The sequence below is a fragment of the Rattus norvegicus genome, chromosome 1, assembly GCF_036323735.1.
Source record: "Rattus norvegicus strain BN/NHsdMcwi chromosome 1, GRCr8, whole genome shotgun sequence".
NCBI lineage: Eukaryota > Metazoa > Chordata > Mammalia > Rodentia > Muridae > Rattus > Rattus norvegicus.
The window spans coordinates 156,640,668-156,929,025 of NC_086019.1; the positions used below are offsets into that span (position 1 = coordinate 156,640,668).

Here is a 288,358-nt window from a genome sequence, read left to right on the forward strand (position 1 = left end):
ATGCCTTGCTAAAAATCATCAGATTACATTCTTAAAGCTAGCCACCAAGGTCTAGCCCCTTATTTGGCTACTTCCTCTTCCTGAGACTGCCAACCAAGGTTCAGCTATCAAAGTATTGAAGTCAATCAGACAGACACAGACACCCGCAGCCAAACAATGGATGGAACTTAGGGATTCTTATGGGAGAAGAGGAGGAAGGATTGTAGGTCCTTAAGGGGATAGAAACTCTGCAGGAAGACAGAATCAACTAACCTGGATGCTTGGGGCTCTCAGAGTCTGAACTACCAACCAAGGAACATTCACAGGCTGGACCTAGGCCTCCTCACCCATATGTAACAGGTACGCAGCTTGACCTTGACCTTTGTGTGGGTCCTGGACAACTGGAATGGGGACTATCTCAAAAGCTGCTGTGTATATATGTGATATGTTTTACTAGCTGTACTCCCTTGTCTAGTCTCAGTGGTAGAGGAAGTGCCTACCCTTGCAGAGACTTGAAGTGCCAGGTTTGGGAGATACCTGGGGTGGGAAGCAGGAAGAGAAGGGGAAGGGTGAGAGGGGGAAGGACTGTGGGAGGGATTGACCAAGGGGGGGTCAGTGAGAGGGATGTAAAATGAACAAGGTAAAATTAAATGAAAAAATATTGAAGTCTAACAATCAAAAGCCCCCCTTTGCTCACCTAATTAACATGTTCAACTAAAATGAAACACCCCATCCTAACACGGGGTTTCCCCTTTTACTTTTATAACTATTTGCCCATATTTGTCTCCTCTCTGTCCAGAGGCAGTCCTTTGTCCCTCCTCTGGGGCAAATACCCCTGTCCACACTCCCTTGTTCCCTTTCCCAGAATTCTGTAGTCTCTACAAACTTTGTCAAATCTCTCCTGCGAAAACTGTCAAAGGCCTTAGAAGCACCTGATCAGCTTTGGGCAAAACAGTGACCCCCACTTTTTGTACCATTTTCTGGGATAAGTTGGTTATTGCATCACTGTGACTACAGTATCTGATGGGTACAATTGAAGGGAGGGAGAATTGCCATCCATCCTGGCAGGAAATGCATGGCAGCGTGAGGAGGAGCTGTTCTTACCATAGAAAACCAGGAAGCAGGGAGCAAGGCTGGAGATCATAACCTACTTTTATTACCTAGACCTTATCTACCAAATGTCCCCCAGCCTCTCAAAATAGTGCTATCAGCAGAAGAGGAATTAGTGTCAAACATGACCCTGTAAAGGACATTTTTATTTCATATTTAAAACGTCTTATAAAACTTGTCTTAGCCCACATTAATGTTTGTTATCCCTCCAAGGTCAGATAACTATTTTGCCTCTTGCACATTCTCTAGACGTAACATGCTCCAGGATATAATCATATATGTAAGTGTATGTATATAATTTTTAGGTAGATGACTGATACATGTAAAATGCTTAATAAATTACTTGGTACATATATGATGTTAAGTAAACATCTGACAAACTATTCTTGGCTTGGGTACTCCACCCTAGAACTTCAAGGCAGAAAAATCCATGCCCTAACTCTCTGAGGGTTGTGAGTCTGACCTTTGCATTTTTTTCTTTTGAGTGCTACCAGGACCGCAGGGAACAGATGATCCATATAGCCAATGGATATAGAACTTGGGGTGAATGGATTCTTCACCTTTCAGTTCTGAACCTAGTGTTCTGTACTTTGGTAGGAATTAGGAAGAAAAGGGAAATCATTTTTTACAGCAAGTTCTTAGTTGTCTCAAATCCAGCTTATGTGTTAATCAAATAAGCAAAGTGCTGATGTGCACAGGTGTCAAGATAGTGTCAATAGTTTCACTCTGGCCTCATTTATCTACGTTACCATGGATGAAAGTAGATCTGTAAATGCAGGGACACTGAACTGAATGACAAAGATCAATTACAAGAACGTTCACACAGTGGATTAAAAAATAACAACATGGTTTGCCAAGGAGATTGTAAATGCCTTGTCTTTTTCTGTTGTTTGGATAAAAGAAATCAATTTAGAGTAATGGAACTCTCTTCTTCTTAAATTTTTGTTTTATTGAAAATAGTTTTTTCCATGCATTAGACCCTGATTATAATCCCCCCTCTCGACTCCTTCCAGTTCTTCCCTGTGTCACTTCCCATCCAGATCAATTTTATTCTGTCTCTCGTTAGAAAACAGTCACCTAAGGGATAGGGATAATAATAATAATAAAAATATAAAATAAAAGCAAACACATTGGAACAGGACAAAACAAATAGGAGGAAAAGAGCCCAAGAAAGGCATAAGAAACCATTATAGACACAGAGGCTCACTGGTTTGCACACTCAGATTCCCTGGTTTGCACACTCAGGAATTCCATAAAGACACAAAAAACAGAAGTTATAATATATGCGTGAAAGACCTGAAGTGTAAAAATAAAGACAAAAATTTAAAAAGATAAAATTAAAGGAGGAGGAGAAAAAAAACAAAGAAAACGTGTCTGCAATTCTGCTACCTGTTTACATCAATGGTTATCACCTTAATATTCTTTCCAGAGTTTTTAAATATTTGTATATTATTTTTGGAAGACATAGAGCATTTAAAAATGTACAATAAGCTTTATAGGCTAATATATTTAGTGCTTAAGTCATTTTAACTTAAAAATTACATAAATACTGTCTGATTAGTATATCACACTTTATGTAGCACTTTTTCATACTTTTGGATTTGTAGGTTATTTTCAGCATTTCACTGTCTAAATGGTGTTACAGTGAATATCTTTGCACATACAACTTTCTCATTAGGGACTTCTTGTCTTTTTAAAAAGGAGAAAAAATTCCCCAAGTGTCATCACTAGATTAAAAAACAAAACAAAACAAAACAAAACACAACCTTTATGGTCTAATAAATATGCTTGCTTTCTGTTTGTGGGCTAAGGGGTTTGCATCAAATGGCTAATATTTTATAGATGGGAAATTAGAAAACAATAGATAATTATTTCATTCTTATTTCATCACGATATTAGCTGTCATGAGGGTTCTATTCTGGGTTTGATGAATTGTAATATTTTCTTAACTTGTTATTGGTTCTTTATAATCTCACATTATGCACCCCAATCCCACTCATCTCTCTCCCCTCATACCCATCCTCCACCCTTCCAATCTCATCCCCAATGGAGAAAAATTAAAAATCTCATTGTGGAAGCTTTAGTGTGTCACGTGTGTCCCACAGATTACCCTCTTGTCCACTTTTCTTTGCTTGCAAATGCTCATTGCAGTGACTGGAGGCTTCCGACTTTTTCTACTCTATCAATCCTGGAACTCCAGTGGGACTCCTTTAAGTTACCCCATTGTTGTCTTGTGTCGTTGGAGACCCTGTAGTTTTGGAGCTATAGGACCAGCCCCTTTATGCACTCCGGCAGTTCATTGATGAGCTAATGTCGGGGTAGGGCCAATTCAAAGCCCTGGATCTGGGCCCAAGAGGTATCTGAGCTGGTCAGCCTGTTGGCTTTTTCTGTCCAGGTGAGGTGCAGGGCCTGCTCTCCTGACTGTTGCAGCTGGTGAGGAGCATGCCCAGTTCTTCAACTCTCATGACTCTAGAGCCAGCTCTCCTACCTGCTGTAGATGGAGTAGGGATGGGAGGAGGCTGTCTCTCCCTTGTCTGCGCACACCCAGGACCAAGAGGCAGAGCTAGTTCTCAGGTTTCTCTTGTGTTCACACCCTAGGGGCCAGCTCTCCTGTCTATTATAGGTGGCAGGGGGTGGGAGGGTTTCTCTAGGGTCAGACTTTGTGGAGTGCCTCTATATATTAAGGGATTTATTGTGATGACCTACAGTCTGTAGTCTAACTAATCCAACAATTGTCTGCTGCAGACGGGAAGTCCAAGAATCTAGTAGTTGTTCCGTCCCATTAGGCTAGTTGTTTTAGACAGTCTTCTGGAGAAAGAGGTTCCAACAGATGTGCTGTCAAGTAAGTGCAAGCAGTCAAAGAAGAATGAATCTTCCTTCTTCCAAAATTCTTATGTAGGCCTGCAGCAGAAGGTGTGGCAGTTGGTGAGGTGCTAGCAAGGAAGGAGGGTATTTCTTCCTTGTCCATGCTACCTCCCAGGAGACAAGTGGTAGGGCCACCTCTTCCACATTAGTATACCTGTGCTATCTCACCTGCAACTCCTGCATTGTGCAGGGCCAGCTGTCCCGTGACGCCCTGCTGAGGGGTAGAGACAGTTCTGTACAGCCACCTGGCCTTTGGTGGTAAGAGACCCCGGCTGCTACAGGGCTACTGACCCGGATGTGGCCCTTAGTGGCAGCACAGGCCAGGACATCACCATGGTCATGGTTACTCACACCAGGCTATTCCTTTCTATCCTCAAGTTTTCAGTTCTGCCTCTCTTCATTGTGCTCACATCCTTGCATTTCTCTTCCATTTCTTCACCACTTACTTGCTTCTGCTAGGGCTGCCCGGGGTCTCTGAGTGTCTGGAGTTGTCTCAGGAGTGGTCTTAGGAGTGCTCTGCCCGACTCGAGTATATCCAGGCCCAGGCAGGGATCTGTCCCCCAACCCCCTCCAGAGAGGTGATTGTCACACGGTACTCCCGGTCTGGTGGTGGTCTCAGGTTTGGTCCTCTCCTGGCTCCCTGCCTCCTCCTGGTGATCTCTTGTGACCATCATAAATCTTGGGCTCATTCCTATGCTAGCCTGCGGTCTCAGGCAGTGTTCTTCTAGTTTCCAGCTTTATCCCTGTTCCGGGAGCCCATCTGGGCCTTCCTGGCTCCAGATTAGTGGTCATCTCAGGCTAGCTCCTTGGCGGGTGGTGGTGGCACTGGGCTGGTTTTGTCTCAGGCTCATTCTTTTCGGGGAATATTAGGCTACTAATCATTAAGATGTTCATAGGTCAGAACACTGAATGTTGACACAGCCCTCCTTCTCCCTGCCACCTACAGATGCACATGTGACACAGCAGACATACCTACAACGCCTCTAAGGGCAATGCATTGAAAATTTGCTCATTAAGAAAGGAGGTTTATTTTTTCGGAGGTATGTAGTCTGAATATTTGTGTCCCACAAAAATTTATACATTGAAATTCTCATTCCAAAGTGCTGGTTTTAGGCCTTGGGACTCTTGGGAGGTAATTAGCTTGTGGACCAGGAGCCCTCATGAATGGAATTAGTATCTATGCTGGGTTGAAAGAAACAATGTTTCCCATAAGCTCAGGTATTTGGACACTTGGTCCCCACCTGGTGTTGTTTGAGGCAGATAACCAAGCCTTTAGGAGGTAAAGCCTACTGCAGGGAGCATATCACTGGGGCAGGCTTTGAGGTTTTATAGCCTGCCTCCACTTCTTGTTCTCTATGTATCTCTGCTCCCGACACATGAACGACGGAAAATGTGATTAGACAGATTCCTGTCCATCATGATGCCTTTCCTGTCTGTGGTCATGCTATGATGGACTGCATCTTCTCTAAAACTGTAAGCTAAAATATAACCTTTTCTAAGTTGTCTTTTGTCAGGGTATCCTGTGTTAGCAACAGATGGATAGTTAATATAGTGCCCTCATGAAAGAAATCCTGGAGAGCTAGTTATCCTCTTCCATCACATGGGATGGAATAAGAGGGTACTATCGTCTATCAGGCATTAAGTAGAAAAAGCTCTCATCAGATATTGATCAGTGCCTTGGTACTGGGCTTATCAGTCCCCCAAACTGAGAAATAACTGTTATATATAAGCTAATAATTTTTTAGTTATAACATAAAAAAATGCAGTTGCTACTATCCCAACATCTGAATTTTGGTATTGAGACTGGATTTACTGAGATAAGATTTAATCTCAGAAGCATTTGACAAAATTCAACACCCCTTCATGATAAAAGTCCTGGAAAGAATAGGAATTCAAGGCCCATAGCTGAACATAGTAAAAGCCATATACAGCAAACCAGTTGCTAACATTAAACTAAATGGAGAGAAACTTGAAGCAATCCCACTAAAATCAGGGACTAGACAAGGCTGCCCACTCTCTCCCTACTTATTCAATATAGTTCTTGAAGTTCTAGCCAGAGCAATCAGACAACAAAAGGAGGTCAAGGGGATACAGATCGGAAAAGAAGAAGTCAAAATATCACTATTTGCAGATGATATGATAGTATATTTAAGTGATCCCAAAAGTTCCACCAGAGAACTACTAAAGCTGATAAACAACTTCAGCAAAGTGGCTGGGTATAAAATTAACTCAAATAAATCAGTTGCCTTCCTCTATACAAAAGAGAAACAAGCCGAGAAAGAAATTAGGGAAACGACACCCTTCATAATAGACCCAAATAATATAAAGTACCTCGGTGTGACTTTAACCAAGCAAGTAAAAGATCTGTACAATAAGAACTTCAAGACACTGAAGAAGGAAATTGAAGAAGACCTCAGAAGATGGAAAGATCTCCCATGCTCATGGATTGGCAGGATTAATATAATAAAAATGGCCATTTTACCAAAAGCAATCTACAGATTCAATGCAATCCCCATCAAAATACCAATCCAATTCTTCAAAGAGTTAGACAGAACAATTTGCAAATTCATCTGGAATAACAAAAAACCCAGGATAGCTAAAGCTATCCTCAACAATAAAAGGACTTTAGGGGGAATCACTATCCCTGAACTCAAGCAGTATTACAGAGCAATAGTGATAAAAACTGCATGGTCTTGGTACAGAGACAGACAGATAGACCAATGGAATAGAATTGAAGACCCAGAAATGAACCCACACACCTATGGTCACTTGATTTTTGACAAAGGAGCCAAAACCATCCAATGGAAAAAAGATAGCATTTTCAGCAAATGGTGCTGGTTCAACTGGATGTCAACATGTAGAAGAATGCAGATCGATCCATGCTTATCACCCTGTACAAAGCTTAAGTCCAAGTGGATCAAGGACCTCCACATCAAACCAGACACACTCAAACTAATAGAAGAAAAACTAGGGAAGCATCTGGAACACATGGGCACTGGAAGAATTTTCCTGAACAAAACACCAATGGCTTACGCTCTAAGATCAAGAATCGACAAATGGGATCTCATAAAACTTCAAAGCTTCTGTAAGGCAAAGGACACTGTGGTTAGGACAAAACGGCAACCAACAGATTGGGAAAAGATCTTTACCAATCCTACAACAGATAGAGGCCTTATATCCAAAATATTCAAAGAACTCAAGAAGTTAGACCGCAGGGAAACAAATAACCCTATTAAAAAATGGGGTTCAGAGCTAAACAAAGAATTCACAGCTGAGGAATGCCGAATGGCTGAGAAACACCTAAAGAAATGTTCAACATCTTTAGTCATAAGGGAAGTGCAAATCAAAACAACCCTGAGATTTCACCTCACTCCAGTGAGAATGGCTAAGATCAAAAACTCAGGTGACAGCAGATGCTGGCGAGGATGTGGAGAAAGAGGAACACTCCTCCATTGTTGGTGGGATTGCAGACTGGTAAAACCATTCTGGAAATCAGTCTGGAGGTTCCTCAGAAAATTGGACATTGAACTGCCTGAGGATCCAGCTATACCTCTCTTGGGCATATACCCAAAAGATGCCCCAACATATAAAAAAGACACGTGCTCCACTATGTTCATTGCAGCCTTATTGATAATAGCCAGAGGCTGGAAAGAACCCAGATGCCCTTCAACAGAGGAATGGATACAGAAAATGTGGTACATCTACACAATGGAATATTACTCAGCTATCAAAAACACCGAGTTTATGAAATTCGTAGGCAAATGGTTGGAACTGGAAAATATCATCCTGAGTGAGCTAACCCAATCACAGAAAGACATACATGGTATACACTCATTGATAAGTGGCTATTAGCCCAAATGCTTGAATTACCCTAGATGCCTAGAACAAATGAAACTCAAGACGGATGATCAAAATGTGAATGCTTCACTCCTTCTTTAAAAGGGGAACAAGAATACCCTTGGCAGGGGAGAGAGAGGCAAAGATTAAAACAGAGACTGAAGGAACACCCATTCAGAGCCTGCCCCACATGGGGCCCATACATATACAGCCACCCAATTAGACAAGATGGATGAAGCAAAGAAGTGCAGGCTGACAGGAGCCGGATGTAGATCGCTCCTGAGAGACACAGCCAGAATACAGCAAATACAGAGGCGAATGCCAGCAGCAAACCACTGAACTGAGAATAGGACCCCCGTTGAAGGAATCAGAGAAAGAACTGGAAGAGCTTGAAGGGGCTCGAGACCCCATATGTACAACAATGCCAAGCAACCAGAGCTTCCAGGGACTAAGCCACTACCTAAAGACTATACATGGACTGACCCTGGACTCTGACCTCATAGGTAGCAATGAATATCCTAGTAAGAGCACCAGTGGAAGGGGAAGCCCTGGGTCCTGCTAAGACTGAACCCCCAGTGAACTAGACCGTTGGGGGGAGGATGGCAATGGGGGGAGGGTTGGGAGGGGAACACCCATAAGGAAGGGGAGGGGGGAGGGGGATGTTTGCCCGGATACCGGGAAAGGGAATAACACTCGAAATGTATATAAGAAATACTCAAGTTAATAAAAAAAATAAAATGTAAAAAAAAAAAAGAGCCAAAACTAAGACTTAGTTGTTGGCAGAATAACCGTCATCACCATGTCAAAGAAGATTTAATATAATTTTAAATTTTTACATGTATTCATATATAAGCTTTAACACAGAAAACTTATAACTGAGTTTAAAACTAAGAACTGCTTTGGAGATATTTTCCAGTTAATTCTGGGCAACAAAATTAGAAGCCATCCATTAAAGGATGGTCAGAGTAACTTTGTCATTTTTAGTGGGTGCTGTTAAATGCTGTAGATAGACCTTTTCTCCAATATCTGGAAGACATACCTCAACCTTTGACCCTGCTCATTAATAAGAACCCTTTTGAGGACTAATCCAAGAACAAGTTTCAGTATCCTTTTCACCAGAAGTCTAATCAACCATTACCACACTAACATATAACATTATGAAACAACTTCATGAAATTTATGTGCTATCCATATGTGTACTGAATTAAGGAGAAGTCATTTAAATTTTATTAATAGATAAAATACTACTACTATATTTTATGCACTAGAATAAAATGCCTCATTTAATAAAAAATAATAAATGAAAGGGTGGATAAGAAAGGAAAACAAGACAAAAGCAAGTTTTGTAGTGTTTTAACAACTTAAAGTGAGGTAACCCATTTACAAAAGAACACACATAGTACGTACTCACTGATAAGTGGATATTAGCCCAAAAGCTCAGAATACACAAGATACAATTCACAGACCACATGAAGCTCAAGAAGAAGGAAGATGCTTTAGTCCTTCTTAGAAGGGGGAAAAAAGATTTAATCTCAGGGATGCTATTGGTAAAATATGTTTTTTAATAAGTGTACTTTAAACAGTGAATTATGATTAAATTTTTTATTGTAGAAAAACAATTCAGCTACCCAAATTGACCCCTCAATTTCCAGAAACTGTTCTGATGGGTTGTGTCTACATTTTGGCTTTTGGACTGGATTCATTTGCAAGGCACTTCCTATAGTCCATGTAAGTGTGTGTGTTTCTAATGGGGTGACTACATGCAATTGTAAGTGGAAGCTGAACTTGACTTGAATTATGTAGGCAGTGACTCAATGGATACTTTGTGTCTTCTATGAAATGGGGATTATAATAGGGTTAAATGGAAGATTAGCAGGAAATGCCCTCCTGGACAACTGTTGGGGGAAATGAATTTATAGGGGTGGTTTCACATTTGGAATGATCTAATTACTGGGACAAAGTCATGCCTGATAGACAAAGAAATGCCTACCCGATGCCTACCAATGTTTAGCATTCAGCCACCAAGACTGCTTATTTTTCCCTTTCTCCCTAATTCAACATCCCATGTTAGGTTAATAAATATTTTCGTAATTACTTTTCAGAAACCTTAAGGAAGTATGACTTTATGGTAGAATCGATGTATTTTGGGTTGATTTCTATGAAACACTTAGCAGTATTTTAGACAGCCTTATTATTTCTAAGACATTTTCTGGAGATGGGTTGGCTCAGCTGGATATACACAGAGCCAATAGCTGTCACGTAGGGTATTTATTTCAGCATATTTACTATATATAGAGTGTATTTTCTGCTAGTCTAGGTAGAATGGATTTATTTTCAAGCCCCAGTGAATGTGTATATCCAGGGCTTACATTCTGGATGGAGAGGTGCATGTAGTTTAAGAACATAAATATTGCCATAAATTGTCCACGGGATGGAAAGTAATAATGTCTCTCATCCATTGTAATCTTATCTGAGAGGCCTTTATTTTGAGTCTGAAAGACAAAACAATCCTATTTCCGTATCACTCATTTTATATAATATGTTCCTATGAATCATTTTAAACAAATCCAGTTCACTCTCCTGAGGGGTGAGATTTGAAAGTATTTATCATTGGGTTCACCATGTGCACATTTTAGTTATTTGTACCTTCATACATGTGTTGCATGCATTGTTTTACATGTGGTAAAGGATAAGTACTAGAAAAAAATAGCACTCAGGACTCAAATGCAAGTTTTAATTTCAAGTTTAGCACCCCCCCAAATGAAACAATATAATAGAGAAATATCACTGTCTCATGTCCAGGACCAGGGATTCAAGTTTCAGTAAAAGCTCATGGGGAGAACTTGGAGTAGTTCCCTTAAAGACTCATGAGTCTCATTCATAAGATGAGGAAATCCATCATCATTTCTTCTGTTTTTACAATCCACATACCTATGGAAGATTGTAAAGAAGTGTTATCCCTGGATAACTGTCCACATTTGGAAATGAGCTTATGGAACTAGTTTCAGACTTGGAATGACCTAATAACTGGGATATATTGGCCTCATCCAAGCAGTCTTAGTTTTTCAATGTACACAGATGTTCTAAGCAGGGCAAACCAGAAATTTGGAGCATGGACTCACACTTCCTGTTTGGGTTCTTTTGTTCATATTTAAAAAATGTTATAGTTTGGGTATTAAGTATCTCTCCCACCAAAGTCTCAGGAAATAATTCCTTGGTTGTCAGTGATGGGCTTAATAATGAAGCTAACCTCATTCATAAGTTTAATCCATTGATAGATTCATTATTGGGTCTCAGAATTATGGGAAGGTAATAGAAAGTAAGCAGGGGGATCTACTCTTGTGATAGGCATCGTGCCTTTCTATCATGATGTTCCTGCTTTATTATGGTCAGGAAAGCAATGGAGTCAGCTGATGATCATGGGTTCAAATTTATAAACCTATAACCAAAACAAATCATTCCTTTCTTAAGTTGATTTATTGAATATTTTCCACTAGTAGTACATGTCTTTAATCCCAACATTTAGGAGGCAGAAGCAGGTGGATCTCTGTGAATTCAAGATGAGCCTGGTCTACAACATGAGTTCCAGGACAGTCAGGGCTACAGAGAAACCCTGTATCAAACAATCAAAAACCAACCAACCAGTCAATCAAGTGAAATACAGAGATGAGTCTATGCATCTTTTCAAACATAAATATAATCAAAATCCATTGCATGAAACTCTTGAAGGACAAATAAAAAGTATGCAAACATAGACTGCAGAGATGGCTGAGTGGTTAAGAGCAGTGGCTGCTGTTTCAGGGGACTCACTTGGTTCTTAGCACCCACATGGCCGCACACAGCAATCTGAAATTCAAGTTTTATTTACTGAGTATTTTACTACAAAAAGCAATGCACTCAATGGACAATAAGGAAAGAAAAGTGTGGTCTGTTTTTATAACAATCTCATGTTGTTATATTTTGAAGGGACATTAGAAAATATTTATTTTGATAATATAATAAAAATACTAGGAAATAAATTCTGGAGCAAAGGGGTACATGAAAAGTATGAATCTCACAGTGATATTAGAGATATTCGAGACTAGAACCAAGGCTTCCTGGATCCCAGGCCAGTGCATTTACTACCAACAACTGAAAACTTGGTTTTGGATTCCTGCCAAGTAGGAGACACTTAGCTATGAGCTGGCACATGCATCCTTAGCTTTTATGAATGCAAGCATCAGAAATGTAGTTGGAACATTGGGAAGAACTTGGGATTTGAAGCCACTTTTGCTGGGATTGTTGGACTATAAATTTGGGCATACTCCCTAAAGGCCTGGAGGAAAGCAATTATAAAGGACGAGAAGAGTTAGGTAACAGCAGAGCCCAGAGAGGCCAGAGGGTATAGGTCACTGAGGGGTCTACATTTATGCACATATATCTGGATAACTAGCCTGTCATGTCTTCAACTTCTTTCTTTTCTGAGAAAGGAAAAAAAACTGATTTGGCATGGGACCAGTATTTGGTCTTTTGCTCTCTTCACTGTGTCATTTGGGCATGACAACACTTGTAAAAAGCACTGACCTTGTGTCAGTGGAACACTTTTTGTATATTCATTGTTTCATATGTGCTGGTGACCAGCATTATAGCAGGGTTCTAGAACTGAGGACAGATGTGTGGCATCAGCGAGAATGAAGACTCTGACCACCAGTTGGTGTTCAAGCACGTGATCCTGAATAGCTCCAACCGTCTTTATTTATAGAACCATAAGCCTGGTTGCCTGAACAATTATTATTGTCTTTTATTCAATCTTAGTATCAGCATTACAAAAGTCTACTAAACTCCCCCAATAGCTTTCCTTCTACCATCTTCTTCCCTCCTCTTCCACCCTCCCACCCCTCAACCTTATTTTGTACTACAAAGCACAATTTCAGCAAGCCCAGAATCAATGTCTAGCCAGGCATGTCCGGTGGACATGAGCACATTGCCAGCTGGCAGCAAATGTGGATACTCAGTTGTGCAAGGTGAGAGACAGATTAACCGTTTGTGGGTTTAAGTCCACCCCTCTATATCTTTGAAATTATAATTTAAAGTCAGTCCTTTCCCCCAGTCATTAAATAGCATCTCTGTCATAATACTTTAAAAATGGAAGACAGAGACATGTACATTTTACCAAGCAACCTTTCCTGATATGTACCCATTAATTCCTGATACCATTTTTCCAATAACTGTTTTTTAGGTCTCTGTTGATCAGATACAACTTCCCCAGAACTGTTATGCAAGTAGGACCCATTGCTCTCCACAACTGTTGCAAGCTTACTCACTATGAGTGAGGCTGTTTCTACAGGGACATTATGTGTTCCAAAATACCCGGATTAATAGTCATATCTGAAATATCAATAGAGGTAGAGTGGGGGAGAGGAGGGCTTTACCCCTTGAAAGGGTTTTGAGAAAAGCGTAGAATCATCCAGGAGGCTTACAGCCTACATGATCCCAGACTTGCCTGTGACTGAGAAAGTAAAATTCAGTATCACTGTGAACAGCATAGTGAAAGCAACGAGAGCTTGTAATCACACTCAATCTGGGTAATAAGCATAGAGGTCACCAAAATCACCGCAGGTCCTTGCCAAGCGGGAAGGGTCTCCATGGGCCGTCCTGTGCAGAGTGCCATCAGCGAAGCACTCATATACCGTTCCTTGTAGATGCTGCATGGCCACTGCTACATATCCTCTTGGTCACTTCTTTATTCTAGCTGTAAATAATGTGGATGGCTTCATATATCCTTGTCTCAGAACATGCTTTTAGGCTAACTTATCATCTATTAAGTGGACATCATATTAAAATCTTTCTGGTGGCTTTGAAATGATCTACATTTGTTCATAACATAATAAAGATGAAATGAGACAGGGACACATGTTCATATGTAAAGAATATCATGGTCCCTAGCCCAAAGTTAGTGCTTATGGAGTACAGTGTACATGGTTGCTTTGTCTGTCCACAGGCTTATATCGTTAGCTCTGTGGCCTATAACATGCATTTCAACTGTGAAATATTTTAATATAGTAAGAGGCTTTTGTTTCCCAGGCCAGGTCAGTTACATAAAATAAGAACACATATTTCTCTGTATTTTCTCTATCCACGATAGAGGGACAGATTACTTGACCCATTCTGTTTTTCCCTAGGCTGCTTTTGATGTCTTTAGGGAAAGACTTTAATGAACTTTTCACTGCTGAAGGGGGTTCTACTGCTTCCTTCTCCCTCTTGGCTGTATAAAGGAAGAGTGTTTCTTGTTTACTTTAGGTGTGACATTGAGGTTAAAGTGCACACTCAGTTTGTTTCAATTCACTGTACTCGAGAGTGGTAGACTCTGGGATTAAACTGAGTCTGATTTCAAAACTGGTGTTCAGACTCACCTTTAAATAACATTCCATTTTCTACTGGGTCAATTTGTTTCTTTTTAACACTTCTGTTATATCTGTTAATATTATATTAAGTCACCCCTGTTATCTGAAAAATTGAATTTTCTTTTATTCAGAACAAGAGCAACTTTACCAGATTGAAAGACTCAGGACAAAGGAAACCAGAAAATAAAACTTGCGAGATAAAAAAGAGGAAGGTTTTTTGGAGTGGCTGTGAGTCAGAAACTTTTAATGAATGTTATTGTATTGTTTACCAACCCAAGATCATCTTAGTTGTCAGGAGACAGATGCCTAGATGTCAGTTCCTAAAGTGCACCTGTGGTTTGATAATAGAAATATGAGGGGCTGAGATTCCCTCTGTGCTAAGAGATAATGAGGCAGGACAGGGATACATTGGAAAAACTACTGGTTACCAAAAGGGATAGCAATTTTTTTCTTGTTATTAAATAAAATATTTATGAGGCTGGGGGTCAAGTACCCATGTTATTGACAATTTTTAAAAAAATAATCTTTGATATATGTCCAAAGTGTTGAAATAATTTAGATAACTGTATCTTGCATAAAATATTTCATCAGCAGACTTTGGAATGCATGCAAATTGTTAGTGGGATTAGTGAAATGTTAAGACATAGCAGAATAACATGTTGGAAGGATTAAAATATATCTATCCTATTGTCATAGATACCATCTCACCCATTGTCAGAAGAGAATTTTTGCTTAATTTTGGATTTAAATAACTTTTATTGAATGTTTGCCATATGTTTGTTGGTTTTAAAACAACAATAAAACACATAAGGCATGCATTACCATTCCAATTCACAGATAAGGAAACTGTTGTGTAGGCTGCTTAAATGACATGCAAAGACAGTCAGGAAGGTGAAAGTTGAGATCGTTGTAACTCCGAAACTATCATCTTTTCTTAATATAGTTCTGTTACTTAGATAATTTCTGACTCAGAATTGGGTTGTGGATGCTAGGTATGAGATCTGTTTTCTTAGTGAAGGAAACCAAGAAGTGCATTATTTTGAGTAGAGATTAGATGAGGGAGGTGTGCTCAGGGATCAGGATTGACTGCATGAAAAATTTTCCACATAACCATTGGTACAAAAAGTACAAAAGTTTTTGTGAACAACTCATGTAATTTCTTTACTTTACAGATGCGGATTTGGGGGTGGATGAGGCTATATTTTGTTTTATTTTTCTTAAACCTAATGATTATGATGATGAACCTAAATTCAAGGTTAGCTTGGGCTAACTAGAGAATTCCAGGACAGTTTGGCTACAGATTTTGGCTACACATTTTAAAAATGATATTACCACAAAAGAAAGCAGAAAGTGTAACAAACATTAACAAATGAAAACAGAAAGAACAATCTGAAAGAGACGCTAAAATAGATTTAAAAAGATCAAAGATATAAAAGATTGAAGAATAAAAGAAACCAAGACACAACACGGTAGTTCTGGTAGTTTCGAAACAAAATCAGAGTAAATATCTAGAAATTAAAAAAGATTTCCTGAAAATAAGACTTTTGTTTGACAGACAAAGAAAGAAACAATGATTCGAAGGACAGGGCCAGGGAAAAGAGGCTCAGAAATGGAGATAATAGACTCCAATATAATCCAACAGATGACAATAATAAAATACGGTGGAGACAATTTAGCAAAAGGTAGTGGTTGATCATTTTTAAAAGTTAAATACAGACTCTATAAACTGAGAAGATACATGGGTCTGATAAGGATTCATATACATAAATGGCTAGATGCATGGATAGATAAATTTATGTCATGTAAGTATCTATGATCTAACTATCTACATGACAGATATAGATATACATTTATCATATATAAATAAATTAGTATATTCATGTATGTGTGTGTGTGTGTGTGTGTGTGTGTGTGTGTGTGTGTGTGTGTGTGTGTGTGCATTGTGTGGGTAAAGACAGTCAGGAAGGTGAAAGTTGGGCTTGTTGTGACTCCCGAATGATCACTTTTCTTAATATTGTTCTGCCATTTAAACATTTCTGTCATATAACTTTTGGGTTGTGGATGCTAGATGTGAGATCTGTTTATCTATCTGCCTATCTCTCTCTCTCTCTCTCTCTCTCTCTCTCTCTCTCTATCTATCTATCTATCCATCCATCCATCCATCCATCCATCCATCCATCCATCTATCTATCTATCTATCTATCTATCTATCTATCTATCTATCTATCTATCTATCTATCTATCTATCTATCTGTTGGTGTATGCCCAGTAATGTAGATGTTGAACCAAATCAATTTAATAACATTTTGAACTCTCAGAGTTCATACCTTGTTTGAGTAGGGAGAAATAGACAATCACAACAAAATAGGAAAGAAGTAGGAACGCATTTCCATCTTAAACCTCTGGTCATCTGTGCGTGTGTGTGTGTGTGTGTGTGTGTGTGTGTGTGTGTGTGTGTGTGTGTGTGTGATTTGTTTTATTCTAGGGCTTCATTTTTTCTTACATAATTATACAATGGTAGATTGTTGAAGCCCAGTATTCTCACATGACTGTAGGAACCTGGTCTTTTTTTTGACATTAAAAAAAATTCAGATTATAATATAATTTTAACACTTCTCCCTATTTTTCTTCCCTCTGAACTCTCTATATTCCATTCCCATCCTCAAATTTATAGTCTTGTTTTCATTGTTATTGAAGCATATATGTAGATCATATATAATAAATATGACCTGCTCAGTCCACATGTTATTTGTATGTATGTTGTTAGGTATAACTATTTTTCCTCTATGTTTATTCTTCTCTCATATAATACACCAAGACCTCTGTTTCTCCTCCCTCCACTCTTCCCAGTTCACTCCCCCACCTCCATTTTCCCCAGCTCTTCTGCACCTGAATTTACCTTCAGAAAAGAGCAGACCTCCCTTTTTTCTTTTTTCTTTTCTGTATATTTGTATTGGATTTTAAAATTTATTTACATTTCCAATGTTATCTTCTTTCCCAATTTTCCATCTATAAGCCCCCTATCCCATACTCCCTCCCCCTTCTTCTATGAGGGTGTTCCCCCACCCACCCACCCATCCTTTCCCACCTTACTGCTCTGACATTCCCCTACACTTGGGTTCCAGCCTTGGCAGAACCAAAGGCTTCTCCTCTCATTGGTGACCAACAAGTCCATTCTCTGTTACATATGCAGCTGGAGCCATGAGTCTGTCTGTGTGTACATTAGGATGGTGGTTTAGTCACTGGGAGCTCTGGTTGGTTGATATTGTTTTTATGGGGTTGCAAACCCTTGTAGCTCCTTCAATCCTTCCTCTAACTCTTTCAATTGGGACCCTGTTCTCAGTTTAATGGTTGGCTGTCAGCATCCGCTTCTGTATTTGTCATGAAGAGCAGACGTCCTAACTGAACAAGGCATAACAAGAAACCATAAGACTAGGTGCAAACTCGCAGATCAAGGCTGGATGAAGCAATCAAGTGAGAGAAAAAGGGTCCTGAGATCAGGCAAAGGAGTCAGAGACAATCCCTCTCCTACTGCTAGGAGTCCTACAAAACCCTCAAACTAAACAACTATTATATATATGCAGAGAACTTAATGCAGACACATGCAGGCTTCATGGTTGCTGCTTCAGTCTCTGTGAGCCTAGCTTAGTTGATTCTGTGGACTGTGTTCTTCTAGTGTCTTTGCTGCCTCTGGCTTCTACAATCCTTTTTCCTCAACTTCTGCAAGGTTTCTTGAGCTGTGACTAATGTGTGGCTGTGTGTCTTTGCATCTGCTCCTATCATCTGCAGGAGGAAGTCTTTCTGATGACAATTGTGCTAGGCTCCCATACAGGAGTATAACAGAATAACATTAGAAATCATTTCATTGATTTGGCCTATACTATTTGGTTCTGCTAAAGGTCCCTGAGCTATTTGACTTTTGGTTCCTGGCCATTCAGGTAGTTTTAGACAGGAAATCTCCTGAGTCATGAGCTTCAAGTTAGACCAATCATTGGTTGGTCACTCCCACAAGTTCTGAGCCACCGTTGCTCCAGCGCATCCTGCCAGCTGGACAGGCTGTAGGTCTAAGGTTTTGTGGCTGAGTTGGTGTCGCAGTCCTGCACCTGGAAGGAAGCCTTGCCTGGTCACAGAGGATGTCCAGTTCAGGATCCATATCCTCTCATTATTAGGGGTCCTCACTAAGGTCACCCTCCCAGAATCTAGGCAGTTTCCACTGCACTAACTTTCTACATTGTCCCCCAAATACTCCCCAATTTCAGTGGTCTCTCCCTGTGCTCTCTCCCCTCATGCCTCCCTGTCCCACCTAATCCCTCCTGTTCCCCCAACCCCTGCAGTCCACCTGCAGTAGACAGCACATCACTCTCTAATCTAATAATTTCTCAAGTAACTGAGAACAACTGATTTCACATAACGAAAAGGCTGAACATATGCAAAGGTGCATACTGATGTTTCCAACTCAAGTCACAGCTAGGAGGGAAGTCACCAGTAAGAACAGAAATGGGGTCCTAAGGTTCCCCTTCCCCAAACTTGTTTCCATACAGAAAAAAGTGAGAGATATCAATAAATCCAGACACAATCTGGACAGACTGTGAAAATCAGATCTTGCTCTCAAATTCATGATGTGTTTAATTACAACTGGTTAAGGTTGTGTTCATTGTTAGAAGTAACCAAAAACCTTATCATCACACAGAAATACTCTTGGGATTCCCATCTTATTTGTGCTTGCCCACTCCCTGTTCCTATGCCTCTGCTTCTTCTTCTTCTTCTTCTTTTTTTATTAACTTGAGTGTTTCTTGTATACATTTCGAGTGTTATTCCCTTTCCCGATTTCCAGGCAAACATCCCCCTCCCCCTCCCCTTCTTTATGGGTGCTCCCCTCCCCATCCTCCCCCCATTGCCGCCCTCCCCCCAACAATCTAGTTCACTGGGGGTTCAGTCTTAGCAGGACGCAGGGCTTCCCCTTCCACTGGTGCTCTTACTAGGATATTCATTGCTACCTATGAGGTTAGAGTCCAGGGTCAATCCATGTATAGTCTTTAGGTAGTGGCTTAGTCCCTGGAAGCTCTGGTTGCTTGGCATTGTTGTACATATGGGGTCTCGAGCCCCTTCAAGCTCTACTAGTTCTTTCTCTGATTCCTTCAACGGGGGTCCTATTCTCAGTTCAGTGGTTTGCTGCTGGCATTCGCCTCTGTGTTTGCTGTATTCTGGCTGTGTCTCTCAGGAGAGATCTACATCCAGCTCCTGTAGGCCTGCATGCACTTCTTTGCTTCATCCATCTTGTCTAATTGGATGACTGTATATGTATGGGGCACATGTGGGGCAGGCTCTGAATGGGTGTTCCTTCTGTGTCTCTTTTTATCTTTGTCTCCCTATTCCCTGCCAAGGGTATTCTTGTTCCTCTTTTAAAGAAGGAGTGTAGCACTCACATTTTGATCATCCGTCTTGAGTTTCATGTGTTCTGTGCATCTAGGTTAATTCAAGTATTTGGGCTAATAGCCACTTATCAATGAGTGCATACCATGTGTGTTTTTCTGTGATTGGGTTACCTCACTCAGGATGATATTTTCCAGTTCCCTCCATTTGCCTATGAATTTCATAAAGTCATTGTAAAAATGCTGAGTAATATTCCATTGTGTAGATGTACCACATTTTCTGTATCCATTCCTCTGTTGAAGGGCATCCGGGTTCTTTCCAGCTTCTGGCTATTATAAATAAGACTGCTATGAACATAGTGGAGCATGTGTCTTTTTTATATGTTGGGGCATCTTTTGGGTATATGCCCAAGAGAGGTATAGCTGGATCCTCAGGCAGTTCAATGTCCAATTTTCTGAGGAACCTCCAGATTGATTTCCAGAATGGTTGTACCAGTCTGCAACCCCACCAACAATGGAGGAGTGTTCCTCTTTCTCCGCATCCTAGCCAGCATTTGCTGTCACCTGAGTTTTTGATCTTAGCCATTCTCACTGGTGTGAGGTGAAATCTCAGGGTTGTTTTGATTTGCATTTCCCTTATGACTAAAGATGTTGAACATTTCTTAAGGTGTTTCTCAGCCATTCGGCATTCCTCAGCTGTGAATTCTTTGTTTAGCTCTGAACCCCATTTTTTAATAGGGTTATTTGTTTCCCTGCGGTCTAACTTCTTGAGTTCTTTGTATATTTTGGATATAAGGCCTCTATCTGTTGTAGGATTGGTAAAGATCTTTTCCCAATCTGTTGGTTGCCGTTTTGTCCTAACCACAGTGTCCTTTGCCTTACAGAAGCTTTGAAGTTTTATGAGATCCCATTTGTCGATTCTTGATCTTAGAGCATAAGCCATTGGTGTTTTGTTCAGGAAATTTTTTCCAGTGCCCATGTGTTCCAGATGCTTCCCCAGTTTTTCTTCTATTAGTTTGAGTGTATCTGGTTTGATGTGGAGGTCCTTGATCCACTTGGACTTAGGCTTTGTACACTGCCTCTGCTTCTAAATAGGTATGTTCCCTGATGAATCTTCCTTCCCTAAGTTTCTTCCCTTTAAAATTCTCCATGCTAACAGACAAGAAGATTTTTCCCACAAAAGGCTTGAGGCTTTTTTTCTGTTTGAAGATCATCAGTGATTCTTTCACAAGATATTCTGTAAGTTGGACTCCTTCTTCCCTTCCCTGATATCCTTCTCCCTCTGCCTCTGTCCTTACCTCATCTGCCATCCTCATGAAATGCATGATGGTCTCTTGAGCAGCATTCTTTTCACATGCTTTTGCACATTTATTTTTTTCTGCTATATTTGTATGATACGATTTCCCCATCTTAAATCCTATTCACGACTGCCACACACAAATATTTCCACCTTAAGATTCAGCTCAAGTTTCACCTCCTTGTGTTTCTCCTGACCCTCATCTTGTAGCTGAATTATTCCACCATTCTATGAGACCTTATGTACAGAATCATATTTTGTCATAATGCTCTTACACATGCTTTGAATCTTTCAGGCTATTTGCTTCCTCTGTTATTCTTGAGTCTAGATGCTATTTCTTTTTTGTCCTCTCTAATTCCTTCTACTCCATCTCTCCTCTGACCAAATATCTGGCAAATACATCAAATCCCAGAAGTGTTTTCTGAAAAAAAAAAAGAGAAATAGATAAAGGAATGATGGTTGACACAAAGAAAACGTCTCTTTTGAAATGTAGAATTGATTTTCTGTCTCAACTTGGAAATTTGATTTGTTACTCTCTGGACACAGAGAGCTAATCAAAGTGTGAATATATTGGGGCATGACTCCAAGTCCCCAAACTATAGTGTCTTAATTATGACTTTATAAGAAGCCTCTAGACAGTTGGGGACCTTGAAACTTCATTCACTCTAAAGGTAAGCAACGACCACATTTGATTTAACCACAGAAGCAATTAACTCTCTGTCAGTGTGGCAAACTGCATCTGAGCTGTATTTATTGATGCGTAGATTTCACAGGGCTGCGATATTTGAAGACAAATGGCTATGCCTATAATTAAGACTGCTAAAGAATTGGCAGCTGTGGAGAAGCCGTGGCAGGACAACGGAGGCTGAGGTAAAATTAGACTCCTGAGGCTGCAGAGCGGAAGAGACCACCAACACTGCTCACCCCTGCCCACATCCCTGGCCCAAGAGGAAACTGTATAAGGCCTCTGGGCTCCCGTGGGGGAGGGCCCAGGAGCGGCAGGACCCCTGCCGGTGACACCGCCGGACCCTGAAGGAAACAGACCGGATAAACAGTTCTCTGCACCCAAATCCCGTGGGAGGGAGAGCTAAACCTTCAGAGAGGCAGACAGGCCTGGGAAACCAGAAGAGACTGCTCCCTGCACACACATCTCGGACGCCAGAGGAAAAAGCCAAAGACCATCTGGAACCCTGGTGCACTGAAGCTCGCGGAAGGGGCGGCACAGGTCTTCCTGGTTGCTGCCGCTGCAGAGAGCCCCTGGGCAGCACCCCACGAGCGAACTTGAGCCTCGGGACCACAGGTAAGACCAAATTTTCTGCTGCAAGAAAGCTGCCTGGTGAGCTTGGGACACACGGAAGCAGAATTTCTCTAGAACCGGGCACGTTCTGTGTTTACCGGAAGTCCCACACCCGCGGATCCCGGCCCGCAGCAGCTCTCTGCTCCCAGACCCGGTGAGAGAGAGACCCAACCGCCTGGTCAGGTGGGCACTCCTGAGGCTGCAGAGCGGAAGAGACCACCAACACTGCTCACCCCTGCCCACATCCCTGGCCCAAGAGGAAACTGTATAAGGCCTCTGGGCTCCCGTGGGGGAGGGCCCAGGAGCGGCAGGACCCCTGCCGGAGACACCGCCGGACCCTGAAGGAAACAGACCGGATAAACAGTTCTCTGCACCCAAATCCCGTGGGAGGGAGAGCTAAACCTTCAGAGAGGCAGACAGGCCTGGGAAACCAGAAGAGACTGCTCCCTGCACACACATCTCGGACGCCAGAGGAAAAAGCCAAAGACCATCTGGAACCCTGGTGCACTGAAGCTCCCGGAAGGGGCGGCACAGGTCTTCCTGGTTGCTGCCGCTGCAGAGAGCCCCTGGACAGCACCCCACGAGCAAACCTGAGCCTCGGGACCACAGGTAAGACCAAATTTTCTGCTGCAAGAAAGCTGCCTGGTGAACTCAAGACACAGGCCCACAGGAACAGCTGAAGACCTGTAGAGAGGAAAAACTACACGCCCGAAAGCAGAACACTCTGTCCCCATAACTGACTGAAAGAGAGGAAAACAGGTATACAGCACTCCTGACACACAGGCTTATAGGACAGTCTAGCCACTGTCAGAAATAGCAGAACAAAGTAACACTAGAGATAATCTGATGGCGAGAGGCAAGCGCAGGAACCCAAGCAACAGAAACCAAGACTACATGCCATCATCGGAGCCCAATTCTCCCACCAAAACAAACATGGAATATCCAAACACACCAGAAAAGCAAGATCTAGTTTCAAAATCATATTTGATCATGATGCTGGAGGACTTCAGGAAAGACCTGAACACACTTAGGGAAGCACAGGAAAACATTAATAAACAAGTAGAAGCCTACAGAGAGGAATCGCAAAAATCCCTGAAAGAATTCCAGGAAAACACAATCAAACAGTTGAAGGAATTAAAAATGGAAATAGAAGCAATCAAGAAAGAACACATGGAAACAACCCTGGATATAGAAAACCAAAAGAAGAGACAAGGAGCTGTAGATACAAGCTTCACCAACAGAATACAAGAGATGGAAGAGAGAATCTCAGGAGCAGAAGATTCCATAGAAATCATTGACTCAACTGTCAAAGATAATGTAAAGCGGAAAAAGCTACTGGTCCAAAACATACAGGAAATCCAGGACTCAATGAGAAGATCAAACCTAAGGATAATAGGTATAGAAGAGAGTGAAGACTCCCAGCTCAAAGGACCAGTAAATATCTTCAACAAAATCATAGAAGAAAACTTCCCTAACCTAAAAAAAGAGATACCCATAGACATACAGGAAGCCTACAGAACTCCAAATAGATTGGACCAGAAAAGAAACACCTCCCGTCACATAATTGTCAAATCACCAAACGCACAAAATAAAGAAAGAATATTAAAAGCAGTAAGGGAAAAAGGTCAAGTAACATATAAAGGGAGACCTATCAGAATCACACCAGACTTCTCGCCAGAAACTATGAAGGCCAGAAGATCCTGGACTGATGTTATACAGACCCTAAGAGAACACAAATGCCAGCCCAGATTACTGTATCCAGCAAAACTCTCAATTAACATTGATGGAGAAACCAAGATATTCCATGACAAAACCAAATTTACACAATATCTTTCTACAAATCCAGCACTACAAAGGATAATAAATGGTAAAGCCCAACATAAGGAGGCAAGCTATACCCTAGAAGAAGCAAGAAACTAATCGTCTTGGCAACAAAACAAAGAGAATGAAAGCACACAAACATAACCTCACATCAAATATGAATATAACGGGAAGCAATAATCACTATTCCTTAATATCTCTCAATATCAATGGCCTCAACTCCCCAATAAAAAGACATAGATTAACAAACTGGATACGCAACGAGGACCCTGCATTCTGCTGCCTACAGGAAACACACCTCAGAGACAAAGACAGACACTACCTCAGAGTGAAAGGCTGGAAAACAACTTTCCAAGCAAATGGTCAGAAGAAGCAAGCTGGAGTAGCCATTCTAATATCAAATAAAATCAATTTCCAACTAAAAGTCATCAAAAAAGATAAGGAAGGACACTTCATATTCATCAAAGGAAAAATCAACCAAGATGAACTCTCAATCCTAAATATCTATGCCCCAAATACAAGGGCACCTACATATGTAAAAGAAACCTTACTAAAGCTCAAAACACACATTGCACCTCACACAATAATAGTGGGAGATTTCAACACCCCACTCTCATCAATGGACAGATCATGGAAACAGAAATTAAACAGTGATGTAGACAGACTAAGAGAAGTCATGAGCCAAATGGACTTAACGGATATTTATAGAACATTCTATCCAAAAGCAAAAGGATATACCTTCTTCTCAGCTCCTCATGGTACTTTCTCCAAAATTGACCATATAATTGGTCAAAAAACGGGCCTCAACAGGTACAGAAAGATAGAAATAATCCCATGCGTGCTATCGGACCACCACGGCCTAAAACTGGTCTTCAATAACAATAAGGGAAGAATGCCCACATATACGTGGAAATTGAACAATGCTCTACTCAATGATAACCTGGTCAAGGAAGAAATAAAGAAAGAAATTAAAAACTTTTTAGAATTTAATGAAAATGAAGATACAACATACTCAAACTTATGGGACACAATGAAAGCTGTGCTAAGAGGAAAACTCATAGCGCTGAGTGCCTGCAGAAAGAAACAGGAAAGAGCATAGGTCAGCAGCTTGACAGCACACCTAAAAGCTCTAGAACAAAAAGAAGCAAATACACCCAGGAGGAGTAGAAGGCAGGAAATAATCAAACTCAGAGCTGAAATCAACCAAGTAGAAACAAAAAGGACCATAGAAAGAATCAACAGAACCAAAAGTTGGTTCTTTGAGAAAATCAACAAGATAGATAAACCCTTAGCCAGACTAACGAGAGGACACAGAGAGTGTGTCCAAATTAACAAAATCAGAAATGAAAAGGGAGACATAACTACAGATTCGGAGGAAATTCAAAAAATCATCAGATCTTACTATAAAAACCTATATTCAACAAAATTTGAAAATCTTCAGGAAATGGACAATTTCCTAGACAGATACCAGGTATCGAAGTTAAATCAGGAACAGATAAACCAGTTAAACAACCCCATAACTGCTAAGGAAATAGAAGCAGTCATTAAAGGTCTCCCAACCAAAAAGAGCCCAGGTCCAGACGGGTTTAGTGCAGAATTCTATCAAACCTTCATAGAAGACCTCATACCAATATTATCCAAACTATTCCACAAAATTGAAACAGATGGAGCCCTACCGAATTCCTTCTACGAAGCCACAATTACTCTTATACCTAAACCACACAAAGACACAACAAAGAAAGAGAACTTCAGACCAATTTCCCTTATGAATATCGACGCAAAAATACTCAATAAAATTCTGGCAAACCGAATTCAAGAGCACATCAAAACAATCATCCACCATGATCAAGTAGGCTTCATCCCAGGCATGCAGGGATGGTTTAATATACGGAAAACCGTCAACGTGATCCATTATATAAACAAACTGAAAGAACAGAACCACATGATCATTTCATTAGATGCTGAGAAAGCATTTGACAAAATTCAACACCCCTTCATGATAAAAGTCCTGGAAAGAATAGGAATTCAAGGCCCATACCTAAACATAGTAAAAGCCATATACAGCAAACCAGTTGCTAACATTAAACTAAATGGAGAGAAACTTGAAGCAATCCCACTAAAATCAGGGACTAGACAAGGCTGCCCACTCTCTCCCTACTTATTCAATATAGTTCTTGAAGTTCTAGCCAGAGCAATCAGACAACAAAAGGAGATCAAAGGGATACAGATCGGAAAAGAAGAGGTCAAAATATCACTATTTGCAGATGACATGATAGTATATCTAAGTGATCCCAAAAGTTCCACCAGAGAACTACTAAAGCTGATAAACAACTTCAGCAAAGTGGCTGGGTATAAAATTAACTCAAATAAATCAGTTGCCTTCCTCTATACAAAAGAGAAACAAGCCGAGAAAGAAATTAGGGAAACGACACCCTTCATAATAGACCCAAATAATATAAAGTACCTCGGTGTGACTTTAACCAAGCAAGTAAAAGATCTGTACAATAAGAACTTCAAGACACTGAGGAAAGAAATTGAAGAAGACCTCAGAAGATGGAAAGATCTCCCATGCTCATGGATTGGCAGGATTAATATGGTAAAAATGGCCATTTTACCAAAAGCAATCTACAGATTCAATGCAATCCCCATCAAAATACCAATCCAATTCTTCAAAGAGTTAGACAGAGCAATTTGCAAATTCATCTGGAATAACAAAAAACCCAGGATAGCTAAAGCTATCCTCAACAATAAAAGGACTTCAGGGGGAATCACTATCCCTGAACTCAAGCAGTATTACAGAGCAATAGTGATAAAAACTGCATGGTATTGGTACAGAGACAGACAGATAGACCAATGGAATAGAATTGAAGACCCAGAAATGAACCCACACACCTATGGTCACTTGATTTTTGACAAAGGAGCCAAAACCATCCAATGGAAAAAAGATAGTATTTTCAGCAAATGGTGCTGGTTCAACTGGAGGGCAACATGTAGAAGAATGCAGATCGATCCATGCTTATCACCATGTACAAAGCTTAAGTCCAAGTGGATCAAGGACCTCCACATCAAACCAGACACACTCAAACTAATAGAAGAAAAACTAGGGAAGCATCTGGAACACATGGGCACTGGAAAAAATTTCCTGAACAAAACACCAATGGCTTATGCTCTAAGATCAAGAATCGACAAATGGGATCTCATAAAACTGCAAAGCTTCTGTAAGGCAAAGGACACTGTGGTTAGGACAAAACGGCAACCAACAGATTGGGAAAAGATCTTTACCAATCCTACAACAGATAGAGGCCTTATTTCCAAAATATACAAAGAACTCAAGAAGTTAGACCGCAGGGAAACAAATAACCCTATTAAAAAATGGGGTTCAGAGCTAAACAAAGAATTCACAGCTGAGGAATGCCGAATGGCTGAGAAACACCTAAAGAAATGTTCAACATCTTTAGTCATAAGGGAAATGCAAATCAAAACAACCCTGAGATTTCACCTCACACCAGTGCGATTGGCTAAGATCAAAAACTCAGGTGACAGCAGATGCTGGCGAGGATGTGGAGAAAGAGGAACACTCCTCCATTGTTGGTGGGATTGCAGACTGGTAAAACCATTCTGGAAATCAGTCTGGAGGTTCCTCAGAAAATTGGACATTGAACTGCCTGAGGATCCAGCTATACCTCTCTTGGGCATATACCCAAAAGATGCCTCAACATATAAAAGAGACACGTGCTCCACTATGTTCATCGCAGCCTTATTTATAATAGCCAGAAGCTGGAAAGAACCCAGATGCCCTTCAACAGAGGAATGGATACAGAAAATGTGGTACATCTACACAATGGAATATTACTCAGCTATCAAAAACAACGAGTTTATGAAATTCGTAGGCAAATGGTTGGAACTGGAAAATATCATCCTGAGTGAGCTAACCCAATCACAGAAAGACATACATGGTATGCACTCATTGATAAGTGGCTATTAGCCCAAATGCTTGAATTACCCTAGATCCCTAGAACAAACGAAACTCAAGACGGATGATCAAAATGTGAATGCTTCACTCCTTCTTTAAATGAGGAAAAAGAATACCCTTGGCAGGGAAGGGAGAGGCAAAGATTAAAACAGAGACTGAAGGAACACCCATTCAGAGCCTGCCCCACATGTGGCCCATACATATACAGCCACCCAATTAGACAAGATGGATGAAGCAAAGAAGTGCAGACCGACAGGAGCCGGATGTAGATCGCTCCTGAGAGACACAGCCAGAATACAGCAAATATAGAGGCGAATGCCAGCAGCAAACCACTGAACTGAGAATAGGTCCCCTATTGAAGGAATCAGAGAAAGAACTGGAAGAGCTTGAAGGGGCTCGAGACCCCAAAAGTACAACAATGCCAAGCAACCAGAGCTTCCAGGGACTAAGCCACTACCTAAAGACTATACATGGACTGACCCTGGACTCTGACCCCATAGGTAGCAATGAATATCCTAGTAAGAGCACCAGTGGAAGGGGAAGCCCTGGGTCCTGCTAAGACTGAACCCACAGTGAACTAGTCTATGGGGGGAGGGCGGCAATGGGGGGAGGGTTGGGAGGGGAACACCCATAAGGAAGGGGAGGGGGGAGGGGGATGTTTGCCCGGAAACCGGGAAAGGGAATAACCCTCGAAATGTATATAAGAAATACTCAAGTTAATAAAAAAAAAAATAAAACAAACAAAAAAAAAAGAAAAAAAAAAAAAAGAATTGGCAGCTGTGATATGATGGTGGAAGACATGTAGAAAGGGCAAAGCATCAGAAATGATCTGGATGACACTGTCTTTGTGACCTTCATGTCCCTTTCTTTCCATTGACTTTCCAATCAAAGTCTCTCATTCAGTCAGTTCTCATACTGTCTTAGGGTTTATTGTTGTGATAGAACACCAGACAAACAACTTGGTGAAGAAAAGGTTTATTTGGCTTACCCTTCCGTATCAAAGTCCATTAACAAAGGAAGTCAAAGTAGCAACTCAAGAAACCTGGAGGCAGGAGCCGATGCAGAGACCAGAGAGGATTCTTAGTAGCTCACTTCTCATGGTTTAATCAGTATACTTACTTTTAGCATCCAGGACCTCTAGTCCTGGTGTGGTCCTGCTTGAAGTGAACTGGGATCTGTGTCAATCTGACTCAGTTTTGTGTTATTGGAAAGCAATGTATAAAAAGAAATGGAAGGACATTGGTCATCAATCTGAAAATGTACTACAGGCCTTTCTACCAGCCAGTCTGGTTGGAACATTCTCTCAGTTGAGTCACTCTTTTCAAGTGACTCTCGCTTCTGATAGGTTGCCATAAAACTAGCCAGCACGCATATGCAACAAATATTTGTTACTCTGCACAGAAAGATGACCTGCAGATGAAACTGTAAAAAGGAATGGTCTCATATTATGTTTTTATCCACTATCACAAGATGAAGAAGAGGTTCTTCATTAATAATCCTTCTTCCCAAGACTCCTTTATTATACAATAAATGTAATATAGTAAGTAGCTGTTACCTACTATTACCTATTAGACTCTTATGGAATGGATAAGATTCCTATATTTTTGGACTGAGTTTGTGTTAAGACTACACTACATTAAAATGTTTTATCTTGCTTAATACTCACAAATTTTCATAAGACACTGTGATTCTCTCTTTAGTGATGAGAAAACATATTGGAAAAGTCAATCAATTTTCAAAAGTAATATACTAATTGGTATGGTTGTAAGGAGATAAGAATACATGTTGTCTACTCAAGTACCTGATTATTGCACTAACCGTTAAGGATCCAATTGTTCTCTATTTTCCATAAAGTGAAGTCCAATATCAGTAACATGGGCATGCAAGGCCCTCTGTGTTCTGACACATACCTTTTGCCCTTCCCTTTCCTTTTATTCATTGTTTTCAATAACCCAGAACTAATTGTCATCCCCTGTGCCTTTTTCTCATCTTTGCTCTTTCTCATGCTAATAATCTCTGTCAGGCATTCCTCACACTTCCCACTGATTCATTCCTGCTGTTTAGTACCCAGATAGCACATTCAAAAGTAGCATTCAAATAAAAAAGAGAAACTAACTAATTCATTCATGACAGTTCTTCTAAATCTGTAAGTCAGGTTAGAGAACATTGACAAATTACTAGTGCTCTACGTATCCTAAGATTGCATTCATCAGCCATATTTAGCATTCCTTTGCTTTCTGTATTTTCTATTGAGTTGTGAATTCTTTTAAGGAGGTTAATGTCTTTGGAACTTGAGAGATTAGTAGAATGTTTTACAATTGTAAGAACTAAGTGAATACTCATGAGTGTGGGATTAAGTATTCACTTAAATCCATTTATGGTACTATTTTAAAAAGATTCACTTTTAGTGTATATAAATGCTTGCCTATATGGGTGTATGTGCACAGTGTGGCATGGAGGTCAGAAGAGGGCATCAGATCCATTCGAAATGGAGTTATAGGCAGTTGTAAGTTGTCACGTGGGTGCTGGAAACTGAATTTGGGTTCTCTGCAAGATCCACGAGCACTTTTTTTTTTTTTTTTTTTTGCTAATTTTTTTTTCTTTTTTTTTTCTTTTTTTTTTTTTATTAACTTGAGTATTTCTTATATACATTTCAAGTGTTATTCCCTTTCCCGGTTTCCGGGCAAAATCCCCCTCCCCCCTCCCCTTCCTTATGGGTGTTCCCCTCCCAACCCTCCCCCCATTGCCGCCCTCCCCCCATAGTCTAGTTCACTGGGGGTTCAGTCTTAGCAGGACCCAGGGCTTCCCCTTCCACTGGTGCTCTTACTAGGATATTCATTGCTACCTATGGGGTCAGAGTCCAGGGTCAGTCCATATATAGTCTTTAGGTAGTGGCTTAGTCCCTGGAAGCTCTGGTTGCTTGACATTGTTGTACTTTTGGGGTCTCGAGCCCCTTCAAGCTCTTCCAGTTCTTTCTCTGATTCCTTCAACGGGGGACCTATTCTCAGCTCAGTGGTTTGCTGCTGGCATTCGCCTCTGTATTTGCTGTATTCTGGCTGTGTCTCTCAGGAGCGATCTACATCCGGCTCCTGTCGGTCTGCACTTCTTTGCTTCATCCATCTTGTCCAATTGGGTGGCTGTATATGTATGGGCCACCTGTGGGGCAGGCTCTGAATGGGTGTTCCTTCAGTCTCTGTTTTAATCTTTGCCTCTCCCTTCCCAGCCAAGGGTATTCTTTTTCCTCATTTAAAGAAGGAGTGAAGCATTCACATTTTGATCATCCGTCTTGAGTTTCGTTTGTTCTAGGGATCTAGGGTAATTCAAGCATTTGGGCTAATAGCCACTTATCAATGAGTGCATACCATGTATGTCTTTCTGTGATTGGGTTAGCTCACTCAGGATGATATTTTCCAGTTCCAACCATTTGCCTACGAATTTCATAGACTCGTTGTTTTTGATAGCTGAGTAATATTCCATTGTGTAGATGTACCACATTTTCTGTATCCATTCCTCTGTTGAAGGGCATCTCGGTTCTTTCCATTTTCTGGCTATTATAAATAAGGCTGCGATGAACATAGTGGAGCACGTGTCTCTTTTATATGTTGAGGCATCTTTTGGGTATATGCCCAAGAGAGGTATAGCTGGATCCTCAGGCAGTTCAATGTCCAATTTTCTGAGGAACCTCCAGACTGATTTCCAGAATGGTTTTACCAGTCTGCAATCCCACCAACAATGGAGGAGTGTTCCTCTTTCTCCACATCCTCGCCAGCATCTGCTGTCACCTGAGTTTTTGATCTTAGCCAATCGCACTGGTGTGAGGTGAAATCTCAGGGTTGTTTTGATTTGCATTTCCCTTATGACTAAAGATGTTGAACATTTCTTTAGGTGTTTCTCAGCCATTCGGCATTCCTCAGCTGTGAATTCTTTGTTTAGCTCTGAACCCCATTTTTTAATAGGGTTATTTGTTTCCCTGCGGTCTAACTTCTTGAGTTCTTTGTATATTTTGGATATAAGGCCTCTATCTGTTGTAGGATTGGTAAAGATCTTTTCCCAATCTGTTGGTTGCCGTTTTGTCCTAACCACCGTGTCCTTTGCCATACAGAAGCTTTGCAGTTTTATGAGATCCCATTTGTCGATTCTTGATCTTAGAGCATAAGCCATTGGTGTTTTGTTCAGGAAATTTTTTCCAGTGCCCATGTGTTCCAGATGCTTCCCTAGTTTTTCTTCTATTAGTTTGAGTGTGTCTGGTTTGATGTGGAGGTCCTTGATCCACTTGGACTTAAGCTTTGTACAGGGTGATAAGCATGGATCGATCTGCATTCTTCTACATGTTGCCCTCCAGTTGAACCAGCACCATTTGCTGAAAATGCTATCTTTTTTCCATTGGATGGTTTTGGCTCCTTTGTCAAAAATCAAGTGACCATAGGTGTGTGGGTTCATTTCTGGGTCTTCAATTCTATTCCATTGGTCTATCTGTCTGTCTCTGTACCAATACCATGCAGTTTTTATCACTATTGCTCTGTAATACTGCTTGAGTTCAGGGATAGTGATTCCCCCTGAAGTCCTTTTATTGTTGAGGATAGCTTTAGCTATCCTGGGTTTTTTGTTATTCCAGATGAATTTGCAAATTGTTCTGTCTAACTCTTTGAAGAATTGGATTGGTATTTTGATGGGGATTGCATTGAATCTGTAGATTGCTTTTGGTAAAATGGCCATTTTTACTATATTAATCCTGCCAATCCATGAGCATGGGAGATCTTTCCATCTTCTGAGGTCTTCTTCAATTTCTTTCCTCAGTGTCTTGAAGTTCTTATTGTACAGATCTTTTACTTGCTTGGTTAAAGTCACACCGAGGTACTTTATATTATTTGGGTCTATTATGAAGGGTGTCGTTTCCCTAATTTCTTTCTCGGCTTGTTTCTCTTTTGTATAGAGGAAGGCAACTGATTTATTTGAGTTAATTTTATACCCAGCCACTTTGCTGAAGTTGTTTATCAGCTTTAGTAGTTCTCTGGTGGAACTTTTGGGATCACTTAAATATACTATCATGTCATCTGCAAATAGTGATATTTTGACTTCTTCTTTTCCGATCTGTATCCCCTTGATCTCCTTTTGTTGTCTGATTGCTCTGGCTAGAACTTCAAGAACTATATTGAATAAGTAGGGAGAGAGTGGGCAGCCTTGTCTAGTCCCTGATTTTAGTGGGATTGCTTCAAGTTTCTCTCCATTTAGTTTAATGTTAGCAACTGGTTTGCTGTATATGGCTTTTACTATGTTTAGGTATGGGCCTTGATTTCCTATTCTTTCCAGGACTTTTATCATGAAGGGGTGTTGAATTTTGTCAAATGCTTTCTCAGCATCTAATGAAATGATCATGTGGTTTTGTTCTTTCAGTTTGTTTATATGATGGATCACGTTGATGGTTTTCCGTATATTAAACCATCCCTGCATGCCTGGGATGAAGCCTACTTGATCATGGTGGATGATTGTTTTGATGTGCTCTTGAATTCGGTTTGCCAGAATTTTATTGAGTATTTTTGCGTCGATATTCATAAGGGAAATTGGTCTGAAGTTCTCTTTCTTTGTTGTGTCTTTGTGTGGTTTAGGTATAAGAGTAATTGTGGCTTCGTAGAAGGAATTCGGTAGTGCTCCATCTGTTTCAATTTTGTGGAATAGTTTGGATAATATTGGTATGAGGTCTTCTATGAAGGTTTGATAGAATTCTGCACTAAACCCGTCTGGACCTGGGCTCTTTTTGGTTGGAAGACCTTTAATGACTGCTTCTATTTCCTTAGGAGTTATGGGGTTGTTTAACTGGTTTATCTGTTCCTGATTTAACTTCGATACCTGGTATCTGTCTAGGAAATTGTCCATTTCCTGAAGATTTTCAAATTTTGTTGAATATAGGTTTTTATAGTAAGATCTGATGATTTTTTGAATTTCCTCTGAATCTGTAGTTATGTCTCCCTTTTCATTTCTAATTTTGTTAATTTGGACGCACTCTCTGTGTCCTCTCGTTAGTCTAGCTAAGGGTTTATCTATCTTGTTGATTTTCTCAAAGAACCAACTTTTGGTTCTGTTGATTCTTTCTATGGTCCTTTTTGTTTCTACTTGGTTGATTTCAGCTCTGAGTTTGATTATTTCCTGCCTTCTACTCCTCCTGGGTGTATTTGCTTCTTTTTGTTCTAGAGCTTTTAGGTGTGCTGTCAAGCTGCTGACATATGCTCTTTCCTGTTTCTTTCTGCAGGCACTCAGCGCTATGAGTTTTCCTCTTAGCACTGCTTTCATTGTGTCCCATAAGTTTGGGTATGTTTTACCTTCATTTTCATTAAATTCTAAAAAGTTTTTAATTTCTTTCTTTATGTCTTTCTTGACCCGGTTATCATTGAGTAGAGCATTGTTCAATTTCCATGTATATGTGGGCATTCTTCGCTTATTGTTATTGAAGACCAGTTTTAGGCCGTGGTGGTCCGATAGCACGCATGGGATTATTTCTATCTTTCTGTACCTGTTGAGGCCCGTTTTTTGACCAATTATATGGTCAATTTTGGAGAAAGTACCATGAGGAGCTGAGAAGAAGGTATATCCTTTTGCTTTAGGATAGAATGTTCTATAAATATCCGTTAAGTCCATTTGCCTCATGACTTCTCTTAGTCTGTCGACATCTCTGTTTAATTTCTGTTTCCATGATCTGTCCATTGATGAGAGTGGGGTGTTGAAATCTCCCACTATTATTGTGTGAGGTGCAATGTGTGTTTTGAGCTTTAGTAAGGTTTCTTTTACGTATGTAGATGCCCTTGTATTTGGGGCATAGATATTTAGGATTGAGAGTTCATCTTGGTGGATTTTTCCTTTTATGAATATGAAGTGTCCTTCCTTATCTTTTTTGATGACTTTTAGTTGAAAATTGATTTTATTTGATATTAGAATGGCTACTCCAGCTTGCTTCTTCTGACCATTTGCTTGGAAAGTTGTTTTCCAGCCTTTCACTCTGAGGTAGTGTCTGTCTTTGTCTCTGAGGTGTGTTTCCTGTAGGCAGCAGAATGCAGGGTCCTCGTTGCGTATCCAGTTTGTTAATCTATTTCTTTTTATTGGGGAGTTGAGGCCATTGATGCTGAGAGATATTAAGGAATAGTGATTATTGCTTCCCGTTATATTCATATTTGGATGTGAGTTTATGTTTGTGTGCTTTCACTCTCTTTGTTTTGTTGCCAAGACGATTAGTTTCTTGCTTCTTCTAGGGTATAGCTTGCCTCCTTATGTTGGGCTTTACCATTTATTATCTTTGTAGTGCTGGATTTGTAGAAAGATATTGTGTAAATTTGGTTTTGTCATGGAATATCTTGGTTTCTCCATCTATGTTAATTGAGAGTCTTGCAGGATACAGTAACCTGGGCTGGCATTTGTGTTCTCTTAGGGTCTGTATGACATCAGTCCAGGATCTTCTGGCCTTCATAGTTTCTGGCGAGAAGTCTGGTGTGATTCTGATAGGTCTCCCTTTATATGTTACTTGACCTTTTTCCCTTACTGCTTTTAATATTCTTTCTTTATTTTGTGCGTTTGGTGTTTTGACAATTATGTGACGGGAGGTGTTTCTTTTCTGGTCCAATCTATTTGGAGTTCTGTAGGCTTCTTGTATGTCTATGGGTATCTCTTTTTTTAGGTTAGGGAAGTTTTCTTCTATGATTTTGTTGAAGATATTTACTGGTCCTTTGAGCTGGGAGTCTTCACTCTCTTCTATACCTATTATCCTTAGGTTTGATCTTCTCATTGAGTCCTGGATTTCCTGTATGTTTTGGACCAGTAGCTTTTTCCGCTTTACATTATCTTTGACAGTTGAGTCAATGATTTCTATGGAATCTTCTGCTCCTGAGATTCTCTCTTCCATCTCTTGAATTCTGTTGGTGAGGCTTGTATCTACAGCTCCTTGTCTCTTCTTTTGGTTTTCTATATCCAGGGTTGTTTCCATGTGTTCTTTCTTGATTGCTTCTATTTCCATTTTTAATTCCTTCAACTGTTTGATTGTGTTTTCCTGGAATTCTTTCAGGGATTTTTGCGATTCCTCTCTGTAGGCTTTTACTTGTTTATTAATGTTTTCCTGTGCTTCCCTAAGTGTGTTCATGTCTTTCTTGAAGTCCTCCAGCATCATGATCACATATGATTTTGTAACTAGATCTTGCTTTTCTGGTGTGTTTGGATATTCCATGTTTGTTTTGGTGGGAGAATTGGGCTCCGATGATGGCATGTAGTCTTGGTTTCTGTTGCTTGGGTTCCTGCGCTTGCCTCTCGCCATCAGATTATCTCTAGTGTTACTTTGTTCTGCTATTTCTGACAGTGGCTAGACTGTCCTATAAGCCTGTGTGACAGTAGTGCTGTAGACCTGTTTTCCTCTCTTTCAGTCAATTATGGGGACAGAGTGTTCTGCTTTCGGGCATGTAGTTTTTCCTCTCTACAGGTCTTCAGCTGTTCCTGTGGGCCTGTGTCTTGAGTTCACCAGGCAGCTTTCTTGCAGCAGAAAATTTGGTCTTACCTGTGGTCCTGAGGCTCAGGTTCGCTCGTGGGGTGCTGCCCACGGGCTCTCTGCAGCGGCAGCAACCAGGAAGACCTGTGCCGCCCCTTCCGGGAACTTCAGTGCACCAGGGTTCCAGATGGTCTTTGGCTTTTTCCTCTGGCGTCCGAGATGTGTGTGCAGGGAGCAGTCACTTCTGGTTTCCCAGGCTTGTCTGCCTCTCTGAAGGTTTAGCTCTCCCTCCCACGGGATTTGGGTGCAGAGAACTGTTTCCCACGAGCACTTTTAATTGCTGATCCCTTTTGCTAGCCCCCTTTTGATAGGGTCATTAGGTGGAACGGATGGGTTCACCAACAGGAGGAGATAGAGGCACTCAGCACTTTTCTAGGGAATCTAGGATTCATGTACTGAAGTCTTCACACTTAAGTTTTCACACTTAATCCTTCTTGGGTGTGAAGTCACGAGTACCTCTGCACTGGCTGGTTTTGTGTGTCAACTTGACACAGGCTAGAGTTATCACAGAGAAAGGAGCCTCTCTTGAGGAAAGGCCTCCATGAGAGATCCAGTTATAAGGCATTTTCTCAGTGATCAAGGGTGGGAGGGCACATTGTGGGTGGTGCCATCTCTGGGCTGGTAGTCTTGGGTTCTATAAGAGAGCAAGATGAGCAAGCCAGTAAGTAACATCCCTCCATGACCTCTGCATCAGCTCCTGCTTCCTGACCTGCTGAATTTCCAATCCTGCCTTCCTTTGGAGATGATCAACACTGTGGAAGTGTGAGCTGAATAAATCTTTTTCTCTTCAACTTGCTTCTTGGTTATGATGTTTGCATAGGAATAGAAACCCTGTCTAAGACAGCCACATTTGCTGGAGTGTTGAACTCCTGATTAAATACAAAGACTTTTGAAACTTGGCTTTGGTGTTCCTATCTACATCTATATTACTAGACTGGGCATTCCTGTTGATCATTTGAGTCTTCCTCACTACCATGTATGGATGCTTGGGCTTTGCGTGTTCATGTCATGGAAACTTTGCTTATTTTTCACGTAGTTATTTGAACTTCTGAGAAAGTAGATCTTAATGTTGTTTTAGAAGTTTGAGAACTACTCACTGACTGCAACGGGTCTAACTGGACCATAGCTATGTCCTCTCCTCTTTCCTCATCATTGATGGGTTCTGATTGGATGCAGCAGTAATTATGAAAATGGCTTTAGGACCATCAGCAGGCTGACCTACACAAAAGGGAGGCACCACCTTTTCAAGGGCAGCTTTGGTGTCTCTTGAAAAAATAGTTTTCTTTTGTGAGTAACATGGTGTGTCATGGTTTGGTTTGTAATGACAGGAGGAACTGAAAGTGGAGGCAGAACCTTGGAGGCAGAAAAGGGTTGTCTGTCTGAGAAATAGCAAGAACTGATTTTATTCTTTGCCATGCTGAGATTAAAAGATGTCTTGTGAAAGCTTTTAATTGGCTTTCCTTTGTCCCCATCATGTTCCGGAATATATCTAATGCATCTTGTATCTTTGAAAGGGGGGGTCGCAGCAAAAAGGAACAATTTTAGAGAATTGCCTTCATCAAACAGATTGTATCTGACTTGGAGTTGGAGACATGAGCTCCTTATGAAGCTCATAAGTCCTCACCAAGCTACCATGCTACAGGGACACAGAATGCTCTGATTGCAAGTTGATAAGATTCCATTCTGATAGGGAGTGGATTTGAGTTTTCTCCAAGAAGGTTCAATGCAATGGTTTCCCAATCTAGAGAGGAAACATGGAAAAATGCGCAGTGTCCTCAGAATTCCCTGTGTAATTTTATATTGTTGTAGGTCCTCTCCCTCTTCCCACACCCAGACCCCAGTATGACAAGTGTTCCTTATGTTTCTGGAGTTGCCCAAATGCATGCAATAAACACCTAAATTTAGACTATATTCATAAAATATCAATAGAACAGTACAGCGTCAACTGTAGTCTTTCACTAAAAATGCATTTACTGAGGAATTGGTAGTATACTAGCTGTGCACTAGCAGGATGATGCAACAATGAATAAAATAGAAAAAAAATCACTGCTCTCACTCTTGAGGGCACCTGAGTGTTATTTGTAACATTTCTGAGTTTTGATTGGAGGCTATTGGGAAAAATGTCCATTTTCTCTCTGTTTCCATATATGTATATGTTTATGCATGTTTATATATTAGAGGGGACATGTATATATGTTTCCACTGTTGTAACAGGAGAGACCACAGTGTGAGACATAGAAAATGCAAGCACACATTTCTTTTTTTCCACTTCTGGCTTCCTAGATATAGAAAATCCACATTGGCTTGGTTTCCAGCTTGGTTTCCAAGGTAGCACACCAAATAGCCTAGCTAATCCTGCCTAGCATACAATATAAAAGCTTAATGCCATTAGGTGGGATTGTACATTTTGTCTATTAAAAGTAGTTAAACACTCACACGCTAAGCTATTTACTCTGGGTGTGGAAGTCAGTTTGTACTGGCTGCCATTGATAAATATTATGTCTCGTATATCAATAGAAAAACTTCCTTCCTTCCTTCCTTCCTTCCTTCCTTCCTTCCTTCTTTCCTTCCTCCCTCCCTCCTTCCTTCTCTCCCTCCTTTCCTCCTTCTCTCCCTCCTTCCATCCTCGCCCTCCCTTTCTTCCTTCCTTCTTGCTGAGGATCAAACCCTTTGCCATGTGTATTCTCATGCATTCTGGCATTGAGCTCAGTCAACAGCAAGTTACAGGCCTTGTTACTAAGGGATTTAAATTCCAGTGAGAGAGATTGTTGAGTTTATGGTGAAACCCAGTTGGTCAGAGGCACAGGCATGAAGCTTCCTTTAAGAAAGTGGAGAATGTGGAACTTTAGAGTATGCAGAGGCAGGTGGGGATTCTGTAGAAAGACTGTTCCACAGAGCACGTGCTGAGATCCATAATGCAGTCTGTGAGAGTGTTCTGTGAATTATCTTCCCTGTTTTTGGCCTTTGTTAGTCACTCAGCAATAATTGTTCTTGGTGGGATAAAAAAGAAGGGAGTCCTTTGGTAGTGTCCTTTCTGGATGGGGAAGTTAAACACTCATACACTAAACTGTTTCTTCCCCTTTAGGAAGACTCACAGGTTGAGAGATCTTTCTTGGCAGTGAGCTCTTCTGTCTTAGAAAAGGGCTCATGTCTATAAAGTGAACTAATTCTTGACCATTTTCATTCATTTTTTTCCCTTAAACTGTTTTGTCTAATGGTGTGGTACAACTTGTCAGCTGGAGCCTTAAACCCCTGCAAAGATATTCTTACATGTCGATAGTTGTTTATATTGATTTTTTAAAATGTAAGGATCTGATAGAAAGCTAATCTATTGCTGATTCTACTCCTTAGAGTCTAAGTGCATTTCAAAAAATAATTGAAAGCTTGGCAGGTAGTTGTGGGAAGGAATGAAATTGTGGAAAGGAAAGACTTGGAAGCATGAACCCGCATGAATTATCATTGCATGCATTGTGGTGATTGGACAGTTCTGTGTTTCTGTTAGACACTGCTTAACATGTCCAAAGGCCTAGCTCAATGTATATGCTTCATAAGTATCTATGGAAAGGAGGAGTATTAGCTACTTTTCCTTTATCTCTATGCCACTGTCACCTGTTTTATTGGTGTCTTTTCTGGAGTTGTCTGAATGCTTTGAAGTTATTTAAATTGAGAACTAAATTTGGGGGTTTCACAGATAGCCCATCTCTTAAGAGCACTCACTGGTTTTGCAGAAGACCCAGGTCTAAGTTCCTGCATGGTGGCTCATAAACAGCTGTAATCCCAGTTGTAGGGTTTCTGATGCCCTCTTCTGGCCTCCTTGGCCCCTGCATAGATGTAGTGCACATACACTCATTCAGAAAAGCACACATACAAATAAGTAAGTAAAATAAATGAAAGAACACATCTTAGACAAAGAAGTCAGAAAAAAAAGTCGGTTTCATTAATAGACATACTAACATGGAGAGAAGAAATTGTGCAGGGCCCCAACCTTAGACAAAAAGTTATAGACAATTAAGGAATGCTGAAAGCAGAATAGTCTTCCTTAGGGAATTCCACCCCCACCCCCTGCTTCCCAACTGGGCATTCAATACCAAGTGGTTAGTACTGAACCAGTGGTCAGGGCCGAACAGTTATCTTTATATGCTTAGAAAAGGGAGAGAGGGAGAGAGACAGACAGACACAGAGAGATAGATGAGGCCATGAATTTGAGAGGAAGAGAGAGTAAAGGGGGATACATGGGATAGGTTGGCAGGCAGAACATTAAAATGGGTTAATTATATTTTGATTTCCCAAAATAAAAATATTAAAATTCAGTTTCATTTGGTTCAGTTAATCAGAATGATTTTATATTCTGTGGATCTGCACCTTGCAGAATCAGGGAAGTATCAAAGAGAAACGATCTTTTCAAAAAGCCTTCTTTCAATATCATAGCTAGGATTTTTCTATAATTAATCATCCAAACTTGTTCCATTTGAAATTTATTTTGAAAACCAATTTAGTTACCATACAAAGCAATGGACTTTACTATAGTATTAAAAAACCCTTTTATTGATTTTTTGTGAATTTCACATAATGTACCCCAGTCCCCATCCCGTTGTATCAACCCTCTGCTCCTGCAACCTCCCACCCAAAATAAAACAATACACAAACAAAACAAAACATAAAAAATTTTTATTATGAAAACTGTAGTGTGTCACAGTGTGTCCCATAGTATATCCCTTTGTCCACACATCTTTATTTGCAATGAGTGTTCATTGCAATGAGTCATTGGTCTGGTTTGAGGTCTCTGGATTTTGTCACACCATCAATATTGGCTCCTCAGCAGGATTTCCCCATTATCCTGTTGTTGTCCTGTGTCTTGCAGATCCTGCAGCTTTGAATCAGCAGCACCTGCTGGGAGCCTCCCTGGAGCAGGTTGAGATGAGACACAGAGCAGGATTCTGGTGTGACTTTAAAGACTGAGGGTCTTGGGCCATCTAGCTCTCTATACTGAAATGCTGATGATAGCTTCTAAAAAGTCCTAACATCTTTCTTGCTCTTTCTGAGGGTAAAAAGCTACTGGCTTAGACCATTGACACCTGTAGCCTAACAGCAGAGGATTAAACTATGTGGCCTCTGTTCTACCTGAGCAGGAACTGCATGGCTCTGACTTTAGTCCGCTAGTAGAAGTTGCAGGAAGAAAATGAGACACTTCGAAAAGTGGTTATACACATGAAACTCAAGACGGATGATCAAAATGCGAATGCTTCACTCCTTCTTTAGAAGGGAACAATATTCCTTGGCAGGGAATAGGGAGGCAAAGATTAAAACAGAGGCAGAAGGAACACCCATTCAGAACCTGTCCCACATGTGGCCCATACATATACAGCCACCCAATTAGACAAGATGGATGAAGCAAAGAAGTGCAGGCCGACAGGAGCCGGATGTAGATCTCTCCTGAGAGACACAGCCAGAATACAGCAAATATAGAGGCGAATGCCAGCAGCAAACCACTGAACTGGGAATGGGACCCCCATTGAAGGAATCAGAGAAAGGACTGGAAGAACTTGAAGGGGCTCGAGACCCCATATGAACAACAATGCCAACCAACTTCCAGGGACTAAGCCACTACCCAAAGACTATACATGGACTGACCCTGGGCTCCAACTGCATAGGTAGCAATGAATAGCCTAGTAAGAGCACCAGTGGAAGGGGAAGCCCTTGGTCCTGCTAAGACTGAACCCCCAGTGAACGTGATTGTTGAGGGGAGGGCGGTAATGGGGGGAGGATGGGGAGGGGAACACCTATATAGAAGGGGAGGGGAAGGGGTTAGGGGGATGTTTGCCCGGAAACTGGGAAAGGGAATAACTTTCGAAATGTAAATAAGAAATACTCAAGTTAATAAATAAAAAAAAAGAAAAGTGGTTATAGTGTTTATTACTAAGTTGTAAAGAGTTCCCTATGAAAGCTTTCTAAGAAAAAGGGGGAAAAGGAATGAATGGAAAAGGAGGATAAGGGAAAATTCTTCTTTACCTCTTTCTGTAAGAAGAGTTTTGTCCAAAAAGTTCTCAGCTCCGTTCTGACTCTTCTCTTTGTCTTCAACGATTACACATCTTTCAGAATACATGACTGCATGTTAAAAAGTTCATCACAAATTCACATATAATTTCAAATCATAAATTGAAATAGAAGTTTACAACAGAGAATGTTTACATGCCTATCCATTAGGAGTAATTATCTGGCTAAACATACATCACCTGTCACAGCTCCGCAGGTTCACTGAAGGTTTAAAACCATAACTCAGTTATTAGTGAAGTTTTGTATAGATAAACCCAGTCAATATTTTATCTTTTGTTCTAGCACCTATAATAAATCATCAGTTCCCTTTTTATGACCTTGGGTTAATAGTTTTACAACCTCTTGGAATGTATTCTGAGTAGGAGAAAGTCTGGTAAGCAATAACTGGTAACTCATGGGAGACTGGCAGAGTTCTCATTGCAGTTTTAATTATCAGAAAAGGACCTAATAGCAGTTCCACTATAAAAGAGCTTAATAAATACTGACATAATTTTAGGAATTCTTATAGGATCACCATTAAGAATTAAGAAATAATCTATTTGTCTAAAATAGAATTATTATAAGACACTACATCTTCATAGATCTGCAGAGGTGTGCTCTAAAGGGTGGGCTAATACCTAGTAATTCCCATATTTGTTTAATATAATAGGAAAAGCATATTAATAAAAGGAATCTTTCATAAAATGGTTTTCTCCTGGGCCTTGACTACCGAAGCTCTGTTGTAGATTTTAAATCTAAGGAGGGCTGCCGCTGCAGAGAGCCCGTGGGCAGCAACCCGCGAGCGAACTTGAGCCTCGGGACCACAGGTAAGACCAACTTTTCTGCTGCAAGAAAGCTGCCTGGTGAACTCAAGACACAGGCCCACAGGAACAGCTGAAGACCTGTAGAGAGGAAAAACTACACGCCCGAAAGCACAACACTCTGTCCCCATAACTGACTGAAAGAGAGGAAAACAGGTCTACAGCACTCCTGACACACAGGCTTATAGGACAGTCTAGCCACTGTCAGAAATAGCAGAACAAAGTAACACTAGAGATAATCTGATGGCGAGAGGCAAGCGCAGGAACACAAGCAACAGAAACCAAGACTACATGCCATCATCGGAGCCCAATTCTCCCACCAAAACAAACATGGAATATCCAAACACACCAGAAAAGCAAAATGTAGTTTCAAAATCATATTTGATCATGATGCTGGAGGACTTCAAGAAAGACGTGAAGAACTCCCTTAGAGAAACACAGGAAAACATTAATAAACAAGTAGAAGACTACAGAGAGGAATCGTAAAAATCCCTGAAAGAATTCCAGGAAAACACAATCAAACAGTTGAAGGAATTAAAAATGGAAATAGAAGCAATCAAGAAAGAACACATGGAAACAACCCTGGATATAGAAAACCAAAAGAAGAGACAAGGAGCTGTAGATACAAGCTTCACCAACAGAATACAAGAGATGGAAGAGAGAATCTCAGGAGCAGAAGATTCCATAGAAATCATTGATTCAACTGTCAAAGATAATGTAAAGCGGAAAAAGCTACTGGTCCAAAACATACAGGAAATCCAGGACTCAATGAGAAGATCAAACCTAAGGATAATAGGTATAGAAGAGAGTGAAGACTCCCAGCTCAAAGGACCAGTAAATATCTTCAACAAAATCATAGAAGAAAACTTCCCTAACCTAAGAAAAGAGATACCCATAGACATACAAGAAGCCTACAGAACTCCAAATAGATTGGACCAGAAAAGAAACACCTCCCGTCACATAATTGTCAAAACACCAAACGCACAAAATAAAGAAAGAATATTAAAAGCAGTAAGGGAAAAAGGTCAAGTAACATATAAAGGCAGACCTATCAGAATCACACCAGACTTCTCGCCAGAAACTATGAAGGCCAGAAGATCCTGGACTGATGTCATACAGACCCTAAGAGAACACAAATGCCAGCCCAGGTTACTGTATCCTGCAAGACTCTCAATTAACATAGATGGAGAAACCAAGATATTCCATGACAAAACCAAATTTACACAATATCTTTCTACAAATCCAGCACTACAAAGATAATAAATGGTAAAGCCCAACATAAGGAGGCAAGCTATACCCTAGAAGAAGCAAGAAACTAATCGTCTTGGCAACAAAACAAAGAGAGTGAAAGCACACAAACATAAACTCACATCCAAATATGAATATAACGGGAAGCAATAATCACTATTCCTTAATATCTCTCAGCATCAATGGCCTCAACTCCCCAATAAAAAGAAATAGATTAACAAACTGGATACGCAACGAGGACCCTGCATTCTGCTGCCTACAGGAAACACACCTCAGAGACAAAGACAGACACTACCTCAGAGTGAAAGGCTGGAAAACAACTTTCCAAGCAAATGGTCAGAAGAAGCAAGCTGGAGTAGCCATTCTAATATCAAATAAAATCAATTTTCAACTAAAAGTCATCAAAAAAGATAAGGAAGGACACTTCATATTCATAAAAGGAAAAATCCACCAAGATGAACTCTCAATCCTAAATATCTATGCCCCAAATACAAGGGCATCTACATACGTAAAAGAAACCTTACTAAAGCTCAAAACACACATTGCACCTCACACAATAATAGTGGGAGATTTCAACACCCCACTCTCATCAATGGACAGATCATGGAAACAGAAATTAAACAGAGATGTCGACAGACTAAGAGAAGTCATGAGGCAAATGGACTTAACGGATATTTATAGAACATTCTATCCTAAAGCAAAAGGATATACCTTCTTCTCAGCTCCTCATGGTACTTTCTCCAAAATTGACCATATAATTGGTCAAAAAATGGGCCTCAACAGGTACAGAAAGATAGAAATAATCCCATGCGTGCTATCGGACCACCACGGCCTAAAACTGGTCTTCAATAACAATAAGCGAAGAATGCCCACATATACATGGAAATTGAACAATGCTCTACTCAATGATAACCGGGTCAAGAAAGACATAAAGAAAGAAATTAAAAACTTTTTAGAATTTAATGAAAATGAAGGTAAAACATACCCAAACTTATGGGACACAATGAAAGCAGTGCTAAGAGGAAAACTCATAGCGCTGAGTGCCTGCAGAAAGAAACAGGAAAGAGCATATGTCAGCAGCTTGACAGCACACCTAAAAGCTCTAGAACAAAAAGAAGCAAATACACCCAGGAGGAGTAGAAGGCAGGAAATAATCAAACTCAGAGCTGAAATCAACCAAGTAGAAACAAAAAGGACCATAGAAAGAATCAACAGAACCCAAAGTTGGTTCTTTGAGAAAATCAACAAGATAGATAAACCCTTAGCCAGACTAACGATAGGACACAGAGAGTGCGTCCAAATTAACAAAATCAGAAATGAAAAGGGAGACATAACAACAGATTCAGAGGAAATTCAAAAAATCATCAGATCTTATTATAAAAACCTATATTCAACAAAACTTGAAAATCTTCAGGAAATGGACAATTTCCTAGACAGATACCAGGTATCGAAGTTAAATCAGGAACAGATAAACCAGTTAAACAACCCCATAACTCCTAAGGAAATAGAAGCAGTCATTAAAGGTCTCCCAACCAAAAAGAGCCCAGGTCCAGACGGGTTTAGTGCAGAATTCTATCAAACCTTCATAGAAGACCTCATACCAATATTATCCAAACTATTCCACAAAATTGAAACAGATGGATCACTACCGAATTCCTTCTACGAAGCCACAATTACTCTAATACCTAAACCACACAAAGACACAACAAAGAAAGAGATCTTCAGACCAATTTCCCTTATGAATATCGACGCAAAAATACTCAACAAAATTCTGGCAAACCGAATTCCAGAGCACATCAAAACAATCATCCACCATGATCAAGTAGGCTTCATCCCAGGCATGCAGGGATGGTTTAATATACGGAAAACCATCAACGTGATCCATTATATAAACAAACTGAAAGAACAAAACCACATGATCATTTCATTAGATGCTGAGAAAGCATTTGACAAAATTCAACACCCCTTCATGATAAAAGTCCTGGAAAGAATAGGAATTCAAGGCCCATACCTAAACATAGTAAAAGCCATATACAGCAAACCAGTTGCTAACATTAAACTAAATGGAGAGAAACTTGAAGCAATCCCACTAAAATCAGGGACTAGACAAGGCTGCCCACTCTCTCCCTACTTATTCAATATAGTTCTTGAAGTTCTAGCCAGAGCAATCAGACAACAAAAGGAGATCAAGGGGATACAGATCAGAAAAGAAGAGGTCAAAATATCACTATTTGCAGATGATATGATAGTATATTTAAGTGATCCCAAAAGTTCCACCAGAGAACTACTAAAGCTGATAAACAACTTCAGCAAAGTGGCTGGGTATAAAATTAACTCAAATAAATCAGTTGCCTTCCTCTATACAAAAGAGAAACAAGCCGAGAAAGAAATTAGGGAAACGACACCCTTCATAATAGACCCAAATAATATAAAGTACCTCGGTGTGACTTTAACCAAGCAAGTAAAAGATCTGTACAATAAGAACTTCAAGACACTGAGGAAAGAAATTGAAGAAGACCTCAGAAGATGGAAAGATCTCCCATGCTCATGGATTGGCAGGATTAATATAGTAAAAATGGCCATTTTACCAAAAGCAATCTACAGATTCAATGCAATCCCCATCAAAATACCAATCCAATTCTTCAAAGAGTTAGACAGAACAATTTGCAAATTCATCTGGAATAACAAAAAACCCAGGATAGCTAAAGCTATCCTCAACAATAAAAGGACTTCAGGGGGAATCACTATCCCTGAACTCAAGCAGTATTACAGAGCAATAGTGATAAAAACTGCATGGTATTGGTACAGAGACAGACAGATAGACCAATGGAATAGAATTGAAGACCCAGAAATGAACCCACACACCTATGATCACTTGATTTTTGACAAAGGAGCCAAAACCATCCAATGGAAAAAAGATAGCATTTTCAGCAAATGGTGCTGGTTCAACTGGAGGGCAACATGTAGAAGAATGCAGATCGATCCATGCTTATCACCCTGTACAAAGCTTAAGTCCAAGTGGATCAAGGACCTCCACATCAAACCAGACACACTCAAACTAATAGAAGAAAAACTAGGGAAGCATCTGGAACACATGGGCACTGGAAAAAATTTCCTGAACAAAACACCAATGGCTTATGCTCTAAGATCAAGAATCAACAAATGGGATCTCATAAAACTGCAAAGCTTCTGTAAGGCAAAGGACACTGTGGTTAGGACAAAACGGCAACCAACAGATCGGGAAAAGATCTGTACCAATCCTAGAACAGATAGAGGCCTTATATCCAAAATATACAAAGAACTCAAGAAGTTAGACCGCAGGGAAACAAATAACCCTATTAAAAATGGGGTTCAGAGCTAAACAAAGAATTCACAGCTGAGGAATGCCGAATGGCTGAGAAACACCTAAAGAAATGTTCAACATCTTTAGTCATAAGGGAAATGCAAATCAAAACAACCCTGTGATTTCACCTCACACCAGTGAGAATGGCTAAGATCAAAAACTCAAGTGACAGCAGATGCTGGCGAGGATGTGGAGAAAGAGGAACACTCCTCCATTGTTGGTGGGGTTGCAGACTTCTACAACCATTCTGGAAATCAGTCTGGAGGTTCCTCAGAAAATTGGACATTGAACTGCCTGAGGATCCAGCTATACCTCTCTTGGGCATATACCCAAAAGATGCCCCAACATATAAAAAAACACGTGCTCCACTATGTTCATTGCAGCCTTATTTATAATAGCCAGAAGCTCGAAAGAACCCAGGTCCCTTCTATCCTTAACAAAAAATTAACAAAATTAGATGATGATAAATAAGAACACATTATTTATTTATTTATTTGTTCATTTACTTATTGAATAATATTTTTTTGTTGGGTAGTGTAGCTATAGTGTTAAATATAATATTTTATTCATGTCCTTGGGAAGCCCATATTTGCATTTGGGAGCTAGTCATTACATAGCTAATAACACAGCAATTAATATTTAATTATAATGGTGGCAATCACAGTAATAAAAATATCCTAGAATATTCTAAACCTAGCCTGGAATGGACCAAAAAAGACTTTTTGTTAATAAGTTCTAGAAATATTTTTCTAATATTTCTTCTCCTCAATAGTTTATGATATTTCATTGCGTTTTGTTCAAAAATTTATAGATAAATTATGTGTGTTCCTTTTACACAACAGGGTGTTCTGAAATATGTATACATACAGAAAGATTATTAGACAATTAATGTGCCTTAAGTAGTTACCATTTTGTGGTAAGAATGCTTTACATTCATTCTCTTAGCATTTTTAAGAATACAATATAATTACTAGCTATTAACCAGAGATAACAATGTATAATAGTTTTACAGAACTTATTTATCATAATGGGAATTTTGTCTTTTTATCAACATCTCTAGAAAGCCCCTCTCCAGCTGCCTAATTTCTGGTAACCACCATTCTGCTGTCTACTTCCATGAAGACTCTCTTTAAGAGTTACATATGATAATGATGAGAATATTCGCAAAGCATTTGTCTCCTTATGCCAAGCTTACTGTACTTAGCATTAACTCCTCCAGGTTTATCTATCTTGTCACAAATAGCAGGGTTCCATTCTATGGGTGATTATTACTCAGTTGTGTAATTAGACCATATTTCTTTTTCCTTTAATCTATCACTGGACTTGTATGCTCTTTCTAGACCTTGAGTGCCATGGCCAATGCTTCAGTGAACATGGGAGAGCTGGTGTTTCTTTCATACAGTGCATTTCATTTCCTCTGCATTTATCTTCAATAGTGGAATTGCTGAATTATTACCCAGTTTATTTTTAGTTTGTTGAACCATAATAGGTGAAACCAATTCCCACCAGCACTGTACAAGGCTCCCACTGCCTTACATTCTCAGTAGCAAGTATGCCTTGATTTATGGAAGTAGTCCTTGTAGCAGATATGAGGCAATATGGTACTGTGCCTTTGATTTGCATTTTCTTCACCAAACAAGTGATGTTTGTAGAAGTGATAAATAAGCAGATCAAATCAGAGATTAGGAATCAGCAGAAGAGAAAAGGAAAGAGAAAAGAGAATACCAGCCTATAAAAGGCTCTGTGCATTACACTAATGTGAGTGGAAAGAAATACTTTGTAGAACTATGGACGGATAAATCAAAATACTAAGTGGTTGGCAGGATGTGGGCATAAAAGAGTAGGAGGGTACTGAGGTTAAGTCACAGATTTCTGATTTCATTTGTTGAGTGTACAACAATGATGAAGATTGAGATGTTGACCCTGAAAACATGGTAGGTTTAGATGGAAACCATTTGTAATAGCTAATTTTAACTGTCAACTTGACTGGATCAAAGCACATACAGAAACCCAAATACACTGCTTTCTCTGTGTCTTTAAGACTGATTATAGTTTCTGCACCCAAATCCCATGGGGAAGAGAGCTGAACACCCAGAAGTGCAGACATCCTGAGACCGCAGGACAAATTGTCACTTTTGCATACCTCTGCCCACATCCGTGGTACAAGGGAAAACTGCATACTGCCTCTGGACAGTATATAGGAACAGATAGCCCCCGGTACCCATGGCTCTGGTCTGCACCCAGGACTGAACTGAATGGGCCAAACAGCTCTTTGCACTCAAATCCCATGGGGGAGAGAGCTCGAACCTCAGAAGTTTGGACACTCCTAAGAAGTCAGAGGAGACGACCCTTTGCTCACAGTCCAGACCCAAGAGGGAATTGCATAGTGCCAACTGTGCCCACTGGGTGCAAGGACCTAGGAGCAATCAGGGGCAGGACCCTTTGATTCCTGCCCCCACCTATAGCTGAAAGACAGTCTCCAAGAGTGCTGACATACCAAATCAGAGCACCTGTTCTCAGAAAATGCTGATAGAAAACAGGAAAACAGTTTTACAGGAGTGCTGACACAGAGGCCTACAGCAGGGTCAAGTTACTCTCAGAAACAGCAAGACTAGCAAACACCAGAGACAACCCAATGGCTAGAGGCAAGCGCGGGAACCTAAGCAACAGAAACCATGTCTATTGGCATCATCAGAGCCCAGTGCTCTCATGAAAGAAAATACTGGATATTCAAACACACTGGAAAAGCAAGATTTAGATTTAAAATCACACTTTTTGATAATTATGGAGGACTTTAAGAAAGACATAAAGATTCCCTTAAAGAAATGCAGGAAAATACAAGTAAATAAGTAGAAGCATTTAGAGAGGAAACACAAAAATCCCTGAAAGAATTACAGGAAAACACAACCAAACAGGTGAAGGAATTGAAAATGGAAAGAGAAACAATAAAGAAAGCACAAAGGGAGACAACCCTGGATATAGAAAACCTAAGGAAGAGACAAGGAGCCGTAGATACAAGCATCGCCAACAGAATACAAGACATAGAAGAGAGAATCTCAGGGGCAGAAGATAACCATAGAAAACATTGACACAACTGTCAAAGATAATGTAAAAGGCAAAAAGTTCCTGTCCCAAACATACAGGAAATCTAGGACAAAATGAGAAGATCAAACCTAAGGATAATAGGTATAGAAGAAAGTGAAGACTCCCAACTTAAAGAGCCAGTAAATATCTTCAAGAAAATTATAGAAGACTTTCCTAACCTAAAGAAAGAGATGTCCATAAACATACAAGAAGCCTACAGAACTCCAATAACTCACACAATAATAGTAGGAGATTTCAACACCTCACTCTCATCAATGGACAGATATGGAAACAGAAATTGAACAGAGACATAGAGAAACTAACAGAAGTTATGAACCAAATGGATTTAACAGATATTTACAGAACATTCCATTCTAAATCAAAAGGATAGACCTTCTTCTCGGCACCTCTCCATGGTACCTTCTCCAAAACTGACCATATAATTGGTCACAAAACAGGTCTCAACAGATACAGGAAGATAGAAGTAATCCCATGCATCCTATCAGATCACCATGGACTAAGACTGGACTTCAGTAAGAACAATAATGACAGAAAGCTCACATATACATGGAAGTTGAACAATGCTCTACTCAATGACAACTTGGTCAAGGAATAAATAAAGAAAGAAATTAAAGACTTCTTAGAATTTAATGAAAATGAATATACAATATTCCCAAACTTATGGGACACAATGAAAGTGGTGCTAAGAGGAAAACTCATAGCTCTGAGTGCCTGCAAAATGAAACAGGAGAGAGCATTTGTTAGCAGCTTGATAGCACACCTAAGAGCTCTAGAACAAAAAGTAATAAACCCAAGAGAATTAGAAGACAGGAAATAATCAAACTCCAGGCTGAAATCAACCAAGTAGAAACAAAAAGGACTGTACAAAGAATCAACAAAACCAGGAGCTGGTTCTTTGAGAAAATCAACAAGGTAGATAAACCCTTAGACAGACTAACCAGAGATCACAGAGAGTGTATACAAATCAGAAATGAAAAGGGATACATAACAACAGAATCTGAGGAAATTAAAAAAATCATGTATTCAACAAAAGCCTATATTCAACAAAATATGAAAATCTTGAGGAAATGGACAATCTTCTAGACAGATACTTGGTACCAAAGTTAAATCAGGAACAAATAAACCACCTAAACAACCCCATCACTCCTAAAAAAATAAAAGCAGTTATAAAAATTCTCCCAACCAAAAGAGCCCAGGACCAGATGTGTTCAGTGCAGAATTTTATGAGACCTTCATAGAAGACCTCATACCAATACTGTCTAAACTATTCCACAAAATTGAGACAGGTGGAGCACTACCAAATTCCTTCTATGAAGCCTCAATTACTCTTATACCTAAACCACACAAAGACCCAACAAAGAAAGAGAACTTAGACCCTTATGAATATTGACACAAAAATACTCAATAAAATTCTTGCGAACCGAATCCAAGAATACATCAAGGCGATCATCCATCATGATCAAGTAGGCTTCATCCCAATGATGCAGGGATGGTTTAATATACAAAAATCCATCAATGTAATCCACTATATAAACAAATTCAAAGATAAGAACCACATGATCATTTCATTAGATGCTGAGAAAGCATTTGACAAAATTCAACACCCCTTCATGATAAAAGTCCTGGAAAGATCAGGAATTCAAGGCCCATATCTAAACATAGTAAAAACAATATACAGCAAACAAGTAGCTAACATTAAATGGAGAGAAACTTGAAGCAATCCCACTAAAATCAGGGACTAGACCAGACTGCCCACTCTCTCCCTACTTATTCAATATAGTACTTGAAGTCCTAGCCAGAGCAATCAGACAATGAAAGGAGGTCAAAGGGATACATATTGGAAAGGAAGAAGTCAAAATATCACTATTTGCAGATGATACGATAGTGTACTTAAGTGACCCCAAAAGTTCTACCAGAGAACTACTTAATCTGATAAGCCACTTCAGGAAAGTGTCGGGGTAAAGAATTAACTCAAACAAATCAGTAGCCTTTCTCTACTCAAAGGATAAACAGGTTGAGAAAGAAATTAAGTAAATGACACCCTTCACAATAGTCCCAAATAATATAAAATATCTTGGGGTGACTTTACCCAAGCAAGTGAAAGATCTGTATGACAAGAACTTCAAGTCTCTGTAGAAAGAAATTGTGGAAGATCTCTGAAGATGGAAAGATCTTCCATGTTCATGGATTGGCAGGATTAATATAGTAAAGATGGCCATTTTGCCAAAAGCAATCTACACATTCAATGCAATTCCCATCAAAATCCCTACTCAATTTTTTTATAGAGATAAAGCAATTTGCAAATTCATTTGGAATAACAAAAAACCCAGGATAGCAAAAACTATACTCAACATAAAAGAACTTCTGAGGGAATCATCATTCCTGACTTCAAGCATTATTACAGAGCAATGGTCATAAACCTGTATGATATTGGTACAGATACAAGTGGATAGATCAGTGGGATGGAATTGAGGACCCAGAAATGAACCCATACACCTATGGTCACTTGATCTTTGACAAAGGAGCTAAAACCATCCAGTGGAAGAAGGATAGCATTTTCAACAAATGGTGCTGGTTCAACTGGAGGTCAGCATGTAGAAGAATGCAAATCGATCCATTCTTATCACCCTGTTCAAAGCTTAAGTCCAAGTGGATCAAGGACCTCCATATCAATCCAGATATGCTCAATCTAATAGAAGAAAAGGTGGGGGAGAATCTTGAACACATGGGCACTGGGGAAAATTTCCTGAACAAACCTCCAATGGCTTATGCTAAGATCAAGAATTGACAAATGGGACCCCATAAAATTTGAAAGCTTCTGTAAGGCAAAAGACACTGTCATTAGGACAAAACAGCTACCAACAAATTGGGAAAAGATCTTTACCTATCCTACATCTGAAAGAGGGGTAATATCGAAAATATACAAAGAACTCAAGAAGTTAGACTCCAGAGAGCCAAATAACTCTATTAAAAATGGGGTACAGAACTGAACAAAACATTCTCTGCTGAGGATTATCGAATGGCCAAAAAGCACGTAAAGAAATGTTCAACATCCTTAGTCATCAGAGAAATGCACTTGAACTAGAAGTTGAAACTCAGGCCTTGGTATTGGCACGTATCATACTGTGAACATCCCTGCGTCTCCTGCCAGAAGATAGTTTCTGAGGCTTCTTATAACATGAGAATTTAGGTATCTTTTACTTTCTGTTATAAATCTCTATTTCTGATTCACACTCTGTGTATTGCCCCCTCCCTCCTCTAAGTTGACTCTAGCTGGCCAGCTATGTACAATGACATAAAACTCTCTAGCACACTGTTTTTCCTCAAAAACTCTGTAACGCCCCTTAGAGTATTCACAGAGGAAAGATTCACAGAAGAAACGTCTGTAGAATCAGAAGTTCAAGGTCATTCTCAGTTATATAATTAAGTTCCAGGCCAATCTAGGCTATGTGAGACCCCCATCTTTAAAAAACAAAAATAAATAAATAACTAAATATAAAAAAAGAAACTTGTGTAGAATCTTGAGTGATTCTTTATTCTCAGAGCTCTGAGATTTTTTTTTTGATTTATTTGGTATTGGTCTATTTTTAACCATCATTTTAATGACTCCTTAAAAATATAAAAACTTCCTTTCTTTGAAATATTCTCTATTTCTAGAGTGTCTCTCATGCATATTGCTCTCTCACTCCAGAGCTTCAGTCGTGTTAAAGAGATGCCCTTGTCCAACCAACTGCAGTTGTGTGTATACTAAATCAAAGTCTTTTCTCTTTCTTACCTGCCCTTCGGGTTAGATTCTCAACCTTGCGTCCTAATTCTGTACTTATTTTTATTACTAGTACTATTTTTCAAAATTTCTAACTGCTATGTTTATTCTATTTTACTTTAATTTAAAAATACTTTATTATTTAGTCTGTATAGGTGTTTTTCCTCCATGTATGTCTGTGCACAATGTTATGTGCAGTGTCTGGAGAAGCCAGAAGATGGCATGATCTCTTGGTCTGGACTTACAGACAACTGTGAGCTACCATGTGAGTGCTGGGATTGAACCTGGGTCCTCTAAAAGTGAAGCCAGTACTTTTACTCACTGAGCCATTGCTCTAGCCTTCTCCTTATTTTCATTTTTATTATACATGTATATTTTTTAGCAAACTTATTTGCATTATGTGTGTGTGTGTGTGTGTGTGTGTGTGTGTGTGTGTGTGTGTGTTCACATATTGGAGACAAGGTTTCTGTATGTGGTCCTGTCTGTTTTAGAATTGTTATAGCAGGCAGGCTGGCTACAAACTCATAGAGATCCTCCTCCCTCTGCTTCCCTTCCCAAGCTCTGGAGTTAAAGGCATGTACCATTATACCTTCCCCCTTTTTAAAAATATTATTTAAATGGATTAGTGCCTTTTTTATCTTTCTAAACATAATGATTGTTTTTTTTTTGGTTCTGGTTTAACTTCTGCATGGGTAATTTCCATATTAGAGTGTTAATTTTTATAAACGTCAGCCTTTGTCTTTCATTTTTCTGTTTCATATGTTTGGTGATTATTGTTGATAATTCACATATAAGAGTGAGCAATTACAAACAACGCCTAATTACAAACTCTGTGCATTTGTGCAGGGCTTCTTGTGAGCTTCATTAGAAAGAGGTCTAGTGAAATCTTCATCAAGGGGCTCTTGCCATCACTGTCTTTAAGCTTCTTCTCTCTTTAGTCAGTGAGATTCTCATTAGAGAATCTTCCCATCTGGTGTACCAGATGCCAGCAGGCTGGGCCATTAAAGAATGCCCAGTGGGTCATTACTGGAAGGAAACAGAAAGAAACAAGCTTACAGAAAGAGAACTTGACTATGAAGTACAGTTAGTGAAGGTCTCTGTAGGCTCTGCAGGAGGTCAGACGTTGAGATGGCCTTCTGAATTACCTGCCTTGGGATGAAGGATGCTGGGCCTTTATCTTTGTGCTAGTCAGACAAGGTACACACAGTTGGCTATGTATAGTCTCTGTATCTAACTTGTGGGTACAATGAACTACAGATTCTATTTTAAAAACTACATTCATATTGACTTCTAATTGTATTTCCTTAAACAGCAGAACTGCTAACAGAGCACTCTATTATGTTAAGTATGACTTGTAATCTAGAGACTACTGAAGGTAGGAGAATGCATGTACTAAAACATTTTATATAGGGAACTCAGGCAACCACAGCTAAAGCATAGTGGCATCACAGGAGGTTCTTGACTCAATCTTTCTCCTAGAGGGTGACTACAGTTGGTTGGACAAGGGCATCTCTTTCACATGACTGAGAGCTGAAGACTGTGCTGGCACTTGTTGTGTGGGACGAGTGCTGAGAACTTGGCTCCTCGTATTCTGAGGATTCAAAGGGAAAACAGACTGAGGAATGAGACGCCTTTCTATGTGTACAGAATACCAAGATTAAGAAATGAAAAAGGAAAGGATGTTCTGAGGGACCAGTTTTCATTGTTCAGTGGGTAAAGATATTTACTGCCACATCCTACCTCCTGAGTTTGATTGCTGGGACTCACAGAGTGCAAGTGGAGACTGACTCCCTATATGTTGTCATCTAACCTCCACATGTGTGCATGAATACAAGCACAAACTAAATTTAAAAAACTTTAAAAGACTGTTTCGAGGAGCTGGAGGCATGGCTCAGTGGTTAAGAAAACGGGATGCTCTTGGAGAGGGCTCAAGTTCTGTTCCCAACATCCACCTAGTAGCTCAAAGCCATTTGTATTTCTAGTTTCAAAGAATCTGATTTCTGGTCTCCCGTGGGCATCAGATCTGAAAGTGGTATACAGACATACATGTGGACAAAATACCCATACACATGAAACTAAAAGAATTATTTTCAAAAAAATGTATTGAATGAAAGTGAATGCCAGCTCCTAGTGTGAACCAGAATACATTTCAGTGGCCAATAAGCACACCGTTGAGTTTTGATGCTCTCTCTCCACATAAATTTTTCATGACTTTAGTGGATATCTGTATCAAATGCCTACCTTCCTCATACAAATGTATGAAACATTACACAAATAACTGTGTGTAGCCAAGTATGTGATTTGTTATAACATGTAACTTTTTAGGAAAAGATCCAGTGGCTTTTAAAATATTCAACACGAGTGTATTAGCCAAAATACATGTACAAATGATAGATATAGATAAGATTATTGTGGGAAATGACTTATATGATCATAGACATGCAATCTAAGTCCTATTGTATTTTGTCTGTAAACTGGAGAACCAGTAGTAGTAGTTTAATTTAGTCCAAAGGGAGGCTTGAGAATCAAAGGAGACAGAGGTATAATTTCTGGAGTCTGAGGCCTGAGAAACAGGTTGGGAGAGGGGCTATTGGGTAATCTCTGAAGTCTGAGGCCTGAGAACTAGAGAAGCAGAGAGCCTGTGGTGCCATTTCTGGCATCCTTCAGAACTGAGGAGGAACTCTCTGCCTTTATTCTTGTTATTCTCTTTGCTCTATAAATGGATGAGATGGTGCTCACTCCCAATAGGATATTCTTTACTTGAGCTATTGACCAAATCCAAGTATTTTCCAAAAAATACCTCTATAGACGCAGCCAACCATAATATTTTACCAGTTATGATCTATCAGGTTGAAACATAAATTGATGTTTGAGACCAAAATCATTCTGGCCTTGCTTCCTGCACAGGGAAGTGAGGGAAGCCATTATGGTATACACATGCATTTTATATCAAAATAGACATGACCCGAGATTCTACTTAAGCAATGGTTATATGGCATTAAAGACCTCCATTAAATTCCTGAAACTCAATGCCTCATGAAAAGATATAGACAATTAAAACATGTGGGTTAGGTTATTTTCAGGAGTAAAGATGGTAAAGAATGCAAATTTCTCACTCCAGAAACTATACCTCTGGCTCCTCTGGTTCTCGAGCTTCCCTTTGAGCTAAATCATACTATTTCCTGCCCTGGAAAGTTTAGTGTAATAGAAGCTGATTTTGACCATTTCAAACATTATTTCAAATGTGAAGAAGAGAGAGGAGATGACAAAACAGAAGTGGAAACATAAGGTGAAAAGAAAGATGAATTTAAGGTAGATCTTTGGGAGAAAAAACAGTGTAGATTATTTAAACCCACATTTGTTTGATTGAGAAAGTACCAGAGGATGCACCGGATGCATGTTAACTTCGTGATACTCAAGTGCTGAATGCAAATTAATTGCTAAAACCGTCTGTTAATCATTTGAATCTGGCAATAAAAGTGATGAGTGAGGCATTTATCATCAAATTGAAAGCACATTTTTTTCTAATGGATCTTTTATTCAAGCTTTATGTTTCTGTTGTCATTTTATTTTGCCAGTCACATAGAGCTTCTGATTCCCATTTGTAATTAGGATGATTCAAATGACAGAGGGGTGGCACTAGAAGTAATATCGCAATTGGCCTGCATTGATCAACAGAGCAGCCACCTTCCGACCTCTTTAAATAATGCGAATCTTGATTAAATTAAAAGAAAAACTAATTAGTATACTTTGATCTAAAGGAGCTGGTTACAGAATTTGGAATTTGCATAGAAGTGTGTGTTTCTGTATGTAGTGGGGGTCTCTCGGGTTTAGCCTGAGGATCCAGATTTAGGCTTCAGTTGTATGTCCCTCCAGAGTGTGATCTGCAGGAAGAAAGTGAAAGGTAATACTTTCTTTAATGTCCAACTATTATCTTAGGGAAAGTATCACCCTTAAAGCAGGCAAGGGAGGTCTCTATCCAGGATCCTGTGCTTTGTAGATCCCACAAGTAACAAGCACATTAAAATAAAACCCATTTTTGGGGCACCTGGGTATCCTTCTCACTTAACACACAGTGCTTACCTTTGACACATTGCTATACATCCTAAAGATTGAATCTCATGATTACCACCTTCAAGATCCAGGAAAATACTTTTGCACATCCCTTGCCTGTGTTCTCAGGTTTAAAGTTCAGTTTTTGTTTTTGTCTCAGTTTATTTAAAACAACTTTCTCGAATAAAGGAAAGGTTAGTGTAATAGAAGCTATAGGAACGAGAAAAGGAAAAAAACCTATTATGTCAAATCTCTTCTTAGAAGTAGCATGAATGCAGCAGTGGTTCACCCCTGAATGCTATTGTTTCATAGCACTGTGCCTTTTTAAGTCATTCTTTATGCAGCATCCAGGGCAAGATGTGCTTGTAAGAAAAAGGCCATTTCTTCTGTCACCTACCATACCTTTTAAACTCTGAATGGCTCAGCAATAAACATACCAGTAGTTTGTATACATTTTAGCAGTTACAGCATTTACCATTTTTCCTAATTGAAGATAATCTATATAATTATTAACTAACTAACTAACTAACTAACTAACTAACTAACTAACTAACTAACTAACATCTTCTATAGTTTCCCCTCCCTCCTCTACTTCTGGTCCCTTCCCCTTCTCTTCCCTTTCTCAATAGAAAAGGCGAGTCCTTCCATGGATGTCAACCAGCCTTGGCATTTCAAGTTGCCATAAGATTAGGTGCATCTTCTCCAATTGAGGCTAGATGAGACAGCCTGGTGAGGGGAAATGGTTATAAAGGCAGGCAACAGAGTAAGACAGCTTCTGCTCTCACTGCTAGAAGTCCAACATGAAGATTAAACTACACAGCTGTTACATACCTGTAGAAGACCTAGGTAAGTTCCATACATGCTCTCTCATTGGTGGTTCAGGCTATGCAAGCTCCTGTATGCCCAGGATGGTTGATTCTGTGGGTTTTCTTGTGGTGCTCTTGATCTTTCTGGCTACTTCTAGCCCCCCCAACTCCCCCCCCCCCAGGATTTCCCAAGTCCTGCCTAATGTCTGGCTGTGGGTCTCTGCATCTGTTTCCCTAAGTTTCTGGGTGAAACTTCTCAGATGACAGTTAGGCTAGGCTCCTGTCAGAAAGTATAGTAGAGCTTCATTAACTTATCAGATGTGGGCTCTCATGGCATGGTCTCAAGCTGGAGCGGTCATCCACTGGACAGTTTCTGTCCCATCTTACACTTTATGCCTGCATAGCTTGTAGGAATGACAAACTGTGGGTGGAATGCCCTTGTGCCTGTGATGGTGTCCAAATCCTATTGCCTGTTTACAGGAGATGGCCTGTTGAGACTCCATATCCCCCGTTGCTAGGAGTCTTAGTTGGGGTCACTCTCAGAGATTCCTGGGATTTTCTGTTGCTCTGGGTTTATTTCTAGCTCATCCCAGAGATGTCCCCCCGACAATCTCAATTCCTGTTGTCTCTCCCAGTATTCTCTCCATCCAGCTTTCCCCCATCTGGCCCCTCTTATTCCTATCCTCACTACTTCCCCATCCAGACTCTTCTTCCCCATCCACCCAGAAGGTCTATGCTATTGCCCTTCTCTGTGAGATTCAAGTGTCCCCACCTTGAGTTCTCCTTGTTACTTAGCTTCTTTGTGTCTGTGGATTATAGTATGGCTATCCTGTACTTTATGGCTAATATCCACTTATAAGTGAATAATACCATGTTTGTATTTTTGGGTCTGGGTTATCTCACTCAGCATGATCTTTTCTAGTTCCGTCCATTTACCTGAAAATTGCATAATGTTATTGTTTTTAATATCTGAGTAATACTCCATTGGGTAAGCAAATCACATTTTCTTTATTCATTTGTCAGTTGAGGTACATGTAGATTGTTAGTTCTAGTTTCTGGCAATTAGGAATAAGACTGCCGTGAACACAGTTGAGTCCTTTACGGTAGAGTGTAGTTTGGGTAAGCTGAGGAGTGGTATAGCTGGGTCTTGAGGTAAAACTTTTCCCAATTTTCTGAGAAAAGGCCAAATTGTCTTGTAAAGTGGTTGTACAAGTTTTTACTCCCTCTGGCAATGGAGGAGTGCACTCTTTGCTCCACATTCTCGCCAGCCGGAGCTGTCACTTGAATTTTTGACCATAGCCATTCTTGTGGGTGTAAGGTGGAATCTCAGAGTTATTTTGATTTGCATTCACTGATGGCTAAAGATGTTAAGCATTACTTTAATTGCTTCTCAACCAGTAGAGATTCTCATGCCAAGAATTCTCTTTAGATTTGTACCCATTTTTAAAATTGGGTGATATGGTTTATTGATGTTTCCCTTTAAAAAAACGAATTCTTTATATATCTTGGATATTGGTCCTCTGTTGGATGTGGGGTTGGTGAAGATCTTATTCCATTCGCTAGACTGCTGTTTTGTCCTTTGACAGTGACCTTTGCCTATACAAGCTTTTTCAGTTTCAGGAGGTCCCATTTATTAATTGTTGATCTTAGAGCCTAAGCTGCTGGTGTTCTGTTCAGGAAGTTGTCTCCTGTGCCAATGTGTTCAAGGCTATTCTCCACTTTCTCTTCTATTAGGTGTAGAGTGTTCAGTTTTCTGTTGAATTCTGTAATCCACTTGGACTTGAGTTTTGTGCAGAGTGATAGATATGGATCTATTTGCATTTTTCTACATGTAGACGTCTGGTTAGACCAGCACCATTTGTTGAAGATTCTTTCCATATTCCATTGTATGGTTTTGGCTTCTTTGTAAAAAAGCAAGTGTCTATATGTGTGTGGATTTGTGGGTTGATTTGATTCTGTTCATCAACTCATCTGTACTTTTGCCAATACCTTGCAGTTTTTATTACTATTGCTCTGTAGCATGGCTTGAAATCAGGGAAGGTCTTACCTCCAGAAGTTCTTTGGTTGAGCAGGGCTGTTTTAGCTATCCTTTCTTTTTTCTCCACATGAAGCATTTTTCTCTTTAGGCCTGTAAATTGTTTTGGAATTTTGATGGGAATTGCATTTAATTTGTAAAATACTTTTGGTATGCTAGTCATTTTTTTTTACTATGTATATTCCACTGATCCATGAGCATCGGAAATGTGACCATCTTCTAATGTCTTCTTCAATTTCTTTCTTTAAAGACTTGAAGTTTTTGTCAAAGAGGTCTTTCATTTGCTTCATATGAGTTACCATCCCCAAGATATTTTATATTATTTGTGGCTATTATAAAGGAAGTTGTTTCCATAATTTCTTTCTCAGTTCGTTTATCCTTTGTATCTAGGAGGGCTACTGTTTTTGTTTGTTTATGTTTTGAGTTCATTTTATATCTAGACACAATGCTAAAGGGGGTTCTGAGCCATAGGAATTCTATGGTAGAATTTTTGGGGTCACTTAAGTATACTATCATATCATGAAAAATGATACTTTATAATTTTTTTATTTTTAATGAATAGTGATACTTCAATGTTTTTCCTTCAAATTTGAATTCGCTTGATCTCTTTTAGATGTCTTATTGCTCTAAAACTTTAAGCACTATATTTAATATTACATAGCGAGTGGACAGCCTTGTATTGTCCCTGGTTTTAGTAGAATTGCTTTAAGTTTTTCTCTACTTAATTTGATGTTTGCTATTAGCTTGTGATAAATCTTTCATATTTAGGCATGCAACTTGCATCCTTGATCTCTCTAAGATTTTTAATATGAAGGGGTGTTGGATTTTATTAAAGGTCTTTTCAGCATGTAATGAGATGATGTGTGTTTTCTTTCAGTTTGTTTATATGGTGGATTATATTGATGGACTTTTCTGTGTTGAATCATCTCTGCCTCTCTGGAATGAAGCCTACTTGACATGTTGGATGATGTTTTTTTTTATGTGTTTTTGGATTTGGTTTGTATCTTATTGAGTTTTTTTGCATCAATGTTCATAAGGAAGATTGATCTAAATTCTCTCTCTCTGTCTCTGTCTCTCTTTCTCTGTCTCTCTCTGTCTCTCTCTGTTGAGTTTGTATGGGTTAGGTATCAGGGTGACTGTGGCACTATAGAATGAGTTTGGCAATATTCCTTCTGTTTCTCTTTTGTGAGGTAGTTTGAGGAGTATTGGTATTAGCTCTTCTTTGAAAGTCTGGTAGAATTCTGAACTACAACCTGGCTCTGTGCTTTGTTTTTGGTTGAGAAACTTTTAATGACTGCTTCTATGTCCTTAAGTGATATAGGTCTATTTAAATTGTTTATCTGATTTTGATTTAACTTTGATAAGTGGTATCTATCAATAAAATCATTCATTTCATTTAGATTTCTAATTTGTGGAGTACAGATTTTTGATGTAAGACTTAATGATTCTTTGGATATCCTCTGTGTCTGTTGTTATGTATCTCTTTATTTCTGATTTTGTTGCCTTGGATTTTGTCTCTCTGTTTGGCTAAGGGTTTGGTCTTTTCATAGGTTCCCAGATTTCTTTGATGTTTTGTGTCCTGAACTTTGTAGATTTAGTATTTTCTTTGACTGAGGGATTGATTTCTTCAATTATATCTTCTCTGCCTAAGATTCTCTCTTCTGTCTCTTATGTTCTGTTGGTGATGCTTGTATATGTAGTTTCTGTTTTCTTCCTTAGGTTTTCCATCTCCATGATACCTTCAGTCTGTGCTTTCTTTATTGCTTCTATTTCTATTTTGAGTTTTATTCATTTACTACACCTGTTTGATTGCATTTTCCTCTATTTCATTAAGGGATGCATTCATTTCCTCTTTAAAGGCCTTTGTAATCTTTATATGATTAGATTTAAGGTCATTTTCTTGTGATTCAGCTGTGTTAGGATTTCCAGGGTTTGCTGTAGCAGGATAGATGGATTCCAATCATGCCACATTGTCCTGGCTGCTGTTGATTGTGTTCTTTCACTGTCCTTTAGACATCTCACTGTCCCTGATATGGACTGGATGTTTCTGTTGCCATCAGGACTCTTTGGGGAGGCAGGCATTTCTGTGGGCCTGACAATGGATATCTGGGAACAGCGTGGTGCTTGCCTCTGTTGATTGTGGCCCAGGTGGACCTGGCAGGCAGGGGATTGGTGAGGGAGGGATCTAACCTAGATGTTTCTGGGCCCCTGGAGGTTTCCTTGGGAAGGCAGAGAGGTGTCATGAGCCAGACAATGGAGGTCATGGGACATGATGCAGCTTATTTCTTAATTTTAGATTCTTTATGTTGTTTAAGACAGACTTCCAAGATACACAAAACTTTTTATTTATACTAGAGAAATGGATTAGGCATCTATTTAAAAATTATAAATAGTCCTGGAGACATACATTTCAATTAAGATGTCATACTTCTCTGAAACTTAGTTTTTATATCTATAAAGTAGAAACAATACTATTGCAGGGATGGAGTAGAGCTCAATTGTTAGGGTGCTTGTTTGTTGTGTCCAGTGGCCAGCATAGCAAACACACACACACACACACACACACACACACACACACACACACCTCATTTATATGAGTATTAAATGGACTGCTAGACATAGAATTCCTATCACAATGTGGTATCTTTAATGAAGTAGATTTCTTGGCATTTAGTAAGCCAATTATTCTTTGTGAAACAGTAAGAACTAACACTTGTGTATTAGCTGGGAAGTCACTTGGCAAGAACTCAGAACTTGGACATTCTCAGCACTAAAAGGAACTGGCTATGCCCTTCTGGCATCTGAAATCATTAAAAAATTGCCTTTTGACAAAATACTGATTCCTGAAATCTGTAGTAACCTAGCAGGGAAGCATATCGGGTCCTCAGAAAGCTTATCAACTGTTTTCTAGGGCTTCAGAGAAGAGCTGGACAAAATAAATTATTAAAAGCATATCAAAGTTTAAAGTTCAGGGAAGGACAGAAAACAGTCACAGATGAATTTGCAGGATTTATTATTTGAAAACTTAGGCATTTCTGTGGTTTCTAGCATGGGGTGAGAAAGTGAGACCACATGAAATGGTAACAAGTGAACAATTTTGGAGATACCTAGCTGATACAGTGTTCTGATTATGACCTGACTTAAGACAATCATGTTCTAGAATGTTCATGGATTTTTTTTTGTCAGTGTTTTAGCATCTAGTAATATTGGGTAAATGAAGTGTTAAAAGAGATATTTTCATTAATATATCCTGAATGCTGACATTTGCATAAACCTCAATGAAGCATTGATGAGTCAGGAAACTCTCACTTTTCAATTACAAAAGGAGATTGTTCTGAAGATTTCTACTCTTTATGCTTTGACAATCTTGAGTTTTAGTTATTTTAATAAAGTATTCTTTTCTGTGATTATCCAATAAGTCTCAATACTTCATCCAATCAATTAACATTGGTTTTAGGGTTCTCTAGAGAAATGGAACTGATAGAATGAATATGTCTGTTTTACATGCAAGTTTCCATCTATGCATTCACCCACTCACCTATCTACCATCTATGTATCTATATATGTATCTATGTATCTATATATCTATGTATCTATGTATCTATCTATCTATCATCTATGTATCTATGTATCTATGTATCTATGTATCTATGTATCTATGTATCTATGTATCTATGTATCTATGTATCTATCTATCTATCTATCTATCTATCTATCACCTATCTATATGATTTGTTAGAGTGGCTTATAGGCTATGGTATGACTATTGAAACAATGGCTTAATATTGATGGAAAGTTCAAGAATCTAATAGCTAACCCGACCCGCAGCAGCTCTCTGCTCCCAGACCCTGTGAGAGAGAGACCCAACCGCCTGGTCAGGTGGGCACTCCTGAGGCTGCAGAGCAGAAGAGACCACCAACATTGCTCACCCCTGCCCACATCCCTGGCACAAGAGGAAACTGTATAAGGCCTCTGGGCTCTCGTGGGGGAGGGCCCAGGAGTGGCAGGACCACTGCCTGAGACACCTCCGGAACCTGAAGGAAACAGACCGGATAAACAGTTCCCTGCACCCAAATCCCATGGGAGGGAGAGCTAAACCTTCAGAGAGGCAGACAAGCCTGGGAAACCAGAAGAGACTGCTCTCTGTACATACATCTCAGGTGCCACAGGAAAACACCAAAGGCCATCTGGAACCCTGGTGCACTGAAGCTCCCGGAAGGGGCGGCACAGGTATTCCTGGTTGCTGCCGCTGCAGAGAGCCCGTGGGCAGCACCCCACGAGCGAACTTGAGCCTCGGGACCACAGGTAAGACCAACTTTTCTGCTGCAAGAAAGCTGCCTGGTGAACTCAAGACACAGGCCCACAGGAACAGCTGAAGACCTGTAGAGAGGAAAAACTACACGCCCAACAGCAGAACACTCTGTCCCCATAACTGACTGAAAGAGAGGAAAACAGGTCTACAGCACTCCTGACACACAGGCTTATAGGACAGTCTAGCCACTGTCAGAAATAGCAGAACAAAGTAACACTAGAGATACTCTGATGGCGAGAGGCAAGCGCAGGAACCCAAGCAACAGAAACCAAGACTACTTGGCATCATCGGAGCCCAATTCTCCCACCAAAAAAACATGGACTATCCAAACACACCAGAAAAGCAAGATCTAGTTTCAAAATCATATTTGATCACGATGCTGGAGGACTTCAAGAAAGACGTGAAGAACTCCCTTAGGGAAACACAGGAAAACATTAATAAACAAGTAGAAGCCTACAGAGAGGAATCGCAAAAATCCCTGAAAGAATTCCAGGAAAACACAATCAAACAGTTGAAGGAATTAAAAATGGAAATAGAAGCAATCAAGAAAGAACACATAGAAACAACCCTGGATATAGAAAACCAAAAGAAGAGACAAGGAGCTGTAGATACAAGCTTCATCAACAGAATACAAAAGATGGAAGAGAGAATCTCAGGAGCAGAAGATTCCATAGAAATCATTGACTCAACTGTCAAAGATAATGTAAAGCAGAAAAAGCTACTGGTCCAAAACATACAGGAAATCCAGGACTCAATGAGAAGATCAAACCTAAGGATAGTAGGTATAGAAGAGAGTGAAGACTCCCAGCTCAAAGGACCAGTAAAAATCTTCAACAAAATCATAGAAGAAAACTTCCATAATCTAAAAAAAGAGATACCCATAGGCATACAAGAAGCCTACAGAACTCCAAATAGATTGGACCAGAAAAGAAACACCTCCCGTCACATAATATTCAAAACACCAAACGCACAAAATAAAGAAAGAATATTAAAAGCAGTAAGGGAAAAAGGTCAAGTAACATATAAAGGCAGACCTATCAGAATCACACCAGACTTCTCGCCAGAAACTATGAAGGCCAGAAGATCCTGGACTGATGTCATACAGACCCTAAGAGAACACAAATGCCAGCCCAGGTTACTGTATCCTGCAAAACTCTCAATTAACATAGATGGAGAAACCAAGATATTCCATGACAAAACCAAATTTACACAATATCTTTCTACAAATCCAGCACTACAAAGGATAATAAATGGTAAAGCCCAACATAAGGAGGCAAGCTATAACCTAGAAGAAGCAAGAAACTAATCGTCTTGGCAACAAAACAAAGAGAATGAAAGCACACAAACATAACCTCACATCCAAATATGAATATAACGGGAAGCAATTATCACTATTCCTTAATATCTCTCAACATCAATGGCCTCAACTCCCCAATAAAAAGACATAGATTAACAAACTGGATACGCAACGAGGACCCTGCATTCTGCTGCCTACAGGAAACACACCTCAGAGACAAAGACAGACATTACCTCAGAGTGAAAGGCTGGAAAACAATTTTCCAAGCAAATGGTCAGAAGAAGCAAGCTGGAGTAGCCATTCTAATATCAAATAAAATCAATTTTCAACTAAAAGTCATCAAAAAAGATAAGGAAGGACACTTCATATTCATCAAAGGAAAAATCCACCAAGATGAACTCTCAATCCTAAATATCTATGCCCCAAATACAAGGGCACCTACATATGTAAAAGAAACCTTACTAAAGCTCAAAACACACATTGCACCTCACACAATAATAGTGGGAGATTTCAACACCCCACTCTCATCAATGGACAGATCATGGAAACAGAAATTGAACAGAGATGTCGACAGACTAAGAGAAGTCATGAGCCAAATGGACTTAACGGATATTTATAGAACATTCTATCCTAAAGCAAAAGGATATACCTTCTTCTCAGCTCCTCATGGTACTTTCTCCAAAATTGACCATATAATTGGTCAAAAAACGGGCCTCAACAGGTACAGAAAGATAGAAATAATCCCATGTGTGCTATCAGACCACCACGGCCTAAAGCTGGTCTTCAATAACAATAAGGGAAGAATGCCCACATATACGTGGAAATTGAATAATGCTCTACTCAATGATAACCTGGTCAAGGAAGAAATAAAGAAAGAAATTAAAAACTTTTTAGAATTTAATGAAAATGAAGGTACAACATACCCAAACTTATGGGACACAATGAAAGCTGTGCTAAGAGGAAAACTCATAGCGCTGAGTGCCTGCAGAAAGAAACAGGAAAGAGCATATGTCACCAGCTTGACAGCACACCTAAAAGCTCTAGAACAAAAAGAAGCAAATACATCCAAGAGGAGTAGAAGGCAGGAAATAATCAAACTCAGAGCGGAAATCAACCAAGTAGAAACAAAAAGGACCATAGAAAGAATCAACAGAACCAAAAGTTGGTTCTTTGAGAAAATCAACAAGATAGATAAACCCTTAGCCAGACTAACGAGAGGACACAGAGAGTGCGCCCAAATTAACAAAATCAGAAATGAAAAGGGAGACATAACAACAGATTCAGAGGAAATTCAAAAAATCATCAGATCTTACTATAAAAACCTATATTCAACAAAACTTGAAAATCTTCAGGAAATGGACAATTTCCTAGACAGATACCAGGTACCGAAGTTAAATCAGGAACAGATAAACCAGTTAAACAACCCCATAACTCCTAAGGAAATAGAAGCAGTCATTAAAGGTCTCCCAACCAAAAAGAGCCCAGGTCCAGACGGGTTTAGTGCAGAATTCTACCAAACCTTCAGAGAAGACCTCATACCAATATTATCCAAACTATTCCACAAAATTGAAACAGATGGATCACTACCGAATACCTTCTATGAAGCCACAATTACTCTTATACCTAAACCACACAAAGACACAACAAAGAAAGAGAACTTCAGACCAATTTCCCTTATGAATATCGACGCAAAAATACTCAACAAAATTCTGGCAAACCAAATCCAAGAGCACATCAAAACAATCATCCACCATGACCAAGTAGGCTTCATCCCAGGCATGCAGGGATGGTTTAATATACGGAAAACCATCAACGTGATCCATTATATAAACAAACTGAAAGAACAAAACCACATGATCATTTCATTAGACGCTGAGAAAGCATTTGACAAAATTCAACACCCCTTCATGATAAAAGTCCTGGAAAGAATAGGAATTCAAGGCCCATACCTGAACATAGTAAAAGCCATATACAGCAAACCAGTTGCTAACATTAAACTAAATGGAGAGAAACTCGAAGCAATCCCACTAAAATCAGGGACTAGACAAGGCTGCCCACTCTCTCCCTACTTATTCAATATAGTTCTTGAAGTTCTAGCCAGAGCAATCATACAACAAAAGGAGGTCAAGGGGATACAGGTCGGAATAGAAGAAGTCAAAATATCACTGTTTGCAGATGATGTGATAGTATATTTAAGTGATCCCAAAAGTTCCACCAGAGAACTACTAAAGCTGATAAACAACTTCAGCAAAGTGGCTGGGTATAAAATTAACTCAAATAAATCAGTAGCCTTCCTCTACACAAAAGAGAAACAAGCCGAGAAAGAAATTAGGGAAACGACACCCTTCATAATAGACCCAACTAATATAAAGTACCTCGGTGTGACTTTAACCAAGCAAGTAAAAGATCTGTACAATAAGAACTTCAAGACACTGAAGAAGGAAATTGAAGAAGACCTCAGAAGATGGAAAGATCTCCCATGCCCATGGATTGGCAGGATTAATATAGTAAAAATGGCCATTTTACCAAAAGCAATCTACAGATTCAATGCAATCCCCATCAAAATACCAATCCAATTCTTCAAAGAATTAGACAGAACAATTTACAAATTCATCTGGAATAACAAAAAACCCAGGATAGCTAAAGCTATCCTCATAAAAGGACTTCAGTGGGAATCACTATCCCTGAACTCAAGCAGTATTACAGAGCAATAGTGATAAAAACTGCATGGTCTTGGTACAGAGACAGACAGATAGACCAATGGAATAGAATTGAAGACCCAGAAATGAACCCACACACCTATGGTTGCTTGATTTTTGCCAAAGAGCCAAAACCATCAAATGGAAAAAAGATAGCATTTTCAGCAAACGGTGCTGGTTCAACTGGAGGTCAACATGTAGAAGAATGCAGATCGATCCATGCTTATCACCCTGTACAAAGCTTAAGTCCAAGTGGATCAAGGACCACCACATCAAACCAGACACACTCAAACTAATAGAAGAAAAACTAGGGAAGCATCTGGAACACATGGGCACTGGAAAAAATTTCCTAAACAAAACACCAATGGCTTATGCTCTAAGATCAAGAATCGACAAATGGGATCTCATAAAACTTCAAAGCTTCTGTAAGGCAAAGGACACTGTGGTTAGGACAAATCGGCAACCAACAGATTGGGAAAAGATCTTTACCAATCCTACAACAGATAGAGGCCTTATATCCAAAATATACAAAGAACTCAAGAAGTTAGACCGCAGGGAGACAAATAACCCTATTAAAAATGGGGTTCAGAGCTAAGCAAAGAATTCACAGCTGAGGAATGCCGAATGGCTGAGAAACACCTAAAGAAATGTTCAACATCTTTAGTCATAAGGGAAATGCAAATCAAAACAACCCTGAGATTTCACCTCACACCAGTGAGAATGGCTAAGATCAAAAACTCAGGGGAAAACAGATGCTGGCGAGGATGTGGAGGAAGAGGAACACTCCTCCATTGTTGGTGGAATTGCAAACTGGTCCAACCATTCTGGAAATCAGTCTGGAGAATCCTCAGAAAATTGGACATTGAACTGCCTGAGGATCCAGCTATACCTCTCTTGGGCATATACCCAAAAGATGCCCCAACATATAAAAAAGACACGTGCTCCACTATGTTCATCGCAGCCTTATTTATAATAGCCAGAAGCTGGAAAGAACCCAGATGCCCTTCAACAGAGGAATGGATACAGAAAATGTGGTACATCTACACAATGGAATATTACTCAGCTATCAAAAACAACGAGTTTATGAAATTCGTAGGCAAATGGTTGGAACTGGAAAACATCATCCTGAGTGAGCTAACCCAATCACAGAAAGACATACATGGTATGCACTCATTGATAAGTGGCTATTAGCCCAAATGCTTGAATTACCCTAGATGCCTAGAACAAATCAAACTCAAGACAGATGATCAAAATGTGAATGCTTCACTCCTTCTTTAAAAGGGGAACAAGAATACCCTTGGCAGGGAAGAGCGAGGCAAAGATTAAAACAGAGACTGAAGGAACACCCATTCAGAGTCTGCCCCACATGTGGCCCATACATATACAGCCACCCAATTAGACAAGATGGATGAAGCAAAGAAGTGCAGACCGACAGGAGCCGGATGTAGATCGCTCCTGAGAGACACAGCCAGAATACAGCAAATACAGAGGCGAATGCCAGCAGCAAACCACTGAACTGAGAATAGGACCCCCGTTGAAGGAATCAGAGAAAGAACTGGAAGAGCTTGAAGGGGCTCGAGACCCCATATGTACAACAATGCCAAGCAACCAGAGCTTCCAGGGACTAAGCCCCTCCCCAAAGACTATACATGGACTGACCCTGGACTCTGACCTCATAGGTAGCAATGCGTATCCTAGTAAGAGCACCAGTGGAAGGGGAAGCCCTGGGTCCTGGTAAGACTGAACCCCCAGTGAACTAGACTGGTGGCGGGAGGGTGGCAATGGGGGGAGGGTTAGGAGGGGAACACCCATAAGGAAGGGGAGGGGGGAGGGGGATGTTTGCCCGGATACCGGGAAAGGGAATAACACTCGAAATGTATATAAGAAATACTCAAGTTAATAAAAAAAAAAGAATAGATACAAAATGTCAAAAGATTGAAAAACTATAAAAAAAAAGAATCTAATAGCTATTTGGTCCACAAGGCTGAATCTCTGAGATGGTCTTCTGTATATGCCAGAATTCCAAAGAAGTAAGCTCTAATACCAGTGAAGGAAGGAACTTGCCAGTGGAAGTGAGGACAATCAGGCAGAGAACAAAAACTTCCTCCTTCCATATCATTCATGTAGGCTGATACAAGAAGGTGTGGCTCATATTTAAGATGGGTCTTTCCACCTTAGATGATCCTATCAAGAAAAAAAAAGATTCTTCATAGATGTGCTCATCTGCTTGGACTTTAGTTAAGAACAGACATAGTCAAGTTGACAACCATCACAATCACTATGTGACCATTGTTCCATCAAGCTCTCATGACCAAGGGGAGGACTGAGCCAACAGGCTGAGTCGTATCTACTCTCACTACCCTAAACAGCTAGGACTTCAGGGCACAACAAAAGTTCTTTACTAATCAATCATATACATCTTAAAGATGCACCAATGTGAAGGAAGATTATCGGAGGCTAGACTGAGGTTCCAGACAACACAGACGTTCTTTCTCAAGGAACCATGCCTAGGTTAGCCAGGTGAACTTATCTCTGCTCTTACTTCTGAGCTGACTCACTTCTCTGGGGCCGGCTGCCTTTTAAATTTCTCATGTTCATGAGCTCCCCTCCCTCAAAAAACTCTGCTTATACCACATAAAAGATGAAGGATAATGCCTTGAAACATCTAAATTTTTATTTTTTGGTAGTTTTCAAATCATACAAATATTGACACTTGTGATCATAAACATGTTTTGAACAAGAAATAGTATTTATAAAGATATTTGGCCCTTGCTAGTCTTCCTTACAAAGTCATGAAAGAAGAAGAAATTATGAACACAAATATTATTTGTACTCATTTACTCAGAATTTCTGCAATGAAAAAGAATATTTTGTTAGCTAGGCTTTCCTGGAGCTTATGAATTATAGGCTCCGTTAGTACTTGTGTGAGTACATTTGGTTTTTCTTGCCTCACCTTATTGATTACTGTTGAGTATTCTTTTCCGTACCCAAAGGAAAGGGGTGGTATCAACTTGCTATGTTAGTTCTGATCAAAAATTTAATTCCCAGTCTCTTTCTTATAAGCTGTTGGTTGAGATGAAGAGAGGAAGGTTGGTTGACTACACTGCCACACAGGAATATTGAATTTAATACAATATTAGGTATAATACATATGATGAGAATCTAGACTAATTTAGATCACTTTCATGGTTAATATTGACTGTCACTTTGTTATGTTCTAGAATCTCTTAGGAGAAAAACATCTTGGTATGTCAAAAGGAATTTTAAGATTATGTTAATTGAAATGAGATGTTCTATCTTAACTGTGGGTGGCTCCATTCCACCTGTTGAGATACTAGGCAGAATAAAAAGTTGGAAGGGAACTGAGGACCAGTATGTGTCTCTATTTCTCTGCCTTATGATTGTAGGTAACTCTCTGAACCTTCTGCTGGCATGACATCCCAGCTACCATGGGCTGTGTCTTCTATGAGTGAACATAACCCTATTTTCCTCAGTTGAGTTTTTTTGGTTTTCTGTTACAGCAAGGAGTAAAGTCAGTGATACATTTTCCTTATGTTGGAGTAAAACGGTCTCTCCATCTTTCTAATATGAGTCTAACAATTAGAGTCTGAATGCTTATGAACATGTTAACTTAATTTCTGAATAGAATAGAGATTCCTTGAAGTTAGGATCTTATGTTATTTCTGTCTGAAACCAGAATCCAGTACCTTAACTAACCATTTATTTTGTATTCAGAAAAGCTGTCAAATTAAATGAAATTAAAGTCAAACAGCCTCATTAAAATAATCATTAAGTGCCACTTATTAGGGCAAAACTCATGTAAATTATTTAGAACAATGCTCTCAAATGCATATTTTCCCCCTACAAGTGCTCTTTCTTTCTTGGCCAATTAGAGCCCTGGAAGTGGATTTTCTGTGACCTTCTCATATCTGGTTCCACTCTGATCTCTTTTTGGAACTCACCAGAGTAACTACAGCTTGAAGGGTTGTTCAGCTTACTGTTGGTATCTGGTTTTAGGGATGACCTTTCTTAAGACTAATTTTCACTAGTTAAGTTGTCTTGATCATGCTGCATTGACCAAACAATTACATTGATAGTTGAAGACTTATTCACAGCTCCAAGGCAGCTTTTGATTTTCAACATATTGATTTGCCTCCCCTTTCTCCCACTGCCCACTGTCAATATTTGTTTTTTTCTTTAGCTTGTATAATAATATCCCCTGGTATTTCTCCTAAAACCAATTTATACTCAGAAAAAATAGATTTGGTCATATAAACACAGTTCTATAAATTGTTTCAGGAGAACATGCAGTCTGACCGTGTCAAGCTAGATTTCACTCTTGATAATTTATAGGTGACTTAATGCTTCTGCAGATGATAGGAGTTTAAATACCTTCATATAAGGTTGATAAAGACAAAGGCAACAATTTTAATCTGTCTTCCAACAAAGGAAATGTTTATTGTTATAAATAGCAAGGTTTAAGGTATCCTTTAAGTGGGAATGGCTCATATTAGCCCTGGAAAGCCACCAACATCTCAGACATTACTTTCTTCTTATTCCAAATACATAGCCACTGGTTGTCCAGAATCCATCATTAACAGTGCATCCAAGAAAGAGTGTCTTCAGTGGGTACTTTTCTCTAACATTTTCAGGGGCAAGATTACAAATTGAGGTCCACATACCATGAACCTAAATATTTAAAAGTATAATTGAAACTCTGCCTGCCTCTTGGCTCAGGTTTCTAATGAGGGCTCTATTGGAGCAGGAGCCTGGGTTATTTACTCATAAGACCTGAAAGTAAAAATTTCTGCATATTTTTTCAGGCAAGCTTTGTCTCCATTAAGTTGTAGATTTGCTGATGAAAACAAGGTAAACACGTGCTTGAATTGAGTACTCAGATCTGGAACTGGCTGGGTCACCTCAAAACCAGGGTAAGGTTAAATCTGATCCCTCCCATTCATATACCCACCTGCCCCCAGTACACCCACAGAATCTATTCTATTTCTCCTTTCCAGGAAGTTATATGCATATCCACAGAGTCCTCCTCTCTACCCAACCTATTGGTCTGTGGACTTAGCTTTATTATCATTGATTTAATAACGAATATTCACTTATTAGTGGTTACATACCATTTTTGTCTTTCTGAACTGGGTTACCTCGTTCAGGATTTTCTTTTCCTAATCGGATCCTTTTGCCTGCAAATTTCATGATGTAATTTTTGTTTTAACTGCTGAATATTACTCCACTGTGTAAATGTATCACATTTTCTTTATCTAATCTTTGGTTGTGGAACATCTAGGCTGTTTCCAGTTTCTGGCTATTATGAATAAAGCTGCAGTGAACATAGTTGAGCATGTGTCCCTGTGATAGGATGGAGTCTTCTTGGGTATATGCCCAAGAATCGTATAGCTGGCTTGAGACTGATTGATTACTATTAGTTTTTGGGGAACCACCATATTGATTTTCACAGTGGCTGTACAAGTTCGCACTCCCATCAGCAATGGAGAAGTGTTCCTCTTGCTCCACATCCTCATCTGCATGAGCTGTTATTTGTGTTATTGGTCTGATACATTCTGATAGGTTTATGATGGAATCTCAGAGTTCATTTTGATTTTTGCTTCCCTGACGGCTTCTCAGCCATTTGAGATTCCTGTACTGGGAATTCTATGTTTAGATCTGTACCTCACTTTTACACTGGATTATTTGCCATTTAATATCTAGTTTCTTGAGTTCTTTATATATTTTGGATATTAGACCTCCATCAGATTTGGAGTTGGTGAAAATCTTTTTCCAATCTGTAGGCTGCTGTTTTGTCTTAATCACAATGTCCTTTGCCTTCCAGAAGAATTTTAGTTTCATGAGACTCTTTTATTTTTTAACTTTTTATTTCTTGGGAGCGATTTCACATCATGCATACCAGCCCACTCATCAACTACCCCCATCCAGCCCTCACCCTTGCAACCTCCTCCCTAACAGAGAAAGAATCCTGTTGTGGAAGCTGTAGTATGTCATAGTGTGTCCTGTACTATACCCTTGTCCATATTTTTTGTTTGCAAATGTTAACTGCAATGACTAATTGATGTGGTATGAGGCTTCTGACTTCTGCTACACTATCAGTAGAACCTCACTGGGATTTCTCCCAGTTATCCTGTTGCTCCCTTGTGTCATGGAGATCCTGTAGTTTTAGATCTGTAGGACCTTCCTCTTCATGCACTCCAGCAGTTCATCAATGGGCTAGATGTTGGATCTGGCTTGAGAGATATCTGAGCTGGTAGCCTGCTCTCATCCTCTTTGGGCTGGCTCACCAGCAACCCCTCCCCACCCCACAACCAGGACCAGTAGTACCCTGCTGCTTAGGCAAGGTACAGGGCCTGCTCTCCTGTCTGTTGCATCTGGCATATGGCCAGTCCTTTCACTTTCATGGCCAACTCTCCTGCCTGCTATAGGAAGTGAGGAAAGAGGGAGGGGAGGAGGGCATCTCTCCCTCATTGACTCATGGACAAGAAGACAAGAGGCAAGGCCAGTTCTCCTGTGTTTATGCTCTCAGGGCTGGCTAACTTGCCATCCCCACATCTAGGGCCAACTCTACTGTACTGCCCAGACAAGGTGCAAAGCTCGTTTTCCTAGCAGCAAGAGAGAGGCAAGTACAGCTCATCTGCTCTCATGGCCCCAGGACCAGCTCTTCTGCCTGCTGTAGGTGGCAAGGGGTGAGTAAGGAGAGGATATTTCTCCTTCACTCACATCACCTCATGTCAGACAAGTTTTAGAGATAGCTTTCTCATGCTTGCACTCTCATGGATGGCTAGTCTATGCCTCTGCTACCAGGGGTCAGATCTACTTTGCTGAGGTACTGGGCCTGGTCTCCCAAGTGATACAGTAGATAAGTGGCAGGGACAGCTGTCTTGCTACAATGATCAGGTTTCCACCTACCACAGGTAGCGTGTGATGAGGTATGAGTGGGGAGGATGGAATTTCTCCCTTGTCCACATCACTTCAGGGAGGCAGATAGGGCCAGTATTCCCACACTTGTATCCTTTGGCCTGCTCACCCACAACTCCAGCAATGTTCAGGGGCTCTTCCCCTGAGTACAGCTGAAGTTGGTAAGGGGTTAGGCCAGCTCTCCTGCTCTTGTGCCTCCAAGACTAGCTCTCCTAGGATGTTTAGGTGAGGGGTGGGGCAAATTCTGCACAGCCCTCAGACATCAATATGTGCCTGGGCAGTAGCCCAGACCAGAGACATTCACCTGGTCTTTGGTGGTAACATGCTCCTGGTGTTCCAGGGCCATGACTGAGACATGGCCCCTGGTGACAGCACAGGCCAAGACTATACCATGGACCCAGGCGGATGTCTGTGGCATCATCGGCTAGTCACATCACACTGATCCTCACTACTCCCAAGTCTCTAGCTCTGCCTCTCTTCATTGTGCCCACATCATTCTGTTTCTCCTTCTCTTCCATTTTCTCCACCATGTACCTGCTCTTTTTAGTGGATCCTGGGGTCTCTGAGTGTCTGGAGTTGTCTTAGGAGTTGTCTGAGGAGTGCTATGTCCCACTCATGCATCATGGCACCAGGCAGAGGTCATCCTGGGGCATTCCCCTTGTAACCCAGGCCTACATAGCTCCAAACTGGTGGTCATCAAAGTCTAGCTCCCTGTCCATGGCCCATGGCACCTGTCTGGTGGTCATCTTGGGCTTGCTCCTTACCCAGCCTGTGCAAGTGTTCCAATGGCAGGGTTGTCTATCTCAGGCTTACTCCTGCTCAGGGCCCATGGTCCAAGGCAAGGTTCTTCTAGTCTCAGGCTTGTTCTCCATCCTAGGAGCTTGTCTGGGCATAGAGCAATGGACTGGTGATTGTCTCAGGCTTACCTTTGTTATTTTCAGAGAATGTTAGGTTACTAATCATTCAGATGTTCATAGGTCAGAACACTGAGCATAGACATAGCCTCTCTCCTTTTTGCATCTACTAATACACATAAGCACAGCAGCCACACCTGCAACATTTCTAGGGGAGGGAGAGATCCTATTTATTAATTGTTGATCTTAGTGTCTCTTCTATTGATGTTCTGTTCAGAAAGTTGTCTCCTTGTCAATGGGGTCAATGCTGTTCCCACTTTTTCTTCTCCTAGGTTCAGTGTGTCTAGTTGTTGTGGTCTTTGATCCACTTGAATGTAAGTTTTGTGCATGGTCATAAATATAGATCTATTTGTATTCTTCTACATGTAGATATCCATGCACCATTTGTTGAAGATGCTGCCTTTTTGTCCAGTTGTGTATTTCTGACTTCTCTATCAAAATTCTCTATCCATAGGTAGGTGAATTTATATCTGGTTCCTCAATACAATTTCACTGATCAATGTCTCTGTTTATATGCCAATAGCATGTAGTTTTATTTCAGTAATACAAGTTGAAATCAGAGATGGTGATAGTTCTAGAGGTCTATTTATCATTCAGGATTTTTTACCTATCCTGGATTTTTCTGCTTTGCCATATGGAGTTGAGAGTTATCCTTTCAATGTGTGCATTTAATTGTGTTGGAACTTTGATGGGGATTGTGTTGAATCTGTAGATTGCTTTGGTAAGATGGCCATGTCTATTATGTTAATTCTTCTGTTCCATGAACATGGGAGATCTTTCCATCTTCTGATATCTTCTTCATTGTTTTTTCTTCAAAGACTTGACGTTTTGTCAAGCAAATATTTTACTTACTTGGTGAAAATACCACAAGATAGTTTATATTATTTGTAACTATAGGGGAGGGTGCTTACATTCTGATTTTTTCCTTAGTTCATTTTCCATTTGTATATAGGAAGATAATAGATTTTTTTGAGTTAATATTGTATCCAGCCACTTTGATAAAGGTGTTTGTCACCTATAGGGGTTCCCTAGTGGAGTTTTTACGGTTACTTATGTTTACTATAATATCATCTGCAAGTAATAATACTTCAACTTCTTCCATTACAACTTGTCATCCTTTGAGCTCTTTCAGTGCCTTATTGCCACAGTTAAACCTTCAAATACAATACGGAATAGATAAGGAGAGAGTAAACCAGGTCTTCTGTCTGTGGATTGCACAGTCCACTCATTTCATAGACATCCTTGTCTTGTTCCTGATTTTAGTGAAATTGGTTTGGTTTTCATTTAAGTTGATATTGGCTATTGGGTTTATGTAAACTGTTTTAATTATGTATTCCTAATCTCTCTAGGAGTTTTATCATGAAAGGGCTTTTGGATTTTTCTCGAAGGCTTTTTTTTTTCGTCTAATGAGATGATCATGTGTTTCCCTTTCTATGTATGTTATGGATCTCACCGACAGATTTTTATATGTTGAACCATCCTGCTATCTCTGGGATGAAGATTAATTTATCACGATGGATGATTTTTTTTATGGATTTTTGTCAGAAATTGAATATGTTTACATCAATTTTCATGAGGGAAATTGGTTGTAATTCTCTTTGTTGAGTCTTTATTTGGCTTGGGCATCAGGGTAACTGTAGTCTCATAAAATGAACTTGGTATTGTTTCTTTTATTCCTATTTTGTGAAACAATTTTAGGAGCATTGTTTTTAAGACTTCTTTGAAAGTCTTGTAGAATTCTAGGTCAAAACTATCTGGTATTGGGCTGTTTTCTGTTTGGGACAATTTTAATTACTGCTTCTATTTCATCAGTAGTTATATGTATATTTAAAATTGTTTATTTGATTTTGGTTTAATTTGGTAAGTGGTATCTATCATAAACATTATCCACTTCTTTTAGGTTTTCCAATGTGGTAGAGTACAGGTTTTAAAGTATGTCTTTATGATTCTCTGCATTTCCTCAGTGTTTGTTGCTGTCTGCCCACTCCAATTTTGGTGAACTCATTAGTTTTTGTTGAGTAACTAACAGGAGCATGGATGAAGAGTTATTTACATGAGCAAGGAAAATTCAAACACATCTGAATCATTAAAAATCTTCCTCCAACATGGGTGATAGCTTAGTTAAGGTTTGGTTGTTGTGTCAAAACCCAATGGCCAAGAAACTTGGGGAAGAAAAGGATATTTTTTGATTAACTCTTCCATATCACATTTTATCAGTGGAGGAAGTCAGGACAGAAACTCAAATAGGGCAGGAATCTGGGGGTAGGAGCTGATATAGAGACCATGGCAGGATGCTGGTTACTGGCTTGCTCCTCATTCAGACTGTTCTGCTTTCTTATAGAACTGGGGACCACCAGTCCAGGAATAGCATTACTCACAATGTGCTAGTTTATCCCATATCAATTACAGGTTAAGAAAATGCCGTAGAGGAGGGCCCAGGAGCAGCAGGTCCGCTGCGTCTGAGACACCGCCGGAACCTGAAGGGACCAACCGGATAAACAGTTCTCTGCACCCAAATCCCGTGGGAGGGAGAGCTAAACCTTCAGAGAGGCAGACACGCCTGGGAAACCAGAAGGGACTGCACTCTGCACACATTACTGAATCCAGAGGAAAACACCAAACGCCATCTGGAACCCTGGTGCACGGAAGCTCCTGGAAAGGGCAGCACAGATCTTCCTGGTGGCTGCCGCCACGGAGAGCTCATAAGCAACATCCCACGAGCAAACTTGAGCCTCGGGACCACAGGTAAGACTAACTTTTCTGCTGCAAGTGACCTGCCTGGTGAACTCAAGACACAGGCCCACAGGAACAGCTGAAGACCTGTATATAGGAAAAACTACACGCCCGAAAGCAGAACACTCTGTACCCATAACTGGCTGAAAGAAAACAGAAAAACATGTCTACAGCACTCCTGAAACACAGGATTATAGGACAGTCTAGCCACTGTCAGAAATGGCAGAACAAAGTAACACTAGAGATAATATGATGGCGAGAGGCAAGCGCAGGAACCCAAGCAACAGAAACCAAGACTACATGGCATCATCGGAGCCCAATTCTCCCACCAAAGCAAACACGGAATATCCAAACACACCAGAAAAGCAAGATCTAGTTTCAAAATCATATTTGATCATGATGCTGGAGGACTTCAAGAAGGACGTGAAGAACTCCCTTAGAGAACAAGTAGAAGCCTACAGAAAGGAATCGCAAAAATCCCTAAAAGAATTCCGGGAAAACATAAATAAACAAGTAGAAGTCCATAGAGAGGAGTCACAAAAATCCCTGAAAGAATTCCAGGAAAACACAATCAAACAGTTGAAGGAATTAAAAATGGAAATAGAAGCAATCAAGAAAGAACACATGGAAACAACCCTGGATATAGAAAACCAAAAGAAGAGACAAGGAGCTGTAGATACAAGCTTCACCAACAGAATACAAGAGATGGAAGAGAGAATCTCAGGAGCAGAAGATTCCATAGAAATCATCGACTGAACTGTCAAAGATAATGTAAAGCGGAAAAAGCTACTGGTCCAAAAGTTACAGGAAATCCAGGACTCAATGAGAAGATCAAACCTAAGGATAATAGGTATAGAAGAGAGTGAAGACTCCCAGCTCAAAGGACCAGTAAATATCTTCAAAAAAATCATAGAAGAAAACTTCCCTAACCTAAAAAAATAGATACCCATAAGCATACAAGAAGCCTACAGAACTCCAAATAGATTGGACCAGAAAAGAAACTCCTCCTGTCACATAATAGTCAAAACACCAAACTCACAAAATAAAGAAAGAATATTAAAAGCAGTAAGGGAAAAAGGTCAAGTAACATATAAAGGCAGACCTATCAGTATCACACCAGACTTTTCGCCAGAAACTATGAAGGCCAGAAGATCCTGGACTGATGTCATACAGACCCTAAGAGAACACAAATGCCAGCCCAGGTTACTGTATCCTGCAAAACTCTCAATTAACATAGATGGAGAAACCAAGATATTCCATGACAAAACCAAATTTATACAATATCTTTCTACAAATCCAGCACTACAAAGGATAATAAATGGTAAAGCCCAACATAAGGAGGCAAGCTATACCCTAGAAGAAGCAAGAAACTAATCGTCTTGGCAACAAAACAAAGAGAAGAAAAGCACACAAACATAACCTCATATCCAAATATGAATATAACGGGAAGCAATAATCACTATTCCGTAATATCTCTCAACATCAATGGCCTCAACTCCCCAATAAAAAGACATAGATTAACAAACTGGATACACAATGAGGACCCTGCATTCTGCTGCCTACAGGAAACACACCTCAGAGACAAAGACAGACACTACCTCAGAATGAAAGGCTGGAAAACAACTTTCCAAGCAAATGGTCGGAAGAAGCAAGCTGGAGTAGCCATTCTAATATCAAATAAAATCAATTTTCAACTAAAAGTCATCAAAAAAGATAAGGAAGGACACTTCATATTCATCAAAGGAAAAAAATCCACCAAGATGAACTCTCAATCCTAAATATCTATGCCCCAAATACAAGGGCACGTACATATGTAAAAGAAACCTTACTAAAGCTCAAAGCATACATTGTACCTCACACAATAATAGTAGGAGATTTCAACACCCCACTCTCTTCAATGGACAGATCATGGAAACAGAAATTAAACAGAGACATAGACAGACTAAGAGAAGTCATGAGCCAAATGGACTTAACGGATATTTATAGAACATTCTATCCTAAAGCAAAAGGATATACCTTCTTCTCAGCTCCTCATGGTACTTTCTCCAAAATTGACCATATAATTGGTCAAAAAACGGGCCTCAACAGGTACAGAAAGATAGAAATAATCCCATGCGTGCTATCAGACCACCACGGCCTAAAGCTGGTCTTCAATAACAATAAGGGAAGAATGCCCACATATACGTGGAAATTGAACAATGCTCTACTCAATGATAACCTGGTCAAGGAAGAAATAAAGAAAGAAATTAAAAACTTTTTAGAATTTAATGAAAATGAAGGTACAACATACCCAAACTTATGGGACACAATGAAAGCTGTGCTAAGAGGAAAACTCATAGCGCTGAGTGCCTGCAGAAAGAAACAGGAAAGAGCATATGTCAGCAGCTTGACAGCACTCCTAAAAGCTCTAGAACAAAAAGAAGCAAATACACCCAAGAGGAGTAGAAGGCAGGAAATAATCAAACTCAGAGCTGCAATCAACCAAGTAGAAACAAAAAGGACCATAGAAAGAATCAACAGAACCAAAAGTTGGTTCTTTGAGAAAATCAACAAGATAGATAAACCCTTACCCAGACTAACAAGAGGACACAGAGAGTGCGTCCAAATTAACAAAATCAGAAATGAAAAGGGAGACATAACTACAGATTCAGAGGAAATTCAAAAAATCATCAGATCTTACTATAAAAGCCTATATTCAGCAAAACTTGAAAATCTGCAGGTAATGGACAATTTCCTAGACAGATACCAGGTATCGAAGTTAAATCAGGAACAGATAAACCAGTTAAACAACCCCATAACTCCTAAGGAAATAGAAGCAGTCATTAAAGGTCTCCCAACCAAAAAGAGCCCAGGTTCAGACGGGTTTACTGCAGAATTCTATCAGACCTTCATAGAAGACCTCATACCAATATTATCCAAACTATTCCACAAAATTGAAACAGATGGAGCACTACCGAACTCCTTCTATGAAGCCACAATTACTCTTATACCTAAAGCACACAAAGTCCCAACAAAGAAAGAGAACTTCAGACCAATTTCCCTTATGAATATCGATGCAAAAATACTCAATAAAATTCTGGCAAACTGAATCCAGGAGCACATCCAAACCATCATCCACCATGATCAAGTAGGCTTCATCCCAGGCATGAAGGGATGTTTTAATATACAGAAAACCATCAACCTGATCCATTATATAAACAAACTGAAAGAACAAAACCACATGATCATTTCATTAGATGCTGAGAAAGCATTTGACAAAATTCAACACCCCTTCATGATAAAAGTCCTGGAAAGAATAGGAATTCAAAGCTCATACCTAAACATAGTAAAAGCCATATACAGCAAACCAGTTGCCAACATTAAACTAAATGGAGAGAAACTTGAAGCAATCCCACTAAAATCAGGGACTAGACAAGGCTGCCCACTCTCTCCCTACTTATTCAATATAGTTCTTGAAGTTCTAGCCAGAGCAATCAGACAACAAAAGGAGGTCAAGGGGATACAGATCGGAATAGAAGAAGTCAAAATATCACTATTTGCAGATGACATGATAGTATATTTAAGTGATCCCAAAAGTTCCACCAGAGAACTACTAAAGCTGATAAACAACTTCAGCAAAGTGGCTGGGTATAAAATTAACTCAAATAAATCAGTAGCCTTCCTCTATACAAAAGAGAAACAAGCCGAGAAAGAAATTAGGGAAACGACACCCTTCATAATAGACCCAAATAATATAAAGTACCTCGGTGTGACTTTAACCAAGCAAGTAAAAGATCTGTACAGTAAGAACTTCAGGACTCTGAAGAAAGAAATTGAAGAAGACCTCAGAAGATGGAAAGATCTCCCATGCTCATGGATTGGCAGGATTAATATAGTAAAAATGGCCATTCTACCAAAAGCGATCTACAGATTCAATGCAATCCCCATCAAAATACCAATCCAATTCTTCAAAGAGTTAGACAGAACAATTTGCAAATTCATCTGGAATAACAAAAAACCCAGGATAGCTAAAACTATCCTCAACAATAAAAGGACTTCAGGGGGAATCACTATCCCTGAACTCAAGCAGTATTACAGAGCAATAGTGATAAAAACTGCATGGTATTGGTACAGAGACAGACAGATAGACCAATGGAACAGAATTGAAGACCCAGAAATGAACCCACACACCTATGGGCACTTGATTTTTGACAAAGGAGCCAAAACCATCCATTGGAAAAAAGATAGCATTTTCAGCAAATGGTTCTGGTTCAACTGGAGGTCAGCATGTAGAAGAATGCAGATCGATCTATTCTTATCACCCTGTTCAAAGCTTAAGTCCAAGTGGATCAAGGACCTCCACATCAAACCAGATACACTCAAACTAATAGAAGAAAAACTAGGGAAGCATCTGGAACACATGGGCACTGGAAAATTTTCCTGAACAAAACACCAATGGCTTCTGCTCTAAGATCAAGAATCGAGAAATGGGATCTCATAAAACTGCAAAGCTTCTGTAAAGCAAAGGACCCTGTGGTTAGGACAAAATGGCAACCAACAGATTGGGAAAAAATCTTTACCAATCCTACAACAGATAGAGGCCTTATATCCAAAAAATACAAAGAACTCAAGAAGTTAGACCACAGGGAGACAAATAACCCTATTAAAAATGGGGTTCAGAGCTAAACAAAGAATTCACAGCTGAGGAATGCCGAATGGCTGAGAAATACCTAAAGAAATGTCCAACATCTTTAGTCATAAGGGAAATGCAAATCTAAACAACCCTCAGATTTCACCTCACACTAGTGAGAATGGCTAAGATCAAAAACTCAGATGACAGCAAATGCTGGCAAGGATGTGGAGAAAGAGGAACACTCCTCCATTGTTTTTGGGATTGCAGACTGGTACAACCATTCTGGAAATCAGTCTGGAGGTTCCTCAGAAAATTGGACATTGAACTGCCTGAGGACCCAGCTATACCTCTCTTGGGCATATACCCAAAAGATGCCCCAACATATAAAAAAGACACGTGCTCCACTATGTTCATAGCAGCCTCATTTATAATAGCCAGAAGCTGGAAAGAACCCAGATCCCCTTCAAGAGAGGAATGGATACAGAAAATGTGGTACATCTACACAATGGAATATCACTCAGCTATCAAAACAATGACTTTATGAAATTCATAGGCAAATAGATGGAACTGGAAAATATCATCCTGAGTGAGGTAATCCAATCACTGAAAAACACACATGGTATGCACTCATTGATAAGTGGCTATTAGCCCAAATATTTGAATTACCCTAGATTTACAGAACACATGAAACTCAAGACGTATGATCAAAATGCGAATGCTTCACTCCTTCTTTAAAAGGTGAACAAGAATTCCCTTGGCAGGGAATAGAGAGGCAAAGATTAAAACAGAGACAGAAGGAACACCCATTTAGAGCCTGCCCCACATGTGGCCCATACATATACAGCCACCCAATTAGACAAGATGGATGAAGCAAAGAAGTGCAGTCCGACAGGAGCCGGATGTAGATCGCTCCTGAGAGACACAGCCAGAATACAGCAAATACATAGGCGAATGCCAGCAGCATACCACTGAACTGGGAACGGGACTCCCGTTGAAGGAATCAGAGAAAGGACTGAAAGAGCTTGAAGGGTCTCGAGACCCCATATGAACAACAATGCCAACCAACCAGAGCTTCCTGGGACTAAGCCACTACCCAAAGACTATACATGGACTGACCGTGGACTCTAACCTCATATGTAGCAATGAATAGCCTAGTAAGATCACCAGTGGAAGGGGAAGCCCTTGGTCCTGCTAAGTCTGAACCCCCAGTGAATGTGATTGTTTGGGGGAGGACGGTAATGGGGTTAAGATGGGGAGGGGAATACCCGTGTAGAAGGTGAGGGGGAGAGGTTAGGGGGATGTTGGCCCGGAAACTGGGAAAGGGAATAACATTCGAAATCTAAATAAGATAAACTCAAGTTAATAAAGAAAAAAAGGGAAAAAAAAGATAGACCAGCAGTCTCAAGTAACCTGGACCCCTGAGATCTCTCAGACACTGAATCAGCAGACAGCTTACACCAGGTGATAAGAGGCCCCTGACATACATGCAGCAGAGGACTGCCTGCTGTGGCCTCAGTGAGAGAATATGCACCTAACTAATGGGAGATTGGAGGCACAAGGGAGTGGGGAGGCCTGGTGGAGTGGGGGTGGGGTGATAGGGACATCCTCTTGGAGATGGCCCAGGAGGTATGGGATGAGTAATAGTCAGAGGGCAGATTGGGAGGGGGATAACTGTAGTGTAAAAAAGATTAAATAACAATAAAAATAGATTTTTAAAAATGATCTAAACGTTATTACTCATAAAAATCTGTTTAGACCAGGAAGCTCAGCAAGCTCTGGGGAGTCTTGACTGAATTTGAATGAATCAGAATACCACATAAGTAATCATTTTGATGCATGAACTCTAAAGAAATGGTAGCAAATGGAAATTCTACATTTGCTGCTAACAAGCAAGGTTAGAAAGGCATTGATTTACAATGCAGGCGCATTGCAATTTCACTTTCCACTGGGTAGGCAGAACATGGGCTCTGCTTCATTATGTTGTGAGATTAGTGTTTGTGCTGAGTCCCCATGCAAGTGAATGGGTCACTGAAGGATGAAGTATTTATTGCATTTCTTTCCATGAGGCTTTCAACCTCTGTAGAGTCCACTGCTCCTTCTCTGTTCTTGTCTCAACGGTTTATTTCTGCTCCTCCTTAGAGGTTGAGTTGTGAGCAACTCAATGTACAATGGACATTTCAGATTTCCTCATATGATTAATCTGAGCTTATGAGTTCCGAAGTAAAAGAGGATCTTGCTTGATTGTCCCCAAGCCAACTTCCATAGCTAGCAGATCTGAAGCTTCTAGAGACAGAATACAATAGGTATAATAACAACCTGAATACCAGTGAAAATTTTCTTCTCAGACTTGGCTGTTACCAGTCAATACTTGCTACATAACAAATTACCTACAAACTTAGCTTTATTTTAAGCAGTGATGTGGTGAAACCATGATTGTTGAGTTAGCAATTAGATCTGGGATTGATCAGACGGGACCAGGATTTGGTGATTGTGGTGCGTTCTTTCATCCACATGTAGTGAGTAGGTTAGCTGGAGGGTGGGTGCTCTAAGGTGACATTGTTGGAAAAGATTATCTTAGTTCCATATGGTCTATTTTCATTAGAGACTCCAATGTTGATTGCAGCAAAGAATTTTTTTTACTATTTTGTTTGTTTTACTTTATTTACATTCCAGTCATTGTGCCCCTCCCCACCCCCGACCCCGTTTCCCCCACCAACAGTTCCTTATCCAATTGTTTCTCCCCCTGAGATGGTATTCCCCCACAGCAGACCTCCCCATCCCCTGGGGCCTCATTCTGGAGGATTAGGTGAATCTTCTCCCACTGAGGCCAGATGTGCTATGCTATGTATGTGCTGGGACCTCGAATCAGACTGTGTATGCTGCCTGGTTGGTGACTCAGTATCTGGGAACTACTTGGAGTCTGGGTTAGCTAAGACTGCTGGTCTTCCTTTGGGGGTTGCCCTCCCCTTCAGCATCTTCACTCCTTCCTGTAGTTCAACCATAGGGATCCCCGACTTCAGTCCATCGGTTGGGTGTAAGTATCTGCATCTGTCTCAGTCTGCTGCTTACTGGGCCTCTCAGAGGACAGCCGTGTTAGGCTCCTCTCTGTAAGCACATCATAGCATCAGTAATACTGTCAGTCCTCGGTGCTCTTCCATGAGATGGATACCAAGTTGGACTGGTTATTGGATTGTCTTTTCTTCAGTCTCTTCTCCAAATTTGACCCTGCTATTCTTTTAGATAGGAACAGTTCTGGGTCAGAAATTTTGACTGGGTTGGTAACCAGTCACTTGAGGCCTTGTCTATCTACTGGAGGTAGATTTTTCTAGTTTCCTCTCCCCAGTGTTGGGCACTTTGTCTAAGGCCACCTCTAATGAGTCTTAAGAGTGAGTCACCTGCTGGATCTCTGGTACTTTTTAGAGGGTCCTTCCAGCTCCCATCCCCTGAGGCTGCATATTTCCATTCATTCTCTGGCCCCTCTAGGCTTCTCTCCTGTCCTCCCCACCCATACCTGATCCTGTTCCCCTTTCCCCTCCCCTCTCCTACTTTTGTCCCTCCCTCCTTTTGCCTCCCATGATTATTTTCTTCCCTTTTCTAAGTGGGATTGAAGCATCCTCACTTGAGCCTTTCTGTTTGTTAAAGTTCTTACTGTCTGTGGGTTGTATCCTATTTTTTTTTGTACGTTTCAGCTAATCAGTACACTTACCAGTGAGAACACACTATGCATGTCCTTTTGGATCTGGGTGACTTCACCCATGTGGCAAAGATTCTTGAGAATAAGTTGCTGTATACAAAGCTTCTTTTGGCTCTGGCTGTGACATACATAATGTTATGATTGCAGTATACTGTTACTCAACGCCAACCACTGGCCCAGAAAGATTAAGGGTGGACAAATATATTTTACCACTTGAAGAAAGAACCCACAGATAATTGTGGCAATGCTTGCAGCATGTTTGTTGTAAGTGTTTTTTGCGGTCTTATTCATTTTAAGAGTTTTCTTCTTTCCATTTGAAGTCTAGAATATTATTTTGTGCTTTAAGAGACCATTCTCTAGAGTTACTATATCAAATGTTTTGTTCATCCCTGGGTCTTAATTGCCTAGATGCCTTGGCAATAACTCCCAGACTTCTTTCATCCTTTTACACCCTTGGAAGAGAAATTACAGAAATCAGACTTCAGGAAAGCCATTGTAAACCTATGTAGATAAACTAGATAAACTAAGCTAGAATTGTATCCCCAGATTCAAAGCACTTTGTCCTTTATTGCCTCTTTTATCCTCAGAACAGTTCTGTGATCTGACGGGAAAGATTCTATTTTCTTCTTTTCCTTGATGCAGTAACTATGCCTAAAGTGTTTAGATGGTTGCTGTGAGCGTCATAACTGCATAAGAAGTAGACCTGGGATTTGAGTCCAACCTATTCGACTGTAAATCCACCTCCCAATCTGCTGTGCACCTTGTCTGTAGCTGGCTAGCTACACTTCTTTGTGTTTCTCACATTAGAATTTTGGTTCCAGGTTATAAGAGGTGATAGTAGTCTTGCCACAGAATATTGAATAAGAGGCAGTAAAATATGGGGATATCTAAAGTCAGCCTGAGCTCTCAGCTTGTAACCTTCATCTTTCCCTAACTTTAACTTTCTGTTACCCTCATAAACTGAAGATTTTCAATGGAGAAACAGGGTGGAGGGGGTTTTCTCTTGATACCTTACATTGAGGGCTCTCCAGCAGTCTCCCTGGTAGATGGCTAAAGATGCCATGTCGTACTTGTTGGACTTACTATTCATATAGTTCTGAATGACACTGGAAGAATGAAGTCTTGGGTCGATTCATATTGGCCATAATTGCTGAGTTTTGTTTTTAAAATTCAGTATACTTGTGTATATAATGGGATTGGTTGTCTCAATTTAACATTAAATAAATAAAGACAACACATTTGAAGTGCTTCACCTAGAATAAATGCTAAATAATTTTATATTCTTCCCAACTGAGAGATGCATTCATATGCTATAAAATTTTATCTATCATTACCTAACTTTATGCTATATTAGAACAATGACAATATAGTTAGTTCCTACCTTTTTCATTTAAAAGACTTTCTTTTGTAGTAAATTAGCTTGATTCAACATCTTTAATACAACTACTATTTAAATATTATGATAGGCATTAGGAACTTTGGAAAAATGTAAAAAAAGTACTAAAGTTAATCTTTATCCTAAAGCTCCCAACATTCAAGAAAGGGGGATGTAAGTAATTGGTTACATTAAACAATAGATGTAATATAAATTATATTAGTAAATTTTCATGTGCTGTTTGTGCTTGTTTAGATTGGACTCTGGGAGCAATGTAGACTTCCTTGTCTCATATTATGTTTAGTTCATGAGTCCTCTGAGATTACTTTTCCTGGAACAGGCTGTCCCCTTGGTCCTGTGATACAGAGATAAAGGAATAAATGACCTATATTTGGGAGAAGGAGAATTAGCCCCTTCTAGGGATATGGTCCCTTATTTGTCCAATGTAGAGTGGTCAGCCTTGGACACATATACACACCACCAACAAAAACAGACTCAACAGGTTGTATTTGTATATAATTGTATACATGTACACATACAATAGAAATGTAACAATAATAATTAAAGAAAAAGAAGCTATCAACTTGAGAGTGAGGGTGGGGTATAGGAATGGTTCCAGGGAGGAAACTACTGCATCCTTGAGAATATATGGAAGGTAATCGATTTCTGATAGATGGCACTATTGTTTATTCCATGGCTTAAAAATGCCTATAATGGAAATGGAAAGATGAAACCCTCATCTATGGGGAAGATGTTCTGCTTGGAACTCTCAGCTGGGAACTCCATCCTGACTGCTTTAGGGTGGCTGCCCCAGTCACTTCTGCTGGATTGCTTAAGAACCTGACTTTATTTTCTGCTGTCTACATGCTACTGCTTGATATCTGTTCTCTTACTTCTGCTTCCAACACATTAACATAATTCCTCATTCAAAACTGAAAGTACAGCTATTGTGGATTGTTCTCTGAACTGAACAAGAGTCTATGGTATAAGGGAAAACAGAGGGTTTGATAAGGTAGTTGGATTTAATAGATGGGCTGTCATGCTCAGAACAGAGGCCAAAAATGAAAGACTGAATTCTAGGAATTTTTGAATTTCTTGGGAAGTCTGAGGGTATTTTAGTTTTGGTGAGCTGTTCATTATCACATCTAAGTTGAGTTTTCAAATATATGTCCAGACCTGTGTATTCTATTCTAAAAAAGCACATCCAGTTACATTCTCAAATAAATTTCGAACCCAACTTGTTCAAAATTGAGTTCATCTTTTCCATCCTAAAACCTTAGATAGAGTTCCTTGATCACTCAGTTGATGTCTCACTTTAAGTTTCTCTTCCAAATACCTTCAAGTTATCTTTGACTCACTTCTCTCCTATGTTCCATGTTCAGTTAAAGAGGAAACCCTATTGGCTCTATCTTCAAATAAATCCAGAGTCCAATTATTATCAGCTTTTTCTCTACAAGCAGCTTACATGTGACTCATTCCAACTGCCTTCTAAGTAAATTCTCTGCTTCTGTCTTTTTCTCACTGCCTTTAGTCTATTCTCAGGCTGTAGCTAGACAAACTGGATTGTGTTTACTTTTCTGCTCAATCATGGGACATATGTTCCTATTACATAGAGTAAAAATTAAAACTCTTAAAGCCACCTAGGGGATTTCATTTGCTCTTACACTACCTTTCTAGTTTTATCTGCTGATGCTGTGGACTCTTCTCTGTTCAACACATTGGCTTCTTTCCCCTTCACAAGCTTGAAAAGGACACTCCTGTTGGAAATCAACTTGACTGACAGTTCTTTTGACCTAGAATGATCTCACTCTATCTATGGGATAGGTATATCCCTGAGAAACTCTACTTTTCCAAGCCTGGTTTCCAGAGAGGTCTGCTTTGAATACCTCCTGTTACATCACAGATTGTTTCTTTTTCTCCACCATGTATTTCTTTTCCTTCTTATCCAAGTCTGTTTTCTTCCCATTACTCTATTATGCTTTGCTACCTAATTTAGCTTTTAACTTTAAAGACTTTGTCATGCATGCATGTATGTATATACCTGTGTATATTGAACATGACACACATCTGGAACTGTATATGGCAGAGATAGACTGTCAAAATATTTGTTGAACAAACAAATGAAGTATGAAAATGTTTTGCTCACCATCCTAAGCTCTTTCTCTGCTTGTTCTAAAGTAAATATTATGTGTTGATTAGAAATTCAACATTTTTTAGACTATTTTAGTGTAGAAGATGATGACTGCTTATAAACAGTATAAATAGAACATGTAAAATTTAAGCTAAACTGTTTGGAAGAAACGAACATGGTAATATAAATTTTTTTTTCAGAATTCTGCACAGAGAAAAAGAAATGTCTGGGAAAAGTGATCATCTTTGGAGTTTGCTCTGCACAGGAATTGCCTTTCAGATCTGCTTGAATAGACTTTGTGGCTGCATCATTGTGATATGGAAACCTTTGCCTTTTGCTTTTCAAATTGTTCTTTGCAAAGTCTTAACCTGACCCGCCATGTTCACTTACTTTAATGAAACATGAAGCTGCCCAAAATGAAATTTCTCATCTCCACATTCTATTCTTCTGATTAATTTAGTGTTGGCATTTAAGCATGATTACATTCCCTTGGGAATCGGCAATGTTTTAGGCAATTTCATTTGTTTAATTTACATTTCGTTGAAAGACTTAAGAAGGCAACTGCTTTTTAAATCAAGATCCTCAAATGTCCACGCATCCTGATTATGACTGATCTTTCTATTTTCATTATGCTTTCATGAATTGAACTTATTAAAATATGAAAATAAAGGAAAGCAAATCCACCATGTCAAATAAAATGCACCACCGCTCTCCACTCTCTATACGGAGATAGCTTTCCTATCGTGCCTCCATGCTTTTTAAATTAAATGTCAAATTTTGTACGTGCACATTAAGAGACTTCATCTTGGAGTGAAAAATTCTGCTTTACTTTGCTCTGGATTGAATTTAACATAGTGCCTACTACCAATAAAACCATTATATGGTTAATATTGGATTTTAGTACTGTACAGACAAATGTGTTTTAAACTAATATTTTATAGTTGATTACATCTCTGCCAATCTGTCCAAGTATAAATGACTATCAAAGATTAGAAACTGCCTGAGAAAATGAAGTTTTTGATTCACCAGCATAGAACATGTTACAGCACAGATGGCCTGGAAAAGAATTCTTACAGAAGCCAGGATCTTGAACTGTGTATCTTTAACAGATGAGATACTACCAGAAATGTCACTGTCATCCTTTATAGCTGACAATTCCACAGCTGATGTTTTCTTTCTCTCTCGGCTCTTTTTGCCCATGGACAGAAGTGTTCCTACCTTTGGATTTATAGTTGTCAGGCCTAGAATCCTCATTTTGGATGAATTCTTTTTCTTAATTTGATTTCTGATAATAGAAGAAACAGCACACAAATTGTAAAGTCTATAAAAGGAAACTACCAAATGCGATTACAAAGAAACTGCTGTTTCCATGGGAGAATTATGCAGCTATTACCCAAACATGGCAAAATATGGCTGCTTGGAATAGAAATATATGTACACATCAGTAAACAAGCATACCACAAAGATTTCTGTGCCAGAGATATCTTTATAAGAGGAACACAAGAAAGAATTAGTGTGCTTTGTGCTTTTCAGGAAAGAATACTCAGAGATCCAATTTAGTTAATTCAACAAATCTTTATTAGGTATCTATTCCATGTCAAGTGCTATGGAATTCGCCATTGCAGACTTGCTTATTGCCTTTAGAGAAGCTGCTGTCTGGAGCAGGGAAGGGATGCTGTCAATATGGTGGTGAACATATATTCTTGGGATTACATAAAAAAATGTCAGTGCAGCTTGAAAGGAAATCTCAGCAAAGATTTGCCAGAGACCACTTAGAAACGAAATCCCATCATCCAGAAGTGGAAGAAGGAATTAGTCAATAGAGGTTGAGTGGGAAGATTGATTTAGATAGAGGAAATCAATTCCGAGAGAAGCAATTGGAGTTGGTGGAGTCAAGCATTGACCTACTTAATTACTGAACAAACATGAGTAAAACATGGGTTTCAAAGGTGTGTTTATGGTAATGTTGAGAATGACCATGATGAGCAAATGTGGTCCTGATGATGAGTGGAACTTACAAGGCATCGCAAGCAGCTTGGAGCTACTATGACATGATGGGAGGTCACTAGTTATTGGCCATTTTAAACAGAACCATAAATTGATTTGATATGTTTTTGCAGGATGTTATTAGAATATAGAAAATAGATTAAAGACTAGTCAAAAAAGCCATTGCTGGAATCCAGGGAGTGAAAGAACTTCAAAGTTCTTGAAGAAAAGAGGACATTCAAAAAGACGTGGTACAAATGTGCTTAACTTATGTAATAAAATGTAAGATATGAAAGATACATTAAAACTAGCTATTTTGAGACAAGTTTTAATCAAATAACAGAATGAGACAGATAGACATGATGGGGAAGTTAGTGCCTCTGTGTTTATGGAACAAAATGAGTGATTGTTAAACCTGGAGAAATGTCAGAACCAGGAAAAGCTGACAGGGTTATGACAAAGTCTTAGTGGCAAGGTCCTGTGGAGTTGAGGCCACAGGCATGACTGCTCTCTGACAATTTCCCGAAACTGCCTGTAAGATCCCTGTTGCCCTCCACTTGGAGTCTGCTTTGGGAACATAAAACAAGGTAGAGGGAAGAATGTGGCCTGGCTAGGGAATGGGGGTCAGGCACAGGGAACTTTTGGATTCAGGGTTAAGTGGAATGACAGGTGACCTTTGGGGTTCTTCTATAGGACACACAGGAGAGAACGATTCTCATTTATTGATAGAGGGAAGCTCAGATCAAACAAGCCAATCATATTTTAGAGAAGGGAAGGTTGTAAAGAGTGAGTTTGGTTTTGGAGCTGTTGTGGTTCAGGTGCTTGGGAGATATTTATTCCTCTATTTAGGAAAGCCATTGTGGACCCTCTCTATGGAGATGGATGCCTGTCTATTTTAAGAACATGTGTTGTCTCATTTTTAGACAGTACCAGTGATTTTGAAGATCTCTTAAAGCCAATGGAAAAATTAAAAATGTTTATTGTATTTAAATAAAGCTAGAGTCATATTTCCATAATGATCATAAAGCAAAATTTTTGCTTAAAAACTATCAATCTCACACATTGCACTGTTAAAATAGCATGATGAAATAAAAAAAACTAAGTTCAGAGCCAGACATAATTTAATTAGTCTGTTATTTATTTGTTGTGTATTTTTGGCAAATAACACAAGAGTATTATTTCTCTGAATCTTAATTTGCCATTTTATTGATGGGTTTAATGTTTTACATGTCAAAAGTCTCTGACAACACTGGGGATGGCATGTAGCTAAGTTAAAGAAGATGTAACATTAAGAAGATTCTTAACCCTGGTGGCATAGACAAGTGAACCTTTAAAACATTTCATTAGAATTATTTTAGCACTAGAAATCAGTGATAAAACTACCTACCTAATAGAATTTTAGCTGAAGTATCCATTTGTAGGGAGCCATATTGGATTTGGGCCTAGCCGCTTTTTGACTGCATGGCTCAAAGTGGCTAGGTGACTCTGGACTGTTTGGCCACCGAGACTCACCCCTAAGATGACTGCCATAGGTCTTTAAATTGTTGGACGAAAGTCAGTGATGATTTCAGTGTGAATTGTCTGACAACTCACTGTCCTTTCAGTGCTCTGGCTCAGACAACTAAACAAAACCATAGACCTAGCTCTTTGAAAATGGTAATGGAGTTGATATGAAAAGAGGAAGACTCCATTTGCTTACTTTCAATTCCCAGCCTCGCCCTGCCAGCTCAGGGATTTCTAGTATGACTGAATCTGGACAATATTTATAGGATTTGGCATTTCTAATTAATGCTTATGTTTAGGTAAATAAAACTTGTGAGGTGCTGGAGAGATGGCTAGTGGTTAAGAGCACTAAGTACTGTTCCTTTATAGGCCATTTAAGAACTCAAACTGGATTGCCTGGACCCTTTAGCAAGGGAGGACAATGATACCAGACAGATTATAGGCCTTACATAGGAACACTTAGTCAAAAAATCTCATTCTTTATATATCCAAAACAATAATGCTGGAAACAATAATTTGGTATACAAGTCAATTTATAAATACAAGTGCTCAGTGTCCTCAATTTAATCCTCGAGGACTTATCTTCATAAATAATAATTTAACTATTTTAATAAATAAAAAGGGGGAGTTATCCCTGTATGCTAAATAATACTCTTTTTATTTCAATTTTAAAATTTGGATGCCAAGGAACACTCTGAGTTTATGGCACCCTACAACTAGGCATACTTCTGCCTAGGTGAAATAGAAAGATCCACACTGGCATGATCCTGTTCAGATATTTTATATGGGGAAGAGGGAATGTTTGTTTGTTTTTTTTTTTCTACAGGATGCTACAGGAGTGTGCCAGCTGCCTGAGTGGCTGGTGAGACATGCTGATCCTGGGAGCATGAAGATTCAGCTCTCCTGGTTCGGGTCCCTGGAGTCCTGTGTCCTTGGAGGAAGATGGAGGATTCCTCCTCATCTTTTGTCATCACAGAGATTTTGATGTTGCTGCAGTCATTGTGTCCCGTCCCACCGTGGCCTGCGCTCCGACCCTCTGTGCACTGCTGCTTGCTCAAGAAGACTGGACTCCAGCTGTTACCCCTACCCACCTCATTCCCCTGGTGACTCTTGCTGCCTTAACTGGTGTCATTTTGCAGTCTGTAGCTTCACAGGAATGCCATCTGCGTGAAGCTGCTGTGGACTGGGGAACTCTGCCCTGGTTCTGCAGATCTCAGACATGGTTCCATTGCCTGCTGGTTGTTCTAGAGAGGAATGACTGATCCTGAACTGTCCTGGGAAAGACCTTGGCATTTTTGCTGCTATTGTACAGCCATTACTGCTGTAGCCATTGTGTCTGCAGTGTCTGGAGTTACCCTCCCCCAATCTATTGTTAGGCAAGCACAGTGGGTGAAATTTCTGGAGTAGTTGCTAACAATTGGGAATTCTAAATTTTATTACAGGAGTGGCTTGACTACAGCCCTTGGTGGTATGGCCATAGCAGCTGAGGAGAACCAGTTGAGGTGCCCATTACTTATCAGGAGAGGCTCAACTTCCACAATCTCTTAAATTAATGCCATCTGGCCCCTGCTCTTTCGCCCCTGAACTCAAATAAGAGGAATGAGAAGATGACCTGATGTAGCTTTCCTCAGCGATGGGCAACTTCCTCTGACCATTGACCAATCTAAGACATGGTGCCTTGGGGGCGACAAGGTGATCCTATGATAGATAAGGCTGGGATTCAAGCGGTCGATCCTAAGACAGAGGTGGCTACACCCCGTTTAAATGTACAGGCCGGTCAAATGCTCCTCTGCCCAGTTTCTCCCCCAAATAACACACACGTATAGCCCAGAACGGTGTGTTACAGCATTCATTCCTAGCCATTGGGGTGCAGTCCTAACTGCAAGAGTGGCTCGCCATGGCCGAGCTGGGCACTCTGTGAGGCATGTCTGATCTCTCTCAGACCACTACTTCTACCTGATGGTCTTTTTTTAAAAAAAGAATAATGGGGGATCCATTTTCAGTATCTGATTGTGACTTAGTTGCACACATTTCATATCACTTTGTTAAATACCAGTTTAACATTTTCTATAAAATATAAGACAAGTAGACTATGATTTTGTTAATCAGGTTTTCCATTTGAAATAGTAATAGCAGTACACAGGGACCCAGGAGAAGCAGGGGCAGGCCATTCTGGTTGCTGCCCTCATGGAGAGCTGAAAACCAGCCCTGAAGAGCAACTTGAGGCCCGAGACCATAGGTAAGACCAATTTTTCTGACCGAAGTCCTGGTGGACTCAGGACACACAAAGGCAAAATTCCTCTGGGATCAGACACTTTCAGCTTTTACTGGTGCCAGAACCTTGCTGTTCCTAGACTGCAGCTCCCTGCTCCCAAACCCCATGGGAGAGAGAGCTGACTGCCCAGAAAGGTGGGCAATCCTGAGATTGCAGGGCATGAGAGACTGCCACTTCTGCCCACCTTTGCCCACATCCTAGGCCCAAGAGGAAACTGTATAGCACCTCTGGGCAAGGGAAATTAGGAGTAATCAAGCTGCAGGAGCCCTTCGGTCCAGACTTCACCCAGATCTGAGTGAACCCGGTCACACAGCTCCCCGCACTCAAATCCCATGGGAGGGAGAGATAGACCTTCGGAGGGGGCAGACATGCCTGGGAAACCAGAGGAGACTAGGAGACTACTCTCTGCCCACATTTCTGACTCTAGTGGAAAACACCTAGTGCCATCTGGGTCCCCTGCGCACAAGGACCTAGGAGAAGTAGGGGCAGGCCCTTTGGTTCCCACCCACAGGGACAGCTGAAAGCCAGTGGACAGGAATGACTACACGCCTGAGAGCAGAACACTCTGTTCCCATAACTGGCTGACAGAAAACAGGAAAACAGGTCCATAGCACTCCTGACACACAGGCCTATAGGGACGTCAAGCAACTGTCAGAAATAGCAAAACAAGGTAATACCAGAGACAACCTGATGGTGAGAGGCAAGTGCAGGAACCCAAGCAACAGAAACCAAGACTAAATGGCATCATCAGAGCCCAATTCTCTCACTAAAGCAAACACTGAATATCCAAACACACCAGAAAAGCAAGCTCTAGATGTAAAAACACATTTGATCATGATGATGGAGGACTTTAAGAAAGCCATATAGAACACCATTAGAGAAATGCAGGAAAATACAAGTAAATAAGTAGAATCAATCCCTTAGAGAGGAAACACAAAAATCCCTGAAAGAATTCCAGGAAAACACAATCAAACAGGTAAAGGAATTGAAAATGGAAATAGAAACAATAAAGAAAGCACAAAGAGAGACAACCATGGATATATAAAACCAAAGGAAGAAACAAGGAGCCATAGATACAAGCATTACCAAAAGAATACAAGAGATAGAAGATAGGGTCTCAAGAGCAGAAAATTTCATAGATATCATCGACACAACTGTAAAAGATAATGTAAAAAGGAAAAAGCTACTGGTTCAAAACATACAGGAAATCCAGGACACAATGAGAAGATTAAACCTAAGGATAATAGGTATAGAAGAGGAGTGAAGACTCCCAGCTCAAAAGACCAGTAAATATCTTCAACAAAATCATAGAAGAAAACTACCCTAACCTAAAGAAAGAGATACACATAAACATACAAGAAGCCTACAGAACGCCAAATAGATTGGACCAGAAAAGAAACACCTCCTGTCACATAATAGTGAAAAAACCAAATGCACAAAACAAAGAAAGAATATTAAAAGCAGTAAGGGTAAAAAGGACAAGTAACATACAAAGTCAGACCTATCAGAATTACACCAGACTTCTCACCAGAGACTATGAAAGCCAGAAGATCCTGGACAGATGTCATACAGACCCTAAGAGAACACAAATGCCAGCCCAGGTTACTGTATCCTGCAAAACTCTCAATTAATATAGATGGAGAAACCAAGATATTCCATGACAAAACCAAATTTATACAATATCTTTCTACAAATCAAACCCTACAGAGGATAAGAAATGGTAAAACCCAACACAAGGAAGCAAGCTACACCCTAGAAAAAGCAAGAAACTAATCTTTTTGCAACAAAACAAAGAGAAGAGAAGCACACAAACATAATATCACCTCCAAATACAAAGATAACAGGAAGCAACAATCCTTATTTCTTAATATCTTTCCACATCAATGGACTCAATTCCCTAATAAAAAGACATAGATTAACAAAGTGGATACATAATGGGGACCTAGCATTTTGCTGCCTACAGGGAACACACCTCAGAGACAAAGACAGACACTACGTCAGAGTAAAAGGCTGGAAAACAACTTTCCAAGCAAATGGTCTGAAGAAGCAAGCTGGAGTAGCCATTCTGATACCGAATAAAATTGATTTCAACCAAAAGCCATCAAGAAGATAAAGAAGGACACTTCATATTCATCAAAGGAAAAATTCACCAAGATGAGCTCTCAATCCTAAATATCTATGATCTAAATACAAGGGCACCTACATACATAAAATCAACGTAACTGAAGCTCAAAGCACACATTGCATCTCACACAGTAATAGTAGTAGATTTCAACACCGCACTCTCATCAATGGACAGATCATGGAAACAGAAATTAAACAGAGACATAGACAGACTAACAGAAGTTATGAACCAAATGGATTTAACAACTGTCCATTTATAGAATATTCAATCCTAAAACAAAAGGATATACCCTCTTCTCACCATGTCATGGTACTTTCTCCAAAATTGACCATATATTTGGGCACAAAACAGGCCTCAACTGATACAGAGAGATAGAAATAATCCCATGCGTCCTATCAGACCACCACGGCCTAAAGCTGGTCTTCATCAACAATAAGGGAAGAACGTCCACATATACATGGAAGTTGAACAATGCACTATTCAATGATAACCTGGTCAAGGAAGAAATAAAGAAAGAAATTAAAGACTTTTTAGAATTTAATGACAATGAAGGTACAAAATACCCAAACTTATGGGACACAATGAAAGCTGTGCTAAGAGGAAAACTCATAGCTCTGAGTGCCTGCAGAAAGAAACAGGAGAGAGCATATATCAGCAGCTTGACAGCACAACTACAAGCTCTAGAACAAAAAGAAGCAAATACACCTAAGAGGAGTAGAAGGCAGGAAATAATCAAACTCAGAGCTGAAATCAACCAAGTAGAAACAAAAAGGACCATAGAAAGAATCAACAGAACCAAAAGTTGGTTCTTTGAGAAAATCAACAAGATAGATAAACCCTTAGCCAGACTAACGAGAGGACACAGAGAGTGTGTCCAAATTAACAAAATCAGAAATAAAAAGGGAAACATAACAACAGAATCAGAGGAGATTCAAAAAATCATCAGATCCTACTACAAAAGCCTATATTCAACAAATCTTGAAAATCTGCAGGAAATGGACAATTTCCTAGACAGATACCAGGTACCGAAGTTAGATCAGGAACAGATAAAGGATTTAAACAACCCCATAACGCCTAAAGAAATAAAAGTAGCCATTAAAGGTCTACCAACCAAAAAAGCCCAGGTCCAGATGGGTTCAGTGCAGAATTCTATCTTCATGGAAGACCTCATACCAATACTATTTAAACTATTCCACAAAATTGAAACAGATGGAGCGCTACTGAATTCCTTCTGTGAAGCCACAATTACTCTTATATCTAAACCACACAAAGACCCAATAAAGAAAGAGAACTTCAGACCAATTAACCTTATGAATATCGACACAAAAATATTCAATAAAATTCTGGCAAACCGAATCCAAGAGCACTTCAAAACAATCATCCACCATGATTAAGTAGGCTTCATCCCAGGCATGCAGGGATGGTTTAATATACGGAAACAAACTGAAAGATAAAAGCCACATGATCATTTCATTAGATGCTGAGAAAACCTTTGACAAAATTCAACACCCCTTCATGATAAAAGTCCTGGAAAGAGTAGGAATTCAAGGCCCATACCTAAACATAGTAAAAGCCATATACAGCAACCCCGTAGCTAACATTAAACTAAATGGAGAGAAACTTGAAGCAATCCCTCTAAAATCAGGGACTAGACAAGGCTGCCCACTCTCTCCCTACTTATTCAATATAGTTCTTGAAGTCCTAGCCAGAGCAATCAGACAACAAAAGGAGATCAAAGAGATACAGATTGGAAAGGAAGAAGTCAAAATATCAGTATTTGCAGATGATATGATTGTATATTTAAGTGACCCCAAAAGTTCCACCAGAGAACTACTAAAACTGATAAACAACCTTCAGCCACATGGCTGGGTATAAAGTTAACTCAAATAAATCAGTAGCCTTCCTCTACACAAAAAACAAAAAACCCGAGAAAGAAATTAGGGAAACGACACCCTTCACAATAGTCCCAAATATAAAATTCCTCGGTGTGGCTTTAACCAAATATGTGAAAGATCTGAATGATAAGAACTTCAAGTCTCTGAAGAAAGAAATTGAAGAATATCTCATTAGATGGAAAGATCTCCCATGCTCATGGATAGTCAGGATTAATATATTAAAAATGGCACTTTTTTCCAAGCGCGATCTACAGATTCAATGCCATCCTCATCAAAATTCAAATCCAATTATTCATAAAGTTAGACAGAACAATTTGAAAATTCATCTGGAATAACAGAAAACCCAGGATAGCTAAAACTATCCTCAACAATAAACGGACTTCCAGGGGAATCACTATCCCTGAACTCAAGGAGTATTACAGAGCAATAGTGATAAAAAGTGCATGGTATTGGTACAGAGACAGACATATAGACCAGTGGAATAGAATTGAAGACCCAGAACCCACACACCTATCGTCACTTGATTTTTGACAAAGGAGCCAAAACCATCCAATGGAAAAAAGATAGCATTTTCAGCAAATGGTGCTGGTTCAACTGGAGGTCAACATGTAGAAGAATGCAGATAGATCCGTTCTTATCACCCTGTACAAAGCTTAAGTCCAAATGGATTAAGGACCTCCACATCAAACCAGATACACTCAAATTAATAGAAGAAAAAGTGGGGAAGAATCTTGAAAACGTGGACACTGGAGAAAATTTCCTGAACAAAACACCAATGGCTTTTGCTCTAAGATCAAGAATCGACAAATGGGATCTCATAAAGCTGCAACGCTTCTGTAATGCAAAAAACACTGTTGTTAGGATAAAATCACAACCAACAGATTGGGAAAAGATCTTTACCAATCCTACAACTGATAGAGGGCTTATATCCAAAATATACAAAGAACTCATGGAGTTAGACTGCATGGAGATAAATAACCCTTTTAAAAATGGGGTTCAGAGTTAAACAAAGAATTTACAGCTGAGGAATATCAAATGGCTGAGAAGCACTTAAGGAAATGTTCAACATCTTTAGTCATACGGGAAACGCAAATCAAAACAGCCCTGAAAGTCCATCTCATACCAATCAGAATGGCTGAGATCATAAACTCTGGTGACAGCAGATGCTGGCAAGGATGTGGAGAAAGAGGAAAACTCCTCCATTGCTGGTGGGATTGCAGACTGGTACAACCATTCTGGAAATCAATCTGGAGGTTCCTCAGAAAATTGGACATTGAACTACCTGCAGACCCAGCTATACCTCTCTTGGGCATATACCCAGAAGATGCTCCAACATATAAAAAAGACACGTGCTCCACTATTTTCATAGCAGCCTCATTTATAATAGCCTGAAGCTGGAAAGAACCCAGATGCCCTTCAACAGAGGAATGGATACAGAAAATGTGGTACATCTACACAATGGAATATTACTCAGCTATCAAAAACAATGAATTTATGAAATTCATAGGCAAATGAATGGAACTGGAACATATCATCTTGAGTGAGGTAACCCAGTCACCAAAAAACATACATAGTATGTATTCAGTGATAAGTGGATATTAGTCTAAATACTTCAATTACCCAAGATGCACAGAACACATGAAACTCAAGAAGGATGACGAAAATGCAGATGTTTCACTCCTTCTTTAAAAGGGGAACAAGAATTCCCTTAGGAGGATAGATAGGCAATGTTTAGAACAGAGACTGAAGGAATGGCCATTCAGAGCCTACCCCACATGTGGCTCAAACATATACAGTCACCAACCTAGATAAGATGGATGAAGCAAAGAAGTGCAGGCTGACAGGAACCAGATGTTTATCTCTCTTGAGAGACACAGCCAGAATATCGCAATTACATAGGCAAATGCCAGCAACAAACCACTGAACGGAGAACTCAACCTCTGTTGAAGGTATCAGAGAAAGGAGTGAAAGAGCTTGAAGGGGCTTGAGACCCCATTTGAACAACAATGCCAACCAACCAGAGTTTCCAGGGACTAAACCACTACTCAAAGACTATACATGGACTGATCCTGGCCTCCAAATTCATAGGTAGCAATGAATAGCCTAGTAAGGGCACTAGTGGAAAGGGATGCCCTTTGTCCTACCAAGGCTGGACCCCACGTCAATGGGATTGTTGGGGGAAGGGCAGTAATTGGCGGATAATAGGGAGGGGAACACCCACATAAAATGGGAGGGGGAGGGGTTAGTATGATGTTGGCTTGGCAGCCAGGAGAGGGATTAACATTTGAAATATAAATAAGAAATACCCAATTTAATAAAGATGGAGAAAAACAAGAAATACAGGTAAACATAAACTGGTGAAAGTATAGAATAATAATGTCCAAGATCTAAATGTGGAAATAGAATCATTAAAGAAAACACAAAGGGACACAATCATGGAAACAGAAGAGCTCGGAAAAACAACTGTAGTCCCAGATGCAAGCATCACCAACTGAATACAAGAGGTAGAAGGCAGAATCCCAGGAGTAGACGATACCATAGAAGACATTGAAACACAGTCAAAGAAAACACAAAAAGCAAAAAAGCTCCTAACTCAAAACATCCAGGAAATCCAGTACAAAATGCAAATAACAAACCTAAGAATAATAGGTATAGAAGAGAGCAAAAATTCTCAACTCAAAGTACCAGTAAACATCTTCAACAAAATTATAGAAGAAAACTTCCCTACCAAAAGAAAGTGATGACCACAAACATACAAGATGCCTACAGAATGCCAAATAGATTGGACCAGAAAGGAAAATCCTCATGTCACATAATGATCAAAATACCCAATGCACAGAAAAATGGAAGAATATTAAAACTAGTAAGAAATAGTGGTCAAGTAACATACAGGTTGGCCAATCAGATTTATAACAGCCTTCTCAACAAAGACTCTAAAAGTCAGAAAATCCTGTGCATATATCATATAAACACTAGAACAAAAATCCCAACCCAGGCTATTATACCCAGCAAAACTCTCAATTGTACTACATGGAGAAAACAAGATATTCTATTACAAAACCAAATTTAAACAATATATTTCCACAAATTCGGCCCTACATAGGAAAAACTTCAACCCAAGGAGGGAAACTACACCCAAGAAAAAACAAGAAATTAATCTTCTCACAACAAATCCAAAAGAAAGGAGCCACAGAAACATAATTACACTTCTAACAACGTAAGTAAAAGGAATCAAGAAGCCTACTCATTAAACCTGGAAAATCTAGATGAAATGGAGGACTTTCTAGACAGATACAAGATACCAAAGTTAAATCAGGATCAGATAACCATCTAAATAGTCCCATAACCCCTAAAAATATAGAAGCCTTCATTAAAAGTTTCCCAACCACACACAAAGAAAGCTTAAGGCCAGATGGTTTTTATTTTGGTTTGCCCTGGAGTTATCTGTATTTTGATGTTAATTCCACTGCCCCAAGGACAGCTGCCTAGTCACTACTCAAGAATCAGGTGACTTCACCCGAACCTTCTCCCCATTGAATTTGTAAATTTGAAGAGCAGGAGAAAAGTTTGAAGGAAGAGGAGGAGATGGAACAGAAGGGAGACTGGAGGGAGAGAGTGAGAAGCCATGGCAGGTGATGTTAAGATTCTGCCCTGTGTATTTACAGGTTGTTATTAATGTTCTTAAGGGATGGATGGTACTGGGCTTTGTATGTTTGGGTGGGCAATTATATCTTACAGATTGGGTCAAAAAAATGAAATAGTAATAGCTTGGCCAAATGTGTTCCCACTATCATGTGGGAATGGTCTCTGTTGTAACACCATTCATGGTCTCAAATTCACTTTTCTTTTTTTAAAATTATTTTTTATTGAAAACTTTTACAAAATATTTGATCATATTTTCCCTCCTCCAATTCCTCCCAGATTCTTTCCATCTCTCTACTCTCTAAACCTTATGTTCTCTCTCTCTCTCTCTCTCTCTCTCTCTCTCTTTCTCCCTCTCTTGTTCTCTCTCTCGCTCTCCTCTCTTTCTCTGGAAAAAAACAAAAAGCAAACACACACACACACACACACACACACACACACACACACACACACACACACACACACACACACACACACATGCCCCAAAATGAAAACCAATGACGAATTAGGCAAAAAATGTCAAAACAAAGTATAATGAAACAAAAGGTCCACAAAAAGATCATTGATTTTGTATTGTACTGGCTAAGTACTCCAGGCCTGGGCCTGTATTGCAGTGCAGTGAGGTTGATATAACCAATGAGACCCAATCAGAGAGTGCCTAGCCAGCACATATCATTTGCAAATAGTTCTTTGTTCAGGAATTAAATGCTAACTTAGTGTTACTATTGCTCACATTTACTTTTCTGATGACTATTTGGGAAGGTGGGGCGGGATGGGAGGGCGAGGATCAACACTATATCTCTGTGCTACCACTAGATTATCCAGTAACCCAAAGCTGAGACACGAAGGCTTTGGTGACTATGAAAGTTGCTGATGTTAGGTTTTGGGAGAGGGATAAGACTCCAAGGCTCTGAGGGGTTGCCCATAAACAAGTACTTCAATACATGAGTGTTTTTAAAGTAAGATGTGCAAGTTCCATCTAAATGAAGCTGTTTAGGAGCATTAAAGTAAACAATCAGGGCCAGTGAAAGTGTTCAGTGGGTAAAAGTCCCTGGAATGGAACCTAACAATTTGAACTCCATTTTAGAATCCACAGTGGAAGAAGCAATCTGACTCCTAAAAGTTGTTTCCTGTGGTTTGAATGAGTAGAGTCCTGACAACGTGACTCTTGTATGTTGAAATGCTTAGTCATCAGGAAGTGGAGCTGTTTGGGTAGCATTAGGAAGCCTGGTCTTATTGGATGAAGTGTGTTATGTTACTGTTATGTTATGTTATGTTATGTTATGTTATGTTATGTTATGTTATGTTATGTTATGTTATGTTATGGACTTTCAGATTTTAAAAAGTTCACAGCAGGTCTAGTGTCTCTCTACCTGCTGCCTAAGGATCAGGATGAAGAGCTCTCAACTACTCTCCTAGCACCATACCTGTCTGCTTCCTGCTGTGATAATGGACTAATCTTCCTACAAGTAAGCTCTCAATTATTCAGCTATCAAAAACAGTGTCTTCATGAAATTCATAGGCAAATGGATGGAACTAGAAAATATCATCCTGAGTGAAGTAACCCAATCACAAAAAAGCACACATAGTATGCACTCACTGATAAGTGGATATTAGCCCAAAAGGTCAAGTTACCCAAGATACAATCCACAAACCACATGAAGCTCAAGAAGAAGGACGATCAAAGTACAGATGCTTCAGTCCTCCTTAGGGGGGGGGGCAAAAATATTCATAAGAAGAGATATGGAGACAAAGTTTGGAGTAGAAACTGAAGGAATGGCATTCAGAGCCTGCCCTACCTGGGGATACAGCTCAAAGAAACAGCCACCAAACCTAGGCAAAATTGATGAAGCCAAGATGTGCATGCTCACAGGAGCCTTATATAGCTGTCACCTGAGAGGCTTAGCCAAAATATGACAAATACAGAGGTGAATGCTCTCAGCAAAGCATTGAACTGAGAATGGGGTCCTCATTGGAGGAGTTAGAGAAAGGACTGAAGGAGCTGAAGGGGTTTGCAGCCCCATAAGAACAACAATACCATCATCCAGATCTCCCAGGGACTAAAGCACTACCCAAGAGTACACATGGACAGACCCATGGCTCCAGCTGCATATGTAGCAGAGGATGGCCTTGTTGGGCACCAATGGAAGGAAAAGCCCTTGGTCCTGCCAAGGCTGCACGCCCCAGTGTAGGGAACGTCAGGGCAGGGAAGCAGGGAGAGGGGTGATTGGAGAGAGGGAGCACCCTCATAGAAGGGGGAGGAGAGATGGGATAAGGGACTTACGGATGGGAAATCGTGGAAGGGAATAATATTTGAAATGTAAATAAAAATATCCAATAAAAATAAATGTAATGATAAATATTTTAAAAAGTGTATTTTTATAAAAGTCTCTGTGGCCATGGTGTCTCTTGACAGCAGTAGCGCAGTAACTAATGTGTCACTTATGTGTCATACTATCCTGTGCCTGCTCACATGCACACATGTGCATGTGCCATCTCACATACACACATAGAGAATTAAAAATAATATTACAACAAAAATTCTCGTTGATATGTCTCAGAAAAGAAAGCTAGAAAATGTTTAAAAAAGCCTCTACTACAAGGTAAATGGATGTTTCTTCTTAAAAAAAATCTTGGTTGGAATGGGGGACCCTGAGTAAGAACCTTAGAGTGAATCCTGCTAAGGCTAAAGGTGAGAAGGTACAAGCGAGGCCCTCTGTCCTTTCTCTTTTGGTCTTGGGCATTTGCTCTCACTCTTCGGCAATGTCACTGCATCTCTGATATCCTCTGTCCCTTCTCATCTACCACAGTGGTTTCTTCTACTGCTTCCCTTCAAATATGCCGTATCCCTTCACCTGAAAGCATTTCACACTAGCTCTTATCCACAATGTGGCTACTCATGTCAACAAAGTCCTCTGTAAAATTGACACTAACTTCTCATGTATGTAATCTTACTTCCATTCTATGAATGACAGCATAGTGCTCTTTCTTAGCTGAATTTCTCATGTTTAAATTCATCCGTCAGCTAGTGGTTAGGTGGTGTGGGATAAATACACCTCTGGTCTATGTACTATAGCAAGGAGGGTTGGCACTGGCCAGGGGGAAGATGCTTATGCCCTAAAAGCTGTGAGGGATCCCTGTGACGACAGGCATGATCTGTAGTAGAGACAATGCAAAGCATAATCAACCCATAGCAATTCTAAAATTTACTGCGATTCATTCTTCTGTTATTGTTCATTAAGGGGAAATAAAGGGTTAAGGTACACAACTCTTGACATCTGAGTAATTGCACCAAAGCAAAATGCCACTCTCTAATTTTACTCTTAGGTACACTTTTTCATGGGTCAAGGAATAGCAGGTTCATAAACAAAGTGGAAAGGCTTGTATGATACAGTTTGCCAAACCAATTTTAAACATATAGTGAGAAGCAAAAAGGAAAGAAAACCCAGAAGAAATATTTCATAAATATGTCTCACTGAGATTTGAAGTATTTTGGTCTTACTATACTAATAGCTGCAATTAAGTTGTGAGCTACTAAGCGTATAGGAAATACAAGGAAAAACCCTGGGCTAAAGAAACTGCCATTTGATTTAGCAGGTGGGACTGTGCAATCCCCAAGTCATCTTCCTTTTACACAATTTGTTAGAGACTGTGACCATAGTAAGGTGACCTTCATAAAAGGCAACATTTCAGATACTGAGCTAGAAAAATCTGAAAATCAAAACAGTAGAGAATATGTTAAAAATCAACGTATTAGCTAAAGAGAATTTTGACACATGGTGCCTCTGTTGCTAACATGGCCTTTTATTACACCAAGGATATCTGCTTGTAGACTAATCTTCATAGAACACTGTGTGTTGCTCAGTCAGGCTTAGTGGCTTAATTCTCCCACATTGTCTGAGCTAGTGTTTCACACTGAGAACATCTCAATAAATTAAAGAGTTTTTTATAAGTTGCTTGCTGTTTCTAGCATATTGTTTCTTTTATTTCTGTTTTTTTAAAATTAATCATTTTATTCATTTACATTTCAAATGATATCCTCCTTCCTAGCTAACTCTCCACAATCCCCCATCCCATCTCCCTTCCCCCTCCCCTTTGCCTCTATGAGGGTGCTCCTCCACCCATTCACCCACTCCCACTTCACCTCTCTAGCATCCCCCTCTGCTGGGGCATCCATTGCTACATATGCATCTGGAGTCCTGGCTCCCTCCACTTTTGTTGGTGGTTTAGTCCCTTGGAGCTCTGGGTGGTCCAGTTAGTTGATGTTCTTCCTATGAGGTTGCAATCCCCTTCAGCTCATTCAGTCCTTCTTCTAGCTCTTCCATTGTGGTTCCGTTGCTCAGTCTGGTGGTTGGCTGTGAGTATCTGCATCTGTATTACTTAAATGCTGGTAGAACCTCTCAGGGAAGAGTCATATCAGGCTCCTATCAGCAAGCACTTCTTGGCATCAGCAGTAGTGTCTGAGTTTGATGTCTGCAGATGGGATGGATCCCTAGGTACTCTGGCAGTCTCTGGATGGTCTTTTCTTCAGTCTCTGTTCTATTTTTAGTCCCCATCTTTCTTTTGGACAGAACATGTCTGGGTTAACATTTTTGAGATGCGTGGGTGACCTCATCTCTCTACTGGGGGCTGTGCCTATCTACTGGAGGTGGTCTCTACAGGTTTTATCTCCCCTGCTGGGTATCTTGCCATTGGCTCCTGGGAGCCTCTCACTTCCCTGGAGTCTGGGACTTTCTAGTGGCAACCCTCAGTTCCCCATCTCTCACTGCTACATGTTTCTATTCAATTTCCTGACCCTCTGTACTTCTCTCCTGTCACTTGCAACCTATTCCTGCCGCTTTCCCTCCTCCCCTCCTCTTTCCTTCCAGTTCCCTTTCTCCCTCTACCACCTGTGATTATTTTGTTCCCTGTTCTATGTAGGATTGAAGCATCTACACTTTGATCTTTTTTTAAGCTGCACATGGTTTGTGGGTTGTAACATGGGTATTCTGAGCTTTGGGGCTAAAGTCCACTTATCAGTAAGTACATACCATGTGTGTTCTTTTGTGTCTGGGATACGTTACTCAGGGTGATGTTTCCTAGTTCTATCTATTTGCTGGTGAATTTCATAAAGTCATTCTTTTTAGTAGCTGAGCAGTACTCTATTATTTATTTATTTACTTCTTTAACTGACTCCTAACTTCTACTTTCCCTCCCTCTGCGCTCCCCAATAATCTTGTCATTTGTTTGATAATTTTGATACTCTGCCATGGGTGCATTTCAGTCAAGTATCCTCCTCTCGCTCACTGTTATTTTAGATGGTGCGTTCAACCCTGAACCAGTATAGAGGAGAGAATGCCTGTCTCTTCAACAGTTCACGAATGAAAGGTAGTTTCTCTTAATAGGGCAGAAATGAGGCAGAACGTCTAAGCTGCTAGCTCCAAAATGATATTAAAGAAAGTTACTCATGTAACTTGTCAACCTCTTGGTTTTTACTGTACAGTCCTTCCTAGTTTGCTGGGACATAAAACAGTGTCATTTAAAAGATATTAGATACATTTTTTTCCAGAAGAACATAGTTAACGAGTCTCAGATATTGTTAAGAGTTGTGGAGCCTATAACTCTGGTGCTTCCAGTATTGCAAATTATCCATTTGGAGCCATAAGGTGGCATGGATTATAATGTGTGGCTTAGCAAAGTATAAAATTGCTCTGTTTTATGTGTTTTGGATAATAAACTCACAAAATTAATTTGGAAATGAAAATGTTAGCAGGAGACATATACAGACATAGACTTATCCATATATATATATATATATATATATATATATATATATATATATATATATAGTATTTTATACTAAGCAGTCTGAGAATAGGTAGGGTAAATGGTGTGTCCAAATTCCCACAGTGCCTTAAAGATTCATTTCTATTTTTGGGCTATTCATCCATGCACTCATTCACTCAACACGGACAACAAATAGAGCAATTTCTACTTATCCCTAAAAATATCTTGTATATCTCAAATGCCATGATCTTCCCATTCTGTTAATTTTTGATTATTTTGTTTCTTTGAAATTATGACAATAAAGATTTCATGGAAAGTTCTCATAGTGAAAGCTTGGTCCCCTGCTAATGGTGTTGAGAGGTGACTGGATGATGAAGCTACTAATTTTGCCAACGGGTAAGGTCATTAATGGGTTTGTAACTGGAGAGGCAATTAAGAAGTAAGATCCAGTTGGGGAAAGGAGGTTCTATGTGGTGTGCCTTTGTCCTGGTCCCCTACCTGTTTTTCTGTATTCTGGTTTCTCTCAGTTGAACTGCTTCGCACTGCCTTGCTGTACCCATGTTATGAGGTTCTGCCTTGTCCTGACTTGAAAGCAAAACATATGGAAAAACCTCTGAAACCTTGAGTAAAATAAGCCCTTATTCCTTGAAGTTGTTCTTCAGGCATGTGTCACAGCAATAAAAAACTAATTCATTATGTTCCTCTTTGTAGAGTATCTCCTTTCTTATTCCATTTTTCTCTCTGACCCATCTTTTCTGCTCCCCTGTTCTTGTTTCATTGGAACATTTATTAAACAACTTCAGGGCATAAGGCTCGACATTGCAGGCTAAAATTTCTACTCAAGGGGTTCAGTGTATAAATGTAGTCTGACATCTCAAGCTCCAAATTGCAGCGTTTGATGAAAGTTCTCTTTTACATTTGTGTTCAGCTCTTGCATCCAGCCCACAGTAATATCTCAATTAAGCTTTAGAGAGACAACGAAATTAAAATTACAGATAAATTCTAAGTAATCTTCCATTGTTTAGAGTCCCTTGTACAGTGCAAATGTGACACAGGTGTCAGAATTAAAATAGACTGGAACAAATTCCACATTAGTCTTGTAAGAACCAGGACCTACACTGCAATTTTTGGTTTCTTTCTGCCTTTTCTTTATGAGTTTATTCTGTCTATTTATTATGTACAAAATGCATTATGCTAGTTGAAATGAACATTATTATCCATTCTTTTACATATGAACTAATTGATACACAGGGAAACCATAAATTTATAAAGCTGAAAAAATTTGAATTTGGTGTCACAGTACAAGTTCTTATTTATGGTTGTACACAGCATAGTGTGGGAGATATAAAATTATAGGCTGAGTGTGAAGTAGCCTTCACTGTTTTCTATGTGTTTGAGCAAATTAATCCCATTGAGTTTTAGCTTGCTAGAAAACGGGAGTAGTAATACTTAAATTATTGCCTTGAGGATTTAAATAAACACAAATATCTCTCACATGCCTAGAGCTAAAGACATTCTGCCCTCTTTCCTTTCTTCTCTCTCTTTAGAGACCCAGTGAAATGCCTGCTAAGTCTCTATAAACCAGAAGATCTTAGATTTCATTCCACAGTGTGAGTTCTTGTTTGTTATTCTGCACATCTGCATATTATTGCTATATATAATATACTATAATTGAATATTTAATATACATAGATACACATATATGAGAGAGTGAAAGACAGAGAGATATAAATGCCACCATGAAACCCACTGCATTCAGTATCTTTCACATTGTGCTGTACAACATAACAAAAATCACTTTATAGATATACATACATATGTCAACACATGCATACATGCACCCATGCATACACACATGTGTGCATATATAGACACACACAGTACATACTTTTGATTGTATTCACCCTGTCTATTATACAATCATTCCTACCCTCATCCTCTTTATCCCTTTATACTTTTATAATAAGCCCATTTTCCTTTAATGTCTGTCTGTCTTAGTTTGTGTCTCTATCATTATAATGAAACACTATGATGAAGAAGCAAGCAAGGGAGGAAGAGTTTATTTGGTTTTCTCTTTCTTATTGCTGTTTATTCATCAAAAGAAGTCAGGACTGGAACTCAGACAGCAGGAATATGGAGGCTGAAGCTGATGCAGAGGCCCTGGAGGTAGCTGCTTACTGACTTTCTCCCCATGGCTTGCTCAGCCTGCTTTTTTATAGAACCCAAGACCACCAGTCCAAGAATAGTACTATCTACAATAGGCTGGGCCCTCCTCGATCAGTCACTAATTAGGAAATGCTCTATAACAGATCTTATAAAGGCATTTTCTCCATTGAAGTTCCCTTGTTTCAGATCACCAAGTTGACACAAAATCATCCAGCACAATATCCTTTCTCTCTCTTTTTTTCAACTTTATCTATAATTAGGGAAAATTCATTTATGGATGCTAAGTTCCTTGTATACATTTAACATTTAATTATGAAGAGTTCAGTCATGGGATAATCAGAAGATCCAGTTGTTTTGGTCTTAGTTTCCTTAACTGTGAAGCTAAATTCACGTGATTATATTTAACATTTTCTCTCACGTGCCAGGATTTCAATAATGACTGCAAGTGTATCAATTTATGAGTAGAAAGGAATATCCTTTCACCTTGTGGGTCACCTAATTTCTGTTGACATAGAAGCAACAGGCAGAATGGGCTAACTCCTCATCCATTGTTCAGTCTGGTGTGCTGTGCTGCTGCTGAAGTTGACTGCATTGGAATGGACCAGGCATCTAGGGATGTTCTGTAGATGGAGAACACTGCTGTTTTCCTCAGAAGTATAGACAAATTGCCTCTGAAGTTACATTAGTAATTTGTACTTAGTATGGTGGTGTTCTGAATAAAAGAGATAATGATCTTCATTTCGTTACATATATCATTATATCTGTTGCAAAATGCCGAAACTTCTGCATATCTCATGCCTTTTATCGTATTTCCACTCACTCACTACTATGCAGTCTGAAAAAGGCACGTAAGGCCGTCATTATTCCCCACAAGCCCATTTCACTCCCAAACCCATGCTCTTTACTGGTTGAGATTCATTTATTTGACTGTTTCATTGCCAATCGAACTTTGCTGAGAGCTCATTTTAGTCAATCAAACTTGTTTGAATTTCCAGTAAGAGATGGACACAGTTCTCCCAGTGTTCTCATAGCTCAGTTTGCTCATGAAGTGTAGAATTTCTCCATTAATTCAGCATGTTTATGGAAACCTTCTAAGCAGTGATAAGCAAGATGGATATTCTCCTGCCACCCTAGAACATACCAACCTAACAAATGCTCCATATCATTCTATCTTCATCTTTACCAGTTCCTTACCACCATCTCAGATAAGGAACATAACTTGGTTTTCTTCAATTTCCCCCCAGGTCCTTCCCAAAGCATGCTCTCAGTGATGCATCAACTTTTCTATAAATCCTTTCTATTCTTTCTGATTTCCATCCCAGGGACTTTGTGGCCTGCGGAAATACTGAGATGTCACGACATTCTGTTTTAGAAGTCTTATGTGTTTAAAGATATATTTATTTATAGACCTACTCTCTTTGCTAGAAATGGGTAATATTTCTGAGTGTCTTTGGAAGTGAGTGAATGGTAATTTGAATGTAAAGGATCCCTGTAAGGGACCTGGCTTGATCTGTACAGTTTTATTACTGTCATTGCTATTATGAGTTAGCATGTTTCAGGTATATTCACTGTAGATCATTGTTCTAAAAATCAACTAGATATTTTATATTCAGCTTTTCTCAATTAATGTGTGATCTGCATTTCGAATAGCGCTCAAAACCAAAAATTTCAATGATTGAGCTAAATTGAGACCACAGTTTACTTCATCAGCTGCCAAGGTTGAATAATTAAATTGCTTATTTGCATTTTTGTCATCAGTGTAGGTAATTCTGTGATTAACTTTTTGGATTTTACCTTTTTCATATTTTGGATTCCTAGAGTTATGATTAGTAACTGTCAATAAAATTCTTTATAGGCTCATGATTTCCAATATTTCCAAAGGTAAGAAGGTAAGAAACAGCATACACTGTTTCCTACTATGAAAGGTACTAGTACATAAAACATGAAAACATATATATATATATACATATATATGTATATATACACACACACATATATATGGCATATGCTGCCTTACCACTGCTATAAATAAATTTGGCATATTTCTACAGTTAGAGTTATCACATTATATTGTGTATTTGACGGTTAGTTGGTTTTCTTCTTTTGTAACTTGCTTCCGTTACTTTCTATGTAAAGCATCATATCTGTACATGGTACCTTATCAGTAATACTGCTGTGTTTCCAGAATTAATGAAGATGTTCATTTCACATAAAAACTACACTGTAATATTGAAAAGTGCAAAAAATTCAATGCACAATTTAAGAGATATTTTAAAAAATATTTATTTATATTATTTTATTTATCTGAGTACACCATAGCTACCTTCAGACACACCAGAAGAGGACATCAGATCCCATTATGGATGGTTCTGACCTACCACGTGGTTGCTGATAATTGAAGTCAGGACCTCTGGAAGCGCAGCCAGTGCTCTCTGCTGAGTCACCTCTTTAGCACCAATTCAAAGATGATCGTATACAAAGATTATACAAAGATATTATTATTGGTATCTATCTTTCATAAACCAGGTGACTATTTTTTATTTTTTATTTTTTTAGGGTAGGGGTTATTAGGCTTAAAAGTTATAGCCCATTATTGAGTGAAGCCATGGCAGGAATGCAAGGCAGGAACTAGGAGACAGGGTTTGACAGACTGTGGAAGAATTCTCTTTACTGGCTTACTCATCTAATCTTCCTTTTACAACACAGTCCTATCTACTGAGGGGTGGTACTACCCACAGGAGGCTAGCCATTAGTGAATCAATAATTTATCATGGGAAGTTTGTCTTCTGGGCCTGGGTTACCTGACTGAGAATGACTATGTCCAGCTCTATTTAGCCACAAGTTGCATATTTTATTTTTCTGTACAGATGAATAATATTCTTTTGTGCATATGTACAATGTTATTGCTCCTCTTCATAACAGTTAAAGAAGCACAGTTACACTGTTCATCAGATTACAAAGTCTGCAAGCTTCTCGTGTATGTGCTTTTATGCTTCAGGAAATTCTGCTTTATTCTCTTTGCTAACAGTAAAACAAACTTGATAATGATTAAAATGCATTGAAGGGCAGATGTATTGTATCTTTTTTAGGTGCTGATAATAGGAGAAGATTAATAGCATGTTTGGAAACTTCCATTCAGAACTGCATTATATAATGGAGAAGGATACAGTAGTTACATTTCTATTGCTGTGACAGCCTACGGAAGAAAGTTTGTTTGGGGCTTACAGTTCCAGATGGATGACTAACAGTCTATACAATGAGAAGGCTTGGCAGCTAGTAGCATGATTGACAGCAGGAGCAGGAAGTGTAGAGAACACAACTCTACTATAGACAGTAAAGAGACAGTGCTTATTAAAAGTAGGCTGTGACCTGTCAGTCTGCTTCCAGTGATACACTTCCACTAGTAAGGCTGGGTTATATCACCTGAAACAAAACCAGCGACTACAAAACAAAGTGTTCAGTATCAGACTACAGGAGACATTTCCTCACTCAAGTCCCCCAACCCATCTACCCACTGGTATCTCCTTTCCTTTTCCCTCTTTTTCCTCTTTCCTGTCCTTTCTTCTCCATTCCTCTGGTCCTCCATCTCCTCCTCCTCCTCCTCCTCTTCCTCCTCCTCCTCCTCCTCCTCTTCCTCCTCCTCCTCCTCCTCCTCCTCCTTCCTTTTCTTCATAAAGAAACCCATAGGGACAGCTGTACCAGGCTCCTGTGAGCAAGTGCTTTTAGGCATCAGCAACATTTTCTGTGTTTGGTGCCTGAAGTTGGATGGATCTCTAGGTGGGGCAGTCTCTGCATGGCCTTTTCTTCAGTCTCTTCTCTACTCTTTTTCCCTGCATTTTCTGACCAATATAGAAGTGAATGCTCCTCCATTAGAGGAGTTAGGGGAAGGACTAAAGGAACTGAAGGAGTTTGCAACCGCATAGGAAGAACAACAATATCAATCAACCAGACCTTCCTGAGCTCCCATGGACTAAACCACCAACCAAAGAGTACACATGAAGGGACCCATGGCTTCAGTAGCATATGTAGCAGAGGATGGCCTTGTCTGGCGTTAATGGGAGGAGAAGCCCTTGGTCCTGTGGAGGGTCAGTGCCCCACCCTTCCCAGCCAGGGGAAGCTAGGGCAGTGAGGTAGGAGTGGGTGAGTGGGTAGAGGAACACCCTCATAGAAGTAGGGAGGGAAGGGTATGGGATAGAGGGTTTGGGGAGAGGGACAACATTTGAAATGTAAATAAATAAAATAATCCATAAAAAGTAAAGAAACCCATAAAAACGTATTTTTAGGAGAAACCACTTTTAAAGAAGTATGACTGAAAAATATTTCAATATAATAGTTAGAAAATCTTGATGCTGAGAGATAACCCAAGAAAAAATAATTTAAAAATCCCCAAAGATATGTTTAGAACAGACAAAGATCCATGTACTTTTGAAGTTTATTACTTCTTTGATGTCTGGAAAACTGACTTGTTATGGCTTCCAACTCCTGGGCAAGTAAAGTTCACATTTAATATATTTTCTAGCTAACACTCTACATTTCAGTAAACTTAAAATGATCATATAACTTCTCATTTTTTGAACCTTCCACTAATTATTAACAAAATCTTCAATGCACACATCAGCTCCAACTTCTTTCTGGTATTCTACATGTCAGCTGGGCTTATGATCTTAGAGACTCTTAAATACATTTTGGCCACAGTTTTTATAGTAATATTGAGGAAATGTGAAATAATCCACTAGCAGATATATGAACTGTATAAGCTAACAAAAGTATAGATAAATCTGTCCTTGGGTTATGATTCTTTTTTCATGATGATGATGATGATGATGGTGATGATGGTGATGATGATGATGATTTAGCTTGCCCTGTTCTTACCTCACTATCTGCTGTTATCAAGGTGACTATCTTACAAATGTTTAAAACCAGATCTTACTGAAGTTGATAAAAGTATTCTGAGAAACCTCCCAGAAGTCACCCATGACAAGCATTGGTGTGTCCTTGCTTCTTAGCATTACTTCACTTTATAAACCTGTTGTGTCCTGCTTGTGCTTGCTTCTATGGAGGAGTATACATTTCTGGTAATCATATACAAAGCAGCAGATGGTGTTTAAAGCTGAGACTCCATGAACACACACTTTTGGATCAGATACAGTCTCAGTTAGTTCTCTGAAGAACAAGTATAAAAGTTTAGCTGGCTGGTCAATAGGTTGCCTAGCATTGAGCCAGGTGCCACACGTCTCTAAGATGTGGGGATGAGTTTGCTAGAGTCTCCTTGATATTATGCAAGATCTATGGAAAGATTTTTCTAAGAAAGGATGAAAGGCCAAAGGGAATTGATTATTTTAATTTTGTCATTTAAATAATAATGTAACAAAGTGAAATGGATTAAAAATGTGTTATAGAAACAAATATGTGGTGATTTGAGTAAGAATGGGCCTCATAGGCTTAGATAGATATTCAAAGACTTAGTCACCAGGGAGTGGCACTATTTGAACGGAAGGATTAGGAGGTGTGACCTTGTTGGATGACTTGTGTCAGTGGGGGTGGGTTTTGAGGTTTCAAAAGTCCATGCCAAGCCTGATAGTGTCCATAGTTTGGCTGGTGCCAAGTCCCAACTAAATGCTCTTTTAAGAAGCTGTGGTGTCTCTTCACAATAATAGAACAGTAACTGTGTAGCCCAGGTTAGATACCAGCCTAGGCAACACAGCAAGTTGCAAGCTTGTCTGGGTTATAGCCTGAGTTTCCCTCTGCCTTTGTCTGTTTCTGTTTGTCTGCCTGTCTGTCTCTGTCTCTGAAGTAATAGATAAAATTGTGACATTCATAGCAGAGAACAATCAATGAGGCTAGAAATTTCACCTCTTACCAGTATATATTGAGCATTAGTTTACTTCTGACCCACTTTGTCATAATAATTGGTAACAAAGAAGACACTATAAGGTCTTAGAGAATTCACATCTCAATATAAAAATATATTAAACAAAATATACAAATGTAAAATTACAACTGCTATGATATAGCAAAGAGCACTACTTTTATTAGACTGGCAATATAGCTGAGTGGAAGACAGTTTCCCTAGTATAGAACTGATAGGATAAAGCAGCGAGAGTTGGGGGTACCTTTTGCAGGTCCCTGCTAAGGTGTGCCACCAAGAAATTATGCCATACAGCAGATCTAGTGTAAGAGGTTTATTGGGGGAGAGGAAAGCAAAAGGCTGTCTTTTGAGTGGGAACTTGAGAGATAGAGACAGAAAGGGGCAGAGAGAGAACAGGAGAGAGGGAGAGGGAGAGAGTGGAGAGAGAGACAGAGACAGAAAGACAGAGAGAGACAATGGTTGAGAACAAGAGAGAGGCAGGGAGGGAAGTAGGAGAGAGCGAGAGAGAGAGAGAGAGAGAGAGAGAGAGAGAGAGAGAGAGAGAGAGAGAGAGAGACAATCAGAGAGAGAATCAGAGAGAGAATCAGAGAGAGAATCAGAGAGAGAATCAGAGAAAGAATCAGAGAAAGAGAATGGGAAAGAGACAGACAGAGAGGGCACTGGGGAAAAGAATAAGATAGAAAGGAAATGAAGATAGACCTGGGGTACCTGGGTCCCTATTTTACATCACATTTCTTGCACCTGTTGCACCTGGCTACGAGGGGAGGGAAGGGGGTGATGGCATGAGCTGCCACTAGGTCCCTGAGGGTAGGTCAGTGAAAATACCCGATTGCTAACAATAGCAGATCTTCACTTTGATTCTCAGTATTATACACTTTTTCTGCTAATTAACAAACAGCATTTATTAGTAAGCAAATATCTAGATGAAAAGCAAAAACAATCAGTCATATAAAATTAAGAGAACATCTTCCAGGCAGCAAAAATAACTGGAAAACAGACCTAATTATAGAAGTAAATTGGACAAATTTAAATAGACTAAGTGATAACTAGGTTTACTAAAAGTATATCCAAATTATAAAATAATCTAAATAAAAAGTATGAAGCTAAGGCTAGAATTTTATTTTTTATTGTTAAATATTTTATTTATTGATTATTTTTATTTATATTTCAAACGTTATACCCCTTCCCAGTTTCTCCTCCACAAGCCCCCCGCCTGGAACTTTCTAATGGCTACCCCCAGTTCCCCCTCCCCCACTGCTACACACCTCATTTCAAATTCCTGACCCTCTGTACTTCTCCATCTCCTTTCATATCTGAACTGTCCCTCTCCCTCTTCCTCTCTCTCTCTCTCTCTCTCTCTCTCTCTCTCTCTCTCTCTCAGATCCTTCTCTCCCTCTATTTCCCAGAGATTATTCTCTTCCTCCTACTGAAGGTGGCTTTTTTATTTATCAAGCCCACAGAAACCAGCACATAGCACAAACACCACAGCCCTTTCTTCCAGCCCGAGTCTGATCACATTCTCAAGTAGACGCTTATCATTTGGTTCTGCTCCTTGTCTTGTTGTAACACATTTCAATTATATATTCTTTTGAAATTTAATGTCATTGTAAGCCTCATGTCCCTTGACTTCCTCAGCTCTTGCCCCACATGTGCTATGACTGATTTGGGCACTCTTTAGGAATGGTCTACTAGTGTCATGCCATTTTGTGTAACATTAATCCTTGCAGGGCAGCTTTCTTTCTTAATGGATGTAAGTCCCCTGAGAGAAGAAGAGTTTCATCTTTTATTTCTAACATTTGGTATATGTGAAGCACTCAAAAGAGGATCAATTAACAATCAAGGAAATTAATATGTCTTAAGATATACTTAATTTTCTGTTAATTGGCATATATAATGCATGCCTTTACTGTTAAATATTACCATCCATATTTTACATGTTGGAAAATTGAGACTCAAAGGAGTTAAAAAAAAGTGTAGTAGGCCATTTACAGCTCTTCAAAGGAAGGGGATTCAAACACAGGTTTGCCTAAGCTTTCTTCACTGTCTTACTCAGTCTGTCAGCAATTACTAATTCCAATATATATAATATATTTCTATTTCCCAAAGCTCATATCAGTTGAAAATAACATTCTGAAACACTGACATAATAGCATCCTAACATAATGGCAGTTCTGTACGCATTGCCTTACAATCTCTGTCCTACTCAAGTCCTTTGATGATAAATGGTAGCTGTGTTAGGTTAACATTTGCATAGTGATTTTTTTAGTATACTAAGTTTTCTACTAAGTGCTTAAAATATTTCTTAGCCTTCATATCTCATGAACCCTCTGCAAGAGTTACTTTTGTTACTTTATGCTAGAGTTTACAGAGATTATACAACTTGTTCAAGGTTACCTAGGTAGCAATGATATAGAATTGAGATTTGAATTTATGAAATATTGTTTTGACCATCATCTTCATTATATTTTAAAAGTGTTAACGGAGATCTTTTTTTAACCCTTCCCTGGTGTTCTTTGTTCTTCTGTTGAAGTGACCTATGTGCTGAAGCCACTCAATCAGTATCAGCAGTTATAAGAGATTTTTTTTATGTTAATACAAATCAATGTGTCACTCAGGGACATTTTGCTCAAGTCAGGGCATAAAAATTGATGCTGTGGTTTCATTACATATCAATAATTCTTTTATTTACAGCAAATTGTTGGTTTAAGACTATTGATTGCATATTTCTAAAATACTGGTAAGGCAAATTAACAATAATAAATTACCAAGTAACATCCATTCTGGAAATTCGTCTGGAGGTTCCTCAGAAAATTGGACATTGAACTGCCTGAGGACCCAGCTATACCTCTCTTGGGCATATACCCAAAAGATGCCCCAACATATAAGGAAGACACATGCTTCACTATGTTCACAGCAGCCTTATTTATAATAGCCAGAAGCTGGAAAGAACCAAGATGCCCTTCAACAGAGGAATGGATACAGAAAATGTGGTAAATCTACACAATGGAATATTACTCAGTTATTAAAAACAATGGCTTTATGAAATTCATAGGCAAATAGATGGAACTGGAAAATATCATCCTGAGTGAGGTAACCCAATCACAGAAAAACACACATGGTATGCACTCATTGATAAGTGGCTATTAGCCCAAATGCTTGAATTGCCCTAGATGCACAGAACACATGAAACTCAAGACGGATGACCAAAATGCGAATCTTCACTCCTTCTTTAAAAGGGGAACAAGAATACCCTTGGGAGGGAATAGGGAGGCAAAGATTAAAACAGAGGCAGAAAGAACACCCATTCAGAGCCTGCCCCACATGTGGCCCATACATATACTGCCACCCAATTAGACAAGATGGATGAAGCAAAGAAGTGCAGGCCGACAGGAGCCGGATGTAGATCTCTCCTGAGGACACAGCCAGAATACAGCAAATACAGAGGCGAATGCCAGCAGCAAACCACTGAACTGAGAACGGGACTCCCGTTGAAGGAATCTTAGAAGGGACTGAAAGAGCTTGAAGGGGCTTGAGACCCCATATGAACAACAATGCCAACCAACCAGAGCTTCCAGGGACTAAGCCACTACCCAAAGACTATACATGGACTGACCCTGGGCTCCAACCTCATATGTAGCAATGAATAGCCTAGTAAGAGCACCAGTGGAAGGGGAAGCCCTTGGTCCTGCAAGACTGAACCCCCAGTGAACATGATTGTTGGGGGGAGGGCAGTAATGGGGGGAGGATGGGGAGGGGAACACCCATATCAAAGGGGAGGGGGGGGTTAGGGGAATGTTGGCCCGGAAACCGGGAAAGGGAATAACAATCGAAATGTAAATAAGAAATACCCAAGTTAATAAAGATGAAAAAAAATTACGAAGTAGACCTCATTTTCATTTCAGTTAGCATGGGGAGTAGTAGTTCAATATTAGGTTCTTTGTGGTCTATTATTTTATTATTCCTGTGCAGTTTCAATAAAATCCTGACTAAATATGACTTGAATCTTCAATTGAGGATATAGGAATACCACAAAGGATCAACTATGCTAAATATTTCTTATTATTAATTGTACAGGTATATCTACTTTTATTTAGAAGTTAGAGTATAAAATTTAGAAGTTAGATTATTGAAGTCTAAAGCAAATGTATTTATACCTATACAGAGTCCAAGTGAAATCTTAACAATTACAAAAACTACCAGAAACACTGCATGTATGTGATACTGAAAAACAAGTGTCAAAAGTCCCGGCGTAGCATCAGTTGAATTAAGTTGTCTCTACCACATCCCAGCTTTTCTGCTCCCCATCACATTTGAAAATGCATGTGATTTTTGCTGGGAAGATGAAACAGAAAAATCTTTCCACTGAAGGAATTGCTGTGAATAGATTATTTGGGAATTTTCTGTTTTTTTTATTTTTTTGTGATATGAAGATATTAGTTTTTATCCTCTGGACAATTTGGGGATAATGAGATCTGTAGATATCAGGCTCAGTGATTGCAAACGGGAGCTGCTCGATGCCTAGTCGTCTCTTTTTCTTTCTCATCCATTATGGACCCATTTTAAAGGTCAGTCATTATCAGTAAATAGTCAATCATTAAAGTTTCATGAAATACTTCAGCTACTTATATAGGGACTAACATATCTTAATCAACAAGATCATGGTTATTCAAAGATATTGAAAGAGTGGATAGTCCAATTTTGGAATTAATGCTGAATAGTTACAATTATTCCTGACTAATTAAAGGACCTTATGATTGCTTCGTATTACCTTATCTAAGATCTGATGTTTAGGGAAGTCTAGCCAAATTAAATATTTTTCTTTAAATTTAAATCCTCCCTCTGTGCACACTGTTGTCATCATCCTTGAAGAGCTGAGTATGTCCATTGGAGAGCTTTATGGAGATTCTGTACCACAGCTTCCAATTGTTTCTCATTTTTCTTCAATTCTTCGGTGACTATGGGGTCAAATGTCTACATGCCAGTTGCAAACAGTCCAGGAATGTTAGTTTTCCATTCTAAAATGGATGCAGGAGACACTAATGTTAAAAAATACAAAATACAGACAGTGCTCAAAAGCTTTGAGTTAGGGTTCTATTGCTCTGAAGAGACACCATGACCAAGGCAACTCTTATAAAGAAAACATTTGACTGGGACTGGATCACAGTTTCAGAGGTTTAATCTATTATCATCATGACAGGAAGTTTGGCAGCATCCAGGCAGGCATGGTGCTGTAGAAGAAGCTGAGATCTTCTTGTTCCACAGGCAGCAGAAGGGGACTGTGTACCACACAAGGTGTAGCGTGAGCACAGGAAACCTCAAAGTCCACCCTCGTAGTGACGCACCTCCTTCAACAAGGCTATACATAATCCAATAAGGCCACACTACCTAATAGTGCCACATCCCATGAGCCAAGCATTCAAACACATGAGCCTATGAGGCCATGCCATGCCTATTCAAATGACCATAAGCTTTAAGTATATGTTAAATGTTCAGCCCTCTATAATGAGAGATGCTATTTCCTGACTCGTGCTAATGTTGGAATTTTTGTATTTCTAAAGTAATGTTCTGATGAATAGCTTTTATAAATTGGCTTTTAAAATATTTTCTTGGAGTATATTTTACAAAGGCAATTGTTGACACAATCCTTAGCATTGATAGATTATTTTTGTAGACGTTTAGGTCCCACTTTACCAAGTGTAGTTTTAGATGTTTTCAGGATCAGCTTTGGATATTCCCAATTCAAATGCTTTCAAGGGTGACAATTTCATAACTAACTTGCATCTCCCTTATGACCAAGACTTGTATTCCCACAATTACTAGTAATTTTCTTTTTTTCTTTTTCTTTCTTCAGTGTCTTGAAGTTCTTATTGTACAGATCTTTTACTTGCTTGGTTAAAGTCACACCAAGGTACTTTATATTATTTGGGTCTATTATGAAGGGTATCGTTTCCCTAATTTCTTTCTTGGCTTGTTTCTCTTTTGTGTAGAGGAAGGCTACTGATTTATTTGAGTTAATTTTATACCCAGCCACTTTGCTGAAGTTGTTTATCAGCTTTAGTAGTTCTCTGGTGGAACTTTTGGGATCACTTAAATAAACTATCATATCATCTGCAAATAGTGATATTTTGACTTCTTCTTTTCCGATCTGTATCTCCTTGACCTCCTTTTGTTGTCTGATTGCTCTGGCTAGAACTTCAAGAACTATATTGAATAAGTAGGGAGAGAGTGGGCAGCCTTGTCTAGTCCCTGATTTTAGTGGGATTGCTTCAAGTTTCTCTCCATTTAGTTTAATGTTAGCAACTGGTTTGCTGTATATGGCTTTTACTATGTTTAGGTATGGGCCTTGGATTCCTATTCTTTCCAGGACTTTTATCATGAAGGGGTGTTGAATTTTGTCAAATGCTTTCTCAGCATCTAATGAAATGATTATGTGGTTTTGTTCTTTCAGTTTGTTTATATAATGGATCACGTTGATGGTTTTCCGTATATTAAACCATCCCTGCATGCCTGGGATGAAGCCTACTTGATCATGGTGGATGATTGTTTTGATGTGCTCTTGGATTCGGTTTGCCAGAATTTTATTGAGTATTTTTGCGTCGATATTCATAAGGGAAATTGGTTGGAAGTTCTCTTTCTTTGTTGTGTCTTTGTGTGGTTTAGGTATAAGAGTAATTGCTTCATAGAAGGAATTCAGGATTGATCCATCTGTTTCAATTTTGTGGAATAGTTTGGATAATATTGGTATGAGGTCTTCTATGAAGGTCTGATAGAATTCTGCACTAAACCCGTCTGGACCTGGGCTCTTTTTGGTTGGGAGACCTTTAATGACTGCTTCTATTTCCGTAGGAGTTATGGGGTTGTTTAACTGGTTTATCTGTTCCTGATTTAACTTCGATACCTGGTATCTGTCTAGGAAATTGTCCATTTCCTGTAGATTTTCAAGTTTTGTTGAATATAGGCTTTTATAGTAAGATCTGATGATTTTTTGAATTTCCTCTGAATCTGTAGTTATGTCTCCCTTTTAATTTCTGATTTTGTTAATTTGGACACACTCTCTGGGTCCTCTCGTTAGTCTGGCTAAGGGTTTATCTATCTTGTTGATTTTCTCAAAGAACCAACTTTTGGTTCTGTTGATTCTTTCTATGGTCCTTTTTGTTTCTACTTGGTTGATTTCAGCTCTGAGTTTGATTATTTCCTGCCTTCTACTCCTCCTGGGTGTATTTGCTTTTTTTTGCTCTAGAGCTTTTAGGTGTGCTGTCAAGCTGCTGACATATGCTCTTTCCTGTTTCTTTCTGCAGGCACACAGCGCTATGAGTTTTCCTCTTAGCACAGCTTTCATTGTGTCCCATAAGTTTGGGTATGTTGTACCTTCATTTTCATTAAATTCTAAAAAGTTTTTAATTTCTTTCTTTATTTCTTCCTTGACCAGGTTATCATTGAGTAGAGCATTGTTCAATTTCCACGTATATGTGGGCATTCTTCCCTTATTGTTATTGAAGACCAGTTTTAGGCCGTGGTGGTCCGATAGCACGCATGGGATTATTTCTATCTTTCTGTACCTGTTGAGGCCCGTTTTTTCACCAACTATATGGTCAATTTTGGAGAAAGTACCATGAGGAGCTGAGAAGAAGGTATATCCTTTTGCTTTAGGATAGAATGTTCTATAAATATCCGTTAAGTCCATTTGGCTCATGACTTCTCTTAGTCTGTCTATGTCTCTGTTTAATTTCTGTTTCCATGATCTGTCCATTGATGAGAGTGGGGTGTTGAAATCTCCCACTATTATTGTGTGAGGTGCAATGTGTGTTTTGAGGTTTAGTGAGGTTTCTTTTACGTATGTAGGTGCCCTTGTATTTGGGGCATAGATATTTAGGATTGAGAGTTCATCTTGGTGGATTTTTCCTTTGATGAATATGAAGTGTCCTTCCTTATCTTTTTTGATGACTTTTAGTTGGAAATTGATTTTATTTGATATTAGAATGGCTACTCCAGCTTGCTTCTTCTGACCATTTGCTTGGAAAGTTGTTTTCCAGCCTTTCACTCTGAGGTAGTGTCTGTCTTTGTCTCTGAGGTGTGTTTCCTGTAGGCAGCAGAATGCAGGGTCCTCGTTGCGTATCCAGTTTGTTAATCTATGTCTTTTTATTGGGGAGTTGAGGCCATTGATGTTGAGAGATATTAAGGAATAGTGATTATTGCTTCCTGTTATATCCATATTTGGATGTGAGGTTATGTTCGTGTGGTTTTCTTCTCTTTGTTTTGTTGCCAAGACGATTAGTTTCTTGCTTCTTCTAGGGTATAGCTTGCCTCCTTATGTTGGGCTTTACCATTTATTATCCTTTGTAGTGCTGGATTTGTAGAAAGATATTGTGTAAATTTGTTTTTGTCATGGAATATCTTGGTTTCTCCATCTATGTTAATTGAGAGTTTTGCAGGATACAGTAACCTGGGCTGGCATTTGTGTTCTCTTAGGGTCTGTATGACATCTGTCCAGGATCTTCTGGCCTTCATAGTTTCTGGCGAAAAGTCTGGTGTGATTCTGATAGGTCTGCCTTTATATGTTACTTGACCTTTTTCCCTTACTGCTTTTAATATTCTTTCTTTATTTTGTGCGTTTGGTGTTTTGACTATTATGTGACGGGAGGTGTTTCTTTTCTGGTCCAATCTATTTGGAGTTCTGTAGGCTTCTTGTATGCCTATGGGTATCTCTTTTTTTAGGTTAGGGAAGTTTTCTTCTATGATTTTGTTGAAGATATTTACTGGTCCTTTGAGCTGGGAGTCTTCACTCTCTTCTATACCTATTATCCTTAGGTTTGATCTTCTCATTGAGTCCTGGATTTCCTGTATGTTTTGGACCAGTAGCTTTTTCTGCTTTACATTATCTTTGACAGTTGAGTCAATGATTTCTATGGAATCTTCTGCTCCTGAGATTCTCTCTTCCATCTCTTGTATTCTGTTGGTGAAGCTTGTATCTACAGCTCCTTGTCTCTTCTTTTGATTTTCTATATCCAGGGTTGTTTCCATGTGTTCTTTCTTGATTGCTTCTATTTCCATTTTTAATTCCTTCAACTGTTTGATTGTGTTTTCCTGGAATTCTTTCAGGGATTTTTGTGTCTCCTCTCTATGCGTTTCTACTTGTTTATTTATGTTTTCCTGGAATTCTTTCAGGCATTTTTGGGATTCCTCTCTGTAGGCTTCTACTTGTTCTCTAAGGGAGTTCTTCACGTCTTTCTTGAAGTCCTCCAGCATCATGATCAAATATGATTTTGAAACTAGATCTTGCTTTTCTGGTGTGTTTGGATATTCCATGTTTATTTTGGTGGGAGAATTGGGCTCCGATGATGCCATGTAGTCTTGGTTTCTGTTGCTTGGATTCCTGGGATTGCCTCTCGCCATCAGATTATCTCTAGTGTTACTTTGTTCTGCTATTTCTGACAGTGGCTAGACTGTCCTATAAGCCTGTGTGCCAGGAGTGCTGTAGACCTGTTTTCCTGTTTTCTTTCAGCCAGTTATGGGGACAGAGTTTTCTGCTTTCGGGCGTGTAGTTTTTCCTCTCTACAGGTCTTCAGCTGTTCCTGTGGGCCTGTGTCTTGAGTTCACCAGGCAGGTCACTTGCAGCAGAAAAGTTGGTCTCACCTGTCTTCCCGAGGCTCAAGTTTGCTCACGGGGTGCTTCCCATGAGCTCTCTGTGGCGGCAGCAACCAGGAAGATATGCGCCACCCTTTCCGGGAGCTTCCGTGCACTAGGGTTCCAGATGGCGTTTGGTGTTTTCCTCTGGCGTCCAAGATGTGTGTGCAGAGTGCAGTCTCTTCTGGTTTCCCAGGCGTGTCTGCCTCTCTGAAGGTTTAGCTCTCCCTCCCATGGGATTTGGGTGCAGAGAACTGTTTATCCGGTCTGTTTCCTTCAGGTTCCGGCGGTGTCTCAGGCGCAGGGGTCCTGCCGCTCCTGGGCCCTCCCCTACGGGAACCCAGAGGCCTTATACAGTTTCCTCTTGGGCCAGGGATGTGGGCAGGGGTGGGCAGTGTTGGTGGTCTCCTCCGCTCTGCAGCCTCGGGAGTGCCCACCTGACCAGGCGGTGAGGTCTCTCTGCCATGGGGTTGGGAGCAGAGATACTAGTAATTTTCTTTATTTTTTTATTTCATGTGGATTATTTTTCTGCATTCCATATTCAAATTGTTATTGTATTTTTATATTTCTCCATGTTGGTTTGTATGAACTTTTACATGACAGTGTTATAAAATACATTTATACGATCTAAGTAAGATATTCTTCTGACTTTATGATTTTATATTTTGTCTTTAATAACTTGTGATGAAAAATGAGTAAAAATTTGTGTCTAATGTTATTTATTGGCTATTAATATTGAATTTCATTTTTATGTCTTAATCATCTTTGTGAGACAATTGGGATGTATTTTAAACTAATTATTTTAAAGTGTTAATGATTTCTTATCTTATATTTGGTTTTATAACCAACCAAGAATTAAAGCTGTGAATAGCAATAGATATATATTCAGTTAATTATTAATAGAGCTTAAAGTTCTCTGGGAACTGCAGGGAGAATGATCTTTGATTTTTTGTTTTCTGTCATCTCCCTTGAATGTTGATAATAGAGTTAGTTTTACGTTCCCTTTTTTTATTGATAACCTATTACTAATCTATAGTGGAAAGGTTACTATAATGTATAGTAGAAAGGTTTTTGTTGTTTGTTTTCCTTTTCCTTTTTGTTTTTGAGATGGAGTTTTTCTGTCTGCTCCTGACTGCCCTGGAATTTACTCACTCTGTAGAGCAAGCTGTCTTTGAACTCAGAGATTTGCCTGTCTCTGCTTCCCAAGTGATTTAATAAAGCTCTGTACTGCCACCATTCAGCCTATACTGAAAAGGTTTAAGTTTACTCTTAGCTATTTTTTTTTGGTTATTTTGTTTACATTTCAAATGTTGTTCCCCTACCTGGTTTCCCTTCTGCAAGCTCCCTATCTCATCCCCCTTGCTCCTGCCTCTATGAGTGTGCTCCCCCTCCCACCCACTCAGTCACTCAGTCAGTCAGTCAACTCATTCACTCACTCATTCACTCACTCACTCACTCACTGCCCCCCTTGCTGCCATAGCATTCCCCTATACTGGGGTATGGAGCATCCACAGGACCAAGGGCCTCTCCTCCCATTGATACCAGATAAGGCAGTCCTTTGATACATCTCAGGCTAGAGCCATAGGGTCCCTCCATGTGTATTCTTTGGTAGGTGGTTTATTCCCTGGAGTGCTCTGTGGAGTTAGGTTAGTTGATATTGTTGCAATCCTCTTCAGCTCCTCCAGACCATTCCCTAACTCTTCCCTCGGGGTCTCTGTGCTCAGTCTGATGGTTGGTTGAGAACATCCACATTTGTTTTGGTCAGGCTCTGGCAGAGCCTCTCAGGAGACAGGTATACCAGGCTCCTGTCAATAAGCTCTTCTTGGCATCAGAAGTAGTATCTGGGTTTGGTGTCTGTAGATGAGATAGATCACTGGGTGGAGCAATCTCTGGATGGCCTTTCCTTCCAGTAGCCTTGCTCTACTCAGTCCCTGTATTTTCTTTAGACAAGAAAAATTCTGGGTTAAAGTTTTTGAGATGGGTAGGTGGTCTCATCCCTCAACTGTGGGTCATGCCTATCCTCTGGATATGGTCTTTACAGGTTCTACTTACCCTGTATTGGGTATTTGGGCTAATGTCATCCCTGTTGGGTCCTGGGAATCTCTTGCTTTCCTGACATCTGGGACTTTCTGGTGAGTACCCCCAGTTTTCCATCCCCTACTGCCACATACCTCTGTTCAATTTCCTGATCCTCTGATCTTCCTGTCTCCTCCCACACTTGATCCTGTCCCTCTTTTATCCTCTCCCTCCTTTCCCCCTCTAAGATCACTCCCTCCCTCTACTTACTGAAATTATTTTATTCCTTCTTTTAAGTAGGACTGAAGCACCCATACTTTGGTCTTCTTTCTTCTTGAGCTTCATATGGTCTGAGTTGTATCATGGGTATTCCAAGCTTTTGGGCTAATATCTACTTATCAGTAAATACGTACCTTGTATGTTCTCTTGTGACTAGGTTACCTCAATCAGGATGATATTTTCTAGTTTCATCCATTTGCCTGCAAATTTCATGAAGTTATTGTTTTTCATAACTGCAGAGTACTCCATTGTGTAAATGTACCACATTTACAGTATCTATTCCTCAGTTGGGGGGACATCTGGGTTCTTTCCAACTTCTGGCTATTATAAATAAGGTTGGTATGAACATAGTAGAGCATATGTCCTTGTAATATGTTGGATCATCTTTTGGGTATATGCCCAGGAGTGGTATAGCTGGTTCCTTAGGTAGACTATTTCCAATTTTCTCCTCAGGAAGTTCCAGACTGTTTTGTACTAACTTGCGTTCCCATCAGCAATGGAGGAGTGTTCCTCTTCCTCCACATCCTTGCCAGCATCTGCTGTCTTCTGAGTTTTTGATCTTAGCCATTCTGGCTAGTGTGAGGTAGAGTCTCAGGGTCATTTTGATTTTTTTTATCACATAAACTTTAAATTCTCTTTGTCAAGTTATTTTTAACCAGATAACTTGGTTGGAACAACAAGGCTAAATATAGACCTCTTTCTCCTTCCATTCATTTTGTTCTGTTGTCTATAAATGGACATCACTTTTGATTGACTTCATGATAGAGGAGTCTTAACCCATACCAGTCAGTGTCTTACCATTGCAGAAAAAGGAAGTGTAGGGTATATTCTAATATACTTCCACTGGGTATGTGCCAATCATCAAAATGGCTTGAGAGTATCTCTCATAATATCTACCCTCTTTCATTCTACATTTAAAGAAGTAATTCTCTGTCCAGGTTAGCATCTTCTATTTGGCTGCTAGATACCATCATGTTTTCCTTATTTGAAATTTAGAAAACTTTATTCTCAACTAAAATTTCTGTATTATAGTTTGTGTAAAAATATGAGATTTATTGACAGTGACTAAAAGAACATAAAAAATCCATTTTGAAAATAACATCTTACTAGAAAAAGAAAGTGTGCACTTTTTTAGTTATACCTTTGAGTTGGAATTCGAAATTCAGACTTTCAGGAGAGGAAAAATGTGTTTGATTCTGAAGAATTTAGCATCAGTTAAGACAGAGCAGATCTGCATCTCTGTTGTGTTCCTTGGTTACATGTTTATCTCAGTCATAACCATGTTCAGAACTGGACTAGAGTCTGACTTTTTATCTCTTCTTAAATGACAGGTTGGATTATCTGATGTAACAGTGGGTGTGTAGCATTATGTAAGACTCGGGAGAAACTGTGCCTCACAACTGTGATACTCAAATATTAAGAGTCCATGTGCTATGAAGCATTGATCATCAAACTTCAAACCCAGAAGAAAAACAAATGTTCTAGAGCCCCTTCTCTACCTTGGAGAGAAAGGTGCCTATCACTTTCCACTTAGAAATGAGCCATTCTACCTGGCAAATGTGTTCATCAAAATTCAAGACGAAGTGGCAGAGATACAGTGACATGAAAGCTAACAGAAAGTGAAAGCTATTCAATTGTTTAATACTATTTCAGTGGCAGAGTTGTGACCTACTTACGAAGGCTTGAACATCAGAACAGTGTTATTTAATTTATGATTACATGTCTTTACTTATTCTTCACCTATAGAAATCACTGAACAAAGGGCAGAAATAAAAAATGAATCTGTTTTTACTTTGTGTGCTCTTCTGAGTGGGCTATAGTACCTTTGTTTGGAAATCCTTAAAAATGCATTTCAATGAGACACTATCCATGGGAGGCATAGTGATCATGAGTACAGCAAAATGTCCATTTAATACTATCTATATTTGTAAAATGTAGTAAATGAAGGAGGGTTAAGTATTCACATAAAAGATGGTACAGAGTTTGTTGGGAGAGGAGATTTTTAACAAGAGTCATGAATTATCTCTTCTTTGAGAATAGAGGTGCTCCAGGCAGAGTTCACTTTTCTCAGGATGTTAAAGACAAGTGGCATACTGAGGAAAACATAGCCCTAATATTTATTTCTTTCTTGGTCATGATTCTGAAATCTATTGATAACAGCTTTTACTTTTCACTGGTGTATATTGTTTGCATAAAATTTCATTATTACATTTTCATACATGCATTAATGCATTGAATACCCCTATGATCCTCTTTCTCTCTTGTGGGTCATATACCTTTTCTTAATAGTCTCTTTTGATATTTAGGCCTTTAAAAAAGACTAGATTCTTCATATCTGAGAAATAGCACTCATTTAGAACTCTTTTGATCTTATGAAATTTAATAGACTTTATTTTTCTTTTTATTGGTTATTTTATTTATTTACATTTCAAAAGTTATCCCCCATCCTTCCCCTCCACAAACCCCCTATCCCTTCCCCTTCTCCCTACTTCTCTGAGGTTGGTTCCCTACCTGCCTACCCACTCCAGCCTCAGTGCTCTAGCATTCTCCTAAAATAGATCATCAAGCATCCACAGACCAAGAGGCTTCCCTTCCATTGATAGCAGATAATGCAATCCTTGGCTACATATCCATCTGGAGCCATGGGTCTCCCCCACCTGTACCCGTGTGTTGGTGGTTTAGTCACTGGGAACTTTAGGAAGTCTGGTTGGTTGATATTGTTGTTCTTCCTATGGGGTTGCAAATCCCTTCAGCTCCTTCAGTCCTTTTTCTCTAACTCCTCCGTTGGGGTTGAACATTTGCATATGTATTGGTCAGGCTCTGGCAGAGCCTCTCAGGGGACAGCTATATCAGGCTCCTGTTAGCAAGCACTTCTTGGCATCAGCAATAGTGTCTGGGTTTGGTGTCAGCAGATAGGATGGATCCCTAGATGTAGCACTCTCTGCTCTACTTTTTGTCCCTGCATTTCCTTTTGACAGGAGGAATTCAGGATTAATATTTTTGAGGTCGGGGTGGCCCCATCCCTCAACTGGGGGCCATGCCTATCCACTGGATATGGTCTCTACAGGTTCTCGGGCATCTTTGTTGGGTATTTAGGCCAATGTCCTTCCTGTTGGGTCCTAGGAACTTCTTGGGTCCCAGCATCTGGGACTTTCTAGTGGCTACCTGCAGTTCCTCCTGCCCCACTGCTGCACACCTCTTTACAAATTCCTGACCCTCTGTACTTCTCCCCAGTTTCAATTTATATCTGAACTGCCCCCCCCATTATCCCATCCCTCCTCTCTCCCTTCCAGACCCTTCTTTCTTTCTATTTCCCAAGATTATTTTCTTCCCCCTATGGAGTAGGACTGCAGCATCCATACTTTGGTGTGGTCTTCTTCTTGAGTTTCATATGATCTGTGAGTTGTATCATGGATATTTTGAGCTTTTTTTTTTGGCTAATATCCACTTATCAGTAACTATACATCATGTGTGATCTTTTGTGACTGGGTTACCTTATCAGGATATTTTCAAGTTCCATCCATTTGTCTGCACATTTCATGGAGCCATCATTTTTAGTGACTGCTTAGTACTCCATAGTGTAAATGTACCACATTTTCTGTATCCATTACTCTGCTGGGGGACATCTGGGTTGTTTCCAGCACCTGTCTATTATCAGAAAGGCTGCTGCGAGATCAGAAAAGAAATTCCTGTCATATAATAGACAAAACACCAAATTCACAAAAACAAAGAACATATTAAAAGTAGTAAGGGGAAAAGGTCAAATGATCAAGTAATATATAAAGGCAGACCTATCAGAATTACACCAGACTTCTCACCAGAGACTATGAATGCCAGAAGAGGCTGGGAAAATGTCATACAGACACACAGAGAAAACAAATGCCAGCTCAGGCAACTATACCAAGGAAAACTTTCAATTAACATAGATGGTGAAACCAAGATTCCATGAGAAAACCAAATTTACAAATATCTTTCCACATTCCAGACCTACAAAAGATAATAGATGGAAAATGCCAACATAAGGAAAGAAACTATACTCTAGATAAAGGAAGAAAGTAATTTTCTTTCAACAAACCCAAAAGAAGAGAGTCACAAAGTCATAATTCCACTTCTAACAACAAAAATAACAGGAGGCAACAATCACTTTTCCTTAATACCTCTTAACATCAATGGACTCAATTCCCAAATAAAAAGACATAGACTAACAGACTGGATACATAAGAGGAGACAGCATTTTGCTGCATACAGGAAATGCGCCTCAGTGACTGAGATAGACACTACCTCAGAGTAAAAGGCTGGGAAAGATATTTCCAAGCAAATGATCCCAAGAAACAAGTGGGAGTAGCCATTCTAATATTAAATAAAATCAACTTTCAACCAAAACTTATCAAAAAAGATAAGGACGGACACTTCATACTCATCAAAGGGAAAAATCTACCAAAATGAAATCTCAATTCTGAGCATCCATTCTCCAAATGCAAGGGCACCCACATTCATAAAAGAAACTTTACTAAGCTCAAAGCACACATTGCACCTCACACAAAAATAGTGGGAGATTTCACCATCCATTCTCATCAATGGACAGACAGATCATGGAAGCAGAAACTAAACAAAGAGACAGGGAAACTAACAGAAGTTATGAACCGAGTAGATTTAACAAAATTTTTAATCAATCTATGGCAAATAATGGGAAGAAATTGAGAAAAGTTAAAATAAGTGTGGTAGACAGTGACCATATAATATTATAGTTCTGGGCATTTGTATGGTCAAATTACAAAGATCCTGGGTGTATGCTGTGTAATTAATTTTACCATTGTCCTCTTGATCTAACAACCTTCGATTAGTGTTTTCTCTATAAAGGTCATTTACTTTGAGAAGATTTAAGAGCTCTCAGCTCAAGTTCTCTAGTTGGGAAGAATTATCAGCCTTCTGGGGCAAATTCTGTGCCTTAAATTATGAGAGATGGATCCAAGATCTACTTCTTAGAATTTTATTGTCCACTAATTGTTAAGAGAATATGATAAGGTCTATTCTATTGGGCACAAAGGATGTCTTTCCTTTTCAGAGGATCAATTCTTGAGGTTTGGGGACATACATTACTTTTATTAAATCAGCTTTAATCAGTGGTGTCCATACATGTGGAGTTTGTTACATGAGTATTTTGTAATAGTTGGAGCTTATTTAATTTCACCACACAGTATAGATAATTTCATTCCTAGATATACAGTTGCTACACCATTTAGTCACAAAACAGAAAAAAGAAAGAAAAAAGGATGGATTAATTTGAAATGAATTTTTATTATAGCTTTAAGGCTAACAGTAAATCTTCAACCAATAAAGGTTAGTGTTTCGGATTCCTGCCCATGCCTAGAGCTGGAAGACAATCTCCAGAAGTGCTGCCACAGCTGAGAACAGAGGTAAGACTCACTTTTCTGCTACCAAGTGACCTGCCTGGTGGATTCAGGATACACAGAGGCAGAAGTCCTCTGGGTCAGGGCACTTCCTGTTTCCGGCTCTGCCTGGAAATGAACTGATACCATCCCACAGTTCCCTGCACCCAAATCCCATGGGGAGAGAGCAGACCACACAGGAGGGAAGACATCCTGAGGCTGCAGGACAGACTGCCACCTCTGCACACCTCGGCCCACAACCCCGGTCCAAGGGGAAAGTACACAGTGCCTCTGGACACAGGGATATAGGAATAGGTAACTGAGGTAGCCATGGTTCTGGTTTGTGCCTAGGACTGAACTGAATCGGCCAAACAGCTCCCGGTAGCCAAATCCTGTGGGGGAAAGAGCTGGACACTCAGAAGTGTGGATACTCCTGAGAAGTAGAGGAGACGTCCCTCTGCCAACAGTCCAGACTCAAGAGGAAATCACAACTTTGCCCTTGCATTACAAGGACCTACACTAGCAACAGGGGCAGGACCCTTTGATTCCTGCCCACACCTAGAGTTCGAAGACAGTCTCCAGGAGTGCAGACACACCTGAAATCAGAGCACCTGTTCTCAGGAAAGGCTGAAAGAAAACAGGGAAACAGTTCTACAGGAGTGCTGACACAGAGGCCTACAGCAGGGTCAAGTCATTCTCAGAAACAGCAAGACAAGCAAACACCAGAGACAACCCAATGGCTAGAGGCAAGTGCAGGAACCTAAGCAAAAGAAACCAAGACTATTGGCATCATCAGAGCCCAGTACTCTCATGAAAGAAAATACTGGATATTTAAACACACCAGAAAAGCAAGAAGATTTAGATTTAAAATCACATTTTTTGATAATGATAAAAGACTTTATGAAAGACATAAAGAACTCCCTTAGAGAAATGCAGGAAAACACAAGTAAACAAGTAGAAGCCGTTAGAGAGGAATCACAAAAATCCCTGAAAGAATTACAGGAAAACACAACCAAACAGGTGAAGGATTGAAAATGGAAATAGAAACAATAAAGAAAGCACAAAGGGAGACAACCCTGGATATAGAAAACCAAAGGAAGAGACAAGGAGCTGTAGATACAAGCATCACCAATAGAATACAAGAGATAGAAGAGAGAATCTCAGGAGCAGAAGATTTCATAGAAATCATCGACACAACTGTCAAAGATAATGTAAAACGGAAAAAGCTACTGGCCCAAAACATACAGGAAATCCAGGACACAATGAGAAGATCAAACCTAAGGATAATAGGTATAGAAGAGAGTGAAGACTCCCAACTTAAAGGGCCAATAAATATATTCAACAAAATTATAGAAAAGAAAACTTCCCTAACCTAAAAAAGAGATGCCCATAAACATACAAGAAGCCTACAGAACTCCAAATAGATTGGACCAGAAGAAAAATTCCTCTTGTCACATAATAGTTAAAACACCAGATGCACAAAACAAAGAATATTAAAAGCAGTAAGTGAAAAAGATCAAGTGATATATAAAGGCAGACCTATAAGAATTACACCAGACTTCTTACCACATTTCTCACTATGAAAGCTAGAAGATCCTGAACAGACCCTAAGAGAGCACATGTGCCAGCCCAGGTTACTGTATCCAGCAAAACTCTCAATTAACATAGAGGGAGAAACCAAGATATTCCATGACAAAACCAAATTTACACAATGTCTTTCTACAAATCTAGCCCTACAAATGATAATAAATGGAAAATTCCAACACAAGGGGAGAAACTATACCATACAGAAAGCAAGAATATAATATCCTTGCAATGAAACCAAAAGAGAGACACACAAACATAATTCCATCTCTAACAATGAAAGTAACAGGAAGAGACAATCATTATTCATTAATATCTCTCAATATCAATGGACTCAATTCCCCAATAAAAAGACATAGACTAACAGACTATATATGTAATAAAGACCCAGCATTTTCCTGCATGCAGGAATCACACCTCAGAGACAAAGACAGACACTACCTCAGAGTAAATGGCAGGAAAACAACTTTCCAAGCAAATGGCCCGAAGAAACAAGCTGAAATTGACATTCTAATATTAAATAAAATTGACTTACAACCAAAAGTAATTAAAAAAGGTAAGAAAGGACACTTCATATTTATCAAAGGAAAAATCTACCAAGATGAACTCTCAATCCTAAATATCTATGCTCCAAATGCAAGGGCAGCTACATTCATGAAAGAAACCTTACTAAAGCTCAAAGCACACATTGCACCTCACATGATAATAGTAGGAGATTTCAACACCTCACTCTCATCATTTGACAGATCATGGAAACAGAAAATAAACAGAGACGTATAGAAACTAATCGAAATATTGAACCAAATGGATTTAACAAATGTTTATAGAACATTCCATCCTAAAACAAAAGGATATACTTTCTTCTCAGCATCTCATGGAACCTTCTCCAAAATTGACTATATAATTGGTGACAAAACAGGCCTCAACAGACACAGGAAGATAGAAATAATCCCATGCATCCTATCAGATCACCATGCACTAAGACTGGTCTTCAATAACAACAATAATGTCAGAAAGCCCACATATACATGGAAGTTGAACAATGCTCTACTCAATGACAGCTTGGTCAAGGAAGAAATAAATAAAGAAATTAAAGACTTCTTAGAATTTAATGAAAATGAAGACACAACATTCCAAAACTTATGGGACACAATGAAAGCAGTACTAAGAGGAAAACTTATAACTTTGAGTGCCTGCAAAATGAAACAGGAGGGAGCATATGTCAGCAGCTTGACAGCACACCTAAAAGCTCTAGAACAAAAAGAAATAAATAAACACAAGAGGAGTAGAAGACAGGAAATAATCAAACTCAGAGCTGAAATCAACCAAGTAGAAATGAAACGGACTATAGAATCAACAAAACCAGGAGCTGGTTCTTTGAGAAAATCAACAAGATAGATGAACCCTTAGCCAGACTAACCAGAGGTCACAGAGAGTGTATCCAAATTAACAAAATCAGAAATAAAAAAGGAGACATAATAGCATAATCTGAAGAAATTAAAAAATTCACCAGATCCTACTACAAAAGCCTATATTCAACAAAACTGGAAAATCTGGAGGAAATGGACAATTTTCTAGACAGCTACCAGGTACTAAAGTTAAATCAGGAACAAATAAACCACTTAAACAACCCCATAACTCCTAAAGAAACAGAAGCAGTTATTAAAAGTCTCCCAACCAAACAGAGTCCAGGTCCAGATGGGTTCAGTACAGCATTCTATCAGACCTTCATAGAAAACCTCATACCAATACTGTCCAAACTATTGCACAAAGTTGAAACAGATGGAGCACTACCAAATTCCTTCTATGAAGCCACAATTACTCTTATATTGAAACCACACAAAGACCAAACAAAGAAAGAGAACTTCAGACCAATTTCCCTTATGAATATTGACGCAGAAATACTCAATAAAAATCTTGCAAACCGAATCCAAGAACACATCAAAACGACCATCCATCATGATCAAGGAGGCTTCATCCCAGGGATGTAGGGATGGCTTAACATACAAAAATCCATCAATGTAATCCACTGTATAAACAAACTGAAAGATAAGAAACACATTGTTATTTCATTAGATGCTGAGAAAGGATTTGTCAAAATTGAACACCCCTTCATGATAAAAGTCCTGGAAAGATCAGGAATTCAAGGCCCATATTTAAACATAGTAAAAGCAATATACAGCAAACCAGTAGCTAACATCAAACTAAATGAAGAGAAACTTGAAGCAATCGCACTAAAATCAGGGAGAAGAGAAGGCTGCCCACTCTCTCCCTACTTATTCAATATAGTACTATAGTCCTAGCCAGAGCAATCAGACACAAAAGGAGGTCAAAGGGATACAAATTGGAAGGGAAGAAATCAAAATATCAGTATCTGCAGATGATAAGATAGTGTACTTAAGTGACCCCAAAAGTTCCACCAGAGAACTACTCAATCTGATAAACAACTTCGGCAAAGTGTCAGGGTATGAAATTAACTCAAATGAATCAGTAGCCTTCCTCTACTCAAAGGATAAACAGGCTGAGAAAGAAATTAAGGAAATGACACCCTGCACAATAGTCCCAAATAATATAAAATTTCTTGGTGTGACTTTAACCAAGCAAGTGAAAGATCTGTATGACAAGATCTTCAAGTCTCTGAAGAAAGAAATTGAGGATGATCAAGAATTGACAAATGGGACCTCATAAAATTGCAAAGCTTTTTTAAAGCAAAAGACACTGTCATTAGGACAAAATGGCTACTAACAGATTGGGAAAATTTCTTTACCAATGCTACATCTGATAGAAGGCTTATCCAAAATATACAAAGAACTCAAGGAGTTAGACTCCAGAGAGCCAAATAACCATACTAAAATGGGGTACAGAGCTAAACAAAACATTCTCAGCTGAGGATTATTGAATGGCAAAAAGCACCTAAAGAAATGTTCAACATCCTTAGTCATCAGGGAAATGCAAATCAAAACAACCCTGAGATTTCACCTCACACCAGTGAGAATGGCTAAATTAAAAAACGCATGTGACAGCAGATGCTGGCGAGGATGTGGAGAAAGAGGAACACTCCTCCATTGTTGGTGGGCTTGCAAACCGGTACAACCACTCTGGAAATCAGTCTGTAGGTTCCTCAGAAAATTAGACATTGAACTACCTGAGGACAGAGCTAAACCACTCCTAGGCATATACCCAAAAGATACTCCAACATACAACAAAGACACATGTGTCCACTATGTTTATAGCAGCCTTATTTATAATCGTCAGAAACTGGAAAGAACCCAGATGCCCTTCTACAGAGGAATGGTAAAAAATGTGGTACATCTACACAGTGGAGTCTACTCATCTAACAAAAACAATGACTTCATGAAATTCATAGGCAAATGGAATGAACTAGAAAATATCATCCTGAGTGAGGTAACTCAATCACAGAAAAACACACTTGGTATGTACTCATTGATAAGTGGGTATTAGCTAAAAAGCTCAAATTAAGATGCAATCCACAAACCACAGGAAGCTCAAGAAGAAGGATGACCAAAATGTGAATGTTCCCACTCCTTCTTAAAAGTGGGGAAAATATCCATAGGAGGGGATATGGAAGCAAAGTTTAGAGCAGTGACTCAAGGAATGGCCATTTAGAGCCTGACAAATATGTGGCCCATATATATATACAGCCACCAAAACTAGATAAGATTGATGAAGCTAGAAAATGCATGCTGAAAACCACTGAACTGAGAATAGGACCCCCGTTGAAGGAATCAGAGAAAGAACTGGAAGAGCTTGAAGGGGCTCGAGACCCCATATGTACACCAATGCCAAGCAACCAGAGCTTCCAGGGACTAAGCCACTACCTAAAGACTATACATGGACTGACCCTGGACTCTGACCTCATAGGTAGCAATGAATATCCTAGTAAGGGCACCAGTGGAAGGGGAAGCCCTGGGTCCTGCTAAGACTGAACCCCCAGTGAACGTGATTGTTGGGGGGGGGGCGGCAATGGGGGGAGGATGGGGAGGGGACCACCCTTATCGAAGGCGAGGGGGAGGGATTAGGGGGATGTTTGCCTGGAAACTGGGAAAGGGAATAACATTCGAAATGTAAATAAGAAATACTCAAGTTAATAAAGAAAAAAAAAAGAGAAAATGCATGCTGAAAGGGACTGGATATAGATCTCTCCTGAGAGACACATCCAGAGTATGTCCAATACAGAGGTCGATGTTAGCAGCAAAGCACTGAACTGAGAATAGGAATTAGAGGAAGTATTTAAAGAGTTGAAGGAGCTTGCAACCCCATTAAAACAACAATGCTAGAGCTTCCAGGGACTAAACCACTACCAAAAGACTATACATGGACTGACCCAGGACTCCAACTGCATATGTAGCAGAGAATAGCCTTGTTATGGCACCAGAGGAAGAGGAAGCCCTTGGTCCTGCCCAGGTTGGACCCCAGTGCAGGGGATATAGGGCGGCAGCAAGGGGGATGTATAGGGGGAATACCCATATGGGAGAAGGCGAGGGAGGGGGAATGGGGGCTAATGGACAGGATACTGGAAATGGGGATAGCCTTTGAAATGTAAGTAAAGAAATATATCTAATAAAAAATTTAAAAAAATGTTAGTATTTCTAATAGATTCGTTAAGTTTAATTTGGAAATTTGAATATCCTATGTGTAACTCCAAATTTGTTTTTTATCGATCTGTAGGGTGTTTCCTTACTTTGGCGATTATTTCCTTCTCTGCACAGAATCCTTTTAGTTTCCTGAGGCTCAGTGTGCCAGAAGTAGGCAGTAATTCCAAGTGGCTATGATGAATCCCACTCAGAGTCCTTGTTTATCCCTCTGTTGGTTTGAGAGTTTTAGGCCTTATATGAGTGTCTTTGACTCATTTGGATCTAATTTACATTCAGATTGAGAGATAAAGATACTGTTTCATGCTTCTGCTTGTGGACACATAGTTTACCTAGCATTATTTGTGGAGGAGGCTGTCTTTTTTTCAATGTATCTTTCTGACACCTTTGCAAAATATCTGGCTGTAGTAGCTACATGGGCTTCAGTCCTTTATTTGGTTTCATTGATCTATTTTAGTGCCTATACCACACACATACAATTCTGTTGTACCACAGGAAGCCTGGCATTATTATTCTTGCTATGATTACTATGGATATTACAAGAATTTTTGTTTCTTTATGCGTTTTAACATATTTGTTTCTATTTTGGAATTTTGATAGGGATTACATTGACTCTGGAGATTGTTTTTGGTGATATAGTGATTTTCACAATATTGATTCTTCTAACTCATTAGCATGGGAGTTTCAGGCTGCTCTTCAGCAAGGAGTGCCTCTGAGCATTGGGGCCTTTCTTTTTTATTAGGTTGATCAGTTATCCATAAGTAAGTAAACTGACTTCATAAAAACACAGTACCTCAACGGTCAAAGGTACCTGGGTCACATTTGTCCTAGAAAACCTAGATTGCTTTAGCATTTGTAAGATTGCTGTGGGCTAGTGATTCCAGGCATTACAGTGCCCAGTACAAGCTCCAGTGGAAAGGGACGCCTTTCTCTACATTCCTTCCTCTCCCACACTTTCTCTGCTCCAGTCTGAGCCCCTTCAGTATTTAATGCTTTGCCCATATATTCATCTTGCTCAAAACAGTCTTCCACGTCTGAACACCCTACTTATCTTTTTAGCCTCAGCTGACATTATCTGTAAAGACTTCCCGAAACTCCTGGAGTAACTGCTGTATGCACGGACAAATGTTTACGCCTGAACTCCCACAATTCTTATCAACTCTCTTCAACATTGCCTAGGTCTTTATTTAAGCCTACATCTCTTCTGCTGGCCCTTCAAAAACAGCGCCATGTTTATTTACTCCAGCATTACCAATGTTTTTAAATTAAATAAACAGGGGCCTTAATCTGAGGCTTTTTCTTTATCATGAGTTCTTACATAACAATTTATTATAATGCAATTTGACTTAGTATAAAGAAAAGTCAAAATCCAACTGAAATCTATTTATAGCCAGGCATATTGGCTACTTGCTGTGATAAAATATCCCAACAAAAGCAATTTAATGAAGGAAAGTTTGTTTTGACCCATAGCTTGGGGAACAGTCCACTGTTGTGGGGAAGTCATAGTTGCAAGAGTTTGCAATAGCTGATCACGCTGTTCTTGCAGTTGGGAAGCACAGAGGGATGCTTGCTGGTGCTCAGCTTGCTTTCTTCTTGTTATTCAGGCCTGAACCCAACCTCTGGAATGTTGCTTCCCAGATTCCTAATCTAGATATTCCCTCATGGGTGTGCCAGGAGGCTAACATAATTTAGAAATCCTTTACAGGACTGAGCAGAGGCTTGTTTCCTAGGTGATTCTACACCCTGCCAATTCGACAACCAATATAAAACATCACATCATGTTTCAGCCGGTCACTTCTCCTTATGCTTCTGTCAATCACAGATAATGAACTTATCACACCATGCCCAGGTAAGGCATGACCTAAATGGTTACAGGTTGACATCTGCTTTATTTGAGAAGGTTATTTCTCTACCAGGTCCAGTGAGATGATTTCTCCTTTTGGGTTCATTCTATAGACATCCTGTTTATACTTCAGGATAGTTTTCTGAGCATCCTTTGATTCTAAACAAACTAAGAAATTATTTATTTAGATGAACTCTGTTCTGCCTAATTTGTCAAAAGTTTTAATTTTAACAAAATCTGCCTTGGTGTCTGAAATATTCCCTAATAAATGACAAAGTGAAAGAACAAGTTTGTAGAGATGGAAGCCACTGCATTGCAGTCTGCAGCATCATGAGCCTCAAAAGAACTTGGGTATTGGGTAACTAATGGGTGTAGCTGCACTTTGATGGATTTTCCTTTTCTTTTCTTTATTTCTTTTCAGTGTAGGGATTGAACCTATGGCCTTCCATATTCTTTGTTGCAGTGACTCTACCACTGAGCCCCTGCTTCAACACACAATGCAACCACATAGAAATTACGGTTTATTATGATACTTATGCATAAAACCAAGTCATTTTCTTTAACTAAATTCACTTATAGGCTGAGTGGCAGTCTTGTAGAGTTTGTAACTCATAATCTATGTCAGACCATTGCTGTACAATTACCAAATTAAGTCTCAATCATTGTAGCCTCACAATTTAAATTTTAACTAGAGAACAATTCCATAAAGATAGAAGTTGACTGGCTACTTTAACCTAGACTTTAAAGACTGTTCTTACTTATTATCACCGGATCTTAAAGTGTTTTGTTAATATACTTGAAGGTTATCAGTCCCATGAAGACTAACTTACATTAGTCACATCCATATATGACTGCTATAAACATGCTAATTTATTAATTTACATGAAATATGACTGCTATGAGATTGAAAGTTATTTTTCCTATAGAAAATTGTTTAGAAGTGACATAAAAATAATATTCAGGGACTAGAGAGATAGCTTAAGAGCACTTGATGCTTTTGCAGAAAACCCAGTTTGGTTTTTAGCACTTGCAGGATGACTCCCAACTACCTGTAAGTCTAGTTCCAGGGGATCTGATGCCATCTTGACCTCCACGGGCATTTGCACACAAGTGCATATACATGTACTTAAGCACAAACACATACACCTTGAATAAATAAACAAATAAATAAATGTAGAATTTTTTAAAAAATTAGAAGACTAGCTTTTAACAACAACAAAAATCTGTCGAGAGAATGCAGAGTAATATTTAGACTACCCTGATCTCATTCCTTGATATTAATTATTAAACTTTATTTTCAAATAATTCATTTCTCGAAAGTTTGCTGAATGCTTCATAAATCCTCACTGGAATTCAAAGATGAATCGTTCACAGCCTCTTTCTCTTAAGGAATTCAAAGTGTAATTGGCAAAGCTGAGAGTTCTAAAGTGAATGATTAATGTGAATAGGCTTTATAGTTTGGAATTTTGAATTAAAAAAGAAAACACACACAAAACTGTAGGAGCTGGAGATGATGTTAAACTCCAGTGAAAACACTGGGAGACCCCATAAAAGAGCTGCTCCTGGGATAGACTTGAAAAATGATTAAGCCTTTGTTAATTGGAGGAGAGGAAGGGGGGAGGGAAGGAGAAAGAGGAGAAAGTAGGGACAGAGAGAGAAGGAGAGGGAGAGGGGAGGGAGAGGGAGACACTTGCAGCATTCAGAACACTCGCAGTGGGCTGTAGGAAGGGTGATGTCAGTGTTATACTTGGAGTGCATGGTTGAGAATGGACGGACGCAAGAAGAATTGTAAAGATGGGGAAGGAGTTGGGGAATGGAGATGGAGTTAGAATATGGATACTTTTTCCTACAAAATTTATTCTGTTTACAATTAATGTATGCATGGGGCAGGGAGCAGATACTGAGGGAATGGCCAAACAATAGCTAGTCCAAACTTGACACCCTTCCCATGGGCAAGCACCAATCATTAACACTATTAATGATACTCTGTTATGCTTGCAGACAGGAGGAAGTTGTCCTCTAAGAGGCTTCACTCAGACAGATACATATACCCACAGCCAAACAGTGGAAGGAGCTTGCGGATTCTGATTGAAGAAAAGGAGGGAATGTGGGTTGAAAGGGATAGGACCTCCATATGTTGACCAACCGAGTCAACTAACCTGGACCCTTGGGACTCTCAGAGTTCGAACCACCAACCAAAGAACATACATGGGCTGGATCTAGGCCTCCCTGCTCATATGTAGCAGGTGTGCCACTTGGTCTTCATGTGGGTCTTGAACAACTGGAGCAGGGGCTGTTCCAAAAGCTGTTTCCTGTACTTGGGATATGTTCTAGTTGGGCTGCCTTGTCTGGCCTCTGTGGGGGAGGAAGTGGCCAGCCTTGCAGAGGCTTGAAGTGCCAAGGTGGGGCAGAGATGCCCAGGGTCCCCACATCTGCCCAGAAAAGAACACACACGCGCGCGGTGAAGAACGTGGTTGCGAAAGGGTGGAATAGGGATGAACGGGGCTGAGGGGGCAGTGGAGGGGGACTCTACTTGAGAGGATGAGTCTTGTGATGACAAAGGTGAGATCCTTGGTGAGTGTGAGAGCTTCTGATAGAAGAGAAAATGGGAGTCCCTGTTTACACAGTGCCAAGAGAACCCTGGGGTCCAGAAATACCATAGCATACAGAGCCCAGGGAGAGGCTCTGAACGGGACAATCCCTTTCTTCTTCTTATACTCTGTCTCCCATATCATGACACAGATAATCAGACTGTGAGAGTGGTAGCTTGTGGGGAACTCCAAAAATTATTTATTTTCCTTTTATTATGATTCTTAGGAAATGGGGAAGCCAAGGACAGAGGGGTAATTTAGACGAATACCCAAGAACCTTCTTGATTCTTCCAGGCTGAGGGGATAGTACTTGTAGCCCTGCACTGAGGCTGCCTCAGCCTTTTCAATCTCAGGTTATATAGGACAGCCACTTTAGTCTTTTGAAAGTTGGAACAGAAGGAACGTTAGAAACAGTAGACATTTCCAAGGCCAAGCTTAGACAACAATGAGGATTTATTTTACTCCGGATATTCAAAGGACACAACGACAGGAGCTATGAGATGCCATATAAATTTAGATGGAATAAAGTAAGTTACCAGAGACCTGGCAGGTTTGGTGATGGGAATGCAAAGGACCGCCACATAGTCCCTGAGCTGAGGACGGGCTTGTGTTACAGAGCAGTGTGCTTGGGAGTCAGTAGCACGGGCCACGGCTTCTCTTTTCCTGGAGTCGCAGTGTGGAAATGGGATACAGAGTTAATGGCTGAAGGCACTGACTGGGGTTTCAGACAGCTGTCCCCCTATCAGTACGACAAAAGCAGAGGAAAAGTGGAGTTTCAGCACTGAGTCATTTTAAGACCCATGCTGGGTTTTCAGGATGCACGCCCTCTAAGAATAGAGGATTTGACTTGTGCTGGCTCTGGCCAGCTCCTTCTTGGACATTAGAGTTCCAGAAGTGGAGTATGCCAATTCTCTTCCTCTTTTCGATGCGAGCTTTACTTACTCTTTGGATGATAAAAATGCCAGGATGGATACATTTCAAGGAAATGAACAGTTAAAAATGTTGCCTGTTTAAAAATTAAAATTAATTTGCCCTGTGAGTCGTGAGTCTCATTTTAATAGTATCCTGAATAATGCAGGAGCTGTAGAGATTTTTTTTTCTTTTGAAGCATGTGCTGTGGCTTTTGGCTCTTTTTCCTGGGAAACAGCCTATGTGGAGCTGATAATATATAGAATATATTATCCTGCGTTCTGTTTGGTGCAGCACTATGGGGATATGGATATGGGAAGTACAACTTGGAAGATTTTCAAGAAAGAGTAGAAAAGGTTGTAGTTTCACTGTAACCTGTGGCTTTATTTAAGTGAAGCAAGCTCCTGGTTCAAGGTACAGTTTGGCTTACTTGTCCTTGAATAAACCATAAAATAAGAAGTAGCCATTTCCCTTCTATTCTCCACCCCATCCTTCATCGTGGAGGCATGTAGGGTGCTGAAGGTTAAACCCTATGCCTCCCTGTGCTAAGTACATGCTATCCCACTGAACTATCCCAGAAGTCATTTTGCCAGTGATTTTTTTCAATCTATCATTTATCAGTTCATGCCACTCTCTGACTCAGGGCTCCTTGAGATCAAGAAAGTACCTTTTTGTCCATATGGTAGTTTGAATGAGAATGTTCCCTATAGAGGAGAGGGATTGTTTGAACACTTGGTTCCCAGTTGGTAGCACTCTGTTAGAAGAAGTACGTCACTTTGACAACCTAAAAACTGCTACCCATTTCCAGTGTGTCTACTGTGCGTCTTTTCAGTGGTGAAATGTGAGCTCCCGGATTCCTGTTCATGCTGCCTTACTTGCTACATGCCGCCATGATTTCCTGCCAGGGCTGACTCTCATCCTTCTTGATTCATAAGTCTAAATAAACTCTCTTTTTACCCTGACAAAAAAGATTTACCTTACTTTTCTGGGTACTCCCAATATTTTCCCATTTTGTGGTCATTCCATAAACGTTTAATTCCTGAATTCTGTGTCTGAGAGAAAGATCAGTGCATCATTGACCTAGTTATAGAATTTTTTTGTGGTTGTTTCTTTCTAATAGAAAGAAAAAAAAAACACCTATAATGTAAGTTCTCATCGTTCTTTGTTTGTTTTGCTTTGCTTAACAGCCTTATTTTTCCCCTTTTTATCGATATTCCATTTTGGTACCAAGGAATTGCAGGTAATTCATACACTACCACTCAGGTGCTTCCTTTTGTCCTTTGTCCTTGCCCTTACTGATCAGGAGGCAATTGTTCTAGGCAGTGCTGATGTTTTGTGCTTTCCTTCTCCTCCCCTCCCTCCCTCCCTCCCTCCCCCCTCCCTCCCTCCCTCCCTCCCTCCCTTCTTTCCTTCCTTCCTTCTTTCTTTCATGGAAATCTCCACTAGATACAAACATGCCCTCATCATTGCTCTCCAGGCAGTATCGGAAGAAGGAGCTGCAGTCATTTTGAGTTGAGTATGTCTAACATATCAAAGTCACTTAACAAACCCTGACAAAATCTTCCCGCAAGACCTTAGTTCAGAAACACAAAACTAGCAACACAGATCCATGCCGTGGGTTATGCATCTCTTTTCCTTTGAAAAATGGTGACTCCAGTGTGAGCTTCTCCTTCTTGGGAGTGCTGCCTGTTTTAATCAGTTTCTTTCCTGGAAACTGTGCTCGCAGAAGTTGTGTTTAGTTTTGATGCAAACAGAGTGAAATTTAGCAAAGAAGAGAAAGGCTGCCGCATTGAGGATGGATTTGTTCTTCAGTTTCTTATGAATCATTGAAAGGAAAACATTTCAGCTGTCATTTCCACTTAGGAGGGATGATGTGCTTCTGAACCTTTTAAACTCTGGTGGCAGCAGCCTGAATACAAAGCCTTCTTTTGGGTATTCTTGAAATGCTTTAGAAAATGCTAGAATGGATTCATTTGGCCAATTAAGAACTCATTTCTTTCTCCCCCCCATCTTTATTAACTTGAGTATTTCTTATTTACATTTCAATTGTTATTCCCTTTCCCAATTTCCAGGACAACATCCCCCTAGCCCCTCCCCTTCTTTATGGGTGTTCCCCTCCCCATCCTTCCCCCATTACTGACCTCCCCCTCAACAATCCCGTTCACTGGGTATTCAGTCTTCACAGGACCAAGGGCTTCCCCTTCCACTGGTGCCCTTACTAGACTATTCATTGCTACCTATGCATTTGGAGCCCAGGGTCAGTCCATGTATAGTCTTTGGGTAGTGGCTTAGTCCCTGGAAGCTCTGGTTGGTTGGCATTGTTGTTCATATGGGGTCTCAAGCCCCTTCAAGCTCTTTCAGTCCTTTCTCTGATTCCTTCAATGGGGGTCCCATTCTCAGTTCAGTGGAAGAACCCATTTCTTAAATAAATCTAGGCACAAAGCAGGCCACTAAGTGGCCTGTGGCTATTAAAGCAAAGCAGAACATGCACAGCACCTTTGGCTGTGCTAGTTTAGATGATGTGCAGAGGGAACTGGGTGCTAATGCTTTCAGCTCACCTTCCCCATTCACTGCAGCTTGGGCTGTTGCCTTAATCTCTGAAAACATGGCTCTAAGAAGCATAGTCTTAAGGAGTCTCCAGAAGTTGCTCAGGATGGCAGGGTGAGGAGTAGCATAAGGATATTGGTGAGGTTTCTGTGAGTTTTCTTGAGGAGATATAAACAAATCTCTACTCATCTCAGGTAACACAGGATAGATCAAATCATCCCACTAAAGTTCAGCTTAGTGAATCATTAATTTTCCTGGGGTTACTTTCAGGATCACGAGTAAATATAAGACAGCCCAATCTCTATCACTGAAAAGCCAGCTCCAACACAGATGGGACTAAAGAAGTTTGTATTCTTTGAACTCTGTCTTATCAATCTCCTCTCTTTAGCAGTCATTACTAGTTGTAAAACCATGGGGGAGGGGCCTTATGTGTCTTACAAGCTATAGGAGTGTCCTCAGATTTCTGATTTAGGTTTACTTTCTGAGACTTAAACAGACTCCCTTCAAGAGGGAATGTTTACCACAATTTTCAATAAATAGCCACAAGATATTTAAGAAATTAGACTTGTATATTATAAAAGTACCTTTTTCTACTTTCTTCCCTGAGAGAGGTCCTATGAAAATATCAATTAAACAATAGTCAAAAAAGGAATTAAGACACAAGTGAGTTCCAAACAGACTGACACAGTATCTCTCCATCTCCATCTGGTCTCATATATTTCTACATCCTGGTGAATTCATGGTCTTATTTATGAAGAGGTCCTTATCACATTCTGTTATGCCCAGCTTGTTTCTTTAGCTCTTTTCAGACTATAACATATTTGTCAGCACCTTTTCCAAGATCCTTTTTATAGGCGTCTTTACAAGGGCTGGGAGATAGCTGAATGTCAGTATAGAGATGAGAAAGTGTAGACACAATACAAATATTGCTACTGTTCACCTTGTGACTTTGGGAGTTTATTTCTTTATGTATAAAATGAGCAAAATATGTCCTCATGGAATGATTAGGACTGAATAATATAAGAATGTATTGGGTTTGATATATATCTTATTACCTTTCCTAGTTGGGCTTAATATCAACATCTATTAGATGGCTGGAAAGCTTCCATTTCTGCCATGTTTCTTCTGCTACACACACACACACACACACACACACACACACACACACACACACACACTACACATCTCCTTCATTCCATTTCTTCTCTAAAAGTTTTGAGATCCAAAGCAGCAGCACCGTTCTGGTATTTTATTTATATTGCAGGGTCATTCCTTAGTGTCAACTATTCTCATCTGTTAAGATTGATGGTTAGCATGTATTGGTTATTGGTATTCCTAGTAACTTTTCATGTGACGTAGGGTAGAATATTATTGAGTGTTTTAAAGGGGGAAATTTGTGGCTCGGTGTTTGTGTGATACACTGCTCTACTAAATAGAGCTAGGATTCAAAACCAGGCTAGTATGGATGGAAAAGCCTTGTGTTTTCTGCAAGAACACAGATCTTTGAGTCCTGAGGGCCTTATCTCGGGCCTTCTTATAATCCCATTGTAAACTCTCTATGATGCAGGTGTTTAACAAGGGCTTATTTAATTGGATTGAATTGAACCAAATCTTATGCCAATGCTATCTTTTGCCTTTTCTTGACTTCATTAATAACTACCGAGGCTCATTTTTTCAGGATATACATGATATTAGCTCATATGTATGTTAAAATTTTTATCCCACATTTTCAAAGTGAAAAAAGGAAATTAAAAAATACTTTCATCTAAACTCGGGAGCTATATTAAATAGGACTTTCATGCTTTGGACTTTAAAAGTAATTGAGAAAATGCCAATATTTATCCATGCTGAGAAAATATTAATTGAGACATATATAGTGATGTCAAGCTATTATCAGTTTTGGAAAATTTGGAAGAAGTTTCTTGGGGTTTTATAAAATCCCATGTTATTTCAAGGATACCCATATTTAGAATAGATATATATCTAAGCCTAATTTAAATATTTTTCTGTACTGGCACACATAACATCACTTAATAGATTGTAAGACCAGGCTTGCTTTCCTCATGTCTCTAAATTTGGAGGCCATCCCTTGGAGATTTCCCGAGAGAAAAATGGTTGATTTTACCAAGAATAGATAGATTTTAATTTTTACCCTACTATTTGAAAACCTTTTATCAAGATTGTATGTGTCAGTCTCTATTTGTTTAATTTCTTCTGTATATTCCATAAAAGAGATTCTTCTAAGTCTCCAATGACATATTTTCATCCACATTGAGCACTTATTTATTCTCATTCATACAAAGTAAAGCTCAGCCTTTGAATGCTAAGCTTAGCCTCTGATTTATTCTTTATTTAGGCCAAGTCATTAAGAGTGGATTTAGTAGCGGGTTGGGGATTTAGCTCAGTGGTAGAGCGCTTGCCTAGTAAGCACAAGGCCCTGGGTTCGGTTCTCAGCTCTGAAAAAAAAACAAAAAAAAAAAAGAGTGGCTTTAGTGAAGTGGTGGGTTGGAACCAAGTTCAGTTTCTTCATATTTTGTAAACTATAGATAATAAGTGTCTAGCTCACAGACCCACTGCAGAGAATAGGTGATACAATGTATATGTTCTGGGGCCAGAATTTATTCTACTACTCAAAGAACATATGATTTTACTGTTTATTAGTGATTTTCTCTTCTTTAAACAAATTGGCTATTGAGAAGTTGAAAAGAGGAAAAACAGAGGAAGAGTGAGAAATTCTTTTTATGTTGTTAAATTATTTTTTAATTTACATTCCAAATATTGCCCCTCTTCCTGGTACCCCTCCTTGAGTTATTCACCCCATCTCCCTCCTCCTGCTTCTGCGAGGGTGCTCTCCCACCAACCCACCCATTCCCACCTCACTCCCACCAGGATCCCTCTTCTTGAGGCATCAAGTTTCCACAGGATTAAGCTCATCCTCTCCCACTAAGGCCAGACAAGGCAATCTTCTGCTACACATGTGCCTGGGGCCAGGGACCAGGCCACGTATGCTCCTTGGTTGGTACCTTAGTCTCTGGAAGCTCTGAGGATTCCAGGTTAGTTGACACTGCTATTCTTTTTATGGGGTTACAGTTCCCCTCATCTGCCTTCAGTCCTTCCCCTAACTCTTTTATAGGGGGCCCTACCTCAATCCAATAGCTGGCTCTAAGTATCTCCAGTATCTGCATCTGTCTCGATCATCTCCTAGTAGAGCCTCTCAGAGGACTTGATCCTTTCTTTTTTTTTTTTTTAATTTTTTTTCTTTTTTCTTTTTTTTTTTTTATTAACTTGAGTATTTCTTATATACATTTCGAGTGTTATTCCCTTTCCCGGTTTCCGGGCAAACATCCCCCTCCCCCCTCCCCTTCCTTATGGGTGTTCCCCTCCCAACCCTCCCCCCATTGCCGCCCTCCCCCCATAGACTAGTTCACTGGGGGTTCAGTCTTAGCAGGACCCAGGGCTTCCCCTTCCACTGGTGCTCTTACTAGGATATTCATTGCTACCTATGGGGTCAGAGTCCAGGGTCAGTCCATGTATAGTCTTTAGGTAGTGGCTTAGTCCCTGGAAGCTCTGGTTGCTTGGCATTGTTGTACTTTTGGGATCTCGAGCCCCTTCAAGCTCTTCCAGTTCTTTCTCTGATTGGACTTGATCCTTTCTACAAGCACAACATGGCACCAGTAATTGTGTCAGGGTTTGGTGTTCACGCATGGGATGGATCCCAAGTTGGGCAGGTCACTGGGAGGACTTTTCTTCAACCTTTGCTCCATTTCCTTTAGATAGGAACAATTCTGGGTCAAAAATTTTGAAGAAGGATGGGTAGCCCCCTGTCTCAATTGGGGACCTTGTTTATCTACTGGAGGTGGCCTCTTCACGTTCCACCTCCCCACTGTTGGGAATTTCACTTAATGTCATCCCCATTGAGTCCTGGGAGCCTCTCATATCCCAGGTCTCTGGAACCTTCTAGAGGTCTCCCCACCCTCCACTCCACACTGCTGCATATTTCCATTCATTCTCCTGGTCCTCTGGGCTTCTCTCTTATCTCCAACAATACCTGATCCTGCCCCCTTTTTCCATCCTCCTTCTCCCTCCCACTGAGGTCCCTCCCTCCTTCTCCCTTGCATGATTATTTTGTCCCCCCTTCTAAGTAGGTTTGAACCATCCACACTTGGGCCTTCCCCCTTGTTAAGATTCCCATGGTCTCTGAGATGTATCATGGGTATTTTGTACTTTTTGGCTAATATCCATTTATTAGTAAATACATACCATACATGTCCATTTGGGTCTGGGTTACCTCACTCAGGATGATATTTTCTAATTTCATATATTTACCTGCAAAATTCATGATGTCCTTGTTTTCAGTAACTGAATAGTATTTCATTGTGTAAATGAACCACAATTTCTGTATTCATCCTTCAGCCGAGGGACATCTGAGTTGTTTCCAGCTTTTGGCTATTACAAATAAGGCTGCTATGAACATAGTGGAGCATGTGTCCTATGGTATGGTGGAACATCTTTTGGTTATATGCCAAGGAGCGATATACCTGGGTCTTCAGGTAGGTCTCTTTCCAATTTTCTGAGGCACTGCTGCATTGATTTCTAGAGTGGTTATATATATTTGCAATCCCATCAGCAATGGAGGAGTGTTCCTCTTTTTCACATCCTGCCCTGCATCTGCTGTCATCTGAGTTTTTGATCTCAGCCATTCTGGCTGGTGTGAGGTGGAATCTCAGGGTTGTTTTGATTTGCATTTCCCTGATCACTGAGGATGTTGAGTACTTCTTTAAGTGCTTTGCAGCCATTTGAGATTCCTTTGTTGAGAATTTTCTGTTTAGCTCTATAACCCATTTTTAAATTGCTTTTTGGGGGGGGTTTAGAGTTTAATTTCTTGAGATTTTTGTATATTTTGGATATTAGCCCTTTATCAAATGTAGGGTTAGTGAGTATCTTTTCCCAATCTGTGGGTTGCTACTTTAATTGACAGAATCAATGCAAGGGCTATCAAAATTCCAACACAAATTTTCACAGACATGGAAAGAGCAATTCTCAACTTCATATGGGAAAAAATTCCCAGGATAGAGAAACCAATTCTCAACAACAACAAAAAAAAAACTTCTGAGGGAATCACCACTCATGACCTCAAGCTGTACTACAGAGCAATAGTGATAAAAACTGCATGGAATTTGTACAGAGAGTGACAGGTCGGTCAATAGAATAGAATTGAAGACTCAGAAATAAACCCACACACCTATGGTCACCCGATCTTTGACAGAAAATCCAAAACTATACAGTGGGAAAAAGAAAGCATCTTCAATAAATGGTGCTGGTCTAATTGACAGTCTGTATGCAGAAGAATGAAAATACATTAATATTTAGCACCTTGCACAAAGTTCAAGTCCAAGTAGACCACCACATAAAACCAAATACACTGAAACTATTAGAAGAAAAACTGGTAAAGAGCCTTGAACTCATTGGCTCAAGGGAAATTTTCCTGACCAGAACACCAATATTTAAGGTTTAAAGATCAACAATTGACAAATGGGACCTTATGAAAGTCAAAAGCTTCTGTAAGGCAAAGAATACTGTCAATAGGAATTCTTATCATTGAAAATTACTGCACTTGAATTGATTGTCTCTGGACTAGGCAACAGATTTTGTTTTGTTTTTGTTTGTTTTATGGTTCAGTCATTTTGAATAATGCCTCTCTGTTAATTGTCATCTTTCCTGCATTCCTACAAGTATCTGGCACTGGGGCGGAAGCTGCTCAAGGCAGCAAGGTGGAAGGGACTGACTCAGAAAGTGAAGTCCCTTGGACCTTCTCTTGTCTTATCCAGTTGGAAGTGTGACTTTTGCCAAGTCATTTGCATAGATTTGTTTGTGAAGTAAACTCATGATCCAGTCTCTGGCCCCGAACTGGGTCCAGTGTTTCTCCTGACCCTTCCCACTGTTCTTAGTCAGAATTTCTATTCCTGCACAAAACATCATGACCTAGAAGCAAGTTGGGGAGGAAAGGGTTTATTCAGCTTATGCTTCCACACTGCTGTTCATCACCAAAGGAAATCAGGACTAGAACTCAACCAGGTCAGAAAGTAGGAGCTGATGCAGTGGCCATAGACGGAAACTGCTTACTGGTTCTCTTTCCATGGCTTGTTCAGCTTGTTTTCTTATAGAACCCAAGAATACCAGCCCAGGGATGGCACCACCCACAATGAGCCCTTGGTCAGTAATTGAGAACATGCCTTACAGCTGGATCTCATGGAGGCATTTCCTCAAGGGAGGCTCCTTTCTCTGTGATAACTCCAGCTCATGTCAAGTTGACACACAAAACCAGCCAGTACACCACCCTCACTTTACCCACCTTTCACTGGACAAGTACTAAAGCATACCTTCGTATAGCTATCGTGTATAGGATGCTTCGAGCTGTGAACAGCACAGTACTAAGGGAGGACCACTCTCTTTGGGAATGACAATGGAAGCTTTTCTTTACCTACACCAATGGTTCATTATTTTTACCTCAGATTACGTCTCTCCCTGTTTCCCTCAAGTCACAAATAGAAAGCAGAACATAACTGATTTCCACGTCTGAGATTTGAACTTCTGTACATTATCTGTGTCTCTTTCCTTTAAAGTACAAACACTCCACTCTTGTCTACTGAAAGGTCCAGCCTTTCTACTTTCCCTTTGTTGAAAGAAACACCAACATCTTCGTTTTTTGGGGGGGAGGGTGGCTATGATGAGGAGGTAGGGATGCCTTCTCTATGTTCTGCACTCTTCATTTGGAGGAAAGGGATGACCAAGGCCTAGGCTAGGCATGAACATCCCTGGACTAGGCATGCCATTCATGGTATTGCAAGTGCATGTGTCAGTTGCTATTGGTGCCTTGCAACTCTTACCTTTCCAAGCACTTAACTCACCTTCATTGAACTCTGAACACTGAATATTTTACTCCTGTACCTGGATTTAATTTTTGTTTTATGCTTTCAATTAAGAGGTTATAAACCATAGAAACAAAAATGTGTACTTTTTATTTTTGGTTGTGAGCCTAGCCTTTAACGGCTGAGCCATCTCTCCAGCCCAATGTGTACTTTTTAAGGCTGTGAAAACATAAATTCAGAAAAAGCAAATTTTTCCAGACAGTGATAATATTAAAGATAAATAACCTTTAAAAAGAACTTCATGTTTCAGAAGCTTCCTACTTATTATTTCATTTCATCTCTCCAACGGCTTCCAAGGCAGGGGTACTACTAGTTTTATATGGGGTGTAAATTTGAAAACTTAATTTGCTTGGTCAAGAATACAAGAGTAGAATGTGATTGAGTTGGAATAGAAACTCAGATTTTCTCATCGCCGGACTTGGTCAGCTGTTACCTATCTTGACTTTGGGAATAGAAAATGTGCTCAGGCTCTTTTCTTGATGTCTCCTGATATTACCCTGTGCATTTTGAGCTTCAGCCTTACACACTTGCTTGCTGACTTGAAGCCTCTTGATATCCTTGCACCAATTAGGATTTTTTAAAATCGTAACCCTGCCTGCAACAGTGTACCCTTTTCTCTCCAATAATGTCACACCAGCATTTTAATTTTACCTTTTCAATTTCTTCCAAGTTTTAGTGAATATTTACACTCATGCTTTTGTATGGTATATAATGAAGACTCCCTCGAGTGCTCTCCAGATGTGTTTCTGTCTCCCAAATTTGAATGAAATTTTCTGAAGTGCAAAGGTAGCTCCTTCCTTCATTGTGGACATAAATGGAGTAAATGCAAGCCTTTTCATAGGGTCAACCATCAATACTTGAATGGGAAGAGAGATTCTGATGACTATAGACCTTACTGGTTTGACCACCTTAAAGGTCAGGTCACTATGAAGGTGGAGCCAGTTAATAAATAAAAAATAATAAAGAGATCTCTGTTGCTCAGAAGCTGTCAGGAGCTAAAAGAGGAGAAGAATCTTTTATAGAAACTTAATTTCAGGATTGCTTATAAACATTTTATACCTTAATTCTAATGCTAAACATCAAGGGAAAGCAAAGTAAAAAAGATGCTGAACTCACCAGCCTTACTTATCTTCCAGGGAAACAAATCATAAACAGTAAGCATACCTGGCAACAACAAATGCTGTTTGTAGAGACAGGGAAGGTGGAGGTGTACAGAAGGAGAGGAAGACAGATTTTTAGGGGATGGATGACTTACTTGATCTTTGCCAGAAAGCTGAGAAATGATGAAGAAAGGATAGAATGAAATATGACCATTTAGTAGCTATAATGACTTTGGATGATAATTAAATACCACGGTGATGGCATCAGGATAGTGGGAGAATGTATGAGTCTGGTGAAACTGGGGTGGGAAATAAGGATTTAGAGTTACTTGCGTGTCGTAAATTGACGTCATGGGACATGGTAAAAGTATGAACAGAGACCAAGTACTGGGAATTCATTTCAAAAGCCTCGGACTATCCACAATAGAGGATAGACCCTGGAGGACAATGGTTATATTTTATGCTAGACTGTAAATTTTAATTTACTATTATCATATATTGTTGTTATAATGCTCCTTAAATATTGCTGCTGGTTTCAACTGGTTTAGCTATTAAAGAAGAAAGGGTTCCTGTGAGAACAGTAAGATATACCACTGACAAATAAAAGGAGATGGATAAAGTAAGGGGTATTTAGAATATTAAGGTGGGACCAGCATTTTACAGCCTTCCTTTTCTTTCTGGAAACTCTCATTGCTGAAAAAGTCAAAGATCTTGAACATTATTCTGTTACAGAAGATGTCAGGGGGACTAGAGACAAGGTTCGGTAGTCAAGAACAGTGGCTGCTTTTATGGATAACTTGAGTTTTATTTACAGCACATTGCCGGTGGCTCATAACCATCTGTAGCTCCATTTTTGGGGGGATGAGAGCCTTCTTTTGGATGGTGTAGGTATCAGGCATGCATGTGGGGCATGGTCAATAAAATAAAATATTTTTTAATCCTGTAAGATATTATTTCATTTACAGCAAAAATGGATTGTGTGTGTGTGTGTGTGTGTGTGTGTGTGTGTGTCCTCATAGTATCCGATCTTTACCTCCCGTACTGTGTTATCATTGCTACTTGGTGTTTTCTCACTTTCACACCAACCTAGTGATTAAAGAAATTAAGAGATAGACTGTTCTCAGAGATTCATATCCAGCTCAAAGCTCTTTCATATTAAAATAGCCATACCACCATTTAAAGCACAGTTTGATGAATACAACAGCAATACGCCAATAGCTTAATGTTGGGAATAATGCTCATGCATTCATCAGTAGAATGGCATAGATTTCAATCCTAGTTTCACCTCTGCCTCTGCCACATTGGTAGACAATACCCTCAACTTCTATTTTTTTCTACTCATAAAGTGGAACTAAAAGTTAACTATGCTTCACTGCATAGTTAAATAGTAAATGTGTTTAGTTTACATAAAGCATGCAGCACCATAGCTAGAGATGTGGAATTATTAGAGTGGACAAAGTGTATGAACAAGAAAACACTTGCAAGGAAGCTGAAGTGAGCTTTGGTGCAGCTAGATTATCACACACACACACACAAACAGAGAGAGAGAGAGAGAGAGAGAGAGAGAGAGAGAGAGAGAGAGCGAGCACAAAAAGCATTAAGAGATAAGGGTGGGAGCATATTTTCCCCTAAATACCATGAGATTAATACTCAAGTTTTTCAAGTTGTAGGGAGCTGTCAACGAGTTTTTATGTGAGCACACATAATCAGATAGTTGTTTTTGGGCTCAGGTCTTTTGGTGTTTGAACTGTGAAGTGACAAAGACTTAAGTTCAGTAAGTGGCAGTACTGTCGGTTAGGAGGGACTGGCTGGCAATGGCAAGGATGATGGATGATGGGATACAGGCCTAAAGCAGAGAGGGTAACTGATTTCCAAACCCTGGATTTCAAAAGAGGCAGAGCCTAACAACACTCATGCATTTTACAGAACCATTAAGAGCCAATAGGATCTTCTGTCAGGAGCATTTGCATTTGGGGATGAAAAAGAAGACAGAGCTGAGTTCTATATTGAGCAGTCCAGACAGCTTTGACTCAGAGTCTGTCCAAGTCCATTATTATCTTCCTGCTATGGTGGTTGATGGGGAAATCACATAGGCGTTACACTGCAAATCAACAAATAGCTTAAAGTACTTACTCCATCAAAGTGAAAGATCAGTGTATGTGTGTGTGTGTGTGTGTGTGTGTGTGTGTGTGTGTGTGTGAGAGAGAGAGAGAGAGAGAGAGAGAGAGAGAGAGAGAGAGAGAGCACAGCAGCTGTGGACAGGCTATTTTTTCTGTAGTTGCAGACATCATGCACACATATTTACAAATCCATGCACACATGCACATATGCAAGCACACTCCTCAAAGGCTTAGCTATTCATCAGGGTCTGTGATTCGATGATGAATCTGATAAATCCACAGAGCATTTTTTAGTTCAGGTAGCAACTTTATGGTTTTTTCCCCCCATAATGATTCTTACAAGTAATGTGAGAGAGGGCAAAACAGATGACCTTCTTCTGCAAGAAAAATTAACCCTTAGAAAGATCAAAGAATTTGCAGTGTGGTAGGGCTGATCTGTGTTTGAACCATGTTTTGCACTACATTTTCTGTGTTGGTACCACAAAATAGAATAATCCCTCTAGATCCATGCCTCACACATTTTACTATTTTATTGGGTCAGTGGTTTCTCAAACAACTTTTTTTCTAACCATATAGTTCAAAGAAATAGTTCCTTTTCAAAGTTTTCATTTTATAATTATTATAATCTATATCAGTAATCATAAGCAAATGCATAGGGATATATATATATATGTATATATATATATATTTGAAAGTTATACAGATTAGTATGTGTACAGTTGTTTTGGTTGTTGTTAATGGCAACAAATTTAAGTTTGTTTTGTGACAAAAGAATCTGACCTTTATGTGACCGTGAAGTTCGAGGTGCTGTTTCCTTCAATGTTGACTGGATAGAGGTTCAAATAATCCTCTCCTGTCATTTTTCTTCTATCTCCTTCCTCTGCCCCTGCCTCTCAATTGCTTTCTTTCATTTCTTACTCCTTTTATAACACATTTTCTTGGTTTTGGTCTTGGCTTCATTTTGGGGGAAAGTTTCTTTCTATGATGATAAAGATGGCTGGAAGCTCAAAATTTACACAGGCTTTGTTATTTACAGTCTCAGCAGTAGCCCTCTCAGCATCCATATTCATTTTCTCCAAAACATTAATCTGTTCTGCTTGGTTACATGCTATTTTGTGAACAAATTTAGTTGAACAGTATACTCTGATCTAGTAGCTTATTTCAGGAGTCCATGCTTTGGTGGTGGAAATAATCCTCCATTAATCACCTCCTCTCAAAACTATATGTAGCAAGAAAGTGTTCATCAAAGAGAAATTAGGTGCAATTGTAGAGACATTAATAAAAAATTATGAACGGGAAAATTCCAAAGACATGGCAGTCGTCTTAAATATCATAGACTGGGCATTTATCAAAGTGGGTAAGATTATAGAGGACTTTTTGAGTTAGCTCTTCTCTTCGTAGCATTTATTAGACCCATTTTTTCTCAATTGCAAGTTAAGGATGCTGATTTTTTGCTCATCTGCTGCATATGGCTTCTTTGAAGACCAAAGGAATCCCCTAAGTGCTTTGGTGAGGGCTGCAATCATACATAGGTAAGGCGTCTGATTCTTTAGCATCTGTGAATTCTGCCAGTCCATATCCATATGTCCATATCTTCTCCAAAGCCTAGTTGTGTGTTTTCTGGCAATATTTTAACAGAGGCTTTATGGAGATGCAGTATTTGACCTAGAAGGATGCTTTTCTGCATAAACAATCTGGGCTAGGCAGTGCATAGTAAGGATGCTTTCATGGGACATTATCAAGTCAATCCTCTGTTGTGCTTCAGAAAACCACAGTGTTTTGTGAAAGAAAAGGAGTGTGTGTGTGTGTGTGTGTGTGTGTGTGTGTGTGTGTGTGTGTTTTGTATGACATACTTATTGTATGACTTTAGGCTGTTTACGTAATATACACATTTTAATGTTAAATAACAAAACTAATTCTTAATTCTGTTTTTTCTCTTACTCAGTCACTGTTGAGAACAATGGGATTGTGGTTGAAGGGGCTCAGGATAAAGATATGAACAACAATGCCAGCCAACCAGAGCTTCCAGGGACTAAGCCACTATCCAAAGACTATACATGGACTGACCCTGGGCTCCAACCTCATAGGTAGCAATGAATAGCCTAGTAAGAGCACCAGTGGAAAGGGAAGCCCTTGGTCCTGCTAAGACTGAACCCCCAGTGAACATGATTGTTGGGGGGAGGGCGATAATGGGGGGAGGAAGGGGAGGGGAACACACAGAGAAGGTGAGGGAGAGGGGTTGGAGGGATGTCCTGGAAACCGGGAAAGGGAATAACAATTGTAATGTAAATAAGAAATACCCAATTTAATAAAGATGGAGGAAAAAAAAAGACAGAGATGGGTCTGAGCCCTCCATTTTCACTAGATATAGTGACTTTGGTCCTGGCAGGATCCGTGTGATGTATCTTTTCTTTAGTTATAGTATTTTTTCTTCAGCAGTGGCCTCATTTATTTCTGGTGGAGAGGAGCTATGACTCCTTTTAAATAGACTGCTGCTCTGGAAAATGCTGGAAATTTATATAGGTGCCTGGAGACGTTCAGTCAATATCTTGCATATCAGCTCATCTTCCTCAATCTGAACAGCATGGGTAGAAATGAAATCTCCTCCCCAGAGCTCTTCTGTTGCATGAGAACTATGTCTGAAACCCTACCTTATTTGACCTCCTTCTTTTCCTTCTGTTTGTTCCCAACCTCTTGGTCTTTAATATTAGTGGTTTCTCCCCTATAATTTTTTTCCTCAAGATAAATGAATTGATCTTTTTAGGTTACATGTGACTTATTCATAAGCAACTTCTTTTTCCTTAACTGTGAAAGAAAGATGGTACCAATGACCAATGAGGATTTTGGACTATTGTTGTTATCTCTGTAATAGGTGACTTATTTCTAAGAGCAACTCAAGGACATCTGCAGATAACTAATATGCTGCCTTTTTGTTTTATGTCTGGCAAAGTAGCCCAGACTAGTCAGCTCAAGTTGGTGTTCGGGTACAGCTCTTTCTATGACTAAGCATTTCTTTTCAGTTCTAGATCTCATCATAGCTCTTTGTCTGTCTTATGATTTCATCACTTGTCCTTGCCCTGCCCCTGGACTTTGGCCTCTGGGCTCTTACCAGCAGACACTATCCTTGAGCAAGAGACTTTGAAGCTATTTGTGGAAACAGTCTCTTAGCAAGCAGGGACCTCCCTTCTCTCATTTCCAGATTGAAGTACTAGCCACAGCTTCCCCAGTGAGCATTGACAAGGCACATTTATTGTTTCAGATGAACTGCAGCAGGGCAGCTGGGCATTTGCCAGCCAGTTCAAGCTTCCACATGCACAAGCCATTCAGACCTTTTGGCTGCAATTTGCTGCTGACTTGTGGGAAAATCCTACAGAAATGTGAGTGACTGTATTAACACAGGGGGTTCCAGGTGGAAGGACCTGAGAAAACCTTGTCTGATCAGAAATGCTCTGTGCCACTGCGCTGTTCAAGGTGGGAAGGTTAGAAAATTTGCCGTGTTCACTTCAGCTCTACATCTTGACAGCCAAGTACCCGTGCTTGCTCCAGGCTGTGACATGCTCTCTATGTAGCTCTGTGCAGCAGTGACAGCTGTTGAGAAAAGTCAGCTGAGAAGAATAGCAATTTTTTTATCTAAGAAAGCAAACAGGATTTGAAGGTCCTACACTTGCTAAGATTCCAAAAAAAATTATAATAAAGCATGTTAGGCAGTAAGGAGTTTAAGGAATCCTATAATCTGATTCCTTCAAGTAAATAAGTTCTCCGGAGGAAATGATTTTCCCCAAAGCCAAAGCTAGTTGGTGGCAGGAAAGTGGCTGCAACCCAAATCCAAATAAATGAATGAATAGTTGTAATATTTTCTCCTGCTAGAGGGAGTAAGTCATTGATAACCTTTTTTTTAAGAAAAGTTATTTGTTGGAAAAGAATTGAAGACCCAGAAATGAACCCACACACCTATGGTCACTTGATTTTTGACAAAGGAGTCAAAACCATCCAATGGAAAAAAGATAGCATTTTCAGCAAATGGTGCTGGTTCAACTGGAGGTCAGTATGTAGAAGAATGCAGATCGATCCGTGCTTATTACCCTGTACAAAGCTTAAGTCCAAGTGGAGCAAGGACCTCCACATCAAACCAGACACACTCAAACTAATAGAAGAAAAACTAGGGAAGCATCTGGAACACATGGGCACTGGAAAAAATTTCCTGAACAAAACACCAATGGCTTATGCTCTAAGATCAAGAATCAACAAATGGGATCTCATAAAACTGCAAAGCTTCTGTAAGGCAAAGGACACTGTGGTTAGGACAAAACGGCAACCAACAGATTGGGAAAAGATCTTTACCAATCCTACAACAGATAGAGGCCTTATATCCAAAATATACAAAGAACTCAAGAAGTTAGACCGCAGGGAGACAAATAACCCTATTAAAAAATGGGGTTCAGAGCTAAACAAAGAATTCACAGCTGAGGAATGCCGAATGGCTGAGAAACACCTAAAGAAATGTTCAACATCTTTAGTCATAAGGGAAATGCAAATCAAAACAAGCCTGAGATTTCACCTCACACCAGTGAGAATGGCTAAGATCAAAAACTCAGGTGACAGCAGATGCTGGCGAGGATGCAGAGAAAGAGGAACACTCCTCCATTGTTGGTGGGATTGCAGACTGTACAACCATTCTGGAAATCAGTCTGGAGGATCCTCAGAAAATTGGACATTGAACTGCCTGAGGATCCAGCTATACCTCTTTTGGGCATATACCCAAAAGATGCCCCAACATATAAAAAAGACACGTGCTCCACTATGTTCATCGCAGCCTTATTTATAATAGCCAGAAGCTGGAAAGAACCCAGATGCCCTTCAACAGAGGAATGGATACAGAAAATGTGGTACATCTACACAATGGAATATTACTCAGCTATCAAAAACAACGGCTTTATGAAATTCGTAGGCAAATGGTTGGAACTGGAAAATATCATTCTGAGTGAGCTAACCCAATCACAGAAAGACATACATGGTATGCACTCACTGATAAGTGGCTATTAGCCCAAATGCTTGAATTACCCTAGATGCCTAGAACAAATGAAACTCAAGACGGATGATCAAAATGTGAATGTTTCACGCCTTCTTTAAAAGGGGAACAAGAATACCCTTGGCAGGGAAGAGAGAGGCAAAGATTAAAACAGAGACTGAAGTAACACCCATTCAGAGCCTGCCCCCCATGTGACCCATACATATACAGCCACCCAATTAGACAAGATGGATGAAGCAAAGAAGTGCAGACCGACAGGTGCCAGATGTAGATCGCTCCTGAGAGACACAGCCAGAATACAGCAAATACAGAGGCGAATGCCAGCAGCAAACCACTGAACTGAGAATAGAACCCCCGTTGAAGGAATCAGAGAAAGAACTGGAAGAGCTTGAAGGGGCTCGAGACCCCATATGTACAACAATGCCAAGCAACCAGAGTTTCCAGGGACTAAGCCACTACCTAAAGACTATACATGGACTGACCCTGGACTCTGACCCCATAGGTAGCAATGAACATCTTAGTAAGAGCACCAGTGGAAGGAGAAGCCCTGGGTCCTGTTAAGACTGAACCCCCAGTGAACTAGACTGTTGGGGGGAGGGCGGCAATGGGGGGAGGGTTGGGAGGGGAATACCCATAAGGAAGGGGAATAACACTCGAAATGTATATAAGAAATACTCAAGTTAATAAAAAAAAGTTATTTGTATTTATACATATTTAAATTTTTATTTTATTATTTTTTTTTTGTGTGTGTATGCGTGCATGGTGTGTCTGGTGTGTGTCACAATGTGTGTGTGGGGATCAGAGGACAACTTCATGGAGTTAGATCCCTCCTTCCATTTTTACATAAGTTCTGGGTATTGAATTCAGGTCTTCACACTTGTGAGGCAGTGTCTTTCCATGCTGAGTCATACCACCGGCCCTATTTTTATATTATGTGGTGTGTGTGTGTGTGTGTGTGTGTGTGTGTGTGTGTGTGTGTTTGTTTGTGTGTGTCTGTGTGAGTGTATGTCATGTATGCACAGGTTCCCACAGAGACCAGAACATTGGATTAGATCTCTCAAACTAGAGTTAGAGGCAGTCCTGAGCCACCCAACCATGGTGTTGGGAACTAAACTCAGGTTCCCTGGAAAGGCAGGACACACTCTCAACCATCAATGGGGTACCTTAAGCCAGTGATCTAATATATGATCACAAACAGCATCTTTTTTTTCAGATTAAACTAGATTCATAAAATTCATAAGTAAAAGATCTACAATATTTTTTGTTCTCTAATGCCTGCAGAAGAAAGGACAGGTCGAGAAAACCATATGTAAACATACAATACATTGGCTTGGGTTCTTACAGACTGTGAGGCTGGCAAGTTTGAACTGCTGAATGAGAAAAAGGAAATCAATTTAATCTTTTGTGATCAAAAGACGTATATTCCCATCTGCAGAGAAACTGATAAATTTGCATTAGAAAGTAATTTAATTTCCTAAGTGGATGCAACTTGACAGAAAATCCAATGTTTTCTCTAGGAGACCACTAATAACAGGCCGGGATACATAAACAGTGCCTGGGCATTAAGTATGAAAGCATCTAAGTATGAAACTGGAGATGTGAAGAAAGTGGGAAACAAGGATTCTTGATAAGCCAAATTGCCTTAAGGCTGAAGAAGAAAATAAGCACAAGTAATCAGAAGAGAGATGAAAGAGACTTCAGTGTGTTTTTATGTTGTGATGAAAAGCCTCCTGTTTCTATTATAGTATTAATTTAAAACATTTGAATAACAAACTTGAAAAGAACTGTGATAATGCTAGTGAATTATCATCATAAGCTTTTTGATGTGTTTCCCAGTTTCTTCTATGTGTGTCTTTTTTTTATAATGGTAGTTGTATGTATAATTTCACACAGAGATTTTTTCTAATGAAAATAATAGCATAAGCACTTTTCTAGGTTATTTTATGCTTTCCATAAAAGCGATTTCTAATGATTCTCTGTAGTTTCTGAAAGGATACATAGTAATTTATAATCCTTTCTATGCCAATAAACATTTAGATTGTTGGTGTGAATAGCATTAAATTTTTGTCATATCTTTGACATCTTTTGGCATATATTTTCTTGATGTTCAGTTTTTTATTTTTGAGATTATAATTTCAACATTCCTCCATATCCTCTCCTTCCTTCCCTTTCCTTCCTCCAAGCCTTCCCATATACCCCATCTGCTCTCCTGCAAATCCATGGCTTCTTTTTCAATTCATTGTTGCTACATGCCTATATGTATGTGCACACACACACAAGCACATACACACACACACACATACTTAACGCACACTTATAAATATAATCTGCTCAATCCATATAATTTTATTTGTATATATGTTTTCAGGGCTGTCCATCAGGCACAGGACAACCAATTGGTATTTTTTAAAAATCAGTAATATCATCATCATCATCATCATTTATGAATTTTATGAATTGAAACCATCATTGCATTTTTCATGGAGACTCTGCTTGTCTGATGTACACTGGCCTCCATTGGCCATCATTTTCTTTCTTTTTTTTTTTATTTACTTGAGTATTTCTTATATACATTTCGAGTGTTATTCCCTTTCCCGGTTTCCGGGCAAACATCCCCCTCCCGCCTCCCCTTCCTTATGGGTGTTCCCCTCCCAACACTCCCCCCATTGCCGCCCTCCCCCCAACAGTCTAGTTCACTGGGGGTTCAGTCTTAGCAGGACCCAGGGCTTCCCCTTCCACTGGTGCTCTTACTAGGCTATTCATTGCTACCTATGAGGTCAGAGTCCAGGGTCAGTCCATGTATATAGTCTTTAGGTAGTGGCTTAGTCCCTGGAAGCTCTGGTTGCTTGGCATTGTTGTACATATGGGGTCTCGAGCCCCTTCAAGCTCTTCCAGTTCTTTCTCTGATTCCTTCAACGGGGGTTCTATTCTCAGTTCAGTGGTTTGCTGCTGGCATTCGCCTCTGTATTTGCATCATTTTCTTTGGAGTTCTATTTTTGTGCTAACAAATACAATTAAGGTAGGCAGGCGCAGCACCAGCCTGCTTGCAAGAAAGCTCCTGGTATTTCTATCAGATGGACTTGATTTTAGAACATCTACATCCTCTTTCAATGGCTATAATTCAGATGTGTGATTAAATACTGAATTCTGAGGGTGAATCTGCATATATCTTTACACTCAGAAAGGCAATTTGAATGACTTATTGTCTGGGCCAAAGTGATTGTAAATTCATATAGGCACATGTGAGCTAATGGCTGTGGCAATATTTTTCTTCTTTAACATCTTTTAAAAATAGTGAGCTCCTTCAAAAGTCGATAAGAGAGGCTTACCCCTGGATTGTGTATGCAGACATCTAGGCATATAATTAAAGAATGATTTTACCAGGTGGGTTCTAAACCCTAAACTGATGACTGATTTCTGAAGAATAGAAATGCTATCAGCCCTGGCAACATGGACAGAACCCACAAATTTAGGCAATTGTTATGTGCAGACTTAGATTAAAGAAAGAGACAAAGTGGGACAAGAATCGTAGACTTTTAATTCCATGTTCTGTTGCTTATTTGTTGATCTCAGGAAGTTCCTCAAAGTTTTCTGGATGCCACTTCTATATAATACAAGCTCAATATATATCTGTTACAGGGTTATAAATTATTCCTCGGGTAGTAACCGATCAATAAATAGCCATTATCCTATGGCAGTTCTTTGATATTGCCATGTTGCCCCATATGTGTTACTTTTGTATGTGAGTTGCTTCACAAAATAAAGATAAAACATTGTGTTGGTTTCTAAACTGGAAAGTCTAGAACAGATAGATTGTTATGTTGCCTGATGAATGAACTTGTCCTTACTTGAAAATTTTCTTTCACATGTTTGTTAACTCAGTTGAATTACTTGTACCACTGTCATTACTGGGGAGGGAGCTTTGAATTTTAGCTCGTGTTTAGAACTCTAATGACTTAAGTGCTGCTGAAATATGTTTAAACATGTTGTAAAAATTCCCATTTGCAGAAGAACAAGTGACACATGTCAGGCAATACCATGAAAAGAAACAGAAGCTGCTTGATTTCTCAGGATAGGTTTAAAAAAATCTTGTCACGGAACATGGGATGCCCCATTACGTGTTTGGAAGATTTTCATTTAGGTTCCAAACAGCTCTTTCTCAAAAGCTTTTGGAGAGATTTCAAAGGAAGGTGGTTAACTTTTAGGATACCCCCTCCAGTTAAGAAATAAAAAATAAACCTTTGCTCTTTCTGCTTCCGATTGTGGACCCATCGTGACTAGTCATCCCATGTCCCCCTGCCTTCTCTTGCTTGCTGCAGTAGACTGTGTTTCCCCTCTAATCAAACCTGAAATAAAGCTTACCTTAAAAGAAAGAATAAAGGCTCTGTGGATGGCACACTGATATTTATCTGAATGTTTAAAAAATAGTTAATCTGGGGCTGGGGATTTAGCTCACTGGTAGAGTGCTTGCCTAGCAAGTTCAAGGCCCTGGGTTCGGTTCCCAGCTCCGAAAAAAAGAAAAAAAGAAAAAAAATTAGTTAATCCAAAAGATATGAAAGGCATCCTGAGCATATGTTATCCAAAATCTAAAACTTGACTCCTGAAGAAAGACATGAATGAAATATAGATTATGGCTAATTCTAAGAAGGTAAGTATGAATGAAATATAGATTATGGCTAATTCTAAGAAGGTAAGTATGTTATAATTTTACCTATATCTTTCTTTTTTTTATTGTAGAGGTTTTATTTTTACCTATGTCAGCATCACCGTCACATAAATAGAATAAGCAATAATATGTCCATTAGTGAAAGTCACAGAATGTCTAATTTCGTATTGTTTTGACCACTTTTTTTTATTTATGCTATTTATTTTTTTTTGAATTTAGAGAATACTTTATTAGTTTTTGTAATCAAACCCACGTAGATAAGACCTTACATATTTAATACAGTGTGTTACCCCTGTACAAATGGAAAAAACATTTCTAGTTCATTTCTAGTTCAACATTTCTAGACCAATATGGCTGTTAATTTCTGTACAGTGCCAACTCAACACAGTAAACGGGGATACTTTTTTCCAAAGTTGACAGCACAGCTAAAGTTTCAAAAAATTCAAATTATATATCTGTATATATATATTTATATTTATATAAAAAGACCAATAATAGCAGTGTGTTATGCATCAACAGCAGCAACAGCTTTTCCAGGTTCTGCAGTCATCTGAACAAAACTGTAGAGACATCCAGCACACTCCATTAAAAAAAAAAAAGTAAAAAAAACAAAACCCGAGAAAACAGCACAGTTCTGTTACTCTTGTGGTACCTGGTACCATTTTTTTTTAAATTAGCTTGTCAATCATCATCTGGAAAGAAAATATTCTGAGCAACATCATTAAAAACAGCTCTGATAAAGTACGGTCACTACTACGTATCATAAAGCAGGTACAAGCTATTTTACATCCACAGAGGTATGATACAGTACTGTCCTACATCTATAATACTAGAGGATACAATTTAAAAGGCATTATTTGAGACTTGATTCTACTTTTCCAGCAGAGGGCCCAAAGGATGGTGTGACACAGCTTTGTAAAGAAACATACTCTAGACAGGATTTCCTTTCACTAGTGGCACAGTTCTAAGGATTCATTCTCTCCATGAATGTCAGCTAAAACCGTTATTAAAAAAATGAAATATCCCTAAAACAAAACCGTATAACTACCGGATTCACATGAAGATGACCTAGTGGAGACAAGCTGGACCTCACCTTACCAACAAGCTATCAAATCTGTTATGTTTAAACAGTGAGACCTCCAAGGAAGGAGATGCCAAGTAGTGCTTCAAAGCTTCGGACCACAATCAAACACAGCATCCTTTTCAACAGAAGCAGAAGCTCATCTGAATATGCTCAAGGATGCTGACATCAACATTTAATCATCTCCTCACTCATCCAGGAAGAAGGGGAGATCAGTTACTACTGTACTTTATTGTGTTCAACCAAATCACCATGTTACAAAAATAGCAAGCTGCCATAATAAAAAATAAGGCTCCTCTATCCAGCACCAGATAGCATCATTTTACTTTCAAGCCTAGAAATTGCACACTTGTATATAAACCAACCGAAGATGAGGATTGAGAGTTCATCTTGGTGGATTTTTCCTTTGATGAATATGAAGTGTCCTTCCTTATCTTTTTTGATGACTTTTAATTGAAAATTGATTTTATTTGATATTAGAATGGCTACTCCAGCTTGCTTCTTCTGACCATTTTCTTGGAAGTTGTTTTCCAGCCTTTCACTCTGAGGTAGTGTCTGTCTTTGTCTCTGAGGTGTGTTTCCTGTAGGCAGCAGAATGCAGGGTCCTCATTGCGTATCCAGTTTGTTAATCTATGTCTTTTTATTGGGGAGTTGAGGCCATTGATGTTGAGAGATATTAAGGAATAGTGATTATTGCTTCCTGTTATATTCATATTTGGATGTGAGGTTATGTTTGTGTGCTTTTCTTCTCTTTGTTTTGTTGCCAAGATGATTAGTTTCTTGCTTCTTCTAGGGTATAGCTTGCCTCCTTATCTTGGGCTTTACCCTTTATTATCCTTTGTAGTGCTGGATTTGTAGAAAGATATTGTGTAAATTTGGTTTTGTCATGGAATATCTTGGTTTCTCCATCAATGTTAATTGAGAGTTTTGCAGGATACAGTAACCTGGGCTGGCACTTGTGTTCTCTTAGGGTCTGTATGACATCTGTCCAGGATCTTCTGGCCTTCATAGTTTCTGGCGAAAAGTCTGGTGTGATTCTGATAGGTCTGCCTTTATATGTTACTTGACCTTTTTCCCTTACTGCTTTTAATATTCTTTCTTTATTTTGTGCATTTGGTGTTTTGACTATTATGTGACGGGAGGTGTTTCTTTTCTGGTCCAATCTATTTGGAGTTCTGTAGGCTTCTTGTATGCCTATGGGTATCTCTTTTTTTAGGTTAGGGAAGTTTTCTTCTATGATTTTGTTGAAGATATTTACTGGTCCTTTGAGCTGGGAGTCTTCACTCTCTTCTATACCTATTATCTTTAGGTTTGGTCTTCTCATTGAGTCCTGGATTTCCTGTATGTTTTGGACCAGTACCTTTTTCTGCTTTACATTATCTTTGACAGTTGAGTCAATGATTTCTAGGGAATCTTCTGCTCCCGAGATTCTCTCTTCCATCTCTTGTATTCTGTTGGTGAAGCTTGTATCTACAGCTCCTTGTCTTTTCTTTTGATTTTCTATGCCCAGGGTTGTTTCCATGTGTTCTTTCTTGATTGCTTCTATTTCCATTTTTAATTCCTTCAACTGTTTGATTGTGTTTTCCTGGAATTCTTTCAGGGATTTTTGTGTCTCCTCTCTATGGGTTTCTACTTGTTTATTTATGTTTTCCTGGAATTCTTTCAGGCATTTTTGCGATTCCTCTCTGTAGGCTTCTACTTGTTCTCTAAGGGAGTTCTTCACGTCTTTCTTGAAGTCCTCCAGCATCATGATCAAATACGATTTTGAAACTAGATCTTGCTTTTCTGGTGTGTTTGGATATTCCATGTTTATTTTGGTGGGAGAATTGGGCTCCGATGGTGCCATGTAGTCTTGGTTTCTGTTGCTTGGGTTCCTGCGCTTGTCTATCGCCATCAGATTATCTCTAGTGTTACTTTGTTCTGCTATTTCTGACCGTGGCCAGACTGTCCTATAAGCCTGTGTGTCAGGAGTGCTGTAGACCTGTTTTCCTGTTTTCTTTCAGCCAGTTATGGGGACAGAGTGTTCTGCTTTTGGGCGTGTAGTTTTTCCTCTCTACAGGTCTTCAGCTGTTCCTGTGGGCCTGTGTCTTGAATTCACCAGGCAGGTTTCTTGCAGGGGAAAAGTTGGTCCTACCTGCCGTTCCAAGGCTCAAGTTTGCTTGTGGGGTACTGCCTAAGTCCTCTCCGCTGTGTCAGCAACCGAGGAGATCTGCGCCGCTCTTTCCGGGAGCCTCCGTGCACCAGGGTTCCAGATGGCGTTTGGTGTTTTCCTCTGGCGTCTGGATGTGCGCAGAGTGCAGTCTCTTCTGGTTTCCCAGGCGTGTCTGCCTCTCTGTAGTTTTAGCTCTCCCTCCCACGGGATTTGGGTGCAGAGAACTGTTTATCCGGTCTGTTTCCTTCAGGTTCCGGCGGTGTCTCAGGCGCAGGGGTCCTGCTGCTCCTGGGCCCTCCCCTACGGGAACCCAGAGGCCTTATACAGTTGCCTCTTGGGCCAGGGATGTGGGCAGGGGTGGGCAGTGTTGGTGGTCTCCTCTGCTCTGCAGCCTCAGGAGTGCCCACCTGATCAGGAAGTGAGGTCTCTCTCCCACGGGGTTTGGGAGCAGAGAGCTGCTGCGGGCTGGGATCGGCGGGTCTACCTATATCTTTCAATGTAGCAGCAAAGTGTGGCTCACAGCAGACAGCATATTAGAACTTAGATCATACAGTGCAGCAACCATACTGGGTAATTACCTCTGCACTTGCACTCTCCTGTGAATCGCACTCGGCAGCAGTTAGCTGTTTTGTATTTCATTGTAAATCTGGATTTTCTCCACGTGGGTAAGATAGTATTGTTCTATTTTGAAAAATCTTTATTATTGTTATTATTATTTATTAGTGTGTGTGTGTGTGTGTGTGTGTGTGTGTGTGTGTGTGTGTTGTACATGCTCACTTGCATATGTGTTTACCTCCTAGGCTGCTCAAGTAGAAGGCCAGAGGACAACTTGCCTTATTTCTCCCCTCCCACTGTGGTTTCTGGGGATCAGACTCTGCTTCTCAGGTTTGCATGGCAAGTGCTTCAGCCCCCTGACATATCTTATTGACACTTTTTTTATTGCTCTGAAGAATATGTAGGAACAGAGTCATTTATGCTGGTAAGCCCTTAAGCTCATGTAAGCTATTTGTTGCATTGCAGAGAAGCAATGTTAACCCAAAGCTTGCATAGCAATAAACATGGTGCTTACTTCCATGACTGCAGAGAAATGATGATCTCAAAACACTGTAGTGATAATCTTATTTATTACAGAAATACAAAGTACCTTAAAGCGATTTAATGCTTAGCTTCAACTTCAAATATCTCTGATATTACTAAATTTAATAAAGAATCAGAGGAAATGGTATAAAGCCATTTCTTGTTATAATTCTCTATTACTTGTAACAGAAACATTAGGCATTAAGAGCAAGAGTTGGATTTGTTTTCTGAACCAGGATGCAGCCTATTGTAGAGAAGCTTCCATGGACTGCTGAAGACAAAATATATTCTTTTGTGTTTGGTGGAATATTATGTAGATTTTTATTTGATGCACACTGCTATTTAATTCTGATGTTCATTTTTCTATCCAGAGGACTGGTCTATTGAAGAAAGTGGGATATTAGGATCACTTACTATTTTGAGTTGTTGTTAATCTTTGTCTTTACCTCTAAAAATATACCTTTTGTAAAATTGGGTGCACCAGAGTTTGGTGCATATATGTTTAGGGTTGAAGTGTCTTCTTGATTAATTGTTCCATTCTATTAGAATATCTTTTTTTAATCTCTTCTGATTAGTTTTCATTCGAAGTCTGTTTTGCCAGTTATTAGGTTAGTAATGCCTGCTTTCTTCTTGGTCCCATTTTCTTGGAATAATTTTTTTCATCCATTCACTTTAAGGTGGTGGCTATCTTTAAGCTAAGTTTCTTGTAGACTGCAGAGAGATTTTGTTTCTTAATTCAATAAACCCATGTCTTTTAATTGGAGAGTTTAGGTAAAGGTATGTATTGATTATCACCATTTTGTTGCATTTTTGCTGTTTGTGTTCTGTAGAGGAATTTTAACCTAGCAATGTGGCTGCTCTGGCAAGGGATCATATTCAAAGACATTCTAGGTCTGAGTGATCTAACTGGAATGACACACCTTTCACCTTTAATTCCTCTGGCTGGAATACAGACATACCTTTAATACGCACCTTTAATCCCAAACAGTGACATCTAATTGAGGGGTCGATAACAGGACAAATCAGAGAAAGATTTGACAGAGTGAGAGATAGGACATTTCCAACTCTCATCAGCACAGACAGGAAAGAAGCTATGTAAGAGCAGGGTAGAGAGCATCAGTCAGTTGGGAGCCAGTGCGGTGCAGTAAAGTTGAGTTCATGCAGTTCAGGGCAGATGAGTAGAAGCAGTTGAAGACAAAGAGGGATGCTGAAGATTAGAATAAATTGCCAGTTAGGTTGAGGTCAAGCAGAGCAATTCAGTGAGAAGCTAAGAGAAACCAGACTGAATCAATTAGCTCTGGGAGGAGTTTGAGCCAGAGCAGTCGAGTTGAACCAGCCAGCCAGAATTCCCAAAGAGCTAGAAAGAGTGAGTTTATTCAGCAGTAAGTCTCCAAAACAACAATTATATCTGGCAAATAAATATTACTTTTATAGTACTCTTATTCATATTTCATTTTTTCAGCAATTATAACTTTCTTTGTCTTCTTTTTGGAGTCTCTTAGGTAAACATTTAGGCTATGCTTATTCCTCTCTTTAGTTTGAAATATTGCTTCTGGTATTCTCGGTAAGGAAGGTTTGGTGCACATGAATTCTTTTTTTTGTTTGTTTTTTGTTTTTGTTTTTGTTATTTTCTTTTGTTTTTTTGTTTTTTTGTTTTTTTGTTTTTAATTTATTTAACACTTAATAATAATTCTTTGGTTTCCGGGCAACATCCCCCTCCCCCCTCCCCTTCCTTATAGGTGTTCCCCTCCCAACCCTCCCCCCATTGCCGCCCTCCCCCCAACAGTCTAGTTCACTGGGGGTTCAGTCTTAGCAGGACCCAGGGCTTCCTCTTCCACTGGTGCTCTTACTAGGATATTCATTGCTACCTATGAGGTCAGAGTCCAGGGTCAGTCCATGCATAGTCTTTAGGTAGTGGCTTAGTCCCTGGAAGCTCTGGTTGCTTGGCATTGTTGTACATATGGGGTCTCGAGCCACTTCAAGCTCTTCCAGTTCTTTCTCTGATTCCTTCAACGGGGGTCCTATTCTCAGTTCAGTGGTTTGCTGCTGGCATTCGCCTCTGTATTTGCTGTATTCTGGCTGTGTCTCTCAGGAGAGATCTACATCTGGCTCCTGTCGGTCTGCACTTCTTTGCTTCATCCATCTTGTCTAATTGGGTGACTGTATATGTATGGGCCACATGTGGGGCAGGCTCTGAATGGGAGTTCCTTCAGTCCCTGTTTTAATCTTTGCCTCTCTCTTCACTGCCAAGGGTATTCTTGTTCCCCTTTTAGAGAAGGAGTGAAGCATTCACATTTTGATCATCCGTCTTGAGTTTCATTTGTTCTAGGCATCTAGGGTGATTCCAGCATTTGGGCTAATAGCCACTTATCAGTGAGTGCATACCATGTATGTCTTTCTGTGTTTGGGTTAGTTCACTCAGGATATTTTCCAGTTCCAACCATTTGCCTACGAATTTCATAAAGCCGTTGTTTTTGATAGCTGAGTAATATTCCATTGTGTAGATGTACCACATTTTCTGTATCCATTCCTCTGTTGAAGGGCATCTGGGTTCTTTCCAGCTTCTGGCTATTATAAATAAGGCTGCGATGAACATAGTGGAGCATGTGTCTTTTTTATATGTTGGGGCATCTTTTGGGTATATGCCCAAGAGAGGTATAGCTGGATCCTCAGGCAATTCAATGTCCAATTTTCTGAGGAACCTCCAGACTGATTTCCAGAATGGTTGTACCAGTCTGCAATCCCACCAACAATGGAGGAGTGTTCCTCTTTCTCCACATCCTCGCCAGCATCTGCTGTCACCTGAGTTTTTGATCTTAGCCATTCTCACTGGTGTGAGGTGAAATCTCAGGCTTGTTTTGATTTGCATTTCCCTTATGACTAAAGATGTTGAACATTTCTTTAGGTGTTTCTCAGCCATTCGGCATTCCTCAGCTGTGAATTCTTTGTTTAGCTCTGAACCCCATTTTTTAATAGGGTTATTTGTCTCCCTGCGGTCTAACTTCTTGAGTTCTTTGTATGTTTTGGATATAAGGCCTCTATCTGTTGTAGGATTGGTAAAGATCTTTTCCCAATCTGTTGGTTGCCGATTTGTCCTAACCACAGTGTCCTTTGCCTTACAGAAGCTTTGCAGTTTTATGAGATCCCATTTGTCGATTCTTAATCTTAAAGCATAATCCATTGGTGTTTTGTTCAGGAAATTTTTTCCAGTGCCCATGTGTTCCAGATGCTTACCTAGTTTTTCTTCTATTAGTTTGAATGTATCAGGTTTGATGTGGAGGTCCTTGATCCACTTGGACTTAAGCTTTGTACAGGGTGATAAGCATGGATTGATCTGCATTCTTCTACATGTTGACCTCCAGTTGAACCAGCACCATTTGCTGAAAATGCTATCTTTTTTCCATTGGATGGTTTTGGCTCCTTTGTCAAAAATCAAGTGACCATAGGTGTGTGGGTTCATTTCTGGGTCTTCAATTCTATTCCATTGGTCTATCTGTCTGTCTCTGTACCAATACCATGCAGTTTTTATCACTATTGCTCTGTAATACTGCTTGAGTTCAGGGATAGTGATTCCCCCTGAAGTCCTTTTATTGTTGAGGATAGCTTTAGCTATCCTGGGTTTTTTGTTATTCCAGATGAATTTGCAAATTGTTCTGTCTAACTCTTTGAAGAATTGGATTGGTATTTTGATGGGGATTGCATTGAATCTGTAGATCGCTTTTGGTAGAATGGCCATTTTTACTATATTAATCCTGCCAGTCCATGAGCATGGGAGATCTTTCCATCTTCTGAGGTCTTCTTCAGTTTCTTTCTTCAGTGTCTTGAAGTTCTTATTGTACAGATCTTTTACTTGCTTGGTTAAAGTCACACCGAGGTACTTTATATTATTTGGGTCTATTATGAAGGGTGTCGTTTCCCTAATTTCTTTCTCGGCTTGTTTCTCTTTTGTATAGAGGAAGGCAACTGATTTATTTGAGTTAATTTTATACCCAGCCACTTTGCTGAAGTTGTTTATCAGCTTTAGTAGTTCTCTGGTGGAACTTTTGGGATCACTTAAATAAACTATCATACCATCTGCAAATAGTGATATTTTGACTTCTTCTTTTCCGGTCTGTATCCCCTTGACCTCCTTTTGTTGTCTGATTGCTCTGGCTAGAACTTCAAGAACTATATTGAATAAGTAGGGAGAGAGTGCGTAGCCTTGTCTAGTCACTGATTTTAGTGGGATTGCTTCAAGTTTCTCTCCATTTAGTTTAATGTTAGCAACTGGTTTGCTGTATATGGCTTTTACTATGTTTAGGTATGGGCCTTGAATTCCTATTATTTCCAGGACTTTTATCATGAAGGGGTGTTGAATTTTGTCAAATGCTTTCTCAGCATCTAATGAAATGATCATGTGGTTTTGTTCTTTCAGTTTGTTTATATAATGGATCACGTTGATGGTTTTCCGTATATTAAACCATCCCTGCATGCCTGGGATGAAGCCTACTTGATCATGGTGGATGATTGTTTTGATGTGCTCTTGGATTCGGTTTGCCAGAATTTTGTTGAGTATTTTTGCGTCGATATTCATAAGGGGAATTGGTCTGAAGTTCTCTTTCTTTGTTGGGTCTTTGTGTGGTTTAGGTATAAGAGTAATTGTGGCTTCATAGAAGGAATTTGGGAGTGATCCATCTGTTTCAATTTTGTGGAATAGTTTGGATAATATTGGTATGAGGTCTTCTATGAAGGTTTGATAGAATTCTGCACTAAACCCATCAGGACCTGGGCTCTTTTTGGTTGGGAGACCTTTAATGACTGCTTCTATTTCCTTAGGAGCTATGGGGTTGTTTAACTGGTTTATCTGTTCCTGATTTAACTTCGGTACCTGATATTTGTCTAGGAAATTGTCCATTTCCTGTAGATTTTCAAGTTTTGTTGAATATAGGCTTTTATAGTAAGATCTGATGATTTTTTGAATTTCCTCTGAATCTGTATTTATGTCTCCCTTTTCACTTCTGATTTTGTTAATTTGGACACACTCTCTGGGTCCTCTCGTTCGTCTGGCTAAGGGTTTATCTATCTTGTTGATTTTCTCAAAGAACCAACTTTTGGTTCTGTTGATTCTTTCTATGGTCCTTTTTGTTTCTACTTGGTTGATTTCAGCTCTGAGTTTGATTATTTCCTGCCTTCTACTCCTCCTGGGTGTATTTGCTTCTTTTTGCTCTAGAGCTTTTAGGTGTGCTGTGAAGCTGCTGACATATGCTCTTTCCTGTTTCTTTCTGCAGGCACACAGCGCTATGAGTTTTCCTCTTAGCACAGCTTTCATTGTGTCCCATAAGTTTGGGTATGTTGTACCTTCATTTTCATTAAATTCTAAACAGTTTTTAATTTCTTTCTTTATTTCTTCCTTGACTAGGTTATCATTGAGTAGAGCATTGTTCAATTTCCACGTATATGTGGGCATTCTTCCCTTATTGTTATTGAAGACCAGTTTTAGGCCGTGGTGGTCTGATAGCACGCATGGGATTATTTCTATCTTTCTGTACCTGTTGAGGCCCGGTTTTTGACCAACTATATGGTCAATTTTGGAGAAAGTACCATGAGGAGCTGAGAAGAAGGTATATCCTTTTGCTTTAGGATAGAATGTTCTATAAATATCCGTTAAGTCCATTTGGCTCATGACTTCTCTTAGTCTGTCTTCGTCTCTGTTTAATTTCTGTTTCCATGATCTGTCCATTGATGAGAGTTGGGTGTTGAAATCTCCCACTATTATTGTGTGAGGTGCAATGTGTGTTTTGAGCTTTAGTAAGGTTTCTTTTACGTATGTAGGTGCCCTTGTATTTGGGGCATAGATATTTAGGATTGAGAGTTCATCCTGGTGGATTTTTCCTTTGATGAATATGAAGTGTCCTTCCTTATCTTTTTTGATGACTTTTAGTTGGAAATTGATTTTATTTGATATTAGAATGGCTACTCCAGCTTGCTTCTTCCGACCATTTGCTTGGAAAGTTGTTTTCCAGCCTTTCACTCTGAGGTAGTGTCTGTCTTTGTCTCTGAGGTGTGTTTCCTGTAGGCAGCAGAATGCAGGGTTCTCGTTGCATATCCAGTTTGTTAATCTATGTCTTTTTATTGGGGAGTTGAGGCCATTGATGTTGAGAGATATTAAGGAATAGTGATTGATGCTTCCTGTTATATTCATATTTGGATGTGAGGTTATGTTTGTGTGCTTTTCTTCTCTTTGTTTTGTTACCAAGACGATTAGTTTCTTGCTTCTTCTAGGGTATAGCTTGCCTCCTTATGTTGGGCTTTACCCTTTATTATCCTTTGTAGTGCTGGATTTGTAGAAAGATATTGTGTAAATTTGGTTTTGTCATGGAATATCTTGGTTTCTCCATCTATGTTAATTGAGAGTTTTGCAGGATACAGTAACCTGGGCTGGCACTTGTGTTCTCTTAGGGTCTGTATGACATCTGTCCAGGATCTTCTGGCCTTCATAGTTTCTGGCGAAAAGTCTGGTGTGATTCTGATAGGTCTGCCTTTATATGTTACTTGACCTTTTTCCCTTACTGCTTTAATATTCTTTCTTTATTTTGTGCGTTTGGTGTTTTGACTATTATGTGACGGGAGGTGTTTCTTTTCTGGTCCAATCTATTTGGAGTTCTGTAGGCTTCTTGTATGCCTATGGGTATCTCTTTTTTTAGGTTAGGGAAGTTTTCTTCTATGATTTTGTTGAAATATTTACTGGTCCTTTGAGCTGGGAGTCTTCACTCTCTTCTATACCTATTATCCTTAGGTTTGATCTTCTCATTGAGTCCTGGATTTCCTGTATGTTTTGGACCAGTAGCTTTTTCTGCTTTACATTATCTTTGACAGTTGAGTCAATGATTTCTAGGGAATCTTCTGCTCCCGAGATTCTCTCTTCCATCTCTTGTATTCTGTTGGTGAGGCTTCTATCTACAGCTCCTTGTCTCTTCTTATGATTTTCTATATCCAGGGTTGTTTCCAGGTGTTCTTTCTTGATTGCTTCTATTTCCATTTTTAATTCTTTCAACTGTTTGATTGTGTTTTCCTGGAGTTCTTTCAGGCATTTTTGCGATTCCTCTCTGTAGGCTTCTACTTGTTCTCTAAGGGAGTTCTTCACGTCTTTCTTGAAGTCCTCCAGCATCATGATCAAATACGATTTTGAAACTAGATCTTGCTTTTCTGGTGTGTTTGGATATTCCATGTTTATTTTGGTGGGAGAATTGGGCTCCGATGGTGCCATGTAGTCTTGGTTTCTGTTGCTTGGGTTCCTGCGCTTGCCTCTCGCCATCAGATTATCTCTAGTGTTACTTTGTTCTGCTATTTCTGACAGTGGCTAGACTGTCCTATAAGCCTGTGTGTCAGGAGTGCTGTAGACCTGTTTTCCTGTTTTCTTTCAGCCAGTTATGGGGACAGAGTGTTCTGCTTTTGGGCGTGTAGTTTTTCCTCTCTACAGGTCTTCAGCTGTTCCTGTGGGCCTGTGTCTTGAATTCACCAGGCAGGTCACTTGCAGGGGAAAAGTTGGTCCTACCTGAGGTTGCGAGGCTCAAGTGTGCTTGTGGGGTACTGCCTAAGTCCTCTCCGGGGCGGCATCAACCGAGGAGATCTACGCTGCTCTTTCCGGGATCCTCCGTGCACCAGGGTTCCAGATGGCGTTTGGTGTTTTCCTCTGGCATCTGGATGTGCGCAGAGTGCAGTCTCTTTTGTTTTCCCAGGCGTGTCTGCCTCTCTGTAGTTTTAGCTCTCCCTCCCACGGGATTTGGGTGCAGAGAACTGTTTATCCGGTCTGTTTCCTTCAGGTTCCGGCGGTGTCTCAGGCGCAGGGGTCCTGCCGCTCCTGGGCCCTCCCCTACGGGAACCCAGAGGCCTTATACAGTTTCCTCTTGGGCCAGGGCTGTGGGCAGGGGTGGGCAGTGTTGGTGGTCTCCTCCGCTCTGCATCCTCAGGAGTGCCCACCTGACCAGACGGTGAGGTCTCTCTCCCACGGGGTTTGGGAGCAGAGAGCTGCTCCACATGAATTCTTTTAATGTGTTTTTATTGTGGACACTTTCTCTTTTTTGTTTGTTTGGTTTTGCTTGTTAGTTTTAACTTTCTAATTTGAGCAAAGTCCAGAGACACACTAGGTAAAGATATTTGCTCCACTCTATAAAATATCGTGTTCACAATGCTGAGACCTCTTGTTCAGAAACTTCATAGAGATAGCATAAATATCTGCTAAGAGGTTATCATATACTGAGATGAATTGCACTCAGTAGGTATATAGCTTGATAAGGTATAATTTTATACTCATATGTTCTTAAAATGTATGTATATTATTTCTTCATATTCATTAGGATTGTAGAAAATGACTATTATTATTGTATAACAGACACAGTGACCTTTTATGTATCAATGATATCAATTGTAGGTTGATATATTTCACCAAAAGGCCTTGAACATAGGCCACATAACATTATGGTAATAATAATTTAGAACCATGTTTTATCTCCTCTCTACTGGGTTACCTATGGGGTAGAAAGTAAACCTTTTGAGAGTCTTAGACTTTTTTGTGAAATTAGATCTTAATATCTAATGTTTAGATTTTCTGACATCTTCAGATACTATTACTTTTTTATTAGTGAATATTATTTGTACAAATGATATAAAGCATTCTGACAGTTTTTTATACATGTGTCTTATGAATTTCTATCATATTCACCCTCCTATTCTTTTTTACTCACCTCCTTTCCCCACTGTTCTACCCTCCCTTCAAATAGGCTCTGTTCTACTTTCATGTCTAGATATGAGAGAAAATACACAACATTTGTCAGAGTCTAGCTTATTTTAGGTAGTATGATGGCCAGTCATTTTCCAACATGAGGCATAATTTCTTCTTTGTGTATGAAGAACACCATGCTGTATGCAACTAACATACTCCCTTTATATCTTCATGTGAGTAGGGAATGGAGTCCTGGGTCGCTGTGATTATGTGAATGGTTGGGTCAAGAACTATAATTGCTTGGACCCATGGGAATAGCAGAGCCTTTCCTAAGTGTGGCTTAGAAGCATGGCAGACTTCCTCTGGTCTAAGTATAGTTGCCACAAATAATTTACCTTTAGCTAAAACCTGTGTGTTCAGAAAATATTAATCTTCATTTCCTCTTCCAAGATTGCAATTTTCAACTGCTCTGCTACAGAGACTTCCTTTAGAGATTGGCTAACCTGTCTCATCTTGCTCTAAGTTTCTAAGCTGCTGGTGTGTCATCGTAGCATACAACCTACTCCTAAATTTGGATTTTCTACACATGTGTCCTGTATCTGCCTTTTCTTCATTCTTTTGTTACTCCAGTCAGAACAATCTCAAAGCCATGGCATGCTCATCTATCGTTTGGTATCTTAGTTGATTCTAGAGCCTAATTATTTTTCCTACATACCCAGTGTCTTGGTCAGGGTTTTTATTCCTGCACAAACATCATGACCAAGAAGCAAGTTGGGGAGGAAAGGGTTTATTCAGCTTACACATTCACTTTGCTGTTCATCACCAAAGGAAGTTAGGACTGGAACTCACGCAGGCCAGGAAGCAGGAACTGATGCAGAGACCATGGAGAGATGTTACCTACTGGCTCACTTCCCCTGGCTTTCTCAGTTTACTATTTTATAGAACCCAAGATGAAAAGCCCAGGGATGGCACCACCTACAAGGGACCCTCCCCCCTTGATCACTAATTGAGAAAATGCCTTACAGCTGGATCTCATGGAGGCATTTCCTTAAGAGAGGCTCCTTTCTTTGTGATAATTCCAGCTTGTGTCAAGTTGACACACAAAACCAGCCAGTACATCCAATAAACATGACTATGCAGGTACATGTTTTATGTGTTGACTGATCTCTTTGAAAATGTATTCAGAAGCAGTATAATACAGGGTTACTTAAGAATTTTATTCTTAGGTCTTTTTTTTTGTCATTGAGTAAAGAATTTTTCAGCTTCCATGTGTATGTGGGTTTTCTGTTGTTTTTGTTGTTATTGAAGACCAGCCTTGGTCCATGGTGATCTGATAGAATGTATGGGATTATTTCCACCTCCTTGTATCTATTGAGGCCTGTTTTGTGACCAACTATATGGTCAGTTTTAGAGAAAGTACCATGAGGTGCTGAGAAGAAGGTATATTATTTTTATTTTAGGATGAAGTGTTCTGTAGATGTCTGTTAAATCCATTTGGTTCATAACTTCTGTTAGTTTCACTGTGTCTCTGTTTAGTTTCTGTTTCCATGATCTGTCCATTGATGAGAGTGGGGTGTTGAAGTCTTCTACTATCATTGTTTGTGCTACAATGTATGCTTTGAGCTTTAGTAATGTTTCTTTTAAGGATGTGGGTGCCCTTGCATTTGGAGCATAGGTGTTCAGAATTGAGAGTTCATTTTGGTACATTTTTCTTTTTATGAATATGAAGTGTACTTCCTTATCTTTTTGATAACCTTTGGTTGAAAATCTATTTTATTATATATTAGAATGGCTACTCCATCTTGTTTCTTGGGACCATGTGCTTGGAAAATTGTTTCCCAGCCTTTTACTCTGCAGTAGTACCTATCATTGTCTCTGAGGTGTGTTTCCTGTATGCAGCAAAATGCTGGGTCCTCTTTATGTATCCAGTCTGTTAGTCTATCTTTTTATTGGGGAATTGCATGCATTGATATTAAGAGATATTAAGGAATAGTGATTGTTTCCTGTTATTTTTGTTTTTAGAAGTGGAATTATGTTTGTGTGGCTATCTTCTTTTGGGTTTGTTTACAAATTACTTTCTTGCTTTTTCTAGGGTGTAATTTACCTCCTTGTGTTGTAGTGTTGCATGTATTATCCTTTGTAGGGCTGTATTTGTGGGAAGATATTGTGTACATTTGGTTTTGTCATGGACTATCTTGTTTTCTCTATATATGTTAATTGAGAGTTTTACTGGATATAGAAGCGTTTTCTCCATATATGTTAATTGAGAGTTTTACTGGATATAGAAGCCTGGGCTGGCATTTGTGTCCTTTTAGAGTCTGTATGACATCTTCCCAGGATCTTCTGGCTTTCATAGTCTTTGGTGAGAAGTCTGGTATAATTCTTATAGGTCTGCCTTTATATGTTACTTGACCTTTTTCCCTTACTGCTTTTAATATTCTTTCTTTATTTTGTGCATTTGGTGTTTTGACTATTATGTGACAGGAGGAATTTCTTTTCTGGTCCAATCTGTTTGAAGTTCTGAAGGCTTTTTGTATGTTCATGGGAATCTCTTGCTTTAGGGTAGGAAAGTTTTCTTGTATAATTTTGTTGAAGATGTTTACTGGCCCTTTAAGTTGGGAATCTTCATTCTCGTCTATATCTATTATTCTTAGGTTTGTTCTGTTCCTTGTGACCTGGGTTTGCTGGATGCTTTGAGTTAGGAGCTTTTTGATTTTTGCATTTCCTTTGACTATTGTATCAATGTTTTCTATGGTATCTTCTGCCCCTGAGATTCTCTCTTCGATCTCTTGTATTCTGTTGGTGATGCTTGTGTCTTTGACTCCTGATCTCTTTCCAAGGTTTTCTATCTCCAGGGTTGTCTCCTTTTGTTATTTCTTTATTGTTTCTATTTCCAGTTTTAGATCCTGGGTTTTTTTTTTAATTCTTTCATCTCTTTGGTTGTGTATTCCTGTAATTTTTTAATGAAATTTTTTTTTGTGTTTCCTCTCTAAAGGCTTCTACTTTTTACCTACGTTCTTCTGTATTTCTTAAGGGAGTTATTTATGTCCTCCTTAAAGTCCTCTATCATCATCATGAGATGTGATTTTAAATCCAAATCTTGCTTTTTCAGTGTGTTGGGATATCCATTATTTTTTGTGGTGGTAGAACTGGGTTCTCATGATGACAAGTAGTCTTTTTTTCTTTGGCTTAGTTTCTTGTGCTAGCCTCTCACCATTTGGTTTTCTGTGATGTTAGTTGCTGTCTGTGACTGCAGCTTGTCCCTAGCGTGTGCCTGAGAGCCTGTGAGCCTGTGATCTTTGGAGTGAGAGCGTTCCCGGCTGACCAGCTCTTTACTGGCAGGTTTTGGGTCTGTGAGCTGTGGAACAGCCCTAGCTCTGGGCACAGATGGAGATCGAAAGAGTCCTGTCCCAAGCCGCCCTGCTGCTCCCAAGCCCTGTGTACTCCTGGCTGGTCTCTCTTTGGACAGGAAGTGGGGTCCCACCTTTGGGCTGTGGGCTTAAGAGGGAGAGTGCTCCTGGCCAACCATCTCTCTACATGCAGGTTTTGTGTATGAGGGCTGTGGTATAGCCCCAGCTCTGGACGCAGAAGGAGACCGGAAGGTTTCTGTCCCAAACCACCCTGCCTATTCCTAGGTCTTTAAGAAACTTCCATACTGATTTCAGTTTGTTTAGTGGCTTTTCTAATTTGCATTTCATCAGAAGTGTATAAGGATACTTTTTCCGCACATCCTTCCCAGCATTTGTTGTCTTTCTGATAATAGCCTTTGCAAGAGAAGTGAAATGGCTTCTAAATATAGTTTTAATATTCATTTCTCTGTTATGTTTGTCAGTTTTTAATTTATTTGTCATTCATAATTCCCTCAAGAACTTTGTCCAATTTATTTTTGCACTTACTAATTGTAGCATTATTATTAAAGTTTTATTTCAGACTTGTCATGCTATGCAGTTCAAGTTGACCTGAAACTTACTATGTAGCCAAGGCTGGCCTCTAAGGTGTGAAATTCCTGCTTGGTCTCCCAAATACTAGGGTTTACTTATTCTTTTGGTTTTACGTTCTTTAGTACTTTATATATTTTCCCTACTGACTCCTGACAGTGATTTTCTCCCAGTTTATAGACCGCTTCTTCACTCTATTGATTGATTTAAGGGGTGGACAAGTTTTTACGTTTTTTATAATTTGCTTGTCAGCTCATGAGGCATTGGAGGCCTGTTCAGAAAGTCTTCACCTAAACCTATATACCAAACTTCTCTTGAAGTTTCAAAGTTTCAAGTCTGATCTTAAGATCTTATTTATTTTGAACTAAATTTTTAAGAAGGCAAAACATATAGACCTGGTTCTGTCTTAGTTGCTGTTCTGTTGCTATGAAGACAATGACCAAAGTCACTCTTATAAAGGAAATCTTTTAGTTGAGGGATTATTTACAGTTTCAGGAGCTTAATCCATCGCCATTATTATTGTCATCATGGAGGGAATTATTTATATCAGGTTAACAAAATGATTGCCAACAGTTTTTCATTTCTTGACCTATAAAAATACCAGTTTAATATGGTTCAAAAATAATACTTCCTCGCTAAATTTTTAAGAATAATTACTTTATTCTAGCCTTTTGGGAGGGGCTGGGTGACCTTTACTAATGGTAATTGAGAGAGTAGGGTTCCTTCTGTATGTCTGGGATTTAAAATGAGGAGAGATGCTTAGGTTGTTGGGAGACAAGTTGGGGTGGGGACTTCCCAGTAGCTGAGGGTCTTTCTCTTCTCTTCATTTTCTTGCTAGAGTGAGTGGTCCATGGCTTCTTACTCCTTGAAGGTCATGTGGCTCATGAGGTCCACTTCCCTGGTCCTGCAGTCAAATTTGCTGTCACAGTATAAAATGAACTTGATAATGTGCTTGTTAAGTGTAATGGCAGTCCCTGAATCAAAGGTGGAAATGTGCATGTCACTGAGTTACACGAAGCTACCTTGCCCAGGGTTTAAGTGTTTTAATACCTGTTTTATCACCTTCTTGATGTCACTGTATTTGGGAACTTTTGCCTGGCAACATGTTAGATTCACATGGACACATTGAGGCATGTGGAAAGCCATGACAGTGAACTTCCTATTCAGCTATGTGGTTATTTTTATTACAAGCTTGGCAATGCACCCTACTTGAACTTGGTGGGCCCTTGCCCTTGGCAAATGGAGATGGATTTTCCATTGATGACAAATTTGTTTTAGTGTTAAGTGTGCATGAAACATGCCATGTCCATGGACAAAATGACAATGGAATATGTAGATTTTGAAGGTGAGATTAATGAAAGAGTCATCGATAGCAAGAATCTTCACGTTTTCAGAGTTGACAATAGCCCTACTAACCAGGTGTGAATTTGAAAAATCCTCTCACCATTATATGTCAAAGAGTCAACTGGCACTTCAGGATGAAATGTGTGTATCCCACAAAGCTGAGGAACAGAGAACTGTTTTCAGGTGATTGCTTATGTTTGATTTAATTCACATTTTTTGATAAAAATTTAACTCAGAGTGTAATCACACTAATTTGTACTTTTCCATAACATTCATAGCTCATTCCTTCTTTAAGGACTTCTTTCTTATGTTCTCTCCACTGATCTTCTTGAATAATTATTTTTCCCGTCTTTTCCCAAATCTGTTTTCGAGTTAGATTGCCAAATCCCATGAACAACCCATTGAGATTTGGCTGAAATTTGATATTTTAATTTTGGAGGAAATTGACTTTACAGCATTGATTTTAATTAAGAGAGTTTAATGTAGTTGTATTTTTCCCCTAGAATTTGAGAATATTTGTCCTGCTTATCTGTCAACAAATTCTTTTGTGGTCTCTAAGTAGATAATAATTTTCATAACAAAGTATGACATCCTTTTCCCTACTTTAGTTATTATACATACATTTTACACATTTCCTCATGTTTTGGCATGCTTAGTTGTATTTTAAATGCAAAAAAGTATAAATAAATAAAAGTTGCCTCCCTTTGGATTCCTTTCCCAAAGTTGGACTGTCTTATCTGGCCTCAGTGGGAGAGGATGCATTTAGTCCTGCTGTGACTTTATGTACCAGGGTGGGTTGGTATCCATGGGGGTAGGGGAGGGGCCAGAGAGCTCCCTTCATCTGAGGCAAAGAGGAAGGGGGAATGGAGAAAGGGGTGTGAGGCTCAGACTGGGAAGAGAGGATGGAAAGATCATTCTGTAAAGTAAATAAATCAATTAATTAATGAAAAAAGAAAAGAAAAAAGCAGCAACAATAATCATTGTTTGATTTTTAAAGGGGGCTATGCTGAGCATTTTAACCTTGTCAAAAGTAAACAGAGACAAAACAAGATTTTGAGTATTTCTTTCAGCAAATAGTTGTTCATGAGATGGGAAGTTTTTAATCTATTACTATATGACCTTGGCCTAATTAATAAATGTTCTTGAAATTAAGGTTTACTATTTCTAAAATAAATGCTACAATGGATCTATTTTCATGATTATGAAGTTAGAATTAAATCAAACAATATTGATAAAGTGGCTGGCTCACAGTTATTATGTTTGATGAATTACACATGAGTTGACATAGGGCAGGAGTCTATTTTTAATGGAAATTTTGTTATATTATTTTAAAAGTTATAGTAACTTTTACTTTAGAGCCACAAGTAATAGGAACTGGTCCCTACCTGCACTTGTCAAAGAATCATCAGCTTCAGGCTATTTGGCAAGGATTCTTTGCACAGTGCTGTCTGAGGTGCAGCTGAAGTTAATAATCCTGCTGTTTCTCTCTGGCTAATGATTCCCTCATCATGTCAGATTTAAAGGGAAGAGCTACAGGAGGCCTAGCCGGTGTTTCCATCTGGAGCTCCATTGTACTGTGACATGGGAAACTTGTCATAGCATGCCAGGTGCTTCACAGCATACCTCTGGTTCTCAGACAAAGTAAAGGACATAGCACTGCTCCTTTCTGACCAGTATTTTCACTAAGAATCTTAACATCAGGTGTGGATAGTAAGTATATGTCATTGTTAGCTTTAACTGCCAACTCGACACAGCCTAGAGTTACCTGAGAAGGGACTCTCAACTGAAGGGTTGTCCAGATTATTTTGACATATGTGCATGTCTATGGGGGGTTGTTCTGCGTATTAATTGATATAGGGGGCTCAGTCCACCATGGGTGGCACCATTCCCCAAGCAAGTGGTCCTGAGTTATATATATAAAAAAAGCATAGCTGGTATAAAGAGTCAGGGAGAGATCCCCAAAACAGCATTCTTCTTTGTTTTCTGGTTCAATATTTTTGCTTGAATTCCAACTTCATTAATGGACTGTGAGAAAGAGTGAAAGTTAAATATATCCTATCCTGTTCTTCTTTAAATTGATTTTGGTCAGAGTAGTTTCTCCACAAAAGACAAGAAAGGAAATTAGAAGAGTTTGGAAATAGTATGTCTACATGCTTTATAAATTTTGATTAATTAGATATAAATTATTCTATAAAATTTTATTTAAATTTTTCATATGTGACTCAGAAGAAGCATGATCCCTACACTTGCTTTCTTAAAATCTTTCAGTAATTCCTAGGGTCCAATAAATATAGTCAAACTTACAAAGGTTCAAATCTCTACATGATTATTCATGTATCAATTTAACAAATCTTTAAAAATTCTTCTTAGGGGCATGTTGGCCCGTAAACTGGGAAAGGGAATAACACTCGAAATGTAAATAAGAAATACTCAAGTTAAAAAAAAAATAAAAAACAAAAACACAAAAAAATAAACAAAAAATAAACAAACAAAAAAAGAAAACAGGTCTCTCCAATAAAAAAGTAAATGTTACATAACTGTGAGGTTTACAGGGGCTTTTATGCAGAATATTCAGTTTGATTTATAAGTAGGTAATGTTGGGGGCTGGAGAGATGGCTCAGAGGTTAAGAGCACTGTCTGCTCTTCCAGAGGTCCTGAGTTCAATTCCCAGCAACCACATGGTGGCTCACAACCATCTATAATCAGGTCTGGTGCCCTCTTCTGGTCTGCAGGCATACATGCAGGCAGAAAGCTGTATGATGTATACATAATAAATAAATGTTTAAAAAAATTCTTCTTCATTATGTCTCTTGATGATCTGTTTAGAATGTGAAGCAGTATCTTCTGTACATGACAGGACTGTGAGGTGATGAAGTCACAGTAGCTGTGACTGCCTGTATGAGACCTGTAGGAGATCAAGTTAGTCGGCATTCCAGCATGGCCTGGACAGGGACTATCTATGAGTTCCCTAACTGAGGGACTGTTGATGTTGGTGGAATGGAGAGCAGAGTGCCAGTTTTTTTTAATGGTGTGACCTCTGGTAGGATGACCATGCTCCTGGGATGGCTCTGAACCCAGGAACAGCAAAATTGGAAACAGTGGAATATAAGAGGGAGGAGTTGGGGGCGGGGCAGGCATATATTTGGGAGGAGCTGGTGAAGTAAAAAAGAGTTATGAGAGAGGAGTTGGGGGGAAGAAGTAGGGTATGAATATAAATATAATTAAAACATAATGTATGTATGTAGAAATTTCTCAAAGAATTAATACCAATATTATATTAAAGAAAGAATGTTCTAGTCCAGCCCACATTTTTCAATACTTAATTTTATAGATAGCTTTTCTTAATTGAAGCATCAAAAGCTAATGTTTTATTTAGTTGTTGAATAAATAAACATTTAAAGTAATAAGACATTTTACTTGAATCATAATCCGCTACTGTACAACAGGAACTGAGCTGGAGACTGAAACATAATTTTCAATTAGCTCCATTCTATTGGGAGACAGAAAAGATGTAAGAATATCTTATTAAGTATTAGAGAAGTATCTTAAAATACTGTGGTGGCTTGGAGCACAAAATACAAAAATCTAGCTGGACTATTAATAAGAACACCAATCTGAAATCTCCAACTCCAGCCCCTGGAACAATTTTAGATTATTCATATTACAGTGGCCACTTTCACATGCCATGCATGCTAAGAAACCAAGGGAAAAGGTTAGGTCATTTTTCTAAATTAGCAGGTGCATAGCATCACTTCCTTGGTTTTATATTGTTAGACATTGACAAACTCAGGTTTGAGAAGTAGAGACCGATTCTACACAAATGGTGAGGACATTAGAACCAGCATTTAATTAATGGAAGCCAGAGATGTGGTTACAAATGACTACCTCATGGTGATTTCTGTTTGCTTAGTTACTGTGTCCCAGAAGGAGATCCTTAAAACATTCAGGAATTTGTTTTCAAAATTCAAAAGAATTGAAATTCCTGGAGAGTTGCTATTCTCTTCTGGAGCTCTGTGTGGGAGAAGAGATTCCTGAAGTATATGCTTGGTAGACGGTAGTTGGGAAGAAAAAGAGCCTAGAAGCCAGAGACTGAGAGAAGAAAGAAAAATACAGGGATAGCCAAGATGGGCTGGGGTTTCCTAATAAGGGATGATAAACTAAACCTTGTTTATCCTAATTTCGGTATAAATAATTAATTACAGGATAAAAATAATGAAATTTGCTTAAGTTTTGTTTGTTAAGCTTAAGTAATCAACTTGAATAAATAAATAATTAAGCCTTAAGCTTTATCGATTATGCTTTATTTACACATGAATGTGAATGGACTTAAGTCTGATTGCTTGTGACAGAAATTTAATAGTTTCTATGGAGGGCATGATAGCACAAGGAGTGAAGGAAGCATCCAAGCTCTTTTATTATTTTTACCCTGAGACTTAGACTGCAGCACAAGGTAATAGTTTGCCGACTCTAGTCAATCTTTTGCTATTTCTGCCATTTAGAGATTCAATCTGCAACACTCAGAGTCTAAAACGTGTTTATGGAAACCTGAGTTTTAATTCCCTCTTCAATACTTAATAGCTGAATGAATTAAGAAAAAAATATTGGCTTTGAAATCTCAGTTATCTCTAGCATGGGAATCATAAAAACGTTATTCTAAGAACATACTGAGGATGAAGTACGGTGATGCTGTGTAGGTGCATGATTGGTCCAGTTTTCAGAGTTTAGGAAGTATTCAGCGAATAAATGAGAGGCATCATGACATAATTATGTTTATGCATTTTCTTGAGCATTTGTATAGATTGCCTCTCTTATGATTCTGCATAAGAAGTTCTAGATATCCTCTAGTCTAGATACCCTATCAGTCTCCAGGTGAAACTCATTCTGCAAATTCATTCTCACATAGACTTAGAAGGGGAAACCAAAAGCAAAACCAAAACCAAAACCAAAACCAAAAGCAAAACCAAAACCAACCCAACCCAACCCAACCCAACCCAACCCAAGCCAAAACAACAAGGTTACATTAATAAAAAGATAAAGAGAGAGGGGATAAGTTCTGTGGGAGTTTTGGGGGGCAGGGGAGCCTCAGCAGGCCCATGCTGAGACATCCTTTCCCCCTGAGGGACCAGCCACACTAAGGGACAGTATAGTATAGAATAGAGTTTTTTCAGGGCATGGGGAGGGGAGTTAAGAGGGTGGTAGGTCAGAGAAAGAGAGAAGTAGAGAAATAGAGTAGAGGCCGCTGGCCATGAGCATGTGGAGAGAAGGGGGGAGGGGAATGGGGAAAGAAGGGACAAAGTGGGAAGAGGGTAAGAGAAAGAGAGCAAGAGAGTAAGAAAGCAAGAGAGCAAGAGAGTGAGGAGGGGACAAGCAGCCCCTTTTATACTGTCAGGCATATCTGGCTGTTGCCAGGTAACCGTGGGGTGGAGCATTCCTGACTGTTGCCAGGCAACTGTGGGGTGGAGGTTAGACAAAATGGTAACAAACAACAGTAACAACCACCACCACCACCACCACCACCACCACCACCACCACCACCACCACCACCACCACCACCACCACCACCACCCCGCCCAGTGAGCAAAAGCTTCTGTGACAAGAATTGCTTTGGCCAATCAGACAGTAGAAGAATCCCAGTCCAAATTACTGAAATGTGTACAAGGGCCCTCTAGTGTGTATGCGTGCTCCTTCATGCCTCTCTTAATTTGAAGTGCCAGACTGCTATGTTGCTTGCATTGTGATGAGACCGGAAATGGGGGTGTAGTTAATAGTCTCTTTTGTTGGCTTTCTGCTGTCCTTTATGACTGGAGGAAGCTCTGAGGCTCTGGACTTTTCTGTGGGCTCAGTAGTTAAGACTAAAAAAATCAATTACAACTTAAAAAGAATACAAGGGATAGGGCTGAAGAGAAAGGTGGGATAGGGAAGATATTAATGTCTACTTCCTTTGAGCATTTGTGTGATCCTAGTCAAATACCTCATGTCCTGGAAGTCCATTTTCTCAAATAGAAAATGGGGTTAGCAAACCTGCCTTGTAGAGTTGTGAGAACAGGACTCAGAAAGAGCTGTGGTGTCAGTCAGTGCTATCTCTCCCATTTCTGAGTCTTTTATTAGACACTCTTCTCATCAGTTCTGCATAAAATATAAATCTCTACCCTTAAACACATCTGGAGTTGGCAGTTGTCAAGTCTGAACTACTTCTCTTGGTGTTTAGACTTTTCTCTTATATTCTGCTAGATGTGGAGATAGGTTTAAAAAAAATCGAATTCTTCCTTCCTAATCAGAGAGCTAATTTGCAAGAGTTTGGAAGAAGGGCATAAATATTAAATTCAGGGAACGTAGCATGTTGAGTGAATATTATCAGTTTTATAGGAGTTTGGAGTGGACAATCAACCTAATGATAGAAAGAAGAAAGGGTAGATGTCAGGTTTGGGGTGGAGTCGGTTTAGTGGGCAGGCTGAACTTATTACTCGTGCTGCAATATAATTTGATGTTGCTTCCTGAATGCTTACCTTGACAGCCCAAGAACTGACTTTTCCTTAAATTACTCAAAGCTACGCATTTGGTTATAACTTCATATATAAACACCCCCCCCCCACTCCTCCCGCTCCTGGCTTGTGAATGGAACATTTGATCATCAATCTGTTCATGTTGAGTCAGGTTTTATGTTTTTCATTATGAGTCCACTGACAGAGGTCCACAGTCATTCGACTTTCATAAATCCAGTGCATACGAACTGTTAATGTCCACCTTTAATTTTTTTATAGTACAGCTAAAATTAAGATACCTCTCATACTTTGATGAGTATTTGTCTTGGGAAATATTTTTTAATCTCTTTGCCTTGGCATTTATCTAGATCCAGAGTAGGGCCAACTGACATGGAATTTCTGACTCATCATCCGTTACTTAAATGGTTTTGTGTCAGTCAATATCGCATTCACTAAGACTGTGAAAGTGTAGGCATATCGTGTTGGGTTTGCAGTAGTTGGGACTGCAGGATAGGTTCAAAAATCTAGGAAAAGAAATCTCTGCCAGGATTGTCTCCATTTTCACCTCAGATCCTAATAACACACCAGAGTGAATGTAATAGTTGCACTGTTTATCCCCTTTTATAAAAAATAAAAGAAAAACAAGGAGTAGAAAGGAAGTTGGGACGAAGATTTACAACAGATAGTTCAGAAAAGAGCCCAGTATTGAAGGAGTAGGGATAAAGGTAGCAACTGGATTCTCCTGGGACTGTAACATACTTAAAAACAACAAAAAAATGGTTTATTAACATATGATGTCTCTATCCATACAATGTCTCTGATAGGAGCTATTATTCTTATGTGCATTTTAAGAGTTAGAAAAGCAATTAATTTAAGGTGCCTTGTACACAAATCTTTGGCTATCTGTCACCTTATGTCAAATTCTTTTGGACCTATAACAAGATCTCCCAATGTGGAGAAACTATTAGAGTCACAAAACAGGAAATATTTCTCCAGGTAACATGTTAAGTTGTAAATTACTATTTTAATGATAGGACTGGGATAAGGGCAAGGCAGCCTTTCTGCATGTGTTATAATGTTAGAGTGCGTATGTGGTGTGGTGTGGTGTGTGTGTGTGTGTGTGTGTGTGTGTGTGTGTATGTGTGTGTGTGTGTGTGTGTGAATGTATATGTGTTTACAGGGGACAGAGATTGATGGCAGAGATTTTTTTATTGCTACTTCATGTTCTGAGACAGCATCTCCTCCTAACTTGTGGCTATTTTCCTAGCCTACAATTTTTCTTGGCTATGCCATAGATGGAATTTTGTTCTGTGATGTTGTGGTTTTAATTTAAGTGAGCCGAAAACCTACCATTTACTAGGCAAGCCCTATAGTATTACTGCGGTTCTTCTGCAGACCCACAGACAGGAATTTTAAGGCATTCTGGGGAGCAAAACTTAAATGAATTATTCTTCAGTAAGAGAGGTGTTAGCTGACTATCAATGAGCACACAGATATTTTGGGTGGTCCCCAACAGAGCCAATCATATTGCTCATAGAAATATAATTTATGGTTTTCCTAACATGTATGTATACATTCATTAATCCCTATCTACCACCATATTGCATCCTGTCACCTCAGGCATTATTAAGTATCTCCTATCCTTTTCTTCAAAATGTTATCAACCTTCCCTTGTTGAAATGTCTGAGCTGGATGAACCCCACCCTGTTTGGCTCCATTGATGCCCATTTGTTTTAAGTCAGTAGAAATATAAGGCCATCTTCCTCTAACTTATAAAAAGCATATTTTTTTGCTATACTCTTTTATACAAAAGTGGTGTGCTCTATAATATTTTTTCTCTGAAGGTTCAAGGTAGTACCTACTAAACCTCTTCATTCTACTGCTTTAAAAAGTGACGACTTTCATGGAACGAATTGTACATTACAAAATCACCACAGTGGGGCTGCTCAGAGAGAGTCAGCCCAGCCAGCATGAGGCGTGAAATTGTTGGACTGATTCCTTCGCAGGAACGACATCTGTGTAACTGCCCTCAACAGCATTTCAGAGGTGAGCTCATTGCTGCTCTTATAGCACCCTTGAGTCCTCTGACCTCATGGCCATTCATAAAGTAATGATACTGTGCTTTTCATCAGTTACTAAGTCATGTAAATTGCTCTAACTGCCAGTAAGTGAGGTGCAGTACTCCCAGACATTGGCCAAAAGCCTCTTGATTTAGCCAAGGTTTTCTTCTTTCTTTTTTTTTAAAACATCACCCGTCTCTCTCTCTCTCTCTCTCTCTCTCTCTCTCTCTCTCTCTCCCTCCTTCTCTCTCCATCTCCCTCTCTCTCCTCTCCCCCCTCCCCCGACAGACTAAAACAGAGGTTCATGCAGCTTATAAGCAAAGAGAGTTGACCTTGGGAAGTTGTTAGTCTTGACTGCTTCAAGGGAAAAGGTTAGGGTTAACTACGAAGAAATAAAACAGTGGAAAGTCACAGTTAGAGGTATGAAGTCCAGGCATGAAATGCAATTGTTTCACTGATTTTTTGCAACACTCTTTACCTGGTTCTCATGAAAACTATTTGAAATTGTGTGTTATCATCCATGAGTATGAAAAATTCAACAAGCAGTTTTTTCTTTACTTTCTTTTTTTCTTTTCTTCCTTTCTTCTTTCCTTTTCTTTCTTCTTTACTTTTTAGTATATGTTAGTATGTGGTTCATTAGTACTTACTGCATTGCGAATCTATCACATACAGCTTCAAAAATCAGAGCCAAAGATCATGCTCTACATTCAGAACATAATTGCCTCCCCTATCCTGCTGCCAGATGCTATCTTAGATTTCCCCAGTTATCCTGTAATCACAATGAGTCTTCTACCCAGAACCCCAGTAGGCATTTGGTATTCACCTTGTTCTATTTGGAAATAAATGCAAAGCCTTCTCTGACACAAAAGCTCCCTGTTTTAAAGAACACAGCTTTGGTATGGCATTTGTGCTTCTCTCTACTCTGAAATTTCTGAAATGATCAATCCTGTAGAATATGTGCCATCTCTGGTACAGTAATCAATTCTCTGCTTTGTATAACAAGCTTTTTCTGGAATGAAAGTGCCTCAGGAAAGCGATGTTTTGGAGAAGAATCTGTTGTGTTGACTGCCTGCCAAGCCTGCAGTCTGCTGTGGATGCGAAGCAACCCTAAGGAGGTTCTTAAGCTTACATAGAATTTTAGGTTTGAGCTCCTTGCTATAATTGATTAGACATAGGGTAGCAGTCTGCATTGACGCTGGCTAGCACTTTATATGGTGGCCTTGTATAAGAGCTATTTCCAATTTAGGTGATGATGATTATCTTTGACAGTGATAAACCAATGTAGGAAGTCTTTTTCCATTGGGAAGTTTGAATTTGAGATATGTACAGTCCTTGTGGTCAGGAGAGACACAGAGTACAAGAGGACTCTCAGTCACTGGTGGTGTAAATAGGCTTCTTGGAAGTCAAGAAGTCACGAGGTTGGTAGATAAGTAGAAATGGTATGAAGGAGAAACCCTAAGAAATACAGACATAGCACATCCCAGCACATTCAATTATAACAACAGGGTCAGAAATGGGTAGGGGAGCATTGAGTCACAAAAGGCAGAGCAATGCGGTCAGCGGTGGAAAAGGTAGGAAAGGTATGGCTGAGCCCTAGCTCAGTTGACTCTTGAATGTTCTTCCAGACCTTTAGAATTGTTTTTATTTATAAGAGGTCTGGTCCTTTTTTGAAAATCCCCACTTTCCTTAATCCCTATCTATAGATAAGATAATCTAAATAAAGTAAAATGATTTTTTTCTACTCTCTAGATATTAATCCCGTACTCAAACCTTTCTTATTCTGGAGAAGCTTTCTAGCACCTTTAAAATCAACTGATGGTTAGTCACAACAATGTGTAGCATTTTGGTGGAGGAAATAGAAAGTGTGTTTAGACAAATGACTTCTCTTGTTTAATGACTGACTTCTGCTTGTGGATGTCCAATAGCAACTCACACATTTGGAAAGTTTTATTTCTAATTCCACAGGCATTTTAAAGATAGCAACGTCAAAATTCATGTTCCCTGTTCAGAGCACTGAGGATTACAGGAGGCCAGTGAATTGTCCTAGTACACTTCACAAACATTCAGAAGTAGAGTGGTAATCTTTGTCAAGACTGTCTAGCTCCAAGTGTGTGCTCTTTTTGACGCATATCTCTTTCTAAAAGGACAGGATCTCTGCAAAATTTATCCTACAGAAGAGAGAGACACACATAAGACAGAAAGCTGAGAAGACTCCAAGAGTCGCTGAGACCAGAGCTGAGTTGAGAGCATACAAGGAGGCAGGGCATGCCAGTCTTGATAGATGACTGTCATTCCATCTTGTATGACATGGTTTTGCTGAACAGGCTGCGTTTATTAAGTTGTACAGCTCAGTCAGGTGTTTTATTACCAGGATCAGTGTAATTTATATGTAAAAACACAATAAGTTTCCTTTGCCTTACAAGAAATCTGACAGAAAAAAAAGCTGACAGATGGCAGGCAGAATGATTCCCAGTTGTGGTGTGGATCATGGAGAATTGGACAGGTGGTCTATATTGGTATTTCTGGCAGAAATCGTAGAAGAAGGGAGCTATACTCTGATGCCCCATTCATCCTGTTCTTCAAAATAGGCTGTCTCAGGTGGAGGGAAGCTGTTAGAAATTGACTAATGATGAAATATGCCAGCTTGTTAAACATGGATTGACAAGATTCCCATGTAGCACTCAGAGGCACCGGATTAGTTAAAGGTACTGTTTTCTGTTCAGAGGTCAGGATCCTTTCCCACTTTTGAGCAGAGAGTTCTAAAATTTGGCAATTTATGGTTACAGTCATACTGGAGAAAATATTATTTTGATTCCATATGATGGTGATTCTTGTAAGCGAGATGGGGCTGTGTTCTAGGTGTCTGCTAGAAGGACATTTTAGGCTGGCAGATAAAAAAAACTGCAAGAGAGAGAATACTTTATATACAAGGGAGATTTTCCAGTTGGGATGTAGTGTGAGTAAAACCAGTGGCCCAGATTCAGTGAAAGATTTGCCTTCTCAAGCCTTTAGCATCTCTGGCCTCAGTCATTGATGGAGATTTGTCATGAACCTGACATGGATCCTGACATGGAAGTCTTTAGCAATAGAGTCATGGAAAGTCAACATGTCAGGTAGGAGACTGCCATGACAGTGCTAATAGGGCTGCGAAGAAGAGCTCCCTTAGAGTTCATAAAGACATAGACTCGAATCACTGATGCCCTTGTAATTTCACCCCAACCCAATGTATGTTAGAAAATTCATGTTCCAGTCCCCCATAGGGAAACCTCTGATTGTTGTCTTATATTCTAGATAATTGCTTTATTGGCCTGTGTGAACACTAGTGTCCTTCCAATGGGCTAAGTTAAAAATGAGGCCATTGTGTTAAAGATTTCTGATTTTAAAAAGACAGACTCGAATGGCTCTTTTCCTATCCCTTTAAACATGGATTCAGAGGAAGCAAACACCTGGGCAGATTGCTGGTAGTAATACCCTGAAAACCTCTTCCTATTAGACTTTAACCATATTCTTGTCTAACTTCTGTGGAGTTAAACAATGAATGTGTTACAGCGAAGTTAGAGTTCTCTAGATTCTTCTTGCCTTCTAGTATATTTTGCAAGACTTTTAAGTGCAGTGGCAGGGTTCGTTCTGCTAATGTGGTGAATTCTTTCATCATTAGAGACCCACCAGGCTTCAACGGACAGGAATGCAAAGGTTCCATTTGTCTTTAAAATGATCCCCGAGGCACTTGTATGGGTGAGGAGCAGGGGCAGAAAAGACTGACTAGAACCAGAGAATGTGGCCACCATATAAACCTCTTCTACTTCAAAGTTTTCATGAGTAACTCCCCATAGCCACACACGGGAGAAGAGGAAGAAGAGAGTGGGCGAGTCTGAGTTTCTTCAACAACATGAAAGGGTGCATGCTATTTCTTAAACACCATGAATCGAATGAGCATTCTTGCTGAGACCACAAAATGTAGTTTGCAACCTATTTCCTAAAGAAAAAAAATAGTAAAAAGCAAACAAGCTTTTTTGCTGTTTAGTCTAGAAAATGAGCTAATTCCCAATAGGCTTTGCTGTCAGTGCTAGCTAACAGAACACAGCTTTCATAGAAAGGAAACACACAGGCTGAGGAAAGTATTAGACTTATCTCAACCAGCCCGTTTCTTTCTCGTCAGTTTTGAAAAGGAAAATGCCATATGGTTCCCTAAGATAGAACATCTTTAGTGGTGATACATATTTCCTTTTTTGATAGAATTGATTTTTAAAATTTGTTTGTGCTTTGATCCCCAAATAACTGATGCCATATGAATATGAAGCCAGAACGCTGGCTCCGGCAGACAGAGGATTTAACCGGAGGGAACTTGAAGCAAATTCCACTAATAGCTTACTATTAGAATTTCTTTCTGAATATTAAAATATAAATATTACTTTAAGGACACGGCCAGCTACATTATATGTTGAGCATTTATGCAAAATAAGAATATGAGGCTGTGGCAAGGCAGTGAAGTGATTCTCTTTTTCCTTGACTCCCCAGGTTTAAGGACAACGTTAGCAGGTTAGCAACCTCCATGCAGGTATACATCTTTCACTGAGTGACAGATCATCTCCAAATTGCCTACCACACCCATCAGGCCCTTAGGGTTCTGCAGGAGCTCTTTGTGTAGAAGGCTGAGGGAAAATCAAAAGAATTTGGCCCTGAGAGTTCCCTGGTGGTGGATTTATGTAGTGATCAGCAGCAGGTTAGAGAGGGGAAGGACTGGGGAGAGTCAAGAATCTCTGGGTGGAGTGTTGAGGAGTGGCCAAGCACATCTTTTATCTGTATGCTCCTTTGTCTCTTCCTTTGTCACTTAGGTCAGTTCAAAAAAGTTTCAGGTGGTAGTTGTGAAGCACTAAACTTCTAGTATTTAGGTCCCGCTCACCATGAAGCCTGGGCTACTCCACAGACCTGGGGCCCATTTAAAGATCTGCCTTTCAGTGTGATTAAGTACCAAGCTAGGTGAAGAAAAGAGAAGTATGTGAAACCATTGTTAGTCTTGGGAAAGTGCTCACCACTAGAAAACTGGCTCAACAGACCTTGACTAAAAAAGCACTCTTTACTTGTGAGGTGAATCCTCTGCTCTCAAATTGAGGATCTGAGGATGTAAATGTTTCTGGGTTTAGCATTTTGAGTACATCTAACAAACAGTAGCAGAGGAGACTCATTTTTTAAAATATTTTTTATTGAAAATGGACTCTTCTCTCATACAATACATTCTGATCACAGTTTCCCTTCCCTCCTCCTAGTTGTCCCACCTCCAAGATCTACTCATCCTCCATTTCTCTTCAGAAAAAAGCAGGCCTTCAGGAGTAGACAGCTAAACAGGACCAAATAAGATAGAAGACAAGAAAAGAGCCCTTACACAGAGACTGGGCAAGGAAACACAATAGGAGGAGGAAAAGTATCCCAAGATCAGGCAAAAGAGTAAGAGATATTCATGCTCCTACCTCAAGTTTGACCTGTGAGATGTCCTTGGTCCTTTGCCAATGTACTTTTGCCATTTGAAGGGCCAACGTCAGGGGCTCTCAGACCCTGAATGTGTTGGAATTTTCATGAATTAGTGAATAAAGGACCTGACCCAGAAGGAGATAGACTTGAAAGCTGGTTGCTTTTACAGAGTTCCATTTGGGACCAAGTTGAGTGCCCTGAAGGTGTGGAAGGGCCGCTGATGTTGTCAAAGGATGACAGGTTTTCAGTCAGGATTGATTGAGTCTGTGTGAGTTGCATTACACGACATGGCAATTTCACTCATGTTAATTGTCCACTGTAGCAGCCAAATCCTTTCTCTTGTGTTCATGCTTTCTTTTTTATTTTTTAATTTTTATTAGATATATTCCTTTACTTACATTTCAAATGTTATTCCCCTTCCCAGTTTCCTGTCCATAAGCCCCATCCCTTCCCCCTTCTCCTATACGAGTATTTACCCCATACACCTCCTTTACTGCCCCTCCATATTTCCCTGCACTTGGGGTCCAATCTTGGCAGGACCAAGGGCTTCCCCTTCCACTGGTGCCCCAACAAGGCTATTCTATGCTACATATTCAGTTGGAGCCCTGGGTCAGTCCATGTATAGTCTTTCAGTAGTGGTTTAGTCCCCGGAAACTCTGGTTGGTTGGCATTGTTGTTCTTATGGGGTTGCAAGCTCCTTCAACTCTTTCAATACTTCCTCAAATTCCACCCAGGGGCTCCTGTTCTCAGTTCAGTGGTTTGCTGCTATCATTGACCTCTGTGTTGGACATGCTCTGGATGTGTCTTTCAGAAGAGATTTATATCCAGTCCCTTTCAGCATGCATTTTTTAGCTTCATCAATCTTATCTAGTTTTGATGGCTGTATGTGTGTGTACATATATATATATGGCCCACATGTGGGGCAGGCTCTGAATGGCCTAATGAACCACTGCTCTAAACTTTGCTTCCATATCCCCTCCTATGGATACTATTTTCCCCTTTTAAGAAGGAGTGGGAGCATCTGCATTTTGGTCATCCATCTTCTTGAGCTTCCTGTGGTCTGTGGATTGCATCTTGGATACATTGAGCTTTTTGGCTAATATCCACTTATTAGTGAGTGCATGCCAAGTGTGTTTTTCTGTGATTGAGTTACCTCACTCAGGGTGATATTTTCTAGTTTACTCCACTTGCCTATGAATTTCATGAAGTCATTGTTTTTGATAGCTGAGTAGTACTCCATTGTGTAGATGTACCACATTTTTTTTAATCCATTCCTCTGTTGAAGGGCATCTTGGTTCTTTGCAGCTTCTGGCTATTATAAATAAGGTTGCTATGAACATAGTGGAGCATGTGTCTTTGTTGTTTGTTGGAGCATCTTTTGGGTATGTGCCCAAAAGGTTTAGCTGAGTCCTCAGGTAGTGGAATGTCCAATTTTCTGAGGAACCTCCAGACTGATTTCCAGAGTGGTTGTTTCAGTTTGCAATCCCACCAACAATGGAGGAGTGTTACTCTTTCTCCACATCCTGGCCAGCATCTGCTGTCACCTGAGTTTTTAATCTTAGCCATTCTGACTGGTGTGAGGTGGAATCTTAGGGTTGTTTTGCATTTCCCTGATGACTAAGGATGTTGAACATTTCTTTAGGTGTTCCTGATTTCTTGTTGGCCCATATTGCATGGCAGAATCATGTCTTCAGTGATGCATGTCTCCCTGCCTTATTGATATCATTTTTGAAGAGCAGTCATTTAACAGACATCTGGCGTGGCATTATATATAGGTCCTTTCTGGCTCACAGAGCTATAGTCACAGAAGCTAAGAATGTACTGGGACCTTAATTCCAGCTCCAGTTTCAGATTAGGTAAGTTTGAAGCCAGCAGATGGCGACAGTAGCTCATTGATGAAACCCAAGCACAAGTCTGTGTGGTTTAGGCTTTGTAATGCATTATTTATGAGTGAAAATTAACTTTGAAATCTTGGTAGTTTGCTCTCAGCAATATAGGCAGTAAACATGGGTTTGTTTGTTTTTTTTCAATACAATGCAACAAATCGTCTTTCTAACTAATTACACGATGTCTGCTGTCTGGTACTTTAGAGTTATATGTATTTGGTTTTATTAGTATGATCATTAGTATTAAAAATATTCTCCTTTTACAGAGAAAAATGTTCATGTGATTTGTGGAGTCCTGAGACAGAAGTAAAAGGTGAAAGGCCCAATGTGAAGATCTATCAGCTTGCTGATTCTTTAACGTTTCAGCACTTGCCAGAATCCTTGTTACACCAGACTCAGATGCAAGAGTAGTAGAAAGAGCCCTGTATTTTGGAACCAGGCAGATTTGAATCTTAATTCTTTTTTTGGCCTTGAAAATGATGTGATTCTGAGTGAGTTATTCAAATTTTATGAATGTTAGATTTTTGAATCTGTAAAATGTACCTATATGCAGTTTAGAGGTATTTATAGGTGTATCATAAACCCAATTGTATACATTCAAGAAATAATAGATCCACTTCTATTCTGAACATACTTGGAGGCTAAAGATATTTCAGACATGTGGCTATGAGAGAATTTCAAGTGAGAAGTTGCCTGAAGACAAATAGAGAAAGACTTATGCAAGGCGAATGCAGCCTTATAAATGGGAAGTGAGCATGGGTGACAGGCACTGCGAGTTACTATGTCTCTAAAAATAAGAATCTTGTCAATATATCACAAATAAACCCAACAAGTGGTTTTGTTTTATGTACAACCTCTGTTAGCACAGCAGCTGCTGCTCCAGGGTGGAGTAGCCACATATATAACCCAGGAATATGGACTTCCTCAATTGTAGGCTGTGGGTGGCTCCAATGTTTACCAATTCCACCAAAAATCATCAACAACAAAAAAGTGTTTTTGAGGGTTAAATGGAGTAGCACCAAAGAATCCTGGGCTGTAGCTGTGACTTTTTGTGATCCTGTCATATATATCTATATTACTGTAGTTAGGCTCAGAGATTTGGAGTTAGAAGGTCTAGGATAGATTATTGTTTTATCATGTAATACCCAGACACTTTTGATAAATTGCACTCTGAATAATTTAGAGTTGTGGATGCAGGGTATGAAAATGTTTTGCCAAAGAAAGCCATGCCAAAGAAGTCCTGCGATGGCTACTTAGAGAAAAGCAACTGTGGAGGGAGAGGACAGTGAGCTAAGAACAATTGTAGGCTCTCCAAAAAGGAAGATGCAGAAGCTAATGCTCATTTTTTTTCAATAAGGAAATTTTGAAAGGAAAATCATGTATTCTAAAGTAACCCAGGGAACCATGAGAAGAGCTGGGCCATTGTCAGACAGTGTCAAGGGAGACCTGACACTGAGGAGGAGTCTAGATGGTACCTCAACTGAGGCTTTGGCAAAAGTCGCCATATAGCTGTCTCTTTCTGCAGTCTTCTGTGGGAGATGAGGAGCAAGAGCCTATGGAACTGTAGGCACAATAGTTTTACTTGGAGTTCAGTTGGTAGCTTTTATTTATGATTTCTGGAATTTAATTTCACTTATATCGAGCTAAGTTTTCAATTAGATTTATGACATTTTAGGTGTTTCTAGGAGAGGTAGAGGTGGCCACATGGATATTGATGGTCACATGCCACACAGTTAATCCACCCATTTCTACCTGCTTATGAAGTACAGAGTGAAAGTGTTGTGAACACTTTCTTAACTGTTGTCATGTCCCGTTACATTCCGTTGCTGTAATAAAATACCCTTTAAGTGATAGATGCCTTTAAGAAGAAATATAATGGAGAAAGGATTTTTCTTGGCTTACCATTCCTAGTGGATACAACCCATCATGGTGGGAAGCCATGGGTGCTGGAGTAGTAAGTTGGCTGAACAGGCCACTTATAAACACAAAAAGCAGAGAGTGGATAGGAAATAGTGTTTGGCTCCTAGAACTTTAAGACCTGTCCCAAATATGACCTACTTCCTCCAGTGAGGCTCTGCTTCTACAAAATTCCTCATTTCCTAAATATCGCCAGCAGGTGGGGACCAAGGATTCATACATGTGAACCTATAGGGAACTGTTGTACAGGACTTTCTTCCAAGTTGAAGCATTTCATTCCAGATGGCTAGTCAAGGTTCAGAAAGTTTAAAAATGAAACATTCTATGCTGGAGGGAGGCTGCTTATGACTCAGGAAGTCCACAAAACTTAACAGAACCACAAAGTCCCTCCCTATTCAAGGTTTTAAATATAGTAAGGACTGCTGTAGATCTGCTTGCAAGTTGTGCAGAGAGGTCCAGAGTTGCCTATTTTTTTTTTTTTTGAGTATTGCCCATGCCTCCCACAGTAGGCTTTTGGATGCAGTTGCCTTTGAGTCATTCATGCTCTCTAAGGTACCCCTCCTTATACTCATAATTAACCCCCACCCCAAACTCATTGGTCCTTCCTTTCAGACTTTAGTACAATCATTTCTTTGGTTTGTGGCAATAGTTTTCAACCTTCCTAATGCTGCTACCCTTTAATACAGTTTCTCATGTTGTGGTGACCCCCTAAACATAAAATTATTTTTGTTGCTATTTCATAACTGTAACTTTGCTACTGTTATGAACCACAATCTGATATGCAGGTTTTCCAATATGTGGCCCTTGTGAAATGGTTGTTCAACTCCCAAAGGTTGACCATAGGTTGAGAACTGCTGGTCTGTGGTCTATGCCCTATCTTGGGTGAGTAGATATTTGTCTAGAAAAAGTCAGTCACACAGAAGAGACATTTCATATTCAAACCATAACATATCACATGAGTTGAGTGCTAGTGCTGAAATGTATACAAAACACTACTCAGAAATAAGATGTCTTTTGGTTAGATTTTGCTTTAACAATTCATTGGTAGTTTCTCTGCACTAGTTCAGAGAAAACCAAATTTGGGTGATAGAACAAAGAAAGTAAAAACAAAAGTAATTAGTGGGAAGGTCATCAACTCCATGTTCAAGAAAATATCAGCAGTGCTGTAATAAAGCTATAGTAAATGGATGTCAAAAACAATGAGAACCCAGGGACTAACAGAGAAGTCATAAAGAGGTAGTTAGTCTAGGCCAGCAGGCCTGTTGGTCATAGCACTCAGCAGCTGTGTTAGGTTCTGGGGCAGGCAAGGCTCCAACTTTGTTTAAACAAAAAGGAGTAAGGGTGGGGTAGGCAGAAAGGGTTCCCAATTCTGTTTGTTTGCTCAAGAAATACTCATTAACGAACATTTTTACATCAAATCTCTGTATTAGTGATAAGATACAGATCAATAGTAGGTATAGTAACCCTATTGAAAAACAGTTGAATTCCTGCCTCTATTCTAGTAACAAAGCTTAGAAATCAGTAAGTCTGAGTTTTATAAATAGTTTCTGTAATCTCATGTCTATATTTATATTTCTATTATTACCATGAAACATAATAAACTTCTTTCTCATAGAAAACTGTTAAGTAAATAAAAAGGAATATATGAATAGAAGAAAAGTTGTACCCCATTCCTGGAAGGGGATTTACATTATTACAAAGATATTAATTTTCCTTAGCCCTAAAAGTCTTATAGGTTAAGAAATGAATTTAAATTAATTCAGAAAATGTTTAAATTATTTCTTAAATGACAGACTAAATATGTCTGAATCCTTAAAACTTAACAAAAGTATTATAATAACAAAAAAGAAATTAATATTGATCTTATTGTGGGCAGTTGAATTCCATTATTAAGTAGAATTTATACCGTGTTATCAGAGTTATCGAAAGAATTACATATTTCTTTAAAAATTTGCCTAAATCTATGAAGAAATGAGATAATGCATTTATTCCATCTTTGGTTGTAGCAGAATAAATATTTAAAAGAAACTAAAACAAGAAAATTAATAAAGACTTGCTAAGTGAATGTGTAAGAGTAAGTAACTTTTAAATAGTAATATTTAACAGATGTAAAATGTTTATACATCTTCTTAGCTTTTCCAACCTCTCCCATCCTCAAATTCAAAGTGTGGTCCTCATGCAAACAAAGTTGGCATCCATTAGATCTTTTTAGACATGGAAGATCACAGGCTCAACCTCACATCATAACTGTCAGAACTTTCCCTATGCAATGTCTCAGAGTCTTTCTTCTCTGTGCTTACTCTTGCATAATTTCATGCTAATAACCCATTAAGAAAACTAAGGCATAAAATAACTTACCTTTGTCAAAGGTCATGGAGTCACAGAAGAAAAGATGGATTTAGACTTCAGGTCACTTAAATAGAATTTATTTCTTTGATGTATATTGACTGAATGCCTGTATTGCGAATAATGAGCACAATGTGGTCTGTATTTCTGATTTTCATTGGTCCTTTCCTGACATGCTTTTCTACTGACATTTCTCAGTCTTAATTTGTTTTAATGTAAAGCACAGAGATAATAGATATGAAGAATACACTACACAAATGTGGGTTAAGTTATATCAACCAGAATTGGCGAGATGGCTGTTTGTAATATGGTCTCCTTCAGAATCCATGTCATAAAAACTAGGCCTAAGGGTATATACTTATAAGCCCAGTGCTGGTGAGGCCACTATAAGATATTTCTGGGAGTTTACAGACTGATCAGTCTAGCCTACACAGTGCTCTCTAGGCCAGTGATAGAACCTATTTCAAAAAAGAGTATGGATGACAACTGAGGAGCTACATATAAGAATGACTTTTGCCTCTACAAGGATGCAGACACATGCATGACACAAAGTGTCTTCCCTTACAAGTGAGACCACAAATGAGTGTATGTGCATGCACATACACATATATGTGTGCATATGTACCATGTATGAAAAATATAAATCCTTATTTTTCTGGATGTAGTAGTTTGAACGAGAGAATATCTATTCTCATTTTGTTTTTGCGTGTTTATGAATGTTTGGGGCTCAGTTATGGAACTATTTGGGAAGGAATACAAGTTGTGGCCTTGTTGGAGGTGGTGTGTCACTAGCAGTGGGCTTTAAGGCTTCATAAAGCCCAAACCCAGTTATCACTCTCTGATTCCCACTTACAGATAAGGATATAAGCTCTTATCTACTGCTCCAGCACTATGCTGGCCATCTTTCTGTCATGCTCTCCATTGAATCCATGGACATTAACCCTCTGCAATTATGAACCCAGAATTAAACATTTTCTTTTATTTTCAATTTTTACATTGTTTATGGTATTTAGTCATGGCCATAGATAGATAAGACAATAGGAAAATAAGAAAATACTATGTAAAGGTAAAATACAATTTCTACCTGCTTACAGTATAGTCATAAACATATAAAAGTATTCAATTTTCAAATAACCATTCTCCATTTAGAAAGAAATAATTCAATGAAATATTTAAAGGTAAAACAAACAGATGATATACTGGTTACATTTTATTTATTTATTTTTTTATTTTTTTTCCTTGAATAACTTTATTGTTTTTTTATAAATATGGAATTTTAAGTGTTTATATAAACAAGAAAATGTGTCAAAAAACAAATAGACATAGAAGTGGCTAGTATATCTTTTCTGAGATGTTCAGTGTTGATTCAGATATAAGAATATTGCTGTTCATATCATGTCATTGATGTTTGTGTGGTATTTTTCTTTTTCTTTTTTTTTTCTGTTCATTTTCTTTTTTCTTTCTTTCTTTCTTTCTTTTTTTTTTTATTAACTTGAGTATTTCTTATATACATTTCGAGTGTTATTCCCTTTCCCGGTATCCGGGCAAACATCCCCCTCCCCCCTCCCCTTCCTTATGGGTGTTCCCCTCCCAACTCTCCCCCCATTGCCGCCCTCCCCCCACCAGTCTAGTTCAATGGGGGTTCAGTCTTAGCAGGACACAGGGCTTCCCCTTCCACTGGTGATCTTACTAGGATATTCATTTCTACCTATGAGGTCAGAGTCCAGGGTCAGTCCATGTATAGTCTTTAGGTAGTGGCTTAGTCCCTGGAAGCTCTGGTTGCTTGGCATATGGGGTCTCGAGCCCCTTCAAGCTCTTCCAGTACTTTTTCTGATTCCTTCAACGGGGGTCCTATTCTCAGTTCAGTGGTTTGCTGCTGGCATTCGCCTCTGTATTTGCTGTATTCTGGCTGTGTCTCTCAGAAGCGATCTACATCCGGCTCCTGTCGGTCTGCACTTCTTTGCTTCATCCATCTTGTCTAATTGGGTGGCTGTATATGTATGGGCCACATGTGGGGCAGGCTCTGAATGGGTGTTCCTTCAGTCTCTGTTTTAATCCTTGCCTCTCTCTTCCCTGCCAAGGGTATTCTTGTTCACCTTTTAAAGAAGGAGTAAAGCATTCACATTTTGATCATCCGTCTTGAGTTTCATTTGTTCTAGGCATCTAGGGTAATTCAAGCATTTGGGCTAATAGCCACTTATCAATGAGTGCATACCATGTATGTCTTTCTGTGATTGGGTTAGCTCACTCAGGATGATATTTTCCAGTTCCAACCATTTGCCTACGAATTTCATAAAGCCGTTGTTTTTGATAGCTGAGTAATAGTCCATTGTGTAGATGTACCACATTTTCTGTATCCATTCCTCTGTTGAAGGGCATCTGGGTTCTTTCCAGCTTCTGGCTATTATAAATAAGGCTGCGATGAACATAGTGGAGCACGTGTCTTTTTTATATGTTGGGGCATCTTTTGGGTATATGCCCAAGAGAGGTATAGCTGGATCCTCAGGCAGTTCAATGTCCAAATTTTCTGAGGATCCTCCAGACTGATTTCCAGAATGGTTGTACCAGTTTGCCATCCCACAAACAATGGAGGAGTGTTCCTCTTTCTCCACATCCTCGCCAGCATCTGTTGTCCCCTGAGTTTTTGATCTTAGCCATTCTCACTGGTGTGAGGTGAAATCTCAGGGTTGTTTTGATTTGCATTTCCTTTATGACTAAAGATGTTGAACATTTCTTTAGGTGTTTCTCAGCCATTCGGCATTCCTCAGCTGTGAATTCTTTGTTTAGCTCTGAACCCCATTTTTTAATAGGGTTATTTGTTTCCCTGCAGTCTAACTTCTTGAGTTCTTTGTATATTTTGGATATAAGGCCTCTATCTGTTGTAGGATTGGTAAAGATCTTTTCCCAATCTGTTGGTTGCCGTTTTGTCCTAACCACAGTGTCCTTTGCCTTACAGAAGCTTTGCAGTTTTATGAGATCCCATTTGTCGATTCTTGATCTTAGAGCGTAAGCCATTGGTGTTTTGTTTAGGAAATTTTTTCCAGTGCCCATGTGTTCCAGATGCTTCCCTAGTTTTTCTTCTATTAGTTTGAGTGTGTCTGGTTTGATGTGGAGGTCCTTGATCCACTTGGACTTAAGCTTTGTACAGGGTAATAAGCATGGATCGATCTGCATTCTTCTACATGTTGACCTCCAGTTGAACCAGCACCATTTGCTGAAAATGCTATCTTTTTTTCCATTTGATGGTTTTGGCTCCTTTGTCAAAAGTCAAGTGACCATAGGTGTGTGGGTTCATTTCTGGGTCTTCAATTCTATTCCATTGGTCTATCTCTCTGTCTCTGTACCAATACCATGCAGTTTTTATCACTATTGCTCTGTAATACTGCTTGAGTTCAGGGATAGTGATTCCCCCTGAAGTCCTTTTATTGTTGAGGATAGCTTTAGCTATCCTGGGTTTTTTGTTATTCCAGATGAATTTGCAAATTGTTCTGTCTAACTCTTTGAAGAATTGGATTGGTATTTTGATGGGGATTGCATTGAATCTGTAGATTGCTTTTGGTGAAATGGCCATTTTTACTATATTAATCCTGCCAATCCATGAGCATGGGAGACCTTTCCATCTTCTGAGGTCTTCTTCAATTTCCTTCTTCAGTGTCTTGAAGTTCTTATTGTACAGATCTTTTACTTGCTTTGTTAAAGTCACACCGAGGTACTTTATATTATTTGGGTCTATTATGAAGGGTGTCGAATCCCTAATTTCTTTCTCGGCTTGTTTCTCTTTTGTATAGAGGAAGGCTACTGATTTATTTGAGTTAATTTTATACCCAGCCACTTTGCTGAAGTTGTTTATCAGCTTTAGTAGTTCTCTGGTGGAACTTTTGGAATCACTTAAATATACTATCATATCATCTGCAAATAGTGATATTTTGACTTCTTCTTTTCCGGTCTGTATCCCCTTGACCTCCTTTTGTTGTCTGATTGCTCTGGCTAGAACTTCAAGAACTATATTGAATAAGTAGGGAGAGAGTGGGCAGCCTTGTCTAGTCCCTGATTTTAGTGGGATTGCTTCAAGTTTCTCTCCATTTAGTTTAATGTTAGCAACTGGTTTGCTGTATATGGCTTTTACTATGTTCAGGTATGGGCCTTGAATTCCTATTCTTTCCAGGACTTTTATCATGAAGGGGTGTTGAATTTTGTCAAATGCTTTCTCAGCATCTAATGAAATGATCATGTGGTTTTGTTCTTTAAGTTTGTTTATATAATGGATCACGTTGATGGTTTTCCGTATATTAAACCATCCCTGCATGCCTGGGATGAAGCCTACTTGGTCATGGTGGATGATTGTTTTGATGTGCTCTTGGATTCGGTTTGCCAGAATTTTGTTGAGTATTTTTGCGTCAATATTCATAAGGGGAATTGGTCTGAAGTTCTCTTTCTTTGTTGTTTTTTTGTGTGGTTTAGGTATAAGAGTAATTGTGGCTTCATAGAAGGTATTCGGTAGTGATCCATCTGTTTCAATTTTGTGGAATAGTTTGGATAATATTGGTATGAGGTCTTCTATGAAGGTTTGGCAGAATTCTGCACTAAACCCGTCTGGACCTGGGCTCTTTTTGGTTGGGAGACCTTTAATGACTGCTTCTATTTCCTTAGGAGTTATGGGGTTGTTTAACTGGTTTATCTGTTCCTGATTTAACTTCGGTACCTGATATTTGTCTAGGAAATTGTCCATTTCCTGAAGATTTTCAAGTTTTGTTGAATATAGGTTTTTATAGTAAGATCTGATGATTTTTTGAATTTCCTCTGAATCTGTAGTTATGTCTCCCTTTTCATTTCTGATTTTGTTAATTTGGACACACTCTCTGTGTCCTCTCGTTAGTCTGGCTAAGGGTTTATCTATCTTGTTGATTTTCTCAAAGAACCAACTTTTGGTTCTGTTGATTCTTTCTATTTTCCTTTTTGTTTCTACTTGGTTGATTTCAGCTCTGAGTTTGATTATTTCCTGCCTTCTACTCCTCCTGGGTGTATTTGCTTCTTTTTGTTTTAGAGCTTTTACGTGTGCTGTCAAGCTGCTGACATATGCTCTTTCCTGTTTCTTTCTGCAGGCACTCAGCGCTATGAGTTTTCCTCTTAGCACAGCTTTCATTGTGTCCCATAAGTTTAGGTATGTTGTACCTTCATTTTCATTAATTCTAAAAAGTTTTTAATTTCTTTCTTTATTTCTTCCTTGACCAGGTTATCATTGAGTAGAGCATTGTTCAATTTCCACGTATATGTGGGCATTCTTCCCTTATTGTTATTGAAGACCAGTTTTAGGCCGTGGTGGTCCGATAGCACGCATGGGATTATTTCTATCTTTCTGTACCTGTTGAGGCCCGTTTTTTGACCAATTATATGGTCAATTTTGGAGAAAGTACCATGAGGAGCTGAGAAGAAGGTATATCCTTTTGCTTTAGGATAGAATGTTCTATAAATATCCGTTAAGTCCATTTGGCTCATGACTGCTCTTAGTCTGTCTACATCTCTGTTTAATTCCTGTTTCCATGATCTGTCCATTGATGAGAGTGGGGTGTTGAAATCTCCCACTATTATTGTGTGAGGTGCAATGTGTGTTTTGAGCTTTAGTAAGGTTTCTTTTACATATGTAGGTGCCCTTGTATTTGGGGCATAGATATTTAGGATTGAGAGTTCATCTTGGTGGATTTTTCCTTTGATGAATATGAAGTGTCCTTCCTTATCTTTTTTGATGACTTTTAGTTGAAAATTGATTTTATTTGATATTAGAATGGCTACTCCAGCTTGCTTCTTCTGACCATTTGCTTGGAAAGTTGTTTTCCAGCCTTTCACTCTGAGGTAATGTCTGTCTTTGTCTCTGAGGTGTGTTTCCTGTAGGCAGCAGAAGGCAGGGTCCTTGTTGCGTATCCAGTTTGTTAATCTATGTCTTTTTATTGGGGAGTTGAGGCCATTGATGTTGAGAGATATTAAGGAATAGTGATTATTGCTTCCCGTTATATTCATATTTGGATGTGAGGTTATGTTTGTGTGCTTTCATTCTCTTTGTTTTGTTGCCAAGACGATTAGTTTCTTGCTTCTTCTAGGGTATAGCTTGCCTCCTTATGTTGGGCTTTACCATTTATTATCCTTTGTAGTGCTGGATTTGTAGAAAGATATTGTGTAAATTTGGTTTTATCATGGAATATCTTGGTTTCTCCATCAATGTTAATTGAGAGTTTTGCAGGATACAGTAACCTGGGCTGGCATTTGTGTTCTCTTAGGGTCTGTATGACATCAGTCCAGGATCTTCTGGCCTTCATAGCTTCTGGCGAGAAGTCTGGTGTGATTCTGATAGGTCTGCCTTTATATGTTACTTGACCTTTTTCCCTTACTGCTTTTAATATTCTTTCTTTATTTTGTGCATTTCGTGTTTTGACTATTATGTGACGGGAGGTGTTTCTTTTCTGGTCCAATCTATTTGGAGTTCTGTAGGCTTCTTGTATGCCTATGGGTATCTCTTTTTTTAGGTTAGGGAAGTTTTCTTCTATGATTTTGTTGAAGATATTTACTGGTCCTTTGAGCTGGGAGTCTTCACTCTCTTCTATACCTATTATCCTTAGGTTTGATCTTCTCATTGAGTCCTGGATTTCCTGTATGTTTTGGACCAGTAGCTTTTTCTGCTTTACATATCTTTGACAGTTGAGTCAATGATTTCTATGGAATCTTCTGCTCATGAGATTCTCTCTTCCATCTCTTGTATTCTGTTGGTGATGCTTGTATCTACAGCTCCTTGTCTCTTCTTTTGGTTTTCTATATCCAGGGTTGTTTCCATGTGTTCTTTCTTGATTGCTTCTATTTCCATTTTTAATTCCTTCAACTGTTTGATTGTGTTTTCTTGGAATTCTTTACGGATTTTTGCGATTCTTTTAGGGATTTTTGCGATTCCTGTTTGTAGGCTTCTACTTGTTTATTAATGTTTTCCTGTGTTTCCCTAACGGAGTTCTTCACGTCTTTCTTGAAGTCCTCCAGCATCATGATCAAATATGATTTTGAAACTAGATCTTGCTTTTCTGGTGTGTTTGGATATTCCATGTTTGTTTTGGGGGGAGAATTGGGCTCCGATGATGCCATGTAGTCTTGGTTTCTCTTACTTGGGTTCCTGCGCTTGCCTCTCACCATCAGATTATCTCTAGTGTTTCTTTGTTCTGCTATTTCTGACAGTGGCTAGACTGTCCTATAAGCCTGTGTGTCAGGAGTGCTGTAGACCTGTTTTCCTCTCTTTCAGTCAGTTATTGGGACAGAGTGTTCTGCTTTTGGGCGTGTAGTTTTTCCTCTCTACAGGTCTTCAGCTGTTCCTGTGGGCCTGTGTCTTGAGTTCACCAGGCAGCTTTCTTGCAGCAGAAAAGTTGGTCTTACCTGTGGTCCCGAGGCTCAAGTTCGCTCGTGGGGTGCTGCCCACGGGCTCTCTGCAGCGGCAGCAACCAGGAAGACCTGTGCCGCCCCTTCTGGGAGCTTCAGTGCACCAGGGTTCCAGATGGCCTTTGGTGTTTTCCTCTGGCGTCCGAGATGTATGTACAGAGAGCAGTCTCTTCTGGTTTCCCAGGCTTGTCTGCCTCTCTGAAGGTTTAGCTCTCCCTCCCACGGGATTTGGGTGCAGAGAACTGTTTATCAGGTCTGTTTCCTTCAGGTTCAGGCGGTGTCTCAGGCAGGGGTCCTGCCGCTCCTGGGCTCTCCCCCACGGGAGCCCAGAGGCCTTATACAGTTTCCTCTTGGGCCAGGGATGTGGGCAGGGGTGGGCAGTGTTGGTGGTCTCTTCTGCTCTGCAGCCTCAGGAGTGCCCACCTGACCAGGCGGTGAGGTCTCTTTCCCATGGGGTCTGGGAGCAGAGAGCTGCTGCGGGCCGGGATCCGCGGGTGTGGGACTTCCGGTAAACGTATTTATTTTCTTATTTGATGTGGGGTGTGTGTGTGTGTGTGTGTGTGTGTGTGTGTGTGTGTGTTTATGTGTGTGTGTGTGTGTGAAATTGACATGAGATTATCTGGAAACAGGGAACTTCAAGAAAATACTCCTATGAGACTGGTCTGTAGGTGAGTCAGTGAAGGACTTTTCATGGTTATTAATTGATGTGGGAGGGTACATTAGACTGTTGCATGTGGTATCACTTCTGAACATGTGAACATGGGGCCCTGGGAGTTTTAAAAAGTTAACGAGCGGGGTTGGGGATTTAGCTCAGTGGTAGAGCGCTTGCCTAGGAAGTGCAAGGCCCTGGGTTCGGTCCCCAGCTCCGAAAAAAAGAACCAAAAAAAAAAAAAAAGTTAACGAGCAAGCCAGCAATAACATTCTTCCATGGTCTCTGCTCCAGCTCCTGCCTCCAGGTTCCTGTCTTGAATTTCTGCTCTGACTTCATGATAGACTGCATGCTGTGGGTGAAATAAATCCTTCCCTTTACAATTTGCTTTCAGTCATGCTGTTTGATGACAGTAACAGAAAGCACACTAAGGTAGGTATATAGATAGGGTTTCTTCTCACAGTCCTATCGAATGCAAAAAAAAATCAATGTGCAATGTCAATAGCTAATCAGATAACTGTTACTGTGAATGCTGTCACGAGGCAAATAGAACGTTGACATCTTACAGTAGCTTTCTTCTGCTGCCTAGAGAAGGTCTGAACTCTGCATCATGCATGACTCTGTGTCCACTTCCCTTCTAAATGCTGCTCCTTTCCCTGCACAGCAGGCTGCTTCCACCAGCCTAGGCTCTACTATTCTTCCTGTCATCTTTTTGATCGAATATTTATGTGTAGGCATTGACCTGAGTAGAGTACAGTAGGGTTCTGTGTGCTTGATCTTCATGATTTGTTTATAACATCTTTTCTCAGCCTTCAAATGCTTTAGGGGAGTGGCTCATTACATATAATTGCTTGCTATATAAGTCTGACAACCCAACATTACTCAGATAAAACTGGGTGGAGTGGCACACTTCTACAATCCCAGAGCTCTTATGGGGAGGCAGAAGGTGCATTCAGAAAAATTGCTGGAAGCCTAGAGGCTTGAGTAGGCAGTATAACAGAAGAAGAAGAAAGACAGTGGAAGGCAAAAATCCAACTCCAGAAAGTTGTCTTCTAACTTCTATATGTACACTGTGTGTGCCATTTCTGTGCTTTCACTACTAAATGACTAAATCAGTAAATAGATACATATATAAAGAAGTAAACAACAGCTTTCAGGGTTCTCCTTCACATTGTACAGTGGAGCATGAAAATACTTCATGAGCTGACCTGCCTGCCTCTTCAGCCTCATTCCCTGGGACTGTAGTGCTTTTAGTGCTAAATGCTCTGTCCAATTGCATCTTGGGTAAACAGAGCCACATTGCAATTCCGAGTTCATTCTGAATTCAGACTTTACTCTCTGCTTACATTTTCCATGATCACATCTCAGCCAAGTGTATGCCTCCTCTTCTTTGTTTCTTTTTTTCTCTTACGCATCCTCTGCACATTGTTCTGACTCCTTGTTTCCATGTGTCACTATGCTTTTTACATTGTTTTTTTACTCCACTTCAATTCTGCGTTTTTCTCCTTCTGTCAATTTTGAGTTAATTTGGCATGACTGGTTTTAAGAAATCTTTGTTCACTTTCAGGACCCAACTGTTACCTGATACATAAAGTGACATTAATCACTGCTTATGTAAAGAAAGCAAGCATGACAGTGTTTGTGTCTCTTGCAATTTTCTTAGTAATCTTTATCAAGGTGAATTCCACCTTTGCAAGTCTTCTTCCCAGTGGCCAGAACTGTCTTATCAGGTCTGTTTCCTTCAGGTTCAGGCGGTGTCTCAGGCAGGGGTCCTGCCGCTCCTGGGCCCTCCCCCACGGAAGCCCAGAGGCCTTATACAGTTTCCTCTTGGGCCAGGGATGTGGGCAGGGGTGGGCAGTGTTGGTGGTCTCTTCCGCTCTGCAGCCTCAGGAGTGCCCACCTGACCAGGCGGTTGGGTCTCTCTCTCACGGGGTCTGGGAGCAGAGAGCTGCTGCGGGCCGGGATCCGCGGGTGTCCCAAATTATTTTTATCGTACACTGAGCTCCGCCTTTGTGAAAGCTGTTGGGTTAGACAGTCACACAAAATATTTGGATCTTTGTAAATCCTCTTCTAAGTGAGATTCAAGCATTTTTTTTTGAGCCTTCTACTTAATCCAAGCATTCCTGAAGGAGTAAAAATTGTATAAGGCTGGTAAAATTTTAACATCTTACTAAGTCCAAGTTCACTAATCTAAGTATTTTAGCAAATTAGTCAGGCACACACCATCTTTACATTGCGTTCTTCTGTGTCACTTTTAAATTTGTATTTATTTATAGGGAACCTCCTATGTGCAGGTAAACAAGGGGAGACATGATTGTAAACACTGATAAGTAGAAAAATTCTATTCCAGAAGGATGTCTGTCCTTTTGACCAGATAACCACGAAAGCTGTTATAAAGCAGGTGTCAGGGAGTTGGCTTGTGAGGGAAGAGGGATTTAGGAAAGGATTTGAAGTAAAAATGTGATGATTTTTTAAAATCATTCACATGGTACCTAAGGACATTTCTAGAATTGTAAAATTCCCTCAAAAGCCTACTTGCCTGTAAATCAGGTCCAGTTTGAGCAAATATTGCATTCACTTGGCCTATGAGTCTACTGTGTGTAATGAATGTTGTGTAACCTATAAAAGTGGCAGGACATGCCCAGAGAAATAGCAAAAGTGTGAAAAGTGAAATATCCATCATTCATGTCTTCTGTGATGAGAGATGGAGGGAGGGAGAGAGATACAGAGAGACAAATACATAGATACATACATATATATATATAATATATAATATAATATATATACACACACATATATATAAATATATATATATATATATATATATATATAGAGAGAGAGAGAGAGAGAGAGAGAGAGAGAGTGAGAGAGAGAGAGAGAGACAGAGAGGGAGGTAGGGAGGGGGAGAGGGAGGAAGAGAGGGAGAGGGAGAGCCAGACTCTTTCTGGGTAATAGAGAAGTAAAAACCCTTGAAAAGGGAAAATGTTCTTAGCTATTCTGCTGTTGTCCCTGAGCCCTGCCGCTGCTCTGACTTAGCTTATAAGTGGACTCCATGACCAGGGTAGATGTACATTATTTTAGGTAATTGTATTTTGGTGTGTGTGTGTGTGTGTGTGTGTATGTGTGTGTGTATGTGTGTTTCTTTATTTTCAAGACAGGGTTTCTCTGCATAGCCTTGGCTGTCCTGGAATTCACTCTGTATACAAGGCTGGCTTTGAACTCAGAGATTCACCTGCCTCTGCCTCTCAAGCACTGGGATTAAAGGTGTGCACTACTGTCCAGTTGTTCAATGTAGGTTTTAATGTTTATGTCCAGAGTGCTTAAAATGTGCTTTATTTAACTTAAAGAGCCACAGAGCTTTTTCTGGAGAATGAAATTTCTATTATTATTAAGAGAAAACATGCTGAGTAAGAGAAATTTTCAGGGGACAGTAAAGTTGCTGTCACCAAAAATGACCTGTGTCTACTAGCTTGCCAGCACATCAGCCTCATGTGGATTCTTGTATGAGTGGGGCTCTGGAACGTATAGACAAGAATTTGTGTTTGAATGAGGACTTTTGATACTTGTAACTTCCCTGAGCCTTAGATTCCTCATTACTGTGACAGGAGAATTATAATGTTCATCCATCAGTCTTGTAATAGAGCTTAGAATGTAGCTATGTGAAAGGATTATTTTGGTAGTTGGTAAATCAGGACTATGAAATGTCACACAAAAGACAAGGTCCTGTGGATGCTTATTGGGGATGTTTTTAAATATCAGCTAGTTTTGTTCCAGCCTCCAGGACATTCCTTTGGGTTGTTAGTAATCAAAGTTTTATTCTAGGACCTAAGTGGTCATCTGATACCCTTTCCTATTAACCTAGGAATTGACTCTTTTTACTATAGGTTTTGTGTGAGCTCAGAAAACATTAAGAGGAATGAGAATATCCCCCATTATCTGTGGCAAAGCTGCTATAATAAAACTTGAATATATTTTAAGGATTTATAAACAATTTAGGAGCATGATTATGTTGCTTAAATGCATACATGTATACCATGTATGTACACGTTACTGATGAGATCAGAAGAGGGTGTCAGGACCCCTGGAACTGGGTATATCAATGTTTGTGAGATACATTGTGAGCTTTGAGAATCAATCCTACGTCCTTCCCAAGAGCAGTAAGCACTCTTAATAGTGGAGCCACCTCTTCATCCCCACAAAGTCGTAGTTTTGAGTGCCTACTCTATTTTAGTCTCTAGGTGAAATGTAATCTTCTTTAATCTTTACAACAATACTATTTAGTAGTTAATATTAGGAATGTTCTAAAATCAAGGAATGCAGCTTAGAAAGGTGAAGTTCACAGCCAAGTCATTGTCTACCCTTTGCATTACAGTTTTAGGTTGTAAAGAGGAGACGTTAACTCAACCCCTGAAAGTTGGAGTATGAATACAACTAGCTTGTGATAGTTAACATTCTTCGTTAGTTTATGGGAACTTGTCAGGATCTTGCATCGCTGAAACAAATTTCTAAGGGATTATCTAATCTGAGGAGGGGAGACCTAATCCAAATTGAATAGCACTAGTCCATGGGCTATAAACTGGTTAGTAAGAAAGATGCTTTAATAGCGTAGATTAAACTTGACATCAGCATCCATTTTTCTTTGCTTCCTAACTGGATGCAATTAGAACTATTTTTTTAAAACTCCTGCACAAAGGACTGCATCACCAAACTGTGAGCCAGAATAAAACCTGTAAAGTCAACAATGAATGCTTCCTCTTATTCCTTTCTCCACCTTATATTTAGACACAGGACCTCCTTTTTTTTTCTTTTCTTTTTTTCGGAGCTGGGGACCAAACCCAGGGCCTTGCGCTTGCTAGGCAAGTGCTCTACCACTGAGCTAAATCCCCAACCCGACACAGGATCTCTTAATGAACCTGGAGTCTACCTTCCCAGCCAGACTGGATTGCCAGCAGATCCCAGGGTTCTTCCTGTTTCTCTCCCTCACATCCCACAACACTGGGGTTTCAGATGACCACAGCAGTAGCTGGCTCTTACATGGGTACTTGAGGTCTGAAGGCAGGTCCTCATGATTGTGCTGTAAGCACTTTACCTTTTGAGCTATCAGTTTGGCTCATCTCTACTTGGTTATCATACAGATATTGAAAACCATTCATTTTTAGACATAAAGGGACTCTTAGTGGTTTCTAGGTGTTGAACAATCATGTTGTAACCACTCAGAGATGAAGCCACATAGAAGATGACATACTGGAGTCAGGTTAAGGTCAAGAGGCTTTAGTTTTCAGAAGGCAGAATGCCCATTTTTACTCATAATATTTTTGTGGATCATTTGGAAATTTCACATCATGAGCTCTAAGCATCCTCGATTTGCAGTCCTTCCATATCTGTCCTCCCACTCTTGATAGCCTCCTTCAAAGGAAAACAAAAAACAAAAAAAACAAAACGAACAAAAAAACAACAAAACAAAAAACAAAATAACCAAGGTCAACAGCAAAAAACAAGCCCAATTCATATTGCCCATTTACTCAGTGGAGTATGGTCAAACTCCTAGTGTCCAGCCCCTAAAAGACAACTGAGTCCTTCCTCACCTTCATGCCCACAGCAGCAGTGAATTCTGGAAAGCTACACATCCCATAACTTTAAAGAGTTCTCTTCTAGGTTTTCTGTCTAGGCTGTTATTTGTTTTGGAGGGTGGGGTTGGGGTAGGAGATGTCACGGAAGCCTTCTATGTCCCTCTTCTCAACTGTGAGTGTCCAGTCATCAATACCATGGAAAACAAAGTGTTCTTGGACTTTACAGTCAGCAGGAGCATGGATCATAGAGTTACATGTGGTTTCTGGCAATTACGGGGACCATGGACATCCACATGGTATGCGCCACTGTCTTACCCATGGTCTCCTGTGATAGCACAGACCGTCATATCACCCTGGTTCTCAGTCACAGCACAGGCCCTGGACATCATCCCAGCCCTCTGCAATGGCCCTGGCCAAGGACATTGACATGGCTTCAGGTGCTGTGAAGGCTACTTACATCAACATGATGCTAGGTGGCAACCCAGCCCATGCACATTATCTTAGGGTTTTACTGCTGTGAAGAGACACCATGACCAAAGGCAAGTCTTATAAAGGACAGCATTTAATTGGGGCTGGCTTACAGGTTTAGAGGTTCAGTCCAGTATCATTAAGGGAGGAACATGGCGGCATCCAGGCAGGCATAGTACAGGAGGAGCTAAGAGTTCTACATCTTTATCTGAAGGCTGCTAGCAGAGTACTTACTTCTGGGCAGCTAGGGTGAGGATCTTAAGCCCAGACTCACAGTGACACACCTACTCCAACAAAGTCACACCTCCTAATAGTGCCACTCCCTGGGCCAAATATATACAAACCATCACAGGCTGTAGTACAGACTGTGGACCACTACTTGTCTTTCAGTGGTAACACAGGCCCTGACTGCACTAGAAGCATGAGCTCAGATATGATCCATGGACCTGGACATGACCTTGGCTTCAGTGGAGCTGCTGCAACTGTGGCCTGTGAAGCTTGTCCCACTCAGAGCTTAAGAATGTTAGGTAGCAGTGTTGCCATGAGGGCATGGAAAGAAGGTCCAGCCTAGCAAGTCTTGGGATGTCAGACAACAAGAAGAGGGAGGCGAACAGCAGTCAGGAGATCACACAGAACCTGTTCCCTCCTCCCCTACCCCAAGCCTCTCCCTGACCCCAGGACCTGTCTAACTGCATCATCACCCTAGCTCTGGGCAGGGGCAAGATGTGTGAGAGCATGAGAGTGTGAGAGCAAATACTCAACAATGGTCCAGTATTTGTGGTGTTTTGGAAACCAGAAACCTTCAGCCAGACCAAAGTCTCAGTTGTGTTGCAGTTAATGTTTGCATGCATGGGGCAAGAGTGGGGAGGAGGTAGTGATTATGGGGGATATGGCCGGGGGAGGCTATGTGACATACTGCAGCTTCCAATGCCACTAGAGAGGCACTCAATAAAGAGGTGGAAGAGAGATAGAGGAATGGAATGATGAGTCAGTGGGTGGAGAGGAGGAACTGAGGCCATAATGATGTCTAGGTCATGCTACCACTGAGGCCCATGTCTGAGTCCATGGTCTGTGTTGATGTCAGTGGCCATTCAATGTCCTTCATTTTTAAAATTTTTTTTATTAGATATATTTCTTTACTTACATTTCAAACGTTATTCCCCTTCCCAGTTACCTATCCTTAAACCCCCATTCCCTCATCCCCCCCATACGGGTATTCCCCATATACATCCCCCTTATTGCCCCTTGCCCCATATTCTCCTACACTGGGGGTCCAACCTTGGCAGGACCAAGGGCTTTCCCTTCTACTGGTGCTCCAACAAGGTTATTCTCTGCTACATATGCAGTTGGAGCCCTGGGTCAGTCCATATACAGTCTTTCGGTAGTGGTTTAGTCCCTGGAAGCTCTGGTTGGTTGGCATCATTGTTCTTAGGGGGTTGCAAGCCCCTTCAGCTCTTTCAATCCTTCCTCTAATTCCCCTAAACAGGGTCCTGTTCTCAGTTCAATGATTTGCTACTAACATTGACCTCTGTATTGGACATGCTCTGGATGTGTCTCTTAGGAGAGTTCTGTATCCGGTCCCTTTCAGCATGCATTCTTTTTAGCTTCATCAATCTTATCTAGTTTTGGTGGCTGTATATATATATATATGGGCCACATGTTGGGCAGGCTCTGAATGGCTGTTCCTTCAGTCGCTGCTCTAAACTTTGCTTCCATATCACCTCCTATGGATATATTTCCCCTTTTAAAAAGGAGTGGGAGCATCTGCATTTTGGTCATCCTTCTTGAGCTTCCTGTGGTCTGTGGATTGCATCTTGGGTAATTTGAGTTTTTTGGCTAATATCCACTTATGATGAGTGCATACCAAGTGTGCTTTTCTGTGATTGAATAACCTTACTCAGGATGATGTTTTTTAGTTCATTCCATTTGCCTACGAATTTCATGAAGTCATTGTTTTTCAAAGCTGAGTAGTACTCCATTGTGTAGATGCACCAGTGTTTTAAATCCAATCTTCCGTTGAAGGGCATCTTGGTTCTTTGCAGCTTCTGGCTATTATAAATAAGGTTGCTATGGACATAGTGGAGCATGTGTCTTTGTTGTTGGAGCATCTTTTGGGTATATGCCCAAGAGAGTTATAACTGGGTCCTCAGGTAGTGGAATGTCCAATTTTCTGAGGAACCTCCAGACTGATTTCTAGAGTATCACTTTGCAATTCCACCAACAATGGAGGAGTGTTCCTCTTTCTCCACATCCTTGCCACCATCTGCTGTCACCTGAGATTTTTTTTTTATTTTTTTCTCCATCTTTATTAAATTGGATATTTCTTATTTACATTTCAAATGTTATTCCCTTTTCCAGTTTCCAGGCCAATATTCCTAATCCCCTTCTATGTGGGTGTTCTCCTCCCCATCCTATCCCCATTGCCGCCCTACCCCCAACAATCCCATTCACTGGGAGGTGCATCCTTGGCAGGGCCAAGGGCTTCCCCTTCTAATGGTGTCCTTACTAGGCTATTCATTGCTACTATGAATTTGAAGCCCAGGGTCAGTCCATGGCTTAGTCCCTGGAAGTTCTGGTTGGTTGGCATTGTTGTTCATATCGGGTCTCAAGCCCCTTCAGCTCTTTCAGTCCTTTCTCTGAATCCTTCAATGGGGGTCCCTTTCTCAGTTCAGTGGTTTGTTGCTGGCATTTGCCTATGTATTTGCCATATTCTGGCTGTGTCTCTCAGGAGAGATAAACATCTGGTTCCTGTCAGCTTGCACCTCTTTGCTTCATCCATCTTATCTAGTTTGGTGGCTGTATATGTATGGGCCACATGTGGGGCAGGCTCTGAATGGGTGTTCCTTCAGCCTCTGTTTGCTTCCCTATTCTATCCCAAGGGTATTCTTGTTCCCCTTTTAAAGAAGGAGTGAAGCATCCGCATTTTGGTCAGACTTCTTGAGTTTCATGTGTTCTGTGCATCAAGGGCAATTCAAGCATTTGGGCTAATAGCCACTTATCAATGAGTGCATACCATGTGTGTTTTTCTCTGATTGGGTTATCTCACTCAGGATGATATGTTCCAGTTCCATCCATTTGCCTATGAATTTCATAAAGTCATTGTTTTTGATAGCTGAGTAATATTCCATTGTGTAGATGTACCGCATTCTCTGTATCTATTCCTCTGTTGAAGGGAATCTGGGTTCTTTCCAGCTTCTGGCTATTATAATAAGGCTGCTATGAACATAGTGGAACATGTGTCTTTGTTGTATGTTGGGGCATCTTTTGGGTATATGCCCAAGAGAGGTATAGCTGGGTCCTCAGGTAGTGCAAGGTCCAGTTTTCTGAGGAATCTCCAGACTGATTTCCAGAATGGTTGTACCAGTCTGCAATCCCACCAACAATGGAGGAGTTTTCCTCTTTCTCCACATCCTCGCAGGCATCTGCTGTCACCAAAGTTTTTTATCTTAGCCATTCTGACTGGTGTGAGGTGGAATCTCATGGTTGTTTTAATTTGCATTTCCCTGATGACTAAGGATGTTCAACATTTCTTTAGGTGCTTCTCAGCCATTCAGCATTCCTCAGCTGTGAATTCTTTGTTTAGCTCTGAACCCCAGTTTTTAATAGGGTTATTTGTCTCCCTGCAGTCTAACTTCAAGAGTTCTTTGTATATTTTGGATATAAGCCCTCTATCTGTCGTAGGATTGGTAAAGAACTTTTCCCAATTTGTTGGTTGCTGTTTTGTCCTAACAACAGTGTCCTTTGCCTTACAGAAACTTTGTAGTTTTATGAGATCCCATTTGTCAATTCTTGATCTTAGAACATAAGCCATTGGTGTTTTGTTCAGGAAATTTTCTCCAGTGCCCATGTGTTCGAGATTCTTCCCCACTTTTTCTTCTATTAGGTGGAGTGTATCTGGTTTGAAGTGAAGGTCTTTGATCCACTTGGACTTAAGCATTGTTCAGGGTGATAAGAATGGATCGATCTGCATTCTTCTACATGCTGACCTCCAGTTGAACCTGTACCATTTGTTCAAAATGCTATCTTTTTTCCATTGGATGGTTTTGGCTCCTTTGTCAAAAATCAAATGACCAAAGTGTGTGGGTTCATTTCTGGGTCTTCAATTCTATTCCATTGGTCTATCTACCTGTCGCTGTACTAATACCATGCAGTTTTTATCACTATTGCTCTGTAATACTGCTTGAGTTCTCCCTGGAAGTCCTTTCATTGTTGAGTATAGTTTTAGCTATCCTGGGTTTTTTGTTATTCCAGATGAATTTGCAAATTCTTCTGTCTAACTCTCTGAAGAATTGGGTTGGAATTTTGATGGCGATTGCATTGAATCTGTAGATCACTTTTGGTAAAATGGCCATTTTTACTATATTAATCCTGCCAATCCATGAGCATGAGAGATCTTTCCATCTTCTGAAATCTTCTTCAATTTCTTTTCAGAGGCTTGAAGTTCTTATCATAGAGATCTTTCACTTGCTTGGTTAAAGTCACACCGAGGTATTTTATATTATTTGGGACTATTATGAAGGGTGTCATTTCCCTAATTTCTTTCTTGACTTCTTTCTCTTTTGTGTAGAGGAAGGCTACTGATTTTTTTGAGTTAATTTTATACCCAGCTACTTTGCTGAAGGTGTTTATCAGGTTTAGTAGTTCTCTGATCAAACTTTTGGAATCACTTAAATATACTATTATATCATTTGCAAATAGTGATATTTTCACTTCTTCCTTTCCAATCTATATCCCCTTGATCTCCTTTTGTTGTCTGATTGTTCTGGCTAGGACTTGGAGAACTATATTGAATAAGTAGGGAGAGAGTAGTCAACCTTGTCTAGTCTCTGATTTTAGTGGGATTGCTTCAAGTTTCTCTCCATTTAGTTTAATATTAGCTACTGGTTTGCAGTATATGGATTTTACTATGTTCAAGTATAGGCCTAGAATTCCTATTCTTTCCAGGACTTTTATCATGAAATGGTGTTGAATTTTGTCAAATGCTTTCTTACCATCTAATGAAATGATAATGTGGTTTTTATCTTTCAGTTTGTTTATATAGTGGATTACATTGATGGTTTTCTGTATATTAAACCATCCCTTCATACCGGGGATGAAGTCTACTTGATCCTGATGGATGATTGTTTTGATGTGCTCTTGGGTTCGGTTTTCAAGAATTTTATTGAGTATTTTTGTATCGACATTCATAAGGGAAATTGATCTGAAGTTCTCTTTATTTGTTGGGTCTTTGTGTGGTTTAGGTATAAGAGTAATTGTGCCTTCATAGAAGGAATTCGGTAGTGCTCCATCTGTTTCAATTTTGTGGAATAGTTTGGATATTATTGGTATGAGGTCTTCTATGTAGGTCTGACAGAATTCTGGTCCTGGGCTCTTTTTGATTTGGAGACTTTTAATGACTGCTTCTATCTCTTTAGGAGTTATGGGGTTGTTTAAATGGTTTATCTGTTCCTGATTTAACTTTGGTACCTGGTATCTGTCTAGGAAATTGTCCATTTTCTCTAGATTTTCACGTTTTGTTGAATATAGGGTTTTGTAGTAGGATCTGATGATTTTTTTAATCTTCTCTGATTCTGTCGTTATGTCTCCCTTTTCATTTCTGATTATGTTAATTTGGACATACTCGCTGTGTCCTCCAAGCGTTTATCTATCGTTTTGATTTTCTCAAAGAACAAGCTTTTGGTTCTGTTGATTCTTTAGTCCTTTTTGTTTCTACTTGGTTGATTTGAGCTCTGAGTTTATTTCCTGCCTTCTACTCCTCCTGGGTGTATTTGCTTCTTTTTGTTCTAGAGCTTTAAGATGTGCTTTCAAGCTGCTGATATAGCCTCTCTCCTGTTTCTTTCTGTAGGCACTCAGAGCTATAAGTTTTCCTCTTAGCACAGCTTTCATTGTGTCCCATAAGTTTGGGTATGTTGTACCTTCATTTTCATTAAATTCTAAGAAGTCTTTAAATTCTTTCTTTTTTCTTCTTTGACCAGGTTATCATTGAGTAGAGCAATGCTCAACTTCTCTGTATATGTAGATCTTCTTTTCTCATTGTTATTGAAGACCAGCTTTAGTCTGCGGTGGTCTGATAGGATGCATGGGATTATTTCTATCTTTCTGTAACTGATGTGGCCTGTTCTGTGACTGATTATCTAGTCAATTTTGGAGAAAATACCATGAAGTGTATCCTTTTGTTTTAGTATAGAATGCTCTATAAATATCTGTTAAGTTCATTTGGTTCTTAACTTCTGTTCGTTTGTTGTCTATGTTTAATTTCTGTTTCCAAGATCTGTTGATTGAAATCTCCTACTATTATTGTGTGAGGTGCAATGTGTGGTTTGAAATTTAGGAAGGTTTCTTTTATATATGTAGGTGCCCGTGTATTTGGAGCATACATATTTAGGACTGAGAGTTAATCTTAGTGGATTTTTCCTTTGATGAATAGGAAGTGTCCTTTTTTATCTTTTTTGATAACTTTTGGTTGAAAATCAATTTTATTCGATATTAGAATGGCTACTCCAGCTTGCTTCTTCGGACTATTTGCTTGGAAAGTTGTTTTTCAGCCTTTTACTCTGAGGTAGTGTCTGTCTTTGTCTCTGAGGTGTGTTTCCTGAAGGCAGCAAAATGCTGGGTCCTCATTACGTATCCAGTTTGTTAATCTGTGTCTTTTTATTGGGGAATTAAGTCCATTGATATTGAGAGATATTAAGAAAAAGTGATTTTTGCTTCCTGTGATCCTTTCATTTGGAGGTGAGATTTTGTTTGTGTGCTTCTCTTTTCTTTGTTTTATTACAAAAAGATTAGTTTCTTGCTTTTTCTAGGGTGTAGCTTGCTTCCTTGTGTTGGGCTTTACCATTTATTATCCTTTTGTAGGGCTGGATTTGTAGAAAAATATTGTGTAAATTTGGTTTTGTCATGGAAAATCTTGGTTTCTCCCTCTATGTTAATTGAGAGTTTTGCTTGATACAGTAACCTGGGCTGACATTTGTGTTCTCTTAGGGTCTGTATGACATCTGTCCAGCATCTTATGGGTTTCATAGTCTCTGGTGAGAAATCTGTTGTAATTCTCAAAGGTCTGCCTTTATATATTACTTGACCTTTTCCCCTTACTGCTTTTAATGTTCTTTCTTTGTTTTGTGCATTTGGTGTTTTGACTATTATGTGACAGGAGGAGTTTCTTTTCTGGTCCAATCTATTTGGAGTTCTGTAGGCTTCTTGTATGTTTATGGGCATCTCTTTCTTTAGGTTAGAGAAGTTTTCTATGATTTTGTGAAGCTATTTACTGGTCCTTTGAGCTGGGAGCCTTCACTCTCTTCTATGCCTATTATCCTTAGGTTTGATCTTCTCATTGTGTCCTGGATTTCCTGTATGTTTTGGGCCAGTAGGTTTTTCCGTTTTACATTATCTTTGACAGTTTTGTCAATGATTTCTATGGAATGTTCTGCTCCTGAGATTCTCGCTTTTATCTCTTGTATTCTGTTGGTGATGCTTGTATCTAGGGCTCCTTGTCTCTTCCTTTGGTTTTCTATATCAAGGGCTGACTCCCTTTGTGCTTTCTTTATTGTTTCTATGACCATTTTCAGTTCCTTCACCTGTTTGACTGTGTTTTCCTGGAATTCTTTCAGGGATTTTTGTGTTTCCTCTCTATAGGCTTCTACTTGTTTACTTGTATTTTCCTTAATTTCTCTAAGGGAGTTCTTTATTTCTTTCTTTAAGTCCTCCATCATCATGATCAAGTGTGATTTTAAATCTAGATCTTGCTTTTCTGGTGTGTTTGGATATTCAGTGTTTGCTTTGGTGGGAGAATTGGGCTCTGATGATGCCATGTAGTCTTGCTTTCTGTTGCTTGGGTTCCTGTGCTTGCCTCTCACCATCAGGTTGCCTCTGGTGTTATCTTGTTTTGCTATTTCTGACAGTGGCTTCATCTTCCTATAGGCTTGTGTGTCAGGAGTGCTGTCGACCTGTTTTCCTATTTTCTTTCAGCCAGTTATGGGAACAGAATGTTCTGCTCTCAGGCGTGTAGTCGTTCCTGTCCACTGACTTTCAGCTGTCTCTGTGGATGGGAAACAGAAGGGCTTGCCCCAACTTCTTCTAGGTCCCAGTGCACAGGGACCCAGATGGTGCTAGGTGTTTTCCTTTTGAGTCAGAAATATGGACCGAGAGTAGTCTCCTCTGATTTTCCAGGCATGCCTGCCCTTCCGAAGGTCTAGCTCTCCCTCCCATTGAATTTGGGTGCAGGGAGCTGTTTGACCGGGGTCCTTTCATATCCAGGTACAGTCTGGACCTCAGGGCTCCTACAGCTTTACTGCTCCAATCTTCCCATTCCCAGAGGTACTATACAGTTTACTTTTGGGCCAAGGAAGTGGGCAAAGGTGGACAGAAGTGGTGGTCTCTCCTGCCCTGCACTCTCAAGATTGCCCACAGTTCTGGACAATCAGCTTTCTCTCCTGTGGTGTTTGGGAGCAGGGAACTGTGGGCCGGGATCAGTGAGGTTCGGGCACCAGCTAGAAACCCAAGTGTTTTATCTTAGCCATTCTGACTGGTGTGAGGTGGAATATCAGGGTTGTTTTGATTTGCATTTCCCTGATGACTAAGCATATTGAACATTTCTTTAGGTGCTTTTTGGCCATTCAATAATCCTCAGCTGAGAATGTTTTATTTAGCTCTGTACCCCATTTTTAAATAGGGTTATTTGGCTCTCTGGAATTTAACTTCTTGACTTCTTTGTTTATTTTGTATATTAGCCCTCTATCAGATGTAGGAGTGGTAAAGATCCTTTCCCAATCTGATAGTTGACATTTTGTCCTAAAGACAGTGTCTTTTGCCTTACAGAAGCTTTGCAGTTTTATGAGGTCCTATTTGTTGATTCTTGATCTTAGAGCATGGGCCATTGGTGTTTTGTTCAGGAAATTTTCCCCAGTGCACATGTGTTCCAGATTCATCCCCACTTTTTCTTCTATTAATTTGAGTGTATCTGGTTTGATGTCAAGGTCCTTGACTTGGTCCTGCTGTAGATGCAAATGCTGTTGGTGAAATTCTTCATGTTTTAACTCACAAAATTTAACTCACTCATGATTGAGGAGGCACCAGGCAAAGCTGATTAAATTCATGCTTCCGCAGCAACAAAAGTAGGCAAGTCATTGAGCCTGCTTTTCGAAAGTTGAAACTTAATTTTTAATTTGTAAATGTTCAAATGCATTTGCATTGAGTTAAATAAATAACAGTGGGAAGAGCTCAAATTAGTCAGACCTGAATTTCAAATCTTGGCCCTTCCAGGTAGTTTCTTAAAACTTCCTAATTTTGGATTTTTATATTTTAATTAATTGGTTGACCAACTCATTAACTGTTTTTTTTTTAACAGGGTCTTACTATATAACATAGACTGGCCTGTTGGTGGCCAGCTTTGTTTGAAATGAAATAATTTCCCTGCTTTAGGTCCCATGTCTTGAGGTTAGAGGTATGTGCCACCAGGTATAGTTTAGATTTCTTATTTGTAAGTAATTATTAATTAACTAATTGGACAGTATACTATTACATTATTACACACAAAATTGAAAAAAAAAAGCACCAAAAGTTCTGGCACCTCTTCAACATTTAGTAAAGTTTGCTTGTCTTACCACTTTCTCTCACTCATTTCACCTAAGTACTGACATTTTCTATCATGAACAATTGATGGTAACTTCTTATGCTTGGTCCATAAAGGTGTACATGGTAAGAATATAAGATAATGATGCAATATTAAATCTGTCTGCTTTAACGTACCATCATGTGTCAGCAATTCTGATCAATGTTTATGATGATGTGCTCCTCTCCTTCAAGGAAGACCTCTTCCATCTCCTTTTGCTTCATTGTGTGACTTGTCTGAAGTCTCAGCTTTTAGGGATAAAGTGATTTTTCTCTTCCTTGCCCTTAATCTGCAGATATGGCTACCTGACTGTGACTCAGATCTTATAATCTCTTGTCTTTTTTGTATTCAACATTAACTAATATTGGCGGTTCTATTAAAAATTGGAGCTAATTTGTATTCTTAAGGATAAAAAAAAATTCTGTGACTATGCTTTAATGCAGAAATTTCTGATTTTTGAGCCCAGGACAGAATTAATGATTTCTCTATTATGTTGGAAATAGCTTGAGGCCCTATCATGTGAATGTATATCCAGGATCTGTTCCCATTTTCCTACCTTCAAGTCCAGAAACCTCTTCTTTTGAGGATATTTTAACTTCCTATCTGGTCTCCTTTCTCCTTAGTCCATTTCCTATTTGTAGTCAGAATTTAAACATAGTTTGCTATACTGTTCTGATCAACCTCCTTGTAATGAATTTTCATTTCATCTAGAATCATGTACCATCTCTTCACTGGCACCTACAAACACCTTTTCCTGTATGAACATCCTTTTGCTTACTTTGCTTTGACTCTCCAAGCTTTTCTGAATATACCTAGCCTTTTCTGTCTCAAGGCCTATCATACTAAATACCACCGTCTCCTTATGGGTCTTATCCTGTCTCTACTGCTCAGAATAAACTTAATTACTCAACCGATGAAAGATGGAAGTCTGTCTACTAAAACCCGGTTGGTCCCCACATGTGTCCTCTAAGCTTTCCTCAATGTCTTCTATAGCTTTAGTGGCCAGTTTCTGTTTTATGAAGACATATTGCTTTCTTACACATCTGTGTTTCCTCACAGTTATATCTCTCCTTCAGGCTACAAAGTTTTGCCTGGCTGGAGATTTTAGTTGGATGTAATCACAGGAGTGATTGCCCTGAGTTCCTAGTATGTTTTGGTTAGAAAACATTTGTTAAATGAGTAGTTTACAAATGCCACCTTCTGTAGCATAGATTATTCGTTCAATTCCATTGAGCCATCTTTATACCCCAAATTATTTTTTTCTTTTTTTTATTCTGCTTCTTTTTTTTTTATTAACTTGAGCATTTCTTATATACATTTCAAGTGTTATTCCCTTTCCCGGTTTCCGGGCAAACATCCCCCTCCCCCCTCCCCTTCCTTATGGGTGTTCCCCTCCCCATCCTCCCCCCATTGCCGCCCTCCCCCCAACAATCTAGTTCACTGGGGGTTCAGTCTTAGCAGGACCCAGGGCTTCCCCTTCCACTGGTGCTCTTACTAGGATATTCATTGCTACCTATGGGGTCAGAGTCCAGGGTCAGTCCATGTACAGTCTTTAGGTAGTGGCTTAGTCCCTGGAAGCTCTGGTTGCTTGGCATTGTTGTACTTTTGGGGTCTCGAGCCCCTTCAAGCTCTTCCAGTTCTTTCTCTGATTCCTTCAACGGGGGACCTATTCTCAGTTCAGTGGTTTGCTGCTGGCATTCGCCTCTGTATTTGCTGTATTCTGGCTGTGTCTCTCAGGAGCGATCTACATCCGGCTCCTGTCGGTCTGCACTTCTTTGCTTCATCCATCTTGTCTAATTGGGTGGCTGTATATGTATGGGCCACATGTGGGGCAGGCTCTGAATGGGTGTTCCTTCAGTCTCTGTTTTAATCTTTGCCTCTCCCTTCCCTGCCAAGGGTATTCTTTTTCCTCATTTAAAGAAGGAGTGAAGCATTCACATTTTGATCATGCGTCTTGAGTTTCGTTTGTTCTAGGGATCTAGGGTAATTCAAGCATTTGGGCTAATAGCCACTTATCAATGAGTGCATACCATGTATGTCTTTCTGTGATTGGGTTAGCTCACTCAGGATGATATTTTCCAGTTCCAACCATTTGCCTACGAATTTCATAAACTCGTTGTTTTTGATAGCTGAGTAATATTCCATTGTGTAGATGTACCACATTTTCTGTATCCATTCCTCTGTTGAAGGGCATCTGGGTTCATTCCAGTTTCTGGCTATTATAAACAAGGCTGCGATGAACATAGTGGAGCACGTGTCTCTTTTGTATGTTGAGGAATCTTTTGGGTATATGCCCAAGAGAGGTATAGCTGGATCCTCAGGCAGTTCAATGTCCAATTTTCTGAGGAACCTCCAGACTGATTTCCAGAATGGTTTTACCAGTCTGCAATCCCACCAACAATGGAGGAGTGTTCCTCTTTCTCCACATCCTCGCCAGCATCTGCTGTCACCTGAGTTTTTGATCTTAGCCATTCTCACTGGTGTGAGGTGAAATCTCAGGGTTGTTTTGATTTGCATTTCCCTTATGACTAAAGATGTTGAACATTTCTTTAGGTGTTTCTCAGCCATTCGGCATTCCTCAGCTGTGAATTCTTTGTTTAGCTCTGAACCCCATTTTTTAATAGGGTTATTTGTTTCCCTGCGGTCTAACTTCTTGAGTTCTTTGTATATTTTGGATATAAGGCCTCTATCTGTTGTAGGATTGGTAAAGATCTTTTCCCAATCTGTTGGTTGCCGTTTTGTCCTAACCACAGTGACCTTTGCCTTTCAGAAGCTTTGTAGTTTTATGAGATCCCATTTGTCGATTCTTGATCTTAGAGCATAAGCCATTGGTGTTTTGTTCAGGAAATTTTTTCCAGTGCCCATGTGTTCCAGATGCTTCCCTAGTTTTTCTTCTATTAGTTTGAGTGTGTCTGGTTTGATGTGGAGGTCCTTGATCCACTTGGACTTAAGCTTTGTACAGGGTGATAAGGATGGATCAATCTGCATTCTTCTACATGTTGCCCTCCAGTTGAACCAGCACCATTTGCTGAAAATGCTATCTTTTTTCCATTGGATGGTTTTGGCTCCTTTGTCAAAAATAAAGTGACCATAGGTGTGTGGGTTCATTTCTGGGTCTTCAATTCTATTCCATTGGTCTATCTGTCTGTCTCTGTACCAATACCATGCAGTTTTTATCACTATTGCTCTGTAATACTGCTTGAGTTCAGGGATAGTGATTCCCCCTGAAGTCCTTTTATTGTTGAGGATAGTTTTAGCTGTCCTGGGTTTTTTGTTATTCCAGATGAATTTGCAAATTGTTCTGTCTAACTCTTTGAAGAATTGGATTGGTATTTTGATGGGGATTGCATTGAATCTGTAGATTGCTTTTGGTAAAATGGCCATTTTTACTATATTAATCCTGCCAATCCATGAGCATGGGAGATCTTTCCATCTTCTGAGGTCTTCTTCAAATTCCTTCTTCAGTGTCTTGAAGTTCTTATTGTACAGATCTTTTACTTGCTTGGTTAAAGTCACACCGAGGTACTTTATATTATTTGGGTCTATTATGAAGGGTGTCGTTTCCCTAATTTCTTTCTCGGCTTGTTTCTCTTTTGTATAGAGGAAGGCTACTGATTTATTTGAGTTAATTTTATACCCAGCCACTTTGCTGAAGTTGTTTATCAGCTTTAGTAGTTCTCTGGTGGAACTTTTGGGATCACTTAAATATACTATCATGTCATCTGCAAATAGTGATATTTTGACCTCTTCTTTTCTGATCTGTATCCCTTTGATCTCCTTTTGTTGTCTGATTGCTCTGGCTAGAACTTCAAGAACTATATTGAATAAGTAGGGAGAGAGTGGGCAGCCTTGTCTAGTCCCTGATTTTAGTGGGATTGCTTCAAGTTTCTCTCCATTTAGTTTAATGTTAGCAACTGGTTTGCTGTATATGGCTTTTACTATGTTTAGGTATGGGCCTTGAATTCCTATTCTTTCCAGGACTTTTATCATGAAGGGGTGTTGAATTTTGTCAAATGCTTTCTCAGCATCTAATGAAATGATAATGTGGTTCTGTTCTTTCAGTTTGTTTATATAATGGATCACGTTGATGGTTTTCCATATACTAAACCATCCCTGCATGCCTGGGATGAAGCGTACTTGGTCATGGTGGATGATTGTTTTGATGTGCTCTTGAATTCGGTTTGCCAGAATTTTATTGAGTATTTTTGCGTCGATATTCATAAGGGAAATTGGTCTGAAGTTCTCTTTCTTTGTTGGGTCTTTGTGTGGTTTAGGTATAAGAGTAATTGTGACTTCATAGAAGGTATTCGGTAGTGCTCCATCTGTTTCAATTTTGTGGAATAGTTTGGATAATATTGGTATGAGGTCTTCTATGAAGTTTTGATAGAATTCTGCACTAAACCCGTCTGGACCTGGGCTCTTTTTGGTTGGGAGACCTTTAATGACTGCTTCTATTTCCTTAGGAATTATGGGGTTGTTTAACTGGTTTATCTGTTCCTGATTTAACTTCGATACCTGGTATCTGTCTAGGAAATTGTCCATTTCCTGAAGATTTTCAAGTTTTGTTGAATATAGGTTTTTATAGTAAGATCTGATGATTTTTTGAATTTCCTCTGAATCTGTAGTTATGTCTCCCTTTTCTTTTCTGATTTTGTTAATTTGGACGCACTCCCTGTGTCCTCTCGTTAGTCTGGCTAAGGGTTTATCTATCTTGTTGATTTTCTCAAAGAACCAACTTTTGGTTCTGTTGATTCTTTCTATGGTCCTTTTTGTTTCTACTTGGTTGATTTCAGCTCTGAGTTTAATTATTTCCTGCCTTCCACTCCTCCTGGGTGTATTTGTTTCTTTTTGTTCTAGAGCTTTTAGGTGTGCTGTCAAGCTGCTGACATATGCTCTTTCGTGTTTCTTTCTGCAGGCACTCAGCGCTATGAGTTTCTTCTTAGCACAGCTTTCATTGTGTCCCATAAGTTTGGGTATGTTGTACCTTCATTTTCATTAAATTCTAAAAAGTTTTTAAATCTTTCTTTATTTCTTCCTTGACAGGTTATTATTGAGTAGAGCATTGTTCAATTTCCACGTATATGTGGGCATTCTTCCCTTATTGTTATTGAAGACCAGTTTTAGGCCGTGGTGGTCCGATAGGACGCATGGGAATATTTCTATCTTTCTGTACCTGTTGAGGCCCGTTTTTTGACCAATTATATGGTCACTTTTGGAGAAAGTACCATGAGTAGCTGAGAAGAAGTTATATCCTTTTGCTTTAGGATAGAATGTTCTATAAATACCCGTTAAGTCCATTTGGCACATGACTTCTCTTAGTCTGTCGAAATCACTGTTTAATTTCTGTTTCCATGATCTGTCCATTGATGAGAGTGGGGTGTTGAAATCTCCCACTATTATTGTGTGAGGTGCAATGTGTGTTTTGAGGTTTAGTAAGGTTTCTTTTACGTATGTAGGTGCCCTTGTATTTGGGGCATAGATATTTAGGATTGAGAGTTCATCTTGGTGGATTTTTCCTTTGATGAATATGAAGTGTCCTTCCTTATATTTTTTGATGACTTTTAGTTGGAAATTGATTTTATTTGATATTAGAATGGCTACTCCAGCTTGCTTCTTCTGACCATTTGCTTGGAAAGTTGTTTTCCAGCCTTTCACTCTGAGGTAGTGTCTGTCTTTGTGTCTGAGGTGTGTTTCCTTTAGGCAGCAGAATGCAGGGTCCTCGTCGCGTATCCAGTTTGTTAATCTATGTCTTTTTATTGGGGAGTTGAGGCCATTGATATTGAGAGATATTAAGGAATAGTGATTATTGCTTCCCGTTATATTCATATTTGGATGTGAGATTATGTTTGTGTGCTTTCATTCTCTTTGTTTTGTTGCCAAGACGATTAGTTTCTTGCTTCTTCTAGGGTATAGCTTGCCTCCTTATGTTGGGCTTTACCATTTATTATCCTTTGTAGTGCTGGATTTGTAGAAAGATATTGTGTAAATTTGGTTTTGTCATGGAATATCTTGGTTTCTCCATCAATGTTAATTGAGAGTTTTGCTGGATACAGTAACCTGGGCTGGCATTTGTGTTCTCTTAGGGTCTGTATGACATCAGTCCAGGATCTTCTGGCCTTCGTAGTTTCTGGCGAGAAGTCTGGTGTGATTCTGATAGGTCTGCCTTTATATGTTACTTGCCCTTTTTCCCTTACTGCTTTTAATATTCTTTCTTTATTTTGTGCATTTGGTGTTTTGACAATTATGTGACGGGAGGTGTTTCTTTTCTGGTCCAATCTATTTGGAGTTCTGTAGGCTTCTTGTATGTCTATGGGTATCTCTTTTTTTAGGTTAGGGAAGTTTTCTTCTATGATTTTGTTGAAGATATTTACTGGTCCTTTGAGCTGGGAGTCTTCACTCTCTTCCATACCTATTATCCTTAGGTTTGATCTTCTCATTGAGTCCTGGATTTCCTGTATGTTTTGGACCAGTAGCTTTTCCCGCTTTACATTATCTTTGACAGTTGAGTCAATGATCTATGGAATCTTCTGCTCCTGAGATTCTCTCTTCCATCTCTTGTATTTTGTTGGTGAAGCTTGTATCTACAGCTCCTTGTCTCTTCTTTTGGTTTTCTATATCCAGGGTTGTTTCCATGTGTTCTTTCTTGATTGCTTCTATTTCCATTTTTAATTCCTTCAACTGTTTGATTGTGTTTTCCTGGAATTTTTTCAGGGATTTTTGTGTCTCCTCTCTATGGGCTTCTACTTGTTTATTTATGTTTTCCTGGAATTCTTTCAGGGATTTTTGTGTCTCCTCTCTATGGGCTTCTACTTGTTTATTTATGTTTTCCTGGAATTCTTTCAGTCATTTTTGTGATTCCTCTCTGTAGGCTTCTACTTGTTCTCTAAGGGAGTTCTTCACATCTTTCTTGAAGTCCTCCAGCATCATGATCAAAAATGATTTTGAAACTAGATCTTGCTTTTCTGGTGTGTTTGGATATTCCATGTTTGTTTTGATGGCAGAATTGGGGTCCGATGGTGCCATGTAGTCTTGGTTTCTGTTGCTTGGGTTCCTGCGCTTGCCTCTCGCCATCAGATTATCTCTAGTGTTACTTTGTTCTGCTATTTCTGACAGTGGCTAGACTGTCCTATAAGCCTGTGTGTCAGGAGTGCTGTAGACCTGTTTTCCTCTCTTTCATTCAGTTATGGGGACAGAGTGTTCTGCTTTCGGGCGTGTAGTTTTTCCTCTCTACAGGTCTTCATCTGTTCCTGTGGGCCTGTGTCTTGAGTTCACCAGGCAGCTTTCTTGCAGCAGAAAATTTGATCTTACCTGTGGTCCTGAGGCTCAAGTTCGCTCGTGGGGTGCTGCCCATGGGCTCTCTGCAGCGGCAGCAACCAGGAAGACCTGTGCCGCCGTTTCTGGGAGCTTCAGTGCACCAGGGTTCCAGATGGTCTTTGGCTTTTTCCTCTGGCGTCCGAGATGTGTGTGCAGGGAGCAGTCTTTTCTGGTTTCCCAGGCTTGTCTGCCTCTCTGAAGGTTTAGCTCTCCCTCCCACGGTATTTGGGTGCAGAGAACTGTTTATCAGGTCTGTTTCCTTCAGGTTCAGGCGGTGTCTCAGGCAGGGGTCCTGCCGCTCCTGGGCCCTCCCCCACAGGAGCCCAGAGGCCTTATACAGTTTCCTCTTGGGCCAGGGATGTGGGCAGGGGTGAGCAGTGTTGGTGGTCTCTTCTGTTCTGCAGCCTCAGGAGTGCCCACCTGACCAGGCGGTTGGGTCTCTCTCTCACGGGGTCTGGGAGCAGAGAGCTGCTGCGGGCCGGGATCCGCGGGTGTCCCAAATTATTTTTTCTTTCCTTTTTTCTCTTTTTTTCGGAGCTGGGGACGGAACCCAGGGCCTTGCACATGCTAGGCAAGTGCTCTACCACTGAGCTAAATCCCCAACCCAAATTATTTTTATAGTACACTGAGCTCCGCCTTTGTGAAAGCTGTTGGGTTAGACAGTCACACAAAATATTTGGATCTTTGTAAATCCTCTCAGTGTAAGTTTGAGTCTCATTTCAAAAGATGAGTTTTTACAAAACATTTACTTTCTAGATGACAGTGGCCTGTGAGTGAATTGACTTAAAAATCTGATGAACAAAGCAAATTTCAAATAAGCAACAAAATGAGCTTAGGGTAATAGACAGAAAATTAATCCTCTTCCATGATATGCACACATAGTTTAATATATACATACGAGTTGTATTATATATACTATCATTTATATGCTAATTTTTGAAATGAACAGTAAAATTATTCTAGAGAACTAATGTTTCAGAATTAATATGTAGAACTCTAAGGATTCATTGAAGTTGGTTAAAAGACAACCAGTAGAGGAATACTTATTTGACCACTACAAGTCAGTGGATTTCTGTGAGGTGTATGTGTCTAGCATTGTCCTGAGTTGTTTACAATAACAAATAATCCTCAAAACAAGTCTGGAAAACATTTTAAAATTTCCACTTACCAATGTGGAGAGTGGTCCTCTGAATGCACCATTATAGATTCTCTCTCCACTACTTTGAAAACAACCCTCTGCTTCAGGAGAAATAGATGTCCTTGAACTTGTGTCATCCAGGACTTTTACACATAACCATCATTTTTGAATATGTCCTAATCCTAGCTGTCATTCTTGATAACTTCAGAATGCTGAGTGTCTTCTGATGTGCTACTGTGTCCTACATTCAGGGCATTGCCACTTGCTGATGCATCCTTTCTTCTTCCTGTCTAATTGTAGCAGTCACACAACTGTTTTTAAAGAAAGCTGCACTAGAGACCATATCCTAGTGCTTAGTAAGGACAGATGATCAGGAGAGGACTCATCTGCTGGTGTGTCTATCTAACTAAATTGATTGCATCTAATACTATGAGTACACAGGCATTTACTTCTAAGATTTCTTTCCTCCTATGGATTCTTCAATGACAGGGAATAGAAATTGTCTGCACAGGGTACTTTGAAGAATACCTAAAACAATACCATATCAATTAATAAAGGTAAGATGCAGATTTAGTCTCACCAGGCCTATGACAACCATGCCCATTCTAAAACTTGACACCAATAATTTCCAAAATGACTTTTTTATTGGATATTGTTATTTACATTTCAAATGTTATCCCCCTTCCCAGTTTCTCTTCCATAAACCCCCATCCCATCCTCCCTCCCCCTTCTTCTATGACAGTGTTCCCTCACATAACCACCCACCCTATCCTACCTCCCTGCCCTGACATGTCCCTACACTGGAGGGGTCCAGCCTTGGCAGGACCAAGGGCTTCTCCTTCCATTGGTGCCCAACAAGGTCATCCTCTGCTACAATATGCAGCTGGAGTCATGGGTCTGTCTGTGTACTCTTTGGATGGTGGTTTAGTCCCTGGGAGCTCTGGTTGGTTGATACTGTTGTTCTTATGGGGTTGTAAACCCCTTCAGCTCCTTCAATCCTTTCTCTAACTCCTTTAATCGGGATCCCATCCCCAGTTCAATGTTTGGCTGTGAGAATTTGCCTCTGTATTTGTCATGCTCTGGCTGAGCCTCTCAGGAGACAGCTATATCAGGCTCCTGCCAGCATGCACTTCTTGGCATCAGCAGTATTGTCTGGGTTTGGTGGCTGTATGTATATGGGCTGAATCCTCAGGTGGGGCAGGCTCTGAATGGCCATTCCTTCAGTCTCTGCTCCCAAAATGACTTTAATCCTATTTTAACAGACTTCAGAGTGCAAGATTAGGACCTCCATCTTCCACTTGCAATAAAGATGCTCATTCTGTGTGAGGCTTGCTCACTAACACTCTTGCCCTATCCTTTTCATGATATCTTTATTCTGAAATGTACTCATCTACATGGACAGCCTCTTAAGTAAGCATAGGCTATTTGCTCTGCTATGTGTTTGTTTGAAAGTTCTGGGGCATCTGCCAACAATACTTTCTTTTTCCATTGTCATGATTTCTTCATTTCCACAATCTATCTTACTTCCATCTCTATAAAAAGCTGCATGTATGAGATACATGGCATTTGTTATGCCAGTATCCCTTGCAGTTATGATCAACATCCCATATTTATCAAGGCATTTCCTTCTTGACTTTTTTGCTGCTTGAACAATATTTACTCTTGAGTTCTTTGAGATATTTGTTATTGCAATGACAAAACTCAGTAACTGCCAACAAAAGGTAAATTAAATATGTGAAGTCATTGTTTCATTTGTAAGGATACTCTTTAGACAATAGATAATAGGTATAGAAGAGAGTGACCATTCCTAACTTAAAGGGCCAGTAAATATCTTCAACAAAATTCTAAAAGAAAACTTCCCTAACCTAAAGAAAGAGATGCCCATGAACATACAAGAAGCCAACAGAACTCCAAGTAGACTGAACCAGAAAAAAATTCCTCCAGTCACATAATAGCCAAAACACCAAATGCATAAAACAAAGACTATTAAAAGCAGCAAGGGAAAAAGGTCAAGTAACAAATTAAGGCGGATTTATCAGAATTGCACCAGAATTTTTACCAGAGACTCTAAAAGTCAGAAGATTCTGGGCAGATGTCATACAGACTCTAAGAGAACACAAATGCCAGTCCACGCTACTATACCCAGCAAAACTCTCAACTGACTTTTCCTTTCAAGTCTCTTCCTCTTACTGTCTTGGGTAACACTCGTATCCATGTATACATACATCTTCTCCTTTGTCTGCCTAACTTTCTGGTCTTCTGTGCTTATTTTGTTATTACCCCAGATATGTCTTCCATTCTTCCAGTGTTAAACTGTAACAGTTCTGTTTTACTTCTTTTGCATTTCTTTTTGGGGGTTGCATGCCTTTTCCTGTCCATCTTCTTCCACAGTGTCCTTTAATCCTCCATGTCCTGTCATTCTTAAGTAAGTATGCTTAGCACTCTGCCCTGAACTCTTTTCCTCTTTTTCTCACTTTCTCTGGGTAAAGTCAACCACTCATGTGATTTAACTAACCATTCAAATATTCTTTCTGTACCTATCTACTCTGAACTTTTCTTTCTGAGCTTCTGTCTCATTTTTCTGGTTGCTTATTAACTTTATTTTTCTGGATAATCTGGATATCACATACATTCCCCAGCTCATCATCATAAGGGAAATGCTGTTCTTTCACTACTTTTCTTTATTCTCCACCCCAGTTATTAATATCCTCAATTCACCAAAGAAGATTTCTTTTATTTACTTTCCTCAAGTCCTATATCTTTTTCATTGTACCCTCACATGGCTATCTCTAGAGTTGTTGTGGTAGTTCTTGACATGATATCTTATATAGTCTTGCTATATCTGCTTATCTTTGTTCCATGGAGTTCTGGAGACACTGAAGTTCCCAAAAGATATGATGTTATGACATTTTTCCTACTCCATACACAGCTTCCCATTATCTTTGTGTATTTTGTAATATCTTATCACTATCCAAGATTTAGCTTAAATGTTACTTATTCTCTGAATTCGTGGTCTTTTCATAAAGCTGGCCATTCTGCACATTGTGTACTCTTTCAAACATGATAATGAAGACAGATGGATCCCATAATTTATTATATGTTTTTATTAACTAGCCACTGGACCAGAAACTTCATAGAAGTGTGATTGATGAGCAGAACTTTTCAGTCCCAGGTGTATTGCTCTTTGGACAATGGGTAGTTTTACATGCAGTTAAGTTCTTATAATACTAAGAAGTTGGTAAGAAATTCACTTACAATATATGACTTATTTTTTTTTACATGGGATACCTTCTGAAACTATTTCACTAGAGAAGATTATTGTACAAATTTCTAACACCAAGTTGAAGGAGAAGTAGTTTTCACTTCACTTTTTGTGATGCTGAAAATCAAACTTATGGCCTTTTGCATATTAGATAAGCATTCTATCCCTGGGCTATACCCCTAGTCTGTGTTTCATTATTTATGAACAGCTGTTAGCCATTCCATTGTAGAAGATGAGGTTGGTTTCCTAGACTGTGGTTTACTGGTTTTGTGACCTTAGGCTAGTCTGTTAAATATCTTGATTGTTCTTTGATTGGTCTTTTTTTAAATAAGAAATTTCTAGAGTCAATGGGCATTTTATGTACAAGACAAAGGGCTTTATATACCATGGACTTTGGGACAAGCTTAGCAGGAAATTACCATGGCATAAAGAGCATGGGTCTTTGGAACGAGAAAGCAGTTTGCTGGGCATTCCTCGTATCTTCTCTGGTTGTATTTTCTTCATGTCGAAATGGGGCAGCTACATGTGTCTCCTGCACTTACGGAAAGTTAAAACCAGCAACACATTTAAGAGACCAGTTGTGTAGTCAGTGCTTATAGCCTGCACTATGCACATTGAGAGAGACTTTTAATGTGTTAAATTTCCTATTTTCATATGTGTTTATATCTTTTTACTGAACACCAACAAACTATGATAATTCATGCATCCACTTTCGTTCACTTCTTCTGTAGTATTGGGTTCACTTAGAAGGTTATAATCTTGTAGATGTCCACACCCTTTACAGGAGGAAGTTGTTCCTGGGCTTGAGCCACTCAGATAGTAGTGATTATTATTACAGTTGTTATTGTTCACCTGAAGCCAGACACTGTAATAGGTATTGTATGTTTTGCTTAGCTTATCTTGCTTAAGGTTCATGCCAGTTCTGTAAGGTAGAAATTATTGTACTTTCTATTTAAGGATGTGAAACTTAAGAAGTAACAGGAAAAAATAGGAATGACCTTGGTGTTTCTGATAATATATCCTCTGTCTTTTTCTTATTACAAAAGAAGCAAGCCACACTCGCTCCAGCTTGTTGGCTTCTTCAAAATCAATGACATTCACAGGTTCAGAAATTTAGTTCGACAGATTCTGGTTGTGCTTTGTTTCTAAAGTTCCTGTTCTTGGAAGAAGTTCCTAACCATGATTGAGGCCCACTCCTATCTGAGACTTAATGGGAACTCAGGTCAGTAACTGAACATGTAACCTTGGTACATTTTCCCCTACTTTCCCATTTGTTTGCTAAGTGCCATGCCAAGCAACCGCTGACTAGTTAACTCAGTTGTCATTTACATGTGTCATCTCTAGACCTTCAGGTTGTAATAGAGGCTAAGGATAATAGTCAAAAAGCCTCAGTTTTTGTCTCTGAGGGACTCTGCCTTAAATGAAGCATAGTAGAGATAATGGCAATTTATTGTGTTCTGTGAAGTCAGCAGACATCATAATGGTGCTCTGAGAGTACCAGACCAATCTGTGGAATGGTTCCAAGCAAGAAAAAATGGTGTAATCATTGAAGAACAAGGTTCATTTCTAGTGAGAGGAGAGAGAGAATGGGAGAACAAGTACATGGCCCTATTTAGAACTATGAAGTGCTGAGGATGGCAGGACTAGAAGTTCACAGTTAAGTATATGGAGGATGGGCAAAGGGTCAGATCATAGTGAACATAATAAACCATACTAAATCCATGTTTTGGAAAGAGAGTGATTGTTGATAGGCATGGAAACAAAAATGTCAGATTTCAGCTGGATCTATCTTGTGAGGAGTTGGAGCAAGGATAGAAGGTATATCCTGGGTAGAGGTAATCTGTGTTGGAGACATTAAAGCCTGATCCTAAGTAAGAATGTCTAACTCGAATCTGATGAAATACAGAGTACTTAGCAGATGTAAGCTTTTTAGTATATTAATTATCTTTCTTGATGCTGTGACACAAGTTAAGATGAGAGGATTGAAAGAATACAATCTATCACTGCAAGAAAAGCACAGCAGGAGATGAAATAACTTTTTTCATTGTATCCACATTAAGACATAGAGAGAGTTGATTCTCATGTCCAGTTTGTTTTTTGCTCTCTCTCTTTTTTATAAGTAGTCTGGGACTCTAGTTCATGGAAAGATGTTACCCACATTTAGGGTATTCCTACTTTCTTCACTTAAACCTCTTTGGACACACCATTCAGGACTAACTAATAAGCATGTCCCTTAAGTGATTTTAAATCTAGTCAAGTTGAAAATAAGAGTCAACATCTCGGGTTGGGAGATGAGGACTTTACTGGACCATCACCAGCCTTATGCCTAGTGTTTTAACATTAGCCTTTTGTCTGCTACTATGGTTCTCACAATTCTCTTTAACTACTCATGTTTAGGCTGATGGGGTTATCTTTAATCTCTGATGTAGCATGTTTATGCTAAACATGCTAATATCTCCAAGATGAGCATACCCCTGAAATTCAAGGTCTTCTACAAACTCAATCTACAGCTTATCTCTGTAGGCTGACTCTAAGGGCCGCTCCAAGATAAAACCTGACCAGCTACATTTTGAAGACTATACAAAATAGCAAACATTTCAGGAAAAGAAGTTCAGATGTTATGCTTTTGTTGAAAGAAGTTGGAGAAAGAAAAAACTTTCTATTGGATGAGCTTAAAGGGGCAGTAATGAAAAGCTTGAATTATTTTTTGCTTTGAGCTTATTTATAGGGAAAGACAATTGACAGAATGAAAGAGGAAATATACTGGGAATATAAGGATGGACAGAGACATAGATGATGGGATAAGGTATGGCAGGAGAAGAGCATGGGGTGATAGAATGAAATCTGAGATCTCAGTAACCTTCCACTTTGTGAACAGAAACCTAATTTTAGATGTGCATATTGAGTGATAATTAAGATATCTATTTCATGTACATGGGTGGGTGTTTTGCCCGTACAAGTACTGTACCTCACTTGTACCTGGCATGCACAAACCAGAGGAAGATGTAGCATTCCTTTTGATTAGAATTAGGGATGGCTGTGAACCACTGTGTGATGCTCTAAATTGAATCCTTATCCTTTATAAAAATAACCAGTGATTTAAACCACTGAGTCATCTCTCTAGCTCTTACTGGTAATTTTGTACATAGAGCACTGTCTGGAAAAATTGGAATTAAGCAATGTCAAACACTTTGAATTTTTAAATGAATTATCATGAGGATTAAAGCATATAGTAGTGCAGTGCTTTATAGGCTATTGGACACTTTCAGTGAATCTCAGAGGAAAGCTATCCTTTGTCAACAGAGGACCAAGCCTAGGTCTTTTAATCACAAGACTAGTTGTTTACCTATTTTAATGCATCTTTTGAGTTTTTGAAATATTTTAATTTCATTTACTTTTATTGTACATGTAAGATCACAGAGGAGGCTTTGTGTAGGATGATGTCATTATGCAGCAAGGGAAGTCCAGGATAAGGCATAGCCTACCATTGGATGAGAAGGAAGGGTAGGCAGGGAAATGTCTAGGAAGGAGGGAGGAGGAAGAGGAGCAGAAAAGAAAAATCAAGATGAAGACAACAGAACAGGATGATCCAGATCCAGATGGACTGGGTCAATTTTCTCTTGTCTAGGTAGGCGGTTTAAATCTTTATTAATTGGCAGTGAATTTGTTGTGTGGATATATTGTGGATTGGGAACTTAACATGTAAATGTAATTGCTACATTACACGTTTCTGGAATTTTGATCTACTGGGCTAAAGAGGACAGCGTGTGAAAGACATGGCTGAGAAGCAGTTGGAGTGTGCAGATCTGGTTCTGTTGCCCTTGAGGAGAGGAGTGAGAACACTCAAGGGTCTGCAGAAAGAGGTTTGTGTATGTGTGTGTGTGTGTGTGTGTGTGTGTGTGTGTGTGTGTGGTAACTACTTCCAGGGGGACCTCTTGAAGAGGACAGCTAAAAGGGAGATACCTGGGAGAGGGTGGCAGACCACATGGTAGAGTAGCAGCCAGAGTGAGTGGATCCGCCTTTGGGGAACTGATAGAAAATGTTCCTTTTTAATCTTACTGCAACAGGTTTGGTTTAATATTCTTAAAAAAATTTGTTACACATGTCTTTATTGACTTCGGTTTCCAATGACAAAACATAAAAATTAACACAATGATGAACAAAACCAAAAAAGCTAAAAAGCTTTCCATGTTTTAGTTGCAAAGAGAAACAGGCAAGACCTTCCACCTGGCCACAGCTAGAAAGGCAACCTGAGGTTTTAATCATGGTTTGTCTCCTAATATTCGAGTGGGATGGAAAACAAGTTAGGTGTGCCAAAGTGCCAGTGTTTGAAAGCCACTCCACAATGTGTAAGTACAGCATTTGTTTTGGACGAACTCAAATCTGGAATCACTTTCTCAGTCCTTTTTGAAGCGAAAGCTGCAGTTTCATGGTGATTCGGTTGTGAACATGTAATTTCAGCACTTCAAACAAGGAGTCCATGGTCATTTTGAAGTTGAGTGCCAGGAGGAATAGCGCATGCCAAATCATCTGGGATTCAGTGGGAGACAACAAAATAGAATCTGTTGAGCTTGATTTTTGTTTTTTTTTTTTCAATTGAGAGGGAATTATCTTCTCAAAAAACATGCTCATCTCAGACAAAAGGTATTTGCAAGGAAAGATCCAAGACTTTGTGGATGCCAGGAATGATTTATCTGGCCTGAGAAACTGCCTAGAAGTCATTTCTGGATACACAGTATCAGGTCTGTTGTAGTAGCAAAGGTTTCTGCTGTGTGTGTGTGTGTGTGTGTGTGTGTGTGTGTGTGTGTGTGTGTGTGTAGAACACTGAAACTCAGAGAGTGTCTTAGTCACTGTTCTATTGCTGTTAAGAAACACCATTACCTTCCCAAAGTTCGGACAACTACATATCTTCTACCTGTTGTGGCACATTGTTAATTTCCGTATCCTTGATGCTCACATGGCTTTATCTAGTGTGATATACCTATTATGTCAAGAATCAAAAAGCAAAGGTCTCCACAGTACATTTATACAATTTAAATGTTGCTTTATCACAGAAATGTAATATAAGGATAAAATTTCACCACCATGACCTGACTGAATTTCATAAATTGCCCCCTCACTAAAGATTGTTAGATCACTAAAAGTATATGAGAAACATGAGACTTATGTAATATTTGCCAATTAGAGGATTTGGAAATACTTATCATTTACTCTAAGAGAGAGAGAGAGAGAGAGAGAGAGAGAGAGAGAGAGAGAGAGAGGGGGGGGGGAGAGAGAGAGAGAGAGAGAGAGAGAGAGAGAGAGAGAGAGAAAGACACCATTGTGATAGAAATTCTTGTAAAGGAAAGCATTTAACTGAGGTTTGCTTACAGTTTTAGAGCTTTAGTTTGTGGTCCTCAGAGCAGAGAGCATTCAGGCAGACATGGTGCTAGAGAAGTAGCTGAGAATTCTGCATTTGGACAAACAGGCAGCAGGAAGTGGGAGTGGTTTCAGCCTTTGAAACTCTACTGCCTAACACAAGTGGCACATTTTCTTCAAAAAGGCCAGACTTATTCCAAACAAGGTCACACATACCTCAACAAGACCACACCTCCTTTTTTTAATGGGATTTTTTTCTTTATTTACAATTCAAATGTTATTCCTTTTCCTGGTTTCCTATCAATAAGCTCCCTCTCCCCTCCCCTATAAGGGTGTTCCCTCCCATTCACACCCCCTTACAACCCCCCTGACGTTCCCCTGCATATATATATATACATATATATATGTATATATATATATTTATATGCCACATGTGGGGCAGGCTCTGAATGGCCATTCCTTCACTTTCTGTTCTAAACTTTGCCTCCACATCCCCTCCTATGTATAGTTTTGTTCCTCCTTTTAAGAAAGAGTGAAGCATCTGCATTTTGGTCATCCTTCTTGAGTTTCATGTGGCCTGTGCATTGCAACTTGAGTAATTAGAGCTTTTAGACTAAAATCCACTTATCAGCGAGTGCATACCATGTGTGATTTCTGTGATTGGGTTACCTTACTCAGGATGATATTTTCTAGTTCATTGCATTTGCCTATGAATTTCATGAAGTCATTGTTTTTGATAGCTGAGTAGTACTCCATTGTGTAGATGTACCACATTTTCTGAATCCATTCCTCTGGTGAAGGGCATCTGAGTCGTTTCCAACTTCTGTCTATTATAAATAAGGCTGCTGTAAACATAGTGGAGCATGTGTCTTTGTTGTATGTTGGGGCATTTTTTTTTTTGGTTATATGCCCAGGAGAGGTATAGCTGGGTCCTCAGGTAGTGCAATGTGCATTTTTCTTAGGAACTTCCAGACTGATTTCCAGAATGGTTGTACTAGTTTGCAATCCCACAAACAATAGAATCGAAGACCCAGAAATAAACCCATACACCTGCAGACATTTGATTTTTGACCAAAAAACCAAAGCTAATGTAGGAAAAAGGAGTTTATAGTCAACAAATGGTGCTGGCATATCTGGATCTCTATATGTCGAAGAATGCAAATAGATCCACATTTATCACCATGCACAAAACTCAAACCCAAATGGATCCAAGACTTCAATATAAAACCTGATACACTAAATCTGATAGAAGAAAAAGGGGAATATCTTTAAACACATAGGCACAGGGGACAACTTCCTGAACAGAACGCCAATAGCTCAGGCATTAAGATCAACAATTAAAAATGGGACCTCATGAAACTAAAAAGCAAAGATTACCACCACTCAGACAAAATGGCAGCCTAAAGAATGGAAAAGATCTTTGCCAGCCTTATGTCAGGCAGAGGGATGATATCCAAAATATATAAAGAACTCAAGAAATAAGACACCAACAAACGAAATAACCCAATTAAAAGGCGAGGGACACAGCTAAACAGTATTCTTGACAGAAGAATGTGTAATGGTGGAGAAGCACTTAAAGAAATATTCAACATCTGTAGTCATCAGGGAGATGCAAATCAAAAGGACTCCATGTTACACCTGTTAGAATGGCTAAGATCAAAAACTCAAGGGACAGCACATGCTGGCAAGGATATGGAGCAAGGGGATAACTCCTACATTGCTGGTGGTGTATACTTGTACAACCACTTTGGAAATCAATTTGGCAATTTCTCAGAAAGTTGAGAATCTTTTCTAATCTATCAGCTATACCACTTCTGGGCCCTAAAATTTTATGGACAGTTGGAGCTTTCACTTTGTAAAGTGCTTCTTATTCAAGCATAAAGACTAGAGTTAGATCCATGGTACTTGCCTGAAAGCTGGGTATGGTGCTTGCAATCTCTAGCTCCAGGGGTCCTGATGCTCTTTTACTGCCTTCAGTAGCATATATATGTAGGTATGTGTACATGCATAATACACATAAATAAAAGTAAAATGAATCTTAAAGAGAATTCAATAAAGATCATCACAGTGAGTTACTCAGACTCTTTATCCAAGTTAAATATAACATTAATTTTGCACTGTACTTTATACATAAAAGATTCATATTAAATTCATATAAAATTAAATAACAGAAATGCAAACATTTTAATGAAATAATGCAACCAAAATAACATTAAATGAGAACAGAGAGTCTGTAGGAAAAACAGATCACTTAGCAACATAAATTTAGATTCATATATATCAACAATTAGTTTCTAACACAAATGGTCCACCTTTTCCAACTAAATAATGAATATTTTTAGATTGGATTAAGAAGCACAATTAACACATTCAACTTTAAGCATTTTGTAACAAATTTCTTTTAGTAAAAGCATTTCTGAGGGGGCAGATCAAAGATCCAAAAGTTTAGCAGTAAAAGTCTAGAGTGTGTATATTGTATAAACACTCTCCGGCAGTGCTTTTCTATTTACATTTTGCACATACATACAAAAGTAGTTTGTGACTCAGAGTCCCACAGGGAAGAGTGGCAATGCTCTGTAACTGCCTGTAGTTAGTGGATACCCAGAATTGAGCACATGTGTCAAAGCACTGTCGCTATCTAGGTCACATCTTGACATATGCTTGGAAAGTTAGTGAGTGATGCAATTAATGCCATGCTTAGATACATTTACAACTTAAGTTCTCTGTTGTACAAAGCAAAAGGTAGATATAAGAATAGAGGTATTCATTCCAAAAGTAGAAAATAACAAACTAAATACCAAGCTAAGTGCAGTAAGTTATAAGATGATGGGAAAAAAAAAAGAAAGGAAACACACTTGCAGAAAGGGGATCAATAAGCCTAAAGCAAGTTCTTTACAAAGCCTAATAAAATTGACAAATTCCTGGTATACTGCTAAGAATGAAATCAGGAGATGCACATAAACAATTTCAAATAAATGAATATAATTTTGATTTCTGTAGACTGCCAAGAAGTTTAAAAAAGTTTGCAGCAATTAATTAACACAGAATAAAGTAATTTCTCGAAAAAAGTGCAACTTCCCTAATTTTAACAAGGTAAAGTGGAAAATACCAATTGTCACAGAACTGAAAAAAAATCACAAAAAGAGAGAACCAGATGATTCTTAGATTAAATAAATAGAAAAGTAAATAAAATATTTAAGTGATCTATGAATGTAAAAATATAAATATTATATTATATAAATATATAATGTTTAGTTAATCATCACTTTGAAACTTTTAAAATGGGAAATTAAAAAGAGGGAAGATTCTTCAATGTATTACATAGAACAGCACAAATATTTATAGTGTCTTTAGTTGTGACCTTGAGTTTCCTCCATTTGGGAAAGATGGTAGAGTAAAACAAAGGAATTCTGGATCTCTAAGAACTTCAGTGATTCCCAAATATGTCTTAAAAATACTTTGCTGTTGGAGATAGTGTCTAAGTATACCTGCAGGGAGGACCTTGAAGTTAAAGATAATATTGAATAGTTTTTTAAATGGTTACGAAGAACCATAGCTTATAAGATTCCATCCTGTGTGGTATTCCGATCAAGCAGTTCTTCTAGAATCTCTGAGATGTAGCCACATTGAGTCATGTTATTCAAATGAAATGTGAAAGTGGAATTATTAAATATGCCTGAATACACACAACATTAGCAGAGGCTGATTTTTGGGTTTGTAATTTCATAACAGCTTTTCATCCAGCATACCAACCTACAGTATATCATTGCTCTAATGGTCAAATTCCAAAGTTGAATTGGCATTTGCCCTGGTCATCCACTCAAGGAAGGTCTTTGAGGGATTGGCCCTTTGCTCATCCTTTTTTATAGGCTATTTTCTTTATTTACATTTCAAATTTATTCCCTTTTCCTAGTTTCCTCTACAGAAAACCCCCATCCCATGCCCCCATCCACTGCATCACTGAAGGTGCTACCTCACCCACCAACCCACTCCCTCCCCACTCCCTGCCCTGATGTTCCCCTACACTGGGGCATTTAGCTTTCAGAGGACCAAGGGCCTCTCCACCCTGACTTACAAAGCCATTCTCTGTTACATATGCGGCTGGAGCCATGTGTACACAGTGGTTGGTGGTTTAGTCCCTGGGAACTCTGGGGTGTCTGGTTGATTGATACTGTTGTTTTTCCTGTGTGGTTGCAAACTCCCTCAGTTACCTCAGTCCTTTCTCTAACTCCTCCATTGTGAATCCCGTTATCAGTCCAATGGTTGACTTCAGGCATCCACCTCTGTATTTGTCAGGCTCTGGCAGAGCCTCTCAGGAGACAGCTATATCAGGCTCCTGTCAGCAGGCAACTCTTGGCATCCCCAATAGTGACTGGGTTTGGTAACTGCATGTGGGATGGATCCCCATGAGTGGCAGTCTCTGGATGGCGCTTCCTTCAGTCTCTGCTGTATACTTTGTCTCTGTATTTCTTCCTCTGAGTATTTTGTTTCCCTTTCTAAACATTACTGAAACATCCACACTTTTGTCTTTCTTCTTCTTCTTGAGCCTCATGTGGTCTATAAATTGTATCTTGGGTATTCGGAGGTTTTGGACTAATATCCACTTATCAGTGAGTACATAGCATGTGTGTTCTTCTGTGATTGTGGTTACCTTACTCAGGATGATATTTTCTAATTCCATCCATTTGCCTATGAAGTCATTGTTTTTAATAGGTGAGTAGTAGTCCAATGTGTAAATGTACCACAATTTCTGTATCCATTACTCTGTTGAAGGACATCTGGGTTATTTCAAGCCTCTGGCTATAATAAACAAGGCTGCTATGAACCTAGTGGAGCATGTGGTCTTCTTATAGGTTGGGGCATCTTTTGGGTATATGCGCAGGAGTGATGTAGCTGCGTCCTCAAGTAGTACTACGTCCAGTTTTCTGAGGAATCGCCAGACTGATTTCTACAATGGTTGTACCACTTTGCAATCCCACCAACAATGCAGGGGTATTTCTCTTTCTCCATACTCTAGCTGGCATCTGCTGTCCTGAGTTTTTGATTTTAGCCATGCTGACTGTTGTGAGGTAGAATCTCAGGGTTGTTTTGGTTTGCATTTCCCTGATGATTAAGGATGTTGAACATTTCTTTAGGTATTCTCAGCTATTTGATATTCCTCAGTAAAGAATTCTTTGTTTAGCTCTGTTCCCCATTTTTATGACAATTTAAATAGTTTTATTATTCCATGTTAGTTGTTTTGTGTCTCTGTGGAATAATGCTAGGGTTATTTGACTCACTGGATTCGAACTTCTTGAGTTTTTCGTGTATACTGGTTACTGGCCCTCTTTCAGTTGCAGGATCGTTAAAGATCTTTTCTCAATCAGTTGGTTGCCTTTTGTCCTATTGACAGTGTCCTTTGCCTTACATAAGCGTTGCAATTTTATGAGGTCCCAGTTGTCAATTCTTGATCTTAGAGCATAAACCATGGGTGTTCTATTCAGGAAAATTTCCCTTGTGCCTATGTGTTTGAGGCTCTTCCCCACCTTTTCTTCTATTAGTTTGAGTGTATCTGGTTTTATGTGGAGGTCCTTTATTCACTTGGACTTGAGCTTTGTACAAGGAGATAAGAATGGGTCAACATGCATTCTTCTACATGCTGACTACCAGTTGAACCAGCATCATTAGTTGAAAATGCTGTCTTTTTTTCCACTGGATGGTTATAGCTCTTTTGTCAAAGATCAAGTGACCATAGGTGTGCGGGTTCATTTTTGGCTCTTCAAGTCTATTCCACTGAGCTGCCTGCCTGTCTCTGTACCAATACCATACAGTTTTGTTTTGTTTTTTTAATCACTATTGCTCTGTAATATAGCTTGAGGTCAGGGATGATGATTCCCCCAGAATTTCTTTTATTGTTGAGAATGGTTATTGCTGTCCTGCTTTTTGTCATTGTTGTTGTTGTTCCAGATGAATTTGTAAATTGCTCTTTTTAACTCTATGAAGAATTGAGTTGGAATGTTGATAGGGATTGCATTGGGAGGTCTTTTCATTTTCTGAGATCCTCTTGGATTTTTTTCTTCAGAGACTTGAATTCTTGTCATACAGATCTTTCACTTGCTTGGTTAGAGTCATACTAAGGTATTTTATATTATATGTGACTATTGTGAAGGGTGTCATTTTCCTAATTTCTTTCTCAACCTATTGGTCCTTTGAGTAGAGGAAGGCTATTGATTTGTTTGAGTTAATTTTATATCCAGCCACTTTGCTGAAGTTGTTTATCAGGTTTAGGAGTTCTCTGGTTGAATTTTGGGGGTCAGTTAAGTATACTATCATATCATCTGCAAATAGTGATATTTTGATTTCTTCCTTTCCAATTTGTATTCATTTGTCCTCCTTTTGTTGTCTAATTGCTCTGGCTAGTACTTCAAGTACTATATTGAATAAGTAGGGAGAGAGTGGGCAGCCTTGTCTAATCCCTGATTTTAGCGGAATTGCTTCAAGTTTCTCTCCATTTAGTTTGATGTTGGATACTCGTTGGCTGTATATTGCTTTTACTATGCTTAGGTATAGATGTTGAATTCCTGATCTTTCCAAGACTTTTGTAATGAAGAGGTGTTGAATTTTGTCAAATGCTTTCTCAGCATATAATGAAATGATCATGTGTATTTTTCTTTGAGGTTTTTAAAATTTACATAGTGGATTACATTGATGGATTTCCATATACTGAACCAACCATCCCTGGATCCCTGGGATGAAGCCTACTTGATCGTGATGGATGATTGTTTTGATGTGTTCCTGGATTCAGCTTGTGAGAATTTTATTGAGTATTTTTGCATTGATTTTCATAAGGGAAATTGGTCTGAAGTTCTCTTACTTTGTTAGGTCTTTGTGTGGTTTGGGTATAAGCCTAATTGTGGCATCATAGAACAAATTGGATAGTGTTCTCCCTGCTTTTACTTTGTTGAAAAGTTTGGATAGTATTGGTATTAAGTCTGATAGAATTCAGCACCAAACCCATCTGGTCATGGGCTTTTTTTTGGTTTGGACACTTTTAATTACTGCTTCTATTTCTTTAGGGGTTATGGGCCTGTTTAGATGATTTATCTGTCATTGATTTAACTTTGGTACCTGTTATCTGTCTAGAAAATTGTCCATTTCCTCCAGTTCTGTTGCACATATGCTTTTCTAGTCAGATTTGATAATACTTTGAATTTCCCCATTTTCTGTAATGTCTCCCTTTTCATTTCTGATTTCTTCATTTGTATACCGTGTCTGTCTCACTAGTTAGACTGTCTAAGGAATTTTCTCTCTTGTTGATTTTCTCAAAGAAACAGCTCCTGGTTTTGTTAATTCTTTGTGTAGTTCTTTCTGTTTCTACTTGGTTGATTTCAGCCCTGAGTTTATTTCCTACCATCTACTCCTCTTGGGTGTATTTGCTTTTTTTTTTTTGTTCTAGAGATTTCAGGTGTGCTATGAAGCTTCTAGTGTATGTTCTCTCCAGTTTCTTTTTGGAGGCACTCAGAGCTATATGTTTTCCTCTTAGCCCTGCTTTCATTGCATACCATAAGTTTTGGTATGTTGTACCTTCATTTTCATTAAATTCTAAAACAATCTTTAATTTCTTTCTGTATTTCTTCCTTGACCAAATTATCATTGCGTAGAATTTTTTCACTTTCATGTGCATGTGGACTTTCTGTTGCTTTTGTTGTTATTGAAGATCTGCCTTAATCCATGGTGATCTGATAGGATGCAAGGGATTATTTCAGTCTTCTTATATCTGTTGTGGCCTGTTTTGTGACCAATTATTAGAGCACTAGATTGTGATGGTCATTTAAGCAAGTATGTCTTAGGTCTGCACTAGAAGTCAGCATGGGAAAAAATTCAGGTTTTTTGGAAATTTTTTTCCTGATGTATTAGTATTAACTTTTTTCTAATAAAGCAGAAGTAATAGGATGATGGTTACATCAACAAAGACTTTTTTGTTTATTTATTGACTTTTATGTTAGTATATAAGACTGCTTACCAAAGCATTTGTTTTCTAAACGTTTTGGGATTGAATGATAATCCTAATGTTTTTAATGAGAAGTTGTCATAAATTTATAGTTTATGGATTTATTTATTAGCATTCCCTGACTGTGTTTAATTCTTATGTTCTTTCATATAAAATGGGTAAAATAATATCACCTATAGTATGAGAATGGAAATTAAATAAGTTCCAAGATAAAGAACTCAAATGTAAGGATGTAATCGAGGAACAATAGAATGCTTAATATTGTAATCATTTTCATCATTGTATTTGATGCAAACATAGTGCCTAACATAAAGAGGTAGTTTCAAGATCTGAATGAAGCAACTTACATTAGGCAACAACAAGACGCTTTGGGATAAGGGAAGGACATGATAAGGGACATATCAAGATGTCTTCCTATAGGAAGTATCAGCCTAAAATCTGATAGAATGAAATAGTTTAAGTGTTTATAACAAAGTTTTGGTTTGTAAAGTAAGGACCATTAACTCACTCATTCATTTCACAACTATGTTTGAGGACTGAATATGTTTCAGAATAAAATAGTGATTAAGTGAATAGAATCTGCAAGAAGAATTTCTGTGTCTGATTTTTTTTTACATGTTCCTACCTTACTCATGCTGTGTGAAATTCTAAAGGCTACTTGAATTCTTATGAGACTATTTATAATTTTTATTTTTTAATAAAATTTTGTAAATAATAAATCTCTAAGAATGTTTATTGTAATGTCTAGGCTCATCATCAAGTTAATTGAAATTTGTGAAATTATAGTTTTCTCATTTGTTAAAAGAATATTAATTGAGATAATTAATTTATACAATACAGCTGCTGTGAAGATTAAATCAGTTCACATTAAAACAGTTCAGATAATTTATTCAATATATATTCAGATAATGTTGTGAGTATTCAAAAATATTAATTGATGTTACACCTGGCCATTAGTCTTGGATTTAGAGATAAAATAATGAATATAGTTGTTGGATTAGACAGGTATAAGCTGTATTAAACATATAATAATGTGTCCTTAAGTTGATATGAGAATTTCAAGATGGGTAAGAGAGTGGGTACAGGAAGGATCAAACGTCTACTAGAAGTGTTGGTCATGTCAGCAAGCTGTGTGGCTGCAGCACTGGAAGAGAAGTTCAGGCTAAGTAGGTGGCTCTTTGAGAAATTGAGAGTTGGTGATGCTTTCGGTATAGATTCATATGAGTGATGGTGGGAAAGAGTACCAAAGCCTTATAAGAGGATTTTTTTTTTGCGAAAGATTGAAGAGTCAAGAGTCCAATGACCTGGATGGATTGCATACATGGAAATCTAAGAAATAACTGAAATATATTAATTGCCTAGATTAATAAAAATACAAGTATTTAAAGCAGAGTGGCACTTAATTTAAAGAGCTGTGAGCAACTTCATTTGTTTGTCGTTGTGTATCTGATCATGGTCTCCTTAGTCTATAAGCTCCATGACAGTAGTGCATTTGTCAAAGTTTAACTGTATTTCAAATGTTCATTATAGCACATGGCATACAGTAGGTGTTTAGTATGTACCGACTAATTGAATGAATGGATCATGAATTTTCTTGAATTTAAAAATAGGATAGTTAGTTTTACTGTGTTAATCCTAACAATCCATGAACATGGGAGATTTCTCCATTGTCTGAGGTCTTCGATTTCTTTCTTGAGAGACTTGTAGTTTTTGTCATGCAGGTCTTGTTTGGTTAGAGTTACCCCAAGATATTCTATATTATTTGTGACTATTGTGAATGGTGTTGTTTCTATAATTTCTTTCTCAGCCCATTTATCATTTGTATAAAGAAAGGCAACCGATTTATTCGAGTTAATTTTATATTTGGCTACTTTGCTGAAGTTGTATGTCAACTATAGAAGTTCTCTGGTAGGATTTTTGGGATTGCTTATATATACTATCATAACATCTGAAAATAGTGATATATTGACTTCTTTTTTGCCATTTGGGAGGGAGAAGAAAGCAATCATGGGAAGCAGAGGGAGAAAGGGACCTGGGTGGAGACAGGAGGGGAAGGGGAACGGGGGAATGTGATCAGGGATGGGGGCAGGAAACAGGAGAGAAGCCCTGATGTCTAGCAGAATGGATGGGAATATGCAGCCTTGGGGAGTGGGAGGGGAGGGGACCCTAAAGAAAGTATCAGAGTCCTGGGAAGTGAAACCTTAGATGAAATGCCCAACAGTGGAAAGAAGGAACTTGTAGAGTCGACCTCCAGTAGAAAGACAGGACATCAAGTTGAGGAATAGGGTTACCATCACACAGTCAAAAACTCTATTCTCCAGAAAGTTATTTTTATGACTTCACTTAACATTTGACCTTTGTCTTAATATGCACAGTAAGGTTGTAGCCTATCATGCCTGGACAGCTTTTCTGAGTTGGCACAAAATGCAGGACTTTGTTTTTTTAGTGGGGCCTCCTTTCTTTGCCTGATCTGGGGAGTGTAACCCACACTTTACCTGGGGAATGACATCTAATTATTTGATAAATCAATTTTAGAAAAAAAAAGACAAAAATATATATCTGTATTTCCTGGAATGCCTCTCCATGCAAATTCCTGATACCTTAAGCCTCACCCAGTAAAACTACATTCTAAGAAGAACCCCTTCTCACTCACTAAGGAACATATATATAGCCATGGTTCACCTTTGAAAAAGTTGTATATATAAAGCCCACCCCAATAAATATATGTGCACAAGCAAAAAACAAACAAACAAACAAAAAACAAAAACAACCCTCCCAAACAATAACAACAAAATACAACAAAAACAACCCTCTGACCCAGAATTGTTCCTCTCTAAAAGAACTGCAGGGACACAAATGCAGAAGAGACTTGTGGAAAGGTAGTCCAGTGACAGGTCCAACTTGGGATCCATCAAAATGTGAGGCTCCAAGGCCTGACACTATTACTGATGTTACTGGTTGTCCTTCGAGAGGCCCAACAAGCAGCTGACTGAGACAGATGCAGATACACTCAACCAATGGACAGAAGGTGGGGATCCCTGTGGTTGAATAGGGAAAGGTTAGAAGAAGCTGAGGAGGAGGGCGACACCATAGGAAGACCAGTAGTCTCAACTAACCTAGGCCCCTGAGATCTTTCAGACACTGAGCCACCAACTGGGCAACATACATGAGCTGGTCCCAGACCCCTGACCCATATATAGCATACCACTGCCTGGTTTAGCCTCAGTGGGAAGAAATGTGCCTAACCCTCCAGAGACTTGAGGCTCCAGGGAATGGGGATCCCCAGTGGGGGAAGCATCCACTTTAAGACAGGGCGTAGGAGGAATTGTGGGAGGGTGGACTTGGAGGAGGGTAATGACTGGACTGTAAAAAAAAATAAAAGCAAAAAAAAAAAAACCAAACAAAACAAACAATAGACTGTTTTATGTTGGCTGGGTTTGGTCTAGTAGAGTTTCTGAACAAAGGCTTGAAGCACCCTTATGGAGCTTCAGGAGAATTGATCTTTGAATAGAGATAAAAAGTACAAGCACAGGAGAGAAAGGTAAGGTGTTAGAGTAGAGCAGAGATAGTAGGCAGTGGAAGTGGGTGAAATATCAGAGGGAGAAGGTAAAAGGCAGGTGTGGGGACATTATAGCAGTTCATTATGCACAGCAAAATTGAAGAGATGACCTAAATGCAAACATTTCTTTTAACACTTGACATTCATAAATCCTTTTCTTGTAGCCTGTTTCTTCCTCCAGTACCTTCTACAGTTGAATAAATAACAGGCCAGAAAGTGGAATACATCAGCCTGGATTTTTTTTGAATTAAAACTCTTGTCAGAGGATGAGAGTTGCCATTTGTTATTAAAAGGCTCTTGCTCACACTTCCTGTCAGTAAAATAACTTTCACCTCGGTCTTTTGGAGATTTGTTTTGTCCTTCATATGCAGCTTGAAAATGAGCAGTGATTTAATCATTTATGTCTGTGATAATGTACTCATTTTATTTATACTCCATAAGCAATTAAAACCTCCTTATACAAGACTGTCCCAGTGACAGATGTGTGGCTGACAGCCTGATACGTGAAGGGTGACATAATCATCTGAAGATCAGTGTGTTCTGACTGAATGTCTTTAGTTCCAGCAGATGTCACTCAGGCAGAGTAACAGGGACATTCTTCACAAGAGCCCCATTTTAGCTAAGCTTTAAATCTTGACAGCTATGTTAGTTAGTGACAGCTTGTAGATTCTTCATACGGCCTTTGTAAGCCAACAAGAGTCACCCCATCCTTCTGTTCCACACAGGTTTTAGTGGCTTTCCAACAGGGTTCACAACAGTCTTATCACTTGAACCCCATCAGTCCCTTTGGACTTGGCACCAACCATGCATTTCTTCTGCCTCCTCCAAAACTCCTAAGCCTGATAAGCTTTACACATACTACATGATTTGCTGTTCCCTAAACACGATGATCTCTTTGTTTTTCTTTTAGGCCCTGACTTTGAATATGAGATTCCCTGATAAAAACAGAAAACTGTGTTCTCTATGTAGTAGAATTTGGAACATTATTGTTTAGGCAGGTCGCTCAAATTTTCACTTATTATAGCATGTTGAAAAAATTTCTTCCCTACTGGAAACTTTTAATATTTATACTATTATGCATTATTTTCATTAGCTCTAAAGAAAACATTGAGAAAGAAAATGAAACGTGGTTTTAACATATTCATATACTTATGGTCATTTAGACTTCTCTTGTGAATGATTTAATGCTTTTAAAAGTTGAGGTTTGAGAATGTAATCACTATGAATTTCTATCTTGGTATGTATTAAAATTTACAGCTATGATTTTTTCTTTTTTTTTTGTGATACTGTTAGGAGCTGAACACAGGTCTTATACACACTAAGCAAGCATTCTACCACTGAGCTAAACCCTCACTCCTGACTTCGCAATTTTAATAATTTTCCCACACGTTTTTATTGTTTTTATACTCATTTGAATAATAATATTAAATATACACAAAATATGATTTGACACAATTTATTTCTCACTTTCCCAGCAAGTAACACCTCTCTTTCCATTTTTTCATAGTTCTGATGGTTTTTCATAGTTCCATCTCAGTTGTTTTGACTGATATAAAATTGCTAATTATGACTTCTTTGGGTTATCTTTGTTTTTGTTAATTTTTCTTTCACATTCTCCCAAAACATCTTCTACAGCTATGATGTTTTAGCTCTTGTTTATTTAAGATAACCTCATAGGTCTTGCCTTTTTGTTTCATTTTAGAGTATGGGGGTTTAACCCTTGTGCAAAGTAGACACACACTCTACCTTTGAGATATATCAATAGTTCCTTTTTAATTTTTTCTTTTATTGCATTTTTATTTACATTTAAATGTTATCCCCTTTCCCGGTTTCCTCTCCAGAAACTGGCTATTCCATGCCCCCTCCTCCTGCTTCTATGAGGATGCTCCCTCGCCCACCCATCCATTCCCTCCAACGTCCCTGCCTTGACATTCCTGTACACTGGGCCATCTAGCTTTGACAGAACTAAGGGCTTCTCTTCTCTTTAATACTCAACAAGGCCATCCTCTGCTACATATGAGGCTAGAGCCATAGGTCCATCCCTGTGTACTTTTGGGATGGTGGTTTAGTCCCTGGGAGCTCTGTGGTGTCTGGTTGGTTGATATTGTTGTTGTTCTTATGGGGTTGCAAACCCCTTCAGTTCCTTCAGGCCTGTCTCTAAATCCTCCATTGGGGACACAGTTCTCAGTTCAATGGTTGGCTGCAATCATCCACCTCTGTATTTGTCAGGCTCTGGCACAGCCTCTCAGGAGGCAGCTATATCAGGCTCGTGTCAGCAAGCACCTCTAAGAATCTACAATAGTGTCTGGATTTGGTGCCTTTATATGGGATGGATCGCCCAGGTGGTGCAGTCTCTGGATTACATTTCCCTCAGTCTCTGCTCCACACTTTGTCGCCATATTTTCTCCTGTATTTTTGTTCCCCCTTCCAAGAAGGTCTGAATCATCCATACTTTGGTCTTCCTTCTTCTTGAGCTTCCTTTTTAATTTTTTCATTTTATTTTGAGAGAGAGAGGCTCACCAGTTTTCCTAGGCTGGCTTACAATTCTCTATGTAGTGCAAAAGAGACTTGAATTACTCCTATCATCCTGAGTATGAGATTATAGACATGCACTACCATGCCTGGCATGAGGCTCAGACTTATTTGAGCTTAGTCTATCTATATTATTTTTACTGATGTTAAATTTAAGCTGTTTTATAAAGTAGTATATGAAATTTTCAATTATAACTTTGATAATCTCAAACCATTAAAATGAATTTTTCATTTTGCCCTTTCTCTTTTCTTGAGGCACTGTTATGACACTTTAAAGAGAATGTGTTTGTTTCCCCTTGAAGCCTTTTGGGAATCTCCCTGTCTTCATGCTCAGGCTCACTAACTTTATGTGTGATTCATCCCACTATCTATTTAGTCTACTGAATTCCTTATTTGATAATTAATTTTCTTGATGCTCTTTGTTCTTGCTAATATTTCCTAATTTTTTATTTAAAAATATTTATTCTTCTCTCATACACTACATCTCTACCATAACTTCCCCCTCCCTCGACTCCTCCCATTCCCTTTACCTCCCTGTTTCCCAAGATCTACTCCTCTTCATCTCCCAGAAATGATCGGTCCTCTCAGGAACATCCACTGAACATGGCAAAACAAGATTCAATAAACCTATGCATATACCCGCACATCAAGGCTGAGAAAGTCAATCTAGTAGGAGGACAAGGGTTCCAAGATCAGGCAAAAGTAAGCTGATTGTTATGCATATTTTGAGTAATTATGATTTGTTCACTAAGACGATGTCAAGTGTTTCAGGCTTTTCAGTTGGTTGCTGAAGTCTTGGTTAAGTTCATATTGTCTGAGTGTCTTGTGGTCTCTCTTGGCAAGTGAATATTTCTCTTGAGGCTTCAGCTGGTTGATAACTAGTGTCTACATGCAAAGAGGATTGTAATCTCATAGCATGTAACCCTCTTTTGCTCTTGTCTGGCATTTCTCATCCTGCCTCCCAAATGGCCCCCTTACACTTTTACTGTATACTTTGGAATTTTTCCTATATTAGTGTCATAGCCACTTTCATCTAGGTAGTCTCAAGGCTTTTTAAATCATGAATTGAACATCTTGGTTTCCATGTGAAGTTGGTAAGGCCCAGTTAATAGATGAGGCAAGAGAATGATCAAGAGACTATCTCAAAACAGCTGGGTCTGCAGAACTAGAAGACACGTTTCTACTTCTCTAGTTCCATAGGAGTCTGTGGGTGAATGAGAGGGGCCCATGTGGAGAAAAATATTATAAGAATGATGATGTACAAGTAAAGTTTTGGGTGTTATCACTGTGCTTCTAGGAGAAATGCTTGCACAGAGAAGGCAGCATCTTCATAGAAGTCACCACAATACAGGAAGAGGAAAGAACACCTGTTCCTCCTGGCTCAAACTGATTAACGACTGGTTCTTTTCAATAGACATAGGACATGACAAGCTTTTAGGGTATTCAGGTAGAGCTGACATCTATTTCTTCTCCTGTTTCAGAGACAGCTTTTTCAATGCAGTCTAAAGTGATCAGACATTCAGTGTCACAAAATCTGATGAATGAATGCAGTACTTCAAAGAGTGTTTAATTCAAGAATGAAGGAAGTAATTCTTCAGGTGTGAATCTGATCAAATTGTAAAGGAAAACCATGTCATTAGAAACATGTAGGACTATATTGTGGGCTTTGGGAACACTAAAATGTTTTGAACATTCTGTGTGAAAATGATAATGACACTGTGGTGCTTAGATTGAATGATCGAAGATGTAATGATAGGCCACCACAGAGGAATTTAAAAATTAATTTAGAGACTAATCTATGATCCCCTGCTGAGGCCATCTACTCTCTGTGACCTTCCTTGTTCTTCCCTTGCTGATAATGTTTAAAGCCCAATGTCTCAAAAAAATACCTGCTTTTCAATTTCTAAAAATTATAGTAGGCAACCCTGTGGTCAAGCGTCTGATCAATCATTTGGCACATTTCCTATCCATCTCAGGCACTGTCACTGGAATATATCTAGCTTTGACTTACCTCAGGGAAATTCAGAGTTTATACCAGAAAGCCATATCTCACCATCAGTGTCATTTAGGACTCAGTCATAGCCATCTATCAAGAGATTCTCAATTAATTTCGTTGAAGCTAAAAGTCACTTATAATTACAGCCATCTTATCGGAACATGTCTTCCTTCTCTTTTACTATCTTATGCTTCATTGTTGGCTCTGCGACCCTGGGTGCCATTATTTATTTTATTGGTAAGCTTTGGTTCTGTACCTCCTAGCTCAAAATGATTAATGACTGCTCCCTTCAATAAACAAAGGACATGACTGGCTTTTAGAATTCTCAGGTAGAGCTTCTACACTGACTTTTTTTTCTTCCAGTGTCTCAGGATCAGCTCCTTCAGTGCAGTCTAAAGTGATCAGAATTTTTAGTGTGGTGAAAGCTGATAAATGATGTTTCTTATTTCTAGCTAATCAAGGTCTAGGGAAGCTCCTAGTTGTGGGAACAGTTTTACTAGTTACAATGTGTTATTTTTAGACTGTAGTTATAATAGGAAATATGTATCTATAACATTTCTACAATTCAGTTGTTTTATTAATGAGCACAGGTTAGAACCTTAGCTCCTCCAGAAAATGATGGAATGAACAAGATTGGTATGATGTTGAGTTCTTTCTATTTAAAAGTGGTAACTTTTGACCCATTTCATTTGGATATTTTCAGAATTCATGATGCAGTCGATATAAAACACCATGCAGATTTTCTGATTCATGATATGTTGCCAATAATAATGACTTCCTTTCAGTTCAACAAACTCATGTTCTGGACTGTTTTACATGCCATTTTTTTTATATTAATCATCACGTGATACAAAGTGACCCGGCCTGCAGGTACAAGTCAACCGGAAACAGAAATGGGGGGATGGGGATGAAAAGATACAAACACAAGGAATGGAGTCAAGCCTGATCCTGGTCAAGACTCTACACACTAAACATAGATAAAGTTCCTCTTGGCAGCACAGACTGCTCTCTGACCTTGGCTACACAGACTGCTCTCTGGCTTTGGTTACACACACTACTCTCATGACCTTGGGTACACACACTACTCTCATGGTAATACTCAAGCTCTCCACAACAAAGACAAGTAATTCTATTTGGAAGAGATAAGTACTGGTCTCTGTGACATGTACAAAAAATAGATAAATCCAATGGTGGCTTAGCAGAGCTAGTCATTAATCCTGTCTGGAGTGCTTTTGTTGAATGAATGATAGGGGGTCTGAGCTTTAACTGACATGACGGAAGTCACCAGACTAGGAAAGTGGAGATTTGGTGAACTGGAGAGATGACTGCAGAGAGAAGAAATCTGGGGTAAAGGAATTCCCTTTATGACATACACCCAACCATTTTCTTCCATGTTTTATTTTTTATCACAATAACATTCTTTTTCAAAAACCCAAATTTTGGTTATGCCCTCTTTTAATGATTGAAAATCGAAAATGAGCTTAATTAAAATTAAATGTTTTAATCAGTTTTAACCATGATAGAGGAAAAAATACATTTCTTTCTCTGATTAATTCAAACTGTTTAGTTACTGATAGTAGCAAAGAAACATCAAATGATTCTTTTAGGTACATCATTTCATAGATTGTTCCAAAAATCTTATGTGGCAGGAATTTTTAATTTTGTTTTTGTAAAAGCGAGGAGAAGGAAGTTATACAACTTCAAATTATTCAAAAGGTTATCTCCAAGATTGGGAATTGACAAGTCATTTGGAATTTGTGAATTTAGCTCTCTGTCCTCTGCTCCCAAGTCTTCCCTATATAAGCAAAATGATTGAAAACTAGCTTATACTTCACAAACTATGGTTTGTTACATTGTCCTAGTGAAAGTTCTTTAAACCCCTAGAAAGCCAATTAAAAAAGTCTGATTAGATTATAATTGGAGACATTGGCTTAGAAACAAGGAATAAAAATAGTATAGGGTCACTACACAATTTGCCATCAGAACAAGGTTACTTTCAGAAATAAAACACTACTGTGTCTAAGGCTCAGGGAACATTGTGGAAAAGGGAGAAATACTGAAAGAGGCAGGGAGTTTGCAATGAGACTGCATTTCCTAGTACTGTGAGAAGCTACACCCACGAAGTCTCACCAATTTGACTGCCCAAAGTGAGCTGAACTTAATAGTTTTAATTGGTGTATAAAGTGCCCAGACCTCTGGGAAGTACTATTACTTCAGGAGGTGTTTTTGGGGTCATGGTGATTATTATTGGTTGTCAACTTGACGGTAACTGGAGGTAACCTAAAGCCCAAGTGTTTGGGTATACCTTTGAGGAACTTTGAAGTGGAAAGGACTACCCTAGATTCATATCTCTCACAAAGTTAAAACCTACCTTAAATATGGACTGCACCTTCTGGTGATGGTTTATAAAAAGACATGGAAGAAGGAAGCTATTTCTTTTTCCTGCTTGCCCTCGCTCTCACAGGCAATCCATTGCTTTATTAGCATTGAAGCCTACGTCTTCAGGAGTCTAGCATGCACTAAAGACCAGCTGAGATGCTCAGTCTTGTGCATTGAATAATTTTGACTTTCCATGGTAGATCACTGCTGTTGGATTGGCTGGATCCCAGCCTGTGAGCTACTCTAATAAATTCCACTTGTCTATATTCATTCTCTCTCTTCTGTTTCTCTAGAAAACCCTTACTATCTTTGGGCTGTATAGAGAGGCTAGGTAACCATGACCTTTGAAGCAAAGAGCAAACAAAATTCTTTTATGACTTGTATTTTGCATTTCTGCCCTGAATATTGTCAATGGCAGATTTTAATCTGTAAAATGAAATAAAACCCTTTTCTTTGTTAAGTTGCTATCTATTGTTAGACTACATAATCACAGCAATACAAAGGAAACTAGATTCATCAGACTTTGCATGAAATAGACTATGAAAAATTTCAAGCCTTTAGAATCTAGGGTTGAATTAAAAACTACTGAATATTTTTCTATAAGAATAAAACTCAAGTATGTGTTCAGCAAATGCCACGTTGCTTCCACATTCTGTTCATACTTTTCCTGTCAGCTTTCTCTTTCTGCTTTCTCGAGATACTCATTCTAAAAAGATCTTTTATGGCTTAAAGACGACTTCTGATTCATTGCAAGATTGATATTTTCAATTTCTAGGGTTGGTGAGGGTAGATCAAGCTTTAAAATAGAAACTGAAGCTACTCATTTCTTTTTATGGATAATTAATTCACTCTTACAAAATGGGATTTATGCAAAGTGAGGAATCTAATTCAGGGTGTAGACTCATTTTTTTTCCAATGGACAAAGATAAAATTTTCTCTCTTTTACTTATGGTTTTGAAAGTAGTTTAATAAAGATTTAAACCATGTAGTATGTCAGGACAAAGGATAACTGGGGGAGACAAGTTTCAGTGTCACACAAGTTTCTGTGGCATTTATTCTCTTCCTGAGTCTGTTCCTTTGAGACATTGTTAATTATAATATTAAGAGCCCAAGGAAATATCTGGCTTTACTTTTGGACTGTAGAGAAAGTCAAGCTTTCTTAAACATAATTCTCACAAAAGATTTGCTAGGATACTAAAAAGATGGTGCTTCAAATTTAGAAGGGACTTCACATTTCTGTTCTGTATGCTTCTTTATAAGTGTCACTCACAATGGGACCAGGTTATAGTCATTCATTATGGGAAGATGATATTGAACTAAATGGGCTGAACCTATATTAGTCAATTAATGTATGTCATCTAAGTCACGCCTAGGCCATGACCCATCACTCCAGAACCTTAGAAAGTTTGAGAGCCACACAAATTACTCAAATTTTCTTACTGTCATCTTTAAAATGGGGTAATGATGCTATTTAAAATTTGTCCATGGAGTACATGTTCATGTAGACCTAGAAATCTTTAAAGTTATATTTTCACATTTCAGTAGTAAAATGATTGTTTAGTTTATCCTTCCAATTTTAGTATAATTATGCAGATATTTATCTATTCATCCATGCATATAAAATCAGACACAGGAATGTTTTGGTTTGCGTTTAGTAAACACAGACTGGCTAATGACCTAATTTCTTCTAGTGTAGCTGCAAGTGGTGCCATCCTCACTGTTTCCTCTGTGGCTTAGTAGTCATTTCTATACATGGTGACAAGATCATAATTGGGTTTTCTTTTCTTTTTTCCTTTGGTTTACTTTTGGGGGGTAGGAAACAGTTTATTTGTTTTACACTTCCACATTGCTGTTATTGACCAAATAAAGTCAGGACAGGAACTTAAGCTCGGATAGAGTCTGGAGTTAGGAACTGAAGCCAAGGCCATGGAGGGGTCCTGCTTCCTGATTTGCTTCTACTGGCTTGCTCAGCTTGCTTTCTTGTAGAACCCAGGAACACTAGCTCAGTGATGCCACCACTCACAATGGGCTGGGCTCTCACACATACATTAGTAATTGAGAAAATGTCTTACAGCTGGATCTCATGAAAGCATTTCCTCAACCGAGGCTCCTTCCTCTTTGATGACTCTAACTTGTGTGAAGTTGACACACTAAACCAGCCAGTACATTGTGGGTCACATTGTGACACACTACAGTTTCCACAATAACATGTTTTCTGTGGTTTGTTTGTATTGCTTTTTTGGTTATTTTTGTTTTGTGGGGTTTTATTTCTTTTTCTTTGTGGGGGTGGAGTTTGCAAGGGCAGAGAGTGGATATGAGAGGACATGGAACAGAGGTGTGTAGCAATGGGGGATGGGGAACTGGGAGTAGCTACCAGAAAGTCCCAGATACTAGGAAAGCAAGAGGCACTCAGGACCCAAAGCAGATGAGATTAGTTGAAATGTTCAACAAAGGTGAGGAAGAACCTGTAGAGACCATATCCAGAGGCTAGGCAAGGTCCTTGGTTGTGGGATGGGATCACCCACTCATCTCCAAATTTTTAACCCAGAATTTCTCCTGTCTAAAGGAAATACTGGGACAAAGTGCGGAGTGGAGACTGAAGGAAAGGCCATCCAGAGACTGCCCCACCTGAGGATCCATTCCATATACAAATGCCAAACCCAAACCCTAATGCAGATGCCAAGAAGTGCTTTCAGACAGGAGCCTGGTATGGCTTTTTCCGAATCGGCTCTGCTAGAGCCTGACAAATACAGATGTGGATACTGGCAGCCAACAATTGGACTGAGCACAGAGACCCCAATGGAGGAGCTGTGGAAAGGACTTAAGGAGCTGAAGGGGTTTGCAATCCCATAGGAAGGACAACAGTATCAACCTACCAGAATCTCCAGAGCTCCCAGGGACCAAACCACCAATCAGAGTACATACCACATGGAGGAACTCCTGGCTCCAGCTGCATATATAGTAGAGGATGGCCTTATCTGGCAGCAGTGGGAGGAAAGGCCCTTGATCCTCTGAAGGTTCCATGCTCCAGTGTAGGGGAATACCAGGTTGTTGAGGTGGGAATGGGGGTGGATGTGGGAGTACCCTCATAGAAGCAGGGGTGGGGGGTGAGATAAGGGGTTTTCCAAGGGGGAACCAGGGAGGGAATAACATTTAAAATGTAAATAAAGAAAATATACAATAAAAAAGAAATCAATCCATATTTTCAAGGTTACAAACAAAAACCAATTCTTGTGAAAATTTAGTTATTTACCAACAGATAATCTCTCTCTTTTTTTTTACCTTTTTGTTGATAATTAGGAGTTCCTATCACTGTAATATTCTTATTTAAAACTATCAATTCATATTATTTGTAACTATTGTAAAAGGTAATTTCTTTCTCAGCATTTTTATCCGTTGAGTAGAGGAAGGCTACTGATTTGTTTGAGTCAATTTTATATCCAGCCACTTTGCTTAAGTTCTTTATCAGCTATAGGAGTTCTCTTGAGAATTTTTTGGGTCACTTATATATACTGTCATATCATCTGCAAATAATGGTATCTTGACTTACTCCTTTCTAATTTGTAACCCTTTGATCTCCTTTTGTTGTCTAACTGCTCTAGCTAGAACTTCAAGTACTATATTGAATAGATGAGGGAGAGTGAGCAGTCTTGTCTTGGCCCTGATTTTAGTGGGATTGCTTCAAGTTTCTCCCCATTTGTTTAATGTTAGTTATTGGCTTGCTGTATATTGCTTTTATTATATTTAGGTATGGATCTTGAATTCCTATTCTCTCCAATACTTTTAGCATGAAGAAGTGTTGTATTTTGCCAAAGGCTTTTTCAGCATCTAATGAAATGATCATGTGGTTTCTTTGAGTTTGCCTATATAGTGGATTATGTTGATGGATTTTCATCTATTGAACCATCCTTGCATCCCTTGGATAAAGCCTACTTGATCATGATGGATGATTGTTTTGATGTATTCCTGGATTCAGTTTGCAAGAATTTTATTGAATATTTTTGCATTGATATTCATGAGGGAAATTGTTCTGACATTTTCTTTGTTGGGTCTTTGTGTGGCTTAGGTATTACTGCAACTGTGGTTTCATAGAATATATTAGGTAGTGTTCCTTCTGTTTCTATTTTATGAAATACTTTGAGAAGTATTGGTATTAGGCCTTCTTTGAAGGTCTGATAGAATTCTGCACTAAGACCATCTGGTCCTGGGGATATTTTGGTTGGGAGACTTTTAATGGCTGCTTCTATTTCCTTAGGGGTTATAGGACTGTTTATATGGTTTATCTAACCATGATTTAACTTTGGCACTGGTATCTGTCTCGAAAATCATCCATTCCATCTAGATTTTGGATCACTTATATATACTGTCATATCATCAATTGATATTGTTTCATATCTCCAATTTCTGTATTTATGTCTCCATTTTTATTTCTAATTTTGGATGTCACTGTGCCCTCTGGTTAATCTGGCTAAGGATTTATCTATCTTGCCGATAATCTCAAAGAACCAGCTTCTGGTTTTATTGATTCTTTGTCTAGTTCTCTTTGTTTCTACTTGGTTGAAGAACAACAATATCAACCAACCAGATACCCCCAAAGCTCCCAGGGACTAAACTGCTAACCAAAGAGTGCACAGTGGGTACCAATAGCTCCAGCTGGAAATGTAGCAGAAGATTGCCTTGTCTTGCATCACTGGAAAGGGAGCCCTTAGTCCTATGTAGGCTTGAAGCCTCAGGATAGGGGAAAGCTAGGCTGCTGAGGCAGGAATAGGTGTGAGGGTGGGGAGCACCCTCATAAAGGTAGGTGGAGGGAATTGGAGACAGGGGGCTTGTGGAAGGGAAATTGGGGCAGGATAGTATTTGAAATGTAAATAAGTAAAATAACCAATTAAAACTATCAATTAAAATGTCCCATTTTCTTTACAATTGTTTTTAGTTTTCCATTACCACTATTTTTTATTTCAATGTGGTGTTGTGGTGTGCATGTGCAACACACACACACACACACACACACACACACACACACACACACGAGTGCAAGTGCTAAGCCAAATCTTAGATGTGATCCTCAGAAACACCATATATTTACCTCATTTGAGACAAAGTCTCTCATTGGCCTGTAGCTCACTAATTGGGTAAGGCTCAGGCATCCTCCTGTCTCTACCTCTGTAGCACTAGAATTACAACTGTAGCCTCTGGGGGTCAAACTCAGGCCCTCATGCTTGTGAGGCTACATTTTATTTATTATTTTTTTAAAGATTTATTTATTTATTATATATGAATAAACTGTGGCTGTCCTCAGACACACCAGAAGAGGGCATCAGATCTCATTACAGATGGTTGTGAGTCACCATGTGGTTGCTGGGATTTGAACTCAGGACCTCTGGAAGAGCAGTCAGTGCTCTTAACCACTGAGCCATCTCTCCAGCCCGAGAGTACATTTTATTGACTGAGTCATCTGCGCATCATCCCTGTCACTAATTTTCGACCTAAGAGATATCTCAAATTTATTGAGATATCTCTACCTTCATAAAATCATAAAGTCTTTAATTTATTTTTCTTATTGGGATAACCAGATGATGTCATTCTTTCCATAACATTTTTGAGAATGTCCTACATTTCCTTGCTCTGCTCTACTTCATGACAATCCTGTGACACTAACCCGTAGTGATCTGAGTAAAAACAGCTGGTTGTTTTTCCCATACCCATATAGTGAGCAGCTAATGCCACTATAACAATTCTTAATAGGATAGGCTTATTTCTCCATGGAGTTTGGTTCAGTAGTCTTACCAAAAGCTCTTGACATTTTCGGGTAATCATATAATTATTTCTTGGTTTACCTACTCTTCTGCTGTTGTCCACAACATATGTTTTTTTTTTCTTTTTCTTTTTTTTTTTTTTCCGGAGCTGGGGACCGAACCCAGGGCCTTGCGCTTCCTAGGTAAGCGCTCTACCACTGAGCTAGATCCCCAGCCCCCACAACATATGTTTTAAATGCTATATCTTGTCTCAATTTTATGAATATAGCTTTTATGGGTATACTCCAGATTACCTTAACTCCCTTTTATTTATTTTTTCTCTCTCTTTTTTTATCTTTATTAACTTGAGTATTTCTTATTTACATTTCGATTGTTATTCCCCTTCCCAGTTTCTGGGCCAACATTCCCCTAACCTCTCCCCCTCCCCTTCTATATTTAACTCCCTTTTATAATGGAAACAAATAACTAGAAAGAAGCTGTCTTGTCTGCTAATATAAAGTATAGATATTTCAATATCTGTAATCACATATTACATCCTTTTTACCTATTTTTTTAACAGAAAGACTAAGGGTACTTGTGGGGTCAACCTCTGAAAACCCAAGGACTCCCACCATGGGAACAGCTAGAGTTGCCCTTTTTCTCTCGGCCGGGCAAATCCCACCCTTGGGCCCCACTCTGTTCTCAATTGTTCTGAGGGAACCAGACCGCCCATGGTCTCCTCACAGGCCATGGGACCCCCGAGCCAGCTTCTATCTGTCCCAACACTGGCCTGGCAGCTGCTTGGGGTAAGCACACCAAGCTTCCCCTGTCCTGCCCCCCAAGTCCCCCAGTGGTCATGCCCTGCAGCTGAGCACATGCAGCAACCCCCAACCCCATTAACCCAACAATTACTTCTCAATTCCTTGCCCTTGACTGTGCTATCAAGACTATTTTTCCTTTGAGCTTTTCTTCAAAGTTGGCCTTTTCATCTCCTTCCAATCTACATTTAGAATTTACCAGCCAAGAAAAAACAAATGGGGGAAAATAGAGATCAGTCTGCACAGGAGGGCAGAGCAGCCTTCTCCCCCTCTCCACCCCTCCCCACCCCAAGCCCCTTACATCGAGGCTGGTCAAAGACAATGGAACAACACACCTGAAACCTGAACGTTTTCAGGCTTTGTTTAAATGCTTGTTCTCTCTAACACCTAAGACGATGTTTGTGCTTCTCAAACCAAATTTTTCATGTCTCTTTATTTAAATGTTTATTTTCTCTCTAGTATTCATGATTTATATCCAAAAATTTTCCAAATTTCCTTTAAGGTTTAAAAGCCATCTAATCTACTCCCACAGGTCAAATCAACTATACTGATAACCATTATTTAATCCTTAATTAACAACCAGTTTTCTTTCACAGACAAACTGTTACTGCCTATCTCAGATACATAATTAACATATTTTCTTCCTCAGCCATCCAAAGCAGACTTAAAGGATGCCTTCCATGACTAAACTCCTCAAACACCCTTGCTTTTCTAGGATCATAAGAGCAGACCATGATGTGCTCCCAAGCAAACCAACACAGGCTTAAGACATGCCACCCACCCTATTCAGACATCCTCCTGCTGGGGTTCTGCTCCCCTGTTGTAAAAACCAATGTTAATACCCTTAAACTGTACAACTCATGGGACAATTATTTGGTTCAATTATCGTTTGTCCTTCCAACCCCCACCTCACCCCTTGTTACCACTCTAGCTTAGTTACACTACCCCTCCGACCTATTTAGTGTTTTCTTTTGATACTTCAATTCCACCCAAAAATTTCACTACAAATGACACCTCTTTTTTAGAAAAGTAAAAGGGGAATTGTGGGGCAGCGGTCAGTGAAAGGTACCCTGATTCCTGATCAAGACAGGTCGAATCCTTGGGACCCTAAAAGGGATGGCAGGCACATTCCCAGCCTCCCAGATCAGAGCCTCACTAGCTGCAGCCCCCCCACCAACCCCTGTAGCGAGGTTTGAGACAGACCAGTCATGTAGAGTAATGCCCCAAGTCCCTCCTCCACAGGTGAGGACCTGACCACAGGTTACATAGGCTCAAGGCTCAGTTGTAGAAACAGGACCATGCCCCCGAATATGTAGATGAGGCCTCTCAAGTTCTCAGGCCAAACCAATAGGAAGTAGCTGCTGTCAGACACTGATCCATCCAAAAAACTGTTTTTTTTTTTTTTTTTTTTTAGTGCCCTGTTCAGAATTAAAAGATGCCCAGGAATTATTCCATCGTCTGAGAGCTTCTGTCATAAGAGCTGTAACACCGCTGCTTGGGAAAGAGATCTGCTCTCCCTAAAAATCTTGCCAGAAGTTCCCCTGCATCTCTCGCTGGCTAGTTAGTCTCCTGCTGGCTCAGCTTGACCTGAACAACAGAAGCGAAGCGGCAGGCAACTGCGAAGAAAAGGATGCAGAAAAGACTGGCAGCTGGGAGAGCAGCGAAAGCTGTTCCCCCTCCCTGCCCAATTTCTATCCCCCTAGTTTGAACCCATGCACCTAGCCAGGGCGAGAGATTGCTGTGAAGAGCACCCCAGCACTAGATCCCTACAGGAACTTAGTGATTAAGTAAATCTCTCCATCCCAGCTTTGTGATTTTTCTCTCAAAAGCCTTATCATTACATTTTTGTGTACTCTACTTCATCTTCTGAAGTAGACTGAACCTGCTGTATTTTCTCATTAGAAATAACAATGATTACCATTTCTTTATCTTACTTTATACCAGAGAGTTTCTTCAGTAATTTGCCTATGTGAACCACTGCATTCAGACATTCTTTAAACTATTACTGTTATCCTAGTTTTAGGGATAAAGGTTGAAGTTTATGGCGGTTTATTGCTTTGTCCAGGTTCACATAGGTACTAATTTGGGGCCAAGGATTTGATACCCGGCACTTCATCTACATTGATTACTCTTTGTTACCAGGATATATTTAATTCCAGTGAGAGGTCCAAAACCTTGGGAATAAAACCGGGCTAATCAGAGGGAGCCGCTGACAATGAGTCTTCAGTCAATGAGGACCCTGAACTGGGATGGAATAGCTCCAGAGATGAGACAGTCCTCTCATCATCTGTTGGGAGGAGAGGAGATAATGAGGCCAGAGCTGAGCTGGTCTCTGAAATTCAAGTTCTCACCAAATATAATGAAACTAACATAGCAGCCGATCAAAATTGTATCAATGCTACGTCTTTGCCCTTAGTAATCATATTGGAGGTTACCTAGCCTTTCTAGGAAATTTCCTGAGCCCTGCATACAAAGGGGGCCTGTGAGCATCTCTGATCCCGACGAGTGGTTGACCCTTGTATACTGGTAATTTCTGCAGAATAAGTGTTGTTTGCTTTTGTATGCTATTTGAGTCTGGGGTCTTCCTTAAGTGGTTCTTAGACCCTAACACCAATATTAAAAATATCTGTTCTTTATCATTATTTTAGCAACCATCAGTTTTGCCCCATCCGTTTAATCTATTTCTTCGGAAAACTTCCTCCACTTCCTCTCCCTCATTCTCTTTCACTTTTTTAAATTTCCCTTATGAACTTCCTTTTATTTCTCATTCTTCCTCCTCCTATTTTCTTTCTTCCCTGCCTTCTTACTGAACCCACCTAGGTTTAGTTTGGCTTTGTTTAAACAGCCTTTATTCACCACACATACTAGTTTTAGGTTAAGCTGACAAATGGATATTATCCAATTTTCATCTCAACCTTTATAAACTTTTTCAAAGTGTTACATAGCTATGTAAGTTATGCAATTAGACACTTATGTTGAATTTTTCTACCCACCTATTAGCCTTGAGTTCCTTCAACAATAGATAAACTCATTAGCAGAGGTTGCTCTCCAAACTTGAGAACTCTGAGCTTGATGACTGCTGAAGAGGGAGGAACTTGCACTATGTTGGGTAGGAATGCTGTTTCTATGTTAATGCATCTGGGATGGTGGAACAAGATATACAAATGCTCAAAAATCTTCACCAAGAGACACTGAGAGAACACTAAGTGCTTGAATCCTCAACACCATGGTACTTAAACCCCCTTGTGGCTTGGCTTCTTCCCCTTCTTGGCCCAGTACTGGCTATTGGAGCCCTGTTCTACCTTGTACTCTACTGTGTCCATGGTTTTGTTTTTTTTTTTTTTCTTCTTTTTTTCGGAACTGGGGACCGAACCCAGGGCCTTGCGCTTGCTAGGCAAGAGCTCTACCACTGAGCTAAATCCCTAACCCCGTGTCCATGGTTTTTTAAATTGTAGATAAATGCTAAATGGGCTCTGGTTCAATAGCAAACCATTACCAAATAGAGGCTGAAGACTACTATGACACCTCTCCATTATAAATAAAATAGGGAGAGATGTGGGAAAACTACTATTAAAGGCAACAATCTACTATGCCCTGAAAGCTCATTAGAGCTTAGCACAAAATGGAGGACTCCCTTTTGCACAGGGCTTACTCTTTTGTTCCTGACATTATCTGGGGAGAATGACCCTCACATTCTCTACCTGAGGAAGGTCACATAATTCTTGACAGTCCTACAAGTTCAACTTCCTCTTTCCCCATGAGAACCTGCAGCCAATACCTGGAGTTCCTGGAATGCCTTTCCATTCAAAGGAGGCATTTCCAGTACTTTAAATTCTAGCCAATTATTTACATTCACCTTAAAATCTCTTTCCCATCTCCAAGGTTCATATATAGCCATTTTGTACCCCAAATAAAGTGTGGGTGGTTAAGCTGTTATGGAAGATCGTTGGAGAAGGCCTTTGTCTAAAAGAGCTGTAACACTGAAATCATCAGAGAAGGCCTTCCCTCACCTCTCCCCATCTCTACCTTGCCCTGAACTCTCAGCCAGACCAGTATCCTGTAGAACTCACCTACTCTGGGCTCTGCTTTATCCCTCCAGGCTAGTGTGCAGCAGTGTCTGGAGACCCTGATGTGTGGAACATGAAACCACACTCAAGTTCTCTAGGCATTTGTCTTAGTTAGGGTTTTACTGTTGTGAACTGGCATCATAACAAAGGCCACTCTTACAAGGACAACTTTTAATCGGGGCTGGCTTACAGGTGCAGAGTTTCAGTCCACTATAATCAATGTAGGACCATGGTAGCACCCAGGCAGGCATGGTGCAGGAGGAACTGAGAATTCTACATCTTCATCTGAAGGCTGCTAGGAGAAGACTGGCTTCCAGAAAGCAAGCGTGAGGGTCTTAAAACCTAGGCTCACAGTGACACACTTCCTCCAATAAGGCCACATCTCCAAATACTGCCACTCCCTGTGCCAAACATAGTCAAACTGCCACAGTATTTGATAGGAACACTAATAAGGAAGTAGGAGACTGGCAAAGTTACTCAGAAGATCTCGTTATTAGAAGGGCTTGAAATACGGCCTTAGTCTCTGGACCAGCTATTGATCTTTAGCTGCCTACTCCTCTCTCTTTCTCTCTGTCTTCATCTCCCTTTCTTTATATGACATATATGTCTCTATATAATATATACTGTTATATTTATGAGGTACACATATGTATGTGTATATGCATATGTACACATATATTTCAACTTTGATGGAATCTCTATATATGATTAAAGATGGAGTGAGTGTCAGATGCCTCCGGTTAGCATATATATTGACTGTATTTAAAACCTTAAGACATGGCTTGCTAAGAGTTCTGATTTTAGATTAGTTGACTTTCCTGATCTGATTGTTAATGCATGTTTTACTAAAGTTGAAATATCTTGAACTTCCCTATACATGTGCAAATATATAAATGCAACTTGCTAAGTGCATTTTTCTTTGTGGTTTCCTGGCTTATAATGAGAACGACCTACTTTTCACGTATGCCGACAATGAAATATGATTACATCTACCTCCATTTTTCTCTTCGATCTCCCATTATGTTCTCTTTTTTTAAATGTTCTTTTTTATGTCCCCAACTACATGTACTTTTCCTTTTTTTACACACTGAGTCTACCCACTTAGTGATTTGTAGAGGCCTAGGACAATCCACTGAAGCACTGTAATTGAAAAATTAGGATAAGTAAACTGGGCGAGGTGATTTTAGTTAAAGTATTTTGGGAACAGCTGGTGTAAGTTTGTACATTCAATTCATACACTGATCACAAGGAAAGATGAGCCGTTTCTGCTTTTTATGTATTTATCTACATTTTACTCATTCAGTTTTTTTTTGTTGGAAAGTAGAGTGAAATAAAAAAGAAAACTCCATGAATTTAACTTAAGGAGTATCTCAGAATACACTGAATACTAATTTTTTGTGCCAGAAGCAGTTCTATATAGAGAAAATTCATCATATTTTCATTTGGATGCACTTATTATGTTTCCTTTCCTAGGACTCATACTCTCTGAGGCATAATGCCTTGTACACAGTAAAAGTTCACCCACATTTGTTGAATATGCTTAAAAATAATTTGTTTCACCAGCTATGTTTATAGCATACTAACTCCAGTTGCTCCATTTTCTATTTAATAAGGCATGCTTCAAAATCAGCAAATCATGGCCTAGCCAGACTCAGCTTCTGCCCAGCATAATAGATTCAGTATCTCTGTGAAGAATTGATATTCCTGGATTAAACTGTTCAGTGCTTCTATTTTTATGGGGATTACAGACATCAGGGATCTATGAGGGCTGACTAAGAGTGAGGGTAGGTTATGTAGAATTGAAACTGAAGAAGAACAGAGGCAAACACCACCCCATATTTGGAAGGGATCCTTGATAGTAGGGCTACAGAAGGATGTATAAAGGTGTCTCCAGTCAAGAAGGGCCAGAGCTTAGGAGGCCTTAAAACTTAAAATGTTCTTTCTGAAAAGAGTCTTTGATTTTCTTAAAAAAAGTTAACATGGTCCCATTTCCTTTCGTGTCTTAGAAGACATAATGAAAGAATGTTAGATGATAAGTCTTGAATAGGCACAGGAAGATGCCAAACAGTCATAGACATGGGGGGTAGAGGCCATGGCAACAGCCAGAGTGGCAAATTCATACTCCAGAGACCATAGGAGATTCAGGGAGTGGCTGCAGGGTCACTTCTTAAGACATCACAAGATCTTATCCATTGTCTAGGGAGCGGCAATGAGTTGCTTGGTCCCAAAGAATATTGTCCATTGGTGAGATGAGCATTTTAAGTTTAGTCACATAGTTAGGCAGACTTTTTCCTTCTGCATGTTGTGGGCTAGAGAAGCAGCTTTGCAAATGGAACACAAGCTAACCTAAAGTAATCATCCATCAGTTCTGGAGGCCGATTTGCAGGAGAGATTTGTTTAACTACAGGAGGTTGGCAGATTAGATGAGGAGCACGTGAACAGTAGGGCGGCAGATTACATATCTACTATTCCACAGAAGTGTTTGTTAAAGGTGCTGTTGCAGCTGACAAAGCAGCACCTACACAATAGCTGCCAGATTTGATGCTGTAGAGCAAACACCATGCTCTGGACGTAAGCTACATTTTCTATTAATTGAATGATATTTTAATCTTCCACCACTGAGATACTAGACCAGTAAATGTTAATACAGCGTCTATGGGTGCCCAATGGCAGTTTACACTTCTTCAACATGTGTGCGCTTGGTATCTAGAAATCGTTTCCTTATATGTTGCTGAAGTTTTGTAAAAAATAACATTTTTGTAGTGCATTTAGTTACAAGAACTTAAATAGATTGAAGATTCAGAATTCTTCAAGTTACTGAATGTCCCTACTTTCAAGGTTTAATACAGATTATATTATAAAGGCTATTATTGGATATGACATCTTTCTAAACATTTACAGGAAAATAACTGAAAAAACAAACTAACAAGTATATCTTCTTTCAGGTCAGAGGATGGAGACTGACACAGATTCTAGTTGTGAGAAAATCAAGAGTTTGCAAAAGATCTCTGAGTCTCAATTCAACCATCTACCAAACAGATACTGATTCTGTTTGTCAGAGATTCGGAGAGAAAACACACACACACACACACACACACACACACACACACACACACACACACACGAGAGAAAAAGAGAGAGAGACAGAGACACAGAGACATACAGAGAGAGACAGAGACACCCAGAGAGAGACAGAGACACACACAGAGACAGAGTCACAGAGACACAGAGAGGGAGACAGAGACAGACAGAGACAGAGAGTTGTAGTCTGTAGGATATAGTTTAACAAGTATATTTTGGGTAAAGTTAGGCTTTGCAAATTAACTGAATTTCTGGAAGCCTTAAGGGTATTACTTTTAGAATATATGAGCCTGAAGATTCACTATCAACACAGCATGTGTTCTTGCCTTGGGAGATTAAAATCTGAATGAGTTGATGCTAAAATATTAGTTTAGGGAATTCGTCCTGTACATTATGGCTCTGCCATGGTAGAGTTTATCTTGCCAATTATTCTGTTTCCCATTTTTCCTTACTCCATGACAAGATCACATTCCCATATTTCACTGAATATTCTATACCATAGCTATCAATGCATAAATTATAGGAATAATTAGTTAAGGAGAAGTATAGTTGTGATCACACATTTTCTGTCACCTAGTAAGTGATGATTAACTAGTGTCTGTTGTAGAAGCAAGGAAATAATAGTTTTGTTGCAGTTTCAGCAAAGATGTAAAGCAGCAGTCATGAGCATAGTGACTGTTATGGCAGTGGCCCCCTTTTCCCCTGAATTCTTTACCTCTAGCAAACCTATTATCACTGTGTTGGTGTGAGAAGTCATCGTTTCTTCTTCAGGATTTTGTTTTCTCCTATTTCACTTCATTCTAGAGTCTTACCAACAAAACACTCTCCCAAAGGCCAAATCCCATCCCCTATAATTTCCTGAAATTGACCCCAGCTCCTGTCTTCTCCTCAGATGAATCTGGATCTTATCATCCTGCACTAAGCCTTCCTTCATAAGGCCTCTTCCTGACATTGAAGGCAGCCTTCTGAATGTTTTCATTTTCACAAAATTCTATGTAAGGGCACATACATAGTTGCATGTAAATATTTACATATGTAACTAATCTATGTTACATAGCCTCTTAAGCCTCTTGGACCCTATATTTTAGGGAGGCATAAGACTGAAATGTACTTACTTCTTCAATTCACCTCCTTTTCCTGATTCACTTAGACTGGAGGACTCCCTGTCTCAGAGCTTGATGTTTTTTAATTTGAAAGCCCTATTGTCATTTCTGCCACCTCAGAAGGAAGCATTAAGAAGAGGTCAGTGGCAAATTACTGAGCCTAGATGAACAATTTGCTCTTAATTAAAAAGTCTGATGAGACTCTCTCTGGGAAATGAACTCATTCAAATGGGACATAATTTAAGCTCATCCACTCAGGACATTTTCTCTCTATTTTTCCTTCACCCAGAACATGAAATTTTTATTTAGTCCCATGATATAAATTGATTTTGACAGAAGCAAATTTTTTTTCATTCAAACCATAAAATTATTATGTTGTCTGAGTTAACATTGTGTTTTCTCCACAGAAAAATAATGAGTACCATTCTCCCTAGAGTGATTGTCTGGCAGCAAAGGAGAATGCAGCAAAATTATTCTTGCTGTGGTCTCAGGATAGTAAGGATGCTTTCTATTTCTGAATACATAGAACTCTTAATTCAGAAGGCCATAGAGCTCAAGCCTGGCTCTGTCATTTAACAGCTGAGTAACCTTAGGCAAATACCTGCTTTCCTCATCTGTTCAAAAAACATGGTGTCCTTATTTGTTAAAAAAATCCCTATCTCAGATTGATAGCTCTCCTATGAATAAGATAAATTAGTTTCCAATCGGTAAAATGTAAATACAATATAAGCACAGGCATCATTTGTCAATCTTAACACTGTCTGTAGTTGACACACTAAAAGAAGTTTCTTCCAGGAGACTCTGTCAAACAACAGACCTACCAACAGGTGGAGACAGTAAGTAGGCAGATTGTCGTTAGATGCAATGGTAAGAGCAGCTGCTTTGTATTCCTCAGAATGAAATGAGCACATAGCTCAGGAAGATGAAGTGAACTGGCCAGAGTCACAGTTAGTTATGGAAGCAGCAGTATAGGGGCCTTCATTTCATACTTAGTGTTCTTTCTATATCTATACACTTCTAATCTTATTAAATAATTAGTACCTTAGTTTGATAAAACAAGAGCAAGTAGGAAGACACCCAAAGGATTTTCCACCTGCCCTTGGGAATTCACTTTCATTTGTTGGAGGTGATGCAAAAGACACCCTTGACTTAACTGAAATGGAATATCCAATTTTGAAATACGGGGTATTTCCATACTCTAGACGTTCTTCTGGGCTGTGCTGTTGATGAAGAGAATAGCTCAACAAATAAATAACATTTTGGAACAATGTTTCCTAATACTATTCCAGGGGATCCTTGTGCCAGGAAATCTGCTCAAGTGATGTAGATGCTTGCTGGACTACTGCCACTTTTGAAGAGTCACAATACATGCTGACATCTTAAGAGTATCAAAGCAACGCTATAACAAAGAAATTAACGTGGTTGAGTTAATAGGAGGTACTCCTTTACACTATTAGTGGCAGTATAAATGAGCACAGTGGCTTTGGAAATCAGTCTGGAGGGGCTTCCATAACTTTAAGAATAAAGTCACCATATAACCCAGCTACATGACTTCTGGGCCTAGAACCAAATGAATCTACATCTTGTTATAGAGAAACTTTCATGCTAGTGTTTCCTGCAGCCTTCTCGCTGCATCGAAGGAAGCAATGTGATGCTCATGAATTGAAGAACAAGGAAGTAAAATATGATAAACCTACACAGCGGAACTTTGTTCAGCACTAAAAGAAGACCGAACTATGAAATTTGAAGGTAAAAGGATAAAACCAGGAAAAATATACAAAGTGAGGTAAACTAACCATAGAAAGACAGACTATGCATGCTTTCTCTAATGCATATCATAGCCTTGACCCTACGGATTTGTATGTTTGACTCTAAACTCCACACACATTCTATGGCGTGCATCAACCCATGTCCATCAACACAAAAGAAATAAATAGAAGGAAAGGATTTGAGGGGAAATACCCAGTGCAGCTAGATAATTCTGTTCCCAGAAGCATCAAGATACTGAATAAAAACCCCAGTGCCAGGTGTGGGATACTTTAGTTAGGGAAGAAATAGAACCGTCTCTGATTATGATGTGGAGGAACCTCTGTCTAAATTTTAATATAGATACTTAAAAGGTAATGTGACATGCGTCTATTTAGCTAATCATTAGTAGCAGTTTTCTGAGTAGAGGTTATGAATTCTTGAGGCATGAGTTTTGAGCAGTTTTTTAGCACCAGGCATGGGATTGCTCTTTCGGTAAAGGCTTTAAATTCTGAGAGCAATTGATTAACCTATGTAACAGTAATGCTACTATTGAACATGGGAACACATCTTGCCTGGCATAATGATGTTATAGTTCATCGAGCTTATTGTTTGGTAAGAACTTTGATGCCTTTTCTTCCCCAGTAGTCTGCATGGCACCTTTGGGGATTTTGAAAGCTAGCCAGCAGGGAAGATTACAGCTTGAGTCCCCTATGTGAGAGCATAGAGCTCTTATCTATCACTTATTTTCAGTATTTTGAGGAATGATGTATCTGCATTTGTTTGTACCAGGAGAGCTTACTTGGGAATTATAACAGGGGAATAGAGGTACTCATATATCCTTTTTTTCCTTTTGTCTTTTCTATTATTGGATATTTTCTTTATTTACATTTCAAATGTTATCCCCTTTCCCAGTTCCCCATCTGGAAACTCCCTATCCTATCCTCCCTCCCCCTGCTTCTATGAGGGTGCTCCCCCAGCCATTCACCACCCACTCCTTCCTGCCTCCCTGCCCTGGCATACCCCTAAACTGGTGCATTGAGTCTTGGCAGGACCAAAGGCTTCTCCTCCCATTGATGCCCAACAAGGCCATCCTCTGCTAACACATGCTCCATGTGTACTGTTTGATTTGTGGTTTAGTCCCTGGGAGCTCTGGTTGGTTGGCATTATTCTTATGGGGTTGCAAATCCCTTCAGTTCCTTCAGTCCTTTCTCTGGCTCCTCCAAGGGCCTCTGTTCTCTGTCCAGTGGTTGGCTGTGAGCATCTGTCTCTGTATTTGTCAGGCTCTGGAAGAGCCTCTCAGGAGACAGCTATATTAGGCTCCTGTCAGCATGCACTTCTTGGTATCTGTATATGGGATGGATCCCCATGGAGACAGTTTCTGGATGGCCTTTCCTTCAGTCTCTGCTCCACACTCTGTCTCCATATTTGCTCCTGTGAGTATTTTGTTTCCCCTCCTAAGAAGGACTGAAGCATCCACATTTTGGTCTTCCTTCTTCTTGAGCTTCATATGGTCTATAAATTGATCTTGGGTATTCAAGCTTTTGAACTAATATCCACTTATCAGTGAGTGCATATCATGTGTGTTCTTTTGTGATTGGGTTACCTCACTCAGGATGATATTTTCTAATTCCAACTATTTGCTTAAGAATTTCATGAAGTGATTGTTTTTAATAGCTGAGTAGTATTCCATTCTGTAAATGTACCACATTTTCTGTATCCATTCCTCTGTTGAAGGACATCTGGCTTCTTTATAGCTTCTGGCTATTATAAATAAGGCTGCTATGATCATAGTGGAGCATGTGGCTTTGTTATAGGTTGGAGCATCTTTTGGGTATATGACCAGGAGTAGTATAGCTGTGTCTTCAGGTTGTACTATGTCCAACTTTCTGAGGAAGCAACAGACTGATTTCCAGCCAACAATGGAGGAGTGTTCCTCTTTCTCCACATCCTTGGCAGTACTTGCTGTCACCTAAGTTTTTGATCTTAGCCATTCTGAGTGGTGTGAGGTGGAATCTCGGGGTTGTTTTGATTTTCCATTCTCTGATGACTAAGGATGTTGAACATTGTTTTAGGTGTTTCTCAGCCATTTGGTATTCCTCAGTTAAGAATTCTTTGTTTAGCTCTGTACCCCATTTTTAAATAGGGTTATTTGATTCTCTTATATCCTTGACCAAGGATAATTCTTCAGCTATTAGTGCTGGGAGACTCTGGAGCAAGAGAGGGTAGTGGTTGTTGTTGCATAGAGTAGGATTCTGGTGTGGCTTTAAAGTCTGAGGGTCTCCAGATGTTCTAGCTCTCTATACTTAAATGCTGATAACTTCTAAAAAGTCCTAAATTTTTTTTTTGCTCTTTCTGTGGGTAAAAGGCTTAGGAGATGACACCTGTAGCCTAACAGTGGGGGATTCATTAATGTGGCCTCTGTTCTATCTCAGCAAGAACTGCAAGTCTCTAACTTTCAGAAAAAGGGACACTTTGAAAAGTGATTGTAGAGTTTATTACTAAGTTGTAAAATGTTTTCTGTGAAAGCTATCTAACAGGAAAATAGGAAGATCCTAAGCAGGGAAAGGAAAAATTCTCTGTGGGGAAAGGGAAAAAAATTTTTTAAGTGGGGAAAGAGAAAAAATTCCTTTTCTCTGGAAAAGGGGAAATAAATTAATCTCTCATTTTTTTGTCCTCAGTACCTATAAATCTTTCAGAATGCATGATCACATGTTAGAAAGTTCCTCACAAGTCCACACAAAAATTCAAATCATAAATTGAAGTATAAGTTTATGACTGAGAATGTTTACATGCATATCAATTCAAAGTATTTATCTGGTTAAACATCCATCACCTGTCACATTTTCACAGGTTCATAGACGGTTGAAGACCATAACTAAGTTATTAGTTAAGTTTTGTAGAGATAAACCAGTTAATATTTTATCTTCTGTCCTAGCACCTAAAATAAATCATTAGTTCACTTTTTATCACCTTTCTTTTTTTTTTTTAAAGATTTATTTATTTATTATATATAAGTACACTGTAGCTGTCTTCAGATACACCAGAAGAGGGCATCAGATCTCTTTACAGATGGTTGTGAGCCACCATGTGGTTGCTGGGAATTGAACTCATGACCTCTGGAAGAGCAGTCGGGTGCTCTTAACCGCTGAGCCATCTCTCCAGCCCCTTTTATCACCTTTCATTAATTGTTTTATAACTTCTTGGAATGTGCTCTGAGTAGGAGAAAGTCTGATTATTATCTAAAAGCAGTTAACTGGTAATACATGGGAGACTGACAGAGTTCTC

At 39.5% G+C, this 288,358-nt stretch overlaps 2 non-coding genes across 2 annotated transcripts; both read right to left on the reverse strand.

The window, feature by feature from the left end:
• Nucleotides 1-4,816: 4,816 nt before the first annotated feature.
• LOC120100419 (small nucleolar RNA SNORA17) lies at nt 4,817-4,948 on the reverse strand. The gene has a single exon (XR_005500178.1). It is a non-coding gene; the product is annotated as a small nucleolar RNA SNORA17 (small nucleolar RNA).
• Nucleotides 4,949-77,852: 72,904 nt separating this feature from the next.
• LOC120100425 (small nucleolar RNA SNORA17) lies at nt 77,853-77,981 on the reverse strand. Its single transcript, XR_005500183.1, has one exon. It is a non-coding gene; the product is annotated as a small nucleolar RNA SNORA17 (small nucleolar RNA).
• Nucleotides 77,982-288,358: the final 210,377 nt, after the last annotated feature.